The 274,965-nt window shown below is 40.8% G+C and overlaps 6 protein-coding genes across 18 annotated transcripts in view; 2 read left to right on the top strand and 4 right to left on the bottom strand.

The window, feature by feature from the left end:
• Positions 1–48,705: 48,705 nt before the first annotated feature.
• Positions 48,706–74,967, bottom strand: zgc:100829 (uncharacterized protein LOC445149 homolog). Of its 3 annotated transcripts, none has more exons than XM_054755660.1 (8): positions 74,628–74,967; positions 73,759–74,099; positions 63,016–63,160; positions 62,802–62,901; positions 61,242–61,280; positions 61,096–61,140; positions 58,163–58,457; positions 48,706–49,566 (listed from the first exon to the last, which is right to left on the bottom strand). In XM_054755660.1, the coding sequence occupies exons 2-8, from the start codon at positions 73,943–73,945 to the stop codon at positions 49,346–49,348; spliced, it is 1,032 nt and encodes a 343-aa protein (XP_054611635.1). In that variant the 5' UTR covers positions 73,946–74,099; positions 74,628–74,967; the 3' UTR covers positions 48,706–49,345. The 3 variants fall into 3 exon arrangements, with proteins under 3 accessions (XP_054611635.1, XP_054611633.1, XP_054611634.1); XM_054755658.1 differs by having other exon boundaries at positions 61,242–61,283; positions 74,628–74,907; XM_054755659.1 differs by lacking the exon at positions 74,628–74,967 and adding an exon at positions 74,497–74,624 and having other exon boundaries at positions 61,242–61,283.
• Positions 74,968–76,969: 2,002 nt separating this feature from the next.
• Positions 76,970–84,861, bottom strand: puraa (purine-rich element binding protein Aa). Of its 2 annotated transcripts, none has more exons than XM_054755932.1 (2): positions 84,702–84,861; positions 76,970–80,623 (listed from the first exon to the last, which is right to left on the bottom strand). In XM_054755932.1, exon 2 carries the CDS (start codon positions 80,545–80,547, stop codon positions 79,678–79,680), a length of 870 nt encoding a protein of 289 aa, XP_054611907.1. In that variant the 5' UTR covers positions 80,548–80,623; positions 84,702–84,861; the 3' UTR covers positions 76,970–79,677. The 2 variants fall into 2 exon arrangements, with proteins under 2 accessions (XP_054611907.1, XP_054611908.1); XM_054755933.1 differs by lacking the exon at positions 84,702–84,861 and adding an exon at positions 81,097–81,280.
• Positions 84,862–86,802: 1,941 nt separating this feature from the next.
• Positions 86,803–221,051, top strand: nrg2a (neuregulin 2a). The gene is made up of 12 exons (XM_054755742.1): positions 86,803–86,877; positions 88,868–89,552; positions 151,652–151,817; positions 154,675–154,794; positions 195,488–195,607; positions 202,604–202,662; positions 208,018–208,041; positions 211,008–211,110; positions 211,181–211,304; positions 211,975–212,102; positions 212,210–212,431; positions 216,513–221,051. Exons 1-12 carry the CDS (start codon positions 86,803–86,805, stop codon positions 217,165–217,167), a joined length of 2,481 nt encoding a protein of 826 aa, XP_054611717.1. The 3' UTR covers positions 217,168–221,051.
• A 3,211-nt stretch (positions 221,052–224,262) lies between these two features.
• slc22a6l (solute carrier family 22 member 6, like) lies at positions 224,263–236,601 on the bottom strand. The gene is made up of 11 exons (XM_054756101.1): positions 236,276–236,601; positions 234,526–235,053; positions 234,338–234,441; positions 234,089–234,243; positions 233,840–234,008; positions 231,976–232,099; positions 231,780–231,895; positions 231,443–231,657; positions 229,330–229,438; positions 225,858–226,061; positions 224,263–225,784 (listed from the first exon to the last, which is right to left on the bottom strand). The coding sequence occupies exons 2-11, from the start codon at positions 234,922–234,924 to the stop codon at positions 225,697–225,699; spliced, it is 1,683 nt and encodes a 560-aa protein (XP_054612076.1). The 5' UTR covers positions 234,925–235,053; positions 236,276–236,601; the 3' UTR covers positions 224,263–225,696.
• Positions 236,602–242,400: 5,799 nt separating this feature from the next.
• On the bottom strand, positions 242,401–255,015 carry pygma (phosphorylase, glycogen, muscle A). Its single transcript, XM_054754918.1, has 20 exons — positions 254,689–255,015; positions 253,298–253,399; positions 253,125–253,203; positions 252,892–252,995; positions 252,545–252,676; positions 252,335–252,446; positions 252,173–252,255; positions 250,220–250,363; positions 249,932–250,024; positions 249,695–249,841; positions 248,606–248,769; positions 248,400–248,514; positions 248,178–248,279; positions 247,765–247,912; positions 247,330–247,388; positions 246,766–246,907; positions 246,395–246,602; positions 244,032–244,166; positions 243,194–243,260; positions 242,401–243,082 (listed from the first exon to the last, which is right to left on the bottom strand). The coding sequence occupies exons 1-20, from the start codon at positions 254,929–254,931 to the stop codon at positions 242,933–242,935; spliced, it is 2,529 nt and encodes an 842-aa protein (XP_054610893.1). The 5' UTR covers positions 254,932–255,015; the 3' UTR covers positions 242,401–242,932.
• Positions 255,016–255,902: 887 nt separating this feature from the next.
• Positions 255,903–274,965, top strand: part of LOC129169290 (neurexin-2-like) — a 217,883-nt gene continuing 198,820 nt past the window's right edge. For 6 of the 10 annotated variants that reach the window (XM_054755572.1, XM_054755569.1, XM_054755568.1 and 3 more), the window contains exons 1-2: positions 255,912–255,968; positions 269,840–270,236. The gene's annotated coding sequence lies outside the window, so the exon portion shown is untranslated. Of the gene's footprint in view, positions 255,969–269,839; positions 270,237–274,965 lie in introns of all 10 variants that reach the window. The other 4 variants (XM_054755575.1, XM_054755578.1, XM_054755577.1 and 1 more) reach the window with 3 other exon arrangements.

Below are 274,965 nucleotides of genomic sequence, written 5' to 3'. Positions count from 1 at the left end.
GACATAATGGCACAATGTGAAGCTGATTCATGTTGGGTATTGGCCTCTCCCTTTGGGAGTGGAAAAGAGGTTAACCACTGTTAATATGAAGACAAAATATGTGCTCTATCACTTTCTGTGTAAAGTGTAAAAAAAAAAAAAGGAAACCTCTATGCAAGAGTACAAATAGTGAGCCATAAAGACATAAAAACAAAGCTCTCCTCACACATCCCACAGTTCCTGTAAAAGTGTAAAAAAAAAGTTAAGCACTTCATATTAAAACAAAAACTATAAAGCCTTCGCTTCAACGGCATAATGTGAAGGGGATGCACATTTGCCTCACTTGTTTAAAAATGTAAAAAGAACTCTTCTGTGTACAAATAAGTCAACTACTGTTAATATTGAGACCTAAAAACAGCAAAGCAGTCGGCGTTGAAGGTGACGCCGACGTGCCTCACATGTCCTGCTTTTAGCGTCAAAGTGTAAAAAGAAATGCGTCACAACAACAGCGAGATAACAGCTGGAACGTGCCCCAGCTGACTTGCAACAGGTTTCCGGTCGGGGCCATTGTGGTTTAATGACGGTAAGTTGCATAGAAATCAGCTGCGTGAAGCACTGCTCTACGGTATTCGCTATTGGAATAAGTGTCGCATAAAAGGCATCAGGAAGGCCAAAGAAAAAAAGCAAAACACACAGTCCTTCATCCTATGATGTTCGCATGACGTCAACTTCCCAAGTGTACATTGTCACGTGCGTTTGACTTCACAGCTTCCGCTCTACTTTTTTAACAATGTTATCAAGGTTTTGGTAAAGAAGCCTGGCCGGGGGCGTGTCTGCGTTTAGTTGTGCACATGTGACACATTAGCCAAGTAAAAGAAGTCAAGTTAGGCCAAAAAGCTTCAACATGTGGCCAATCTAAATGGGTCTTGGTGTAATTTCTAATTCTAATGACTCAGGTCTGTGACGCCGGGGTGAATTTCCATTTCCTCCTAAGTGATGATTCTTGCTGGGTTTTTTTCCTGTCTTTTTTTCTTCTTCTTCACAGCTCCGGAGTCGCTCTCTTTCTCTCACGTCCAGGTAGTGATGCAGAGCTCTGCTGCAGCCGTGCTGCTGAGTGTTTTTAATTAGCGCACATCCACGGTGGAAGGCCCAGTATGGCGTACGAGCTCGTGATCAGCTTGGCGAGCAGAGAGTTGGAGAGAGTGGCTGCATCCCCCGCCTCCCCCTCTCTCCCCCCCCACCACTGATGACAGTGCTGGGCTAGTGCCATCGCCATGGCGATGAGGGGAGTGCATGTGTGAGTGTGTGTGTGTGTGTGTGTGTGTGTGTGTCTGGGGGGGGTGGCTGAGGCCTTTCATTATTAATGTGCACCGCGGCGTCCTTACCTCCTCTGAGCCCGCACAGCTCACTGCCTGACCTGCCATCCAAAGGAGAGGGGAGTGGGGGGAGGCTGGGTTGGAGGGGGGCTGAGATAAAGAATGAGAGGAGAGTCTGAAAGAAAGAGGCAGCGTGACGGTGTGCACGGTGAAAAAGCATCTAACTTTAAAGTAGAAATCCACTTACTTTTCCAACACAGGCAGGAGACGTAAATCAGATTAATAATTAAAGCTGGGGGAGGATTTTAGGTGTGGCTGCACCTGCCTGTTGAGGTGTAGCAGAGGTAGGGTGGGTGTATGTGTGTGGGGGCAGGGGCTAGGTCAGGCGGTGATAGCGGTGGCTGCCTCCATGCAAAGGGGGCGTTCGGATGGGTGAGCACGCCTGTCACACCGGGAAAATCCTGGAATCTTATCAGCGCCTCGCAGACACTGAGCCACGCTGATCTACTCGCCCTCACTGCCAGCAGACGTGCCCTTCCCCCCATCCAAAGGCCCCCACTGCGCGGGGCCAGGCCCCAGCTCGCGGCAGCGCGCTCACCAGCCCGGTCTCACAGTGCAGATAGCGGGAACCGTTGCGGTCCAATTGTTGTTGGAGGGAGGAATGTGGCTTGTGAAGTGTGGCATGGAGGAAGGGGAATACTCGAGCGTTCAAAGTGCAGGAGCTGAAACCTGTTGGAGGAATGATGAGGGCATTTATGACACTTATTGTAAAGTACACACAAATACAACAAACAGATGAAGGAGTGTATCTACCATATATGCCAGTGTACTGTATACGCCCACCACTTCACGGAGGACAGCGTTATTTATTGATTTATTTTTAAAAAGCTTCGCTACATATCTTAAAATAAAGCCTGGGCCTCTGCCAACTATCCGTCAGTCAGCTACAGATGTGGGATCTTCATCACTTTGTTTTTCTTCAGCAAATAGGCAAACCTAGCATAAAAAGCGGATAAAGTGCACGACGGCCCTTCTTGTAGCTATACACTTTTGCTCATTTGCATTAAAGCTACAGACAAAAACCAGGAAGCGTATTTCCCAGCAGGGCTTACTACAAGCACTTTTACACTGTCTAAATTCCAGCATTAAGGCTAGATTTTGGGCGCTTCCTATATTCCACTATTGTTGGAGCTCTGAGACTTCTTTATGAAAAAGTAGTCTAATGGTGTGGTGGTGGTGGTGAGGGTTTAATAAACCCTCGGCCTCATCCACTTATACCTGTAAATTAACACCACATCACTTCAAATAGATGCGTTTTTTTAAACTGCGCTTGTGTTTCCTTCATTTCGTTGCATTCGGAAGTCTCACACACATCCTTGGATTGGTAAATCCATAAAAACAAAGAAATGATTTCAATCATAAAACATTTGCAAGTGAAAACATGAAAGGGCGCTAACTTCGCCCGAGTGCTTGCTTGTGTAAAAATTCACTCTGTTTCCAACGGTCCTGTATTATTGACATAAGCACTCATACAAATCCAAATAGACTCCCAAGTAGACACGCCCTTTGAATAAATGCCAGGTCCTCTCTGCAGCTGACTTAAAAAAATATTTGAGGATATACTGTATCTTTGTACGATTTGTTGATATTGCGCTTTTATTGGTTGTCATTAGGGCGTGCAAGTGTAGCTAATGTTGTGCCCAGTATGTTTATATACTCTTCTACATATGGACTACATGGCCAAATATTTGCCATCTCACAATTCTGATTTGTCTTGTGGAGAGCACGGATAAAACGCCATGCAGTGGCAAGTATATGAAAAGCCAAACAAAAAACAAAAATCGGCACTTTGTGTATGAATGAAGACGATATTTACCCTTCCAACCGTGAGCACTGGCCCACCCACGCAACTATCTCCACACCCACACACACCGACACACACACACACACACACACACACACACACACACACACACACACATTTAACAAGAGAAAACAAAAACAGCTGTTGCTAGCTAGTATCACAATTTATTGATTAAAAAAACATAAAAATAAACAAAAGCACTCTGCTGTGCCCATCACTCTTTTTAAAGCAGAACATGCAAATCTGGCTCTCCTTTGAATGTTGCTTTTGCCGCACTATAAAATTTCATAAAATGTGACATAAAAAAATGAATGGATAATAATGATATATAATAAATAGGGCTGTCAAGTGATTTTTAAAAATCAAATTAATCATAGTTTTCAAATTAATCCATCCATCCATCCATTTTTTATAACGCTTCTGCTCTTTAGGGTCGCGGGGCGACAGGCGGGGTACACCCTGGAGTGGGCACCAGCCAATCGCAGGGCACATATAGACTAACAACCATTCAAACTCACATTCACACCTATGGACAATTTAGAGTTGCCACATTAATTAATCGTGATTAATCTCATTTGCCAGGATGTGTGAAATATGCTGTATTTTATGAAAGATAAATGACAGGACACAATTATAACATCCTTTTATGTATTAAAATTTAAATCAAGCGAAAAGATACCACACTTGTCTGAAAACATATTTGCCTAACGTTAGTCTTTTTTAATAGTATCAGAAAATTTTAATCATACTGTGTCATTATGAGCCATGAAGGGTTGCGTTCAAAGACACCGTGTAACCTAAGTTGAATTCACATGTTTTGAGTGTAGATGTATTTTCTGTGACTTCCGAGCATACTTAAATGCAGCAAACTGTACTTCCGCAGTAACAGTTACGTTGACGTTGTTATGATTTTCGGAGTGCCAGTGAATGCACCTCGCTGCTCTCTCGTGAATATGAGAGTTATTCCCAAGACGAGCTGACTAGAGACGGGTTTGTGAGTTGGAGATAAACATATGGCGCTGGAATTGCACTGCTGTTGATGTGTTCAGGTCAGAATAAAATAATATTTAATACATATAATATGTATGTAATAATATAAGCTTAAATAAAAAAAATATTTTATATGAACGAAATACTATTAATGAAATAGTAAACAAGATTATTCATTTTATTGTGAATGTATGCTATACTTCTGTAGGTCCACTGGATTGTCACTGTGGTGTCACCATCAAAGGTACTACTTTTGTACCTCCTTGTGCTTATTTTGTACCATTTGGACATGGAAAAAACATAAAAAGTTACTTTGGAGTCCAATAATAAGCTGTTTTGTGCTTTGAGGGACACAAATGGACTGCTAATGCACCCCAATTTATGACAGTGCGGTGTACCATAAAAACCTTTGTGCAACTTTTAGTGAAATATTGTCACAGTACAGTATAATTTACTCCTCAAGTCAATCATATTGCCAAAGTACCAAAGAATATGATTGCAAATAAACACATTTAAATGTACTGACATCTTTAGAGGCACATTCTCGTTTTGTATTTTTCTCCAAGTTACAAAATGTTTAAAAAAAAACGAAAGGACGCAAACACAAACACACGCATACACACACACAGGCACAGGGGGACACGCAGGAAGAGATTAAGTCCAAATCAATCGCTGTGGCTGGACGGGGAGAGAGATTTCACCCAGGGTTCTCGTTAAGGTCTGACACATGCGGCAAAGGCTTGAGGGAGTGTTATTACCAGGGTGATGCTTGATAAGACGCTCGTTTTCTCTACGGCGCGTCCCGCGGGTAAATGCATCGTGCAGCCATGGAAACCATAAGGCTAGTTGTTGTGCTATAATTGGGCCGGCATTTTTTTCACATTGCTTCCTTGCTGCCAGGTAGGCCGCGATCTTCAGATGTGACGAGTGATGGAGCCACAGAAGACACTTGGATGTCCTTATCCCATAAAGCCATGGCAAACTTCACTCTCCAGTCATTTGTGTTATAAAATAGTTTGCACGTGTGGACCTGAGTTGGGAATAATGGTATAAGCTAGTGAAAGTGAAAAGACTATGAGGGAGGAGTGGAGGAGTGGAAAGATGGTGGTTGGCCAATCCCTGCTCAGTCTCTGTAACTTGGTTGATTACATCAATTTCCCTGGTATTGATGGCTTCCCTGGCCCTAAGCTACACTCTCTCCTGCACTTTGCATGCTACGTGCTTTGTTTACCAGGACATGACTCGCACTCAACCATGCCCATGCCCACCTGCAGTGCCCCCCATCATGGCCTGAAGAAATAAACGATATGAACAACAGTCCTAATGAATGAAATAATTCATCAAGGTTTCTGCTGGATTCCTTTGTTTATTTTGCCAACACATTTTGGACAATTGTGGTCCAGCACGACAAAAAGCAATGTCCATCAAGGCATAATTGGATGAGTATGAGGTCGAAGAGCCCCGTCAAGCACCTTTGGGATGAAGGTCCACTCATCTAACAGTGACTTTTGACCTCACAAATGTTCTGGATGGACAACAATGAGCAAAAATTTTGTAATTTTTGGAAAATGACATTATTGATATATGGTCACTAAACTTTGTTGCCATGCCACACCGACATACTATCCTCATTTACACTTGCACATACTTTGTCCTCGCAGTTTGCGTGCCAAAGAGTAAATGGTCATTAAAAGGTGTGAAGTATGTGTAAACTGTGCCAGTGCCAGTCATGAATGCATCGTGAATGCAGCGCGAATGCACCGCAACCTATGTGCAAACAATGCAGACGGTGCATATCAAAGCTTGCCTCTGAATGCAATTTGAGGGGAATTCTCAAGGAATTTCTGTAGCATCTTGGATCTTTCTTGTGATTTTCTGTTAACTTTTTTCTAGTTTATCGCCTCCTTCCTGCTCTTTGCACATTCTTTACTTGCAGCTGCCGGAAAATATGGACTTACCGTACCTTTCTTTATTGCATGAGCTTCTTCTCTTGAGTTCAACGACCTGCAGGTCCCATGCAAATAGAAGTATTAATAAAGCTGGGGTGATGTCTGCTGTTGCGTGGCGCCATGTGGGACGCAGCGGGACCAAATAATGCCAAGACTGCTTCACGGATGCGGGAAGCTTGGGGTGACAATGTATGCCCATGCGGGAACAATGTCATCGCACGTACTATTGTCGTCCACTCGACGTAAACACTACTTAACAAGGTGTAAATAAATTGTGTGGGAGCGTTGTCGTTTTTGTGCCAATGCGCACCATTTTCTGTGCCACGTGCGTAATTTATGAGTAAGCGGACCGCAAACTGGTCTTCACGCTTTTCAGACATGCCATAAATACATAAATAAATGACACGTAAACTGCAGGGCAATGTGGAGACGCTCATCTGTATAGTAGGTGCTGTTCAAACTTGGCAGCAAAGCGTCAAATAGTCTTGGACATAGGTTCTCAAAGTGGGGTACGCAAATTTTCATAGGGGGTACGTAAATAAAAATTAAAAACAGAGTGACTGCATTGGCATCTGAAAGCCTCACACTGAGAGTTGCGTGGTGTGCTTGAACGCCTCATCATGTGAGCAGAGCCAGCACAGTGCAGGGAGTACAGTGCAGAAGAAAGGAGACAGACAGCAAGTTGTTCATTGTTGCGTGTGCCTTATGTAAACAAATAAGTATGCTTGTATATAATAATTCTTAAATAATGAAAATATAACAAATGTAGCGATAATGTATATGATAACTCGTTAAACACATAAAGCAGGTGAGAAATAATTTAGAGTAGGATATTTTATTGTGTGCTCACAGACGCTGATTTGTTTTTTATGTGTGTTGTAGCAGAAGGCACATGACTTCAGGTCAAATGTCTGAAGGGGTACGGGACTGTGAAAAGTTTGGGAGCCACTGGTCTTGGATAAGTTTGTTTTTGAAGGAAATATCTGTGGTCTGCTGTTACACAAAACAAATGTTTTAATGATGTTACAACATACGTGTCAAACTCAGGGCTGCCGGCCAAATTTGGCTGTGCTTCACCCGGGTGCCATTCTTACTAAAGGTGCCAGATTCAGACTAAAAGTAACAATCAATTAATTTAACCATTTAACCATTACACCCTGTCTGTACAAAACAACACCTTAAAGAGGCATAAGACAGTCATAAGCGATCAGTTTATCAACAGCAAAGCATGCTGGCAAATGCGTTATCTGCCGATTCCGCAGCTGAAAGCTCTCCAGGGTTACACATATCGCGGATTGTGATGTTTTTGTGTTCATATATAATATTCTGTAGCTTTTGCCCGGACATTGAGAGGATGACGAGAAGGTGGTCGATCAACAATCACTTTACTGAAACAAACAACCACACCGAAACAACCCTCAGCCTCCCACTCCTTTTTTCCTGGCTCATCCAATCAGCAGTCAGGATACATTCAAGGACTCAGAGCGGCCTCATGATTGGAAAGTAGAAATTTCAAGCACGAATGAACAGACACGACCACGGATATTTTCGAAAATGCACATTTACCCTACTCCAACGTAAAAATGCCACATAAAAACACATTCACCAGCTGTCATGCGCATTTTGTCCCAGCCTGAAAACGCAACCACAGCTGTCCATTATATTGGAAAGTTCCAATCCCGGCACCGCGGGGAACCGGGATAAAAAGTATGTAGGCCGCTTACTTATCCATTTGTCAGTGCTAATGTGACATTTTCTCCAAATCTGACAAATACGAACTACTATTTTTTGAGCCTGGATTATTTGGGCATGTCCTGTCATGTTCGCAACATCAAACTAGCATCTGTGTGTGGACTGATGATGCCCATGAGTGTGCTACAGTCACCAATTCTGTTGGTTAAAAGGACAAGGTTTTAAGAAGGTTTTTAACACTTACATTGGGCTGGTGGGGGGTGGCCTTGTCTTGTTTGCCCCGTGACCTACAGTCGGCTTTGAGTTTTGGCCCCCTGTGCAATTGACTTTGACACCCATGTGTTAGAGTAATATGTGCCCATATAGCCTGTTTATGACCACCAAACATCTCCCTCACTTGTTTGCTACACTTTCGAGAGAAGAGGCGCTTTTGAAGTTCATGACATCAGGTACAAAAAAACTCTTTCCTCCTTTGGACACCATAGCGCCTCTGAATGACCCCTGGCAAGATGAAAACATTGATTATCAAGAGTATTTCATCATCCCTCATTTACTTCCCTGACAACTTCCTCGACATGTTTTGCAATTAAGTAAAAAACTGCAAAAATGCATAAAAAAGTACACTAAAATGTGCGGTTAAATATCACTTTTCTGTAGAACTTTGTTGTAGAAAGCTGGCTTCTGCGTCTCTCTCCGTCACGTACACCTACTCTGCACACAGACACCCTCCCTGCTTTGTAAGAGCTGCTGTGACGCAGTCTCTATGATTACCGCGATGACCGGTATATCACTAGAAAGAGGCGACTCTCCCGTCTCAGAAACTATTGGAATAATTTTGATAGTTTAAGACTTACAGGTATAGTAATTTGAAAATAGCATTTGAAGCTCTATTGCAGGCTACAGCTTTGATGTCACAGGTTAAAGCGGACCGTATTTTGACCAGGTCTGATGTGGGACCTTTTAACAAAGTCTTCCTTGAAGAGTGGAAGAAGCTGTTATCGCTGTAAAAGTTCACTTCACATTTTTTTGTTGTATTTGACAGATAATTGTCTGATTGTATTCTTTTTGTCATTTAGATTTAGCCGTAGCTTGTGCACACCTGGAGGTGTGAACAACTCAAAGCTGGATTTGACAAACTGTACCTGCAGATTTGTCCTTACCAAATATCATGACATCACTATTACTGTATTATCCAAACAAAAATAGGGGCGGCTCAGAAGTACAAACCGTGGCTCCAAGGGGTTTACCCTTGGGTCATCTCTGGCAATTTTTTTGCACTTTTCAAACGTGGCAGCGATAGGAACAAACCCCAGGCCTTGGGCGTTGTAGCACTGCTGGTGTTTCAGGTGGCTGATAAGGTTTGATGTGTTCAAGCTCGATGTTTTTTCCCCTCATCACGGAATGTCTGCAGAGCATTAGGAGCAATGTGTTTCCCACACGAACAACGCCGTGTTGGTTTACAAGTGAGCTCAGCGGACGTTACGACGGGCCGTTTGCAGCACGTCACAGACAAGGAGCGCTTGTTTTGCTCACGCTAACCCACCTGCAGCACAGTATGAGTAATCTCGCCTCATTGGAGCTTTAAAAGAGGTTATCAGAGCTGTGTTTTTAATGTTATTGAATATATCAGTATGATGTCATAATTCCTCATAACGGCCCAACAATTATCGTGCACCCTTAATTTTTTGTCTATGAAGTGTACTAGGAGCTCAATAATCTGAATATTAAGTACCCAAAAATCCTAAAGTCCTGTTAAAAATGGCAGGGATTTCTTGTTAAAAAGCAGGCGTAAAAAGTTTGAACATGTCTGGACTGGAAACAAGCAAGGTGGGGATATGTTGGTGTGTCATGACGTCAAGTGTAGCAAGACCTCGCCTAAAATGAGTCAAGGTGGAGATGATGAGATGAAGTTTGCTCACGATGGCCAAAGTCTTTGTGTATTTGTTCAGGAGAGATTGGAAGCGGGCCTGTGGCATGTGTGCATCCCCGCTCGCTTGGTTTCTGCACCCTTGGCACGTGCCAACTGAATTAATTGTGAGTGAAAGACAAGACTAGGCAGAGCGGTTTGGTCCTTTGCTATTATGCTACCATGTGACATTCTTCCTCTAATGATGCCCCCTGCTTTCCCGCCTTTTGCCTCCATGACTCTCCAAGGCCCAATAGTGAACCTGTCCTTTGTTTTGGCCCTGAAATCAATTTTATTCATATTCTGACAGTTAGAACTAAATTAGAACACAAGTTCAGAACTGTGCAAAAGTCTTACGCCACCACCGCCAGCTACCCAGCGTGCTGGCATTAGCTAGCTTGCCGGCGTGTTAGCATTCTCGTCTTCAGCCATGGTAAATTCTGGCGTATGCGTGACAATCCTTTTGCCGGCAGCCCAGGCACTCACGTTGTTTATAAGACACTGTCAACCGACTGCTTCTCTCGCGAAACCTGTCTCCACAAACGATTAATTTAAATATTTATGGCTGATTATTATCGGTATTAGAGTCTTTTACCGGCGCATCAGAATCATCATCCCCAAACCGGATATCCGGTTGCATCGGTTTATCGTTCACATCCTTATAGCAGAAGCCTTCATGCAATGCAAAAAGACATTAACCGTGTCGGAAAACATAAACATAAAACAATAAATTGTGTATTCACGCTTAAAGGAAAATTGCACTTTTTTCTAATTTTCTAATTCAAAGCTGACATATACACGGGGCGGGATAATCTAGCTCGGGAGCTTTTGGAGGGGGAATCATGTCAATGAGGAAGGTTTTATTCAAAGCGACTGTTGCGCATTGGCGCAAACAAGTTAGGGAGATGATGACACATATTACTGCTAGAACGTCAGTTTTGCAAAATAGGGGACCTTTAACTTGGGTAATGAGTGGCTGACCCAGTGACAAACTTGCAGAGTGAGGATTACTGCATGTGCTTGGGAGCCGAGTCCCTTTACATCAGAGGGGTCCGAAGCCAAACATTTGCAGCTTGCAGCTCGTTTTGCATTGGCCCGCGGCACCTTGTAGAATTTAAATGAAACAAAGAAAACAACAGCAACAATGGGGAAAAAGAGCAAACAGGTGCAATGTAACGAGAAAAAGCTGAAATGCGATACTACTGATTAGTAATAAAATGCACGTTTTGCCTTTAAATACATACAAAACATTTTAGAACTTTTTTTTTTTTAGCCTTTTTACAAAATGGCCCCCACATCCTTTGACTTTTCCGTAAAAAAGTTTGGACACCCCTGCTTTACATATAAACGACTCATTTTGCAGCCTACGTACCTTTTATGCATCAACCAGCTTTGTTTAAGAAAGGGCATGTTTTGTGTTCTTCCAACAGATTTATTTTTTATTTATTATTTTCTTTATTTTATTATTGCATGGAAGTAATCATTCTCCACTCTTTATGTACCATACAGCTGTGCCAAAAAAGTGTTACAATATAGATCATAACAGGTTATTTTGGTGGGTTTGCCCAGCTTTTGACTGTGAATGTGTAACTAATTGTGAATTATACAATACAGTGCTGTGCTTTTGAGGTCCAGAACGTCCTACTTTGAGTGTCTGTGCGCTGCACAAGCTGCAAGGCCCTCTCAGGCTGTTAACTGCTGTGTTTACTGGCGCTACATTGAAGCCACGATAGGAAATGGTCTCGATGAGATAAAACCAGCTTTCTGCGTGCATCTCTGCAGGGGTCTCTCTCTCGCTCTCTCTCGTTTTCTCACTCTCTCTCTCTCACACACACACACACGCAATACACACACACACACACGTCCATGTGCCATGAGAGGTGGGGGTAGAGCAGTGTGGGCTGGAGGACAGCGATGGCCCACAAGGTCAGCGTATAAGGTTGTTTTTCTCGTTTTTTTTCCCTTCCGTCTACCAGCCGTGGAGCTGTGTGCTGCCTCCCCGGGTCTCTCCTCTATCTGGTCAATATGGCCACGCAGCTTCTGGCGATCAATGGAGGGTCAATACCTCTCAGACGCCTGCCTCTTTGTGCGCGCACTGATTTAGCTACCACCTACCCAGACCGTCCTTTTTTTTTCCCTTCCTTACTTTTTCTTCCTTGCTCGCTGTTTTTTATGACCCGAGCTCTCACTTAAATACACCGACCCGCTGAAATTAGAGACACAGCGGTAAATCAGAAGGGCAGAGTCCACGTTTTCCGCCAAAGGGCATAAAGCACAGCACCTCATTGCGAATGCATTTGAAGTTTGTCTGTGTTTTGCTGATATGTGTACATGTCCTCACACATATGCAGTAAGAACCTCCAACATCAAAAGTCCCAGAAGTTCTACAATTAGGAGGAAAAAAACGCCTCTAAAGTCACAAACATTACATGAGACTTCAGCAAATCTTGTGAGACTTCAGCTCAGTGAGCATCGAACAAACTAACTCACCATTAGCTTTTTGTGATGTCACCACAGTAGTGATGTGCGGTACCACTTATTTCATTTCCAATCCGAAGCTGAGTCGAATTCAGGCTGGCATTGGCAAGCACAGCGCAGAGGTTGTGTTTTTGCCGTCGTCTATCTGTTTGTGTCTGAATGGATTTGGATGACATTTTCAGGAATTGCCGGGAAACGGGATATGGAAGAACTGATCAAATTTTGGGGGTGATCCAAAATCCGAAATTCTAAATTTTTCCAAAATTCACCCAACATTTTCCCTACATCTAATTATTATGACGTGCAACTGCTGCTACATTTCTCAACCGATTCAAGCCATTCCAACATCAAACTGTTCAACATGTTCCGGACATTCAGACTACCTATATACAAAAAAAAAAAAGAGTCAAAATGTTCCCAAAATTCACACTTTTCCGTAAAACTGCGATTACCAACTACTACTTTCACAAAATGCCTTTGATCTAAAGAGTTCTAGCCACATTCCACATTTCAACCGATTCACCTCATTCCAACATCAACTCATTCAACAAAGTCAGGACAATCATGCTGTTAGCCACAGCACAAAAATTATTCCGGAACGCAAAATGCCTTTGATCTACAGAGTTCTAGCTACTTCCACATTCCTCAAATGATTCTGACCGTTCCAACATCAAAGCATACAACTAATTAAGGACATTCATGCAATTTTCTACATACCAAGACTTCCCACTTTTCTTGACATTCCTATTTTTGGGAATGTAAAGTGCCTTTGATCTTAAAGAGTTCTAATTACCTCCACATTACTCAACCGATTCAGACCGTTCCAAAGTCAAAATCATGCTAGGTGTTAGCATGCTAACGTTAGCAGTTAGCATCGGTAGCATGCTAATGTTAGCTTACTAACATCTTTAGCTATTTTCACTATTTTTACGCTTCGCTTCACACTCATTCACTTAGTGTGAATCTGCACCACAATTAAATGGAGTTTTCCTTGGCTCGTGCCTCTCGCCTCCACTACGATTTGTGTAAATTGGTCACATGTTTTTTTGTGAAATACTTATTTGAGGTTCCAACTGACTTCAGCATAAGCATCTGCCATACAGGTGAATACACAGTTCTCTTATAGGCGGGGCTAGATAAGTGTAAAAATGTCCAACCGTTGATAGAACGCCTGCATCACTTCATACAGGACACAATCAGTCATGCATGCTGTCAGGTTACCAATGTGAACATGCAAATGACAGGCCGGCAACAGACCTGCAGTCTCCAGCTAAAGCTGCATCACATTCACACTGCCGTTACTGCTGGTGGCAGCATTTGTGAGGCGACCCAGCTGCACGCGTCCTTCTCACTCATTGATTCTGCTTTAAACGCGCTAGGACGCCTTCGTCTTAACATGTCGTTAGCGTAGGACCATTCCAAACTGTCTCCAAAACCAGGTGTCTTCTAAATCCAGCATGAAGTTGGTCAAAACAGCAAAATGTGATGCTTCTTTGTAAGACAGGGGTTTAAAACAACAACAAATCTGCCAGGTAAGACATTAGACAGTGCAGTTTGGTTCGCTGCCATTCGGGTTGGTCGTATTTACTTAACCTGGAAGTGACAGTTGTCTGTAGACAAAACAAGGGACAACAGGGTGTCGAGCCACAGTACATGCTACACAAGCAAACACAGGGTGACCAAACGTCCAGGTGTCTGTCCTGTTTTTTGGGGGGGGGTTTCTTTAGAAAACAATGAAAATGTCCTGGTTTTCATAGTTTTTTTGCCATGTAGGTGGCTCTTTGTATTAGTGCTGCAAAAACGTAAAAAAAAATCAAAAAGCATATGCAAAACATATGCACGGAGTTAATCCTCTGACAATTGCCGAATCGAAGTCTTGTAAAATTGGGGATATCATGCACAATGGCGGCACAAGCTCTTGCGACCTTAGAGGACACAATTTTCCTGAAAATATTGCTTACATTCCAAAATGTAACAAGCATTCCTGTGTTGTTCTGTTTTTGGAGTCATGTATGTGCTGGTTTTTGAATATCCATCTTTCATTTCCAATCCGATACTGAGTAAAATTTAGGCTGGTATCAGACATACCAATCCAATACTACTACTTAGTGCAAATACACCTAATATGTCTGGTCAATTTGAAAAAGTAGTGTATTTGAAATCATGGCATACTGTAACTCATACCATAAAAAATGCAATACATGAGAGTAACATATTTATTTTAAACTCTCAGCTGTCATGATTTATGATTTCCGCCCTGATTTACAGTATAGCCAAGCTACTGTAACATACAACAACAGCAAAAAATCAGAGGAGAAAATCATGTAAAATATGTGAAAAATATGTTTTAAAGAATAAAAAAGAAAAGAAATAAAATAAACCCATTAAAATAAAGTATGAATTATTAATAACTACTATAAGAATGGAAACTAATTAACAGTTCACACATGGCTCCGTTTAGGATTGGCCGTCGTTTCAATAGACTGATATACATGACCTCAATTGATTGAAATATCATAAATAGATATTTTCATTTGACAATCAATTTTAGAACATGAAAATCTGGTATCGGCGGTATCGATTCATCACTAGCGATTCACACATCACTACTTATGGCATCTTCCATGAACCAGGAAGTAGGCTGCTAACTAAGAAACAAACAAACACACACACACACAAATAGGGCTTTTCTGTTAAAGTTATTGTCTCATTTTGCCATTTCAGCTACAATGGTAGGATTCCCCTTATCTCAGAAGCAAAAATGGTACGGTCTTGTCACCTTACATCCTCGGTTCCCAAAGTGGGGTGTACCAATTGTCATAGGATGTAAGTGAATAAAGATTGAAAACAATAAGCGCCTACCATTACCAATAAAGAGTGCACCTGAATGCCTCACAGCGCAGAGCTCACAGTCAGAGCAGAAGGAAGGAAGGAGACAGCATGAAGTTCTTCATTGTTCTGTGCGAGTTATATGAACGGAAGTAAGTCTGATGATTATGTTGTGCATTGAGGGTGTTTAATCTTGAAGATTTCATTTATATTGGTGTTCTAATCCCACCACTGTGAAAACCTGTCGACGTATGTGCTCGTCAGGATGAGAGCGTGGGGATTCCCACGAAAATGAGGCTTTGTCGCTGGTTGTGTGTATTTTTGTGCTTTGGATACTGTTGATTAGCATGTTTGCTGAACTTTTGTTAAACTTTCAATTTCAATTTGGTATCAAATCAATATGCAGATTTAAATCAGAGCGACTGACAGTGGACAAGAGTGAAGCTCAAGTTCAACCCATTCAAACGGAAAGATCCCAACATCCACTAAAATAAAAGATATATAGGGCGAATACTTAACTATTTATCAGTGCTTATGCGCTAAGGTCCGATATTGGCTTTTTTGCCGGTAACTGATATGCCGATATTGTCCAACTCTCAATTTCCGATTCCAATATCAACCGATACCGATATGTATAACATCACATATCTTTTTCTTCAGTAAAATTAAAAAGTAACAATACTCTTAAATGTGTACACTTGTTTTGTTGGCTAGTCCACCCATCTCTGAGTAGATCATTAAGGTATTACACATTTTATATGAGAATACATTTGTGTTTCTTGTGCCTTGATTTAATTTACTTTTAGTAAAGGGGTATTGTTTTAAATGCATGAATTTGCTTATTATTATTTGGATTTGTAACTTTCATGTTCTTATAATGTATAAAGAAGAGGCATTAACTTAAATTTCTTTGTAGGAAGGCGCTTTATGAAAGTAAGTACATTTATTAGTATTCACTTCCAGCGCAGCCTTGCCACATCCAATATGGCGGCGACGTTGACATAAGGCTCAGCGCTCAATGCGGCGTCTACGTATATGGTTTTGGCAACAGCACTTTCTGTTTCCCAGCGTGCTTTGCTGTACTGTTGTTGCAAATGGCTGCTAAGTTACACGTTTAGGGCTCACGTAGTTGTTGATCATTCAGCATTATTCGTTGGTAGTGTCTTGTCTGCTGTTACCTACCTATGACGTCGCTGTGTCATGAGCTAGTTCATTGGGAGCTCTCTTGTTACTCTGCTTGCTAAAGAAGAGGTTACTTTTTCCTGACAGATGTAAAAAAAAAACAATAACGATGTTGGCTGATATCACATTTATATGTCAATATATATACCAATGTTGACCGATATCACATTTATGTGCCAATATGGGGCCGATAATTATGGGTGGCTGATATAACCCTACTTTCATCAAAATTTGACCATGCAAACTGCAAATTTTTGATCCAGAATTACTTACTTGTTATAAAATGAATTAACCAATTAATCCTGTTCAATATTTCAAGTTGATGAGGATGAAAAAGGTTTATGTTTTTTACGTTTGCAGGAGTGGGGGGTACATGGCTTCAAGTCAAATGTCTGAAGGGGTACGCGACTGTAAAAAGTTTGGGAACCGCTGCCTTAAATAATCCATCCATCCATCTTCTATGCCGCTTATCTTCAATAGGGTTGCGGGTATGCTGGAGCCTATCCCAGATGACTTCAGGCAAGAGGCGGGGTACACACTGGACTGGTCGCCAGCCACTGCCCAACGGAGATTCGAACCCAGATCTCCTGACTGTGTGGCCAACATGCCAACCACTAGACCACCCTGCGGCCCGCTTTACATAAAAATTAACTAAAAAAATAGTGGACAAACACGTTATTTTCTGTTTGAGTCACAATGGAATCATTCCCCCTGCCTCACAATCAAAAATGGTGTGGCCTCGTCTTACATCATCTTCCAGAAACCAAGGAAGCAGCCTGCTAACTAAGAAACAGACTGACCTAAAGGAACAGGTGCTCTTTCATTTCTGTTAAACTTATTGTCCCTTTTTGTCATTTCCATCAAAATGTAGTCATTCCACCTGCCCCAGATAAAAATGTGTCAGTCCTGTTGTCTTATACTCAATGAATGCAGAAAAACAAACAGTTGCTGCATGTTTTTCAAGTTATTTGTTTTTCTCTTTCTGCTGTTGGTGTCACAATGAGCATTCCCCCCACGGCAGAATTAAAAACGGTACGGCCTTGAGGTACCGTGGTGTACGTGTGCACTATACAGAGCTTGTTATTTTCACAAAGGTAGTTTTAGACACAGGTCTTGCATTGGATCTCATTAGTGTGCAGGTGAAATTAATGTATCATTTACTGCTCAGCTAAGTAGATGTTTTCCTCACCAAAGATTAGTGATGAACACGGAGCAATTAAATCAGCTCTCTCATTATCACATCAGACACCGTCTCCCAAAAAGTACAAGAAAGACAAGAAAAGGAACACAAACGATTGCATGCGCGGTGCGTACTCTTGCTGGGGGGTTCAATAGCAAGAAACCAGGAAGGGATTTGGAACTCGTAATAGACAAATTGGTGTTGTGCCCTTTGAACCAGCGATAGCAGTTGACTAACATCTCATCTCTCGACGTGACGAATGATTGGAGGGCCCCCGTGGAGCCCGCTGACATTATGGTAATTGTCATTACTGGGGTTGGAGTGCGTGCGTGACTGACGCCATTAGGGAAAGTGCAATTACAGTAGGCTTTGGTGACCTTGCTGACTCGTGGAGGTCAGGGCTTCTCATTAGAGCGTGGTGGAAGGCAGCCCAGTGTCTCCACTGTGCCAATCAATAAGAGCGGAGCGTGGTCGACGCTAATCAGAGCTTTGACGCAGCCTCACGCCCCACTAAACCACCCCCCTCCTCCCAACGGCACACATCTCCGCCGTGCTTCTTCTGTTCCACCTTTAGCTCTCTTATTACCACAGCAAAGGCAGTGTTTTGCTAAAGCTGGTTGTTACACAGTGGATGTGGCAAACGTTGCACAGACATTCAGCTTTTGCACGTTTTGGCCCATATAGACACTACTGACATTAAAAACCTGTAACATTGGTGGTTTATAAAAAGTCATAAATGTGCCAGTGTAAATAATGCATGCAAAACTATTTTAGAAGAAGTAGTACACAAGAAGTGACAAAAATATGAATGTGAGGTTAATTGGAGGCTGTAAATTGCCCACAGGAGTGAATGCAAGTGTGAATAGTTGTTTGCGCCGCACCACCCACTCGAAGTCAGCTAGAATGAGCTCCAGTTTACCTGTGACCGTATTGAGGACAAGCAGTATCGAAAACGGATGGAAGGATGGATCATTGCTCTCCATGTTAAATGAGTGTGCTTAATGGCCGGAAGCTTTGCAGTGTGCAAGCCAATCAACAACTTTCTATGATTGCTCCTGTCAGTGTTGTTTTCGTCAACGATGACCAAATTATTTCGTCGACTAACCTTTTTTTTTTTCCCCATGATGAAGACGAGACGGTGACGAGCTAAACATGGCGTTCTGATGACTAAAACATCGCAAGTCGTGTGCGAGTTTTCGTTGACGAGACGAGACCGGGTGAGAATGTTAGCTATCAGATGCTTGAAATGCATGACATTTCTCCCTATCGTGTGTTTGCAGCACCTGGAGGTTCATGACACTGATATTGCTTTAGCATGTTTCTTTATTTCCAAGACTATTTACATTGTAGATTCTCAAAACTATGAATGAACACATGTGGAATTATGTACTTAACAAAAAAGTGTGTAACAACTCTAAATATGTCTTATATTTTAGACATATACAGTATTTTATGTCTTTTTTTTGATAGCGCTGCAAATCCTTAGTGTTCTCTCAATGAGCTTCATGAGGTAGTCACCTGAAAAGGTGCCTTGTCAGGGTTACGTAGTGGAATTTCTTGCCTTATTAATGGGGTTGGGACCATCAGTTGTGTTGTGTGTGTCCAAACTTTTGGCCTGTACTGTAAGTCCTGGCAAAAACGTAGTGCTAACTTTATGCTAAAGTCAGCTTTGTTGCGCTAACATCAATTCATTACCTCACTTCTACGTGACCGTAGAACATGCTGGGATTTTGGACCGGACAGCGAGTGTACTGTTGAAACACGGACGTGGAGGGAAATGTAGCATTCCAGACCACGTGTTTTCATGAACACATCATTTAGCATCATGTTTTGCCGTGTTTACATTCTGTGACGGTGTGGCCCTCTCTTTGTGTGCTTATGTTCTGTCAGCGATGTGTTAAACAGGTGGAGATTATGTGCTTTGTTATCGTACGCAGTCTGATTGCTTTGGGCCATAAACCACAAGGGTACGTCAGTGACGTCATGCAGCCCCAACTTGTGGCGTTACAATAAAGTTGGGACCCACGCACGCAAAACAAACTCAACAGTACACATACATTATAATTTTGGCCATTGCGCAGAAAGAAAGAAAAGTCAGAAGGCTTCAGTACTGTGTGGGTGCTTCCAATACTTAGGACATATATATATATATATATATATATATATATATATACATATATTTTTTACTAAAACTGAGCAGACTAAAGCTACATTAAAATATTTGTAGTTTTCGTCGACTAAAACTAGACTAAAACGTTTTTAGTTTTCTGCAACTAAAACTGGACTAAATCTATTACATATACAGTACAATGACTCACATGTGACTAAAACAAGAATAATTTTCGTCCAAAAGATGAAGACAAAAAAATAAAATGGCTGCCAAAAACACCACTGGCTCTTCTAAAAGTTTTTAAAATTATATTTAATCAAGCTTTGTTTCGGTCACTCAGACTGTGTGGAATTACCTTACCAAGTGACATCCAGGACGTTGTATTATTTATTAGAAGGGTAGAACAGTGGATATAAGAAGGCAATGTTAGCATAGTTTCACCCTCATTTAGCTGGAGTGTGGGTGTAGTAAAGTAAAAAAAAAAAAAAATCTGAAAACAAAGGCTCATTGAGTGTGTTTTATGGAAAATGTGATAAATCCGCGGCATGTCGAGGCAAGTGTACACGTTGATGATCCGCAAAGCCGCAGCTACGTTTCATGAAGCAAGCTGACGACACACATGGACGCTTGCTGCGTCCTCAGCGTCCGTCCATTGGCTGCCTGTGGTTGCTTGTAATGGATTGTAAAGCTCGGTGCAGTCACACCGCCCCAACACACACGCACACACACACACACACACCTACACCAACCTCCAGGCGATGCTGCATTCAGCTTGCACTCAACGCTGTGCTTTCCTCTCGCAGCTTAGCTAAATCTAACTTCTTTGGTCATTGCCCTCATCTCCACCACTTCCCAAATTGAATGACCTACAGACTCAGCAGCAAATGTGTTGTTTTAGCAGTGCTACAATACCAAGACCATATACACTGTAGCTACAACGTCACTCAGTAAAACAAAACAAACACAAATGAAAAAGAATAATTAAAATTTATGGAGAGTCGCATTTACCACTATACGACCAAATAACAAAATATACCGTTAATTACGGTGTACAGTATAAGCCGCTACTTTTTTCTTAAACTTTGAGCCCTGCGGCTTATACAGCAGTGCGGCTAATTTATGCCTACATTTTCATTTCGTGACATCTCCTTTACTTCAGAACTATTACTAATTGTTTAAATACTGTGTGGCTCGTGAGTGAGTGAGGAGTCGGTAGCGCTTTCTTTGGCAGGAGCCAATCACGAGCTATCAGTGCACTCACAACAAGCTTGCCAACCCATTGGAAATCACAGGTCATTATATATAACAGTACAACAACATAACAGTCTGGCTCACGGTGTCATCTTACAAACGACACTAAACTCATCACATAGCAACTTAACACTCAAAATGTATACCTGACAAATACATAAACATGTACCAGTACGAGCTTCAAATGAAAGGGAAACTCTTTAAAAGTTTTGCCAAAATGCACTGCGTCTGAGCAACGCATTCATTGGGGCACTGCAATGACGTCAACCTCCCTCTGGGCTCCACTGGCTCCCTCTGGTGGACAGCGGCATCAGCATTGTTGCGCCATCTATTCATTTTCTATGCTGCTTGTCCTCCAATTAAATTCTTTGCTCAAGCGAAATGCATTATGGGAAAGCTTTAAAATGTTGTTGTTTTTTTTAATATTATACTTGTATTGGTCCATCTTTGTATATTTGTCAGATATACATTTGGATTTTTAAGTTCCTGTCTGATGAGTTTAGAGTTGTTTTTAAGATGACACCGTGAGTCAGACTTATGTTGTTATACTGTTACATATAATGACATCCTGCGATTTTCAGTGGGTGGAAAGTGCACTGATAGCTCGTGATTGGCTCCTGCCAAAGAAAGAGCTACCGATGCCACAAGTTAGACTGTTTTATGAGTAATGACTTCCTGCAATTCCCATTGGGTTGACAAGCTGAGTTTTTTCATAGCTCATGATTGGCTTCTGTCAAATAAAGAGCCATTTTATGATGGGGACACATGCGCTTTATACACCGGTGCAGCTTATATATGTACAAATCTGTTTTTTCCTTTAAATTTACTGGGTGCGGCTTATACACCGGAATTTACGGTATCTGGTTCAAATCCGGGTTAAAGATCATACACTTCAGAATTTGGAGCCAAATATTGTCAGTACTGGGAGACACCTTTTTGTGACACGAGACTGGAGGTGAATATAGTGCATGGCATCCCGATGACTGTGTTTGCGCCTTTGCTACGATGACAGAGAACTGAACTCACTAGTGTCGTGGTCAGTGTACAGGTTTTTCCACCAAATAGACTAGGGTATTCTTCCTCAGAGTTTCATGACAAATGGTGTTAGAAGTGGGATCAGTGGTGTGCCAGTCGGAAGGACCTTGGGACAGGTGACCTCTGTGTGATAAACCTTGAAGATGGATAAGGCACTAGGATGACTAGAATGGGACATGACCTCACTTCAGAAAGAGGGAGGAAGGGTGAACACAATTTGGGTGCTATGCCTTAGACCAGGTTTAAATCTGGACTGAGGGTACTACACCATAGATATCTGTGGGGTGTCCAAATGGAAGGACCTTTGGGAGAGGCGACCTTAGTTCTACCGAGCCAGTGGATGGATAAAGCACTAGATTTAGTAGAATGGGCTTCTTTGTGGAGCTACCTACGGAAGTGGGAGATAGTGGAATGGAGTGTGCTGTCACTATGGTTGACGACACTATCTGACCACCATGCCCACCTTTGGTGTCGTGGTCAGTGTACAGGATTTTCAACCCAATAAAACCAGATGCAAATCCAGGATCAGGGTACTATTCCTCAGAGTTCTGTGACAAATGGTATCAGAAGTGGGATGGATAGCCATGAAGGCATCCGTGGCATTTGGAAGGACGCTTGGAAGGACCCTGAAAATCGTTAAGGCGCTGTAGAATTATGAGAATGGGGAGTCAAGCTCTGGAAGGGGGTGGGGTTACAAACGACCTTAAACTACAAGTCTGGACTGTTTATCATAACTTTAAAAAAGGACATAATAATACAAATTACTGTACAAAAAGACTTCATCACTGCGGTGTCATAACATGGAACAAAGCCACCCAAGCTCATGGATATCATCAAGCATGCATTTAGGAGAGGACATAAAAAGTAATCCCCCCAAGTGAGCCAAGAATGGGCTCAACAAGGCTGCAGAGACCGCTTGCCAACAGTGACTGACTCACACAGGAAAAGATTCAAGGGTTCTCCCTTGTTGCTCCTGCCAACACCATCAACCACTTTTATTGTCCTATAGACTCCTCTCAGCACCCCTTGCAGGAAGTAGCACTCATGTATCACAACATAATTTATCATTGACGGACACTTCGGGGGATATGACGAATCGTGTCATGCAGAGTGGCCTCGTTTCAGTTGGATCCTTGTGTCACAAACGTTCGTAAAGACAACCGAGTTATAACAAATGTCGACAACATTACCGACAACATGACACACTAGCATACACTCACAGTCTGAGTCTGTGTCAACAAACCCACTGTTGTATTTGGACAGAAAAGAACATTTCTTAGCTCCAATTTGACAAATTTGAGCCTGTCTATCCTGTCTGAATGAATGAGAAACCAAGAGGTATGTTCTGGATCTGTCTGTGGATCTAACACATGCTTGTTTTCTGTCCCCATTATATCGCTACAGTCCTGAGCAGGTCACAATTTGGCCGTCTGTCCAGCACCTGCCAACAGTCACACACAAGAGACACACTTAACACAGTTTAGGAAGTTTACACGTCTTCTTTTATACAGTTGTGTCTTGGCCTCAATGCGTTTTTTAGCCCACCTCGGATAATGAGTAAAGATTAAGGTCTACTATTGCAAATGACGGGAAACTACCAAGATTCGGTAAGCTACTTATCACACCACAATGGTAGTGCCCCTAGAGATGCACTAATTGCCATGTTTACACTGACCTCAAAAGCCTATGTCCGTCTTCCCCACAGTTTCCAATGCAGCGTTCAATCAAATTTCTCCGATTATCATCCTTATACCATTTCTAGCTACTAGGGGGCATATTTACACAATATTTTGGAGATGTACAGTTCCAAACAAAGTCGGCGTGGTTCTGCTGTAGTCTGAAAGCAGATTCACTCCAACTGACAAACGAGCCAATCACATAAGACCTCAAACAGACATAATGTTGACATAACTACAGTTTAGCATGTCTTCATTCATGCTCCAGCAAGTTACCAACTTACATTTTTGCTCTATGTTGTGTTTATTTGCGCTGTTTCACTCATTATTTCATTCTGCTTCCTGTTTAAATTCTTGCGCCCACCACTGACCGATAGTGTTTGCCCCCTTCCTGATTTAAGTTTGTCATACTCAAATGTTTCAGATCATCAAAGACATTAAATATTAGTCAATGACAACACAACTGAACACAAATGCAGTTTTTGAATGAAACGTCTTATTATTAAGGGAGAAAAAAAATCCAACCTACATGGCCCTGTGTGAAAAAGTGATTGTTAAGTTACTGTGTGATGAGTTTAGTGTTGCTTTTCAGATGACACCGTGAGTCAGACTGTTATGTTGTTACACTGTTATAGAATGTGATTTTCAATGGGTTGAGAGTGCGCTGATAGCTTGTGATTGACGCCTGCCAAAGAAAGAGCTACCGACACCGTGAGTTTTACTGTTTTTTGAGTAATGACTTCCTGCAATTCCTTATGGGTTGACAAGCTCACTTTTAATTAGTCAATGACAACTCAACTGAACACAAATCCAGTTTTTGAATGAAACCTTTTACTATTAAGCGAGAAAAAAAATCCAACCCACATGGCTCTGTGTGAAAAAGTGATTGCCCCCCACGTTAAAACATCACTTAAGTGAGATTAATTGAGATCTATCAGTCTGGAAAAGGTTATAAAGCCATTTCTAAAGCTTTGGGACTGCAGCAAACCACAGTGAAAGCCATTATCTACAAATGGTGAAAACATGGAACAGTGGTGAACCTTCCCATGGTTGGGCGGCCAACCAAAATGACCCCAAGAGCGCAGCAACGACTCATCCAAGAGGTCACAAAATACCCCACAACAACAGCCAAAGAACTGCAGGCCTCACTTGCCTCAGTTAAGGTCAGTGTTTATGATTCCACCATAAGAAAGACGAAGGGCAAAAAACGGCCTACATGGCAGAGTTCCAAGACAAAAACCACTGCTGAACAAAAAGAGCAATTCTCAATTTTACCAGAAAACGTCTTGATGATCCCCAAGACCTTTGGGAAAATACTCTGTGGTCTGACGAGACAAAAGTTAAGCTTTTTGGAAGGTGTGTGTCCCATTACATCTGGCGTAAAAGTAATGCCGCATTTCAGAAAAAGAACATCATGCCAACAGTAAAATATGGTGGTGGTAGTGTGATGGTCTGGGGTGTTTTGCTTCTTCAGGACCTGGAAGACTTACTGTGATAAATGGAACCATGAATTCTGCTGTCTACCAAAAAATCTTGAAGGAGAATGTCAGCCCATCTCTTTGTGACCTCAAGCTGAAACCAACTTGGGTTCTGCAGCAGAACAATGATCCAAAACACACCAGCAAGTCCACCTCCGAATGGCTGAAGAAGAACAAAATGAGAGACTTTGGAGTGGCCTAGTCAAAGTTCTGACCTGAATCCTGTTGAGATGCTGTGGCATGACCTTAAAAAGATTCATGCTTTTTGGAAAACTCCCCAATGTGGCTGAAGTACAACAATTCTGCAAAGATGACTGGGCCAAAATTCCTCCACAGCGCTGTAATAGACTCATTGCAAGTTTTCGCAAACGCTTGATTGCAGTTGTTGCTGCTAAGGGTGGCCTGGCCAGTTATTAGGTTTAGGGGGCAATCACGTTTTCACACAGGGCCATGTAGGTTTGGATTGCTTTCTCCCTGAATAATAAAAAGTTTCATTTATAAACTGCATTTTGTGTTCAGTTGTGTTGTCATTGAGTAATATTTAAATTTGCTCGATGATCTGAAACATTTAAGTGTGACAAACATGCAAAAAGATAATAAATCAGGATGGGGGCACATGTCACATGTGACTGTATGTTCTGGGTTTTTTCTGTGTTTTGGTCCTGCTTATTTGTACCATGATTTGCTCCTGTGTCTTTCCCTGATGCTTGTGTTTCCCCCAATCAGCTCTCGCCTCCCTCTCGTGTCTAGTCCAGGTGTGTCTTGTTCTGTAATTAGTCTGTGTATATAATTCAGATTTTTCTGTCTTGTCTTTGTCTGGTCATCATCTGTCATTTGTGGTGAGTCGGCTCTAATCAAGTGATTAGTGTTTTGTGTGTGTTTTGGATTTCATGAACTGGAACTCTGTGTTTTGTACTTTCGGACCCGAGTTCCCCAGTATTCTGCAAGTTAAACCTTCTTGAGCAGCATTTCACTGTTCACTGTTTCACTGTCTTCACTGCTTCCTTGCACTTGGGTCCACCACGCCTTGACGCCACATCCCAACTGTGACAACACCAAAGCTGAAATCTTATTGGACAAAAAAAAAATCTAACGTACACATCCTGGAAGAAGTACAGCCAAGAGGCAATCTACAAAATGAAGATAATAGATTGGTGGGAATAAATTAATACAGTTTCATGGTAGAAATACGAGAATTTAAGTTGTAAATGTAGGTCAGTGCTTCTGATAGTGTTTAGGCCAGCAGAGGCTTTGCTGGCCCTGGCAGCACACCACAGCCAAATATATATCCACACGCAGGCCTTTTCCATTGTATATTTCATAATGAAGTACTAGTCTGTTGCAGTTGTGTTAGTGAAGCATGTTTTCCTATCGTCTTTTTGCCCCCAATGTGTTGTGTTTCCTCTCTGCCGTCGCTGCATCTATAATCCCTTTTATTGAAATCCGTGTCACCTGCCGCCTGCGCAGTCCAGCACCCTGAAGCGCTCCACGTCTGGCATCGTGACGGGCACTGCGGCGTCGAGATGGAGCCAGGCGGAGACCACAGTGTCGCTCGTAATGGCGGGGGGGGGAGTTTTTTAGCATCTCCTCATTTCTAAGCTCCTTTTTTATAGCACTTTCACGATGGCGGTGTCAAATTTCGCCACAAGCGTGACGTTCTCCTGCTGTTATTGCAACGCGCTGTCACCAGGCCTGCCAACGCTGGTGGTCATGATGATGGAGGCATGTGGGCATGGAGGCAGGGTAGTGGTGGTGTGTGCATTGTAGCATTTCATCTTCCCTAAAAGCACACAACAGCAGTTTGAGTGCTGCGTTTGGGGAAAGATTGAGACGGCGAGGTAGCCCACACTAAGGGGGAGGTGATGATGATGGTGGTGGTGGTGGAGGGGGAGAGATGGAGAGGAAAGCCAGAGGGAGAGAGGAAGAGGGGAGCGTGAGGCAATTTTGCAAACCTGTGACACATAAATTATTAACAAACTCTGGCTAAATGCGTAAACTCTCCCTCCTTGCTCGTGCTCTCTTCTTCATTCTTCACACTTACCCTCCTCTGCAAAACACACACACACACATAATGTGATGAGGTGGCATGTGATTGCTCGTAACATGAAGTGGAGCATGACCAAGGGTTGTGAAGGTGTCAGGCGCAAGAAGGCCCGCACCCAGGCGACGTCAGGCAGAAGGGCAATAAAGACAAAGACATGAACAGCAGGACGGTGGACGATGCCTGTGCATATGTTGCATCTTACAGCAGCTATGCACGCCAAACAAATACTGACATGACTTTGAATAAGGTTGTTTGAGTTCGAAATGTTCACAGCTCTTTGTTTGGAGAGCAGCGAAGCTTTGCTACTAATCATGAGGCGTTCAGTCCATTTGGTATTCTCTAATCAATTGGCAATGTGTGTGTGTGTGTGTGTGTGTGTGTGTGCATGTGTGTGTGTGTGAGGCACTGCTTGAGCGGTCACTCTGCCCCTCGGGCGATGGTGCGTGTTTGGGACGGAATGGATCCTCCCCCAGGAGTGCAGAGATGTATGTGTGTGCGTGTGCGTGTGTGCGCGTGTGCATGTGTGTGTCACTACGTTACTTTTGCCGCAGTCTGTCCGCTCTTGCAAAAAGTCTGGCAACGCATCTCCACAAGCCCAGCATCCAAACACATAACATGGCGCACTTTTCTGCATAAAAGTCAGGGATTATAAATGAGAAAAATAGGCTATTTCCAGTCACCTTTTAACAAAAGATGCTCTATAGCAGGGGTGTCCGAACATGGGCCACAAACAGAAAAATTGAAGGATGCGGGGGGCCACTTTGAAACATTTTGTACATTAAAGATGCTCCAATGTAGGTCAATCTGTGCTAAGCTATCTGAACAAAAGATCTTAGCTCTTGTGACACAAGATCTCACAAGATTAAAATGTGACGATATTTATTTTTAACGAAAACGTGTCTCGCCAGAACAGGGCACCCAGAAGCCAATCAGACCTTGAACTATGGCATCGCTACTATGAATGACAATACACGTAATATGGAAGTGGCAGTGCACGAGGCAGGATTGGAACCATAAATTAAGTGCTTTACGCACACTATAAACCTTGCAGTCCTACCTACCTCGGTGTTCCCAGCATCACTCGCTTGTGACGTGTGGCTGTTCTTTCCATCGAAGTTCAACAGTTGCCGCCGTGTTAAGCTGTTATTCTACATTTGATCAGATTTACTTAAGATTTGTCAGATCAAAACACAGTAGCATCTATTTCACAATTTCCTGGTAGCGTGCTCTAAGCATCATGGGAACTGTAGTTTATTTAACATAAACATAATACTATCCCCATATATCGACTGCAATCTGCAGTCTATTTTATATGTCTTTACATAACTACACATTAACATAAATGATTAGTAGTAGCATCTACAACTGCTGCCATTATTTTGACTTAAACCATTTTTAGGGTTTTTAAAAAAAATGTGTTTCAATTTGTAGAAAAAAGTTCAACAGTTAAAAGCATCATCTTTAGGTCATGCATGCAAAATTCTAAAACATTACATTTAATCACAGACAAAATGCACCTGCATTGTTTTGTGACTCAGTTAAATAAAAATGTCTGCTTGTCCCGTCCTATATTTTCCATTGTCGTTTTCTTAAAAATAATGTCAAAATATCATTTTGTCTCGTTCTCGCAAACCCAATATCGTGTATCGTCCCGTCGTGTGAGCTGAGTGTATCGTGACACCCCTATTAATATTGAATTTTATTTTTACAATATTCCAAGGGCCAAAAACAATGAGCTGCAGGCCAAAAATGGCCTCGGGGCTGCACTTTGGACACCACTGAGCTAGCGCAAGGATTTAATAAAGTCATGATAAATAAAAATAAACTAAGGGTTTGACTATGTTTTTTAGTGTCACTGAAAACACTTGAAAAAGATGGAAACACTGAGACAAACAAGTACTCGCCCTGAAAACATTTCCAATGACAATTAAAAAACGTAAAAAAATAGGCCCGTCTACTCCCTTCTCAAAGACTTAAAGCATGCTCATGTGCATCGAGCCCCACCCATACACTGCTATCAAGTTGAAAATAAGCTAAGCACATATAATGGTAGAATTTTTAAATTGATTTTATGTTTTGCAGTGGCTAACTTTTTACTCTCAAATATGATGATTAAGTAACATATTTGTTCATAAAGATGAGCAGCTTATAGTCATATTTCATTGTGTTTTTCACATGCATCTCATAAACACCACACGTGTCACAGAGTGCGACACGCCTCTATCTTTTAAAACTCAATCGTTGTATTGCTTTTAAACGCGCTGCTGTGTGCGACCCACCAAGCCTCCCCCACAGTGGGTCGTCGTCCGCCATTACCTGCTCACACAGCCCAGCTGCATTTTGCCGATGGTGGCGGCCATAAGCCGTCTTGACCTTTACGCATGAGGAAACTTGCAGCGTTGGGTGCGAGCCAGTTACTGAGGCACTTTGCATCACTTGAGAGATTCAATTGCTTTTATGTGTCGCAGCTAAATGGATGCGGAGATGCAGCAGCCTCCCCCGTAGCGCTGGACCACCAAAACACCAGAGTTAAAGGAAATTTTATTTGTTGAGCTTTTGCAGCTAACTTCAAAACTTCACTGGAAAAGAGATGTTTAATCTATGGAAATGTATTGGTAAAAACACGGTGTAAAGAAAGGTGTGGTGTTGTGACCTGAAGTACGTGAGTGTGCCTTTAAGACAAACTTGGCTGCCTCGGCCGATGGACCTTTCCTGATCATTAGCATGCGAAGCTAATTGAGGCGCAGAGGATACGCTTGATCTGTTTCCCTGTAAAGTGAGCAATTGAATCAGCCTGATGATCACAACTGCCGAACAACAGTGTTAGAATGACATCCCAATGCCAAACGCATCAACATCCCCTGTCACAGACACAAAAAATTCCCTGTTCTATTATGACATTGAGGCTCATTTTATTAGGATGTCATTTGTTTGTTTGTTTCTTAGCAGGATAAAGTGAAAACTACACCGTTATTTCCGCAAAACCTTGTGTACAAAGGAAGAACCCATTAAAGATACCTGTCAACGCTTCCATTTTCACCAGGAAACTACTGTATTTTACCCTTCTTTCCTGGCGCCCTCCCGTTTAAATAGTTATCCATGTTATATTTTTCGTGGAAAAAAAAACTGCACATCTTCCGGTCTGCTCTGCAATACTCAGGCAACATCGGCACACATACAGTAGCGGGGAAGGTCAGGCCTTCAAAATAAAAGAAGCACGCCAGTAAAATAACACAGTTAGACAGTCAGGTTTTAATATGCTGACAGAATTTCCCTTATTTTCTGTAAAATGTATCTTATTTTCAGGTGCAAATGTTGACAGGCATGCCGTTAAATTTAGGTGAAAATCTAGTTAAATTTGGTCAGACATGCATTTTCTCTTTTTGCAGTTGGGGTCTTGATAAAACAATTAACCCCTAAATAAAAAAAATGGTTCAGTCATGTTGCCTCACCGTGCTTCATCAGCCTTGAACCAAGATTGAGGCATGCTCGCAAACCCGTGAACAAACAAAAAAGCTACCTTTTTTCCAACTTTTCGATAATTAATTTTCTTTTTTTGTTGTTTCACTCAAGGATGAAGTGTTTCCCTGAGCTCGAATCAATAATGGCAGCGTAGACTCACATCGGTGTCCATGAACCAAGAAGTAGCCTGCTCACTAACGAACGAACAAAGAAACAAATGGAATTGGAATTCTGCAATTATTCCATTTTTGTTAAAGGAGTTTATTTAGCATTTTTGAGTCAAGGATAGAACTGTTTCTTTTTTGAACAATTACAGTGGCACCACTCCTCCTGCCCCAGAACTACAAATGGTATGGTCCTCTTGTCTTATGTCAGTCTCCAGGAACCAGGAAGTAGCAAGCTAACTAACAAACGGACAAAAAAAGCAAACATATACCAAGTGTTTCTTTGTTGTTGTTTTTTTTTTGGAATTACGCGATCCTCCATAAACCAGGAAGAAGCCTGCTTACTGAGAGATAAACAAACGAATAATACCTAATGAGTATCACAGCATGGTCGTCATCTTGTACTCAAACTGTACGTCCATTACATGTGAATAAATACATACATGACATCAGCCAACGTCCTATGAAAGTGTATCCAACACGTACACGCAACCACCCCCCACCAACGCATGCACACAAGCACACACACACACTGAGCCCCCGGTTTGTCCCCCTGCCCACTTCCTCTGCAGCCTGTGGTGTTTCCGCTGGGGTGAGACGCTGCCAGCTCCCTCCCTCTGCTCCCCAGTGGGGTCCTGCCTCCCAGCATCTGTCAGGGCAGCTGTCTCTCCTCTCCAACTCTGCACTGCACCACACTACGCCAGGCCTCCAAACTGGATCTTGAGCGACACACACACACCCTCACATTAACACGCACCGCGACACTGGAGCAATGATTGACTTAAATTAGATCGTGTGAAGGTCACAAGTTGGGTTTTTTTGTATTTAGTGAAAAAGACAAAGTTAGACTATCTGTAGCACACCGCAGGGATTTCCAACAAGTGAAAGACACTCTGATCTGTTAAATAGCATGTGTGTTTATATACACACCCTGTCCACACAACATTAGGTACACCAACACAATCTAATAAGATCCAATACAAGAGCTGTATCAAATATGCCTTTACAAAGACCGTAATGCTCACTTACAGAAACATTTAAAGAGATATAATCTACCTTAAGAATATGCCCAGCTAATCTAATGCTATTTCTTAAATTGATATTGTTCAGATGGCGAGCACTGGTTTATAAATTTGATGGATAAAAAATATGTATAATAAAGCGTAATTTAGACAACAGAAGATTCTTTCTACTTCCACACTTGCTGGTTTCACGTTACACAATTCCATTAGTTATTCCTGTGAATAAGCCCAGGCAAAGAGAGGGCTGGTTCACGTCCAGGTGTGCCTGGAGCTTCGGGAACGAAACATAAAGGCTCTGAGCGACACAGGTGCTGAAAAATGATCTTGTCCTAGCCAGGCCCAGCAAAGTAAGGAGGGAGTGTGTGCTCATGATAGATTAAGGTGTATAGTGGGGGGTTAGATTAGGGCAGGGGCGTCAAACTCGTTTTCACCGTGGGCCACATCACAGTTATGGTTATCCTCACAGGGCCACTTTTTATAATTCTATTTTGGAATTTCGTTAATTAATTATTACATAAATTTTTCATTAATAAAAAAAAAATTGTCATTTCAAATTGGATTTGACAACAAAAAAATATTGACAACAAATACATTTAGCAAGAAAGATTGTCTTTTTGATGTTGTTTTTGTTAGTCATATTAATTTGTTTTTTACTTTAATATATTATTTTATTATTTATTGTAAATGTAACGGTAAATGTTTATTAAATTCTTGTAATTTTTTTAAAATATTACATTTTTTTTATATTATTGTAAAAATAATTGTTATATATAAAAATGTGTACTTATTTAAATACATTTATATTAAATAAAAATATATAAAATTACAGCATACAGCATACATATAAAAATACAATAATATAAATATAATTTAGTATAAAATAATATAAAAGTAAAATAATGAAAAATAAAGCTTAAAAAAGTAAAGACAAAATTAATATTAATAACAAAATTACAATATATATACAAATATTTTTTTAAATATTAAAATAAGTGTCCTTTTAACATGCATTATTTCAAGGCTTTCGCGGGCCACATAATGGCAGGCCAAATCCGGCCCCCGGGCCTTGAGTTTGACACCTGTGGATTAGGGTGTTTGTGGTGGTTCTGGACTGAAGTCCCAGGGCCAGTAACTGTGTGAAACTGTGAAACAACACACTGCACACATGCTAACAAACAACAGCAATGGACAACGATGAGAGTCTGCATGTTGTGGAAAGGAGTATTTTATTCAAGACGAGACTGAGGGCAGCAAGAAAACAGGGCGCTGTGGCAAAGTGGAGACTGTGGAGTATATACAGGAGGTCCTCAGTTTATGAACGAGTTCTGTTCCCATACCGCGTTGTATGTCGAGTTTTTGCCTAAGTCTGAACTGCCTACTGTAAATCCCTCACAATGTACAGTACATAGAACATAAGAAGGACATATACAAGAATTAAATGAAACAGAATCCCTGTGGTTGGCTTACACACTGGAAGGGGTGTTGCAAGGGAGGGAGGGACGCACACATAACTAGTTCTCGTGAGTCTTGTGTTTACAAACCAAAACACCTGGGTTGAAACTAAGTTTTCATGTAATTTATGGGAGTGTGTTGTAAATACCTCATAAAACGAGGACCCCCTGTACTGCAGCATCCAGAGCTAAGGCGCTACAACGTGTATATTTTTGCCATTTCAATCCATGATTTCAACCATGATGTACTGTATCTTCTTGACCAATAAGCAACCAGCCCTACTTTATAGGAAACCCATATAGTATAGGCTCAAGCCCAGCGACTCAACCATATATTAGCCTCCACTACATAACCAGCGAGTGGAATTTGAAGTCGTCCTGTCTTCAGACTATTTTTTTCCGGGAGGAACACACAGGTGAAAACATTGCAAGTGAGTTGAAGGAGTTTCTCCAGTAATGAAACAAGTGTGTGTACAGTAACTAATGACAGTGGATCTAATGTTGTGAAAGGAGCTGCCCTGAACAACTGGAATAGACTGGCTTGCTTTGGACACTCTCTACACAGTGCCATTGGTAAGCTTACTCTAATTTTTTATTATATGGGTTAAGCTTTGTCGCTTTTTATACAAGACTCTGCTGAATTTAATTATAATCGTCATATCGTGATAGATCCCAGAAATATCGTGATGCATGCTAAGGTCCAACTCTAGTACCTGGTTCAAGTACACATATGCTAACGTAGACCAGTTACCTTTGCCGTCATACAGGCAATATTGAACAACAATCTACTAGCTGGCGCACTCACATGCACAAACACGTAAAACATTTGCGTAGATGCTGACAAACACCCACACCTCTTCTTTGGGTAGAGGTCCATTCAGCGCAGATGTAGTCTTGATTAATTGGGCGCAACACAGGGAAAAGGGTCTGGAAACTACCTGGCAATTTCCTGCAGTAACCCCCTCTCTACACCCCCAACCCTGCACCGCCCCTCCTCCTCCTCCTCCTTGCGTTTGGATCACGCAAGTCAGCAGGTGGGCTGCAGGGAGGAGTGTCTGCCGTGTGGCGTTGATATTCAGCCTGCGTCCAGCGTACTTGGGTTGGGCGCCCTACATTGCAGGCGCTCCCTCTGGCAAAGCTTGGCTCTGAGCTCGAAACACTGACAGTTCCAAATGGTGCAGGTAGACACACACACACACACACACACATCGGACTGGTCAATATGACAAAAAAATAGATAGGCTAGAGATGGTAAGTGTTTGCAGCGCACAGAATCTGCAAAGCATGTGGATTACCCAGCGGAGAACAGTGAAGCTTTTTAATGAAAGCGCAGGAAGGGGGGAAGCAGCTGGTGGCATGTGTTTGAGCCGCGAGGATAAGACCCCGTGCCTTGGGTTCGCCAACACCCCCCACACCCACCCACCCCCACTCCCCCCTCGCTCATTTTCCTCATCTCCAAACGCCTCCTTCATCCCTCCCCCTTAGAGAATGAACTCCTTTGTCCGTTCCACTACTGCCTGTCCAGGAGTTGGGCTTGAGCTGCGGGGGCCCGCTGGCCAGCCAGCATCAGAACCAGAGCAGAACCGAGCTGAGCCCCTCACAGAGCTGGCCGACGCGGCCGAAAACACACAGAAGTCCCCAGTCGCCCCCCTTGAGGTGGGAAAGGAAAAAGACGAAATGAGTGCAGAAACAGAAAGAGACATCAACAACATGTCTGGACAACACCAGGGAGAAGCATGGACAGCAAACAGACAGGCAACCACAGGTCCTCTTACAAGTCATTTCAACAAGCACTTCTGTTCACTATGGTATGCATGGTTTAAAATATCTGATCCATATCCAATCTCTTTTCGCTACCTTTCCGCTGGGGTTCAAACATATGACAAGGTTACTCTTACCCTGAATTCAGTGACGATTTACGATGTGCATCAGACTGCTATGATGTCACACGATCTAGCGAGTCCACGGCTTTAGATTGGAAGTGCTTCATTCATCACAAACTAATGCAACTGATTAGTTTTCCACCTAAAATCACTGTCGCGGCCATCATTTGTTATACTGCATATCTATTCCTATTCTACCCTCTAAATATTTCACCTAGTGAATCTTTGTCAGAAAAACAGTGCAATGATAAGCCACGGTTTGAAAAAATCATACTTTCTGTTCAGACTTCTTTGTTCCGACCACCAACCTTTTTGAACAATCACTGGCCCGCACTTACACTGCTCTACAACTTTACCTTTACCTCAAGATACAACAATGTATTACTGCCATTTTCCAGACTTATTTCAAGTCGTTCTGTTTATTTCTCTTGTGCAGGGTGGTGGTTATCATTAATAACTGGAAGGAGGAGCAACTTCATTAATAATATGGCGCATACAGTATAGTGTGCAAATGTGCTTGTACGTGAGTGAGTGTACCGAAGGCTTTGACTTTGTTGATTATTTCTAGTCTTGATATTTATTTCTATAATCCAAGGTGGCGGCTATCATTAATAACTGGCAGGAGGAGCCCATCCATGCACTTTCTATGCCGCTTATCCTCATTAGGGTCACGGGGGCATGCTTGAGCCTATCCCAGATGACTTTTGGCGAGAGACAAACAACCATTCACACTCACATTCATACCTATGGACAATTTAGAGTCTCCAATTGACCTAACATGCATGTGGAGTACCCGGAGAAAACCCAAGCATGCATGGGGAATACATGCAAACTCCACACAGAGATGCCCATGCGGAGATTTGAACCCAGATCTTCCAGTCTTCTGACTGTGTGGCCAACATGCTAACCACTCACACTAGTCAAACGATCCGGGCTTTAGCTGTCAGGTGAGCCCAACCATAATGGCACTGTTGCCATCATTAACAGTAGTAACCAGGTAGAAAAAATAAATAGATATTAGTGCCTCATTTTGGTGATACAGTGTTGCGTCGTTGATCGCGGGGGATAGGTTCCCAAAATAGCCCACAATAAGTGAAATCCGCAAAGTAGCCAACTATATTTTTGTACAACTATTATTGATGTTTTAAGGCAGTAAAACCCCTCACCATACACTTTATATACTTTTCTCAGACAGGCATGAACATTTTATCACATTTTTCTCTTGTTTAAACACTCAAAGTTCAAATTCCATTTGAATTTGAATGATTAATCCTCTGGGTTGGACACAAGAAATTATTAAGTGGCTCACGGGTATTCACTCCTCTGACCGTGCCTCGTCCTGACGCCATTCGGCTTTTGTATCCTTGTCAAAACATATTGCTCCTGCCGCCGTCCTTCTCCTCGTCCTCCTCCATGAACGGAAGATTCATTTACAGTATGCCAGACGCACTGTAGTCGCATAACTTCTGCCTTCATTCAGCATGTATGACCGCTGGCAGCTAGCGATCATACAACAGAAAAACAGACAGTCCTGCACAAAGGAAACAATGATCTACAGCCAATCAGAATGCAGAACACAATGGGCGGGTTCTCCCTTAGCCAATCAGGACTCTTGTGGCTCTATATTTACTGAGACAAACTGGACAAGTCTTCAACTCTCACATGAGTATGCAACACGCTCTACTGGTAGCAGTAGTAAATACAATAACAGACCCATCCAACAGAGCACCGATAGATCACTCTAATACACCACAAGGACGCAGAACACAATGTGCGTTTATACGCTGTAAAAAAAAACATGCAAAATTGCACTTAAAAAAATCAGTGAAAGAGCAAATCCACGAGAGGTTAACCACGACATAGCGAGGGAACACTGTACTGTAAATTAAAAGTAATTTAGTGGGGCAGAAATGAGTTAGAGTCAGCTGTTGTGACAGTGTTACGGTTGACATGAGTTTTTCAGCTACACAGTCGACGGTGAGCATCTAGCTAAAATGCCCAGGCCGAAACGCTCTAAAGTTTTGTTGTACTTCACCTCAAAAGATTCAGACTAGCCACCTTCAACAAGTGATATTGAGGTGATATTTTGCAAGTAATGTCATGTAAGTAACTTCATTTTGCTCAATTAATACACGATCCTTGCATGTAGGATTAAACTAGCAAAGACACTTGTAACAGTAGTCTAACATCGCCACAATTGTGTATCAATTTCTGCTCGAATTGTGCACTTAAACAGCGGAGTGCATACACTTATAGCGTAAAATCTTGAAAATTTGCTGCACATTCCCTCTGTTCTGTATTGCTGCTGGTTTTGCTGTGATAATTATGACAGTTTTTCGGGAAATTTATGACTTAGTTTGTTACTTAGAATTGTATTTATATTGTTGAAGTATTTAAATTATTATGCTGTTCAACTAGCATGACAGACTTCCATAAAAAAAAATAGAAAGGCATTGTTTTTAGAGAAAATGTCTGTTTTTCCTTTCCGGTTCGGGCACCTTTTAAAAAAAATCTGATTTGGCATCGCTATCAAATTACTTGAAAATGAACAATAACAGTGTCATTTTTTGGTCATTTTAGAGCCTAAAACGTAAACATTGGAAAACAGGGGCCAAACACACATGTTTTTATGTTAACAATAAAGTGTTCAGTGTAGGCATGCCTGAGTGTGTCACAGCCAAAACGACCACAGTGCTGCTGCTTTAGTGTCAATTCTAGTGTACATTTGCTGCATTGCTACACTGGCTAGCCAAGTCGTATTATTTACCAAGGTTTCCATTCAAATATTACAAATATACATATACAGTACACAATATATGCTTGAGAAGGGAATTCCAAAGACTGATTCATTTTATAGGAGAAGCAGTTAGCATGCATCTAAAGTCACACTGCCAACTTGTGGTCTGGCATGCATAATACATCATCATTTTCGATACGTACTAAGAGCTGGTTCTAATATTCTGTCCCATTCATATAGTAAGGGAAACAAAACACCTTCCTCATTAATTTATGCACCCAATGAAGTGTCCGCTGGGTGTACAGTATGTGTCAGTATAACAGGCAGTGGAGTAATTGGGTTCCTAATGTAGGTTAAAATAGTAGTCATCTTTGATAATTCCCTTCCCCAACTCTAAATACTCGTTGAAATATTCATCATTCCCATGTTGCACCAGATATATCAAATTCTGGATATAAATGTCTACCCCCTTTAATGTGGAGTCCACTGGATGATCGTTTGGTTGCCATAGAAAATGAAGAGAAACAAATTAATCACTTAATGATGGAAAAAAAAAATGGGGTGAAATTATCAAATGGAAGGTAATGTTTGTAACTAAAATACAAGAAATAACATAATATTCAATGTAATTAAATGTATTTAAATATGTATGTGTAAGATATTTTTTTATTTTAGTAGTGATTTGTAAGAGAGAAAACCTCAAAAGCTTAAAATAATTAAGTAATTAATGTAATTGGAATTACATTTTAGTAATTTAAATATGTATGAAAAATAAAATAATTAATGAGTTAATGATAGGATAAAAAACAAATACATAAATCAATAAATACTGTACATGTTATTTTGTTACATAAAAATAAATACATATTATACATGCATTGTATTTTGTTGTATCGTTTAGGTATGACAGTGTCAAAACTTGAATAAAAAAACAAACTGAATTGGAATTAGATTTAATTCATTTAAATAAATCTGAAAATAATACAAAAATTATCTAAGTTGAGTTAAATTTCCACAATATTACTAAATAAATAACATAAACAATTAATTTCGTTTTATTGGTTTTGAGCCATGGGAAAAAGCCTCAAAGCATGGAATTAAATTCAAATAAAATAAAATAAATGTTATTTTGTTTTAACGCTTGGGACCAAAACACTGAAGCTTAACAATAAAAATGAGAGTAATTAATCTAAATGGAGGCTCGTTCCAGTGGGAAATGATTCCACGCCAAGGCCTTAACTCACCTGACTGGTTCTATTATAGAATGAAACAATGGCTGTAAAAGTGTTATTTCTCACTCTAAGTCTGAATTTCTATACGCGATAACAACACTTTTATTTGTGCATGTGCACAGTTGACTCTCTGTGTTGATGCTGTGATTGTGTGAAAGGGGCGGATGAGGTTTGTGTATGCTTCCCTCCTTAGCAGCCGAGCCCATCAACACAATTTATAGTGACTTGAACGTGTCTCCTCTTCCCTCTCGCCTCCTTCCAAGGCGGCCTCCTCCCTCCCGTGATGAAGCACACTTGCCCAGCACCTCCCAGGCAGCCTCGACGGTCATGTGCCTTTGTAGTCTATTCCTGGCAACCTCACATGTTTGATTGGTCACACTTCTGCGTGGGGCTCTGCATGTCCTGTGACTCAGGTGCTGAGGGTGCCCCCTGGAGACAGGGGAAGTCATTACTGGTCCCACATGATGACGATGATGATGATGGACAACTTTTTTTCCTCTCTCTCCCATGGTTCTTTGGTTTCTTTCGCTTCCTGGAAGAGTATTGAATTGTCCCTCGCGCACATCAGAGCATGGCAGGCAACCGCATCCACCACGCATGGCAACACCGGCCCATCGCCTAGCAACGCACGTCCTCTGCCCCAGGAGGAATTCGGTGGTCTCTGCTGTAGTCACACCATGCATTTCCTGGAGGGAAATCAGCTTTTTTTTCTCCCCCTCATCTCTCTCCGGCTCCCGCGCTCTACCTCAGCTACATTCCAGCTGGCTTAGCTGTTTTTGGAAGGAGCCTTTACGAACGTGTGCAAATTTCACCAAAGTGAGAGGAGGGGGGGGGGGTGGACGGGAAAAAAGTACATTCTTAGAAATGAATGGTGAAAATACAAACAGGAAAGTTAGACTTCTGCATAATTTTCGATAATTTCGGGGGGATAATTGGCCATGAACTCATATGACCTTTTGTTAAAAGTCCCTCGTCAACAGCAAGCCTTTAACGAGCCTTTTGTGTGAGAGAAGTACGTCACCGCCATCGCCTCTGCATGCAACGCAACTGCTAGCACGCGTGTTTGTTCCTCGTCCGCTTCTCTCGCCCGCAAACGCCTGTTCCCACAGTATTCCCATGACTCTCTGCTGTACCCTCCCCACCCCCACCGCCCCTCTCCTCCGCCCCCCCTCAGGGCCCAGACTTCACCAAAAGGCAGGGCTGCGTTGGCGAGCGGCAAGCTGCTTTAGCCCACCTTCCTCACATCTGAGAACCTCTGTGAAATCCTAATCCCCAGAGCAGGGTGAAGCGCGGGCCCAGCTTGCCTGACCTCTCTGGTTGCCATGGATACAGCGCACTATAAATAAAACAGAGGGGCTTTTTTTTTCCAAGCAGTTTGGCAGGGCTGCGTGGCCTGCACGCTGGTGGGGTTTATTTTCTCTCTCTTCTCTCTGCCTGTATCTCTTCATTCTACCACTTCCTCCTTATCCATTGATGGCTTCCATTCACCCTCTCAAAACAATAACACCTGTGCTAATAGCATGCCTGCGTGGCCACTCCATATTCATCTTCTTTAACAAGTTTTCACTCATAGCAAACATTGTAACAGAGGCCTAAAAACAAAAACAAGAGTTATTTCACGGCGGAGGGGGGGGAAATCATTTGGTCATGGCTGTGGGAGCTTGATGGGAAGGGAAGGCATGCAGGGGAGAGGGTGTGGGGCTTTGACCGTCTCGCTGCGGCGCAAACATGCTTGACACTTCATTCCTTTCCAGTTAATGTGGAGCCCAGTGCAGGATGTTAACCCTCCGCCTGCCTTTTTGATGCACGCCTCCTCCCATTGATGCGCCGCTCCTCGCATCACTTCCTGCTTTTCCAGCTGTTCACGACCCAAGAACATGCATCACACATCTCTAACATGGCATCCACATGTTATGTACACCCACCAGACACTTCATTAGGTATACAGTAGCTCCCCGCTTTTTGCGGGGGATACGTTCCAGGGTCACCAGCGAATGGGGAAACACTGCGAGCAATTGAGACAAAAATGTCTATTTACTTCTGCTTGGCGTTGCTGGCTTGGTGTTGACGTTCTCCTCTGATTTCGGATCAACATTTGCAATAAAAGTGCATGTTGTAGTTGTTACATTAGATTAAATTCCAGAACCCTCCCCTTTTTCGTTGATGTGCTTCGGAATCCGAGTCATGGTGTAGAAGTTAAGTTTCACTTTTGCGTCAAGGACAGCCAAACAAAGCGCGAAATCTCCACACAGGACGAAAAAACATTATCAGTGAAGCAAAAAGACGTAAACATGTAAAAATTGTGGGCTTTTTTTTTAACACTGGTATACAGGTATGTATGCTGTACATGTTACCAGTATAATCATGTTTTTAGGAATTTAAAAGACTAAGGGTGAATGAGATGTCTTTTGCGTTGTAAAAAAAAAACAAACAAATTTGACCAAAAATCTGCAAAATATGCCGTGTTGTAATTGCTGAATTGCAAGCATGCGGGCATGAAAGCATACAGCTACACAAAAACGTAATACAATTCTTCTCAACAAGAGAGGAGAAATACAGTATGACCTTAGGGAAAAATTCAACTTAAAACATTTATACGAGTGAACAGAGCTAAAAACCTTCAGCACACCAGCATGTGGAATGAAAAATTATGGAACGGATTGAGTAGAGAACTCAAATATTGCACTATAATGAGGCATTTCAAGAAACAGCACAAGCAGTTGATGCTTACAAAGTAGAAGGACGAAGAATCTTGAACCGCTGTTATGCATACAATGCAATGTCTAACCACTTTTGCACTTACTACTTGTTTCTCATTTCTTAGGACTATGTGAAGTACAGTGTTGCCTCGCTACATCGTGGTGCACCTTTTGCGGATTCACTGTTTCGCTGATTTTTTAAGTGCAATTTTGAACGTATGAACGCGCATCGTGTTCTGCGTCCTTGTGGTGTATTAGAGTGATCCATCGGTGCTCTGTTGTACGTGTCTGTTATTGTATTTACTACTGCTACCAGTAGAGGGTGTTGTATACTCATGTGAGAGTTGAAGACGTGTGCGGTGCAGCTCCACCAGTCTCAGTATGTGTTTACATGCCTGTACAGCATATTAGTAGCCCACAGTAGACAATAGCCGGCTAAATATAGATCCACAACAGTCCTTATTGGCTAAGGGAGAACCCGCCCATTGTGTTCTGTGTCCTGATTGGCTGTAGATCATTGTCAATCAATTTCCTTCGTGCCGTTTCCTGTTGCGGTATATGGTCAGTGTCATTACTTAGTACGTACCGGAAGCGCAATCGGTTCTGCGCATACGTGAGACCTACAGTACGTCACTTCCTCCTTGAGCACATTTTTACCACAGCGATTCTGCGACGTCACGTGCTGTGGTAGTTATTATTTTTTAAATGTATGAACATAAATGGTCAATAACCATACTTCACATATGTAATATTATTTTATTAGTGACCCTTATTAAAAGACTTCGTTAGCATGCGGATGTTTCTATTGTCTTATGACATCCACCAAGACTGAACGACGTAAAAATGTACGCAATGCACGTAGTGCATCATATCCAGTTACGTGTAACATGCATAAGTAAATACAATAAAACAATAAATAAATACAATGCAGATGATGTTTCAATGTAAACAACCACAAGCAGAGTGCAATGATGGATTCATCTAGAGGATTCAGGTAGAGTTTTTTTTCTAAACGGAGAAATACCATCCATCCAAACATATCTTCCTAGCAAATGCTTTTGTGTGTATTTTTTCAGTGGCAAAAAAAAATTTTTGGAACCAAGAAAAGACAGCTTATAAATTATCCTCTTGTACCAAAACAAAAAAAAAGATCCATTTTGTTGTAATTCCTCAACTCTTCACAACGTTTTTGGGAGCGGGCGGGGCGACGTACTGTATATTGCCGCCGTAAAATAGATTGACGGATGGCGTAGAGTACACATGCCTAACGTGTGACTGCCAAAAAATAGGTCGACCAGATGTAGACGCGTTCTGCACATGCATAGAACCGATTGCGTTTCCGATACGTACTGTGTAGTGACAGCCAGCAAACTTGCTAACTGTGTGAGCTGCTTGCCAACCGCCAATAAACAATAGAAGAAGAAGAAGAAGCTAACCGGCTAAATGAATCTTCGGTTCAAGGAGTAGGACGAGGAGGTGGAAGACGGCAGGAGCAATATGTTTTAACGAGAATACAAAAACACTACAGCCGAACGGAGTGAATACCCGTGAGTCGCTTCATAATTTTTTGTGTCCAACCTAGTAGACTGATCATTAAAATTCAAACGAAATTTGAACTTTGAGAGTGTTTAAACAAGAGAGAAATGTGAGGAAAATGTGCACGCCTGTCTGAGAAAAGTGTATCAAGTGTATGGTGATGGGTTTTACAGCCTTAAAACATATAGAACAATTGTAAACAAATAAAGGTGGCCACTTCGCAGATTTCACTTCTTGGGGGCTTTTTTGGGAACCTTTCGCCCGCGAGGGAACACTGTATTACATTGTCTGTACTCACTTAACATCGAGCTATGTTTCTGTCAACTATGAACTTTTCTGCACTAATCATTATGTATTTATTATTATTTATTATGAATGTTACGTCATTTATCAATACATTACAACCCTTAGCTCCTACTGGAACGCATTGTTATACTGCTTGATCATTTTCTTAAGTTATTTCAATTTTGTTTTTATTTCACAATTGGTAAACGATACAGTACATGTTACAGGAAGTGCACAAACAAATGTATTAGCAGTTGATGTGACGCGGAAAGAGCTTTGCTTCTTCCTACTCCTTTTTGGACATGTGGAAATGTGATTGTAATATGTGATGTACTCCAATGTAACCTGTATGCATGCTCCAAAGAAATGAAACCATTAGCATTACCATAATCAAGTAATTTTCTCTCTTAGTTACTGTTGCTATGTCCGTTAAGCTTTCCAAACTAACATGGCTGCAGTCTCATGGAGAACTATTGTCCAAAATGTTGCCGATTTCAAACAGAAGCCAACAGCAGGCCCGAACAAATAATGCGAAACAAAAAAAATGAAGCATTGCACAAAAAAAGACCCAGAATGTGATGTCATGCGAAATTGACTTTTTAATGATGTTCTAACAGTAACACGTGTCCCGAGAGTCTGCTCGTGAGCAACGAGCGTGAGAAAAACTTATCATCTCCCTCGCTTTTGAGAGACGAGGAGCTCCAACGCTCGCTTTTGAAGTTTCGGGTCTTCATGATGTCATGAAGGACATCTGACCCATCCCTAGCTTGCTAAACCCGCCGCTTTAAGCCTGTTAAGATGTGACTGTGATGATAGCACTGTATGCTAGTTTTGTTTGTGTCCTCCCCTGCTCCTTATTATGTTATGTTATTTTGTTGTACATGAACGTCTATTGCATTGGACAAGTGCAGAGTTACAGTGTATATGTAAAAAGTGGATAAAGTGCACAATAGTGCTTCTTGGAGACACATACACACACAGCGTGGACAAAAACACATTATTAGCATTAAAGTTACAGACACACAAAACAATGCGTTCCCAGTAAAAGCACTTTTAAACTGCCTAAATACCGGCATGAAGGCTACCTATTGTACAGTAATAAACTGGGACCTTAAAGGAGCAACACGCAAACAGCAACAGGCCTGTGAGGGTACATACAGTGAAGTGGTTAGCTTGGTAGCATTAGCTAACTAGCAAATACAATACATAGCCCATACTGTATGTTGTAGCTAGTTAGCAAAGACTAACTAACCCATTTTTACAGTTGAACAACAACAGCATTATTTTAAGGATAAGTAAATGACTTACCTTGGAGCAGACAAAGGCGCTTGTTGAGTTTTCAAGGATTTGCCAGACTTTGCTAGTAGCTTTATCTGGACAGCCTGCTTTTTCATTTTGGTTTTACGTCTCTGGATAACGTGTCACGTGCACCGCTTCCCCAAGCATGTAACCCATAATTACCGTTCAAAATAACACAACTGTATGAAAAGCGAAAAAACAAATAACTAGGGATGTTGGCATAGAAATGTAGGGTAAATCGGTCAATATTGGTATCAGGATTTTTCCCTATAATCAAACATTGCATTGATTACACCAGGGTGTCACCATGAAATTGTCAGGAACATGGACAGGGCCTCTTTTGTTCTGTGCTGCTCTGTGAATGGCCAGTCTCTGTTTTGGGGGTGTGGCTTAGCAAACGGTCATTGATGGGTTAATAAAGTAAAATTAAAGTTTAGAATGAGTCACCACGAGGTCTGTTGCTTTCAGGACAGTATAGTTTTATATCTAGTGCATTGTGAAGATGGCCAAGTGGTCTAAGGTGCTACGTGCAGGTCATAGTCTACTCTGAATCTCAGTGTACTTTGCATATCATCTTTTCCAAAGCATATATGAGCTGCATGCCTCTTTGTGAAACAATGTGTCAGCACTGCTGTCCAAGCTAGCTTGCTGTCCAAGCTGTCACGATGATTTGAACATTTGGCCGTCAAATTCCAAGCTGAGGACCGAGCCGGCCTCATTTCCTGGTCGGCCCGTCGCCGTGTATGAACGACACGACACCCTGGCACCCGCAAACATCCATAACAGGGAAGACGGAGGTCACATGAGAAGACCGACCCTCACGTCCCGGTGCAGTGGGGCGACATTCCCGAGGATTAGAGTCACGATGCTGCGTAAATGTGAGACGCCGCCCTTGGCAAAAGACAAATACAGTTAATGCGGGGGCCTCATAGGAAGCACCTTGCATTAGTATGTATGTAGCCCGCGTGAAAGCGTGGGTGCACTGCGAATGTGTGTTGATGCGGCCCTGGTGAGCATGGAGTTAATGCAGCAGGGGCTGTGGCAGTCCTCCTGCCCCTCAGCCAGATTAATCATGCAGGAGAAACACAGCAGGGCCCCCGTTCGTTCCGCCTCAGGGTGAAGCTGTGCCCGCATGCTCTCCGTATCACATGGCCCTTGCCCCCAGGGGTGCGGTGGAAGGGGAGGAGGCGGGAGGCGTGGGGGGGGTTATTGACGGTGTGCTGGAACGCCACGGCACGCAGTGAGGCTTTTATTTCTCCTCCATGCTGGCTTTTTATTTATCCCCTCTTCCATCCCTGGCTTCTTTTCTTCCCTTCACTCTCCCATCTGTGAGTGTGAAGAAGAAAAATGGAGAAACAGACGTCGGTCTCCCCTGCAAGGAGACAACAACAGCGTCCTTTTTTTTTTTTTTTTAATCTCCCTCCGGAGGGCCCTGACGACAGCAGCGGCCTGACTCGGTGCAGGATGAAGAGGGCTAGTGTGTGGGGAGGAAGGGATGGAGGGATGGAGGGATGTGAGGGGAGGGCGGCCAAGGGACCGGCCACAGATATCTCCTGGAAGTAAGTCCACGACGTCTCTCTGCACGTCAGAGAACAGCCACCGCCATTGTTTGGCGACAGACGCAGCGTCTCGGTTACTTGAGCGGTTTTCCAATGCTGCTGTGCTGCTGTAGAGGAGCACAATGTGTACTGGGTTTAATGTGAACTAGGGATTTGACTACGGGGGGAATGAACAATGTTCTGAACTCCTGTTTACATCCTGTGTTAAGGAGAATAATGTTTGTCATAGCAGAGGTCTGCTTCCCACAGCTTTTTTTGGACAGCAAACTAGTTGAGTGTGAATCAGCAGCGCCTCTGTTGGTTACTGCCAAGTAGTGAACCCCATTTTGCCTCAATTACAGTAGTGTTCCCTCATTTATCTCGGGGGATAGGTTCCCAAAATAGCACGCAATAAGTGAAATCCGCGAAGTAGCCACAATTATTATAGTAAAGTAAGTCTTACGGCTGTAAAACCCCTCACCATAGACTTTATACACTTTTCTCAGGCAGACATTTTCTCACATTTCTCTCGTTTAAACACTCAAAAAAGTTCAAACTTTTGTTTGAATTTTAATGATCAACCTACAGGTCGGACACAAGAAATGATTAAGTCACTCACACGTATTTCACTCCAGTTGCAGTCCTCCTCCTTCGAACCGAAGATTCATTTTACAAGCTAGCAAACAAGCAAGCTAGCGATGACACATCAAAGACGGCAGGGCGGCATGAAGGAGATTGATTGACAATGGTCTACAGCCAATCAGGGGCGGTGCAGACAGACGAGAGGGAGGAGAGAGAGAGACTCGACTTCCCACAATGCAATTCTTCATAAAGGGCCGGGCTCGGCACTAAAAAAATTCGGTGAAACAGCGAATCCGCGAAAGGTAGAACGAAGGAACACTACTTCTCATCCACACAATCTTAATGATGAATGGATGGATTGCTGTGTCAGTGTTCATATGTACAAAGAAATGCGAGGAAAGCGGCTTGAAGTCAGAAATTGCATGTACACGCGAATATAAGACAGTGTATAGTGTGACATTCACGCAAAAAAAAAAATACAAACGCTTTTGTTTTTGCTTCCATGTTTCATGGGCTGAACTAAAAGATCTAAATCTTTTTCCCTGTACACAAAAGGCCTATTTGTCATTGTCGTCTTATGAACATTCAATTCACCGGCAACAGTACTGGTGGACATTCCTGCAGTCAGCTTGTCTATGGCACGCTCCCTCAACACTTCTTTGGTATTGTGCTGTAATGAAAATGCACATTTTGTTGTGGCCTTTTATTGTGGCCAGCCTAAGGTACACCTATGTAATAATCATGCTGTCTAATCACCGTCTTGATAAGCCACGCCTGTAAAATGGATGGATTATCTCGGGAAAAGGAGAAGCGCTCCCTCACACAGGGGTGTATAGATTTGTCAACACTATGAGAGAAATGGGCCTTTTGTTTACTTAAAGTTTTGAGCTCATGATAGTGACATTTTTGCTGAGTGTGTACTTGGGGTGCAGAGATGTATACATGCGAACCAACACGTGGTGCCAAATGACTTCTCGAGCGAGTCAGAGCTTTTCTTCCTGTCACTCACACAAAACAGCGACCAGGCGACACAGAGACCCATTGGAAAAAAGTGCCTCAAATGTCGTTAGCAAGTAAGCAAATGGAGGAGTTATGCTGCTAATTTGACGATAATGGTGATCGATGAAGTGGTCATCAAACAGATGTCAAGCAGCTGAGAAATACTGTATATCAGTGGTCCCCAACCCCCGGGCCGTGGGTCATTTGGGACCGGGCTGCACAGAAAGAAAAAATTATTTCCATTATTTCTTTTTTTTAATGTTTTATTTTGAAAAGTGGCCGGATTTTCTCTGTTACATCCGTCTCACTTGACGCATGTCCATTGTGCATGTGCTAACTTTCTCTCATGCCGCACAGATGGACTACTACTGTATTTTTACCATTTTTCTTTCATCTCATATTTGGTCTCAAATGCTGATACTATGTGGGAATGCATAAAGGTAAGTTTTGATGACTTATTGAGTGCTAATGTGCACTTTGGTCTCAAGTTCATTCATGCTAGCACACTGCCTGTTACCACACACGTCAAACAGAGATGTAATAATCTTTCTGGAAAAACTAAGCTGGAACTTGAACTGGTGGATGGTAGGTCTTAGTTTTACACAATAAGGTAAATTAGATAGATGTACGAAACACCCCCCCGGTCCGCGGGAGATTTGTGGGAACACAAGCCGGTCCGTGGGTCAAAAAAGGTTGGGGACCACAGCTTTATCATATACTGTACCACTAACATGATATGCGGTTGCCATGACAATAACAGTAATGCTATTACTAGTTGGTGCTCCCTCCAACATGCATATAAGGTGCATCAACATCGCTATGTATTTTCTTTAATATACTGAATTATGACAAATGGAGATAAATACATTTTTTTATTACCTCTCATCCAAACATCCAAGCTTGACATCCAATGTGCTATAGTTGTACAAGCTGTAAAATGATCCATTACATATCATTGTAAATAAGTAAAAAAACAAAAAAAAACATGTACAAGTCTGTAACTATGGTACTGAGACATAACACTGAGCACATTTGTTTATTTTGGCAATGACCATCACCCCTATCTGTGCCAGGGTTTGATCCGCTGGCACAGATAGGGGTGGGAATATTTGGCAACATCATTGGTCCTCAATAGGTCGCACTGGGGCAGCGGCATGTGACACACCATTAAAAAAAAGGATCCTTCAGTACCTTATTCCACCTGACCCATGCTCCATCTCATATATGAAAAGAAAACACACATGAGCCAATATAAACAATACCATGAACAGGAAGTAGATGTGTTTGGCATTGGTTGGCAAATACAAATTTCTGTCCCAGTGAGAATGTTTACATTACAGTACTGTTGCATGGGTCAATTAAGAGATAACACATTCAAGCATTTCCATTTGTTGTGCTTTTGGAGCGACAGCAACATAACAATCTTCACTGGTCTCCGTCCATTGTCCACCCGTCCAGTGTGGCTTCTATTTAGAATCTTTGGGTTCGGCACCTGGATTACCTGACAGAAGGAGTGCTGGCTACGCACAAGTGGCTAGGCTTAGTGGGGAGAGGGGGCTTGACACCTCGAGACGGTGTGTGCGTGGGTGTCGGAACGTTATCGATGCTGAAGGTTTTCATCAGTTGAGCCACTCTGCCCCGCCCTGCGTTGGACGGCGTGGTCCCTGATGAGCCCACCTTCAGTGAGGCTGCCCTGTCGGGCAGATTGGACGTAGATACTGCAGAGAAACATGACAATATTTTGTTTAGGAAGACCCGTCGATCCACATGGCATGTGATGATGATGTCATGGCGTCACTACTGTAGAAACTCATAGCATAGCACTATGAATGTTGTCACTCGTACTGTATTAACGGATCCTAATTTGGACGCCACTCTGGCTATTTAATAACAATTGCATCTCGAAAGTTGCAAGGCCTATCTCTGTAATTATAGTGGGCCAGTCGAGACAACTCATTGGTGCTCATGATACTGAGGATGGGACATCCCCCCCATTCTTTGTCCGTGCCTTTCATACACACAACATTGCAGTGGGACGATAACAAAGAAATCATTTGTGTACATCCAGTGGAACCCTGGTTAGCGTGTTTTTCAGTTAGTGTCCAAAATGTACACCTATATTTTCGGTTTGGATACATAAACACATTATAAAAGCACGCTTTTATCATTTGACATGCATTAAATAATTCTAAATGCATATAAATGACAAATTCAAGGGATAAATGAACATTTAAGGTCGCTTTTATCTTCATTCAAGACGTGGCTGTTCCCAAAGACAAGTGGCAGCGTTGACGCCACACGGACACCACCTCCCTGTTTTCCCTTGAGTTATTTCGATAGTGTTCCTCACCTTCTTTATCAAAATGCTGGCACCTGCAACTTTCTTTGGCACCAATGGGGGTTGCTGGAGTGAGAAACACTATTGAATTAAAAAAAATTAATAAATCATGACAAAAAAAGGAAGGTCGTGTCCGTGTGCTGTCTCGCTGCCACTTTGTGTCTCCGGGAACAGTCCCGTCAAGAATCACAAATTCAATGAAGGTAAAAGTAACCTTAAATCTTCATTTATCCCTTTCATTCATCACTTCTGTGTATTTATATACATTTTGAATTGCAAAACTGTGAAAACGTGCTTGGTTTTAACATTTTTGGCTTTCTGGAATGCATTCATCGGGTTTACATTGGAAAAATAGATTCAGTTCTGGTAAGTAATACGGTCAGATTGCATGTATTTGTTAATGTAAGCTAACTTTTCTACCCCTGATTGTTGCACAAAAAAATGGGGAAACTTTGTCAAAACCTGCACTCCTACTGTGTTGCCTGTTCGATTTTTTTTTGCCAAATACAACACACGGTGCCACTGTTTTTAAAGAAGTTTGACGGCATGAGTCAAATTTCCCTGGAATTTCTCACACAGCTCAATGTGCTCTACAAAACATGCACTGTAACTTTACAGTGTGTGGTCAAATCAACCCCAAAATTCGGCACACAGCCTTAAACCCTTACACACACACACACACACACACGTCTGTAAAATTTGAGCAAGATCGGTGGAAAAACACGGCCGTCGTCGAGCAAAACATCTGGTCTTTGCAGGTGGTGGGACGTGTAATTGCTCATTCGTCACTGACCATTTTTGATGAATAATTAGAAACCTTTGAGGATGTCTTCCAAATCATTTTAAGAAGAACCCACAGGGGGCGCCACAAACGTCATCTACTGACAATTTCCACAGCAACGAACACCACAAGTAACGCTCACTCTATCGAATATTTTTACGAATATGCAAAATGATCGTTATTAAAGCAACAATTATTTCAGCGAGGCTATCGCATCAAAGTAAAAATAAAAACATTTCCAAATACTTTCTTCACTCTTGGGTTTTTTTTTGTTTCGCACTATGGCTGAGCAGAGGTCGTCCTCCAAGGAAGTGCAGCAGAGACACAGCTGGCCACAGTTTGTGTGTGTGTGTGTGTGTGCTCGCTGAGGTAGTGTGTTTGGGAGAGGGTGTAATTGAGGGAGGAATGGAGGAGGAAAAGCGGGGAGGGAGGAAGAGAGAGGCAATGGAGAGCAGACAGACGCTGCTCAGACACCAGAAGGCTTGAGGAGCCACATATTTTTAGCGTCATCCCCGGGGGATGCAGATATGTGAGCGTGTGTGTGTGTGTGTGTGTGTGTGGCGAGCACACAAAATAGAGCGACAAGCATGCGTCTCCATCGTCGGGGATTTAAAGAGACACATTCTCACGCTACACAACAACAACACGCACTCTCACACGGCTCTCCTGCTCACCGATTCGGTTACGTGTGTGACCAATCTGGCTAACATCTCGCCGTCACATCAGAGCCAAAACCGCGGCAGCCAAAAGCCTTCCTGTTTATTGCTGTTTACACTGCTTTTCCCTCCCCCCTCCCCTCGCCCGTCCGTGTCCATCCGTCTCGCCCCTGCCTTCCTCTGACCTTTGACCCCCTCCCAGTTCCTGTGTTAATGTCCTCTCGCCGCGCTGCGTGGGCCTGCCTCTGATTGTCTCGTTGTGTTGTGCGGTCACCACGGAAACCTTGGGCAGGCTCCAGCAATTGAGGCTGACACACATTCAGGCACGCACCAAGGCGGACGCACACGCGGATATGCACGAGCACGCACACACACGCAGAGTGGCGGTCAGTGTGTGTTTTCTGTGCTCAGAGCCGTGGTGCAGGTCTGAGTGGAATGCTTAATAAAGACAGAGAGAGAGAGTGAAAGAGGCAGGGTGTGTGTGTGTGTGTGTGTGTGTGTTTTTGGCCTCAACTAAGGTGACGAAATAATTAAAAACACACATCCTGTATGCACTACATAGTATGTATCGTAGAAAAATAAAATAAAAGTCACCACGCAAGGCAAAAACACATTAAAGTGGACCGCCATTTAAATGCGTTAAATGGCTCCATATTGATTATTCTCCTCCAGTTTGTGCGCTCGCTCCTTTGAAAATGTGCATGGGAGACAAGGGATGGTCGTGCGGGGTGGGCGGTGGTTTGTAGTGCCACTGACCAGACTGGCGCTGAAATTAAAGACCAATCTATCTCTTTAAAGACCCCGCGTCGGGAGAGAGTGAGAGGAAAAGAGGGAGGGAGTTGGGGGAGGCAGAAGTGGGGCAGAGGGCAGAATTCCCGAGCAGCAGCACGTCTGTGGACAGAAGGGCAGGGTGTGTGTATGTGTGCCTTGGTGTGTGTGTGTGTGTGTGTGTGTGCACGCCACTGGGGCCCCTGTCACTTATCAGCACGGGGCTGAGCGTCGCCCAGGGCTAGAGTCGGGAAGCGGCGCAGGAATGTGCGTCCTTTCCCTCTGAAGGTGAGGAGAGACGGGAGGAAAGCCGACCCCGCTGATAAAGGTTTATAAACACACACAGGCGCGCGCAGACACACACACGATACTGGAGATGCATACAGATGTTCAACAAGTTTAGAAATTGTATGAATATTACCACACAAATAAGGTAATTTCCCTAGTAGTGACCATCGTCATACAAGCATAAAAACAAGTTAACTGTTATACAGTATGTTCAAAAATCTACGATAGTAATCACCTTTATTGATTACTGCTAGTGCTTCAGCGTCTCTTCACATAAAGGACAGGTCATTTTGAACAAGACGAACAAGACACATGAACGGCTTTCCTACATCGCAGTAGGTTCTACGGTTATCATCACACGGTCCTCCTTGCCATCATTGGTAACCTTCTGTGGTGGCGTCACAAAATAGCAATACAAGTACGGTATTGTTATTTATATGCAAGACGGGTACGGTAATCCCTTGTTTATCGCGGTTAATCGGTTCCAGACCCAACTGTGACAAGCGAATTTCCGCCAAGTAGGATTCCTTATTTTTAAACACATTATTTACTTAGTTGAGAGCATAAAAAACCTTCTAAATATGTTTTTTAACATTATTAGAGCCCTCTAGACATGAAATAACACCCCTACAGTCACCGTTACATACATATTACCCAAAATGGTAGACATAATCAGAAAAAATGAACCATTTAAGACATAAATCAGACACATGCTCGTGTGTGTTGCGATGTGCTCCCTAGCTGAGTAAAAGGCGGGCAGGAAGTGACAATGGAGGTTCAGAGATGAGTTTTATCTTGTGTGGGTTGTGGATGCAACAGCCCGTGTTTATATTCGGGTTTTTATTAGGGATTATTGTGCCTGTTGTGAAATAATTCAAACCTGCAATAAAAGCCTGTTGTTTCAACGATCAAGCCTGGCGCTTGTATGTCTCACCAAACATTACAGTAAAATTACTGACACCTGGTGACTGGTGTTGAATACTACACTAACATCTTTGAATGCATCTTTTTAATGCCTTGTATTAGTATTTTAGTTCATTTGTCCAATTTTATGCTTGAAAATGCTCAATTTAAGACAAACAATATGGAACATTTAGTTAAATAGGCACCCATTTTGACTGATAATAGGCTGTATTCAACCACGAAACAGCACGATTTATTCACACATTTTTGCCGTGATAAGAGTGAAGCAGCATACTTCCAAGTGCGGAGTGGTGAAGGATCGCTTATGTATATCACTGTGCTGAAGTCATGCAAGGTTACACCGTGTCCAGAAACTTTAGAGATGTTTTTGGGCTTGGATTCATCCAAATTGTACAAGTTCAGGGGGATCTGACTCAGATGATTCACTGTATTTGACTAATTTCACCCATTTTTATTTGAGAGACGACTCCATGCAGGCTTCAGTTCACACGCTAATAAGCCGCACTGTTGACATTTTATACAGTACGGAATACAGACAAGTAATCCGGGTGGAGATGTTTGCTCTCAATGTGACTTAAGGTCACAGAACAGGATGAAAAAGCCGACAAGTATGCTTTGGCTTGTGCCCTTTGTCAGATGATGTTCCTGGAATTATGTCGCTCTTCAGTTTCACGCTCATTTAATTGAACCGTTTGTTCTACAGCATCTGGTGTTTGCGTCCATATGAAACGCTGTGGAAACACAAACATGGAACGTGTCACATTATGCACTTCACAACCAAAGCTGTCAAGGCTACTGTTGAGGATCAGCATATCCTGGATATCCGAGAATTTACACGGAAGCAATGTTTTTACCCAAATCAATACGGCAGCTGTCATGTCATCATAACGCATCCAGATGTTGAAACGTGACACTTACAGTATGTCTTCTCAAACAACATAATAGAAATAAAACTTGGATATACTTTAGAGTAGTCACTGTACAGCTTACATAGATTTACTCTCCACTTAAAACGAACACACAGCCATTATTGTCTAAATAGCAGGCAACACAATTGAGTATGATAACTGTTTGAGTGCTTCCCGCACTGAGGAGCTGCGGTTCACTGATGGAAATATGGATGTGCTTTAACATTGTGAAGCACAGCATGATCCCCTTCTGTTGGAAACTGGGCTGCACGGCGGCAGTCCCGGCATGATAAGGAGCCCAAGCACACACCCAAGATGACAAGCGCCCTTCCGAGGAGGCTGAAGGTGGTTCCAGTGTCTGTCTCCTCCAGACCTGAACCCAACTGAGCACCTGTGGGGCATCCTCAAGTGGAAGGAAGGTGGCACAAGGTGTCTAACCTACACCGGCTCCGTTTATGGAGGAGTGGAAGCAGATTCCAGTAACAACCGGCGCAGTTCTGGTGAATTCCATGCCCAGGAGGATTAAGGCAACGCTCGATAACAATAATGCTCACTAAATCCTGACACTTTGGAGAGCGGACTCATTTGTGTAACCAGTCTTGTGTTGAGTTATTTTCAGAGTACAGTCATTCTATACTGCTCCACAAGCTGTACACCGACTACTCTAAAATGTATCAGGCTTCATTTCTACTGCTTGCAAGATGTTACGGATATTCCAGATACATTTCAGGATGAACCTAAAATATACGATTGCATAACCTTTACAGGTCAACTTATTTTGCATGCACATGTCCAACATGTTCAATACTAAACACACTTGCTGTTCTCTACCATAACATTTGTGCATATCCCTAGCTTATTGTGAGGAGTTGTATAGTAGTTCAATTTACATTCTTATTCATATTGATGGGATTGATGTGAGGTCATGAGTTTATTCCGTCCCTCTGGTTTTGTAAAAGTATTATTAGCTGGTCACAGACCATTGAAGTGCATCTGTTACAGGAGTGACCCATGTCACAGGTCACACTTCCTGTTCAGGGGGAAACAGGAATGGTTGTCTTGACCCACATGCAAAAGCAAACAGCTGAGGCATGAGCGTTTGTCGGCCACCTCTTCCCCTTTGGAACGAGCTTCCTGCCATTGTCAAGGACAGACACTCGCTCAGTATTCCCTGTCCGGGCTGGAGACACATTTATCCGGCTCTGTGTGTCCTGCAGCTGTTCTGCTCCTCTTTTGTTATTCATTGAGCCCCACTAATGTGGGCACGGACACATCTCTTATAAGCTCATCTTTCCTGTGCTTCACATCCGCTCTGTACTTGACAGAATATTGGCAATGGCGCCGTCTGTTCCGCCAGACACCGTGGAGTCAATATCACAAATATTCCAAGGAATTGTTTTTATAGGTGCCTGATATTGGACGGACGTGCAAAGCCGAGCTGCTGTGAATCACACGCACAGACGAGAGAGTGCGAGAGAGAAATCGTTGAAGATTGATTTCTTTTCCTGTCCAACTGTCCTTTAAAGTGCTAGAAAATATGCAGGCTTAACTGTCCAGCTCATCGTGACAAACACTACTTTTTTGTTCTTATGACCTATTTATGGACTATTTTGGGGGGGGGGAACAACAACTGAAATCCACTGTATTGCATCTGTGCATTTAAGCTCTTCAAATGTGCCTCTGTTGTTGAGAGAACTTTCCATGAGTGTGCTGCAGGATAAGCATTCTTCCAGCAGAGGGATCTAACGGAAAGTGAGGCATTCTCTCCAACTGGACTTTTTTCCCCTCCCTACAGTGTCATTGTTTTCCACTGGATGGTGCTAATTTCAAACTTACACTAACCAGATTTCTTTTGGATGGGGTTTTGTCTTCATGTCATGAAATTGGCTGCTGCTCATTCACTCTAAGAAGTACTGTTGCGTACTTTATCAACTGTTTACATTGACACTGTAAAGCTGTGCTTGTCCAGTGTGTAGTAAATGCCATATGTCACATACAACAATGTGACATTGTGGAGTGGGACAGGAGGACACATGTTAGCGACAGCAGCATATCCATGTGAGCTACGGTGCTAACATTGCAGTCGCATTTCAACAGCAACATCATGCTAGGTTAGACTATTTGCTGAAGAAAATGATGAAACTCACAGCTTTGTGTCTGTAGCTGACTGGTGGATAGCTCGCAGAGCGCCAGGCTTTATTTGAAGATATGAAGCGAAGCCTGTATTTTGACAAAGTCCATGACATCATTAAAACCCGCAACCTCCCGACTCTGGGGGAGGTGACAGATTTTTCTCACGTTTGGTGATCAACAGGCGCTACTGTTATGACATCATTCGTCCATCCATCGCTTTAGGGTCACCTATCCCAGCTGACTTCGGACGAGAGGCAGGGTACATCTAGACAATCAACCATTTACGCTCACATTCATACCGATGGACAATTTAGAGTCTCCATGTAGCCTGACATGCATATTTTTGGAATGTGGGAGGAAGTCGGAGCACCCGGAGAAAACCCATTCACGCACGGGGAGAAGATGCAAACTCCACAGATGTTCCAACTGAGATATGAACTCTGACTTTTTCATAACGGGGACCTGTAAAGTTGGTATTTTGGAGGGCATTCACACATAGAAATAAAATATATGCAGCCATGACAAAAAAAACAACAAAACATGCTTGCAATGTCACAAATCACAGTAGTATTCGCATTTTTCCCCCCTCCGGGCTGGCCTCTTCTGACTTTGCCACTCCATAAAGATTCCAGAGGACTGAGGTACTGTTTGGCCAGCACATTAGCTGGAAAATAGGAAATAAATCCTTCTCCAGCTGCGACACAGCGAAACTTTTCAAGCAAAGACCATATTATTGCTTCAGGGGAGACGAAGCGAGTAATGTCATGTATACACGCTCATGCCATTTCAGCCACTTTGTGTTTTCTGTATTTCGCCACTGTGAGGTGTCTAATTAGGAATGGAATGAAACCGTACTGCGGCAGACATGTTGGAGAATATGTCTTGGTTATCTCGATGTGAAAACTCATATGGATGAATGTCTGCTATCGTTAGTAGGATGCCACACATTTCATCTTATGGTACTGACGGAACAATGCAGCCTTCATAGGGAAAGGGGCCATAATTGGTAACAAACCTGAGCCAAAATGGCCGCCGCATACTTCACAAGAAGGCTGATTTCTCTCAATCAATCAGCAAAGAAATGGAATAATAAAAATAATGCTTTAATTCAATAGAAAGAAGGAAATGTTTATTATATTGGCATATTATTATAAATATAAATATGATTCATATTGAAAAGAATCACCATAAAGAGTCTTGTACTACAAAAAATGTTATTTTTGTTTGTAGTGCCTCCAAAACGGTTAATATTTTATTAATTTCATATTAACTTATTCATTTTAAATGTATGTATTTAATAAATTATTTTACACAAATAATATTAATTTTGATTTTAAAAAATCCAAATATGAATGTACTGTAGATGTAAAATAAAATAATGTGTTAAATATAGAATTCCTCTAACAAAATACAATTGTGTGGAAGTGGTTCATGACCAGACATGTGACATGACGTAATATCTAAAGCACAATGTGATATGACCCTCGTGCCCTTTCCCATGATGCAATGCCATCTCACCTTTGGCTTGCTGGGGCTCCTTAATCTTCGCGGGGCCTTGTGACTGCAAGGCCCCTTTGGAGGCTGACGTTGTCCCACAGTCTGCTTTGACCACGCCGCTGGGGAGGGGAAGAGCTGGCGCCGTGACGACCTGCCTCAGATTTGTGACCCCTTGTCTTGCGTTGATGGGGCCTGGCGCCACGTTTGCGGAGGCCGGCCTCACAATGACAGCGTTGGTTCTCCTGGGAAGCTTGGGGTTGATGGAGGGCTGGGAGACGGGCTTCTCCTCGATCCCGCTGGATGACTCCTCCTCTTGCTGCAGAGGGGTGTGGGGGTGCATAAACAAGATGACAATCAGTGGTGGCAGCTCATTTGCATACACGGCCACTGTCATGACTCATCATCATATCATCCTTCTCTAAATGATGGCACGCGGTAAGCACACAAACAGACCAATGACCACTGATTAAGAATTTAATTACGTGTGGGAAGAAAATTACAAGGAGACTTGGAAATCAAGATGGCTCGCTAATCTTCCTTGCTGATCTTGTGCCAACTTAATCAGCAATGGGCTCCCAGTTTTGCTTCCCCGTCTCTCTTAATCAGGTCGGAGCAAGCTGTAGAAGCCATTGCAACGGCAGCATCGAGCCACTATTTTGCAGGAGCTAACCATTCTACAGTGGAAGCTGCAAATGTGAACATTACAAATGTTGTACAATTTGCAAACTCATCAAAAGTTGTGTGCCGTTTGTGTACAGCGCCACAAATGTAGATTTTCTTTGGCTTTCTCGTTTTTTGTGACGCCACCATGTAAGGTTATCCGCGATATCACAGAGGAAAGATGACGACCATGGGACCGCAAATGGAAAGCTGGGCGACGACAGTGGCGTACGCGGCTCTGTCCTGGCTGCTCAGTACAATATGGCTCAAAAGTGCCAGAAAAATTGATACGATTGATAAAAGAAGAACGCGATACAAATTAACCTCCCAGACACGCAGTACATTTTAGCGCTTAACTTCTTTTTACACTTGCATGACATTTAAAAATGTTGAAAAAATGCAAGCATTCAGCAAACCTCACTTTCCACTTCCTTAATAACAACAACATCTCCTTCATGGGTTATCTAAGTGAGTAGTTTTAATGTAGTTTTGTTTTTATACAGTATATCAGACAGGCATTCACTTATTTTGACCGCAATTCATGCCTTCAGCAAGCCTCACTTTCCACTTCCTAAAACAAGTCTCCATCATGGGTATTAAAAGTATGTTGGGGTTTTTTGGTGCAAAAAAACAGCAAAAACAGCAGTTAACATCTTTTTCCACTTGCTGACATTTAAGAATGTTAAAAAGTGGAATACATGCCTTCTGCAATCAGTGTGTGTAGTTCAATTTTTGTTTTCTTTAACATAGTATACATTAAGTACAGTAGTATATTATTACAAATATATTATTTTATATATATTTGTTATTATTATTTTTATTGGTAGTAGTAGTACAAGTTTATTATTTTATATTATCACATTATTTTTCTGGTACTTTATGTTAAAAAGTGCAATGCAAGTCTTCAAGGAAGCCTCACTTTCCATCCATCCATTTTCTATGCCGCTTCTCCTCATTGCTGGAGCCTATCCCAGCTGACTTCGGGCGACAGGCAGGGTACACCCTGGACTGGTCGCCAGCCAATCACAGGGCACATATAGACAAACAACCATTCACACTCACATTCATCCTTATGGACAATTTAGAGTCACCAGTTAACCTAACATGCATGTTTTTGGAATGTGGGAGGAAACCGGAGAAAACCCACACACGCACGGCGAGAACATGCAAACTCCACACAGAAATGCCCAAGGGAGAATCGAACCCAGGTCTTCCCGATTTCCTGACTGTGTGGCCAACATGCTAACCACTAGACCACCGGCCTCACTTTCCATTAAAGTAAAAGTAAAGTGAGCCATTTCATTTTGATTTGTATATAGCATCTTATACAACAGCCAACATATTTTTAATAATAACAATAAATACATTTTATTTGTGGGCACCTTTCAAAACACCCGGGGTCACCTTACAGAAAACCAAATAATCACAGGAGAGCTTCTACAATCCAAAATAAAGAAAGATGAGCCAGAAATATATATTTACACCGGCACAACAGTTGAGAACGTTATTTGAAATGATACTTGAAACATCGCATGTGCAGTTAAAGTGACGATGGCCACAGTTCCATTGCTTCTTGGGAGAAGTGGTGTGAAATTTGAGCAAATTGAGATGGATCGTGTTTGACCTTAAGAGTTTCCCTTGTATTAGTAGAAAATCTTTGGTCTTTTGTGTCCACCGGAGCATGGGTTGCTGGGAAATGTGCTGCAGTGGGAAGGGACAAATGAGGGAGTTTGCTTCTGTGGCAAAAAGCCTGAGAACAGCAAAGAGCTGGACTCGCCCAAAACCTCTGGAGACGTTCCCGCAATCCCATCCATCTGCGAATGACACGTCCCTCTAATTCCCTGATCAAGTTTATCAACCATCTGTTCGAGGGCGGCCTACATATTCCACCTCACCTCTGGCAGTTCAGCTTCTTTTGGCTCTATGTGTGTCACCTGCACACACTCGTGCATACAGCATAAGACAAAAAACCAGGGTGTGTGAGAGTCAACCAACCCAGAGTTTAATGGGGGTGCAGTTGCAGACAGCTATGGAGGCTCTTGTTAAGAGCTCAGTGGCTACAAATGTTGAGTGAAAGATGATATGCGAAGAGGTGGCAAGTGGGGGGGACAACAGACTTCCTGTTACTCATTAGCAAGTGGGAATGACCTGAAAAGCCCCCACTAAAAAAGCCTCTACAAATGCATTTCCTGCATATGTGACAAATAAAATGTATTCCCACCATACATGACAAATAAAATGCCTTAAAAGCTTTAAATTGTGCACATTTGATCAAAAAGGGTGATTTTAAGTACCTTCTGAGCAGTTGAGGATGCTGATGAATGCTCACTCACTGACACCTGTGGGTGCAACAAAGACATTACACGAAGGGTGAGCGAGCAGCCGTGACGCAAGCCGAGCACTGGGCTCGCAATGACATCACCTCAATACGCCAACTCACCGGTAGGGGGAGTAAAGTGCTCTCCTTTTCACATTTCCCCTGCTGGGAAGAGACAAAAACAATACAATAGTTGCCCTCAAGTTTGTTCGGTATTTGGAAGTAGCAGAAATTCAAAACATTTACAAAGAAATACATAATAATACATTACTTAACCCCACCCCTTCTCAATGTCATAACTTATTCATTAATAATGAATAATGTTCTAAAATTATATAGGCTTAAAAAAAAGTGTGCTGTGCAGTAGTTTATATTATGCTAAAAATAAATTCTAAGAAATGTAATATAAATATTATATTTACGATTATGTTTTATTATTAAAAGTAGTAGTAGTAGATAATACAGTATTAGTAATTAGTGTTTTATATAGTTTTTTAATGTAATTTTTAATTAGTACAATAGTAATGACAATTTCTTGTTATTACTGTTATTATTGTACTACTAGTTTACAGCTGTTTCTACATAACTATTTGTTATTACTATTGTACTAGTACTACTGTTTTAACAATAGCAACAACAAGAAATTGTCATTACTATTGTACTACTGCTACAGTTTTAAAAATAAAATAAAAAATAAAATAAAAAAATTATAAAACAGTAATAATTACTGTATTATCTACGACTACTACTTTTAATAATAAACCATAAATAAACCATTCAATATAATCTTTATATTTACATTTCTTAGAATTAATTTTTAGCATAATATAAACTACTGCTAATACTACTAATAAAAATATAATAAGTTATATTTATAAACATATGCTAATTTGTTTATTAATAATAATAGTTGTATTTATAAAAATATGCTAATTTGTTTATTATTTGTATTTATATTACATTGTTATTTATATATACTGTACTACTACTAATAAAACAATAGTTTTTACTAAATAAACCAATTTCATTCATTCACTCATTCATGGATTACATTAAAAATAAAATTCAAATTGTCTTATTGTTATTAACAATCAAACTAGTATTACTATTGTTGTTTTTGTTGTTGTTAGTAGCAGTAGTAGTAGTAGCGGTAGTAGTGGTAGTAGTAGTAGTAGTAGTAGTAGCAGTAGTAGTAGCGGTAGTAGTGGTAGTAGTAGTAGTAGCAGTATATTGTTAAAAGAAGACGAATTACAGGAAAGCTACTCTTGACTGTCCAGGCTAGCCAAAAACAAAGCATGCACAACATGCCTGGCTGTGTTCACAGGTTGTCATGACAACAAGAGAGCTCCCTTTTTTCCTGGATACGGTGAAAAAGGAGGCACCTCCACCAAATCCAAAATCAGCAACTCCACAAAACACGTGCCCTAAAATATCACAGGGCCACGTGTGTCTTGTACTTGTGGCAGAGTGGTTTAGCGTGGTTGAGCTCAAATATACACTTTTGCACATTAGGTCAGAGACAAACTTTTATATTGGGACTGAGAATGTTATATTGAGAACATGAGGACATGTGGGTAAGTAAGTTCAAGAGCAAAGATGACTACTTGTATTAGATTCTCAGGGTAAAAAGGTCAGTGAGTTTTGAAGAGAGTTTGATCTTTCTAGACTGAATTCTTTGCCTACCTTTAAATTCAGAGATATTTCAGGTTGTGTCTGACAAGGGACATTCTCTCTCTCAGTCGTGACTTCCGTGTTTTTTCTGCTCTTCAAGATGGTTTGATTTCTGCAGCACATAAATTAGAAAACAACTTTTAAGACATTGGCTAAAAGCTCGCATGTTGTGAAAGCCTGTGAAATGCATCATTGCGGCTGTATGTACTGTATGATGGTATATTACACTGTGTTGTTTTGTGCACTGGGCGCTTTCTTTTCTCCCAGTCCTGAGCAGATGAATTTGGAAGTCAGCTCGTCCACTTCCCCGATCACAATGACAGCCACGTCTCCATCGCGCCCGAGCAGCCAGCTCACATTCTTGCTGTTGGCTGCCAGGAAAGACACCACATGTGAGAAACAAAAGACACACAACGTGTTTGTGATTATTGTGGTTGTAAAACTCGACTGCACGTAATATGTAGCTAACCAAAACATTAATTGGGCAATATTATTTTTGTAATGCTACATTTATATGTTGTGAGGCTAGACTAACATACAAATGGATCCTAACATACAAATTGTGGCAGGGAAGACTATAACCCAGCGTGCCCATTACGATCACGAGCTACCGGTCGATCCCAAAGGTAGCTTGGGTCGATCGCGTAAACGTCACTTCATAGATGTCATATGACATCAGTCAGCTGTTTTTAAGCTCTCCCGCCTGATTCGCTCTTCCTCCCCCGCGGCAGTGGTGAACGTCACGTCTCAAACTACACACAGAGATGCAACTTTCGTCTTTATTATTCCGATTTCGGATAAACTAAGTCTGCGGTAAGATGCCTATATCTATAACAAAAGTTATCCGTTCACTTGCAGCGGCTAGTTATGTAGAACAAAGTTTATTGTTTGAGGGTTTTGCTTGTCATGAACTCCACTATAGAAATGCGTGTTTTTCTACACTTCCGTTTCTTAAACTATTCTTTCATGAATTGGAAAAATGCCCACTGTGGAAACCTTTTTAATAAGTTGCCTTGACTTCAGCTGCATTGTCTTTGGCATACCGGTAATCATTTTCATTTCTTGTATATCTGTAATGTTTTATAGCAAATGCTAACTAGATGTAACACAACTGTGTATCTAATAAACGCTACGCAGCTATTTTGACGAAACATGAGTATTACTGGTATTGAGGAATTATGTGTAATTATCTTTATTGCCATATTGAATTGAATTATTATTTTATATATTTAATATTGTATGTATTGTTACATATTCTGTTTTATATATGTTTTATAGTAAGAGATACGTCATGTTGACTTATAGCTTGCGTGCTGAAAAAGTGCGTGCACCCCAATATAATACATGTACAATGTATACTCATATTTATCAAGACAGGAAATATATATTTTCTGTATTTATAGTAGGAGGTGGATCTGTGGGACTTGGTCATTTTAAAAGTAGCTCGCAGAATGAAAAAATGTGAGCACCCCTGCTGTGGACTGTATGCTGTTACTCATTGTTATTCATTACCATGTACGTACTTTACATTGCAGAAACAGTGACAATTTAATGGGATTTATATTGCACATTGCTCCAATGTGTCACAAGAAGTCAATTATTTTCAATATGCTTCCCTAGGGGACAGGAATGTGTTTGCGAATGTACATTTGTATCCAATTATTTGGCATATTTGGAGGTTTTCGAAATCACCATGTAAATCGCTAATGCTAATCTCTAGCAGCGAAAAGGTTAGAATTTCTAAACTCTGCTTCCTCCTGCTCCTTTCCAGACATGTTGAATGGTGCAAGTGAAAATGCCATGTTCCTCAGTGTAACCTGCTAGCAGCATGTTCAAAATACACCAAAAAATCTGGTTAAACCCCATCAAGAAGACTTTAAGAGGGGAAAAAACATACTTCTTCACTCCCAAAGTATTATCTGATCCGGAACTTACATTAAAACATCCCCTAAACGCTGACTTCCTGTTGGTTTCAAGGCATCTGTTTGGCCCGCTGCTGAAGTCAGCGCCATTAATTGTGTGAGTGACACGAACTTGTGACAAAAGCAGCTGACGCAGGTTGACAGGGTTAAGTGTTCGTTTGCTTCAAAATAAATGAAGTCTGTCATGGTGAACTGGTTTTCCCAGCCTGCCCTGTGAATCACATTCCAGCCAGGAATAGCAGGAGTACTACGAAAACACAAAGCTTGACAAACAAGACACACACAATACAGCTACAAACATGATGCCCGGGCCAGAAGTGACGCAGGAGGTTTGACTTTTACTGGCTGCATGGTTAACAGCTGATGATAGGAAACTTTCCGATCAGACAATTTGCAATCAGGGCGGGAAAGCGGCTCGTCTTTCCGGTACAGTCGAACCTCAGTTTGATGTTTTTGACGAAAAAGTTGCCAACGTTTTGCCTAATCTAACATGTCTTGTTCATGCTGCTCAACCCTGATGTGTTAAATAAACCCAACTAATAATTTCACTGATTGTATTATTCCTGAGTTTCATACTTCTGCCACACAGAAATGAGCAACCTTTCATATTGTATCGTTGCTGTTGATATGTTATTTTACTTTACTATTGGTCATGATTTTCAAAATAACTTTTGTTGTCTGTTACTTGTCTTATTTTGCACAAATGGTGTTCATTTGTGAAATGCATCCAGTGGCATCACAGTGAAAGAAGCATAATGTGTTTGTTCATTACTCGGCATGTGACCTGACATTAATTTGAGGAAAGAGCTGCTGCCAATATAGGTGATGGTTGATATCAGTATCAGTAATTAAGTGCTGGATGTCGCTAAGAAATCCGTTATCGAGTATTTCTAGTATTAAAAGATGTGGACGGACTACACCTGGCATTGCTTGTTTATTCAGCCACATTGGATCACACACCCGACACCAAATCTTGTGGCACTTAGTTTACACAATACTACAGTATTGTAAGGCCTAGGTTCCCAAAGTGGGGTGCCAACTAGGGGTGGGGAAATAATCGGTTCTTAGTTGCATCGCGACGCAGACATTGAAGATTATTAATGAATCATAAATGTCAATAATGGATGCTGACGGAACAAAAACGACGAAAGGCAGAAGTGCCGCCCGGATAGTTTATGCCGGTGCACCTAAATGTGAGACGCTACCAGAATGGCTGAGCGTCAACTCCGACCCGCACCCGCTGGGTCTGGAAGCGCTTCGCTTTCACGTGGTGGAAGGCTAGAATCAGCTGGACAAGAGCCAGACAACATGCAGGCTTTGTCGTTTACACGTTTCCACCCAAGCCCGGAGGAAAACCAGCCAGCTCAAGTTGCTGACAACCAGACCACCATCGAGCAGGTGATAACTAATTTTCCACCCAACTCAGAAAAGCGTTTCTGCTTGAAACACTTTTATTGCGAAGGATTTGTGGCCATATTCGGTTGTTGAGAAGCAGGTTTTTCGTGCTTTCTTGCGCAATTTATTTCACCGACACTGCAATTGTGATTACTACTCCGTCTCCGCTCCTCCCAGTCTTCCCAACAACAGTCTTTAATAAAGGTAACAGTGAGGTTAAATGTTCATTTATCCATTTCATCTGTTATTTATAATTATTTTGTGTTGTTTTCTGCATAGAAAACTATAATTATTCTCTATAAAATGTATTTTTAAAAATATTTTGGGTGTCTGGAACGGATGAACTGGTTTACATTATTTCCTGAGGCAAAAATTGTTTTGGTTTTCGTACGTTTTGATTGTTGTCTGACCTTTTGACATGAATTAATAACAAAAACCCAGGTGCCACTGTATTTATAATCTTATTCTATTTATTTTTTAATACAGAGTGGTGTCAAAATGAACATCTCTAGAAAGAATCATTTAAGAGGTGTTTTTGCTGCTGTGTATGGCTCTGTCCTCAAGTTGCCAAGGAAACAGCACTGTCACCATGACTGCAGTGCTTTATCGGGCTGTGGTTCTCAACTTTATGCATATGCTGAACTGAGCATTATTTGGTCCACTGACAAAAATAAAAGGGTGAACGCGAACGAGACAGCACTACGGTGACCACCAGGTATCTTAAACATTTTTAGTCCGGACTACAAGTGTGAACCTATTTTCCACACTGTATAACATCTTTTTTAAATCCAAGTACCCTCTGGGGTGCTTTAGGGCAGGGGTCCCCAACCACCGGGCCACGGACCGGTACCGGTCCGTCGGCAGGGCCGGACCGGGCTGCAGGAAGCTTTCAGGTGCAATGATAAAGAAAATAAATTCTAAATAACTACATAGAATTTTGAAATTATGAAAATGCATATCAATTTTGGAAATAGGGGCCATTATTTTATTTTTTTTTAAATGCAGTTACAAAGTTTTTGAATGTATATGATGTTTGTTGTGAGCGGCGACCCGCCGAACAACCATTTTACGTATGCTAATGTGCACACACTGCACAGATTGACTACCATACTGTATTTTTACCGTTTTACCGTATTTTTACCGTTCTTTCACCTCATATTCGGTCTCAAATGCTGATACTGTGTGGGAATGCATAAAGGCAAGTTTTGATGGCGTTATTGAGTGCTAATGTGCATACCTGTTGGCGCGCAGTCTCAAGTTAATTCATGTTAGCACGCTGCCTTTTACCACACACATCAAACAGCGCTCTCTGAAAAACAAACTCCAGGCTCGTACTGGTGGATAGCGGGTCTGTATTCATTTTGTGCTTTTAATTTAACGTTGTTACCGGAAATATGACACGTTAGCTCGCTATAATGTACCACAAGTATGTTATTTTGACTGCCAGCAAGTGACAGTGACAGCATTATGCACACTGCAAAATAAAAGTCCAGTGAGCAGCGCAGCAATCATCAGTTAGGGTCAAACTAACCTGTCTCATGACGGTCTAAAAGGGTAAAACTAACCTGTCTCACGACGGTCTAAACCCAGCTCACGTTCCCTCTTAGTGGGTGATCCAACGCTTCGTGGATTCTGCTCCACAATGATAGGAAGAGCCGACATCGAAGGATCAAAAAGCGACGTCCCTATGCCACAAGCCAGTTATCCCTGTGGTAACTTTTCCGACACCTCCCGCTCGAAACCCAAAAAGTCAGAAGCATCGTGAGGCCCTGCTTTCACGGTCTGTACTCATACTGAAAATCAAGCTCAAGCAAGCTTTTGTATAGTTAGTTATAGTTTAGTTTGAGTGGCTAAGAAGAGAAATTGCATTAATCCGTTTAGAAAAAGTGTATTTGGACAAACAGCTTTCTCCATCCGAGCTGCCACTAAGTGGAACCTCACGCATAGAGCCATTAGAAATCAAAACATCATACATTCCAGATCCTGTTAACTGCCAGCACTAACTACAGGCTGACTGGTAATGCTGTTGTTGGTATGTGTTCGTGTCTTGGTATGATGTCGTTGATTGTTGGCTCATTGTGTTCCCATTATTAGATTGTATATATACTTTTAGTAAATGGGATTAGGACGAGATGAAAAGTAAAAATAGCCTTTTGGCTAATTCTGGCATATTAACGGAAATGTTTATTAATATGCACTGTCCCTGTAAAATAAATAAAAACTACATAACCAATTTCCTACAAAATGTCGATTCCACAAAAAAAAGAAAAAAAGAGTTACACATTCCCACAAAACTTGATAAAAAGTGTTGCCAGGTGGGCTAAGGAAGAACACTGTGTAGATTTGAATAGAGATGCTGCTGATATTTTCATTTTTGGCTGAGTCACCAGCAGAGTCCAATGCCTGCCCGTAACGCCATCCCCCATGAACCAGGAAACAGCCTGCTAACTTAACAGACACTAAGTACATCATTCCTCAAAAACATCTAGTCACTTTTGTTGGTAGAGAGATATTCTGCTTTTCATTTAAAACATCACTGCTGATGGATCATGCAGCAAAGACACAAACACGGCCTGTATCGAGTCCCATGACCAGAATAGCCCAAAAGGCGGCAAGAGACAGTTTCTTTCTGTGCAAAAGAAACCACGCTCAGCTCCCCCACAACGCCACGCATATAAAATCTAACCCTTTGTGTTCCAAACATGTACATTTCCTGCCTACTTCCTGTTTAGCCGCTTACTAATTGTTTCAAGGCTTGACTCACTTCCTGTTTTAGGCAGAGAAATGAACCATCCGCATTTGCACAACCTCATGATGATAGCCTGGACTTTTCATCCAGCCTGCTGAGAGCGACGTTAGTCATGAAAGAGTGACAGAAATGAACTCCCCTCTTTATTCTCACAGCTGATAAGAAGAAGTGCTTTGTTATTAGCCCCAAAGAGACAGCTCACATTGCTCTATCAGTCACAGTTCATGCACCACTTGAATATCTGAACCAGATTCACTGTGAGCGCAAAGCTCCACTGTGTGCACAAGTGTCACACCGCCACACATTTTAGAAAAAATGCAGACGGGCGAGATTCTGCAGTGTGTCAAACCAGTTTGAGAGCGAGTCAGTTTCTGCTTTTTCCACTGCAGCTTTTGAGTTTAGAAAACAATTCCGGGTGACGTCATTCACGATGATTGCAGGGATTTTTTCCCCCCTCTTGTAATCATTCACTTGTATGAACTGACAAAATGTGACCAGAAAAACACCATGAATACTGTGAAGAAAGCCTGGAAACAAAAACATGCACGTGGATGTCACATGACAACGAGTGTGTGGTAAAACCATCAACAGCACGTATATCTTTTTGTCCTATAAATGTTCAAAATCCATCAGTATGTGCACACAGACAACAATATGCGACGAGATCCTACACAAACGTGACATGATGTCGCTTCCTGTGAGGACAGACTGAAAAGAGCGCTGCCTCGATTTCAATGTTTTGAACTGTTTGGCCCTTTTCCCGACCACAGATCTTTGACCATAATTACAAATCTGCTTGCTGCCGCTACTGACTTTGAATACGGTCTTGCGGGAGCGGCTAACTGTTGCTAACGTCTGAACTTCAAAGTGGCTGACCACCACCGCAGGAAAAGGGCTACTGCCGCAGCGAATGCAGAGGAAGAGGACGTGGAAGACAGCCGGGACCCGGGTGATCTCCAAAAAAGTAATAACACTGAATGACATTGAAGACCGGTTCAACAACATGGGAGGCAGGCGTTACGTAACGATAGGTGCAATAAAATAAAGAGAAAACAGCACAATGACATGAAGTGAAAAACAAATTGATGGGCTAAAAGGAAAAGTGGTTGGGTGGGGAGAGTATATAGAGGCCTGAAAAACACAAAATGATGGGTAACACATTACAATAAGCTACACAAAATTACAGTACGTAGTTAATGAACGAACCTACCTAACCCTAACCACTACTCATTAGTTACTCATTAGTTCCTCATAGATTCCGCAGTAACTACTGTATTTTTGTGTACCATTTTGTAAAGTGTGACCAAATGATGAAATGGATCACATTATAATGCAAATGATGTGTCCGATGGACGAGTTGGAACAGTCTACACACATGAACAAAGCGACTGTCACTGTCACATTACATGCAGGTCTCAGGGCGGTTGACAACCGAGGAGCAGCAAACCGAAAGGAACAAACGTCTGCATGAATAAGCATCTGACAAAAAGCAATGCTGATGATGTCACAGAGAAAGCACGGCGCTTAAGGAAGCTGGGGAAAATTCAAGGCACGTGAAGTGATAACTGCAGAATCTACGTCTAGTTAAATGGAGCATGGAAGCCAGGAACTGGGCAGAAGATGACATCTCGACTACCAGGAAACAAAAGGCCACAACTCACAAAACTCATTGAACGTGACCAATCAATTATTATTTAATCTATAGCCATAAATTACTTATGAATTGTGCAATTCAGTCAACATTTTTACTCCAGTACTTATATATTTATTCTCAATCTCTTTGTACAAGCTATCATTTTATAATAATATGCTGTAAAGTTGAATATATTGAACCCATCTTTAAGCTATAGCTGACCAAGCAAACATTTTGTAACCATTTTGACGCGATGCCGTGACTGTGTTTAGAATATGCTGCGGGCCAATACAAAATTAACTGCGGGACTCAAATGCGACTTTGGCCACCACTGAACTGAAGGAAATATTAATTACACCATTACTATAAATGTTAGAATAAGGACTATTGCACACCACGTGCAGTCAAGGGTAAAAATCGGGCTTCTGCTGTGCAAAAATACTTGTTAGAATAAATGAGATAACGGCTCATGCTGTGACATCATGCAAAGATAACGCAGGACAGCTGACACCCCCTTGTGTGGTAGAAAAGACAAATGTTGACCACTTTGAGTAAACTTCTTGCAGTATAATATTCAGAGAGTTGCCGTTTTTATGCTGACCTACACTCGTCATGTGTCACCACTGTCCAGAGGCAACCCTGAAAGTCAACTTTATGATGATTCAAGCTTGTTTTTACAAAGTATGTACACTGGAGGACACATCCGTCCAAACAGCTTCAGACCACGCCTCCCCCATTCACACTGTTTTGATGACAAGCCAAGACTCACAAAAGCCTTACTTTGTTTTACAACCTTGGATAAAGGAGTAATGTTTTTAGCAGATAATTGATAATAAAGATGTATTTTTTTTTATTTTTTTTAATTAATTCGGTTACTTAATTCGCCATTAAACTACAAATGATCCTGATTTGAATGCAAAACATCAATGCAATGCTTTGATGGCATGAGCTTTGTAGCTCCTCAGTTATCTGCCGTAGGATTCCTACATTTAAAAACATTGAAACAAACATACGTAGTTTCTAGTGCTAAAGCAGTTGCTTGTGCTGTTTTTATGTGAAATTCCTGAACTGACACTGTGAGAATAGGAGGCTATCTAAAAGTAGTACAAGACAGAGTGTCATCTTCATACTACACCCAATGAATTCAACTATACTGAACTGCTAAATGCAGTTTTTTTTTAATGCATGATCGTCATGCTTTCCAGCGTGGCCACGTCTCAAATGGCCCAATCCCCTTTAATAAAGAGCAGCTGGAGTGTGTCAAGCTCAACTAAGTTTGTCTTTTAGGAAACTTTAAACTGTCTAAATGGACTGGGGGGGATAAACACTGTGCCTGTGTTGGCAAACAGCTGCATGAGATGACGGCGAACATGAGCTCCATGCATTAAACCTGCCATGGCTGATGCACGCATGTCCATGGCTCTAGGGTTAATTTCTATTAGTGGTGATTCAAAACAACTTTGTAAACATTGTCATGAGAACTATGTGGATTGTAAACCTCACACTGATGTTTTGAGGAAGAATTGGTTCTGCTTTAGCCTTGTCCGTGGTAGGTTTACATACGTTTATCTTTATATTTCACTTCAACAACTGTTTTTTGCCTTGGTTGTTTTCCTTGTTTTCAGTACAATCTCGCATGTGTGACTGCAGTTATTCTTTTCATTTTGACAAAGTGTATTAACACATTGGGGCTAAAATCTCACTAAAACCTAAAATCCGAGTAGGGGGAGTTTAGATTCTTTCTGCTTTAAAAATGTCGAACAAGTGAAATGTCAAAGCTATGGTGTGAATTCATTATCAGTAATCGACTCTCTGTTCTCTCAGTAGTAGCTCTGTTCATCCTACTCCCTTTCTGACATGTTGAACTGTGCCAGTGTGACCACTTGATGTTGCTTAATATAACTTGTTAAAGGAAAACTGCACTTAAAAAAAAAAATAGCCCACCATCCACAATCCTTATGTAAGCCATAAAAATACACCTTTCTCATTTCTGTGCGTTCTAAAGAGAGACAGCTCGTTCCTGCACGTAATGGTATACACCTATGCCGCCAAAACACCTCCATAAACCTCCAACACGGTTTTATGGTTTTATATCCATGAAATAACAGGTGCATTTATGATAACATGTAATACTTACAGTATTTTGGGGTATTTTGGACCTTTTAAACATTACCGGAACTTCCTTTCTGGGCGCGTCGATTTCACATAGCAACACAGAAACGAAACCTACACCTAGCATTAACCTTTCCAAATTCAAAAATAATAACAGCAGCAGTGGCGGCAATGCCAATATGTGGCCTTATCTTCTTGGTAGTGGCCTGAAGCTTGTGAGCGCGGTGCTGACGCGCTGCAAGCGAGTGTGTGGTGAAGCTAGTCGCTAGCCGGTGTGGTGTTGCAAGGTGTCGATGCGCCAGTAACTAGTTCGATCGGTGTAACAATGTTAACAACAACAATGTCGCTGTAGCTTGGTTAATATGTACGTCACATTATATGTAAATGGAGCGTTGTTGCCCCATTTTTGGAGTCTTTTTCAGAAGGCTTTATAGGAGCAACAAGTGATTCCCATTACGTGCATTCTTAGCGGCGTCTTTTTAGCTGTTGTTATAACTTTAGAATGCACAGAAAAGAGAAAAGTTGTGTGTTTGTGTCTCACGTAAGGATTGTGGACAATGGGCAAAATTCCCAAAAAGGTGCAGTTTTCCTTTAAGTGTAAGTGTGAAACAAATAAAGCTATACTATGTGCACAACAAATAATGGGTCTCTTTCCAAAACAAATGTTTTTGTAGAAAGCTTAAGATTCAAATGTCATGCCTGTGTAGGAATTTCAAAACCACCATGTGTCAGTTTGCCACTTGACGGCAGTGTTGGCTAACCCCACCCCTTCCTCTGCCCCTGCGACCAAACGGCCTCCATTGCTTTTATTGAATAATGGGCTTTTGTCACAAGTATGAACTTTGGTGTCATGTTTCACTGTCTCTTTATTTTCACTTTCAAAGTGGGTGCCTTCCTGCACCGAAAGCATACAAGTGACAAATAACGTGATGACACAATGACAAAATCATGGTGGATATTATTGATTGTAAGTCTGGTTTTACACCATTTAAAGACTTGTATGCACTGTGAGGTCTGCACTTTTGACATGAGTTCAAAGAGCCTCTGTGTGGCTGTGTCATCATGCTGCGCCGCCTATCATACCGAGCCTGCATTTTCCGTCCTGAGAGTCAAACAGTTTTGAAGCAAAAAAACATGAGGTGGTGGGTGAGTTGTTACCTTTTTTTGGCTTTGTTCGCTTGTTCTCTGCATCCCCGCCTTCTTTCTCCACTTTCTCCTCACGTTCTTTCCAGCGTCGCACTTGCTCCTGGCGCATCTTCAGAAACAGAGTCTTTTTCTGGTCTTCATTGAGAGCCTCCAGCACATCAGGGTCGATGTACATGTCCTTAAGGATCTGCTGCAGCATGTTGATGGCCTCCTTCCCCCTGAAGGATGCTCCTCTGGATCACAAGTCAAGGCGAGTGTACATCCTCATACATTAGAAGATAGGCTAAACCTTCTTTTCTGCCGGCTTCTTCCCACGCGCTGAGAAGTCAGTTTCCTGTCATCATTGGCAGCGTCTATATACGAAAAAAAACAGACAGCTGACGTCTTTCATTTCTGTCATGTGTCATCTTGAGCCTGACTGAGCCTACATCCAAACTGCCCAGAAGGGGAGGAGATTCTCAAGGAATGGGACTGCTTCTTTCATCATCATCTTAAAAAAAACACCCCCAACCAATCCTCCTCCTCTTTCTCCCCCTTCTTTCCGAAACCCTGATTCCATTTTCACACAAACCCTCACGAAAAGCGACTTATTTTGTATTAAGTTTTAGCTTGCAAGAAGTATACAGAGAGGCGCTTATTTTTAACAGGGGCACTGTAATGGACCCCCTCCCCAAAATCACAGCGGGGAAACAATGGCTACCACACAGCCAACAACACACTTGGAGGGAAAGGAAGCTCAAGAATGCTGACCGGTAAAGTCGTGATGGTGTTCAGTTATTGCCCGGTTTAGAGTACAGACAGGAATCCATGAAGTGGATAGAAGAAAGGGGAAAAGTGGTAGGAAGAAGCAGCAAAAAGAGGAGTTTGTTGAGGCTACTCACAGCAGGATGTAGACAGCTGCTCCGCAACAGAGTATGCGAAGTAAGCTGAGAGGCTCCTTGTCTTTGTGTGTATGACTGAGCTGATGACATCACAGCATTCCATGATGTCCCTCCCCTCCTCAGTTTGCAGCCGCCTTTCTCTGGCGGTAACTGTCTGTCTCTTTGTTACTACCCTGTTACTCTGTCTTTGTAGGTGACTCTCAACAACGTCTTGCTTTCCGTACAAAGGCAGTCTTTCAAATCACACATCAAAGCCAAAGACAAAAGGAAGAAAACGTGACTTGAACTTTCGAGAAGTACCAAACATCATCATGGAGGATATTAGTAGTAGTAAACCAGTAGCTGTTTTCATCACATTAAAAAAAATCAAAAAGTTGTAAAGACCACTTTCACAGCCTCGCCCCACCCATACCCGCTTAGCATCTCCCTCCCCAACCCGAGTCCTTGTCGTCATGGCCGCGATCAGCAACGCATGGAGACTGCCGCTTTTTCTCCCTCTCCGATTTACATTTGTATGTGTATTTCTGCATTAGTAAACATTCGGTTGCACAAAACCGCAAACAAACGTGACACAGGTAGCATATGTATACAAACCGACTCGGACTTGTTTTGATTCGCTTCCGCATTGCTTTTCCGCATGTAAAACTACGGTGGCTGTGAAAGGACAAGAGGCATTGTAACGCCATTACAAAATACGTGATGCGTTTGTGTAGGCTCTCAGTCGTACAGGAGTTGTCCATCGAGGAAAAGGTTTCTTGAGACGTCATCTGTACTTCTGTGAAGAAGGTGTCGGAAGTTTCGCTCCTCATCCGAAGAGCTTCGTCAGCGAACTACGTCCGACACCTTCTTCACAGAAGTACGGATGACGTCTCAAGAAACCTTTTCCTCGTGATGCGTTAGTACTTTATGGGTTTATATCACACTAAAATGTTCAGTACAAACAAAAATAGTGTCGAAGACTTCTTTGTGTAACTGTTGAAAAATATTTGTGGAAATAAACTAAACTGGCACCCCTGCCCTCACGTGACAAATACTTTTGACACCATAGACACCAGAGAGACTAGAATTGAATTAGGCCTATTAATGGCCGCCATGATGGTGAGCAGAATAATGAAACATTGCATTGTAAACGGTCCAAAAGACCAGATTTGTCATTTTTCAAGTTACCCCAAAACAAAGACGGGTATGTGTCATACAAATGCTGTAGATTTATAACACTGGTCTTTGTAAATAAACAGGACAGTGGACAAGACTCACAAAGTGTATATTGTGTGTGACGCCCACGCAATATAGTTTAATTTGTTTATCTGGGTGATTAGTTGAATTCATGACAACTCAGTGATGATGATGATTTTAGGCTGTAGTTTATCAAATGTATTAACAATGCCAATACTGAAATAAATGTTGCATTGTGTAAATACTCCCAGTTAATTGTCCATGTAAGTATTATTTTGTATGTTGATTGTTAAGCGTTGGTAATACTGTAAGGAAGGAAAAAAGTCAAAGAAGGAAAAAGTTTGTCATACTGCTGCTCAGGTTTGCTGCTCATTGACATCGACATGTAGGTCATATTTCTGCCATATAATGGGTTTTTACACATTTATATATGCATATATATTAACTGTGTTCGGTAAATAACGTTCATCCATTTCATCAAAGTGTACGCACAGCGTATTTTTATATTCAGCTCAGAGTTACTGAATACGTAGTACACCGTTGTCCGCCTAGCCCCGCCCAACTCTCCTGCTCCCCATTATGGCGCACTTTCTGCTCCATGGCGTACTACACGCTGTTCCATTCATTTGTGGGAGATTGACAGACCTAAACATTTCTAGTGTCCTTGATACAAACCAACAGCTTTCGATGGCCGAACATCTTTCAATAAAATATAGCACAACAGACCACTGCATGGTCAAAAAAAGAAATTACATTGAATTTATGCTACTAGTAACATATTGTACGATCAAGCTAATTTCCATGCCTGTCGTTTATAAACAAACCTGTCATTTATAAACAAACACTTCCCTCTAGTGGCCATTGGTAGATTAGGCTCCAGTGAATTACGTCATCTCAAAAACAAAACCTGGATAACGGCCGGGGTCTTTGAGGCAGAGCATGCGCTGTCATTCACGTTATTACAAATGCGATTTTAGATGTCATCTCGTCATCTGTTGTTGTGTGCGTTTTGATGACTGAATTTTATTTGGCCTATCCTTAATAGTAAGAGCAGTGTAGCTGCGAACAAAATGACAACTTACAGAAACGCAGGTTCTGTTAGGTCTTCACCACGGTCTCCTAACTGTAATGGCTGCATTGGAATGAAAGTAGCAACATCATGATGATCAGAGGACAAAGTAATGCTTTATTTTACAGCCTGTTATGATACATACAGTACGAGAATGCAGAATTCTCTAGAAGACACGGCTATTTGTCAGACGTTTCAATTATGCATTTTTTAAGGCTGTAAAATTAAGCTTCAGTCATTAGTACCGATTGCAAATGTCAAGACAGTGTGGAAAAACTACATCAAAATTAAACATACTTTTCCATCAGTGAATAGTCGACATTTTGGTATTTTCTTAAAACATGAAAACAAAATCATTTTGAATATAGCTTCTCTATAGGGCAAAACTAAACTGGTCATAATATACATAATATAGATTTCATGTAGGAAAACAAAAAAGAGGGGTTAATGACATTCTTGAGATAGTCTTAAAGTATTGGGTCAGGTGTTTTAGAACCTGCATGGGGAAAAGCAAAGTGCTACACATATAACAACCACTGAAGACAGTTCACCAAACAACTTCAATGAAGACTGGACTCAAGCACCTTTTCTTAGCTTAAAAGCTAAAAGGGAGATTTGTCGACAAAGTAAAGTGTTTCTGATGTTTCTTCATTGCTCTCAAGTTATCGTGAACTTGGCCCAGCTGCTGCCATCTCCTTCCATTTCCCTCCTTATTTTTAAGTGCAAATAAACATGGATTCAGCCACATGCTTTGAAATAGTACTCATATATTTTAATTGATATACATACATTGCCACCATTGGCACATACGGATATTGCACACAGTCATGAAATGTTGCACATAAAAAATAGATATATTTTTTGTGGGCGAAAACATTCCAATAGTTAAAGTGGAATAATGCAGAGAAGGTAAAAACCAAGAAAAAAAAAATGAACGAGACATGCGTGCTACTCCGTAATTGAGCGACTGACGACATACATGACTAACCAAAAGCCAGAGCATATCAGTAAGAGGAGGGGCGGCGATGGAGGCTTGTCAACAACTATTCACAATCATTTCAGCCCACTGCTCTCTCCCAGCTATTTAATGTGCTTGGCGCTAACTCCTCTGCATCATCTTGCATCGAGGTGACCTCCCCTCCCCTTCCATGTTTACATGTAGGCCGATACCTGGATGGCTGGGGGTAATGACAATAATGAGGAATAATGAAGGAAGGACAAACCCTTTTTTTAGCACCACGAGTCGGGGCTGAGACAAAAGAAAATGGAAGAAAACGGTCGTTAAAAAGAAGCCAAACGTTGCGATCCAAAGCACCAGGCCAGCGTGTAAGCATGCGGAGTGTGTAAGGCACCAGGTTGTTTTATATGCTGAAGAGAACGCTCCCAGTAAGCTTTTACCATATAGGCTCCAAAAATAGGTGGTCAAGGACAAGTCTAGTTTGCTGGTTTCCAGTCAACTCTAAACGTAATGGAAGCAAACACTGAACTCAATGCTGAGGTAAATTGATCTGATTGTTGCCAGTTTCTCTCAACTCGACTGGCAAGAGTTTATAAAACTGCTATCACACATCTATGAGATGCGACAGAACTGGACCGGAGCCAGTCGTTTTCCGTGTGGCAGCCCGAATATTTACAGAACACTATCGAGTCACACCTTAACAAACAGCGGCCGACTGACTTCACAAAACCAGACGTGGACCCTCAAAAGACCCAGGTGTGTGATGCTGACGCTTTCAGACTTCCACGACAACACCAAGCCTTTTGGGTGGACGTCACTCAGTCAGAGCTGAGCATCGTGCAATACAGGCAGAAAAATATGGAAGGGTCCTTGAGCCAATATTTTGGGAGACCATCGAAATCAAACTTTTTAAGTGCAGACAAACATGCAGCAACAGCACGCCTTACTTGGCACCATTTAGACATTTCACACCATGTTCTGGCCAACACTCATCTGCATTTAGTGGCGTTTGCTACATGTTGTCGTTACTACACTTTTTTTTTTTTTTTAGTACCTTTTAACTCAACACATTGCATTAACGACGACACACAAAGGTAGTCCATAATATATCCATTTGCATGGCAACAATTTCAACTGAAACAAGATTTACAATGTCTTTGAATGCCTCGGGCAAATGTCAACACGTCAAGAACCACTGACCATTTCAATATTGATTTGTATGCGATGCATATTGCACAACATATAGAGAGCACTTGTTCCTATTTTTATACTGCATGGTTTCTAACCATTTTCCAAATCAGGCCTAGCCCTCATTTAATTGATGTGTAAACACATTTCTAGTCACAGGTAAAAGGTAAATAAGATGGCGAGTACATGTGACAACCTTTTTTTTGTTTTTTTTTTATAAACTTTCTGGATTTTGGTTTCAAAAAATTAGAATATCTGATTTGTGCTGAAGTTATTAGCTTACACGAAAAGGAAATGCTTACTCTTTAGACGTCAGCAATTCCATTTGAACATTGCAAACACTTTTTTTTTTAGCTTTTAAGTGGTAGAAAAAGTTGTATCTCTGTTAATAAGGGAAATAAACACTCAGTTCAATATCGTCAAGTAGGAAAACAATGTTCAAATATGTTATTACTTGGTTTTAGCAGCCAGTTACTGTATTAATGGTGGATAAGTGGGGTAACATCCAGCGATGAGTGACAACATGTCAGAACTGTCAGCTTGTGGAGGTTTCTTATATTGTGGGTGATGCTCCCTTGGAGTTAAACCATTAACAGTTAGATTTCTTTTATACAGTAGAGTTCATCAATAGATTTCTTGTTATTCTCACGACTTGTACATCAATCCTCGTCTCCATCATCCGCCTGCACTTCCTCATGCTGTTGCTGCTGCTGCTGCAGCTCACACGCTCGCTTCTCCCGCTGTTTCTCCTGGATCTTCTTCATCTCGTCGGCGTATTTGCAGAACGTATTCCCGAATTTGGACCACACTTTGTAGGGAACCGTGATGGAGTTGCGGTACGTGGGCTTCACCTCGCTTACCCTCATGAACACGCCGTACTTGTTGGAGCCCACGTCGAAGAAGAAGCGCTTGTTGTCAACAGTCAATGACGAGCCCTCCGGCAGCTCGGCGGGCTCCTCTTCCACGCCGTAATCGTCAATAAGTTTGGCCAAAGCGTCGCGGAACTCAATAAGTCCCTGGGCCGGGAGTGCGATGGTCTGGCCCTGCGTGGATCCCAAACCGGGCCCCCGGTTGACGGTCTGTCGGATCCTCAAGAACCGCCCCCTCTGGTTCTCTTTCAGGTCCATGTAGTACTTCCGATTCTCCCGCACTAGGAACTCGCTTTTGAGCGCCCGCCGCGGCTCATCCTGCACCATGCCCGGGTTGCTGGGACCCAACTGGGCGTAGTGTTCGATGAAGTCCCCCAAGTAGTCGCGGAACTCCACCGCCACCGACATGGACAGAGTGAGGCGGCTCTTGTTGCCACCGGCCCCGACTTCTGCTATCTTCAAGAAGCGGCCTTTGGCGTTCTGCTTTACGTCCAAATAGAAGCGTTTGTTTTGGATGTCAACTCGCTTGGAAGCCAGTTCCTGAGTCTCATGCTGGAGGCCGGAAGCCGAGCCCGCCCCTCCTGTTGCCAAGTGCATGGAACCGAAGCCTGGGCCCGTGGCCGCTCCTCCCTGCTCACTTCCACTGTCTCTGTCCGCCATGATGCTGCCTGCCTTCTCCCTCCGTCTACCGCAAAGCCTCCGCCAGTCACAGTCGGCGACGCAGCTCTCGCGAGATCTGCCGAGAGGTACACAAACATGAGGGGGAGGGATTAGCATTAGCATCCACGACGCCGCTTGACATACTGGGGGAGAACTTTCCCTTTAAAAATGGCTACCAACAGTAAGTGACATATATCTAGTGATTACTTGCTTGTAAGGGAGGTTTCTGTTATAGTCGCTCTATCCTGCATACCCCTGCAGACGTGTAGCTACCGTCTTTGTGCGACGTTTTTACACCTTTAAACGTAAAAAGACGTTGCTAGCTAACCAGCTACAACCGCATCAGTGTTATCTGTCATTTGGAACTGACATCGCTAACTAGCTCACCCTAAAGTTAAACCAAGCAACCACTGCGCGCGTGATGTGCTACCTGCCATTAAACGCACCGTGCGCACAGTAACTATGCCGATCGACGTTAGTTATGACGGAAACAATCTAATGGTATAACACTGCTAACGGAAGCTATAGGAGCAAAGTGAAGCAGCCTACCTTCACTTGCTGGCTAGCAAGCTAAATGCCGGTAGAACGTACAAGGCAATAATGTGCATTTAACATTCCCTGCGTACAAGGCGGCACCTTCATTGAAGAACATGTTGCCCTTGCATGCTTATCGTGTATGTGACGTTAGCGCTACGTGTGCTTTGTTTGATGTATGAGGAGCACAACGTGGATCCACAGGAGAGCTCTTCTACAACACTGACCCCTTCTCTCAATCAGCACCCTTGTTTTTAATACATGTTGCACCTGTCACCTTTTTTCGCCCATCCCGCAACGAGAGTACACTTGTGCGGGCAATAATGCTGCTCTTCCGAAAATGTAACTTATCGGTAATATGTGTAAAAACAATCTTCAGCACAATTCCTCCCGCAGTGCCCACTGTCTATTAACATGCAGCAATTATTGTAATGATTAAATTAAATGTAGCATTTAGTACAATTCAGTTTCCCTAAACTAAATATACATGCTTTTATTATAGTCGATTCACAATTTGATCTATATGCTGTACCTTAAAACATAGAAAAACTAAATAAAATTAAAATAAAACAGGTACTGAAGTTATGTCCACAATCAAAGTAGTAAATAAGTAGCCATTAGTTTCTGTATCTTAAATGATAGGAAAGCCTAAGTAAATGCAAATGTACTGCAGCTCTGTCTCATATCAAATTAGTCAATAAGTACGAAACTTTCTGCACCTAAAATCGCAGGAGAACTTAATATGCTGCACTTATGTCTACAATCAAAGTAGTCAGTAGCCTTTGCAAGACTTTCTGTACCTTAAATAATAGGAAAACAGGTAAATGCAAATGTACGGTCGCTATGTCTACAATCTAGTAAATAAATACAGTAAATAAGTACTGTGATTTTCTGTGCCTCAAATTATAGTACCAAAGTAAATAAGTATGTAGGGCTTTTTGTACCTTAAACGACGTAAGTAAAATGTGTACTGTCAATAATAAACATTTAATCGACAAAAATAGGTTATTTGTGAGCCTTGAAGTGACATATATAATATGTAATATACGCAACAAAATATTCTTGAAATGCCATTCAAAAATAAATTCACTAATAAATTCAAATGTTTTTTTAAATGTTTTTTTTTTTTTTTACGGCAAGTTAACACAGCAACCTGCGAAGTTCAATTTCTGAGGTCGCTGGGACATTTGATGTCATGTTTCAAAAGTCTTAACACTGAAGACGAAAAAGCTTCGTTTCTTTCCATGACCACAACGTCCAAAAAAAAAATAAATTCTGCTCATTTGAAGGACCATTCCAAAGCAGCGAGGTTTTCTTGCACAGGTGTTCTCCTGTTCAGCGTTGCAGGTTGGAAAAAGAATGATAAAAGTATGCTTTATTTACTTGTTTTATTTAACTATTTAAATGTCCAGATTAAATTAAACAATATTAACATATTGTGATGAACGTGGGGCTTTCTTTTGGAAATGTACATGCTGTCAACCAACAGCATATTTTTTTTTATTTTAATATTATTCGGGAATAAACTGTATTTAAATAATATTCACTGTTTTTACTTTTATTTTTATTTTTTTTTTAAATGTGACCACAAGCCATCGCACTGTCCACGTGCAATATGACTTTCTTATTAGGACTTTAAAAGGGGGGAATACCGTTAGGCCTTATTAATTAATTTCCCAAGAAATTCACAAAGATCAGCGGATAGTTTTCTGCTTCTTGTGCCCACATAATTACAAATCAAATGTCTAAACATGTGTCGGCTTCCGTCCGCTACTGCGGCGTTTTAATAATGATGTATATTTAATATTGTTTCCCTTCATATCCACCACGGAAACGGACGGCTGCGTAGAGCACCATGTTAGGCCTCGGAAGATGTACATTAACCCTATCATGGAAGTAGCCGGCATTCATTTCCCCCCCACCCACATACTATGACGATTGCCCTGTTAGGTAAGGAGTACAAGTAGTTTTGCTTTGTAAATAAAGGAATGCCAGTTATACATGACAATTTGGTCCGTTTGTGTGTTTTGCAGGTTCATTTCAGTATGTAATATGCCCTGAAGAAAAACGAAATAAACGCCATGATGGAATAAAACTCATTGTATTGCATGTGTAAATTATTTTACTATAACTTGCATGCGACTTCACAAAGGAAAAAAAAATCCCATACACCTGTCGATCATTTTAAATCATGATGGGTATTCCTGCTTTCCAAATTTTTTTTAGTACGTAGTCTGTTTTGTATAAAACTCAGTATACAGGCAACTATATATATATATATATATATATATATATATATATATATATATATATATATATATATATATATATATATATATATATATACACACTAAAGAAAAAACATTTTAATACGTTCCTGAAACGTTTTCGTTGATATTGTATATAATATATAGTTTGTTGTTTTTCCACCTTATTTTCCCCGTTTGTTAATGAAAATTAAACTACATTTGTTGTTTTTTCCCATGTGATTTAATTTATAATTATTTTATCTATTGGACTACAAAGGTAAAAAAAAAGTTCTATTTTATTGGCACACAGTTTATTTAGTAAATACAAATCTAGGAGGATGACGCTTTATTTCACTGCACATTTTTGCAGATTTAGTTTGCCGCTACGAGGCCTTAACAGAGCCTGTTTTTCTCTCTAAAATTCATGTATTTGTTGCATTTAATTTGTATCCACGCATGCCGACTTGTTTCGTATCCCTTCTTGCTGGCTTGCAGCTTGACATAGCAGCTGGAACGTCACGACACGTTTGTAAAAGGTTAGTATACGACACAAGAGCATAAAATAAAAACAAGACAGCACCATTTTGTAAACCACATTTCATTTAGTCTACACATGCAGACTAAATTTGCGTGGTTAATGTTAACCCAATAATCAGATAATGTGGTTTTTTGTTGTTTGTTTGTCTAACTATTTATTATTGATGAAGGCAAAACTAAAAAATATCTTACTGATGTCATATTGGACTTTTTTTTACCTACTAAAAGCGGCCTTTTTTTTTTTTACTTTACTGATCTCCTTGTTGCACATTTCAGAGGCTATTTAGATTTTTTTTCTGCAATGACAAAGCAGAAAGTATAACGCATAAAACTATGTCCCTTCTCTCTCGGCGCGTAATGTGCAGGAAATAGAAACCTAGAGGACGTCAAAAGTTCGAATAAATTGCATTTTAAGGCTAAGAGAATTAATTAAATACAAGTAATACTATCGCTAGTTTTAGTGATTGGCTTATTTTCACGTTATTAAATCAATAAAATGAGGCCACAGACGTCACGTGAGTTGTGTATACATAATAGCACTTCCATTACTGCTAAATTCTACTTTTAATCAGACGTCGTGGCACTTTCACAAGAAGCAGTAGCACAAACTTTTGTCCTAAATATCACACAGGAATACTGCGTGTGAGGCGGGAACCCCTCCAAATGCAACACCCGTCTGATTTTTAGGTGTGACACACACGGCTGGTGTGCGTGAACTCTGCAAAGCCCAACATGCGACATGCACGTTAAAGGCCCACCATGCACTTCCAATGGCATTAACGCTGCAACAAAGCGTATTTTCTTCCAGGCTAGCGCCTTTAAAACAAAACCCACCTTACGCTGCTTTCACCCCCTTTAAAGCATTGGCGGCGTGCAGCGGACGAGCCAACGGGACAAGCCGCGCATAAGGGCCTCTGCTCGGGGATCGGCTAGTCCAACGCGTCGGTGTGCTGCTGGAGCAACCTCCCAAAGATGGACCAAGCAGAAACGGCGAGTCGTGGCACAGAAAAGACTGAGACACTCACCAAGCAGGCGCCGTACGCTCCACCTGTGATGTCAACACGCACTAGCTGTGATCTATAGGCTCTGTCGCCCTCTCTTGGCCATGTGGAAGAACTGCAGCGTCGCCCCCTGGACTCACAGGCACGAGAACGTCACACTATGCTCACTTTCTGGTTCATTTTACTCCACTTGACAATTTCTCAGGCAACCATGAGCAACATGATGTTTTTTCCCTCAAAGCAATAATATTGCATCACCCGAAGATCATAGCAGTTACTGAAAATATATCCTCATGAGACCCATTAATACATTTCTGTCCTCTTTAAGGGACAAGCGTTTCATAGCCTTCTTTCAAATGATAAACTCTCTACAATAGGGTTCTCCAGGGCTTTCCAGTGAATTGTCCAATAAAATAGAACCTGCCTTCCAAAAATGTCTTTCATACTGACCAGTATGATCAAAAATTAAATGACCGGGTAGTTTAATCAGTTTGAGGTGGTTTTGATAACGTAGTTATTTTTTAAGTTACTGAAAACAACAATATGCAGACATGTATGACATGTGTAACCAAGAAGAAAATTGTTTCTTGCAGTACAGTATATTTATGACTGAAAAATGAAATTAAATGAAAATATGAAATTTACAAAATGTCAAAACCAAGAAAGGTTAAAAAGCGACTGTTTTCAATGTTTTTTAATATCTAATGTTAAAATAACTGCAAAAATATAGTAGATAAAAATATAATATAGGCGAGGGTGGCTATAAACTGCTTTGCAATGTAGACAATTACTTTTATAAAAATGTTTTATCTCATCAAAACAGTACCAATTAAAAGTAAGAATGATTCAGTTGGCACTACAGTAGATACTATTGTTCACTGCAACAGACATTGCATAAACAATAAATAAACACATAGATTTGGTGTCACCTATTACAATCAACACCTTGTGAGCTACTGGCACCCTGACATTTGATCCAACATATATACAGGGGTGTGAAGAAGTGTTTGCCCCCTTCCTAATTTCTTATTTTTTGACATGTTTGTCACACTTAAACGTTTCAGATCATCAAATAAATCTAAATACCGGTAGTCAATGACAACACAACTGAACACAAAATGCAGTTTTTCAACTTTTTATTATTAAGAAACTTTTTATTATAAAATCCAAACCTACATGACACTGGGTGAAAAAGTGATTGTCCCTCTGTTAAAACATAACGTAACTGAGATTAATTGCTGCCTTTTATTGTGGGCAGTCCAAGGCACACCTGTGCACTAACCATGGTGTCTAATCAGCATCTTGATATGGCACACCAGTGAGGTGGGATGGATTATCTTAGCAAAGGAAAAGTGCTCACTATCACAGATTTAGACAGATTTGTGAACAATATTTGAGAGAAATTGTGATATTGTGTATGTGGAGAAAGTTTTAGATCTTTGAGTTCATCTCATAAAAAATGGGAGCAAAAACAAAAGTGTTGCGTTTATATTTTTGTTGCGTGTATATCAGCAGGTATTCCTTTACAAACAATGAGAATGCTCAGTTTCGATCTGAGAGGTACACAAGCATAACAAACTTTTTTGTTTTTGCTCTGATCTTTCATGAGCTGAACTCAGAGATCTACGACTTCTTCTATGTACAAAAACGGCCCATTTTGCTGAAATATTGTTCATAAATTTGTCTAAATCTGTGTTAGTGAGCACTTCTCCTTTACTTGAGATGGTCCATCCACCTCACAGGTGTGACATATCAAGTGATGATTAGACAGCATGATTATTGCATAGGTGTGCCTTAGGCTGACCACAACAAAATGTGCAGTTTTATTACACAAAAGAGTTGAGAGAGGGTGCAATAGGCACGCCGATTGTCCGAATATCCACCAGAACTGATGCCTGTGAATTGGCACAGCCTTGGGCCGAAACCAGTCAGTAATGGACCTGGACCTGGACCTGGAACACGCTGTCATCAGCGCCAATCCAGAGCATCCCAAACACGCTCAATGTCGGGTGTGTATGCTGGCCATGCAAGAGCTGGGATGTTTTCAGCTTCCAGGAATTGTGCATTATCACGCTGCACCATGAGGTCATGGTTGTGGATGAGTGGCACAACAATGGGCCTCAGGATCTCATCGCAGTATCTCTGGGCATTCAAAATTCCATCAATAAAATCCACCTGCGTTCTTTGTCAATACATACACCGGCCCCTGCCTATACCATAACCCCCACCGCCACCGTGGGTCACTCAAGCCACAGCATTGACATCAGCAAACCTCTCTCACACAACACCATACATGCTGTTCTACCCGCAGCACTGTACAGTGAAAAGTGCCAGATTACAGGGAATGTGAGGCATTTGCCCACTCAAGTCGATTACGACGGTGAACTGCAGTCAGGTCGAGACCCCAGTGAGGATGACGAGCATACAGATGAGCTTCCCTGAGATTTCTGACAGTTTGTACAGAAATTCTTTGGTTATGTGAACTGATTGTTGCAGCAGCTGTCTGGGTGGTTGGTCTCAGACAATCTTGGAGGTGAAGATGATGAATGTGGAGGTAATGGGCTGGTGTTACACATGATCAGTTTTGAGGCCCGTTGGATGTACTGACAAATTCTCTGAAACACCATTGGGGACAGCTTATGGTAGCGAAATAAACATTCAAATCACGGGCAACAGCTCTGGTGGACATTCGTGCAGTCAGCATACCTACTGCACGCTCCCTCAACGCTTGCCATCTGTGCCATTATGCAGTGTGATAAAATTGCACATTTTGGAGGGTCCTTTTACTGTGGCCAGCCTGAGGTACACCTGTGCAATAATCATGCTGTCTTGTTAGCGTATTTCTGTTTAGCAGATATATTTATCATTATAACTGCGGCTTGCAGTAATGTAGCACTGCAGTGCAATACTCTGAGTTGTTTCTAATATTTTGCTCCTCTCCTGTGGCTAAATGGTAACCAAAATGCCAAAGCAGGCACGCTTATGGCATTAAAATCTCCCGTACATCTACAAAAAAATCAGCGTATTATTAATGATTTAAAATATAAAAATAATACGTCTCTGACAGGGTCAATGAAAAGCGAGCATTATTATCTTTGTAAAGGCTGACGTTAGACTCAGGTGAGCTTTATAAAATATCCCGTGTGTTTATAAATGGGACCGAAGTACTACATTTAGAATAATGACAGTTTTATATGATTGTGCGAGGCTCATTAGATTATTCTTATGGCATTCATTTCAAAGGTAGTAGCCGTTACCTTTAAGGTGTCATACGCGTTGTGGCCAGCAGATGTCCCTGTTGGTAAATCCTGACAGTACCGCATTCGGTTATCCAGTATACAGTATGTACGTACTGTATTTCCACTGCAACTGACTTAGATTTTACAGCCAGTGTGCCATCTTCTCTTTCTGATTAGCTGCTTTGTAAAGCACGTGCTTGTTAAGTGTTGAAATATTTATAAGAACTTCTTTAAAGTATTTTCATCAGCAACTATTGCAGAATTCAATGGGCTGAAAAGTAAGTTTCTTGAACCGATTTTAGCAGACTTTGGGTCTTAGGAGAGAGGAGATGCAACCTGTGGCCCGTCATCAGCTGCATGCACACCTCCGATCCTTAATTTTTGGTGTGACGCCCCCCCTCCGCCTTTTGGCAATCTGCTCTATTTTCTGTCGGTCTATGTGTGGAGTGTGGGGAGGCGGAGAGAGCCGCGGTGGAAGGCGGCGAGCAGGACCACAATCATGTTTTAATCCTCGCAATCAAAACTGTGCTCTTTTTCCATGCTGGTGAGACTCGGATGAGCAGAACTTGTGGGCCACTGCAGCATTTTTGGCGTCTTTTCTTGCTTCAGCATCCGAGGCTCTCACCCCCCACACCCACCCTTACTGCAATATTTGGGCAAAGATAAGAGAGTCAAGGCTGCCATGGCAGCATAGGAGGGGGGCATCCTCAGACAATTCCTCGCTCCTCCTATATCTACGATGCCTTATTCCTCTTATTAGATTGGAGAGCCAGCATCCTTCCAGCGCCTTCTATGTCGCAACGCTGCATGCCAACCCGTTGGAATTAAGCGGGAATTAAGCAGCGGATCCCGATGGCATGGACACTTATGCGAGGTCCGCCGCGCTGCCGAGCCACTGGAGCCACCTCGCCGTCTCCTCCACCTCCTCACCCAGCCCAGCTCCGTCGCCATCGCCCCGCAGCCCCGAGAGCCCCGCCGCACCGCCAGCAGCCACCAGCGAGCCACAGCAGGCGGCATGAGGCTTGAGTCGCTCGCACCTTTATACATGCTGCTCATCGGGGTCTCAATCGCCTGCTACCCCCCGTCTTCTTCGGATTCCCTGCAGGACCGGGCGTACAGGTCGGCCGTCGTGATCGAGGGCAAGGTGCAGTCCACGCCGGGGAACGCCTCCGCCGAGCCGCCGTCGCAGGAGCAGCGTGTGCACGTCAAGGTGCTGGACGTGTGGCCCCTCCACAGCGGGGGGCTGGAGCCCGAGCAGCTCGTCACGGTGCTGGGAGAGTTCGGGTCGGAGGCTCCGTGCGCCGACGTGCAAAAGAACCGCCAGTACATATTTTTCATGGAGCCCACTGAGGCGCCCCTGGTCTTCAAGGCTTCATTCGCGCCCCTGGACACAAGTGGGAAGAACCTGAAGAAGGACGTTGGGAAGATCTTGTGTGAGGACTGCGGTAAGTGGGATCATGTATTGTGGATTTACCGGTGAACCCGGAAGAATGCCCTACCATAGCATTGGGGCTTCAGGGTGCACTCATGAAATGCGTCTCTTATATTGTTTGGAGTCAGTGTGTTGCAAATATGTGCCTTTGGGGCCTCTATGCAGCAATTTTCGACAACTCTTGCAGGCTCACATAGCCCACATGATCAATCAAACTCTTTCTCTCTGCTCAGCTGCATCACACATGCGCCTCGCACTGTTGCTTGTGTGCAATTGCACTTCGTGTGACTCAAACTATCTGCATCCTGCAATAACCCCCCACTCCACTACATGAAACATCCACTGCATCTTTGAAACACCCCCAGTGTCCTTATGCACACTGCTGCTATCTAACCTTGCGATGCTATAGGACACATTCATATTATAATAGGGCTTGGCTCCTGTTTCAGGACCAGGGACAGCAGCCAGTGTCACTTATATGGGGAGAAAAGTCAAGTTGCTCCAAGTAAATTGCTTCCTAGGCTGTATTAGCTATCCATCTAACCATCTCTCCTTCCATCCATATGTCCTATAAATGTGTAGGATATACATCCATGCTTGCATTAGCTCAGTTTTTGTGTGTGTGTGTTTTTGTTGTTGGCTTATGTGAGCAAAAGTCATCCTGTGACAGGCTCAAAGAGTGTCAACACAGGTCATGGTCACTGTCTTGTCCTTTGGTCAAACCACAAAAGTAACCTGCTGGCATTTGTTTAGGCGGTCACTTGTGCAATTTAAGTGTTTCAGCGCTGGCTCGGCTTGTCTTTACAAGAGAAAATCAAAGCTGAGTGATTTGTGTAGGTTAGGCGGCCTATTGATTAAACGTAACACACCGCTGTTGGTTGCAAGAGGAAACGCATTAATAGATGAATCTATATGCATGTGGCACAGATGCACACTTCTGTTTGTTTACTTACTGTTGCATGGTGTCAACAACATGTGACAAGTAACGTCTGATATTCAACACAGTGTATCTCATGTTGCTCGGCAAGGTAAAGCGATCGTCTCTGCTGCTCAAATTATAGCGACAGGTCCTGTAACTGGATCTCGAGCAGCTCTTAGTGCTTGTCACAGTGACACCTGCAGAAGCCTACAACACTCCTCCTCCTACTGCTTGAAGCTACCAGGCAATTTCAAAAGCACACATGTCACTTCCTGACATCATCTTGCATAGTCATTTTAACTTAACTGCCTAAGAACATAATGTGCCCTGTCCTGCTGCTTTTTAAAAAATTCTTAAATCCTCTTAGCTTGTACCCACGAGACATACATTCTCCCCTCTTTTCTCCCTTTTGCCACTCTCACTCTGTTTCCATGCCTTTGTTTACTCCTCTCCCAATTAGAGAGGTAACACCAAATGGGCCTTATTATCTCCTAAACGCCCCTCCACCATCTTTTGCTAGCCTGTGACTATGTGCTCTAACTGTCACCTAATTGCCGTATTTTGTCTGTAGTGGCCAGTGGCTTTTATTTATTCAACAGCAGAGGATACCTGGTGTCTATTAGGGGTAAGGTGTTTACAATTAGGGAGTCCTTTATTTGTACATATGCATTATTATAATGTTGCTGTCTTTCATCTTTTCCTAATTACTATACTTCTTCCTGTAGCGGCCAGGGGTGTTTTATTTCTTCAACAGCAGGGAGTACCAGGTGTCTATTAGGAGGAAGGTATTTTCAAGTAGAGAGGCCTTTATTTATACAAATAAATAATATAATAATAGGTTCCCCCATAAAAAGCCCTAAAATGCTTATTTTTGATACTTTAAACCCTATGCAGTCGTCCCTTGCCACTTTGCGGTTCAAATACAAAGTCACGGTTTGCCCAAATTATATATTTCTAAATCATGTTGTTTCGTGTGACATGATATAACTTATTATTAGTCAAAAATATGCATATTGAAGCAAATTTGACATATTTTTTAGCCCAAGTTAAGCATTTGCAATCATAAAAATGTCTACATGAACTAACGTGAATATAAGGCATTCAGAAGACACATTCAAAGACAGTGATGTAGTATTCTACAGTAGTGACTAGTTGTCAGTAATGTTACTGTAGTGTACTTACATAGAACTGCTTTGGGCTTACATAGAAAGCGGTTTGATGGCGCTTTCTGCAGGGGGAATAGAGTGCTGCAGTTATGAGTCCAGGAGAGGGTGCTGTCTCACAAGTCAATTCACTCAACATTATCCAGCAGGAAGATACTTTGACAAGATGTGATGTTTTGTAATGACATGTTTTGTAAGTACAATACTGTATGCATATCTACTCTGCAGGCAGTGTGTGTTGTGTTAAAGATGACTATTGCAACACAATGCATGTAATTACACAACTATGCATAACTTGTCATTTTTTAAAAGGGAAGAAAAGTAGCTGTTTGAAGAATACCAGTTATTTATTCAACTGTACGCACCAGGTGATGCTATTGGGGCACACCGTCTTTTAGAACGGAGGCCACTATTTGAGGAAAGACAATATAGAAATCCTAATTTTTGCCATGTCCAAATAAGAAAAAAAAAGTTTAAAGGCCTTGAGTCACTGAGGAGTTTCTCTGTCAGTGCAAGTCATCTCTATGCTCCCCATACTGGTTCTTGTCTTCCCCCTAGCCAGAACAACTCATGCTGAAGTCGGTCCCAAAGCTAGACAAACAGTCAGTCCCCTGACATGCACTTAACACACTCTCCTTTATTCATGACAAAGTCAGACCCCTCGAAACTTTGTCTTGCTTTTCTACGCTTCCCAGCATTTTAGAGCAAAGGAACAAACCATCATTTCTTGGTCACACACGTACAGTATTTAACCCAGACATTGAGTCCAAACCTCACTTTCATCCTGAAACCCTGCCTTGTGCATGGTTAAAAGACAAGCTCCCCAGTGTGCTAACCATGGAACTGCACGCACTGTACAGCTCTCAGTGTGATGTGCTTGTTGTCGTTTGGTTCCTCAGGGCTGCTGAGATGCAGGCTGTCTGCTCTCTTTGAACCACAATGTGATATTGTAAACATCTGTTATTGTGGCCTATACACTTACAGTCAAAATGCAATATATAGGACTAGTAGTAATATAATTATATTAATTGAACAATATGTTTATTATTGTGGTTACAATAATGTATACAGTATATATATATTACAATAATATATATGATATGTAAGGTAGTGCAATTCTATACCACTATACTCCACTATACCACTTGCTGTTAACTGATCATAATGATCTTAAATCATATTTAACATATTAGATTGTGTGATGGTCCTATTATGAAAAATTGACTTTAGAATTATGTTATAACAGTGGGGTGTCCATATTTTGGTTACCGAAAACCAAAATTTCAATACATTTAACGTGTCCGTCTTCTATATGGATAGAAAATTGTTACATTTCAAAATACTATCGATAACCAAAGACACAAATTCCAAAGGTCAGATGCTTGTTAAGTTTTGGAATACGGTGTTCCCTACCTGCGTTGTGGTTCACCTGTCGCGGATATATATTTTTTTGTGCAATTGTGTCTTTTTTAACAGTATGAACGCACATTGTGTTCTGCGTCCTCGTGGTGTATTAGAGTGATCTATCCGTGCTCTGTTGGATGGGTCTGTTATTGTATTTACTACTGCTACCAGTAGAGGGTGTTGTATACTCATGTGAGAGTTGAAGACGTGTCCAGACTTGTCCACTTCATCTCAGCGTGTATAGAGCCACAACAGTCCTGATTGGCTAAGGGAGAACCCGCCCATTGTGTTCTACATTGATTGGCTATAGACCATTGTCAATCAATCTCCTTCGTGCAGGACTGCCTGTTTCCTGCTGTATGATGGCTGGCTGCTAGCGATGCTATATGCTGAATGAAAACAGAAATGACGCAGCTGTAGGGCGCCTGGGATACAGTAAATTAATCTTCGGTTCATGGAGGACGAGGAGGAGGATGTTTTAGCAAGGAAACAAAAATACTACAGCCTAACGGCGCCAGGACAAGCCACGATCAGAGGAGTGAGTCACTTAATTTCTTGTGTCCAATCTCGTAAATTGATCGTTAAAATTCAAACGAAATTTGAACTTTGAGAGTGTTTGGACAAGAGACAAATGTGATAAAATGTTAATGCCTGTCTGACAAAAGTATATAAAGTGTATGGTGAGGGTTTTTTACAGCGTTAAAACATATATAATAATTGTACAAAAATATAGTTGGCTACTTTGCGGATTTCAATTATTGCGGCCCCCCCAACCCCCCAGGCAATTAACGAGGGAACACTGTATAATCAATGTTTTTGGAAAAAAATGTGCTCTCTAAAGTCAAAAGAACTGGAGAATTTGAACCGCCGTTGTGCACGATGTCCCCAATTTTACGAGACTTCTACTGGCAACCGCCAGAGGATTAACTCAGTGCATATGTTTTGCTTTTTCTTTGGCTATTTGTGGCTTTTGGCAACACTACTTAAAAAAAAAAAACAATGCCCACATGGCAGCCTCTCAGGGATTACTGTACGTCACTTTAATGACCAAATCAAACACAAACAAAACCAGGACATCACTTTCTAAAAAAAACACAACGGCACGGACAGGAGGTAAAAACGGAGCATGTCCTGTAAAAACAGGACGCTTGGTCACCCTATGTAACAGCAATATGTTTATGACCACGCACTTCCAAAACATGTTTGTGGGACCTCTGAGACCTATTTAATATTGTTGAAAAATAGTCAAATATGAGACCTTTTCAAAAATAAACAATACTATCGCATTCACATTAGCATTCATAATGAGTGTCGCACTGCCTTAGCCCAAATTAGAAGTCTGCCTAATGACATAAAGGTGGGTGTAACCCCCATTCTTTTCCTCTCAAGACCCTGTGGGAGAGCCACACCAGACTTTTTGCATTTTTGGTGTGTGTGTGTGTGTATTTGAGCGTGTGTCTGCAGACAGGTGGGAGCGCTGATGTGGGACAAATTAGTGGAACATTTCTGCACAAAAATAGCACTCATAATCCAGGAGCCACGCACATTAACAAACGTGCAAAGTCATCCTCATTGCAATTTGTTCCATCATTATGGCCGCGTCTTTCCAGGGAGTAGTTGCATGTAAAATTGTTGCACCCTCCGTCATTACAAATCTGTCCAAACTGGTCGCAGCTGCATGGTCCGAGGTGGCAGACGAGCAGACGCTTGCCCTCGAGCTGTGTATCTTTCTGCGAATTGAAAGCATTCCTCAGAAAAGCTAGACGCGGAAGATGAGTGACAGTGACTCTGTGCTGTTGCCTCCTGGGCTCTCCTCCTGGCCTACAAGGTTGTCTGGCAGCAGTATGAATCAACACGCCTCTACAGATTACCCATTATCCTCTAAATATTACACTGAAGGGCAATTTAGCCAACATTGCATGATGGTGACAAAGGTGCTCATTTAGTGGATTTCACCTCGGAGATTGTGCCCCCAGCACAGGATGTTTGCTAAGATAAGAATGATTGAAATGTTTATGACTGCCAGTGCTGCAGTGTCTCTTGTCCAGGCCAGAGATGGAGGCTTATGGGAGTGACCAGCTGGATTTAGGTTGATACTATAGCTTTGTGTCGGTTGTTTATGTTCGTTTGTATACAATCTCTGTTCTCTTAAATCTTTGCTTCTCTGCTGCTGTTGCAAGATAGCTTGACGTATTAAAAAAAAAAAAAGGGGTGGGCCGTTTTAAATAATTGCCTCCCTCATTTTCCTATCCTGTGCTCATTTTAAAAGCTACTATTATTATACAGTGAGCATCTTAAGTGTCTCAAGAGCTTTTTCAGATAAAGTAAAGGTTTACACTTGCGGATGATAGGTGTTGGCACAGCACAGCTGTCAAAAAAGGAAATAGGTGCTGAGAATATAAGCACTTTGCTTGGATCAGTCACTGTGATTTAATAACTCTTGAAATGTATAAATATAAATTCTATCAAGTACTCTTTTTTTGATCACAGCTGTGATGTATTATACTGTTTTAGCTTGGTGTTAAACGTACAGCAAATATGTGAAGAATAAATGACATAAGCTGCGCTAATATTACTGGAAATAATGGAGCTGTCCAATGAAAACCTTGTATGTTTAAATTTGGACACAAAAACAACAAAACTGACTTTGTTGTTCATGCAAATGATTATCGTCATTTCCCAAAAAATCATACAAAAATGTAAGCACATGTTCGAAAAAAACATGTACAGTAATCCCTCGTTTATCTAAATTGACTGGTTCCAGACACGTCCGCGATAAGTGAATGTCCTTGAAGTAGGATTATTTATAAATGGAATATTTTTGTAGTCAGAGCATAGAAAACCAGTTTACGACCTTCTAAATGCAAATTTTAAACTGATTAGAGCCCTCTAGACATGAACTAACACCCCTATAGTCACATTTACACTCGTATTACTCACTATAGTAGACATTAAAATAGAAGATAAGCCATTTAAGATTCATGCTCGTGTGTGTCGGAATAATTGTGTTCCGGACGAGTGGACAGGAAGTGGCGAAGTGAGTTGAGTTTTAGCTGGATTACGGTCACAACAGTAGCCTGTGTTATTATTTTGATCATTATTATGTTTTCATTATTGTGCCTGTTATGAGATAATTCAAACCTGCAATAAAAGCCTGTTGTCCGGCCGATCCAGTCTGTTGCGTGTGTGTCTCACCGAACATTACAGTAACATTACTAGTGACACCTAGTGACCAGTGTAAAGTACTACATTACATCAATGTCTTGGAATGCCTTATATTTGTATTTTAGTTCGTTTAGCTTTTTTTAAGCCTGAAAAAGCTTACTTTAGGCAAAAACTATGTAAAACCTTTTAACTACATTTTTCTTAATTACATCTTGATTAAAAGTGTATCCTCCAGTTCGTGATTGTTACAAGTTATACTTTTGAAGGATATACATTTTTTATCGTATGTTTTAGGCAGGTGTAATTTAAAAATTGACTTCTTGGTATTATACTGACTGCACGGTGGTCTAGTGGTTAGCGTGTTGGCCACACAGTCACAGTCTGGAGATCGGGAAGACGTGGGTTAGATTCTCCCTTGGGCATTTCTCTGTGGAGTTTGCATGTTCTCCCCGTGCGTGCGTGGGTTTTCTCCGGGTTCTCCGGCTTCCTCCTACATTCCAAAAACATGCATGTTAGCTTAATTGGAGACTCTAAATTGTCCATAAGTATGAATGTGAGTGTGAATGGTTGTCTATATGTGCCCTGCGATTGGCTGGCGACCTGGGATAGGCACCTATGCTGATACCTATGCTGGAGCCTATCCTAGCTGACTTCGGGCGACAGGCGGGGTACACCATGGACTGGTCGTCTCATGAATAATGTGATGAAGTCTAGTGACACCTCTATCTGTCCTTGTATTCCATTTGATTACCTTTTTATTCATTAAGGTGTTAGGGTTGGTGCACAGAAGTAGTAGTAAATATTAAAAGTAGCTTCAATTGAACTGTTTCTGAGTGGAATGATTGACTTGCTTGTTCACAGCTAAAGGAGATACGATAACATATAACATTTGGTCATTTTAATCCTTCTTTAGCTTGTGAACTAGACAATCTTAAATGAGAACATCTAGCCTTTTTTCCATGACATATAAAATGTGAGATTATTGCTTCCTATTAGACTATTGATTATTATTGATTAGAACAGGGATAATTTTAAATATATAATTAACTGCTGGAAGTACACTCATTTTAATTATATTCACTCAACCCCAGAGTGATATTTGGTATATGACCAGCGTTTCAATTGAGATTGTATCCTATTCTTTAAATATTTAAGATTTATATCTCTACTAGAGTGGAGATTTGGTGTAGTAAAGGTAAATGTGCTAGCAGTGTCAAAGCGCTTTGAGTGCCTTGGAGGTGGAAAAGCGCTATACAAGTGAAAGACCATTTACCATTTAATATATATTACTTAATATATTATTTCTGTCTCTCTCCATTAAGTTTTAGAATTCTGAACCAGGGATGGGCCACACGGTGGTCTAGTGGTTAGCATGTTGGCTACACAGTCACAGTCAGGAGATCGGGAAGACCCGGGTTCGAATCTCCGTTAGGCATTTCTGTGTGGAGTTTGCATGTTCTCCCTGTGCGTGCGTGGGTTTTCTGCGGGTACTCCGGTTCCCTCCCACATTTCCAATACACAAAACATGCATGTTAGGTTAATTAGCGACTCTAAATTGTCCATAGGTGTGAGTGTGAATGATTGCTTGTCTACATGTGCCCTGCGATTGGCTGGCGACCAGTCCAGGGTGTAACCCGCCTGTCGCCTTTCCCCCCCGTGACCCTAATGAGGAGAAGCGGCATAGAAAATGGATGGATGAACCAGGGATTTATTACAATGCTTATTTAATGATAATAGTTCACATTTTTCCCAATTATTGGCTGGCGACCAGTCCAGGGTGTACCCCGCCTCTCGCCCGAAGTCAGTTGGGATAGGCTCCAGCATACCCGCCACCTTTAGTGAGGATAAGCGGCAAAGAGTGAAGCCGCAAAATTCAAACTGCGCTGTATGGAGGGATGACTTTATTTTGCTTTGTTTTCTGCATGTAAAACTAGAATTGTTGTCTAGAAAATGTGTTTTGTGTTAAGATTTATGTGTGACTGGAACATATTAATTGGATTTGCAATATTTCATATGTATTAGGTTTTTGCACGCGTCGGTTTTCGTCAGCTTTTGGAACGGATTAATGACAAAAGTGGAGGTTCCACTCTCGGAATGGCATGCTACTGGTTCTGGGTCATCTTAGGAGTTGTTGTTTGTTGTCAAGTTGTTGGGCATTTCAACAGACACTCTTGTGTATTGTACTTACGGATTGTTGCCCCATGTCAAAACAACCGCTTCTCAAGGCATTCCACCCCAAGATGTGGCTGCGGTCAAAGGTCAGATTGCTAAGTACATGTTCTTTGTCAGTCAGGCCCAATTGTCAACTTGTCTTCTTCATACTTCGGGGAGGATTGCTTCTCTTTGTCAGACTAAAGGAGATCTTTGAAGTAGCTGAGGTTAAAGGTTACGTGGGCACATGTTTTGTGTCAGTTCTCTACTTTTTGCAACTTTCAAACAATATACCCCCATTCCTGTCACACTTAAGTCGACTATGTGTGTTTTCTTTTTTGTTGACGTTTTTGTTAGTTTAACAATCATTTTTAGTAATGTGGTTGTAGTTTGCAGTGCATCTCTCTGACATTGTCAACCAAAATGTGCATAATTTCCGCTTAAGTCTTTCATTAAAAGTTCAGTGTTATTTTGTTGCAAAGTTAAAGGCCTGATTAAGAGCACCAAACATTAGAAAAATCTATCATCTCGGTTGTTTGCTCCACTTTTCAGAGAAGACACGCTCAAAGGTTTGTTTTCATGATGTCAGAAACGATGACAGTGGTTGGTCGTTGGCGTGTACACGGGGGCAGGCTCGTGCACTTCACGGAGCGCAGCTTTGTCAAAAAATCCCAAAACAAAATGCAGGCTTTGCTACATGTGTTTAAAATAAAGCTCACTTAGCTGTACTAGTTTTGTTTGTGTCCTTCCCCACACATGTGACGTTGTTGTATGCGATTTATGGCATCTATTACTTAAGACAAGTGCAGAGTTACAGTGTATATGTAAAAAGTGGATAAAGTGCACAATAGCGCTTCTTGGAGACACACACAGCTCTAGCATTAAAGCTACAGATGGCAAAACGGCGTGTTCCCAGTTGTGCACTTTTAAACTCTCTCATTTCCAGCATCAATGCTTGATTTTGGTCAAACCTCCGTTTTTGAATGCCCCAGTTTTTGTATAACATTTTTGCCCCAGTTTTTGTGCATTGTTTCGGCTATCGAACAATATTGCGCTAGTCCAACTAGTCCGTTTGCCCTGCACTGTATCATTCGGCGGAATCGTGTACCCAAGCAAAGCACAATATACGCGTTGCTGACTGACCGTCTGCATTTTTTATTGAGTGTGACTGCTAAGTAACCCGCCATGGGGCCAAAGAAAGTTGCCAGAGCCAGCACTTTGATAAAGAAGGTGAGAATGTTCATTGGTGCATTTCATTCGTCACTTATAATGAATCTGTAGTGTTTTCTGCATGTAAAGCTATAATTATTCTTCATAAAATTTATTTTTTGTCAATATCTGCGGGTGTCTGGAATGGATTAATTGCATTGACATGATTTCTTACGGGAAACATTGCTTCAGTTTTTGTACGTTTTGGACTTTGTGTTTGGAACCACTGGAAAATATGGGACCTTTGATTCCAGGCAATCTTCATGGAAAGGTTTATGCACTGTGAACCTCCTATAAATTTGCTAAGATCGGGCGCCAAAGTTCCAATGGTGGAAAACCACCCATTTAAATCACACAAGCGGAACCAATCATATTGAGATTTCAAAAATCCAGCTTCTGGAAGACTTGCAAAAAAAAAAAAAAAAAAAATAAGAAAGACTATTTGGATTTGATTCAACACAGAGCAATTAGTGGCATAATAAAAGCTTTGGACATCACACAAACCATAAGTTAGCACCCCCTAATACACCTCTTAGTCACCGCACCATGCATGGACCTTAAGTACTTCCACTTTAGTTCTACATGAGTGATTTAACAAGTCTTCTGTGGATATTTTCCACCCGCTTCAATGTCTGTTAACGTGCCCTTTGGTTTCACACACGGCAAAGCAATGCTTTTGGATGATTATACATTTCCATGCTATAATACAGACATAATGTCTGGGATTGGGGAAAATAATGGGCTTACTGGAGGTTCAGCCGGATAAGAACTATGAGAACAAGTATGAAATGCCAAGCAGTTTAAAGGCAGTAATTTAATATTAATGTAATCGCAGGCAGCACGACGTGTTAACTGTAAAACTGTGAGGCTTTTAGGAAGTGGGCACATTTGTTAAGTAGTGACAACAAGCAGGTCTGCACAACAAACGTTCTGCATTTGGAGCATGTGAAACCTCCTGAATGATGCGATCAGAATACATTGCCTTATTGCATTTACTTGTCTCTAAAATCATTCATTCACATCTTGTCGGTGCCTACGGTTTGTAAACAGCTGGCAGAATCAGCCATTGTAACAGAAGAGAAGGATAGTGATGGTGTGAAGGCAGATTAGTGTTCCAATTAGCGCGTAATGCCCTGATTCATAATTTCCTACTAATCTCTATATTGAATTAATGGAAAGGATGAAAGCTGCTTTTGGATTTTCAAAACTATTCGTTCCAGTGCATTTTTAATTCATGTAACTCATTGTGGGATTATTTGACATGTTTAAATAGTTTGGTCACTTCATTTATCTACACATACCATTACCATTACCATACCGTCTATACCAGGGGTAGGGAACCTATGGCTCGGGAGCCAGATGTGGCTCTTTTGATGACTGCATCTGGCTCTCAGACATTTCTTAACACCATCAAATTTCTTTCTTTTTTTTTTTGCTGACATTTTAAAGTAAAACATTATAGAAATCACAGCATTAAATATAACTTTCAAAATATAAAACTTTCTCATGCATTTTAATCCATCCATCCATGAATGAATTAATCACACAATAAATAAAAATGAACTCTATAATTTTGCCTGCCTCAATATATTGCCCTTTACATACGTATCTGTTTTACTTGTCTCTTGCCTACGACCGAGTGTTCACTCTGTGCATTGGTTTCCGCCTTGCAGGGGTTTTATGCCAGCTGACTGACATCTGGGTTACAATATCGTTCACTCCGTAGCGGTATTGAACCGAGACAACTGTATCGAATAGTCCGATACATGTATTGTTGCACGCCTAATTTTCATATCATTCATTGAATGATATGAAAAAATTCTGTGATGATGTACTGTAAATATAATGCAATACTTTTAAAAAATATCTAAAATACCACGCAATTCATTTGGGCTTTCTTTCTTTACCTTACGTGTGCTGCCGACCCAACTCATCATGATTACTTGAAATATTATACACTTGGATTGCATTTGAATAATTTTTTTTTACATTGCCTCTAAATATGATGGTGCAAGTGTACCTCGTATTGTGGCCAGAGAATGTGTAACTACACACTCACACCTAAAACAACTGAAATTAAAGTCTTATTTCCCCAAGCCATGAAAACAGTAATAACAATCTAGTCTACGTATCCTATAGAGCAACTTGTTGCCTTTACAGTCACGTTTCTGCTAAAGTCATGACAAATAGTGTCATATTTTATGCTGACAACCTCTTTTTGAGCTTCTCCAGCAAGGAGTGAGTCTTTCAGCTGTTGAAGAATGTTGCCTTCACCACCATGAGGCAGTATATGATCAGGATCAGGGCGCGCTAAAAAGTTGCAAAAGGATGGGCCTGTTGGGAACGTCAGCAGTTGTTTGACTCGCACTGGAGAGGTCACAGTCACTGCACACTCCGGGAGACATGCAGGGGATAACAACTGCGAAATTCATGGCTGTTTGGACGTTTTCTTTGTTCGTCAAAGGAAGACATATTATCACTTTCAGGGCCCACACACTGTTAGTATTGCATTTGGCTATAAACGTAATGCGCTTGTGTGACTCAACTAATGCCTAATGGTGTCTCTTAGGGATCAACAACCCTGGACACTTTTGGAGCGTTGCCAAAAAGATCCATGTATGTAAAAGTCAATGGCTTAACCCATGTCTGGATTTGACCACAGTACAAAAGTGCTGTGCCTTTTTAAACTCCTTTTCGGACATGTCGACTTGTGCAAGTGTAAGCGGCATGTGCGTCAATGTAACGCATTCAAGCATATTCAAAATGGAATAACCCAAACCATTACCATAACCAGAGCTATTTTACTGCTCATCAAACATGCCCCCAATTTGTTGAAAAATGTCTTTTTGATTCGTGTTTGTCAGGATAAATGAATGTTTGCAGTTTAGTTTCATGTTTACAGTTTGTCATACATAGCGTGGTGTGTGTTCTAATTCTAGTTGGTAATTTTAAGTGTAGTTGGTAGAAGAAGAAAAAAAAATCACAATCCATTTCCAGTCCATGTTGACGTCTGAAGAACTGTTCTAAACACACAAAATCGGAACATCCTCCGGATAAAACTGTGGCCCTGCACACAAAGCATCTCTGCCGCATATGTAGTGGACAGATGCCCATTTTAGTAAAGCCAAAGCGGCCCCGCTGTTAACGATGAACACAGTATGGCCTTTTACTCCATCCCACCTCTCTTTGTGTTTCGATCTTTACAGATTGCGTCCTCCTTGCTTTGTGAAGGCGGTTAAGTTTATCCCCACCTTTTGAATCATTCAGTAATTTGCAGCTATCTTGGGCTGCAATACTCTTCCTTCACAGACTGCAGCTAGTGCATGTAATTAAATATTGAAAGCGTTTTTTTTTTCCCTCCCTCTCTGTTTGCTGCCAGAGAGGTTGTTGATAAAATTAACCCTTTTAATCACACGCATCGGCATTTCAAGTAAAAAAAAAAAAAAAAAACGGGAGCGAGAACAACAGGTGGCTGGGATGTAAAAGATGTAAAAGTATTGAAGTTCACACATAATTTGCCACAAAAATATATTTGGTAAGGTTTTGGAAGTAGTATTTGGTTAGGAAATACGGTAACTAAAAAAAATAAATCCGATAAGCTCCCTAATATGTTTTACTAACTACAGAGCATTATTTTTTGTGTGAAATACTACCAACCTGACATTTTACCATAAAACATTGTATTACACTATAATAGTTGAAGTATTTTAAGGCAGGATTACGACCTCTTATTTTCACATGACTCATTGATTATTAGTAATGCCAAAAATAGTCCTTTTGCTAAATATCATGCTCTATTTTTGTATGGAATGCCGCTAAAGCGACATTTTGACACAAATCACTGCATTGTGCCATAATTTAAAAACTCATTTAAAGTATTTAAAGTCAGTATTGTTGGAAAACACTGCATTTTGCAACATTTTCAAGTTATGAATATTTAAAGCCAATATAATCTGAATGTTTTTTTTTATTTGAGTCATTGATTAAGAGTAATAAATATGTCAACAATAGCCTGTTTGCTACGAAATACAATGCCTCATTTCTGTATGCAATACTACTAAAGCAACATTTTGACAAGCCACTGCATTGTGACATAGTTTTAGTTTTAAAGTGATAAGCCATAATTTAAAATATGAAAAGTCAGTATTTTTAACTTATTTTTGTAATGCCGAAAGTCTGTTTTCTACTAAATACTGTTGCGTTCGGCGGGCGTTGGACCCCAGATGCAGATGCAAATGAACAGGTAAGTGAGTCTTTTAATTTGGTACAAACAGAACAGAAGGCGATGGTGCGTGAGTCAGGAGGCTGAACGGAAAAAGCACCATGAAGGTCACACGTGGAGGAGAGCCGAAGGAGTTGCAGCCTGGAGGGCCGGGAGTACTGGAGCACACCTTCTGGGAGACGCAGGGACAAGTTGGACCTCAGGAAAGGGAAAAGAGGTCCGACAAAACTGCAACAAAAGGAATAAAGTCCAAAAGGCCAGAAATACTGTCCGTGTCTGAGGCACAAGCCATGTGGAATAATCCAGCGTCTCCCAGGTGCAGTCCATCCACTTAAAAGGATGTGAGAGCTCATCAGAGGCAGGTGCGCCCAGTAGTCCCACCTCCAGCCGGAGAAAGGGCTCCTGAAACGGGAAAGAATACGCCCAGGAGAAGGCTGGGAAGAACAGGTGGCAGAGACAGGAAGTGAACTCTGACAAAATACCTTACCTTAGTCTCATTTTTTTGTCTGAAATAGTACCAAACTGATATTTTTACCACACAACACTGCATCAAGCGATATTTTCAAATTAATCTATCAAATTAATCTATTAATCTAAATTATTATCACAATATATTTTAATTTGATTTAGGGATGTCCCGGTCCGATCTTCAGGATCGAGATCGGCTGGTTGCTGGTTGCCGCATGAAGAAGAAAACGCAACACCAACATGTAGACATGTCCGCGGTGTACCGTGGCGAAGTTAGTGTCACGTTGGACGTTGGATGTTTGGATTCGTAGCTACAACGGTAGTTCCCTCTCACTGTGCCCGGACTGGAGCTCGCACTGGAAGTGCCCGTCTAACAGCTGGTTGATAATAGGGACAGAACAAACACTACTAAACATGTCGAAACGGCGGCAAAAAACCTTGAAAACGCCTCTTTTACGGAGCATGAATGGAAGCTAGCAGGGTTTGCTTAGTTTAGCTAGTGCAGCTGTGTGTGTGCGCGACTCAGGCTGGATGACTATATTTTCACTGTGTTGTGTTTTACTGCTTTCATGTAAGGACTATTTTACATACGCCCTTCAAAATAAGAGCGCTCTTTGTCACATTTGTCTAATTGTGTAAACAAAATAAGGGTGTCATTAAAATATCTTACATGAATAACGCAATTGGGATTACATCTGTGACATCTGTGTCACTAACCCGAATAGCACACACTCTATGCTCGTAAAATAAGTGGAAAAGGTAAAAAAAAAAACGGAATTCTAAAAAATTAAAACGGAATTTGAGAGAAAATAAAACAGATTTCATAGGATTTCAAATTGATCTAGAACCGTGTCAAATGATTAGTCCTACCTTAAAGTATTTTGCATGCCTATTTTGTCTAATTGTATCTTTTATTTGATATTTTATTGGATTAGGGAGCTGACTCACAGAGGTTGTTGTTGGTCATGCTGTGTAATCCCACAAATTCACGTTTGTAATAAAAGCTTATTATTACTAAAAAAACAAACAAACAAAAAAAAAGGATCGGGACCGGATCGGCAAGACTATAAAAAAAATATGATTGGAGCGGAAGCCAAAAAATGTGGATCGGGACATCCCTAATTCGATTCATTGATTAAGAATCAATGATGAATGATAAAGACAAGTAAATAATAAGATGAATAATAAAATATGTAATGTTAACAATAGTCTTCTACTAAATATCATGCCTTACGTTTTGTATGAAATACTACCGGTACTAAACAAAACATATTTTGACACAAAACACTGCATTAATTCCAAAGTTATAAGTCATAATTAAAAATATTTAAAGTCAGTATTGTTACAGCTTGTTTTCATATGATTCATAGATGTTGCCTTAATTTCACGTTTAAAGTCATTATTTCAAGTTTGAAGTATTTAAACTCCTTATGATAAGGACATACAGCATTTTTTAACATACAGTAATCCCCAAAAATAGTCTGTTTTCTACTAAATATTGTGCCTCTTCTTTGTATGAAATATCAGTAAAGCATAACAAAAACTCTGCATTTTGCCATAATTTCATATGAAGAGAATTTGAAGGCAGTGTATTGATGATATCATTTCATATGATTCATTGATGAAGAGCAGGCTCACTTTTGCATGCCAAATACTTTAGACAGAATCTGCCAGTAATTTATTCACCGTTGTTTTAGGTGAATTTGGATCTGCTTGCCTGCATCGACAGCTCCATTATTAACCCTACGTACTGTATTTTTGCAATCTATGCATATGAATTTAAGTGACATCCCCTTCTTAATCCAGAGAGGTTTAACACGACGGCCTACTCGTTGCAGCTATCACAGCTTCGACTCTTCTGGGAATTTGCCGGTGTCCTGGCCTCAACCCGGGGTTGTGACCTCACTTTTGAGATGAATTAGAGTGGGGACTACAAGCCGGACCTTCTTGTCTAACATCTGTGTCTGACCTCACAAATGCGCTTCTGTAACAATGATCAAAAATTCCCACCATCACACTCCTAAATACCTCGTGGAAAGCCTTCCCAGAAGAGTTGAAGCTGTTTTAGCTGCAAAGGGCAGATTGACATCATATTAAACGCTATGGATTAAGAATGGAATGTCACTTAAATTCATGTGTGTGGAAAGGCAGATGGGATGGGGAATACCTCTGGTAATATAGTCTAGTCTCTGGATCGAAGCATGGCATAACCCTGGGATGTAGGGATGTCCCGATCCGATCTTTAGGATCGGGATCGGCTGCAGATCTGCTGTATTTTCAAGATCGGATACTATCGGCTTCCGCCATGAGATCGGGCCGATCCGGTTGCCGTATAACTTTTGGAACTCTGGGCCACACTCCAATATGGTAGGTGCGGTAATGCGCATCAAAGCTGGTTGCCACTTGACTCACGCCACGCGCAAGAAGAAGAAAAGAAGACCACCATGCAGTGTATGCGGTGTACCGTGGTGAAGTTAGTTTCACGTTGGATGTCGGATGTTCGGTCCCGTAGCTACAGCGGTAGTTTCCTCTCATTGTGCCCGGACTGCTGCGTCGTTATGCCAGTGGTGGCCGTGGCCACCCTTGGTCACTCTCGGGCCACCCCACTGCCCATCTGGACATTTCAGGTATCAACTTATTGCCACCCGCATTTGAGTAATGGTCTCACCTTGGCCACCCCAATGAAAAATTTCTGGCTTTGCCACTGCGCGCACGGGTAGTGCTGCTCTAACCGCTGGTTGTTTATATTAGGGACCATCAATAAATTACTATTGCGCTGAAGAGAGTTTGTTAAAAAAATGTCATATATTCTTAATCACACCACAAATTGATCTATAACCACGTCAACTAATTAGTCCTACCCTAAAAGTTTTTTGCACGCCCATTTTTTTCCAATTTTATCCTTTTACAGCTTATCTCTTGGAGATAAAGTATAGTCTACTTTATTGGATGACTTTTATTGGATTAGGGACCTGACTCATAGAGGTTTGTTGCAAATGCCAAACAATATCGTTGGTCAGAAAAGTAAATTCAGCAATACTTTGGTTGCATTATTTTTAATGTTTTGAAGAGCTAACCATATTCATTTCCACAAATTCATGTTTGTAACAAAAGCTTATTATTAAAAAACAAAAACAAGGATTGGGATCGGGTTGGCAAGAAAAAAATCAGATTGGATCGGAAGCCAAATAATGGGGATCGGGTGGTGAGCGCATTTATTTGCATGATTAAGCTGCTTGGTTTGTCATCATAAAATTCAGGCTATTTAGTCATGTATTCTACACAATTTTTGTCTGTGTGGACAGATCACCTTTTCTTTTATGAACAACGTTGTTATTGCTGGTGGTGTTGTCAGGTACTGTATGTCGCCATCAATATTGTTTCGGCATGTAGAATTAACCTACTACTGCGCAGTCCCAAGAGGGCGGGTGAAGACACTGAGCACACGTTGTATGCTCGGCTTTATGTAAATTGTTTTAGCTGTCGGCGTAACAAAAAGCACATTCCTTAATCTCCCACAGACTGGTTTATGGGCAACAGCAGGCCTCTTCAACCGCTGGATGTCAAAGGGTTGTCAAACAGCATTCGTTATTAAGTTAATTTTTTGTACACTTTGGAATGTACAAATATATTGGTGCTAATATCTTATTGTTAATATATAATAATGTTTTTAAAAACATGTTTTTTTTATAGTAGCCTGGCTTACTAACACAAAATGTCGACGTTGGTATGGTGAAGAGCAGAATGGCATGACGTACCTCATGTGTTTTTGAATTTATGGCTGAAAAATTCCTCATTTAGCCAGAAGGCTGGTAATGAATCAATGAAAAGTCATTATTAACGCCATTATTCTGGTTTCTGAAACATTCGGAATAACCCGTTTGTGGTCGTATCCCACAACGTCACGTCCTGTCCGCCACTCACTCTGCTCCCCTAGGGAGCACATTGGCAGCAACACACACAAGCACGAGTCTTAGTTATGTCTTAAATGGCTTATTTACAATTATTATGTCTTGTATTGGGTAATATGAGTGTAAAGGTTACTATGGGGTGTTATTTCATGTCTAGAGGGCTCTATTAATGTTAAGCACCATATTTAGAAGGTTTTAAACAGGTTTTCAATGCCCAAACTGCAAAAATATTCCATTTATCAATAAGGAATCGTACTTTGCGGAAATTCACTTATCACGGTCGGGTCTGGAATTAATTAATTGGAATAAAGAAGGGGTTACTGTACTTTTTTCCAGTGGGTTGTTGTTGCTAGGTCATTGGTATCTGTAAGTGACAGGGAGAACGCTCTGACTCTCTGTTGCTCTATTGCAGTGGTTCTAAATTATTTTCTGTCATGGACAGAAACATATTTGTTCCCCCCGATTTTAAATACTCTTGAGAAACTGATAATATCTATTTATTCATCTGTACTGTACAGACTGAACTCGAAACTGAAACCAGTGAAATGCAATAAAATAGAGAGCGGAGTGAAAGAAGACGTATTTACAATGTTAAATACTCCTTGAGAAATTACCGTTTACTGCTTTTGATATGATGTACTCTCATTGTTATGCCATATAATTCATGAAAAAATGGTCTCCAAAAATGTTGTCAATAATATCGATTATTGACAATAATTTGTACGACGATTATCGTCCAGCAAAATTTGTTATCGTGACAGGCCCAAGTACACATTACTGCCAGGTCTCCGATCCTCTGAAAGTGACAGTAATAACTAAGCATTGTAATAGTCTTATTTTTGACATGGAAATGTTTCTAGTGCTTTGTGTTTTATTTTTTCTTACTATTTCATTTGATTCTTGTATTTAGTGTTTTATTACTGTGTTGTATGTCCTTCATGTGTTCTGTGCACCTCGTGAGTGGCTTTGGAGTTAATGTAGGCGTAAGAGCCGACTTTCACCAAAACTTGACTTACATCACAGTCTAGGAACGGAAGTCGTATGTGACCCGAGGACCACCCGCTGTTCCTCAGTGTGTCTGGTGTTCCTGACGGCTCGCCTTGTCCTTTCTTGTTTAGTTGGATATTGGAATCCTCTGTCCCAAGTTGCCAAGGAAACAGCATAGTGAGCATGGCAAATGCATTTGTGACCATGACTTCTGCCTAGCAGCAAGTGGCCACACAAATGTGACCGAGAGAAGCTATCTGAGCTTTTTAGTTAGAGATAAAATTGGATATTGGATCAAATTCAATAGACAGTCGTCCCTCGCCACTTAGCGGTTCAAGTGTCACGGCTTCACTCTATCACAGTTTTTCAAAAATATATTAATAAGTAAATCATGCTTTTTCGTGGTTGAATACGGCCTATTATTAGTCCAAAAATATGCGTATTGATCCATATTGCATCATCATCATCATCATCAACTTTATTTCAGACACATGCATGGTCCATAGAACAATGAAAAACAAAACAGAAACACACAAACAAAAAAGAAAAATTAAAAATGGCTATCTCTTGCTATATAAATTAAGGCGCCAGTGTTTCCACAAGCTAGAAAAGAACCTGACTGAGCTTTGTACAGGGTTGGTCAGTACACATATGATGCTGTTTGCAGAGGATGTTAACCTACACATACATCTGTACATGAGGTTTCGTAACACAGCAGCACAAGTTGGCACAGCAGCCTGGACAAACATTTGACTGGCACTAGTCCAGCGGGGCACCTTAAGCAGCATCCTCATGCCATCATTGTATGCCACCTGAAGCTTATGTATACTGCTTTTTTTATAATGCTGCCACAAGTGGGCAGTATACATAGGAGTACAATATGCTTTAAAAAGTGCAGTTTTAACAGATACTGAACACATAGAAAACTTACGAACAAGCATATTAGCTTGTGCATATTGCATACAACACTGTCTATAAATGTCTCTATCATCTGTCAGGTCAGCGGATATATAATGGCCCAAATATTTCACCTCATCATAGACTTTTAACATGTTATCTGCCAGTGAGAAGTCAGGGAAAATTAATTTCATATCCTCTTTACTCCTGACAATCATGATGTTACTCTTTTCTGAATTATATTTAATATCAAAGTCTAGGCCATACTGTGAACAAACCCTTAACAGCTGCTGTAGACCAGCACTGTATGGACAAAAGATCACTAAATCGTCAGCATACATCAGGTGGTTTATGGTAGTATCACCAACCCGGCAGCCAGTCCTACATTCATTCAGCAGCTTAGATAAATCATCCATATACAAATTAAAAAGACAGGGAGACAAAATGCTGCCTTGTCGCACGCCGTTACCAACATGAAAGGGGGATGATACAGAGTTTCCCCACTTAACAGATATAGATTGTTGAGCATACCAAAACACTAACATTCTTATTAAATATTTTGGGACACCCCTATTATACAATTTGTGAAATAACTTTTCATGATTTATATGGTCAAAAGCCTTTGAGGCGTCAATAAAGCAAACAAAAATGGTAGTATTGTGTCTGTTGTACAGATCCATAATCTCCTTTAAGGCAAAAATGCACATATCTGTGCCAAGCTTGGATTTGAAGCCAAACTGATTATCAGATGTCATGATAAACTTCTCCATTCTATTCAACATAGCCCTTTCCAAGACCTTTGATAAGGTACTTGTCAGAGCTATAGGACGATAATTATCTTTACTATTTATTTTTCCAGCTTTATTTTTCACAATGGGCACTAAAATAACAGACAGTATAGACTTTGGTAAGGTACCATGAATTAGAAACCCAGTAAAACATATTGCTAGCAGAGGATAGAGTTTTCTGCTGGCGAATTTTAAATGCTCAGTGGATATCTTGTCTACACCACAGGCCTTATTATTACTGAGCTTCATCACAATCTCATTGACTTCTTGTACAGAAATAGTCACATCTTCATCTTTGTCTACATTGTCCACCACAAAGGAATTACTTTTGACACAATTAAACAGCTCATAGTAATGTTTCTGCCATAACTGAGTGATTTCGTCTGGTCCGTTTGCCCCACCAATATTTGTTGGTAAAGATGTTTTAGAAGTGTTCAATCTTTTGATTTCTCTCCAAAAGTCAATAAGACTATTGTTTTGTAGTTTTTTTGCGAGTGAGTCTGATCTCAATGTATTTTCATTCCTCTTAATAAGTCGTAAGATATATTTAAAATTTGCATTTGCCTGTTTCTTATAGTCAAATAAGGTACCATGCTTAGGTTTTCGTGCTTCAACCCACAGTTTGAAAGCTCTTCTGGCCTCAGCATGAAGCTCTTCTGCATATTCATTCCAGCCTGGCCTGGCTTTATATTTTTTCGTTCCATTGAGAGACTTACTTGAGATAATAAGAGATTTTACAATTGTCTCATACAGGGAGCACAACTCAAGGCCATGTTGCGCATTCTTACAATTCATATCACGACATGTAACTGTACTTTTTGGCAATTCAATTTTACTCAATAAAATATCAGACTGGGTACGGTAAAGGTGAAAGTCTTGCTCGGTCAAATTGGCCCAATTTATTTTCCTTTCTTCTGGGTTGTCACTCACAGGCACGACAGCTGGTAAATTGCCCATATTTATGGATAGAGAAAATGGTACATGATCAGATGTTGCCAACTCATAATTGATCCTGATGGCCTCTATAGAGTCATGTGCATCTTCAGTGCAGATGCAGTGGTCTAACCATGATGTTGAGTGCCATGCTTCACTAATGTAAGTGTAGCTATCCAGTGGCAAAAGTACTTCACTGGACAGAGTCAACCCATTATTGGAGCAAAATCGCTTTAAATGATCAGCAAAGATAGATTTTGAATCTGACACATCAGCATTCATGTCACCCACGATGAAGAAACAAGTAGAAGGGTTGTCCTGAACATATGATAAAACATAGGCCAACTTATTAAGGTATTCATCCTCATTGTGTGGACTTTCGTAGGGTGTATATACGTTTAGTATAATAAAAGTTTTACCCCCACAGCTGAACTCTATTCCTATAGCCCAATCAACATCAAGTCTGACTACTCTAATCAATTGATCATATCTTTTATGCCACAACACTGCAACACCACCAGATATTCTGCCACGCACTAACTTTGTGCTGTAGTCAGTGGTAGATTCACCTGCTCCACAAAAGTTTTCATGTAAGGAATTAAGTCTTTCCAAGTCTTGTTTAGGTAGAAAAGTCTCCTGAACGCACAATACATCACACGTTGCCAGGAGTTTATCCACCACAAGGCGACAGGATTTGTCTGCTTCCGTATGTCCAACACGCAATCCGCGCACGTTGTATGACACAACATTAATGTTCATTTACTTGGGCAGATTGGTCCCGTGCTCACGCACAGCTGCTGTCCTGTAGCACTAGGTGTACTCACAGGTCGATCATCAGAGCACCGCAGCTCAGCCTGCCCCCCGGAACCAAGTGCCACGCCGCCAGTGTTAGCTTTGGATCTGCGAGCTTCAAAATAGCGGCGGACATACGTCCCCGCTGGCCAAAGTTGTGGATCGTATATTTCTGACACTTCGTTACACTCGACCGTGACCTGGAATGAACTGAATCTATTGAATTTGGAGTCAATTTTCCGACAGGTCACCTGCTTCCCCAATTTCTCAGCCAGATAGGAAGACAGGGTGTCTGCATCAAGCTCCGGAGAGAACCGAGTGGCAAAAACACTCACCAGTTTAGTTCTAATCACTGGGATGGTGTTCTCAACTGCGGTGCCAATTATTCCAATATTTCTCCGCTGATCCCTTTCCAAACGAGTGTCCATTATTCCACCTTTGCGCTGCACTGTTCCTCCTGGGGTTCTCGGGGGCCTCCGAGCTCCCTTTTTCACAACCGTGCTCCACGCCGGGGACTGAGGCAACACGTCCACTCTCTCCGGCTCTGGAGCCGACGCGGCTGGTGCTTCCGCCAGTACAGGTGCCGCCGCTCCGCCCGTCCGCCGAGGTGTACCGCGGAGGTTCTCAATAGCTTTCAAACGGCGATCCATAGCCTCTGTAGTGGCACCAAGGTTTTCATTCAGGTTTAATTGGGTCTCCATAGCAGCTCTTAGATTCGAGATTTCCCGATTCAGCCGCTCCATTCGATTAAGCAGAGCCGAGGCGTCCATGTTGCCAAATCCAACAGGTGGTAATTCATCCAGGTAATGAGATACGAACCTTGGGATGTTCTCACCACATTCGTTAAGTACCTTTAGGCAGTCTTTAATGTTATTCGTGTCCTTTTGTGAGCCTTTGTGCCTGATGCAGCGTATGGAAGTCGTGCACATTTCAAACAATAGTCGCTTGGACTCTTCAATCCATTCGGATGAGAAGTTGTTTGAAACCAGCAGTACGATTTCATCTTGTGACAAAGTTCTCATTTTGATGACAATAAAGTTTAAAAGCTCATCCTCTATGATCATTCTCCCATCTGTTGTTTTATAAACAAAAATCTCAGCTTTTGTTTGAGAGCAACCAACTGCTCCAGCACGCACGGCTGCACCCACCGCAGCCGCCATATTATTGCATATTGAGTCAAATTTTATGTTTTTTTGCCTAGATGAAGCATTTCCAAGTATTCAAATGGCTAAATGAACTAAAATACAAATATAAGGCATTTAAAAAACCCATTCAAAGACGCCGTGAATGATATGTAGGATTCTATGCTGGTCACTTGGTGTCAGTAATGTTACTGTAATGTTTGGTGAGACACCCTAGCGCCAGACTTGATCACCGGAACAACAGGCTTTTATTGCAGGTTTGAATTATTGCACAACAGGCACAATAATCCTTAATAAAAATCCCAAATGAAGACATGGGCTACTGATGCGGATGTTACCCAGGCCAAGCTGAAACTCAATATTGAATCCTTGACTCAGCTCCCCTAGATATTTGTTTCAGCTCTTGGTAGTTTTTTATTATAACTGTTGACTGCAAACTTTATGCCTTTACGTAGTTACAACTCATCCATCTGACCATTTTCTATGCCGCTTGTCCTCATTGGGGTTAAAGACGATGGCCGCACTGTTTGAGTGGAGATATGCTTAGTAAATAAAGTAAGGTGCAATTTAAATGTTGCCAGTCATAAATAAAACAAAAATAGCTGACAGCTCTAATAGTGATGAAAGTTCGTATTACTCCAAAGCATTCATCAAATTAAATTCAATTAATTTTTTTACTAATTACCTATTTGCCAGGGGCCATTGGAATTGTATAACGGTGCCCCTGGCCAATACCACTTATAATGAATACATTGAAAAATGTACAGTTAATCCTTGGGATTGGTAGCGGTATCTGCAGTCCAGTCTCACTGGGTGATCAGTATTGGACGTGGCAGCATAAAACCCTGATCGGAGCATCGCTATTACAGGGGTGTTAGTTCATATCTAGAGGACTCTAATAATGTTTAAAAACGTATTTAGAAGGTCGGAAACAGGTTTTCTATGCTGTAACTATGAACATACATATTCGATGTATCAAGATCCTACTTTGCGGAAATTCACTAATCACGGGCAGGTCTGGGTCCAATTAACTGCAATAAACAAGGGTTTACTGTAGTGGTCCACATAGCTGACATCGGCCCGGAAACCAATTCAGGATGTAGGCCACCTTTTTGCTAAATAAACTGGCTCCAGCTCCCCCGTAGCCCTGAACAGGATAAACGGTGGAAAATGAATTCCATTAAAACTATGCACAAAACGTGATAACAGTGCCATGCCATTAAACGTCACTTTGTTTATTCTTTTAGCGGTGATTTATGTTCAAATGCTGTCTGTCATTATGTGGCGTCCCACCAACAACAATGATGTCATTATTGTGGTGCCAGAACCAATGATGCTTTGAGTCAGATACCGGTTTATAGTTTCATCCGGTGCCAGTTTCGGTTTGAAGATGATGATGTTTACTTGTTGTTGGAATTTGACCTAAATCAAAGTGCTTTTTAGGTCAAGTGGCGACCATAGGAAATATAACATTGGCTGCTCCATGTACAGTATGCATTGTAATTCTTCTCTGAAACAGAACAGTCTGCATCCTCACAAGACAGCACCCTGCATCAAAGTAGTTTCATCAGGAATGTATGCTATTTGAGAACTTCTTGCTAGCGCTTGTGACTGTGAATGAGTGTGATTAGTCGTATCAACTATAAATTTGCAATCATTCAGTTTTTGGCAAGCATATGCGTGTTGTTCAGATGCCTGTCTGCGTTTGTGCTGTGACTGAAGCACCACTCTTCATCGAACCTGGCAAAGTAACAGATCTTCGTTACACAAAAGTGTAACACAAGTTGTAAATGTCCAGAGAAAGGTGATAGTGCACACGATACCAACTTCAACAAAACGCATGGGAACAAAAGGAGCATGGGAAGGGCAACTGTGTTTGTGTGCAGCGTGACGAAGTGTTGAAAAGAGGGTCTGCCGGCACTCCTGCTATGGGCGCCTCCCGGTGTGTTTAAGGGACGTGTCCGGCCATGTTCCTCCCACACACACACATGCACACACGCACAAGTACGCACGCATACACACTCAAACACACAGTACATATTCTGCGAGATTTGTTTCCTCAGGTATGTTGTAGGTGTGGATTGATGTGTGTCTAAACATGAAAAGACTTTAAACAGAATGGAATGGCTTGTTAGCTGTGCTTGGAGTCTCACCAAGAGACAACCATGATTCCCTTCACTGTGAAGGGGGTCTCCTGCTTTGAGAGTTGAGATGAAACATGCGCTCACTACTCAAATGGAGAGTTGCCTAACTTTCTGGTGTGTGTGCGATTGAGTTAATGTGGAGGAGGAGCGAATCCTGCTGACTCATTGAAGAATATGTGTAAACAACTTGACGCACTCATTCCGAAGATTTGTGGACTTTTAACTAAACGGACTAAATGGACACCTGTTGTGTCCTTGTCAGCCTTAAAGCTGTGACATCACCATGTTACACATCCTAGCTAATTAAAGAGAGACAGCAATGGGCTACATGACTAACGCATACAAATTTGTGCAGAAAATACATGAGGCGTGGTAATTTTTTCACGTGACTGTATTTTAGATTTGTGACTCTGCTATGGGTTGTGCTGAAAATGCGTTGGAAGACATGCTAGCATACACCTAATAGAAAAATTAAAGTTTTGTAATCATTAGACAAATTAGACCTTTTGGCAATTACTTGTAGTCCCACCTACACCCCTTCACTGACGTTTTGCTGGATGGCGGCCATGTTTTTCAACCAATCTTGCTCAGGTTTTACACACATGTGCTTGTCAGTCCCCCGTGGTGTTTTGGTTAAGCACCCTAAGTTTGGTGTTACAGTGGGTGTTTTTGAGTCCATTGATCTGTGTGAGAAATTTCAAGCCAATCTGACTTACAGTGGTGCCATAAAGAGAGACAGCGTTGCACTGCTGCGGCTCACGTCGCGTTGCAGCCCCTTTAAATATAAGATATTTGAGATATTTGACTTGAAACATGTCCATAGTTCGGGTCACCGCATGTCATTGAGGGATGATGGTGGATCCCGAAGCCAAACCCCTTGAGAACCACTGCTGTAGTGGGTGTTGAACCTGTAACCCTCCCATCAGGTCTTTCTCAGCTAAGTACGTACTACCATCCAATGAGATGAATGACAAACGTCTTGTGCCGCATTTTTGTTCTACACTGTGTGATTGTGGCCATCACAGAAAAGAAAAAAACAGCCATTGTAGCTCCAAATCTCAGTGACGACACAGGACAAAGATGGCATGAAAACATGTACAGTAAATATCTTTAGTCATGGCCGCCGTCGTCAGTACCAAACACAAAGTGCATGGAAAACTTCTTTGGGGAGTCAAATACTGTAGGCGTGTGCTGTGGTCATGTTATTTATGCTCATGATAATGCTAACTGTGTATGTAATCTTGCATTCCTTAAATCTGCTCTGTTATAGCCATGATTCAATACCTGTTTGTCCAATTGCACCCATTTCACTTTGTGCATGCTTGCATCTTACTGCATGTGGCCTGAGTGAAGAACTACAACCTCCAAATCTTAATTTTTCATCTTACCGAGACATTTTAGACCAAGGTTTTTCCAAGTGTCGTAAAGTGAGCCTGCCCTCAGAGATCATCATACGGTTGGGGCCTTTCCAACCCCTGTTAAAACAGATTTTCTTGGGCATAATTTTGTTATGTTTTGTGTTCACCCCAGACTCTGTTTACTCATTCACTGTAGGAAATAAAAATCAATTCATTTTTCTGAAGCTGCTGCATGTTCATATATTGACATATCGTCACCTCCCACCCCAGTTTTAGATGATTCTCTACTTCCAAATTTGTGGAAGCACCTCTATGCTCCATGCTTGTATGAGTTTTCCTGCAGATGAACACCGCCAAAAACAGAGATCCAGGCGTCAGTGACCGCTGACCTAACAAAGATTGTCATCGACACACTCCATTATCTTCCCAGAAGTCCCAATACTTTTGTCCATCCCGTGAACATGCATATATGCATATCCTTTAGTCTGTGTCTTCTGCCCTTCCACCGTTATTGTGTTGCTCTAATCTGGAGGGGACAGCACTGGTTGCAGGAGTGTATTTATCTTCCTGCACAAATAGGACCTCTTTCCGTCTGCTCCCTGCTCAGCTTGTTGTTGAAAGATAGTGAGCAGCGAAGAGCAAGCTTCACTGTGGGCATGTGCGAGTGTTTTTATGTGTGTGTGTGTGTGTGTGTGTGTGTCTGCGCGTGCACGAATGAACCGAGATGTGTCCCAGCTGGCCCGGACACAAGCGAGCTAGCCATCACCTCACTGCAGCAAATGCGACAAAAAAGCGACATATATCTGCCTTGATATCGATACCCCTTAACTGTGGGGGTGTTCTACCCTAAATGAGACGGCAGCATTCTTCAAGAAGTCTGTTGTGCTTGTAAAAGCCGGTAAGATCAGCGTTACACAAAGTCCCTGAAGTGTAAGCTCTGTAGCTCCATTTCCGCTCCCCCCCCCATCACATCACATCTGTTGGGATGTGTACTTTTGCTTCACATTGTCTAGGCATGTTTCTTTTCATTCCCTTGTTGTCTCCATGACTTTAGGCTCGCAAGTAGGCAGTTATCATACTACGTGAGTGGCGATGGGCCAGGAAAGCACTGTAAGCAAGCCAGCATTACAAAACAACTCAAGACATACCATGTAAAATAGCGCAGCGCTCGATTTCTCCTCGTGCCCCTGTCAAAATGTGTCAACGCCTTTCACATAAAACTGTCAGGGGGTTGACGGCTAACCTCATGTTTGTTGACAACAACATGGCTGACTATGATGTGGATTTTTGTCGCAACTGTTCATTCTCTCATGATCAAGTACAGAGAGCGCCAAAAAGAGTTCCGTTTGGGATAATTTACTCGATTGTTTCCCTTAAATACCTATAATATGACTTTTTAATTGCTTGCATATGTATACACATACAGTCATCACTTTGTGATAAGTGAATTTTTGCAAAGCAGGATTCCTTATTTATAAATTGAATATTTGTTGCGTTAGAACATAGAAAACCTATTTACGATCTTCTAAATGCATTTTTTAACACTATTAGACATGAAATAACACCCTTATAGTCATCTTTACACTCGTATTACCCAATATAGTAGACATAGTAATAGAAAATAAGACATAATATAAATTTACACACGTTAGCAATTGGAGAGTTCCTTGTTGTTGTTTTTAGTTTTTACTTCCGGAACTTCCTGTGGTGGCTATTGTCTCATCAATGTTCCCTAATGTGACATTACTGACACCTAGTGACCGGTGTAGAATACTACATATCACAACATGCCTCTTTAATGCGTTTTCTGTTGGGCTGTCAAAAATAGAGCGTTAATGGCGATAACTAATTTTTTTCATTCTTTACGTCATTTTTTTGTGTGTAATTAATTAATACGCATCATGGCAAGCCAAGCCTTTTTGTTATGATGACAGATGGAGGCACACTGTAGTTCCCCCCACAGTGACACGGAGTCTGATGCTCTTTTATAATTTTATTCTGACCTGAACACGTCAACAGTAGTGCAATTCCAACACCATATATCCACTCACAACTCAAAAACACATCTCTAGTCTCAGAACGACACTTCCTCATTGTCATTGTCATCACAACAACTTCTTTATTATCCGTGTGTGTGTGTGTGTGTGTGTGTGTGGTCTAAATAAACAGAAAGACAAAGAAAAGAGGACATTCATATCACTCACTTTGTAACTCTTAATGTGGAAGTACCATTTGCTGCTCGAAAATCCCAGAAAATACACCCAAAACACGCGTATTCAACTAAAGTTACGTGGTGTCTTTGAACGCAACCACTCATTGCTCATAATAGCGCAGTTAAAGTGTGATTCAAATGTTGTGCTACTATTTAAGAAGCTAGTGTTAGGTAAATAGATGTGGTGGTGTGTGGTCTTTCAATAAAATACAGTAAAAATGGGCATATTTCAAACATAGTTTCAAATGGTGATTAATCGTGATCAATTAACTTGAAAACTGTGATTAATCTGATTAAATGTTTTTATTGTTTTACAGTCCTAATTTTCTGAGTGTCTTATATTTGCATTTTAGTTAATTTGGTCATTTTTATGCTTGAAAATGCTTAATTTAAGCCAAAAATATGTACATTTCGCTTAACCGTTCATATTTTTTGACTAACAATAGGCCCTGGCCAACCACGAAACAGTTATTATTTATCAATTAATATATTTTGAAAAACCATGATCGAGTGAAGCCGTGAAATTCGAAGTGCGATGTGGCGAGGGATTACCGTATGTGGATGTCTGGCATGCATGCCCAGTGGGTAAGTGTGAAATTACACAAACAAGTAACTTTTAAATTAAAATTGCCTTTGTCAGAAAATTTTGCCACACTTCGGCTAATTTACATAAGACCACCCTCACAATAAGTTTCTCATGAATGTAGCATACGCTCGTATGCTGCGGGGTTTCGTAGTCGTGACAGTTGTGCCGTAAAGTGTCATCTTGCACGTATGTGCAATAGCATCAGATGATGTAAATAAAGTCGTGTGAGCACACAGTCGTCCGTGGGTTCTTGAACATGACAATGACTTTTCTCACACGGAACCACAATAAGCTGCAGTGTTGTTGGATGCACATATGGCGCACATTATTACATCATCTCCCAGCCACAGAAAATGTACGATCATTCCTGTTGGCGCTCCAGATTTTGTCCAGGAGCTCCGTCTGCTGCTTTAAGGCTGAAATCTGTAATGTCTTGAAATCAGGGCTAATCCCCTCCGGTGTAGAAATTAGACTGTTGTTTTCTGGATGAAAACTGCTCACCTTTCTCTGTACCGCTCCCTCAATCACTCGTATCCCGCTCATCGTTGGCCCCTTAAAGGGCCTGCATATCACGTGCAGCATCACTGCTGGTGAGTCGTGGCTCATTTAAGACAGGACAGCCTCCTAAACCTGGCTGCTCTGAACAGGGTTGTTTAGAGAGGATTTAAAGTCTTGTAAATATAATGGATCTAGAACTAATCAGGTGCACGGTTAAACTGTCAGAAACTGTACTGACAATCACAGTGGAAAAATATCTACTCTCCATCAAACAAACACTGTCATAGTAAAGGCATCACTTAAAGGTGATGCACGTTGCAGATGCGCCCCGTGCGTAAAATTTGTACATTGAGTGAGTATCCTCTTATGTCACGTAGATTCCGGGATATATTCTTCTTCTTTCTTTACGCCTCTTTGCTGTGGCTGGTCCGTCTTTTACAATAAGTGTCACATTAAACTAAAGAAAAGCAACACGTGCAGAGAAAATCCTTGTTTGTGGTGCTGATTGGTGTACAGAGAACTTTTTTTTAGAACAGTTGGAAGCAAATGGGAAGAACACAAACAGGTTTTCTTAAAAATCACATCTTGGAAAATTAGGTCTTTTGTTGACTGTGACACATGCTCTTCCTGAAATCACCGGCCACTCTAACTGTGTTGTATTGGTGTGATGTCACACTGTTTACATAGTAGACACAGCGATCGTCATCCCACCTACACAGCTCACCCTAGTGGAAACACAAACCAGATTAGGATTTAATGGTCCAAACGACAGTATACCGCAGTGGGCTGACCTTAATGGATAAGTGGTTGTTGGGCCTGCGCTTTGCTTCAAACTGGTGAGATGACCCAACTGCAGTCTTCATGTTAGCCTTGCCTAGCGGCGTGCCAAAGGACAGCCTGAGGGAGGGGGCCGCTCTCCAGGCCACTTATCAATCTTCCCGGGCTTGAGACCGCCTTGATCCGGGCCTGTGTCGTCAAAGGATGATCTAAGCATACACACATGCGTAGTGGCCTGTTTTCCAGGAAAAAAGCCTTCCACTGATGAAAAACAAACAAGCAGATAAGAGAGAGGCTCTTGATAAGCTCATGCTCAGCTACAAGACGGCAAAAACAGAAATGCAAATGATTTGGAGCGAGAAGCTGCTTTCACTCTGTGTGAACCTTCTCTCTGTGTCCTCACTGTGACATGTTTGTGCTGTTCTAAAAGCACATTCTGGAGATAAAGGACAAGTGCAGGGCACACAAGGAATTTGATTTGATGTGAAGAATGCAAAGCAGAAAGCGGATACACGTACGTTTGTGTGTGTGTGTGTGTTTGTGTGTGTGTGTGTGTGGGGTGATGGGGGTGTTCCTTGCTGATAAGACCTCAACCTTCACGTGTTTTCTGTGCATTTTTTGCAGTTTGAAGTTGATTTTAATAATGCATGACCAACAGGGTTATCCAAGTCACAAATTCAAATTAGAATTGTATTGATTTATTATACCAATGAGGGGTACAGTACAAATTGATGTATACTATATTGTTGTTGGTTAGTTTTTTGGGTTTTTTTTTTTTGGTTAGTTGCAAATGGGCACAGGAGGCCTAAACACTAACAGAACCACTGACCTACATTTCCAATGTAAATTATATTTATTTATTCCCAACAGCTCAGTGTCAGTGTGCTTGAATGCATCATCACATGAACAGAGCAGTGCTTAATTGATCCTATTCCAACATGAACAAAGGAGACAGACATGACATTGTTCATCATTCTGTGTGGGTTATATGAACAAATAACTGAGTTTATATACAGTATAGTATATAGGGCCGCACGGTGGTCTACTGGTTAGCATGTTGGCCACAGTCAGTAGATCGGGCAGGAAGACCTGGGTTCGACTCTCCGTTGGGCATTTCTGTGTGGAGTTTGCATGTTCTCCCCATGCGTGGGTTTTCTCCGGGTACTCCGGTTTCCGCCCACATTCCAAAACCAAAAATTGTCCATATGTCTGAATGTGAGTGTGAAAGGTTGTTTGTCTATATGTGCCCTGCGATTGGCTGGCGACCAGTCCAGGTTGTACCCTGCCTGTCGCCCAAAGCATACCCCCGCGACCCTAATGAGGAAAAGCGGCATAGAATGGATATACTGTAGTATATATATAGTATATAAGTCAGCCTGGGAAAGGGTTTGTTCACCCCTTCCAGAAATCTTCCAGAACAGTGCTTACGATTGAGTGGTGAGTGTGATATATTTTATTGATTTTTTTTACGTTTTTGTCATGTTATTGTATTGATATTGATTCTGAAATGCTCCAGATGATGTTGTATTGTAGAGGTTTGGAGTTGTTTCGAGACAGTGTATTCAAAGATGAGTTTCTTGCTTTAGTAATAATGGTATTCATCCCCAGTTCTGGAAATGGTAGTACCTCATTCACAATATTTCTCCTGTCGCCAGTTATACATGGCAGACTTTTGCACAAATGGCAACTATCATGTAAGGCATAGGCTTCAACTTCAACAAATAATGATCCAACACTGACTGAGAATAGCGCTCATTAGACTACAGACCTCCGCCAAGGCTGAACAACCCTAATTTGATCAGCACCAAATAGTACACCGTCAAAGATACACACCGTGTCTCAATTTCCCCATTAAAATTCATGTGATATTCATTGCATCTTGCAATGCTAGCCTCATGCATCCAATTATTTAGCATTTTTAATTGCCACACAAGTGTAAAAAAATGAATACATGACATGAACATTCAGATGTCATTTTCAACAGGACACCATCTTCTTATTGAGTGTACCAACACTGACAGAGAATAGTCATTAGACCGCAGACCACCGCCAAGGCTGAACAATACAGGTGTCCCCACCCAATACTGACATCAGCAAAAAAAAAAAAGATTATCAGGATTATATTGGCCTACATCTAAAATTTCAGATATCAGCACCCGATACAAGCGGCCCATTTGAGACTCCACCTGCACTTACATCCAGCAGCACTCAGGAGCCCACGTCATCACAGCAACAGCGTGTGCTAAAGCGATAGCAAAGTTAGAAAGGAGCGGGAGAAACGAGGAGAGACGATGCAGCTAAGTGCACAAGTGCTAAGTGCAAGTCCCTCGCGGTGGCACAGAACCGGGGAGATTCAACACGACCAATCCCATTGCGCATCCGAAGCAGCATCTAAAAAAAAAAAACAGCATGAGGATCCTCGCAAAACAAACCTCATTCTGTTTAAGTAATATCACTTGATCAAGCCTTGTTTAACATTCCACAATACACAATAAGTAATAAAAGTATATAGAAGTCGTGCTAATATTGGCTCGGATTGCTATCAATATCGGCCGATCCTCAGGGCTGCTATATCGGAAGTGAAAAACACCCCTACTAATTTGAATGCCCCACACCATCTGCAAATACCTAGATTTTGCCATTACAATTAATGCATTTTATACTGGGATGTAGTGGAAAACAGAAATAATCTGTTCCAGGGTCAAACTGTGGCCCTCACAAAATCTTTATTTACTTTCTACGAGCAGTGGGTCTTAGCTTTCACGGTCAAGAATGATTAGCTTGCATTGCAGACGCACTTTATTCATGCCATTTTGCATATATACATGTACAACAGATGACTCTACAGATGACTCTACCTTATTCATGCCATTTTGCATATATACATGTACAACAGATGACTCTACAGATGACTCTACAGATGACTCTACCTTATTCATCCCATTTTGCATATACTTTATACATGTACAACAGATGACTCTACAACTTCTAATGCATGTTTTTCCAGAACATTTTGGTCTAATCCCCAATAGTACAACCTCTGTACTTTGAGCCTAACTTTTGCACATGCTAAGGAATATAACCTCTGGTGGCATTTATTCCATGTTGGCCCATTTAGTTTTACAACAGATGTGTGTGTTTGTGAGAGTAATGGAAAAAACAGTGGCGTAACGCTGTGATTCAGATGCAGCATCTTAAAAATGTCATTTTTTGTTTTTGGAAGCGCTTCGTTTGAGCCACACTCGGAGTGGAAAACAGGCCCACGTCCAGCACATCAATGGCCCATGTGCTTCTTCTATTTACATGTGGATGCACCTGTGTGTTTGTACGTCCGCGTGGATGTGCGTGTTCAAGGGTGTATGTTTGCGTTTGAGTGTGACAGTGTATACTTTTTTGTCCGGGGGACATTTAGATTGAGTGTGTGTTGTACTCTAGTGATGAGAGTGCACATATGTGTTTGCGTGAAGACCTGGTTCCATGTGGGTGTGTGTTTGATAAACTGTGAGAGCATGTGGGAGACTGTTTGTCTCTTCAGCGGGGTGAGAGCGGGAGAGAAAGAGCAGAATGAGGAGGTGGACGGGATCTGCTTCCAGCCTCTATCACTAAGTCAATCTGCTCATAGTCACAAAAACCTCTTTATCGCTCCCTTAGACAGCAGGGAGGGAGACAGGCAGAGAGAGAAAGAGAGAGTGAGAGACAGGCAGTGAAAGAGAGAGACAAGGGACTACAAAAATAATGTCATAAATGGAAAAACACAAAGAGGAAAAAATGGAGAGGGATTCAATCAGGCAGCCTTAAGAAGATAGAGCGGATTTTTCCTGTGTAAGAGGATCATCAGAAGTCATCAAAGTCCAAAGTCCAGACAGCATCTGCCGTCAAGAATATTTGTGCAATTATACTTGTAGTAACCATGTTCCTGCCGATCACTTCATTAGGCACACTTGCGCATTGTAATCGGTCCCAACAGCTGGCAGAATCGGAGTAGGGTTCCAAAAGCGTGAAGGCAGTTTAGTGTTCCAATTCGTGCATAATGCCATCATTTATAATCTCCTCCAATATTGGTAACTTGCTTTTTTGTTATTAATTCGTTCCGAAGGGTCCGTCTAAAACTCAGTTGTACAAAAAAGTAATTTTTCCCGAGCAAACAATGTAAAGAGCCACACGGACAACACCTTCGTACTTTGCTTGCTTGAATTCAATAGTTTTTTTTCCGGATTACAGTAAAGGGCTGGCACTTGCAACTCGGTGGGTTACTTTATTTACGCAATAAAAAATAGACTTGTGGTGTAACTGTGTTAGCAAAGAACTAGAGAGTCAACCGGTGAAGACGTCATTGAAGGGTGACAAAGCTGGGGGAGCATGACTTCTGGGTGGGAGTTGATAGCATGCTAACAGGCAAAGCAGTGCACCCTTGGATTGGCAGTGTATTACTGTTTTTCTCCATTGGTGTAGCGCATTTCTTGAAACAGAAATTCCATTCTGAAAACTCTAAGATCATTTGGCCAAACAGTCTTACAGTTCAGCACACCACCATAGTTCACTTGCAAAAAGCTCACATCGCTCCCAAAACCGTTCATTCATGCTTCAAAGCTAATTCCTTTCCCATATAAATAGTCAGTACCACCAAAATGAAAAGATCCTTCTCAATTGCTTTGGCTCATTTCCTGAAACGGGATGGTTCTTTTAGCAAAATAAACTTGGATGGCTCAGCACAACACCATGGTTCACCTGCAAAAGCTCATATCGCTCCCAAAACACTTCACTCATGTGTCAAAACTAAATTTATTTCCCATGTAAATTGTGAGTGCCCCCAAAATGCATTGTCCTTTTGGCTTTGTGTAAGCACTGTAAGTCAAAATGTTTGGATGTTTGTCAGTATGGCAGAGGACCGTTGAAATATCCCTTGTGCCCACCTCGCAGTCTTAGCCCAGTCCTTCATTGATAATGGTTACTGTATTAATTATTTTGTCTAGCTACGATAATCCAATTATGTATAAAACTGAAAAAGACTGGATTTTAGATTTTACACTAACAATAGCATCCGAGATTTGACATCACACATTGTACTCATACTGTCAATAATATAATATAAACACATAAACAAAAAACTAGGGAAATGATGTTGCTTACAGTGCTATAAATACAGCTGGAGTTTCACAACTGACACTTCTTCCTTGGTCGCTGTCCTCACCCGCCTCCATCCACACACTGCTGTCTGTCTGGTCACAGATTCTCATCCACATCACAGTGCAATTTCTACTTCCACCTGATGGTCAACTAATCAATTTATCCAATGTTCCAAGAGATTCATATGTGGCATCGCAGTATATTACAGACTAATTTTAACAACTGAACAGACTATTGTGCATGTGATGGCTTATACAATGAAATGATGACGACATGTTCTGGAGAGAACAACCATTAGACCTGAGAATCACTTTAGATTCCACTGGAAATTGTGCTACATGTAGGGTACCCGTGCTAGCTGTAGCTACCCGTGTTTAATCATTTGCAAAGATGGACCTACACATTGAGACCTATACTAAGACCTGTACTAATAATGAATGAGAAATTCAATTCTGTTGCAAACAATTGGCAGGTTGTTTGTAGGTTTGTCCATGTTATTTTGAGAATTTAATTTTTGTTTCAAGAAGTGAGCCAAACCAATGGACAAAAACTGTAATAACACAGAAAGACTGAGTTACCAATGCTTGGCATTCTTTGCTTGGACACTGGAGTCGGCGCAATGAGACATCAGAAAACAAATTAATTACGAATTAGTTTGTGTAATATTCTCATTTGAGTTTGCCAAATGAATGTGCCCTACAGGATGCCTTAGTATTGTGACACATGTTGTTGGGTGTGTGATCCAAGATGGCTGAATCATCAAGCAACGCTGGGAGTAGTCTGTTCACATTTTTATTAATACCACAAGATTCAACGTGCCAAAGGGTAAAATGCAACTATAACCGAGACAGTGTACGACAGCCGAGGCGGCATATTGCCAAAAAAATCTCCGAAAAATTGCCGTAAACTGAATCATATGAAAACCGAATTGAATTGAAGTGACGTAGAGGATGTAAGCGCCTTCTTTTGTCCGTATATTTATTTAACGGGTTTCTAACCTTTTTTTAGGGGCAAAACGTTAGAATCATCTCTGAGTGTGATGCATGCTGTTCTCCACTACAAACTATAGCAACAACAATAAACATATTATTAAATCAATTAACAAAACCCAGCAATATTATGTTTGCAAAGGTATAATCTTTGCTAAATCTCAATAGCTTGTCAATGGGTGGAAAAAAAGTGTGCATTGTGGAAGTTGCAAGGAAATTGCTCTGCAGAAAACGCGGCGCTCGCATGCCGCCTCTTGCATCACAAAATCATGATCTGACAATTTAGCGGTCGTAAAAAATGGAAAAGCACTAAATGTGTGGTATTTTGGCAAAGGGTGTATAACTTATGTCGGCCTGCCTCAACTTGCGTATGGACCAAAAAAATGAGATAGAATATCACCCTGTTTGCACTGTATGGATTTAAATTACAGTACAGATGATGAGGACAGTGATCAAGTAGATCACATCTGGCACTTCCGAGCTGTCTAGGAACACGTAATTCCTTGCCATGTCCGATTGGCTGATGAGTTGCTATGCTCCCCTTTTGCTCCTCTCAGCCCCAGTCAAAGCCATCACAATATGAGTCAACATCAGCAATCAGATGCAGGCAAGTGAGAAAAAGGCGCACTATAGTCAGGGATGGAGGCTGGAGTGGAATACAGCAGGAGAGTAGGACAAAGTGATGGGCTAAAGAGCTTCACTGACATGGAGAGTGGAGCATGCTCAGTGCTGATGTTTGTCTCCCCTCTCTGAGATGCTACTGCAGTGTTTCCCAGCAGGCTTGGCACAATGGACTCGAACAGGAGCGCCTTCTCCGCGCTGTGTCAACCTTTCTCACGTTTCCCTCCCTCCTGTTGTATCCTCACACTTTCTTGCTCACATCTTGTCTCGCTCCCTTCCACCCCCCAGTCTGCCTCATCCTCGCTCCGCCCGTATCCACATCTCACGCGCTCCCGTTGCTTCCCTTAAGACCGCCGTTGCCATGGTGACAGCAATGTGCTGCTCAAACGTCAAAGAGCCTGAATCCACCCAGGATGACTTCCTTGTTTTTTTAACACTTACATTCCTCCTTGCTCGCTTTCATTTCCATGTGCCACACAACCATGCTTGGTTTGGAGTCATCCATCCGTCTGCTGCTTTCAAAACCAGGCTCTGGGTGTGATTTTGCTGGTCCTTTTTTCTTGTTTTTGTGTGTGTGTGTGCGCGTGTCCCTGATCTCAGCTGTTGCCGAGCAGAGTTCTTTCAGATGTGGAATCCCAGTTGACCTTGGCACCGCTGACCTTGACAAACGAGCCACTTCCTGGGGCCTCAACCTGTCACTGACATTCATTTATGTCACGTCTCCCCCCAGTGACACAAGTCTCACACTCCTCTTTTTTGTCATTCATGCCGAGAGATGCTTGTAGTACGAAGGAACACGTGGCAGGAAAAAAAACTGGCGGCATCAAGTAGATGATTATACTGCTCAGAGATTTATGTTTTATGCACCTCCTTGGGCTATACTTACTACTAATAGAGGAGCAGCTGGAGGAGCAGGTTTTTTTTTTTTTTTTCAACTTGTGATCACAGCCTGCATGTGCATGATGTTCCGGCACGTCGCTTCAGTACAGTCAGCTCAGGTGACTTTTTAAGAGGCCAGCTTCTTCTGATGGCTGTCTGTCATTTTTAATGCAGACCAATGGGTAATGTAGTGGTCTAAATAGCTGACTTTTATGACTCTGCCTGTCTTTCTTTCTCCGTAAGTCAGCTCGAGTAGGCTGTAGCCTCCTTGACAGGAAAAGCAATGAAGATGATGAATGGATGGCTCATTGGTAGTGTAGTGGTTCACAGAGCTAATTGCAATTGTCCCATTCACAATCACCCTGTGAGTCCTCGGACGATGTCTCGGGTGTCTCCGTTTCACTTATAAGAGATAGACTTCAGGGTCTTCTTACACTGAACAGGATCAGCAGTATAGGAAATGGATAGATGCAATTGGCTGGGCTCATTTTCCGGGTCGATGCCCCAATCACCTTATGATTCCACATGGAATAGTCCAAAGTGTATTTTGCCTTTCACCCAAAGTCACGTGGGATAGGCTTCTGCCACCCCTCAACCATGATGATATGAGGTATTAAAAAGGAATGGATGGATCATTGATAGTGTAGTGGTTCACATTATCACCCTGCGATTTCCTTGCAAATAATTCAGGTTGTGAACCAGTCAGTATTGGGACCCTGAACAGAATAAACGGTATAAAAGATGGATCGATGGATCAATGGATGGGTCATTGTAGTGGTCCACATAGCTAACAGCCATGTAGTTGGTTCGGAGACTGCTTCGTTCACAACACACCCTAATCCGGGGTGTGGACTACTTTAGAAAATAAATTGATGCTGATTGGCAATGTAGTCTGCGATTGGCTTTGGTGGCCCAAAGTCAGCTGGAATAGGCTCCAGCACATCCCCGGGACCCTAATGAGGATAAGCAGCATAGAAGATGGATGGATGGATGGATGGTAATGTAGTGATTCACATTGCTGGCGTTGTTGTGGGGTCAGTTCATTGTTAATTCCCCATTCACGACCATCCTGCAATTCCGCTGGCATGTAATCTATTGTGGGGTATGCCTTTTGCATCAATTCACCGAGGATATGCCCCAGCTTCCCCTGCAACTCTGAACAGGATGTTTGGTGGAGAGAGTATACGGTGGGAACACTGGTAGTATAGCTGTTCACGTAGCTCAGTCATGTGGAAGAATTTTATTTTAGCTCCAACACAGGTATAGAGCAGTATAGGTTGGTAATGTAGTGGGTCACATAGAAAACTATCAAGCAGTTGTAATAGTATACTCCACCTTTTGCCCAGCGTCAGCTGGGATTGGCTTCTGCCACCCTGAAAATGTTGAGCATCATTCAAGGATGTGTCAGTAGTTGTGTAGTGGATTTCCTAGCTGACTTTCCTCTGCTCTCCATCTCCATTCTTGTTTATTCCTGTGTCTCTTAAAGCCCTCCCTCTTTACATCGCTCCTCAAACCCATATGCACTTTGTTGGCAAGAAGCAGACAGACCTAAACAACATAGGCTAATGGCTGTTTAAAGTCATTATGTCTGCTAAGATAAACTAGGATGTCTGTGAAAGAGCATCACTGTGATGATGTGCAGGTATGCTGCTGCTGCTGCTGCCTCTCACCTCCATCACACTGGAGAGCTCTCTCTCCTTTTCTGGGTGGGATTAGGAGGCAGCGGCGATGGGGCCTCTGAAGCATTTATGAGCAGGACGTACAAAGGATCCATGGCAGAACATATCTCATGTCTCTCTGTCTTAATTTTTTCCGTCTTCTTTTTTCCAATTTGCTCTACAAGCCATGCCCCTCCTACGCTGACCCACTGTGCCCCTCCACCTCCAGACCCTGACCCGAGGACAGCCCACGGCTGCTAAAAAAACAGCAGTTGCTTTAGTGTAGATGAGGAGAAAAATGTGCTTTTGATACATATTTGTGTTATTCCAGACTACACCATGTCTTCATGATAATTCAGTCGGAAATCATATGAAAAGTGTTACACTATATAACACCTTTGACATAAACCTTTCTCGTGACACAAACATGGCGTATGTATCAAGGGTTCACTAAGCTAAAAAAGTTTGAATTTACTCTAAAAATTCTAGTAAAGTAAAAACAGTAACACACTCAGTCTTACTTAATAACAAAAGAAGTTGATCACAGATGTACCTCATGTACAGTATCTAAAGGCTCTGTCCTTTACTGCTGTTTAACGATTCCGTCTGTCTCTGTCTAAATATTTATGTCATACGGTGGCAAATTCAAATTTTGTGGCCATGGATGGTAGGTAGAACTGCATGAGTAACACATACAGCGTATGTCTGAGATACAAACATCTGCTTAAGTATGAATTATGTCTTCATTGATCCCAGCTTGCGTCACTTCTGCTCTATCGAAACCAAACCGCTTCTATTACAGAGGTACCTCCCCGTTTAGCAACAGTTTCTTTGTCTATAGTCTCTGCTTCTCCTCCGCCTTCAGCCATGCTCGTTTGCTTTCATTTTCTTATCATTGGAAACATTTTTACCGGAATACCGGTGTATTTAAAAATTTCGCCCAACCCTAGTATGTTGAAGAGGGTTTTTGCTACTTGCGAGGTGCAATTTTCCCCAAAGATTTAACCTACTGTATTGATATCATTTTAATATGTACACGATTCATACAATTTCAAAGAGTTATGGGATTGTATTTTCATAAAATCAACAAAAACAACCAAAATATGTCAAATTTCTATTAATTTCAGTATGTTTTTTTTGTACAAAATCCCCAAAAATTATCATCTGACCTTTCATGTTGATTGATGATTCATAGTATTTTTTTCCCCCCAGAGTTGTTTTTGTCACTCTGCCAACTGGCACATCGTAAATGTCACACATGTTTGCATATATATCATAAATGCTACAAAATATTCCGTGTTCAGTTGAGTGGCAGCCCAGAAGGTTTGCGAATATTTTGGCAGGAAGCCTCGCTATTTGATATCCACCCCACATCGTCCGACAGGCAAACTGTTGACAAATTTCACATTTCACAAGCTTGCATGCTTCGAGGACGTGCCTGATGGTGGTCATCGTGTCGTCAACACAGACAACTGGCCTCTTCCTCTAAATCTACACAGGATTGTGTCACTGTCATGCTGACGTCACTAATACTCACATTTGTGACACAATCTAAACCACATGCCCACCCACGTGCACGCAGGCCCAGCAATCGTCTCATCCTGTAGAATGTAGGAGGAAGTGAGTGTTGATATTGGGGAGGAGGGCGAGATAGTGTGGGAGGGCGACCGATCTCTCCACACTGTAGCCCCCTGCCAGTACTCGTTACCTCTGCTGACAGATTAGATCATGCACCACAACCACAAAGACGGCAATTAGGTTTGTGGAGTTTCGTGGAAGCGCCACGTCGGGATCAGACTAGCGTGTTAAAACTTGACCATGCTTGTGACCTTTTGGAGTTCTCTTGCGACGCAGATGAGGCATGCGCTATTAAGTGTGCTGACCTGTTAAGACATGACACCCTCTGCTGCCCCTTACAAACCACACCACTGCTCCCGAGACACGTTAAGAATTCTCTACGGGCTGGACTCAGACAAAACCTGGGAGAGCCCAGCAGATGACTCATCCACACTTTTTTGTGTTTTGACTTTCAATGGCTAGGTTTCATTGAGAGTCACATGATTCTTCTGTTCGTTCGGCAGCTACAAGCCAAAGAAAACCTTCCACTGACCTCTGACCCTTCTTAGAAGCCAGAAATGTTCAGGACACATTTTGAGACATGAGTAATGAAGATAAACAAATGAGCCACCATTTGTATTTTTGCCTCATAAGAACAAAACAGAAATCTTAGCAAGGTGAAATACCTTAAATCAAAGTAAACAATTATTCTTTTTTGACTAACAATATAGTTTTTGAATCACAAACTTTCTATGTTAGACCATATTGCTTATCTTAAATCACATGTACCGAAATCTGTCAGCAAAATAAGATGTGACTTGCTGAAACATTGTTGTTCCAATTGTTTTCATAGTAGCTTGCAAGCTACTTTCTGCTTCAGGGTGGATGACATACAGCAAAACATCAATCTCAACTTACCCGGGGCCGCTGGAGGTAGAGTATGGGTGAGGCTGGCAAGTATTCCACATAAAGGGTTTCCAGTTTTGTTGTTTTGCTGTTTTATGGTTGAATACGGCCTATTATTAGTCAAAAAATATGCATATTGAAGCAAATTGTACGTATTTTTTGCGTAAATTAAGCATTTTCAAGCATAAAAATGGCGCTGTGAATGATATGTAGTATTCTACATTTCTCACTAGGTGTCCGCAACGTTATTGTAATAAGACACACAAACACCAGGTTTGATCGCCGGAACAACAGGCTTGAAAGAGCTCACAACAGGCACAATAATCCCTAATAAAAATCCCAAATAACAACATGGGCTACTGATGCGGCTGTAACCCATGGCGAGCTAAAACTCAACTCTGAACCCCCGACGTCACTTCCCGTCCACCCGACACTCAGATCCCGAGGGAACACATTCATAGCAACAAACAAGTCTTTGTCTTAAATGGCTTATTTTCTATTATTATGCCCATTATATTGGGTAATGCAAGTGTAAAGGTGATTCTGGTGGTGTTAGTTCATGTCTAGAAGGCTCTAATAATGTTAAAAAACATACTTAGAAGGTTGTAAACAGGTTTTCTATGCTTCAACTAAGAACATATTTAATTCATAGGTAAGGAATCCTACTTGACGGAAATTCACTTATCACGGTCGGGTGTGGAACCAATTAACTGAGATAAATGAGGGATTATTGTATTATATTATATTATATTATATTATACTATATTATATTATATTATATTATATTATATTAAACATTAATATAAAAATGAAATATATAAATAGCGTCACTGGGAATAATGCTGGCTTCCCAGCATGCCTTGTTGCTAAAATTTAGAGTTAACGTCGTTGTTGTTTATTATCCCCGTAGTTGTAGTAGTTGCCCCATGTGTGTTTACTTACCAGTTACTTGTTGTGCTGTCATTTTCGTATTTGCACTGCGATTGTAGTTAGTGTCTAGTGACCCCCTGTTCATTTCACTTTGTGATGAGCGCATTGCAAGTTCAGTGTTGGCCATTGCTTGCCTGATTCCTTTAAACCAGTGGTCCCCAACCTTTTTTGACCCACGGACCGGCTTGTGTTCCAACAAATCTCTCTCTAATTTATCTTATTTATTATGTATTGTGTAAAACTAAGACATGAATAACATCAAATTAAAAGCACAAAATGAATGCCGACCCACCATCCACCAGTTCAAGTTCCAGCCAAGTTTTTCCAGAGAGATGATTACATCTCTGTTTGACGTGTGTGGGAAAAGGCAGTGCGCTAGCATGAATTCACTTGAGACAAATGTGCACATTAGCACTCAATAAGTCATCAAAACTTACCTGTATGCATTCCCACATAGTATCAGCATTTGACACCAAATATGCGATGAAAGTGGTTGGGGACCACTGCTTTAAACAAGCTGAAGTGCCTCTCGTGGGATGCAAGATCGGTCCAGCATATCTAATATTAATATAAAACGCCCAGGACACGTGGGCCAAACTTTGATCTCAAGTAGGGTCCACAAAATGTGGTTCTTGGAGTTTGAGACCAATGACTTCCAGTAACATGGTATCGCGGATGTATTTTGCATGTACACAAAGGGCCGAAATGCTTTGGGATAATACACAGTGCCTTTGTAAAAATATCCGTTTAAGTGACATTTGTTACATTATTATTACACACTAAAGGGAGTAAAAATAAAAACCCTCTGTCCTTCACATCCACCTCCTTTCCTAATGTTATATACACATAGACAAGTCTTACAGGAGGGAAACGCTTTTGCAGAAGGGTCTGTCCTGTCTAATATTACACACCATTTCAAAGATACGATCTTGTTTAATGAATCTGAATTCTTTCCTCCGCGTGGGTATCGGTGACACCTGGCTGTAACGTGGACTGTGAGAGACAGAGAGGGAGACGTGCATCCACGGGCATGCTGCAACTCGCCCTGTAGCCAAGTGGGAATGGGGGGTTGGAGCTGACAGACAAGAAGGGGGTTGTGGTGGAGGAGAAGCAAAAGATGATTTTGTGTAATTTTGCAAGAAGCAGTCTGTCACTGATTGGGATCTGACTTTTGGCACCTCGCAAGAAGACACTCCCCCTTCCAAGTCCTCCATTTCTCTCACACGTATCTTCTGAATCTGAGCACGGCAAATCGGACCCAGATGTGAAGTGGCTTGTGACCCTGACAACAAATTGGCAAGGGCAGATCCCCACCCCCTGGCTTGGGTGGGGTCAGCTGTGCAAAGCAGGGGGACAACTTGGATTATCACTGAAGATGGAAGATGCTAGTAGAGGAAATGACGGCCACCTTTTTTGCATGGACCACATGGGACTTCTTCAGGGGTGGGGGGTCCTCTAAGTCCTCATTTATGGCTGCAGGGTCTGTAAGAGTCAGTGCTTATCTCCAAGATCCAGCCAGGGAAGACTTGATTGCCTTACAGGGATGGGAAATGCCTTCCTCTGCCTCCTCCCTTCTTCTGTATTCTCTCACTTTTCTTCCCCACCTTTTCTCTTTCCTATTTTGCCTCTCGGTTCCCTCCCTCCTTGCTCCCTTTCCTCTCTCTCCTCTGTCTCTCCCACTGCCCCGCTGTGAGGAGTAGGTGGTTCCTCGCTGTACTTGATTGGTGTGAGTCTATATAGGAGGAGAGACGCTCTAACTGGGCTCAGAGTCTGCTGGTGCCACACGTTCCCCACAGGACTACCTACTTTTTCCAAATTATTTTATTTTGGGGCTCTTTTACTGAGAGGATTTACTTTCATTGTGACAGCATGACGGAAAATAAGAGGAAAGATAAGAAAGGGAGAAGGAAGGGCGGTAAGAAGGGGCAGAAAGAGAAGGAGGGCGACCCCACTCAAGGTAAGAAGGCATGAAAGGTGTATAATATGACGTCCAAATGCTAGAGATAGACAGTAACTTACATGGGTTTGCAAAAGTCTCACCCTTGGCTTGTCAAAGCTTTCTGCCAGGTTGTCACATGGATGTGTATCCTAATGTGGACAGTATGTAGAAGCACATCTGGTTTAGCAGCAGGCTGGAATTATGGGGAAGTCAAATGGTACTTGTATGATTTGTGTACTCAACTTTTTGGATGCACATTCTCAAATTAGTATTGGAAATATCACTCTTCTTACAGATGTTCTGTGATAGGGCTAGGATAAAAACATCTTTTAGTATTTTGTACAACACAGCGCTATACGCTCAGTACACATTTGAACAGGGTTAATAATTTAGTTTCTTCAGTCTTTTTTGGATGAGCGGTGATGAGTCACCGTACATAAAAGTGTGTCTTTTTTGCCTGCGTGCTGGGGTATCACTATATAGAGAAGCTTGGCGGTGGCAAATGTAGCAATGTGCTTGCTCACTGGTGCTTGCTTGCAAGCTGCAGCATGTCACTGTAGTTTGACCTCAGGTCATGGGGAAGCCCAGCCCCCCGTTTTAGTGACAATTCTTTGATTATGACTCGTCATGTTTGCCTCTTGGTGTCTTCAGCTTTCGCCTTTAGCATTTCAACTCTGTTTTTTTATGTTTCATGTGTTTCATTCCACATTGTGACTGTCATTTAACTCTTGTACGCCCGAACCGCTGCGCATGGAAGGGTGCAAATTTGGCAAAACATGCATTCCTCCAGTGTTGCCTGTGCTGGTATTTATCGGACAAGTATACCACAACCCCAAAAGTTTGGGATTAACTTGAAAATTGGAACACAGCTCAATGTGCTCAGCAAAACACCCACTGTAACCGTAGGGTGTTCAGCTCAGTCAACCACAAAATTTGGTACACACCTTTAGCGGACTGGCAAGCACGTGTGGAAAGTTTGAACAAGGTTGGTTGACAAACACGACCACCACCGACAAAAACATCGTCACAGTCGCACAAATGGGATTTAGTACGTAATTGTCCAATGTGTCATTGATGTAATGATTTTAAGGATATCTGCATTACATGTATGCTAGCACATATTCCAAAGCATTCCGAGCACAACCCATAGGGGGCACCACAAGTGTCCCCAATACATTCATTAATAAAGCACTATAAGAGTATTCTTGCACGTGCTAGTGTATACTGTATATCAGGATTTCCCAAACTGAGGGCCCAGACTCAAAATGAGTCACAAGTCAAGTGTCGAAGTAAAATGCTGTAAGTTATTGATGACCTTTTTCAAATATTCTTGTTCAATTCATGTTTGTTGTGCTAAACTCCTTGTGCTAAATCTTATGTGTTATTTATCGTTTTGAAATTATGGCGCTACACAATATCTTAGTATGTGTATGTCCCAAAGGGGTGCCGACTTTCTAATTTGAGCTAAAAAAAAACAAAACAAAAAAACCTTTGGGGAAACATATCATAACATATCATAATTAGGGCTGTCAGTCGATTTAAATATGCCATTTTTGTCCATAGTAACTCAGAATTAATCACAATTATATACAGATAGACGTTTTTATCTATAATAAGCAAGGATGTAAGTCTCTGTGGTAAACGATTTGACACGCATCTAGGATTAAGATACGATTCATATATTTTAAAAACAGATGCAGTGTACAAATGATACGACGTGATGCGATTCAATGGTTACATTTGGTGATGTAGACAAGACTCTTACGTTACGAAATAAAGAAGCCAATTCTATAAAAGTGGCATTCTTACGGTATTTTCAAACGTGTAAAAGAGCACATGATATCCTCAAGCAGGCTGTAAGGTAGGGATCCCTAACCGCTAGGCTGTGGAAAACGTTCAATTGCAATGATTAAAAAAAAAAACAGCAAAAAAACAAACACTTAAAAAGATAAAATATTTCGTAAATAACTACATCAGATAAATTTCGGAAATACGGGCCCTCATTTTATTTAAACAATAATTATCAGTTAGAAATACCACAGTTTTTGCATGTTTAATGTCCACTTTGTTTGACTGTCCTTGAACGCATCATCTAACTTTCTTCCACGCTGCAAAGACTGACTACTATACTGTATTTTCATCTCATATTTGGTTCCAAATGCTGATACTATGTGGGAATGCATAAAGGTAAGATTTGATGACCTTATTGAGCAAACAAAGTCCAGGCTCGTACTGGTGGATGGTGGATCTGCTTTTAATTTGATGTTGTTCCAGTCATAGTTTTGAACAATACATAATAAATAAGATAAAGTAGATCACTATAATGTACTCTAATAGGGAAAGTAAATAATAAATAGTTTGTAATAATACATATTGGCTTATTAAATAATGAAGGCATAAATACATTGAGACATTGTACAGGGTGTCCATGATGCATATTTTCAAAAAATAATATTTGTATTGATGTAACATGAATTCAAAATTTTATTCAATTGAGATATTGACAAATAATTGATTCCAAAACGATCATGATGCAATGGTTTTGTGCAAGGGTGTGGGGGTGCCGCCAGGAATTCCAGGAAAAAAACGTTAGGTCCCCCCCTTTTTTATTTTTTTAAATAATTACCTATTTTGGAGGCCACTGTCAGTCGGGGGCCTTTAGCCCATGTTGATGCTACAAAGAGCATCATGTGGTGTAAATTCAGACTGTCAGATGTGCCACAAGATAAAAAGATGGCGAGTCTCTTAAAGCTCTGAAATAAAAGTTGCCACCTTGTAATTCGTCATGAGTAAGTGTCACTCCGCTCAGTAAATCATCTTTAAAAGACGATACGGCGGCATTGTATATGAAAAAAATACATGGCAGCGTTCGGTGTGTGGATAGAAGTGTTGTTTCAAAACAGGTGATGCTGATGCGTGAAAATGTGGATGAAGTTGACTGTATGAAGGCAATGTATGTGTGTTGTTTTCCAGCTCTAACAATAAGCTGCTCTGTGTTTAATGCACGGTGCATATCGTCCAGCATGTGCTTGCATGCGCACACGTTCTTGTGTGTGTGAGGTGTGTCAAATCTAATTGTATGTACCGTAATCTGGCCAGTGAGCGGCCCGACAGTCAAGCGTGTCCAACATCTCAACAATATGACAGCCTTGTGCCCTCTTCTTCATCTTCACTCACAACTTGTGATTTCCACATTTTTTGAAGGCATTTTGAGCATATGATCTCATGACAGAGTAGCTAGGCAAAAGGGGGCGGGGGGGGAGAAATGGTTCAGTTACGAGAAAAAGTTGTAAAGTTATAAGAATTACAGATAGATACTGTAGATAGATTATTTCTTTTTGTAAAATGATGACTTTTAAGATTTTTACATGAAATTTACATGATGTAACTAATGTAATCTTGTTAAATCGTGACGTTTTTACTCATAATTTTAACTTTTTTTCAGTTTATTTACAATATACTATTTAAAAAATGCATTCTATGCTGCATGTCCTTACTCGGGTTGGGGGGGTATGCTGGAGTCTATCCCAACTGACTTTGGGTGAGAGGCGGGGTACACTCTGGACTGGTCAAGGCACAAATAGACAATTGACCAGTCACACTCACATTCATACCAATGGACAATTCAGAGTCTCCCATTAACATCCATACATCCATCTTCTATGCCACCTACAGTATTTTCGCAAGGGTCGTGGGGGCATGCTGAAGCCCATCCCATTTGACTTTGGGCAAAGGGCAGGGCATCAACCTAACATGCATATTTTCAAAATGGGTTCATGCCCTTGTGGTGTCACAGTACACGCTGCTGCCTTTTGTGGAGATGGTGTGGGTTTTATTCCCGCCCGCCGCCCTGTCGTCCTGCAACTGGGGATGTCCAGTGCTGGTTCCAATCCCAGATAATTAGGCAGGCTGCATCATAAAGGAGATCGGGTGTAAAAAAAACAAAAACCCTATGACTAAACAAATCATTTGATTGATTTACTGTGACCACTCCTGATGGGAAAAGCAGAAAGAAAAAAAAAAAAAAAAGAAAAAACTTGATTCTTGTATAATGATGATCATTATTTTTCTTTTTACATATATTTTTCCCAATATTATTTGACTGATGACTAGTGAATATTTTTTTTTCGAAAAATGTCTCATATTTAAAAAAAATCACGTAATATTGCAGTTGCATTCTCATAAAATGACAGCTTTTTTCTTGTGATATTTAAATTGTTTTCCATGTATTATTGCAATTGTACTCCCGTAAAAGTACAGCTTTTTTCTTGTGATATTAAATTTTTTTCGCTTAATATTGCAATTCCTGTAATATTTCAACTCGACACTCGTAAAATTAGAACTTTAATTTCTCTGTAAAAGGTAAATAAAAATATTGCAACTTTATTTTTCTTATAATATTAGGGTTTTTGTCCTTATGGCGACATTTTCGGTGTAATTTTTGTCCTTATTCTTCCTTTTTTTCTTTTCAGTGAGACAACTAATACGCCTCCATACCATTGAGGCAATAAAAGTGGTTGAGTGCGTTGATTTGGGGCATTTTGTAGCAACAATGTAACATGGGGATTTTCTTGCAAGCTCAAATTTGCGTGTGTGTGTGTTTTGTGGTTGAAAGCTGACACTCTCAAGAGAATGCTAAGAAAGCTGCCAAATTGTTAAGTTCTTATTGAAGAAGAAAAGACACCTGAGGGGGCGTAAAACTGGGGAACGTTGTTCTCATTCTGGTGTTGAAGAGGAGGAGGAGGCCAGAGGCGCTCCATCAACTTTGACACGAACAGAGGCGGCTGATGTGAGTTTATGGAGCAGTCTGACTGACCTACATAAATATGCATTTACTATCATTGTGGCTCACTCACCATCCATCTTCTGCCAAGACAAAACAGAAGTTTGTGTAGTAGCTCGTTGTGCACCGTTGTGCACTGCTAATAAGTGGTTACGGAAGTGAAGAGCCGGCTCCCTCCCTCTGTGCCAGATCCCTCTTGTCGCGTTCCTTCGCCTTTTACTCTGGAAATAGGAGCTGTTTGGACAAAGTCAAAACAAATTGTACCTGTAATCAACAGAGTTGGTGACGTGTCAGACAATTTGGTAACGTGCATGTTGTGGATAAGCAGCACATGCCTGTAAAACATCTTCATGCATACTTAGAGACTGTGTAAAATCCTCTAAAAGTTCTGTTGTAGTCTACACAGTCTAAGAAGCAAGTAATGATCATCTTTACTTCTACGGCGCCAACTGCATCGGCCCAGTGTGGTGAAGAAGGAACTGGCGTTCCTACCCTCACCAATGATATTGAGCTTTGAGTAGTGGCTGAACGGAGAAGAACGTGGGTACGAATGACTTTCGAGATGAGGAACTTGGAATAGAGCCGCTGCTCCTCCACATTGAGAGTAGGCAGACGATGTGGCTTGAGCATCCGGTCAGGATGCCTCCCAGATGCCCCCTTGGGGAGGTGTTCAGGGCACGTCCGACTGGCAGGAAGCCTTGGGGAAGACCCGGGACATGTTGGAGAGACTATGTCTCCTAACTGGCCCGGGAAGGCCTCGGGGTCCCCCGGGAGGAGCTGGATGAAAAAGCTGTGGAGAGGGAAGTCTGGGGTTGTCTGCTTAGACTGCTGCCCCCGCAACCTGACCCCGGATAGGCGGAAGAAGATCGTTTTTAAATGTATGCAAAGACTGGTCACAATATTAGGTACAACTAAGCTCAAATTTTCATTTTTCTTCTAATATTACTGGAAAATGACAACTTCTTTGTTCTTTTAATTAACCAACCAATGCAACTTTTTCACTTCCGGTACGATACCAATATTGCAGCCTTGAATCTCGGCCGATACCAATATTGTTGCGATATCAGCACTAAACATACATACTTTTATTACTTATCCTGTAGTGTGCAGCGTTAGAAAGGCTTGATCAAGTGATATTACTCAAACAGAGAGCAACAGTTAACCTACGACAGTAGATATCAGAATAACTCACCCATTTACTTCTTTTTGCATAGTTTTATCCGCAATGAAGTGTCAGCGAGGCATATATAGCGAGGTTCGAGGTGCCCAATGAAGCGTTTAAACCTGACATTACTCACCGCCGACAGGGGCTCGCTCGTTTCCTGTCACAGCTCAAGACTCTTTGCCGTCCCGTGGGAGTTTCCCGTGTGAAGTCGCTTCATATACGCGATGACGTTGGTGGTGTTAAACTTCCCCAGTTCTGTGCCACCACGGGAAAGTTGTGAATGACAAGTTTTGACACCCAGCTGCACCGTCTTTTTACCGCCACACGGCTGACATCACTCCTGCTCCTTTCTGGTTTGTTGGCACGCTAGCAAACGTTGTTGTGATCACATGGGCTCTACTGGATAGACGTCTGGAATCGACTGCTTGTATTGGAGTGCCAGTATCATAGATTGGGAAAGCAGGCGGATATAATCCGATATTGTTTTTTGCTGATATCGGCCCGATACTCGATATCAATCCCTCGTAATAATACAACTTTATGTGTATCAAATTTGTAAACATAACATTACAATCGTTATCAACATGGTATTTTGACTTTTTTTTTTTTTTTTACTATTTAAGACTCTTTTGTCACAATATTAATTTCATAATATTATTTATATAGAATTTTATATATACATTACATTATTTGTATATTATTAATTTTATTTATAGAACTTTATTCCTGCTCCTTGACTTTTTCTTGTAATATTGTTTCTTCATTCAACAAAATCATGATGTTCCTTTTTTAATGTAGTAACTCCTGGTGTATGAATTGGTGCTCTTCCTCATTTTATGTTTCTGTGTATAAGAGATGGATTCCACACAATAAAACACAAATGTTGTATTAGGCTCATAAACGGATGGCTGTTGACTGGTGTCCAAAGGTGCTTGAGTGAGCTCATCTTGGATCACGGTGCTTGCAGTTATAAATCTTTAAGCTTTTTTTTTTTTATTGAAATTGGTTTCATAACTTTAGAGCATCATACATTTTACTGGTGCCACCCAGGCAGGCAAAGGATGTGGCGTCTTCTCTCTATGTCAAGTATTGGCCAATTTCAGTGGAATAATCCTTCTTGTTCAGCATTTTTTTTTTTGTGGCACAATCAGTGCTTTCAACACAGCAGTGGTCCAAAATAGTGCACACACTTCCTGAACACAAGTCATTTACATGAGCTGCGGCACAAAGTGATGTTGTTAGAGTCCAGTCAGTCCATAAAACACATTAGTCATAGTCTTAAACAGGGGTTCATTTCATAAATGATTAGTATTGAATTACTAACCAATTTGATAAGGACATGCTGTCACTTTCTCACATAAGCAACCATATGGACTAAGACCATATCTCTGCATAATGCCAAAACAACTACTAGGAAAAAGGCAGAAATGTTATTATTTCTACCTACCAGGACTATTGAAAATACATAATTCTTCATTCTGGATTGTTTAGATGTAATCTGGTGTTGTCATCCCCAAAATAATTGCCTGGACTTTGTTTGAGCTCGCTAACTCATCCAATCAGCCAGGAATATGATTGTGTCTGCGGCACGGGCATGCAAAATGTAACCTTATTTTACAGGTTTTAGGTCAATTAATGAAATAAGTTCATGTCAGGTTTTTTCCACCGATCCGTACGAAACAATATAGGTAGCACCCCGAGCATTCTGAACCGTGCCACTGCAACCTGGGAATGACGTACCGAAAAGTGACATGATTTGGCTCAGATGTTTGGGGAGCCTTTACAATGGAAATGCAATAAAATGCATGTCAATGCATTCCAAATGGTACATCTTGGTGGAAACAAGTCGCATTGCCTTATTTTCTTGCCTTATCGCCTTATTTACTTATTGCCAACTTCCACTGCCTTATGAGATAGTGTTATTTGTCACTAGGAACTACTGCATTGTAATGTACAAGCTATGGATATACTAAATACATCATGAATCTGTTACAAAAAATATACAGTTAGTCATTTAAAAGTGCTATTATTAACTTTTACACCCAGGGATGATCTCTCCCTTTAATCCTTTATTGTATGTTTGGGTAACATGTTGCTTTTTAACATTTTGGGCATTGAAAGACTAAGATACTGTAGTGGTTCACATGACCTTTGTCTCTAGCCCTAAATCAGATGGAATAGGCTCTAGTTTCTCCAAGTGGTAATGCAGCAATCCCTCATTTATCGCGGTTAATTGGCTCCAGACCCGACCGTGATAAGTGAATTACGAGTAAAGTAGGAGTCCTTATTTATAAATGGAATATTTTCATAGTTAAAGCATAGAAAACCTTTTTACGACCTTGTAAATAAGCTTTTTAACATTATTAGATCCCTCTACACATGAACTAGCACCCCCTATAGTCACCTTTGTACTACCCAATATATATTATAAGACATAACATGGACATAATATGGACATAAGATGGACATAATAAGACAAAATGTCATTTAAGACATAAATGCCTTATTTATTTACAGCCCATTTGTGTTGCTATAAATGTGTTCTCTAGAGGAGTTGATTGACGGGCGAACATGCAGTGACGTTGGGAGTTGAGAGTTCAGTTTTAGCTTGCCGTGGGTTACGGCCGCAACAGTAGCCTGTGTTATTACTATTATTACTATTATTATTATTGTTATTATTACGCTTATTATGTTATTATGGTTGTGCCTGTGAGATACAGTAATTCAAACCTGCAATAAAAGCATGTTGTTCTGGCGATCAAGTCTGGTGTTTGTGTGTCTCATATAACATGACACCCACTGACCAGTGTAGAATATTATATATCACTCACAGCATCTTTGAATGCGTTTTCTGAATGCCTTATAGTTGTATTTTAGTTCATTTAGACATTTTTGTGCTTGAAAATGCTGAATTTAGGCAAGAACTTTGCTTCAATATGCATATTTTTGGGAGGGCTAATTATAGGCCATACTGAAAACAGCATGATTTATTAATTTATGCATTTTTGAAAAGCCGTGATAGAGTGAAGCCATGAAATTCGAACCGCAAAGTGGCGAGGGACCACTGTAGATTGGTTAATAAAAGAGCAACGGAAATAGAAACTAGTCTTAAAAAGAAAGCAATTATTCAAGACGGTATTGTATTTATTATATTGTATTTATCTATGCAGTATTTGTACAGTACGTGTAAACCGTCAGGTGGTGCCAAACAACTTCCCCTCAAGCCAGTCAGAGCTTTTCTTCTTTTCACTCATACGTATAAACTGTATGGTAATTGATTATGTTTTGTGCTGATGTTGCTCAAAAATATTCCAGTTTTAACGTAATATAGTGTTCAAATATCTCCTAAATTCTAGAAGACACACAGTAGGTGGAAGCATCACAGACGGAGTGGCGTTATTGTCAAAAGTAGCGCTATGAGTCCTACGTAAATGATGCACCAGTTAATTATCTGGTGAAAGCGCCTCCCTTGGTTGTGGCTGACAAATGATCTCTATGAACAGATGTTGCGGTACAGTGTCTGGTCTTCACAGTCGGAACACCATCATCGGCCCAGTGCAATTTCTCTAGCTGTCTCACTGACCAATTTGTCTTTTGACAGCATGTGGTGAAGTGACATAACACCGGAATAATCCAGGATACTCAAGAAGAGGAGGGGGGGTGCGTACAAAGGCATGCCTCGGATTCCTTCTCTAAGCTCCTGGAAGTAAATGAGAAATGTTGACTCAATCGTATGAGCGATTGTTAAATTCATCAAGCAACTTCACTGTTGAAGTGGCGCTGACTTTTCCAACTGTTGCCCCCGAGTGTGGGCTGTCGACACGCCACATAGGCCCTCGGCTTTCCCGTATTTTTTTGCCTTTTATTGTCCATGTCTGCAGCTGCCCTTCCACTTCAAAAGGAGACAATCAGGCGCTTGCAGAGGCCTCATGTTTATCATTGCTGCCTGACACTTTTTCCACAGGTGTCACGGAAAATGAGACAACTGTTCGAAAAAACACGTTTTGGGACTTTATGTGAGCATGGTTGACTTGTTGTCTGCTTCAAGTGTGTCCAGCAAACATCTCCTGTACGATGGTTTCCTCATCAGGCGACCCACAGAGGAGCATCCACTGTATATCATGCTGTTTGCACGCTGCCAAAAGGTTCACCAATGTCATGTTGCGTAGATGAAAGAGCCTTGAAGACAGACATGAATATGAATCTCCATGGACAGCTTTGTTGAACATCTGGGTCTTCAAGGTAGAGCTAAGTGACGGCGCCCTGCGTCTTCATTACATGCACCTTCTTGCACATCTGGCTTAGCGATAAGTCTTTCTGTAACTCTTCCAGGCAAAGAGAAAACTTGTTTAATTTACTTGGCAAGGACAGACCTGTGTTGAGGCAAAGTACTAAACATTTTTTTTTATTTTATGGAGCAACCTCATTCCCGCTGTTCTCTCTGCCGATGACAGGATGACAGGCTTTCCTCAGGCACTGTGATGGGCCAAGTCTGGCAAAATGGAGCATGTAAAGCCATATAGCGCCGTCGTCGTGTTGATGCACACTATTCTCTACACGCAGCTAAGGCATGGGACACAGAGGTAGTTCGATTTGGACACTGGAACTGAATCCAAAGTTTTCCAGCCAAAGTACATTGGAGGGTAAAGCCCATTTGATGAAAATGTGTGGTGAAACCTTTTGTCAAACACGGCCCATGTTTGAGTATTCATGAATGCAGGTTTTTTTTTTTTGAAACATCACATCCCATACGGAGCATTACTGCTGCTAAAATACAAAAAAAATGTGTTTAATGTGAAACATCTGGACTTTTAAAGTTCTGCATGTGGTGCTGCTTGATAAACCCAGACCACCTGATGTCAAATAGCCACATACACTAAAATGGGTGTCTTCAACAGGCAGGCCACGGGCCACATTCGGCCTGTGGCCTGCCTGTTCAAATGTTGTAGGAGGTACGTGAATATACTTTTAAAACAGCGTAACGACGTATATTAGTGCACTTAGTGTTACGTAATGTGCATGATTGGCTTCTTCCTTTCACCTCATCCTTATTCACAATGCTTATGCTGTTCGTAAATGCATAGAGGTGAGGTTTAATCAGTTGTTTGCTCTGTGCTGAGTGCTAGTGTGCAATTTGTTTGGTGCATAATCTCATGCTATTTCAGCTCATACTTATGTCCATTTAGCTCAATAATACGCCTTGTATTGAGTTAATTTCCTTTGTAATTTCTCTCCTTTATGTTCCTTTTTTTGATTTTTTGATTATGATGTTTATGTGTAATGCATAACTATGTGCATTGCTCTTTGTATGCCATGCGGTTGCAGATCACAGCAAAAGAGCAGTGAGATCACATGTCACCACAATGTACTACAGCTTGTAAGTAAGCCAGTGAATGTGCGTACCTTAATGAGGAGACAATTAAGGAGACAATTCATCCATCCATCCAACCATTTGCTCACCTGACTTATGGGCAAGAAGCGGGGTGCACCCTAGACTGGTTGCCAGCCAATTGCAGGGCACATACTGTATAGACAAACAACCATTCACACTCACATTCATACCTATGGACAATTTAAAGTCTCCAATTAACCTAATATGTATATTTTTGGAATGTGGGAGGAACATGCAAACTCCACACAACGGAGATTCGAACGCAGATCTTACCGATCTGCTAACTGTGTGACCAACATGCTAACCACTAGGCCATCATGCATCTGTAAAGATTTCCCTTGACAAAAACAAATTATAATTAATTCATATCCATGAATGAAAACTCAATGAAGATGTTTCATTGTGTGCTTATTATGTTTTTTTTTTTTAGCGTGCAGGAGTACTGTAGGGGTACGTGACTTCAGGCCAAATGTCTGAAGGCGTACGGGACTATGACAAGTTTGGGAACCCCTGATGTAAACTTTTCTAACTTAAGAAGTGCTCGTTCATGCAGTACATCCTCCACTCTGCAGGGGGCAACGGCAAGGTGTATGCATCACAATGAAGCAGCAGTAGAAGAATACAGCTTGAAACTAATGCGTGCTATAGAAGTGCTAGACTCTATAGTACTTTTTGACCTTTGCAAGTATTCACTGCATTTTAGTCCATTCTTCAGTGTCTACAAAATCTAAAGTTAATTGCATGAGCACCTCCATGTTGTCATATTAAAGTAGAAGCCACAAGTCATTTTGTTTGCTAATGTTGGTCAACTCCCAAGTTGTTCTTTGAACATATTTTTTCTGATAGTAAATACTGGAAAAACTGACAACCGCCGGGGTATCTATTAGCTCCAGGTTTAAAAAAATACATAAAAAATTGGCATAACATCTGTGACTGTGGGCAACCACCTGACGTAATCTTTATTAACTCCACAAGATGAAAGTAGCTGCAGCTGAAGTATTATGAGTGATCAACATCCAGCAGCTTCATTTACGTCTGCAAGTACTTTAAAATAAAAAGTTGGTCGCACTGCTTTGTTATTGGTGTGAAACTCATGTGTCTGCCACTTGCCGTAGTGTAGTTTACAATGAACTCATATTAATGCTAGTTGAGAAGTTTACTCCTTAGAGATAGTACAACATTGGTTTTGTGTCAACGTTGTTTCTGCTGTCTTGTGCAATATACAGTACTTGTATTAAGTAAATATAAACTGAGGCAAAACACTGAAACTAAAATTTAAATAAAGCTACTAAGCCCAATGTCGTGGGAAGGTTTGCAGAGTCGTAGTGTCATCTAGTGGTGTGCTGGAATTAATGAGTGTTGCGTAGTGTGTAATATGTGTATTTATGTCAGCATCTGCTTGGTGAAATTCATTTGCATGTAGGAGATAGATTTATTTATGTTTCATTTGTGGTTCTATGGTTATTATCACCATCACCAGTTAATCCTGTCAATGCTCACTGAGCTGAAGTCTGACAAGAGTTACAGTCGTTTGGCACAGTGGTGGTTTGTGTACATTTACAGGAGATTTTAGTTGAACTTCAATTTGTACTATGTTCCAACGGTGAAGACAAGTACAAGGGCCTTATTGCAGAATTTTTACTTCAACAATGTCATGACTATGAAGCTGCTCACAGATAAAGGGCCAGAAATAGCTGCCATTGATCTAAAAGTAGAGGCTTTTGCATCTACCTTTCTTTGAGCTATTTTAAATTTGACGTTTCTTTTTTTCTTGTGGTCACAGAGTTGATGCCCGTGGAAATCAGATATTTTGCTTTTTTTTTATGTCAAGACATATTTTTTTACTTGTTTGGTTTAGTAATGTAGTTGTTTAATTGCTGATGTTTCTCAACTCCATCTCATAAATAATGAGAATTATAGCTAGTGAGTTTGTTTTGCTACACTGCAAGGCGGACGGGGTGTTTATTGAAAATGGGTGATAATTCAGTCATTCATTCATTTCCTATGTCGCTTGTCCTCACGAGGGTCCCGGGGGCATGCTGGAGCCTATCCCAGCTGACTTTGGGCGAGAGGCGTTGTACACCCTGGACTGATCGCCAGCCAATCGCAGGCGGGTGATAATTATAATTTGTTATTTCTTTTTCACATTTTTTAATTTTTTAAATTTTGTAATGATTTGGAGTGCATGAGAAAGTGGGAAGAAAAATATATCTCTCTCTGACCACATGGTCATTTATCAGCAACTATAGTGCAGCAGCAACAGAACCGATGTTGTAATAGTGATGAGGTGAAAACCGCTCAGTCAGCATTAATACCGCTGATGAGTTCATTGGAAACAACTAAATCAGAATCCTGAATCAGAATTTTTAGCATTACTGGCAAGTGTAACATGCATAAATAGTGCACCCAACATTTTAAAGAGCGTGCAGAGGTAGATAAAGCTGCTGGATTCTGATATATCAGAGGCTGCCTACAGCCACAGCTAATGACAATGTTGTTTAACGTGGTGCTTATCAGACACACGGGGGTGATTTGCTTTTGTAGACGACACACCCAGCAATTTTGTAGACTCTACGGTTAATTGAATAGTGGTGTACTTTTTTTTTTAATGCTTAGGCACATTTTCCACTGCACAGTATCTACTTTGCTTGTCAAAGCTCTCCTCTCCTTTGACGTATTTCCACTGGCAAAGGCAAGTAGTCTTTAGTACCTGGTCAGAGACCACACTGGTGAGCCACTTAGCTTACACTGATCCTGTGCCTTATACTCCACTCCACAGTCCCCACTTTGCTGCAGCGGTCCATTTTCTTGCAGCCTGCAGTGTCCTCATGAATAAATGGCTGTAGCCAACAGCGATTTGCCGAGAAGCAAATGCAGGAGACCCTCATTGTCCTCCATTGTTGTTGTTACGTTTACGTGTTGCTTTCCAACTGATGCGTTCCATGCTGAGTGTTTTTGCAGTAGAATTGTGATACTATTTGGCAGCCTGAGCTGGTACTTTAATTTAATACGAAAAGTAGTGGACTGTAATGTGTTGAGCGCTGGTTTTAATGTTAAAAATATTTACAGTACAGTATTGTATATATTTTTGATTCAATGACTGCAAGGGTTTGTGACTCTCAAGATGCTGGAAAAAAATCAAAATAGTAATTCCTTGTTTATCGCAGTTAATTGGTTCCAGGCCCAACCGTGATAAGTGAATTTCTGCAAAGTAGGATTCCTTATTTGTAAAGTGAGTATTTTTGTTGTTAGAGCATGTATTTTGTGGTGAGGGACGACTGTATTACGCTTAGCTCTCTGTATGATTTCATTGTGAGTTTTTTTTAGACCCAAATGTCTTTTGGATCAAAACGTTGAGTTACCCTATAGGGAAGCGTGCATATTTCCTCAATAATCACACAGCATATCACATTTAAAGAGCAACACAAAATGTATACCATTCACTGTATTGCACATGATTTACACGCTTTTTTTTCTTGTCCAGTGGCATGCACGCAACACCTCCATACACTACATATTCACTGTGGTCAATTTTGTCATATGTGTCATATGCAGAGTTAAGAATGACTCAAGTCATCACATCTTGCAACCAGACGATGTAAAACAATGCAGCATCATTGAGGCTTTTCCTCTCCTTGTGGACTTTATCAGGTCAGGGAACTAGGCCGCTTTCTCCAAAAACAGGACAAGAAGGGGGCGGGCAGGGGTAATTTTGGTGAACCTCTGTTTAAGGCTGCTACAATGGTATCACAGCTGACATTTTTTGACATCCTTAACAGCTGGAATTGTATTACTCAGCGAAGCATCCACATGATATCGTGAATGGAGAGAGTTTCTGTCTAAGGGGGATTTGTGGGGGAGGGTGTATCTTGGCCATCCCCTGATTGACCCTTGTTGCCCCCCCCCACACACACACCCACACACACACACACACACACACACCCAAGCACCCACCACCCTGCGAATGAGTCTTCCCTTAAACGTGTGTGCAGCTGTCAGCTGGCAAGTGTTTGTGTGACTGTGTGTTCTGCATGTACTGTGCAGTGTGGATGTGTGTCACTTTTCATTAATAGAAATGACAGCTTATTTGGCAGCACTGGATGTTATATATGCAGTTTGTACAGTGACAATGGATTGTTTGCTGTCATAGCTTCAGGTGATTGTGTACTAGCTAGAAAAACAGATTGCAATTCCACCTGTTTTTGTTAGTTTGACGTCAACTTGATAATGCCTCGGGTGACGACATCTGCTGGTCACATGAGAGAGTTGTTAGCACAGTCCACAGAGGGACAATTGGCTGCATTACTGCCTCAATGTTCTCTTTTTCTTCTTTTTTTTTACTAAAACACATACACACAATTGTGCATAAATTGTGCAAACCAAAACGCATGTGCTGAGAATGCTCAATAACACCCTGTGTCCCTTTCTTCTTCTCTACAGCTTCGGCTCCAAAGTTAAAACCAATGAAGAATCCATCAATAGTGGACGAGGGAAGCAAGCTCACAGTCAAGTGCGAGGCCACGGGGAACCCTCTTCCCACCTACCGCTGGTTCAAAGACGGCAACGAGCTCAAGAAAGACAAAAAAATACGAATAAAGAACAGCCAGTGAGTACAAACCAATTAATAATAATAATAATAATACTTGTAATAATAACAAATTCTCCAGCAGAGTATATTTTTCTAGAAGAAGTTTTTGAAAGAATCATCACTTTTCTCTATGTTAAATTAAGGGGAAATTGTGCTACATTGATTGTTAATTGCCGCCTCTCGCCCAAAGTCAGCTGGGATAGGCTTCAGCATAATCCCGCGACCCTGGTGAGGACAAGCAGTATGGAAAATAAATTAATGATTGTTACCGTGAATCACAGTGTATAAGCCGCACCAGTGTGAAAGTCGCACCCACTAAATTGCTTGTCAACTAATTGGAAATTGCAGGAGGTGAACAGTCTGACTCACGGTGTTATCTTACAAACACTAAACTCATCATACAGCAACTTAACACTGAAAAGGTATACCTAATGAATACACAAACATGTACCAATACAAGTTTAAAATGAAAAAAAAAACATTTGAAAGTTTTCCCATGATGCATTTCGACTGAGTAAAGCATTTAATTGGAGGACAAGCAGCATAGAAAATGGATGTCCACCAGAGGGAGCCAGAGGGAAGCTGACGTCATTGCAGCGCCCCAATGAATTTTTTTTAGACGCAATGCATTGTGGGAAAACTATAAAATAGTTGTTTTTTTTTCATTTTGAACTCATATTGGTACATGTTTCTCAGGTATACCTTTTGAGTGTTAAGTTGCTGTGTGATGAGTTTAGTGTTCTTTGTAAGATGACACAGTGAGTCTGTGTCTGTTATATATAATGACCTCCTGCGATTTCCAATGGGTTGGCAAGCATGTCGTGAGTGCACTGATAGCTCATGATTGGTTCCTGCCAAAGAAAGAGCTACCATTTCCTCACTGACTCGTGAGCTGCACAGTATTTGAACAATTAGTAGTAATTCTGAAGTAAAGGAGATGTCACGAGATTACAACTTAAATTTTCCAATAAATACCATAATATAAATATATATCAGGGGGCGAGTGATTAGCACGTTGGCCACACAGTCAGAAGATCTTGGTTTGAATCTCCATTGGGCATCTCTGCACGATGAGTTTGCACGTTCTCACTGTGCTTGCGTGGGTTTTCTCCGGGTACTCTGGTTTCCTCCCACATTCCAAAAACATGCATGTTAGGTTAATTGTTGACTCTAAATAGTCCATAGGTATGAATGTGAGTGTGAATGGTTGTTTGTATACAGTATATGTGCCCTGCGATTGGCTGGTGACCAGTCCAAGCCGTACTGCACCTCCTCCCAAAGTCAACTGGAATAGGCTCCAGCATACCCCCGCAACCCAAGTAAGGATAAGCGGCATAGAAAATGGATGGATATTATAAATATATATAATATAAATACTATTAAGTAGCTGCACCACTGTATAAGCAGCAGGGTTTAAAGTTTAAGAAAAAAGTATACTTATACAGCGGTAATTATACTTATAATTGTATTATTATTATTATATTATATATTATATTATAATTATAGTATTATATTATTATTATATTTATATTTTATGAACATATGAATGAATAATTACTGTACTTATTTTGAAAAAAATATTTGTATTGTAATTGTATTTTCTTCCAACATGAACCTGTCAATATTACTGTAAAATCAGTGATCAAAATGATAAGAAAATCAATATTTAGCCCTTTTATAAACTTTTTTTTTTTTTCTGGAGCTTATTTTTGGGCGTTTTTTGAGTCTGTTTATTCACTCCCTGGAGGAACTACTGTAAATATCAATAGATTTTGTCTTTAAACATAGCTGTACGTCACTTAGCAGGTTTGAAAAATTAACTAAATATAGTCATACCTCATTTATTGCGGTTAATTGGTTCCAGATCCAACTGCGATAAGTGAATTTCCGCAAAGTAGGATTCAAAGTCAATACATGGAATATATACGTATGTACTTAGAGCATAGAAAACCTGCTCATGACTTTCTAAACCAGGTTTATTTTTCCATTACTAGAGCCCTGTAGACATGAAATAACACCCCTATATTCACCTTTACACCCCCATTAGTCTGTGCTTACACCACATTGGTAGTTCGCAGACTACGGGATCACTGCAGAGGCACATTAGACGGCCACGGCTCTAAGCATAGCATGCTAGCAAGCTAATTAGTTAGCCCCCAATTAATTTATTCTAAACTTAAGAAAGGATTTCAAACAGAGTGGGCAAGAAGGACAACGCAAGAAGCCAAAAACTTACCACTTCCACATGGAATGGGAGGAGATGTTTTTTTTCACTCTACTATTTCAGACATGCCGTGGCTGACTACATGCAGTGTGAAGGTAATGTATGTAATGCCATGTCCCATCAATGTTTTGTGTCATGACTGACACCTAGTGACCAGAATACTACATATCACTTGTCTTTCAATACTTTTTTTTTACCAATTTTCCTCAGGTTTCAAATGTTGCAGTACCACAGTTCACCACTGAGTAAAAAGCCTGCTTACTGAATAATTCATGCTCCTTTTCCATTCTGCTTGGCTAACGATGATCATGTAATTAAAATAGCTGGCTTGAGAGGAGCATGTGAGTTATGTACAAGAAAAAGACACATAGATAGATTAGCTCTCCCTTGACCTTAATTAAGTATTATTCAAAAAAAGCTCACAAAGATGGAAACCATTTTGAATGGAACCTCAATGACCTCCATGCTCTATCCTAAGTATTATTCTAGGCCCGCTTTTCACTTCCTAATCAGCACCTATGCATCCCTATCAAAGCAGAGGCCCGTTGCCATGCGGCTGCTTGTCCTGTTGTCTGCCTGGCTGTGTTTCCATGTCGCTTCCTCCCTGTCCGGATTCCCCTGACTCAGCTGTGCGAGTGTTGTCTCCCACAGGAAAAACTCCAGACTCCAGATCAACAGAGCAAAACTGGAGGATTCTGGGAATTACACATGTGTGGTGGAGAACCTGCTGGGAAAGGACAACTCCACTGGCACTATAAACGTCCAAAGTAGTAAGTACTGGCATTGCTCTTCATTGCTTGTGACTGTTCTCCTGCCAATCCAAAGTGGGCATCACAAACAGGCATGAAGAACACTTGTCCACTTTGTTGTTGGAGGTTTCGAACATTTAACCCATTCAGCATAGCCGTCTCGCACTTTAACCCTCATTAGAACACAGTACACTGTCAAAAACACACACCTGAGAGCTGTAAAAAGCATCCATTTTTGATGTGTGCTAGTGTTGTAGCCGTTAAAAGACTTTTCGTAACAGCTGATTTGGAATTGGGACAGACAGTTTGTGTAGTAGTGTGTTGGTGTTGGTATCGGCTGCACAGTTGGAGTTGGACTCTATGTTAGAAAAAAGAGAGAGAGTGCATAGAAGTCATGTGCTTTTGCTTCTATCCAAGCAAGGATGTGTCGTTATCTGGTGTCTGAGTGGCAAAAATCCACACGACAGCTTGTCTTGAGTGCTCATCGTGACCAGAACGTCCACGAGGGTGTTTTTGCACAAATGTATCTCTACTCCAAATGTAACATGTGAACACCTCTTCTGATAGCCTTTATTTATGGAGCTTAAAACTCCATTTTTTCCTCATTTTTTCAAACTTTCTCACTTTTGCTGCTTTTTTTATGGTAACATTTTAATTGTAATATTTAATTTCGGAACTTCACGACCTAAATTTGCAACTTTATAACTATAAGAAATGGCTTTATTCATGCAAAAGTGTAACTAACTACTCTTGTAAAATTACACAATTTTTTCCATAAAATGATGAATGTAGTCTTGTAAGAGTTCCAGTTGTTATTCTCATAACCTAACAAATCATTTTTTACTTTTTTCCTGTAACGATACAACACAAATGTTGTGATATTTCTCTTCATTACTATAAAAATGACAACTTTACTTTTGTACCAGTGCTACTTTTTTTGGTTCAAATGTGTGGTTCAATTTTATTCCTGTCAAAGTCCGACTTTACTAATAAAAAAAATATGTCTTTTATTCTCATATTATTAAATCTTTTTTCCCTGAAAAAATACTACTTTTTTTTTTACGCTATTGTGATAACTTTTTTCTGTGGTTTTTCTTAAAAAATCATAACTTTACCATAAAAATTACACCTTTTATTCTTGTATCAATGCACATTTTATTAAAACTACTACTTTAATCCCATAACATTTATACTTCATTCATGTAAAAAAAAAAAAAAAAATCCAGTAAAAATGCATGATTCTTGCAACAATGTGACTTAAAAATCACAACTTTATTGCCATAGAAACGACTGTTTTATTCATGTTTTATTGTGGCTTTTGTATTTAGTTTTTGTTTTTTTTTTCCATAAGAATTTTACCTTTTATTCTTATAAAATATGTTTTTTTTTTCCCCCATGAAATAGCACAGCTGTACTATGTATTACCACGCTTAAGTCATTATTTAACAATGACTTTACTCTTGCCACATCACACCCTTTTTTTTGTAAAGATTTTTATTTTATTATCACGGCTGTTGTTTTTCCTCCTGATGTTATTATGTTTATGTTATTGTTATCAAACTTTTCAGGTTTTTAACTTTGACCTGACTACAATCTCAGGGCTTTGAGGCGGTAATAAAGAGAGGAAGCGAGGTTATTATGATATGATGTTTTTTATTTTTTCACTTGAGCGTACGTGATGACGTATCTGTGCTACTGCTGACAAAACATCATGTTATACTCGTTTGGAGGAGATGGAATGAGCGAGTTCCTCTTTCCACACCACAGTGGAGATATCGTCACTCTCATTGCTGACCTTGGCATCGGGCTCATTTCTGTAGACATCCCACTCCGACACGAGAGCCGAACTGTGGCCGCCGAGGAGGGAAAAAAAGAAAGCGAATGGAGTCTAGCCGTCAGTCAGTGCCCTTGTATGCTCATTGAGGCACAGCGCTCACTCAGTCTTCCCTCTTTTTATCCGACCTGTTATTGTTTACAGTTGGCAGCGCCACTGGAGTAGCAGATCTTTGCAAACAATGAAAAGGCCCTTTGTGCTAGAAAAACCAACATGCTGGTCTCACTGCCAGCAAACAGATAAGAAGCCAACCACATCCAGTTTAGATTCCTATCCCAGATTATGTGCCTTGTGCTGACACGGAAACGTTACACAGCTTTTTATGCACCGTTCGAAGATGATGACAGCTTCCATGTTTAAGTTTAATTGCAGTCATTGAAATAAAATATTGCAGTGAAGAGGTCGGGGGAATCCCTTGTGATTTAGCACCTGTTTGCCAAAATGTTCTCTGAAGGCATAGCGACATGCTATGATGAAACTCTATATAATGACGTGTGCATGCAGAGGTGCACCGCATTCAACGGTATCACAGTAAATATCCTATTACAAAGCAAGCGGGCTCAGTCTCGCTGTATAGTCGCAAAGCATTACAAGGAGACATGAGCGTGAACTCCTTTGAAAGTCAAACATGATTCTAAGAAGCAATAGGGGTATGGTATGAGGCTATTGTTTGCCCTTATGGTACAGTCTGCACTAACGTACAGCACAGATATAACAGGAAAATGAATTTATCCCTCAGGAAATAATGGAATTTGAAATAATCAGTTCCCAGGTCAAACGGTGGCATCTTTAAAAGCAATACAGGCAATGTTTTAAACTGTACCTTTAAAATTACGACTTTATATTTGTACTATTACGAAATTCTTTACTCTTGTAAAACTGGCAGGTTTTACTGTCATGACTTTTTCCTGTAAAAATACAGATTTACAGCAAAGATCGTAACCTTATTCCTGCAATATTACACCCCTTTTTACTTGTAAAAATGTGACATTTTTACTGTAATATTGCAGTATTCTTCTTCCTTGTGATGCCAATACAAGTATAATAGTGACACGTGGAGTAGATCCTTTAGATCAGGGGTCTCAAACTCAATTTACACGGGGGCCGCTGGACATAGGGTCTGGTTGTGGCTCGGCTGCATGAAGTTTTGGGAATAGGGCTGGGAATCTCAGGGTACCCCACAATACGGTATGATACGCGATGCACGGCTCCCGATAATGATAATATCTCGATACAGTGATAGGGTGAAACAAAAAAAAAATACATTTCATAGTTTGTATTTTGCTGCATTCAGCTGGGATAGGCTCCAGCTTACTCATGACCCTAATGAAGACGAGTGATACAAAAGGGGTGGAGTTTTTGCAGCATATTTTAACCAAACTACAAGCAGCAATGGTACAAAAAGAATGAGGATGTTTTAGCAACATAAGTGTAAACGGGAATTTAGCTTCGGTGTCTGAAAAACAGTAAAGCTATTTTAAACTCATTCATCTCATGTCTCTCAAGTAGAGCAATGCTATAAAGTAGAATCATATCAAAAAGAATATATATATTTTTATAGCATCTACACTACTCCCCCATGTCTAGTCACGGGCCCCAAAATATGACCCGGCGGGCCACAAATGGCCCGCGGGCCGCGTGTTTGAGATCCCTGCTTTAGATGCTCACTGAGCTGAAGACTTGCTGTTGTTTTGGTTAACTTCCGGCATAATCGTGCTTTGATCTCAGGCATAATTGATCAAAAATTTGTAGTCGACCTCATAACAGCGTATATACGTTTGAAGGTTTTAATTTGGGTGTTGAACTGCCTTTCGTGTGGGTGAAGCGTAAATATACATTACTTTATGCACGTAATCGCACGCTTTATGTATGCGCACGCACTTGTGTGTGTGTGTGTGTGTGTGTGTAGAAAGAGTGAACTGCATTGAAATTGCTCTTGGTTTTCCAAACAATGGCTTCTCTGTATGGCCCGTCATATGCAGTGACCCCAGGGTGTCTGTCTGTCTATGTGTGTATGTGTACGTGTGTGTGTGTGTTTGTTTGCTGGTTTATAACAAAAAAAAGTCCCATTGTGTTACAGTGGCATGTCTTGTTCCGTCATGCTTCAGGGAAGCAAGCAAGACGGGGCGAATCGTGGCGGTATGTCCATAGGCGGGGGGGAAGGCGAGGGCTTCACTGAAACTATATCGTCCAATAAAACCGCATTCTGCCATGATGACACACACTGATTTGCAGATATGAATTAGTATCTTTTGTTCTTTTGACACCATTGCATTGTGATGGCTACAACGCTTTTGCAACTTCTCCTCGTCGGGTCACATGAAAGGGCTGCAGTGGCACGCTGCAGTGTGTTGTCAAAGTGGCTTGTAGCTGCAGTATGATCAGTGTCAGGGTAAGTGAGAAGGGGAGGGGTGCAGATGGAGATGGACGGAGAGTGAGAGAGAAGGAAGAAGGGAGTGTGGATGACGACGGTGGGGTCAAAAGAAGGGAATGCATGACAGAAAGCAGACTGAGGCATTATACAATAGAAGCGGATATACAGTGTATAGAGGAAAAAACAGCGAGCGGGAGGAAGACAAGAGCTTGATGTGTTGCAGAGGAAAGTCGAATGCTCTTTCGAGGAAGAAGCTTCGTCCGTCCAAAACTGAATGTGGTGTTTATAAAAGAGGAACTAGTTTTTTTGTTTTTTTTTAATCTGCCATGGCAGTTGTCCATGTCCCTCTTGTTCTATCTTAATTAAGAGTGACTGCTAAAACACAGTGAGCATACCCCCCACATTTCACCAAGCATTTTATGATAGCTTCTCAAGTGACAATACTAGGAATGTCCTGATCCGATAAATTGGCCTACATCTAAAATCTCCAATATTAGCAGTCTGATACAAGCAGTCGATACCAGACTCCGCCCCAGCACGTCTAACTGGCAGCGGCGGGATAGAACCCATGTGATCACAACAGCGTGTGCTAACGTGTTATGGAGTAGGAGTGATGTCGGCCATGTGAATTTTTCCTTAAAGTCCGAAAAAGACATTAAGCAAAGCTGAGTGCAGCACAAGTTTCCAACCAAACTCATTGTGCATTTAAAGCAACGTTACACGATTAACTCTGACAAAAAGTCATTAGCTATCACAGAAAAGACGACAAGCCCCTGTCGGTGGTGAGTAAAGTCGGGTTTAAACGCACAAACCTCGCTATATTATGTCTAGCCACCATTACACTGTGAATAAAACTATAACCCAGATGCTTAAAGAAGTAAATGGGTCTGTTTTTCTCATACCTGCTGTTACTGATGAGTAATATCACTTGATCAAGCCTTTTCTAACATTCCACACTACAAAATAAGTAATACAAGTATGTATGATTTTTGCTGATCTCGGATTGATATTGGGATTGGGTGATATTCAAGGCTATAATATCAGTATTGGATCGGAAGTGAAAAAGTTGTATCGGGACACCTCTAATCCTATCCAAGTGAAACTAGGATATACAGTAGTCTGTGTACAGCTTGCATAGCAGTGGGCACGGACGTTATAGTAATATAATGCTATTTATTTTACCCTTATTTCCAAAATTGCTATGCACTTACATAAACTTCGATGTACTGTACAGTAGTTGTTTACAGAACTATAGCAGTCTGACATACATACACTTACACACAGAAAATCTGAGACAGCATATATCTAGCTGTCTGTCTGTAACACACACTCACATTTAAACCTACACGATAACGACACAACACGTTGCAGCAACCTGCGCAGCCACACTGAGGAAGAATGACACTGCTTATTAGTTAATTTTTGGACTTCATTATGTCTCCCAAGCAGCAGTGCGCCAAAGGAAAGGCAAGCCATCAGCATGGACGTAAAAAGCTCCGAGAGAGGAGAATCTCCCACAAGTATTGGTCACTCTTTTGGTCTAAACTGCTCGACTGTCGTGACCATCGTTAAGGGTAAAGATTATTTCAGCTAATGAACATTAGAGGAGTCATGGATTTCGAGGTCTGGGAGGAGAAGAGGAGGTTATCCTTATATTTTTACAAGGTAGAAAGGCCTGCAAGACAACCACAGGGATAAAAAGTAAGAAGTTGTTGTATTTTTATGGCTGTTTCATTTAATTATTGTATTTAATCTTTGTCTTACTTTATTTGATGCATCCTTCGTGTGTTCTGTGTACTGTGTGAGTCACTTAGGAGTTAATTTAGGCCCATTTTTACAATATAAAGTCCAACTTACACTAAAACTCGTCTCACATCACAGCCTAGGAACGGAACTAGTTCATAACCTGTACTGTATATGTAAAGCTATTTTTTCCCCTGTGTTGAATTTTTCCTGTAGATCACGCGAGTGTACCTAATATTATGGCATGTGAGTGCTAATGTCAGCTCCACAAACCCACACTAAAACGTAACTTTTATATGACAATATATTTGCAGTCAAAATCTATGTTTATCAACGTAAAAGCGATAATGCGAACTTAAATATAGGTCATTTAAATTGATACGCATAGCATCAATTTCACAAGGAGTGCAGGACTCATCTGACACATTGCCCAGAGGGGTTGTAAAATAGGAATTACCTGAATGTTCCTCGGATACCAATTTTACTTTCACGCATAAAAGAAAGATGGGAAGGATCACTGCATGGCTGCCATAAAAAAAGAGCAAGATATATTAACCTCTATTAATAATGCACATAACATTTGGTCATTACTCCAGCTCTGCCAACACCTATTTATATTTCTCCAGTGAGGAAAAAGAAGCTTAGCATGCCAGTTGCCTCGGGTGAGGAAAAACTAACCACCGTGTTCATGTGGGAAGAACCTGAACCTTAAGTGAACCTCTTTATGCAACATAGAGCGTGCAGTGCATGGTGGTGCCATGCCAGTCATGCAGTGTGCCCTGTAACACTTGATTGCACCTGTGCGGGGACTTTATACATGGCTCTATGTTGGAGGGGCGGAGGCGAAAGACAAACGATTAGCTCAATTATCCTTAGTGCCATTACCATTATTCACTCATTTCGCACCGCTTTCTATACTTTAACTAAAACGTTGTCAGGTCTTTCCAGAGCTTCCATATTTTATTGGTTACGTTTTGCCATCGCTGACCTCAACGCAGCTAGTGTTTATGTTGGCGTGTGTGCGAGTGTCTCCCAGGGGTGCCGTGTATGTTGCCAGTGCCAGGGGTAAAGCTGCTCCTCCCTCCAATCATTTCACTTCCCAAGTCTGCTCTACCAGTGTAATAATTAACTGTTGTATTATTATGCTGTGTTTTGCTGTGAATTATGCGCATTTCATTGTCAAATAACAATGCAACACTTTGACAACATGGTGAGCTTTGTGGAAACCTGTTGTTTTATGAGGTGAAAGCAACATGCAGACATATAATGGCTCATAAGTATCCCTTAAAGTGCTCACGACACCAAAAAACCTTGAAAAAAACGAACAAAATGAAAGTACGCAATAAAACACTTCTGTCATACTGCTGTCATAGGTAAATAAAAAACTATGAAATAGGAGTGAAATGAAGTGGTGATTTTGACACGATTTTGACACGTCCCCCCCAGCGAGTTTTCTAAACCGACACTATCTTGGCCGTGACATCACTGTCAGACTACGTTCTGGAAACCAGATTCAAACACATGCAGCCATGAACTCACAGCAAAGCCAGAAAAGTGACATATTGACAACAATAACACAATAATAACATTCATTGGATGCTGTGCTGTGATAACTATGACATAACACAAAACAATATCCACAAGTATGTTTTTTTGACTGTCAGTAAGCGACACTCACAGCTGCAAAATAAAAGACCAGTGAGCAATGATTGCTGCTTATTTAGCCCTGGAATGAACCCCCATACTATTATTTTAAGATTTCCAGAATAGATGTAGTAAAAAAATATTTGGATTTGCTTACTGAAACTGACTGATCGACTGCAATATAGGCTAGAAAAACGACAACAATCCATGTTTTGCTGAGAACACTTGCGGGTGACACCGGCAACCAGGTCCAAACACAGTCATGAAAACGTGTGAAGAAAGTGACACACTGTATTCACAACACATAACATTCACTAATGTAGTGTTGTGAGGAGTATGATATGTTTTACTGGCAGTGATCGCCACTGCTCTCATATTGCTCTTTGCTCACTGCACAGAGCTGAAGAAGAGAGACAACGATCGTCGCCTTTTTAAGCAATTTGGCATGAAAACACGTAATATTATTCTAAGCTTCGTAGGGACGCTACGATCAAAGAGGATCCTTTGGATTTATTGTTGCACAGTACACAGATACCACATTAGCCGCCTAGCTAGCGTGTCATAACAAGGGCAAGGCAGTGGTAGTAATCTGCCACTGAAACTGCTCTTCTGTTGGGAGATGATGCTGTGCATTGAATGATGCTGGTTGTCCATGATGGAAAGGAGCCTCCTCAGTGTCCTTTACTCTGCCACAGATGTCAGGCTGTCCAGCTCAGTGCCAATGACAGAGACTGCCTTGCTCACCAATTTGTCCAGGCGTGTGGCGTCCTTCTTCTTGAGGCACACCACTGCATACATGAGGGCACTAGCTACCACAGTCTGGTAGAAGACCTGTAGCAGCGGCTTGCATGCATTGAAGTACAGACGGCTCTGCCCTTTCCTACACAGGGCATTCATGTTGGCAGTCCAGTCCAGTTTATCATCCAGATGCACTCCCATATATTTGTAGGTGTGAACCACCTCCACACAGTCACTTTTAATGAGAGCAGGTTCTGGGTGTGTCCTGTTTCCACCAAGTCCACCACTATATACCTGGTCTTGGTGGTGTTGAGGGGAAGGTGGTTTGTGTCGCACCAGTTGACGAAGTCCTGGATCAGTTTTCTGTACTCATCCTCCTGTCCCCTCCTGATCTATCCCACGATGGCCGTGTCGCCCGCATACTTGTGTACATGGCAGAGCTCAGAGTTGTACTGAAATTGGGACGTGTACAGGGTAAACAGAACAGCAGCGAGCACAGTTCCCTGCGGTGCTCCCGTGCTGCTGGTCACAGTGTCGGACCTGCAGTTCCCCGGTTGCACACATTGAGGTCTGCCAGTCAGGTAGGCTGTGATCCATGACACCAGGTGTGATCCGACTCCCATCTGTGTCAGTTTGTCCCTGAGTAGCTGAGGCTGGATGATGTTAAAGGCACTGGAGTCCAAAAATGTAATCCTCACCGCACCACTGCCTGTGTCCAGGTGAGCGAGAGATCAGTGGAGCAAGAAGATGATGGCGTCCTCAACTCCCATTTTCTCCCGGTATGCAAACTGCAGAGTGGGTCTGTGCCCTCAGGTGACCGTTCCATGGTCTTCATCACATGCGACCGGCCTGAAGTGTTTCAGCTCACCAGGATGTGGTCTCTTTGGGACTGGAACAATGCAGGACGCCTTCCACAGCTGTGGAACCTTCCCCAACCCCAAGCTCAGGTTGAAGATGAGGGTCTCCCAACTCCCACGATAGACAATATTGCACTTACTTGAACTGCAGTATTTGTGGGTTGTGTGAGGGGAGGAGGTTGAGGAGACTTTTCGTTTTCCATGCTGGTGACTTGTGTGTGGGCTGCTGTGTGTGGGATGGGGTGGGCAAACCTGTTAAAAACTGGTTTAACTGGTTTGCCCTTCTCATATCCCCTTCAATGTGGGCACCTCTCTTTGAGCTCGCTGTCATGCCATTAGCTGCCATGCGCACTAGGCTGGCCACTATGAAGCATATTAGCAGGTGGAATGTGGATTGGCTTACTGCTACCTACTGGCACGCTTTTCCATGGTTATACGTCTTCTGGGTTTTATACTTTTTTTCCACCTGCAAGGCAGTATTGAAACATTTGTCCCACGAAATTTCCCAATCATCTGACCAGACGAATGGTGTCTTTTAGAAACGTGAACAAGCTTACTCCGTCTACTTTATAACAAACAACAGGAAGAAAAGATCGCTTGGGGAAACGTTGTTTGACGGCACCTGTTTGTTTGCAGGTATAAATTTATAGACCTGTATAGAATATAAGATGAGTCATCTTTTTCAGACTTTTTTCAAGGGAAAAATACAGACCTCATATTAGGGTCTGCATTTAGAATTTTGCTCTAACTACAAAAATATTCCTATTTATAAATATAAGGAGTTCTACTTCACTTATCACAGTTGGGTCTGGAACCATTTAACCGCGATAAACGAGGGATCGCTGTATTGGTGTATATTTATACTATATATTACTGTATACACAGTATAATATATACTATACACAGTATAATACACAAATATTGCGGCTGTTCTCTACACAAATGATTTCTGGTAATGGTATGTGTTTGTGGTATGTACCGTGGGTTTGTTGGTTGAGGGATGGAGTGACATCCACTTCCTCCTTAGTGCAACATCAGGGAGTTCGTGTTGAAGAAGATACACAGAAAAGCTGCTATTACTTTAATATTTATATTTCTCATGATGACGCCCCAACAACTTAGCCCCTGGGGCTGCTCCCATCACACACCCCTCATCAACCCCGCTCTCATGCGACAACATTGGTTGTCTCTTGGTGGTCTAGATATGACATGTCCTTTTAACAGTCGTTTTCCTGAGTGGTGTTCTTATGCACCAGCCCCCCCCAAAGGGCCATTTGTTGTCCATGTGGTCTGACCTCTAGCCTGTAATCAGTCTGGCATGGTCAGACCTGCTGGCCCTGTGCAAAACGGCGTAGTATATCATCCTCTGTTTTCTAGAACCACGGAGCGACCGCGGTCAGGTTCGGGGACTCCACGTGGCTTCAGATTAAGGCCTCCCCATTATCCTTCAGGCTGCCGTGTTGTGATAAGCGCTTGTGAGGCAGCCATGTGTCCACGGGCTGTAGGTCACATCCTTGGGGGGTGCTGTGCGCAGCTCCGCCGAGAGAGTGTGTGAGCGTCCAGGAATGTGTTGATGGAAATCACAGCTGAACATATGATTGCTCCAACCTCAGCAGTCATGCTGGGGCCCACCAGCAACAATTTCACGCATGCATGCACGCACGCAGGCCCACACACACACGCACACACACATGTACACGGACATACCTTTACATTTTTTAACCCGTCATCTTGAAGAAAAAAAAGCTAATGCTAAACATACTAGCAAACACCTTCATATCACTGATGGAGTCTCCCTGCTTGGTCTCTTCAATTTGGAACTCTTATAATTAGTATAGCGTTAAAGACGACTGACAAGCCACAGGCTCAGTTGGTTTCTCGTACCTTTAGATTTTTCGACAATCGCTTTACTAATAAATTTAGCAGTGGTTGGTTTATAGGAAAATCAGCATGACAAAATCCGATTGAATAAAGTTTAAAAAATACTCCCAGTAAACAGAATTATAAGGCATGTTTATATAATGTAAGTTGATTTTGTCATTGAGTCCAATTGAACCCAACTATTTCTCATTTTGTCACTACAGTGTAGCACGATACCACTTGCCCCTAATGCAAATTTGCCACTGAATGTTAAAATACTCCAACTCTATGTAGATTTCTAACGCCCATTCTTCCACTGCTGCGGAGACTATCCCTCGTTTGTCGTGGTGAATTGGTTCCAGACCCAACCGTTGTATGTGGGGGGAAACTAATTGTAGGGTACATGTTCCATTTTATTGTCTGTCTTAATATGAAATGACTGATTTACTTACCATCTTGAAAATAATGTATTATTTGTTTCCACGTACTCGCAATTTTCTTTGCAGACCACAAAGGGTATGTGTAACCCTAGTTGGGAATCACTGCCTGAAAGAGAGGCAGACAGGAAGTGATGCTGGGGGTTCAGAGTTGAGTTTCAGCCCTGCGCAAAAGTAGCTTGTGTTGTTTTTATGGGTTTTTATTCGGGATTATTGTGCCTTTTGTGAGATAATTCAAACCTGGAATAAAAGCCTTCTGTTCCGCCGATCAAGTGCGGTCCTTGTGTCTCTCACCGAACATTACAGCATTTAATAATCATCATTGAATGCACCTTTTGAATGCCTGATGTTTGTATTTTAGTTAATTTTTATGCTTGAAAATGATTCACTTAGGCAATAATTGATTAATAACAGGCCGTATTCAACCACAGAACAGCATTATTTATCAATTAATGTTTTTTAAAAACTGTGATAAAGTGAAACCGCGGAATTCAAAGGCCAAAGTGGCAAGGATGACTGCACTACCACATACTATGAGCTGCTATTTTCAGTGCCTGGTCACTCACTGGTCCAATTTGAAGTTAGATAAGAAATAGCAAAAGCAAATGCATTTGCCAACATTACTTTAATCTGTTGCTGTGCCTTAGATACTCCACAGTGTCTACTTTCCTTCACAGGTCCGTTTTCGTGGTGCCCTCAGTCCCCTCTCAAATTGTGCAAGTTTTGCAGTCTTAAAAAGGAAACCGAACACGCCAACTGAGGTGTGTAAAGCTGAGCCAATCTGGTACTACGCAGTGGAATAGTAGCATTAGGTGTTGAAGAAGAAGACCTGTTAGGAGGCTTGCCGTGACTTGGCATAGACAGTTGAAAGCACACAACACACTTCCTTTGATGTGTTTGCAACCGAAATTGTGCCTTTTGCGGTGTCCTGTTACACTTTGTTAGTATGAGTCGTTTCAAACATGTTTTTAGCGTGTTTAAGGTATGCGAAAATGACAGAGCGCATCAGTCACAATCAGTGTAAACCGCATAGTAAAGTTTCGGTTTTCCTCCCACGGGCTAATGCTCGCCTGCGTAAATGAAACATTACGCTAAGTGCTACTTTGTAGTAGATAAACAACAACTGGCCCATAAAAACAAAACTTTACTCCAACGTTGTAAGAAACAAGATAAACATCATCCTTAGAGATGCTGAAGGATGTTTCTTGTGGATGTTTTTTTTTTTTTTTGTAGGTAAGCTGCAGCCATGTCTGTATTTGCCAAGTCTTGAGTATTTACAGGCCACTGGAGAACTGCTTGGCAGCTTGTATGGGTTTAGCTGCTGTGCTATCAATCATGCCCGCTACGCTAGCTAGCTTTGTGGCGGCAGACTGCGTACTGGTGTTACACGCTTCTTCAGGCACTGTTCGCACCAGGTGCACCACTTGGCCACTTGAATGCATTTGTTTGAGTTGCTGTTTAATATACATCTCCCTACATTCCAGCTCTTTTTCTTCTTTGGAGCCGTGTGCTGCAGTCAAACTTTGGTTGATATTTTGTATGAATCTACCTTTTTGTTTGAGCTTTTTCTTTGCAGTTTTGGACTTTTCTCCACCTGCAAAATGGCTATGGAGTAGAGGTAGTAGCGGAGTAGAAGTGTAATATTCAGGAGTAACAAACTTGCTTCATTATTCTTACTTTTCTGCAAATGCTGACCGGCTAAAATGGCCTTACAGTTTGGGACTGTAGCGCCACCTGTTGCTTGGAATGTACTTGACACTGTTTTCTATTATACTGTAAGTGAGGATGAAGATTTGGGATTTGGCATTCATCAACATTTCCTTGATGTATTAATGAATTGGGAAAATGAATCACCTATTAATTGATTAATTCTTCTATTTTAAAGATGATTTTTTTCAATATTAATGTATATGCTGCACATACAGGTATATACATATATACAGTGTTTAACAAATGTACTGCCCAATGTCACAATGTCACCACTTATTGGCAATGACCAAAAACGTTTTATGTTTCTATAGTGTTTTTTTTCCACATATTTTATTGCAATGAATTTACAAAGAATTGCATGCTGTCTTGTCCTTGAACATTTTTTTTTCTTCCACAAAAGAGAATAGAAAAGAACCTTCAAAATAAATCAACATGCAAACGATGATAAAATGATAACAATAATTCAATAAAAAATACTATAATAAAAAAGAATGATAAAAAGGGGAAATAGAGGAAAAAATAAATAAATATACAAATAAATATATATGCCTGTACCTATAATATTGATGTTTCTATAATGGTTAATACACCAATATGACAAAGCCCCATTTTTATGCTAAAATATTAGGAATATTGCTGCATCCAGGAATTTTCAAATTGACTGATTACAAAAAAGCCCATTGTTAATTCTTGATTAAGATAAAAAACTATAGTTACTCTTGGTCTATATGTGTGAAATGGGACTATTTAGTTATTTTCCGTATAAGTAACATTTTTTTTACTTTACATTTTAGAATTTTTTACTAGACTTGTAGTGTAATAAACATGCAAAGCGCTGCATATATTATTGATACGCATTGCTCAGACAAGGAGGTATGCATGGATGTAGCGCACCGTCCCATAGTTGATGTCCTGTTGCACTTCTTTAGACAGCAAAGTAGTTGAGACAAAATCAGCAGCCCCTCTGCTGCTTTCAGCCAAGTGCTGCACTCCATTTTTGTTTTAAGGGCTTCAAGACATAATAAACAATCAATATCCCACAATTATTATGTCTATCCCTATCATGCACAGACAGCTAGAGCTGGTAGTACATAAGCACTTACCACCTCTTCATCCTTAGCATAAGATTTGTGTGCAGTGTGCTGGCAAGACCAATCTGCCTCAACATGGACTGTTGTGGTTATGCTGTTTGCACGCAGCTAATGCAGCGGAAAAGTGGTGAAAATGATTTGAGGTCACGCTGGTGTGTTTGCATGACGGGAGGAAAAAAATGTAAAATCAAATGATGAAAAACTTGTGTGACTACTACACACAGCTACAGTGGACCCCCCGTACATTGGCGATTCAGCATACGTGATAGTAAAGCATAAAATATATAAAATATCCATGCAATGGGCGCTTGGTTAGCGTCATTAATGAGTTTCAGGTCAGACACTGACTCAATTTGTCCCATAAGAAATAATGTAAATCCAAAACACATTTTTATAGTTTTACAATTCATCATAAAGTGTTTCTCACCTTCTTTTATCAAAATGCTGGTACTTGCAACTTTCTTTGGCTCCATCTTGGGTTACTGAGGTATTGAATTCAAGAAATAACTCATGGCAAAACAAGAAGGCGGTGTTGAAGAGGAAGGTGTTGACCTTGCTGCCACATCACGTCTTTGGGAACTTCCACACCAAGAATCACATCTTCAGTGAAGCTAAAATGAATGTTAAATGTTCATTTACCCATTTCATTCCTTATTTATATACATTTCAATTTGTTTTCTGCATGTAAAACTACAATTGTAAAACTATAAAAATGTGTTTTGTGTTAACATTTTTGACTTTCTGGAACGGATTAATTGGATTTAGATGATTTCTTATGGGAAAAATGTATTCGGTTAGCGTCTGTTTCGGTTAGAGTCAGACCTTCTGGAAGGGATTAATGATGCTAACCAAGGTTCCTCTGTATATATTTATATTTATAGGGGGAGTTTTATGTATAATTAATATAATATGAGGGTCATTCATAGTAGCTATTGTAGTATGTTGTTGTGTTGTTATTTATGATACTTTGCGAGATACTTGTGGCCTTGGTAGTTGTTTCTGCAGTCTTTAAAACCCAATTAGCGAAACAAACAGGAACTCTACAAAATAAAACCATCTACAATATCAGCATGACACTTTACAAAAGATGGGAGATGTTGTCATCTCCCAGGCCCATGACAGCTGTGGTGTGTCACACGTTTGTTTTGAAGTGCACCCACAATCATGTTTAGTTCTTGAAGCATTAACATAATTGCCACTTCACCCACACAGACATTTTCTTACTTGCGTCTTTTGAGGGGTTTATTGTTCCGGCCCTTCTGTGTCACATCCGAAGTTCTGGGAAAGATGAGAATGTTTATGTCACAAGTAGATGGACAGTCACAGCAACTGTAAACTGAACTAAAAAGAAGTGAAATCTAATGGGATAGTTGGCATAAATTAGACTGAGAAACATGAAAGTGAATTGCTACTTCAAGTGCCTTTCAGGGGAAATCTGTATGTCGGCTTCTCCTCTGGCGTAGGTGAATATTATTTTTCCAGGAATTAGCCCGGGCATGTGTTTCAATTAGGCATGCAATAATTTCATTTGGTTTCACTTTACATATAGCAAAGCCCCAGAAACAACATGCTAGCAAAAGTTCTATGAGAGTGTATGTATTCTGGAAGTACGCCACATCATCGGAACATTTGTAGTTCCTGTGGCGGGAGACCAAGAAACGCTGGATTGTCGAAGCATAAAACAATAAATCAGTTCCCTAATATGTCAGCGATGGCGCTGTATGGGAGAGAAAGTTATGCATGGTATGGTGCATTCACTCTACTGCATTCATGTGCCAAGATGTCGAAATGTGAGGCATCTGTTGAATCATGTCATCCGATTGCTCAAAATCACACACAATATTGAACTACAACTGCACTTCAGTGGAGTGCAGATCTCCGCCAAGGTAGAACAGTCTTATTTTGGATCAGTTGTACACCTTCATGGATACCAATTTGTATACAGTTGCGTGCAAACCTCCGCCCAGGTGGAAAGGTTGTGGTCTGCATAGCTACACAAAGGATTCCTGACAAGGAGCCGTTTGAAAGAAATATGTTCATTCACATTCTTACATAAATAAAAGTGAAAATGTATGGCGTTATTAAGAGGAATGATACGAAGGTGCTGTGCCAAGTCTCGATGGGGGTTATGAAAGTAAATGCTGAGGTATCACTAAAGGAAATTACCTGGAACAGTTTGCGGTCCATGCAGCAATTCTTTGTGGTTGACTTTATTGTGTGCTCCATGCAGAGTCAATACAAGGCTGTACCAACTTGGGAAGGGGGGGGGGTTAAACAGCCATATTGTGGAAAAAAAGGGAGGGATTCCATGCAAAGCAATCGTACAAAGATTAATTCCCCTTATACTGTAAGCTTTATACACATTTATATTCCAATGGACACCAAATGTTATGTTATTGTATGAATGAAAGTACACTCAGTAGAGGGGACACCTCCACTAAGGCTTAATCTGAGTACAAATCACATTTTATACCTTTACAGACTGCAGTACCTGCATTTGCCTGAATTTTTATTGTTAATATTTATACATTACCGCCCCAGAAATGAAGGAATGGTAATGGTTTACCATAATTTTATTTGAAAATGCATACAAGTGATCATGGAATACATCGCATAATTCAATTCACAGTTCCACATGTCCAAAAGGAGTCGGAAGAAGCAAAGCTTATTTAATCCTACCCCCCATCTGTTCCACATCTTTTGCCGTGCATTTATTCACTTCCTGTATTCCATACGTAACAATATGATGATGTCACTATTATGATTTTTTTCACAATAAATAGAAATCATATATAATAATCAGTGTAATAATAAATAAATAATAATAGAGACAAGCATAACAAAACACTTCAAGACTCTTCTTCCTTGTATTTTGCAAACATCAACTGCTTGTATTGTTTCTAGAATTCGCTCATCTTGGTGCTTTGTGTGAGTTCCTTACTCATTCCGTTCCATAATTTAATTCCACACACTGATATGCTGTGGGTTTTTAGCGTTGTTCTCGCATATAAGTGTTAGTTTAGTTGTTCTCTAGGATCATATTTCTCCTCTCTTGTGGAAAAATATTGCATGACATTTTTGAGTAATAGGTTATTGTTAGCTTTATGCATTATTTTTGCTGCTATCAGCGAATTTGTGATTTAAAAAAAAATTTAATTAAAAAAATTGTATGTTCTCTATAGTGGCATTGTGGATTATCCTCACTGATCTGTTTTGCAGTACATTTAGCGAGTGAAGATTGCTTTTATAGTTATTAACCCATATCTCCACACGAGAAGTTAGATATGGTAATACCAGAGACCAGTAAAGAGTGTGGAATTTTTGATCAAGAACAAATTTTATTCAGTATTGAAGTATTTCTCGCCACCTTATGTTGTATATTTTTGATGTTGCTCATTTTTTCTCATCTATTAAGATGACCCAGAAATGTATTTTCTTTTACCTTTTCAATGTCCACTATTGTCTATTTGTATTTGGTCGCACGTGTCGTTTGTGCTATGACCAAATAGCACTATTTTAGTTTTACTAAAGTTCAAGGATAATCAATTTTTATCAAACCATCTTTTTAATATGGCCATTTCATCCGTGACTTTTTTAATTAGCTCTTGTGTGCTTACCCCACAACAAAAGGCAGTTGTATCATCCACAAATAATACCAACTTTAAGTCTTTCGTCACTTTACAGATGTCATTGATATACAAGTTGAACAATTTTGGTCCCGATATTGACCCCTGGGGCACTCCACACGTAATCTTTAAACTTGCAGATGTGTATTCTCCTAGCTTTACATATTGCTTCCTGTTTGCTAGGTGGCTTTTAACCCAATTCAAAACTAATCCTCTGATTCTGTACCTTTCTAGTTGTGATGTTAGGATGTTGTGATTAATTGTATCGAAGGCTTTTGTGAGATCCATAAATACTGCAGCTGCACACTTTCTTTGGTCTACAAAGTTAGTAATTTCCTCCGTAATTTCAATCAGTGCCATGGAGGTTGAAATGTTAGCTCTGTATCCATGTTGACTATCTGTGACTCTTTCTTGATCCATGTTCAACAAGTTTGATAAAAATGCTTCACTGGGTTTGGTATAGTTCAGCTCACAAACAAACAAACGCACACTAGAATGACACTGAGTAGATTGGGGACCTTCAGCAAGGCGTAATTTTATTACATTTTTTAAAAATTATTTTAATTAATATTTATGCATTTTTTGCCCAAATAAAAAAATGTCCTGAGTTAATGATGTAAATAAGCTTAATATTGATGCATTATTCAGAAAATTCAGAAATGTAAAATTTTTGACCTATATCTAGATCTATACCAACGTTCCATGGCTTATTCCTTGGTCCTTGTCCACCAGTGTTTCATAAAAAATGGATTATTACTTTTGGCATAGTGCTGCTCAATAACAAACACTAGAATGACACATGCACACAAACCTCCACCAAGGTCTAATTTGAATACTAACCATTTCCTCAGTTAATATCCTTGCGTTATTCACCTAGAAATGAATGAAAATGCTAAAAATATATCATATTTCCTTTATCCACACCTTTTCCAGACTTGCACCAACATGTCATGAGTTGGCATATTGGCGTTTGCATAATCTTGCTCACTTACAAACAGCTTTACAGGTACCCACTACCTGCGCATCATCATGCACCTACAGTATATCCAGAGCTGCAGTAAAATATAATGGGTCCATGGCCCACCCCTACACATAGTTCATGCAATACTGCAACCAGCTAACAAACAGCAATCTAACACACAAGTTCTTAACTGAGCTAATAGTCTGTGTCAGAATAGCTGCTGAAGGTGGAAGCTTGTTTTGCTTGTTGTATTAACTAATCCATTTGAAAGCCAAGATGTGAGAAGTGCAATAAAAACTTAGAAAAAAGTTATTGAAAAGTCCAAACACATCTTTCCTCATAGGAGATCCAGTCAGCTACAAGACGTGTTATACGGGACAGTTAAGCCTCAGTGTGAATGAGTGAGGATACTGCTATGTGTGCGTGTGTGTGTGTGTGTGTGTGTGTGTAAGGAGGAAGCAGCTGTTCCACTGGAAGAAGCTGAGTGATGTGAGCAGGAGGTGACACGAGGTTATGCTGTGTGTGAGGCTTTGTTAACTCTTCCTGGGTCCGACACAAAACTTATCTGTGACTTCATTTGATAGCTCGATGAAAGAATCCCCCACCGTGTCCCAGCTGTCCCGGTGGTCTTCCCCTCTCTCCTAGTGTGACCTGGACTATAAGGCTGCCGGATTCTTCTCTGGGATTAACCAAATTACTAACAAGCACCGTCATGTTTGATTAATGCTTTCAAAGAATAAAATGATTGATTGTGTCATGGAAGGTTGTCCGTACTGAGGCAGGGAAGGCTGAAAATGGCCTGTTTTGTGTTTTCGCATAGTGTTGTTGTTATTATACATTTTTAAATTTTTACCCTAGCCTATCCCCATGAATCTTGCGTGTCTTCTTCAATGAAGGTAAAAATGTTGATAAATGTTCACTTGTCCATTTAATTTGTCATTTATAATTATTTCACATTTTTTTCTCAATATAAAACTACAATTATTCTTTATGAAATGTATTTCTTGTTAATATTTTTGGGTGTCTGTAATGGATTCATTGGATTTACATTATTTCCTATCGGAAAAATTGCTTCGGTTTTGGTACATTTTGGTTTTTGTCTGACCGTTCGGAACAAATTCATAACAAAAACTGAGGTGCCACTGTACATGTGTACAGGGGCATTAGTCATCATTTTATCCTGCGAGGATTACGCAAAAATGATATGACGCATCGACGTTGTGGCAAAGCAAGAGCTGATTAAATGATGTCAGATAAAAGTGTGCATGCCGGATTGTGAGACCAGGACATTTGTGAACCTTTATTTGTCAGTGAATACTGCATGATTCATAACGAGAACATTCAGACCCATGCAGGAGGTGCTGATCCTAATGCCGGTTGTTCAACCTTGTAGGAGGTCTGTGCTGTACAGTTTGTTCATTCATTGGTTTCCTGGGTTATGCAAAAACTACGTAAGAGAGATTTACACAGAACTTCAGGTCAGGGTGGAGTCATGGGGAAAAAGAATTGATGTTTTTGTGGTGTGTATCTACGAAGATGAACAATTTGGTAACATTTATTCAGCCATTTCTTAACAGTGCACATTCTTTGCACAGATAATTGTGTGGATCCAGGTGGTTTTTTATCCTCATTATTAAATAAAACCAAGATAATAATGTTATTAGGAAAAGACACTGAAACACAAATACAAATGGACATTTTTAGATGGCGTGCATGGAAACACATTTCTTGGTAGATGGTAAAATAACATTTAACAGTGTTAAGAGGCACGTCTATAGTTTTTCCTTTTCTCTGGCGTTATCATATTTGAATTATTGTGTTGAAATGTTGATAAATAATTATAAAAGCACACTACAATCACGAACCCGACTGTGAAAAGGACAGTTATGATAATCTATGATGCTGGTTAAAGAGAACACACAAACCCTCTAGTCCTAAAATTTAAAAAAAATATTGAAATTATACATTTTAAACATATATTAAAATAAAAAAATGAATTAGAAATTAACATAAAAAATAAAATAATGTATAAAGCAAACCACAACATACTCCCTGATAATATACACAACTTTTTTTCAACAAGACACAAAAAAATGTTAATATCTACGGGCTATAGCTGCACATGGCTAATAAATAGTAGCATGGATTGAGTAAAGAACCCACGAAATGCACTAATGCTGTGTATGCCAGTTTAAGACACAATCATATGATGTTCACAAGGTATAATGAAGGAACCATACTGTCTAATGTCATTTATTCCTCAATTCATTCATCTGTTATTATTATTATTTTTTTTTAGCGAGCAAGCATTAAGTGAGGGCGAGCACGGAGCAACAAGTTCAGACATTGTGCGCGTGAGGAGAATGGTCTTTATGTGTGCTGAATATGTTTTTACCCGCGCCAATTTTGGCATTGATGTGATGCCAAGTGAGTCTGTGTGACTGGCCAACCACAGAGCGTGAAGAGTAAATACTTACTGTAACTAGTTACCCAATGAGGCTTTTCCTTCATCACGATTATGGATAGTGACGAGCTGTACTCCTTTCGTGCTCATACTCGGCAAAAATGCATTATCCTTAACGGATACTCATCTAAAACGAATACCCGGCTCATCCCTATTCTTTATTCTTTTTCTTTATAGAAAATGGTAAATGTCATTGTCAGTGGAAGTGTGAACAAGTTAAACACAGGAAGTGAACAGATGATTAGATTGCTGGCACATGGAAAAGGGGCAGGATTAAATAAACTCTGCTTCTTCCTACTCCTTTTCAGGCACTGTGAGTGTTGGTATTATGTTCCTTTTGTAATTTTGTTAAGCAAAGTAAACTGAACTGTCACCATTATGAGAATTGTGACATTTTCCTTCATTTCTCAGTAAATAATGCAAGAATCCTTAATACCAACCCTCAGGTATATACTGTAGTACTGTAAGGTGTACAATGTGGTCTTGATGGAGGTCTTTCACTTCAGAATTGGGCCCTTCAAGGTGTCTTTCCACTGTCCATTGTATCTTTATGGAACATATACTTACCATTCCATAGCTTAAAGCTCATGGACACGGTACTGTAGTACACAGCTGTCTCTCATCCCAAACCTCCCATTACTCCATTGCACTGCCTCCTCCGTTGTTGGCTTTTTTTTGTGTGTGTATGAGTTGTCGCTGCGTCGCTACCACCAGCGGTGACATTTCCTGACTGCGTAGGTGTGAAATTTAGCTGGAATTAACGTCACCACCATCACTGATTCACACACATCATTTAGTATACAGAGGAGTTTATAGAATGCCTGGATGTACAGTAAGTGTAGGTGTGTGTGTGTTTGTATGCGTGTAAAAGCTTTCAGGGAATAGCGGAGGGGAAAACCTCTCGTCTTCGCAGCTGGTCCCAAACTGTGAGTGCAAGGCCCAAATATGGAGCTGTGGTATATGTCTTGTGTTTCTGGTACAAGGCTGCAAAGTCTGCCCTTCCTCCAGAAATGAGAGCCAGCTGTTAAAGATGACGGCCAATGAAGACATGATACCTCCCAAGCGATGAGATCCCCTTTATAGCGTGTTAGTGTTATCATAGTTTTGACATCTTTGCCGAAATGGCTATTTTTACGACACTTTAAGTACCTGTGAGTTTTTTGTCCGTTTTGTTTTCTTCTAATGGCTGCAAAAGCATAGCAATCCATAAAAAAATAATTTGCTAAAGTGAGAACACATGTTCCAACATCTGGTCTAAGAACCTGTCCCTTGGAGGTGTGCGATGGATTTCAAGCCATCAGAGCTACTAATTTAAATTTCACACTCTGCCTTTCAACCTGTGTGTGTGTTTGCTTGTGTATGTTTCCAGTTAATGGGACTAAAACAGAGGGAGGAGCGATGAGAAATGGCACCTTCCTTCCTATGATAGAAGCTTGTGCGACTTTACTGTATAATGGGAATAATCACTGGACACAATATTAGGTACACCCGCACAAGTTGGATGAAATATTCTGCCTTTACAAAGATGAAAACACATCTTTATAGTTTGCAGTGATGCAGAACTGCACTGGAAACATCTCTCAAAATGGAGCATTATAATTTTGTGCATGTGTACCTGATTATGTTCCAGTCTATAAAGCACTAAGTGTCCAGTTCCAGCCAGAACTCATACCCTGCCTCTCAAATGGGGCTTATCAGAAGGCAAACAACACCTTTGCCTGACACCGAGCGTCTCAGATTGAGCAAAGGCATCCTCACATCTGTCTGAAACTGGCACTTTTGCAGGAAGTGCTGGAGGAATACAAGTATTATAATACGCCACCGCTGCTGCTGCTGTCTGTCAGGGGGAGTTTAGACACAGGATGGCATGAGGTTGAGTGGCACCATGTTGACCTCAGCTATGTTGGGGGAATCCCCCTACTCAGAGTTGGAGGTATAGCGTATGCATGGTGTGGAATTGATGGTCACTCGTGTCTTGAAACAATTGAGTCAAAATGGACGGGAGTACTTGGCTGGAACCAGCAGTGGTGCTGTTTATCCAGTCTCAGTATCGTACAAAAGTGAGTACACTCCTCAAATTTCAACAAGCTTTTTTATTACAGTGTATGTTCTCAAGGGGTAATACTATATAAATTAAACCTGGATATACTGTAACTTAGACTAGTCAGTGTATATCTTTACTAGCTGCTGAAAATGAGTCAACACACAGCCGTTGTTGGTGGTGGTAACGTCATGGTCTGGGGCTGCATGAGTGCTGATGGCACTGAGGAGCTATGGTTCACTGAGTGGAAACATGAATTCCAACATGTACTGTGACATTGTGAAACAAAGCATGACGGACTCCCTTGGGAACTTGGGCCACATGGCAGTTTTCCAACATGATAAGGAGCCCAAACACAACTCCCGAGATGACTGTTGCCTTGCTGGGGAAGCTGGAGGTGAAGTTGATGCTATGGTCAAGTATGTCTGCTCCTGACCTTGACCTGAAGTGAACCCAATTGAGCACTAGTGAGGCACCCTCGAGTGGAAGGTGTCTAAAATCCACCAGCTTCATGATGTCATCCTGGAGGATCCCAGTAACAACCGTGCAGTTCTGGTGAATTCCATGCCCGAAAGGATGAAGGCAGTGCTAAATATTAACACTTTGGACTGAGAGGTGTTGCCAGCTATTTAGACTATAACAGCTGTATGCTGAGTCACTCTCAGAGGTTAGTAAATCTATACACAAGCTGTACATGAACTACTCTAAAGTATATCCAAGTAAGTATACCTATCGTGTTGTCCCATGACAAGATATGTTCAAATGGTTACTGAAATATGAGGCATGTACTCACTTTTTCCTCCTCTTTACCTTGTGTTCTTCCTTATAGAGTTGACACCATACTGACTACGTAACACAGTCCCTCTTCCCTGCCAACTGAACTGTGGAGCTCGATGCAAACATGGCTGTAGCTTTTTCAGACCGGGGAGTGAAAACAAGGAAGTAGCAGCACTCACACTGAGCTGTAGCTGCTTTGTGTAATGACAAAGTGCGGAAACAGATCCGCTTTTGGATTTTGACCAAAAATACACCATGTGTTGCCAACTGCCGTCCGCCAGCGGGCATACGGACATCCAAGCCACACTGTAGTCCACTGTTGAGTCCATTGTGTGAGCGCACTGCGTGGCTATGTTTTGGAAGCAGCTGTTGTGCAATCGCACACTGGGACGCTCTTTGATTTGACTTGAGCGCCGGCATGATTGAGGCAGGCAAGACCAGGCATATCAGCTATGTGACTATGAGACATGGCAACAGGAGTCACGATTATAAAAGAAGACACAATGGTTGTGGTCCTGTTGAGGAGTGTGCGTTAGATTAACGTAACTGGTAGGCTCCACTTCATTTCTAAGAAAGTTTGAATTGTGGATCTGGTTTTCCATTGGGGAAAAGTTCACACATTCATAATGGCCTCATCCAACCGAAAGTAAATAGTCATCTAATTCCTCTTCAGCTATTTGTGTGCTATTTTTGATCCGTGCAGCATAAGTGAAGGCTGGATATTACTGTTGATTGGGTGTGCCTATGTTATTTGTTTTGAATTAGGTGTGTGCTTGTTTTTATGTTAGTTCTAGTAATGTTTTCCACCTTAAGATCCCGTGAACAAACCTAATTTCAGACCTTGTTTGCTGCACTACACTGAATCGCTCTGCAAAATAGAAGAAAAATGACAGTGAAGCTTTCATTAACAATGAAACAATTAAGGGATATGTTTAAAAATCACACTTTTTTAGCAATCCAGGAAGCACACTTTTGTAATTTAATAACTTGTTTTCAGTCAGTCTTATTTATCTACAGGAATCCCTTGTTTATCACAGTTAGTTGGTTCCCGACCCGACTGTGATTAGTGAATTTAAGTGAAGTAGGTTTCCTTATTTATAAATGGAATATTTTTGTAGTGAGGGCATAGAAAAGAGTTTTTGAAATAACACCCCTATAATCACCTTTACACTCAATATAGTTGACATAATAAGAGTAAAGAACCCATTTAAGACATGAATATGACGTTTCAGTTTGGCCAAGGTTACAGCCTGTGTTTTTATTAGGGATTTTTATTAGGGATTAGGGATTATTGTGCCTGTTAATTGCCTGATAATTCAAACCAGCCACAAAAGCCTGTTGTTCCAGCATCAAGCTCGATGCTTTTGTTTCTCACCGAACATTACTGTACCATTACTGACACCGAGTGACCAGTGTAGAGTACTTACACATCATGTCTTTGAGTGCATGTCCTAAATGCCGTATATTTGTGTTTTAGGTCATTTTTATGCTAGGAAATGCCTAATTTAGGCAAAAAATATGTAACATTTGCTTAAATGTTCACATTAGTAGGCCTTAGACAACCACAAAACAGCAATGATTAATTAATGTATTTTTAAAAACCATGATAGAGTGAAGCTGCGGAATTCGAAGCGTGATGCGTCGAGGGACATGTAGTGCAATTCATGAAGAAAAGAAAGAAAACCTGAGAAAGAACTTTGTCAACTGAGCTACCGGTTGTTACTTCACTGCTATTGATAGTCTTTGCCTTTGAAAATATTTTTCCAAAACCGAGGGGTTGTCTTGTCTTGTACATTTCTTCGTGTGATCCATGGGTGGTCATTGGATCATCGACACACATTTAGTCACATTTTGAACCATGTTCCTTTACAAACAATGCATTTTTCTTGATGCTTTTTTCTTTAATTCCACTTTCTCCAGACACCGTGCAGCATTCTAGCAATACAAATAACTTGAAGCCCACATTGTTTGCTTATTTCCGTCTCTCGTCACTCATGCATACAATACATCCTCTTTCAACACATCAGACCCGTCAGCTACAGGACTTTTGCACCTAATCCCTTTGTGGTCATCCAATGCATTCCATTTCAGCAATTGCAGACAGGAAAGGTCACTTAGCATACAAGTGATATGTGGAAAAGCATGTCTGGGTGGCTTACCACCCTGCTAAAAGGTCTGCCGTTATAGACATTTATCTCTTTACCATCAGGTTTTCGTGGGCCGAGTAAAAAGATTTATAGGTGTTTTTATTAGTGGAAGCTACTGTGTGCTACCTACTGACGTGCTACTGCCTAAATAACTCTTTTATTTTGGGCATTTATTGCGAAGTTTGCATGACCCCAAGGTTTGAGAAAGACATTTATATGAATCTTAGAATTGTAGTTCTTACATGTGTCAGCGAGCGATGCGGTCTGCCCACTGTTCTCGAGCACATACCTCCTCCTGACTAGGGCACATGATTTATACTTTTTATCCTGATAACATTGCTTTTGCGAGTGAAAACATAAAATCATAACGAAGTCCAGATGTAAGCGAGGCAGCTTTGGCCTGTTCCCGACACCGACGCACATTCTGTCTTGTGTTTTGGAGATTGCGCCGCGTTCAACTGCAGTGCACCACTGAAACGTCCTTAGCCAAGCGGCAGTAAATTATGAGCATTTTTCATAAATTGACCAAACATGTGTGTAATTTGGCACCCAGGACTGGCCAATCGAAAGTGTTTTCATTACACAATTCACTGCTTCATGCCGGCCGGTGAGGTGGACTGCAGGTTTCGGACTCATTGCGAGCGCCGCCGTGTTTGCTGCATGTATGCAAAGGGTGCCTCAAGAGCATATAAGTGTCCAATGGGGACCCCTCTTTTCATTTTTACGATTTTCCTAGAATCCTTTGGAGAGCGTGGAAAGACAGGCATGTTTATGAAGGTTTCCAGATGGTCCTGCTTGCACCCCCAGCTTTTCTTTTCAGTTCTTGGGCCATAAAGGATTAATCAAAGTCAGTGGTAAGGGCTGATGGCTAAACACTGTGGCGCTTTGCAACCTAGGGGAGACCTCTCCACCGCTCCAACTCGGATTCGGCCCCTGGGCTACAAGGCCCAGTGAAAGGTGAAACCTGAGCTTCAAAACCAATCAAACTTGGTGAAATAATAAGTGCAGATAAACAAGCTGTGCCCCCCTCCTCACTCGCTGTGTTTTAGCGAGGCACCTGATCATCTCACTGGGAATTTTTGTCCAGGATCCAGCCGGAGGATCCAAGCAAGCTCCATTTTTGGTTTAATCTGCGCTGTTCTGCCTCTTGGGGATAAATAAAAGACAGCATCTCCGAAAAGAGTTATGACAACCCAAAAAACCACACACAAGATGCTTGTTAGAACAAAGCTCTTAATTTCCCAATATGACAGCTCTATTATTGTTAGCACGGTGTAGCCCACAGTTGTCCTTTCCATAATTATCACTTCTAACAGGAAAGGGAACAATGCTGTTGACAGCACTAACTGGAGCAGCTCCAAAGTGACAGCTTGTTTGCTTGCTTTGGGAGATAAATGGCCCGCAATTAAGATTTGTGGCTCTTTTGCAGCATCTGCAGCTACGCGACATGTACTTTTTTTTTTTTTTTTTTTTTTGGACACGTGCAAAAGATCAGAGGCAAACAGCTGCTCGACACGGCAAGGACGTGAATGTACCGCTTATATTCCAGCAACTGTCTGCGTCTGTTCATGAGAGCCTCTCCGTAGCTCAGATAAAACAATTCATTACCAAAGCTAAGTGACTCGTATTATTACTCTTTATGTGCACACTTCACCATCACTTGACCACAATGTGACCGCAATAATAAGCCCAATGACATGGAAACACTGAGCATGTAAAAAGGCTACAAGTTGTCAGAGAGCATACTGTACATAGTGTAACACATGTGCATAGGGAAAGCTGGCAGCTAACCAAGCTCCTTCATGCACATGGAAGCACTGATGACTGTCAAACACACCATCAACATAGATAAAACCTTTATAAGGAAATAACTATGATACATTTAGTTTGAAGGTTATGTAATTGAGCCACTGTAAAAACAAAACATAACATCCTGCTGCTTGTAGTTGTATTTATATCTAACCGTGAAATAAAAGTTTTTGGGCCTTGTCATTAATTCTACTTTAAAGTAAACATGTAGAGCAGCCGGCATAAACACTAGTTTGTCCTCAAAGAGCATGTGAACTCTATGTCAACTTTGTTAAGTTTGTTGTCGAAAAATGAGCTCGAGGGAGAGATTACGGTTGCTAATCAAACAGCAGGGAAGGATTATTTACATACAATGAAGAAAATATCAAGATGTAAGTATTATTTTGTGCAATAGTTGGGTGAAAAACATGTTGACATCATTTCTCTCCGTGATTCTGTTGAAAGAAATTACCATATTGACCCAAATATTAGGCATGAAACGTTTTTTCCCAAGAAGAGATTTGTAATAACACAGGCCAGCTTGTATTCGGGCTCTGAAAATGTACACATGCAATCCAGCAGTTGGGGGCAAACGAGTTTTCCCCAAGTAAGTCACAGCTTTTCTTCCTGTCACTCCACCACACACCAGTTACCTGAAGAGCTGCAGCACATACAACGTAACAAAATAGTTATGATGTGAGATTTAAGATAATGTTGATGATGTTTAAGAGTTAAGGTAATGTTGATCAACAACATGCAGCTGATGCCCATTTTTATTGCTGATATTGTCAATTTTTAAAGAAACATGATGTCTTAAAAAATCTCTATCTTGAAAAGGAGGTATCATCTTAAATCCAGGACAATACGGTAATCAGTGGACACAAAAGAGTGAAATGAGACATCAGACAATTTGCAATTGCATCGAGCGACATTTGACGAATGCATGCTAATACAGTCGTCCCTCGCCAAATTTTGCTTCTTCACAATTTTTTTTAAAATATATTAATTAATAAATTATGCTGTTTCGTGCTCATCTAAGGCCTATTATTAGTCAAAAATATGCATATTTAAGCCAATTGTATGCATTTTGTTTGCCTAAATTACGCATTTTCAAGCATACAACTGGCTAAATGAACAGAACAAGAATTTCATTGCATAGCAGAACTACCCGTTTTACTGTGCAAATGACAATAAAACTCTTGAAACTTAAATGAACTAAAATCTATATATACAACATTCAGAAGAAGCATTCCAATGCCATGTAGTATTCTACACTGGCCACTAGGTGTCAGTAATGTTACTGTAATGTTCAGTGAAAAGTGTCAGACTTGATCACTGGAACAACAGGCTTTTATTGCAGGTTTGAATTATCTTACAACAGGCACAATAACAGTAATATAAGAATCATAATAATAACACAGGATACTGTTGCGGCCATAATCCACTCCAGCTAAAACTCCACTCTGAACCCTCGACGTCACTTCCCGCCCTCCACACGCCCGGAGCACATATTTTTTCTGATTATGTCTACTATATGGTGACGGTAATGGTAATGGTTTCATTTATTTTGAAGATGCATACAAGTTACATTAGAATAGATCACATCGTACAATTCACAGTTCAACATGTCCAAAAAGAAGTAGGAAAAAGCAAAGCTTATTTAATGCTACCCCCTTTCCATTTCACATCAATTACTTACTCTTTGCCAGTTTTAAATTCATAGAAAAATGATAAGGCAATATAAAAATGTGGTACAATGGGAGTCAAGGTTTATAATCACTGTAAAGAAATTAACAGTCATAATAATAATAATAATAAATACATAATCATAACAGATGAAACGGTTACTAGTTGACAGAAATATAGTTGGATAATGAGTGAGTACAGACAATGTACTCACAAGAAATGAAGAGTGGAAGTTTAGTAGTGGTTAGACATAGCATTGTATGTACACAGTGGTTCAGCGCGCTTCTTCTTTCTACTTTGTAAACACCAACTGCTTGTCTTGTTTCCCGAAATGGCTCTTTTTAGTGCATTGTTTGAGTTGTTTACTAAATCCATCCCGTAACGTGATTCCACGTACTGATATGCTGGAGGTTTGTTGTCACTCGTTGTTCTCGCGTATAAATGTTTCAAGTTGAATTTTTCCCTAAGGTCATATTTCTCCTCTCTTGCTGAGAAGAATTCTATTATGCTTTTGGGTAGCAGGTTATTGTTTGCTTTATGCATAATTGTAGCTGTTTGAAAGTTTCACAGATCAGCAAATTTTAATAATTGTGGTTTTAGCAATGAAGTTTCATTCCTCCAGCATATCAGTACGTGGAATCACGTTACGGGATGGATTTAGTAAACAACTCAAACAATGTACTAAAAAGAGCCATTTCGGGAAACAAGACAATTAATGTATGTTTTTTCTAAGCGACATTGTGGATTATCCTAACTGACATTTTTTGTAGGACAGTTAGCGAGTGAAGTGTACTTATACTTATACGTTACTGTATTTCGCCAAATCTCCACACAATACGCTAGATATGGTAAAACCAGCGAAAAATAGAGCGCATGGAGTGATTTTTGGTACAGAACAGATTTTGCTTTAGTTATTATTGAGGTATTTCTTGCCACTTTGTTATATATTTTTATTGTGAGGTTTCCAGCTCATATTATCATCTATTATGACCCCCAGAAATTTGTTTTCATTCACCCGTTGTCATCGTTCAATAGTATTATTTTAGTTTAACTTAGGTTCAGCGATAGTCTGTTTTTATCATATCAACTTTTTAGTCTAGTCAGTTCATCTGTGAATTTTTTTTTTTTTTTTTATTAGTGTGCCTTCTCCATAACAGAATGCAGAATACCGTCTGAAAATAATACTGCCTTTGGATCTTTCATGACTTTACACGTCATTAATGTATAGATTGAACAGCTTTGGTCCCGGTATTGACCCCTGGGGTACCCCACACGGTATATTTCAGCTCGCAGATGTAAGTATATTCTCCGAGCTTCACATATTGCTTCCTGTTGGCTATGTAGCTGTTTACTTCAAAACTAACCATCTGATTCTATACCTTTCTAGTATTTGTAATTAGGATATTGTGATTAATTCCAAAAAAATCCATAAATACTGCAGCTGCGCACTTTCTGAGGTCAATAGCGTTGGTAATTTCCTCGGTAATTTTGATTAGTGCCATGGAAGTTGAAATATTATCTCTGTATCCATATTGGCTGTCTGCGAGCATTTCCTTCTTGTGTATAAATTTGTCAGTGAATAAATTTGACATTGGGTAAAAAGAGTGTAAAGGTGACACTATATGGGTGTAATGTCATGTCCAGACAGCTATAATAATGTTAAAAAATGTATTTAGAAGGTCGTAAACAGGTTTTGTATGCTATAAGTACGAAAATATTTGATTTATAAATAAGGAATCCTACTTTGCTGAAATTCACTTATCACGGTCTGGTCTGGAACCAATTAACCACAATAAATTAGGGTTCCTGTAAATGTTTTCCACTGGATTTGTTTCTTAGGTTTGGGATAGCTCTATTTATTTAGTCCAAATGTTTTCTTTAATTCTTACATTTATTTTGGACATTATGCAGTAAAAAGAGTCATTTGTCTTGGTTTAAGATCTTATTGATATCTACAGCTGCAATACAGGATGCATCACAAGAGCCTTTCAGGGGTGGAACATGGAAGTTATTTGCCAGAAGACAAAGGTCTAATGTTGTTTAATATTGTTTGTTGTGCCACTGAGAAATCTTCCTGTCTGATACAGATAATGCTTCCATTGAACATGGTCCATTATGTTTACAAGGAAATGCTTTGTATCTAAGAGGATCAGACGCTGTGAACGTATTGGTACAAGGTCTGAGCGAGTTGGAGGTCATATGCAGACACAGCACACTGAAGGTCGCCTAACCTTAGAAGTTACATGTTAACATTTACTTATGTTTGTTTTGACTGATGGTGTTGTCGCATAGAGTGGAACATTCACATTTCTGGGCTCAAACTATTGGCTAACATACAACCTTTATTAACTATACAGGCAATTAAGTAACATTTTAAGTCTTAACTGTCATTCAGCGTAAAGAGAGGTTCACGACTGTATAATAAAACTAAAATAAAGTAAAATTCATTATCTTTTGAAGATGCCTGACAGACTCATAACACAAACTTGTGTTTTTTAACTTTAATAATGGTTGGAAAGGAAAACAGGTCTTTTTTACCACATAGTTTCACATTTATTAACACGGATATAGCAACAGAACCAATGTTGCAATAAAAGTAAGGAGCAAACCGCTCAGCCAACATTAATAACGCTGATGAGTTAATTGTAACCATCAGTACGGCAAGTGCAACCCACATGAGTTTCACACCAACAGCTGAGCAACGCAACCGGCATTTTAAAGCGCACGTAGAGCTAGATAAACCTGCTGGATTCTGACCACTCATGATACTGCAAATTCAGATACTGCCATCTTGTGGAAGTAATCAAAAAAGTCATCAGAATGTTGCCTACAGCCAGCTCACAGCTCGCTAATGAGAAACCCCGGTGGTTATTTGCGTTTGCAGACCACACACCTGGAGATTATAGGAGATATGGTGATTAATTGAATAGATGCATTACAGTAGTTGGAGTCTTTACGGTAGGAAATTTTGTTCGACATTGTGTTTTTACAGTTAAATGTAGCATTTTCAATGGAACATGTCCAGGTGCACTTTGATAGAATATACTCCAGTAATGTACGTAGTATTGTACTTAATTATTGATATAATTAATTTTGAATTTTTAGGACAATGTTGTTATTTTTTATGATGTTTTGTTTTTTAATTTTAAATTAATGATTTTTTTTAACCTGTCCTCTCCAGCCAATAGAGCAAGTAGTATTGTTGATCTAGATATACTTTACGTGCTAAACAGATTTGCTCTGCCAAGGAAAAATGCAAGATACTTCTCCTGTTGCTTGTATGTAACTTTATTTGATGCCTTATTATGATGCGTATGTGTAGCAGCCGGACCGAAGCAGGAGGGGATAGAGAAGGAGATTATTTTTATTTCTTTATTACTGGATTTTATAGGCCTCACGGTTGAAGTGCATAAACTCGGATAAAGAGTTCTTTAATTTCTCAATGAATACCACGTAAATCTTAATGATCGAAATCAGGATTTGGATGAAAATGTAGGTGTAAATGTACCATTGTAGTTTTGTATTTCTGCTCCCCATAGACAGCCATGGTGTTTGTGTTGAAGCAAATGATCTAAGGGACAAGGGGCGGGCTCTTCACCTATTGACTGTTCCTGCTGGGTGGCAACACCAAACAAGCTGGGGAAAAAAAAACAAAACAAAGTCTACCCTGAGGTTTTTGCAAGACTGTGCAGAGGTTTTATTAGCCTCTCTTGATGTACATGCCAACATGTCATCATCCAAACATGGCAGGAAGTCATTCTTTTCAGTGCTGACGAGGAGAATGCGATTCATTTGCCCTCGGCCCAGTTTGCTTGGGGGGGGAGGTAGGCGGAGCTCAATGAGTGATGCGTTCATTCATGATATTACCCATAATTCCAAGTGTGTCGTCACTTGTCATACACTGTATGTGGGGGGCTCAAGCAGGAAAAGACATTCACTTGACAATATGTTCAGTACACCTTGATGATGTTACTCGGTGTGATGCAACAGTCTGCTGATTAATAATCATTCTGTTTTTTGTATGCTTTTCTGTGTCATTGTGGTACAGTTGGAAAGTTCATAAGTTGTACAATATGGAGTTTGTGTCCAACATTACAATATACAAGAGACATACAATTAATTAAATATGAATGATATACATAAATGATTAAGCAGAAATGCACTACCCAACTCACTGCAGTACCTATAAAACACCGACAGCATCGCTCTGACAACCATCTTGTTCTCTCTCCATTACGTCGGGCTAAGTGTGAGTGGTTTTACTTTTAGTTTTATTATACAGTGTTTGCCTTGGTTTTACACATGTATGACCGTTGGGCATTTTTAAATGTTAGGCTACTCAAAACAGTGCCTGCAGGGTTATTACACAATACACAACACACATCATCAGTGACAAAAACACTGTTATGTAATAGTATCACTCTGCAAACATCTTCCCGTTCCCTTTCCGTGACGTCTACTAGACAGGGGCGGACTGGCCATCGGGAGCACCGGGAGTTTTTCCGGTCGTTTATTTATTTATTTATTGCTGCGCCTTGACTTGGTAACTACAGTAACTAACCCTCCCAGGCTGGCCCAGGAACATGCTGCTGCAAACACTACACCACAATGGGGGCGAGTAGTTGGCACAGTCAGGGCTGTCCCTCCCAACACGCACAACACGCGTCATGTCAAGGGCCCCACGATCCGCCCCGTTTGCACAAAGGGGCACATTAAAATACGAAAAGGATGTGCATCGCTGCCGTGACGTGCGCGTGGAGCATTGGGTCAACCCGAGGAGCTGTCACCAATTAGAGAATAAAACTGCAAAATTCACCCACCGTCCCGAGGAGGCTCGTAATGGGATGGCTGCGTGTGTGCGGTGTCAGTCTAAACCAAAAAGTCTAGGGCCCAATTTTTGTCCGAGTCCACCCCATCAGGTATGATCAAAGCATAAATTGTTTTACTTTATTTGTGTTTTATTGTACAGTGTTTAATTTATTTTACAGGTGTGTGACACATTGCCTATAAAGTTAATAAAGGTTTTATAATGAGGGCAGTTAAGGTTTGGGACAAATTCATTCACTTTACATTATTTCTTATAGGGAAAGATATTTTGAAATAGTGCTGAAGTGCTGGCTTCTGTGCGCCGATTATTATGTCATATAACACAAATGAATTAACAAAAAAAGTCTCTTTTTGACTAATCTAAAGATGAACAAGGGGGATAGGGTATTTCCAAAGAAGTAGGCTTGGTCTGACATGAAGCCAAATAAGAACATGACAAAGGTTCAAATCGAGGCCTTGGTCCTTTCTGTGTGAAGTTTACATGTTCTTCGTCTCCATGTGTGGGATTTTTCCGGCTCCTCTCCTTTTTTTTTTGTCACCCATGGTCCACCCACATATAAGCCACGTTGACTGGCAATTATGTGAGTGTCTCAGTCCTGACTGTTCCCCTCATCTGCCCCAGATAGATGTCCCGATGGGATGTCACGTCGCTCATTTTGCAACATTTTTTTTTGTTTGTGTCTTTTAGCTTTTCTATTTTGAGCTTAGGAGTGCTTTTACAATGTTTTCAGGTCCCTTCTCTCTCTCTCTCTCTCTCTCTCTCTCTCTCTGCCCGCTCTGTCTGATCTTTTTACGAGGCATTTTACAAGCCAGCGCTCAAGTCAGAGGTCAGTTGTGAGTGGCAATGAGGTAGTCGTTATTAGCTGGTGGGCTACATGTTTTTGATGCATTTTTTTTTTTTTTTGCATTCTCTTTGCGTCTCCTATCAGCAGTGTGAAATAGATTTTTAAGTACTGTATAAACACAATGTCTTGTGCAGGTTGTCCTCAGGTTACGAACCAGTTCTGTTCCTAGACTGTGATGTAAGTCGGGTTTTAGTGTAAGTTGGAATTTATAACTAAATTATTCCAGTAATAATATATTTGGACCGAAAGAGTGGCCAATATTGGTGGTTGTTTCTCCTCTCTCTGAGGTTTTTATGATGTTCATTCTCACTTTCATTATGATGGCTTTCCTTTTCTTTGGCGCACGGCCGCTTGGGAGACATAATGAAGGGCAAAAAGTTAACTAATAAGTAGGGATGCTGCCGATTCCGATCATCCATGAGTGAAATCGGCTGATACCGATCACATACATTTACTGTAATTTTTTTAGTTTATTTATGATGAGTGCTGTTGAGCAGCTATTGTCTTCCACTGCTGAGAGAGGCTGGTCATCTAGTCTGATGAATTCAATTATTTTTCGGGCTATTTGCTTTCGACCCTGACTGCGAAGCACATACGGGCGAGTGTTCAGCATTTTGGCTACATTAGCTGCCGTTTGACTGGTGATCACACCGTGGCCCTCAAACTGACCATACTCCGTCAAGTGTTTGTTTATGCCGTATTAAATTAAAGCTTTCTAACGTGCTACCCTGATGAGATATTTTTTGTGGCATGTTTTGCAGGGTGCACAATTTATATCGCTCTCACAAACGGTGGGCAAGTTCCACACGGCAGACATGTTTGTTTTGGGTTTGGCATGCCTGCGCAGTGTGAAGAGAAATGGGCAGGAGACAATCGCTACAGGCTGTAAACTGCAATAGTCCGAGCCGGAGGTGATCGACTCTTGTGATCGGTGTTGAAAGACATTATTGGCATATGCCGATTATGTTCTTTTTCACAGAAATCGTCCGACACTGATCGGCGGCTGATCGATCGGACTTTGTAAACCGAGGACCACCTGTACAAACAATATAATCATTATTATCAAAATTGTAACTTTAACACCAACAGATTTTGGGGGGAACAGAATGCAAAAAAAATCATTTGGAACATGGTAGCATCTCTTCTGTCTTGCAACATTTTTGGAAAGTTTGATAAAATTGTAATTTACCACCATCCCCATTCAGGAACTATGCTCTTACTGGGCTTTCATCCACTTACTGTATAACATGTACTGGAAAGCATGAGGAAGTCTAGAATGTCCATGGGGATACATTATGGTTGTTTATGACCCTGCATGTTAAGTTTGGGGTTCTTTCGGTTATTAACACACAAAAATATGCTACTTTGAAAAAAAATGAAATGATGTTGACTTCAAACTTTAACATGGAAATGAACTCCTTATGAATAGATAGAAAAAAAGCTACATATTTGCACATGTCTAGATGATAATAAATATAATATTGTATGAACACGGTATGGTGCATTCAAGTAGTACAATTTGAGAGGTATAGTACTATTGTTAACATTTGTATTTTTTATTTTTCAGGTTTTCCTCAGCTTGTGTCCAAAGTTACTTGGTAAACTTGTTACGTTAAGTACGCGGTGCATTTGACAAGGCAGAGCTGTAAATGGCTCGTGTTGCGTCGGTCACTGCCGGTGTTTTTGTTTGGGTTTTTTTTCGTCAATTTTGCTTCTAATTTGGCCGGTGAAATAAAGTCAGTTGGAAAACTTTGCTCGTAGTACTGAACTTGGTGCTTTTGAGAAAACTACGGTGAACAAGCCTGACAGATTATTTCCCTGTTTGCCGTCACTAGATGTTTGCATGAATCACCAACTTAACACAGATCACGAAAAAAAGAATTAGATAATAATTAAATAATTACAGATCACTTACACACATACACAGTACACATATACAAATTATTAGACCACCCTTGGTTTTTCAGTTTCTTGTTGATTTTAATAACCCGATACTGTACAACTAATGGTACCTTTGTTTGGGCAAATATAACAATGACAACAAAAACAGTTGTCAAAATAGTTGAGTTAAATTTTTTTGGCAGCACGGTACAACAGCTGTTCATGTAAGAACTAAAGTGATTTTGGTTATTATCAATTAAAATGGATCAATAAACTGAAGAAACAAGGGTGGTCTAACCATTTTCCATGACTGTAGCTGAATAATAAACAATAAATATAGCAACTTCTGATCAATCCATGTCAATTTCAGACATAAAAATAATGTACAAATTTAAGCCCCACCCATTTGTGGTTAAACCCCACCCACTTCCAGTTTATGCCCCACCCACTCCAAGTACAGACACGAATAGAGATACAGTAATTTAGATGGGTGAACAGATACAAATACAGATAGTGGTGTACTCGCTCATCCCTTGTAAAAATGATATGATCATGCTCTGCCAATTTCAAGGGGGTTTACGAAACTGCAGTCATCCCCCGGCCTGCGCCGACCCAGAGAAACAATTTATTGTGAATGCTTGGCATAATAGGGCTCTGTATTAAAACTACTCGGGGAAACCTTTTTGCTATGTAATAAATCCACCAATGTGAACAAATTGTCACAATTACCACGGCAAAACCAGCTGCAATACAGAACACAGAGAATGTGGAAAAAAAAACAATCTGCTTGTGTTGTAAGCACCTTGCTCGCCCTGACCGTAGTGGGTGGATGATGAGGAAGTGTTGTGTTGCTGTTGTGGCGCTATGGCGAAGTGTGTTTGCAGTGTTGGCGTATTCTCTCTGTCGAGACTAACAAGACCTTACTTGCACAATACCACCTTCAAGCACTTGTGGCTCAGTCTGCATTAATATAACTCTGATGCTACTTTTTTAGGTAGGGTTACTGCCGTTTACGATGGCACCGGTGTCACTTTCCGTATGCATTATAGTATATTATGATTTACATTTGCTTACTAACCACTAATTATCTGTCTAAATGTGCACTGTGATTGACTGGTAACCACAAGTTAGCTAGGATAGGCTCCAGCCTTCAGTGCATTACTGAAAGGCTCTTCTTCGGTGATTTCTCTCCAAGAAAAAGAGTTGACGTGACTTTCAGCATGTAACAAATGCGATCTTATGACATCCCATCGTGATGGCAAAAGAGTACACATCACTGGTCCAACTGAATAGAATCCCAACACACTTCCCAGCTGTTGAGCTTGATTTATTGTGCTCGTACAGAACCCGCTGTCGGAAATTCTCCACGTCCCACCAACAAACTGTCACACTCTTCTGTGGTGCTAACAGCACCTGACAGCAGGTAAACAGTCGCGGTCACGTGTCAGAACCTTCCATGAGCCTCTCAAGCCCGATCCTGCCACCATTCACCTCTCAGCACTCCCCCCATTTCCCCTCCAAACCACGCAGCTCTTGGCCTGATTAGCAGCCTTCACCTCAAACATAGTCTATCTGTTCAGCCGGGGGGATTAAGTGCAAATACATGACATTTTGAGCCATTCCAAGGATCTGACTCAGCGCATAAACAACTCCTACGCGATGTCAGGGAAATATTTATCTTTGCTCGTACAACTTCTTGAGATAGTGTCAACACTGCTGAGAGACACAATTACACTCTGGACTGGACTGGGGACTACAGTTAGATACGTGTGGGTCATGTGATGAAAGGAAATGTGTACAATTTTACTGAAATGATAAATGATCACATACAAGTCATGCATGTGACATGACAAACTAGTGCAATGAAAATCCTTTTTATCTCATTTTGTCATGCAGATTCATTCATTATTCACACAAATTAACAACAAAATGCAGATTTGCACCTTTATTCAGACCAGAACCAAATTGCATGTTATTCATTTAATAGTAATACAGTAATCCTTTGCTTATTGTGGTTAATTGGTTCCAGACCCGACTGTGATGAATTAATTTCCACAAAGCAGGATTCCTTATTTATAAATGGAATACTTCGTACTTAGACCACTACAACCTTCTAAATATGTTTTTTTTTAACATTATTAGAGCTCTTTAGACATGAAATAACATTCATGTTATTCTCAAAGTGCTTACAGAGGTAAAATGATAAAAAATTTAAATTGATGTAAATAATTATGAATATTATATATTTTTTTTAACGTCAATGCCCTTCCCATCCTGTTTTGCGGTATTCCATCAAGTCATTTATACGTCATCCTGCTACAAAACTGTCATAAACATGAAAACACAAGATACTACAATGTGGAAAAAGTGTTAGCAATACATATTTCACTGTCAATTAGAATGCCACTTAGTAGAGCGAAGACCTCCACCAAGGCTGAATTGTTCCATCCATCCATCCATCTTCTTCTGCTTATCCAAGGTCAGGTCACGGGGGCAGACGCCTAAGCAGGGAAGTCCAGACTTCCCTCTCCCCGGCTACTTCATCCAGCTAATTCCGGCGGATCCCGAGGCGTTCCCAGGCCAGTTGAGAGACACAGTGTTTCTTTCCCACGTGTCCCGGGTTTCCCCCGAGGCCTCCTACTGGTCGGACGTGCCCTGAACACCGCCCTAGGGAGTCATGCGGGAGGCATCTTGACCAGATGTTCGAGCCACCTCACCTGGCTCCTCTTAACGCGGATTAACAGTGGTTATACTCTGAGTTTCTCCCGGATGACAGTGCTTCTCACCTTATCTCGAGGAGAGAGCCCAGCCACCCAACGGAGAAAACTCATTTTGGCCGCTTGCACCCGCGATCTTGTCCTTTCAGTCGCTACCCAAAGCTCATGACCATAGGCTGAATTGTGAGTTGACAAAAAAAACACTTGTGGAGTGTATTTGTATGTCACTTTGTTAGTTAGTGGTTGCTTCAGAGAGGGCGGTGCTATCATGATTTTGGGGGGTGCACTGTTCCTATGATGCCATAGTGACTCCAATTGTAATAATCAATTCCTGTCTTAGACCCTTTTTCCAGATCCTCACCAAAATTGTATTGATTTGTCTTTGTTCTGTGTGCCTTTACAACTTTTGTGGAAAGCAGTTTTGTAGTTTTAGTGTAATTCTGCAAATCCATGCTGCGTTAAATTTCTGTGAAAAAGTGCATGAAAACAACAAAAGGAATGGTTATGCACAGGACTGTACTTTACAACAGCATTAGAACAAGTAGTATGTCTTCTGTTATTCCCTCAAATCTCATACGCTTTGCGGAATGGTGATAAATGTCATGATAATAACAATAAAAATTATAATTGGGCTAATTTTTGTCTTTTTTTTTCTTCTCTCTACTGGAACCACAACACTATCTCCAGGCTCAGGCCACGCCAGAAGATGCAACGACACAGAGAAGGCCTTCTGTGTGAATGGCGGCGACTGTTACTTCATACATGGTATAAACCGGCTTTCCTGCAAGTAAGTTGTCTACTTTTGGGGCCCTGTTTTGAAATGTATTTATTTTGGACTTTTTATCTTCATTGTTTTCTTCTCCACCAGTTGAAATCAAAGTAATATTCTATTCCTCAGCACGACACATATAAGACTTATCCTTCTGTTTTCGTTTTGTTTTTTGAGAGCACTTGATTCCTGTTGTTCTTTCTTTCAGCAGCAGAAACCCGTCAGAGGAAAATGCTGCCTAACTGTCCACCTGTTGTGTATTCCAGCGCTCATAATGGAGCGAGGCGTTGGCGTGCTCATCCTTTTAAGTCCCGTTTAGTGTACAATAGGAGGGCCGCACATTAAAAACCCTTTCAAAATGTCATGAGTCACTGCTCTAGTAGGGAGCAAATATTTATGCCTATTAGGGGCCCCCGATGAGGTAAATAGAGCCATTGCTTACATTGAAGGTCCTTGGCCAAGGGGATCGTGGCCCGTGCGCTAAAGTGGGAAGGATCCAGTTGACATTATCATAAAAACAACTTGTTTGTTATTTAACATAGAGATTTTACTTTGCGTTAGAGTCACGGCCATGAGACATGCATGGAAGGAGAACATTTTCTATAATACAGTGGAACCTTCGTTTTTTCCAGTTGTTTTTTCCAGTTATGTTTTTTCCAATAGGAAATAATGCTATTATTACTGCTACTACTACTAGTACTACCATACTATTATTAATAATAATTAGGGATGTCCGATATTGGCTTTTTTGCAGATAACCGCTATGCCGATATTGTCCAACTCTCAATTTCCAATTCCGATATCAACCCATACCGATATTTGTAAAATGACATTGATAGATTGAGAGATGGATAGATACTTTATTGATCCCCCCAAAAAATGGTAACACTTGACGTGGATAAAAATGTCGACTAACAACAGAGACAACGAGACCGTACCAACGCCTCAGATATTACATTTTTATGCCGATATCAAGCCGATAACATCAGTGGGCCAATATTATCGGACATCCCTAATAATAATGCTACTGCACATGAATTTCCCTTAAGGGATCTCACCATTCTCAATATGAATTTTAAGGACAAATATAAAGTGATGTGCCTCACACATTTCACTTTTCAAGCATTTGCTATTGTCACATGAGTGTTAAAATAAGTTAACCAGTGTGATGGAGTGAAGGTACAGTTGTTACTGCTTTGAACTACTTCACCTAATGTACCATGGCTTGAAAAATGGACTACGGTATATGCGAGGGGCACCGCTCTAGAGGGAGCGCCAAAGCGATGCGGGGACACTTACAAACAATATAGGCGATTGGCACGACAGGGCATTCCCCCTTGTTTTCATTTTAATCGTGTTGTATATTATAATTGTAATTATGGTATTAATATATGCAAATTAATGAATTAGTTAAATTAATTGATGTCTTTTTTTGTTTGATTGAGCTGACGACCTGCTGTAATATGTAACTTAAAATGAAAGTCTGTAATAAAATATTTTATTTTTATTTTCTATAAATAAATAAGATTTATACACATTTTTTTAAAAAAGAAGAAAAGAAGACCCGTGTTGCAAAAAGGCCAAAGAAAAATAAAATACCTGCCAGAATTAATCGTTTAATATCGTTATTATTATTGTTATTATTTATAATATTTGATTTTCTGAGCTGTTGCGTAATAAGCTGACTCGGTTCAAGTTCTGTATGACTTTGACGGTAGAAAATGTGGTCAAATTCAACAATGCCCATCTTTTGAGGCATTCCACAGAGGTCCCACTGTTAATTCAGACTCCATTCAATGTAGCACTACTGAAATAATCTGTTCCAGCTCATAAAACTCCAATCTTGTAGTTCCAACACAAACTGTCTTGCCATGGCTCTAAAATACCAGGTTTCAAGCTCTGTATATGACCATATGTGACTATTTCACGACTACTTAGGGCAGTGTGATGTAGAAGCGGGAACATTGGTGCAGCTTTGGTTGTCCCCTCACTCCCAAAAGAAGACGACTCAAAGAGCAATGCGGATATGGCCTTAACAGCCGTTCAATACGCTATGTACAAATTGGAGGCAGCAATAACTCAATTGTTGTAGCTAATTCACTCACAGCCCCGGGGCATGGCTCCAGAAGAGTTGGATAATGCAGTGAAGGTCCGCGGGGGATTTGTTGTCCCCACTGCCATCTCATTCAATATAGGCCAGGCATCAGTAGGTATTACTCACTGGCTAAACAAGTGGTGCAGACAGCTTGCCCCTGTGTTTATCCCTTATTCATTCACTCTCATTTTTGGAAGCGGAGCAAAGGTGAAGACATTATCAACCAACAACCCATTGTTTTGTTGTTTCCACCTAAGTGAATGAATTCCAAATTGGCGTTTAGCCTGGTTGTGCATATCATTAAGGCACTTGTACTCACACACCTGTACAATCTAATGAGAGGACTTATGCACATATGTTCGTATAACACGAATATAAAAGTATTTTCTCCCTTAACAAAATGTTGTGTCGTCTTATATGCGGGGTCTAGAGCCACAAGCACCCACCATCACCCCTTAATGACAAGTAGCAACTCTAATTGCGGAACTTTTGCCTCAAATGTCTTATATTTCATGAAAAGACACACAAAACAAGTGCAACATTTAAGGAACAATATGCTGCTTGTCCTCACTAGGGTCACGGGTATGCTGGAGCCTATCCCAGCATACCTTTGGACAATTTAGAGTCTCCACTTAACACAACATGCATATTTTTGGAACGTTTGAGGAAACCGGAGAGAGAACCCACGCACGCACGGAGAGAACATGCAAACTACACACAGCGATGCCCAAACAGAGATTCGAATCCAGATCTTCCAGATCTCCTGACTTTGTGGCCAACATGCTAGCCACTAGGCCACTGTGCGGCCCAAGTATTGGTCCATAAACTAAAAAAAAAAAACAGAAAGTGTCTGTAAAGGTTTTCTATTTTGCTCCTGCTAACGTGGTCTCCTCTTGCTAGCTCGCCAGACAGATGACAGATTCTCAGTAAAGACTCCATTTCAGAACCTTTATTTTGAAGCACTGTAAAACTGAGCACACGTAAATAAAGCTCGTCAATTATAACGTACATAAGCTGCAAAATCATTTCTCTGTGACATTAAGCATAAACAACATAGATTTGAACAAATGTGCTAGCTCGATGCTAATTTACATTGAAAATCCCATGCGCACCAGCGATTAGAAATAGCAGTTTTACATGGCAATTTCAAACACCTCCAAATATGAGAATTAAATAGATATCTAAGATGCACATTCAGTTTAAAGAGCTGACATACTACGCATATAATACACATTCTAAGGCTCAACAAGAACAGGACTGGCACATTCAACGTCTTTATGGCAGCAACTACGAACAAATGTTTTTCTTTTAAGGCAATGGGTTTCAAATAGCACAACACAGCATTATCATCACCTATAGGAGCCTTAATAGACAACACCCCTCTGCATTAAATAAATCCTCATTAAAATAAAAGCGCACGATTAATACCCACAAACCACTGAAAACGAGCCCTTGACTCATAGTTGAGAATCCCTGGTGTAGGGCTTTATGCATGCAAACCATCAGGTGGCAGCAACGAGTCATTTTCATTCTGTCTGAGAAAAATCGAACTGCAGAGGAGGAGTTATGATTCTACTTTTGAGATCATTATGATCAATGAAGCACAGTCATCAAACAGTTGATTACATTATTGATATAATATATATAATTACCGCCAGTGGCAAAATATTGGACGCACCTGTGCTCGTGTCTTACAATACAAAATTGACTCTTTTTAAAAAGAAAATATAATAAAATACAATCATGCTCTATTGGGGAGGTATTGTGTAACCAAAATATTAGAAAAATATGTCAGTATGATACAGTGCAGGTGTACAATACGACAAAAACATTCCTTTATGGTATAAATAAGTACAGTTTTTTTCACTGGATGTTGTTCGATTGTGCAGATGTACCTGATGTTGTGGTTGGTGAGTGTATACATAAACACTGGGATATTTTATCTGATCTTCCATATCCACTAGCTGCAGTCCATTTGTATATTTTGAAACACAGGACCACACACAGATTGATTTATGTGTGTTTATTTTAGTCCGAAGAGCAACGTATGACAGCGACCATTACTATAAAAGCGTGATAATATTCTACACAGCTGCACCACATTGATTTTTATTAGATTATGTCCTTCTCGTTCACTTGTGTCATTTGTACGCCAAGTTTCCGTCATCTCATCAGTCTGGGTGAATAATTAAACGTTCACCGTTAACGGTTCTCCCGGGAGGCATTGTGTGAAACCAGTAAATCGCCGGCCAGTGACCTTTTTGTTGGACTGGTGGCCTTGTTGTGAATCCAAGCAGAATGCTAGTTCTCCTAAAAGAGCAACCGTTCATCCTGATGGCATTTTAATGAGGAAATACTGCTCCATGGTCCAAACATACGGACATAATGGTAATCACGAAGGGTTGAGTTATGATAACATACTGTACATCCGAATGTCAGAAAAAGGTACTTTTAAAAGCGCACGCGAAGAGCGGTGTTTCCTTTGGGATTCGTCTTCATCTTTGAATATTTTGCGAGAGCTGTGAAATGCATGGCGGCTTTTTAGGATTTATCTTACAACACACATTTTAAGCATGCAACAGATATTCAGGGAGGAACATGCATCATTACCCCACATTACATTTTGCTGCACAGGCTTCCAATGAATGTATTGATCACCACTGAAGCACTGCAATGATCACGTTCCAGAACAGATGTTTCCCAGCACCTTTTGTATCCTATACCTTTTATATGTATTATGAGCACCTTTTATAGAGTTATCGCATTGTTACTTTAGCCAAGGAGGTCATGTTTTCAGTGGAGTGGCTGAGTCCATTCATTAACTTTTTTTGTATATGCGTTTTTTTCCAGTGGTATTCTCCCAAAGATAATCTTGTTCTTTTAAATTATAATCCATATTTGTATTCAAATGTGCTATTTGTTGGTTACGCCAGAAGCAGCATTGTCATTTTTGGCTGTTATTTAAACTCAACGTGGAAAAATCCCCGTTTAACTTCTTGAGCTGTCAAATGGTATCACGTCAGATTGAAATTTATTGTGCTCATGTCACTGAAATGGAGTTCAGGTTTCTTCCACATCCACAATTCTTTTTGTATCCAAGGGAACAAAATGACAAAACCACACGTTTGTTCACTCGTTGATTTCACAGATGACAAATGTTTCAACTTTTGGCAGTAATTTCTTTTTTCTTTAGCATCCTTCTGCAGTCAGTCACATCCTGCATTTTCTGTGCTTTCACTATTTTTAAAATAAAATGTGTAAGTACCTATACACGCAAAAAAGTTGACTTTAGTTAATATTCTTATTGCAATATTTTCCAAATGTTTTCATGCATTTTTATTTATTTTTATGAATATTGGTACCTATACAGTAATCCCTCGTTTATCACGGTTATGATGTGATGAGTGAATTTACATTAAGTAGGATGCCTTATTTATTAATGGAATATTTTTGCAGTTGGAACATAGAAAACCTGTTTATGACCTTCTAAATACGTTTTTAACATTAGTACAGCCCTCTAGACATGAGCTAACACCCCTGTAGTCACCCTCACACTCATATTACCTAATATAGTAGGCATCATAACATAAAATAAGACATATTAGACATAAATAAAACATAACATAGACTCACATGTCAGCATTTGGAGAGTTCCTTGTTATTTTCTGGACAGCATACTTCTGCAGGAAGTCTCATCGATGTAATGTAACGGCGGCTGAATGACATGTAAATTAGTCAGTGTTTTGATTTGAAATAAACTGTGTCTTACAGGCAGATGTTCAAAACACAGCAGTGCAACACTTCCTAGTTCTCTTCTTCGACTGACTTATTTCCTAAAAGCTAGTCTCAAACCCAGCATGCAGAAGGTCACTGCTCTATGTAGCCCAGCTCAGAACTACACAGCACACCTGTGGCTACAGTACAATTACTGACACCTAGTGGCCAGTGTAGAATACTACATTGTCTTCTGAATGCCTTGTATGCCATTTTGTATTTTTCTTCATTTAGCACAAAAATGTGGTTGAAAATGGTTGATTTAGTCCAAGAAAACAATCAAATTTGCTTAAATGTACATATTTTTGGATGAGTAATAGTCTGTATTCAACCATGAAATAGTGATAATTCCTTAATTCATTGTGAATAAACATGAATTCAAACTGCAAAGTGCCGAGGGATGACTGTACACTAATTTGAAGGTGCTTTGATATTGATTTTTGCATGTTTTTTAACTACGTAAGTACAATTGTATTGCACCAGCTTACACAGAAATTATATAAGTCAAGTTGTTTTTGTATCAAAATGACAAAATGCAATGGCGTGGAACATGTTGACATAAAAATATAACTCAAGTCAACTTTTTGTGTTTTTAGTAAGTAAAATGACCCGTGTTTTAACTGTATACTGCAGTAACTGACGTTATGTTTGCATTTGTGAACGTTTTTCTGCCATATTGCACCTGTGTGTGTGTTTTTCCTGTCCGTAACGCTTGTGTGCTCCTTCCCAGATGTCCTGATGGGTACTATGGCCAGCGATGCTTAAACACTGAACCTCTGCGGTTGCACATGCCCAATCCTTTCAAAAGTATGTTCACTTGATATGAGCAGCTGAGAACAGAGACACAGTTGTCACTGGATTACCTCTGTGGACTCCCGCCGAAAAACACCCTCTTCCCCATCTCCCCCTCCCAGAAACACCCGGTGCTCTTCAACTGTCTCCTCCTCTTCCTCCCCCCCTCCCTCTCAGGTCAACACGCACCGGGCCGTGCACAGCGGTGTCACCCATGGGAACGCGCTGCCTCTGCTGTCTGTTAGCTGAGCTGTTGGTCTAATTATCTGCCTCTTTCCCCCTCTTTCCTCCCCTCCCTCCACACCGTTCTTCTATCGCACCACCCTTCTCCTCCCTCTTTTTGTGGCTTTCAGGTGTCCAAATGACTTTACTGGTGATCGCTGTCAAACCTACGTTATGGCACGTTTCTACCGTATGTCAACTTCCTCTTTAGTCAGACTCTCCTTGAGTCATGTGTGCATGCCAAGTATAGATTAGATTAGTCGTGTAGTACGTGTGTGCGTCTTTCGTGTTGTGTTTGTGTTCTGCATGTAAGTTGTGCCCTTTTATGCTTGCAAATAGTAGACGGTTGATTGTTTATGTTGCAGGTGTGTGCATGTTTAGCCCCGTTTCCACCAAGCACGACAGTTTATTTAGCGTGATGCATTATTGCGGTACCACTTTAATCCCCTACATTTAGCGCACAAACCACACTACGTGTTACCTAAACGGTGAAGCCAGACACTGCAGTTTACTGATTGGATGACAAAGAATGGCCACTTCCTTCCAAGAACAGGAATGGAACAGAAAGAACACAGAACACGCCCGTTATTTATGGCCTATGTCATCGCACAGCTCTGTACTGTATCATGTTCCTATTCAATATTTACGTACTGGAAACACATGCTAGGTCAGAGATTACTGTTACAAACCGTGCCGTGGTCAACTCGACTGAACTGGAACGTTTAGTGGAAACTCTGTTTCTAATCATATTACAACGGATTCATAAATCGAAAGCTTAGTTTAACAGTCCACCATATTCTATCATATACAGTATCAGTATATCATACCTCATTATAGTCACTCATTTTGTAGAAATACAAAACAGAATTACGCTAATTTGTCAAGGGGTGGCAGAAAGGCAAATGAGAAACCCATCAAATTTTGGTGAGAATCGAGATCAGGGGCTTTCAAAGCGTACCTACTTTTCTGGAGCTTTTCTTGTGGCTCACCCCAGTTTACGCTGTCACAGTAGGAGTGGGGGAAAAAAATAATTTTGAATAACTGAAGTAACCACGGAAGTTACCAGGATTGATTCTTTATTTTTCTCAAGCTGCAGACGTTTCCTGGGGCCTCACACTTTGAAAACCGCTGATCTAAATAAAGGTGCGAAGGGCACCTGGCGAAGAGCCTGTTTTCAATTTAATGGTGCCGCCCATCATCCCGCATGGAAAAAAAACACAGCAAAAATGCGACAAACACGGCAAAACATGAAATCAACGGGTAAGAAATGTTTGATAAAACACCACTTTCCTGCAGGACTTTGGCGAGAAATTGTTCTTCCGTGTCTTTTTCCGTCACAATACCGGAGCTTGCTGCCTGCTCCGTAAACAGCCCCACACCCACTCTACTTTGTATCATTGCTTTGTCTTCCGAGAACTGCTGTGATGCAGTCCCTGTGATAACCTTAAAGGCGGGAAAATTACTCAAAAGTGCAAAGTCTCTCTCTTCAGAAACCGTCGGAATCATTTTGATAGTTCAAGATTTACGCCAATTTGAAAATAGCTGGCCGCACTTTCCCTGCTAGAGTGTCGATCCTCCATGAAGCAACATGACAGCATCCCAGTGGACACATGTCAAACGTATACCTCATTAGCTATCATCGTAAAGATAATCCAGCCACCGGCGTCATAGTGCTGCATGCAGACGTTTAGAATACATACACAAGCGTACATGAATTCAAACTATGCAAGAAGGCGGCCGTGTTCACATAAACTAACTTGGAGCTCACTTTTATTGCGGGATCCACTTTAGTTCATTCTGCAGGTTGCATTTGATGACTTCACACACACACACACACACACACTCAGAGTACATAGAGTTGTGCTGCCACACTGGAGACACTAACTGCTCCCTCAGATGTCCTCACACACTATATCAGGGTTTGCAAGGCCACTGCCCGCAGCAATAGCAGCAAATACATCCGTCAACTGTGGGCCAAGGTTTGTGAAGAAAAACCTCTTCAGAACAATGTAGCCTCGAAGGTTTCACTTTTCATGCTGCATTCCAGGAAAAAAAAAAAATTTTAAAAGCTGTAAATTTCAAAGACGTCTGACTATCAAATTGGAATGATGTTCGAAGTTATAAATCATACTTCTCCGAATGCAGTCATAAGATGTCGGTGACACCGAGATTCACTAACAGACTAGAATGGATTATTTATTTATAAAATATTACCATTGTATTGCATAGAAAGTGGTGGCAATATCAGTGATATTATAGCGTATTATTTATTACATCATGACTTCAGTAAGATATTGCTAATAAAATGTTGGGATCTATCAGTATAATACATTGAGTAATCTTATACTCTCGATATAAAGCATTTATGGTGACCAGATGTCTTTTTCCTCCACATGTCCACATTTTTGGACCTCCTGGGATTTTAAAACACATTGTGAACATATATTTTTCCTTTTATTGTGACTCCTCAGCTTTCTATCAAGCCCCGCCTTCCCGAATGTTTTGCCTGTACTGTCATTGGCCAGCAAGTAGGATAGGGCCAATCTGTGGCTATAAAAAGAAACGTTTATTAGGTGAAAATTGAACAAGTTCAACAGAAAAACGGCCAATTATGGGTATCATTTGTAATCTATGTTGTCTTCTTAACCTTTAAAAGCCATTTTAGGCTTAATTTACAGTCACCCAGTAGTATACAGTAGATATACAGTATACATTTTCACATGTACAGTAACCATGAACATTATATTCACAAATAAGAATCCATTTAAATCATGCTGGTAACGATACGGTTTGGAAAGTTGCACATTTCTATGTGGCACAAACATCCATTTAAGAATACAGGAAAGTACAAAGTATGAAACACTGGACTAATACAATCATTTCAATTATAATTTGGTCTCATTCAGGACGTCACGCATGAATGCAGCATGAACGAAACATATTCAGTCAGGCGTTAAAGGAAGATGCCTTACTCGCCCCTCGCATAACCGGCGCTTTCGTTGCAAATTGCGTATTTACAATCCAAAGGCGAAACCTGGACATCATTGCAGACGGTGGACTTCCGAGCTAGTAAGCTTGTTGCAGTGTGGAGCACGACATCACTCGCAAGATGATATCATCTCAACTTCATATACCTGTAGACACAAAAAAATGATACCAATATGAATTGATATCTGATTTCTGTGCCATTATCAGCCGATAACATCCCGAGTGTCAACATGAAATGTTGTCTCTTTTAAAGACCGAGTCAGTAACAGTAATTCAACAGTAATGCATGACGTAGTGTAAATATTATATTGTATATAACTATTATATTCTAATATGACAAATTGCAAGTCAAATTACTTCTTCACAAACAAAGCAAAAACTAACTTATGTTTTGTGTTAACTGGAATGCTTTGTGGTCGCACCTTGCATGCCGTAAGACATTTCAAACTTCTGAGCAGCTTGAATGCAGCATGAGACCGAATTCAGGTGTTCCGAAAGCGTGACTTACCATTCTTAGCTTGTACAAAATGTATTCATAATCAGTGCAGTTAGGAACAACGGCAATATTTGATGTCTGAGATTACCACCAAGGATCTCCCGCTATTTTACTATACGTGAGTCGGTGTCCTGTCCTCACATGCCCATGTGGCTTCAATTCAGCTTTCAAAAAGGGCCACTTGACATACAGTAAAACTGACCATTTCTGTTGTTTCCGCGCACGTCTATTGTGCTATGTATGTTGGCCCCCAGCAGCCGCCCTTTGTCCTTTTTTCATTCTCATCCTATATTAAAAAATAATGCGCTCTGCTTAACATTCTAGTTTTTTTGGCAGAGGGAAACGTGGTGTGTGGGAGAACACAGCGCTCTCTGCATTCAATTTAACTTTGCTGCAGCTGTGCGACGGCATCAAGGACAGAATTTATTTCTGGTTCTCATCCAGCTGCATGAGCACACACAACCTCTTTTGAGAACTTTTTTTAGATTTAATTAAGCATCAGGCGTTAGTATGATCTTTTAAGAGCGAGTATGAATGGGTATCTAGGTCTTGCGCAAAGAAAATCCACTCTTTTAATCAGTGCATCTATTATATGACTGTTAACCTGGGGTTCCTCAAACATGCTGATCCACAGTAAAAATCCAGCCCAGCAAAGTCACTTTCAAACATGATCGATGCCGCGATTAGCCTTCCAAGTGAACTTTAAGACACTGTTGATATTTCACATTTTCCACTCTCAATTATGACAATAAATCAACCGATTCTCCGGCGAGCGTGCAGCCAACAGGCACACACAGGCACATGCGCGCACGCATATCCATTCCGCACTTTGAGACCTGCTTCCTGCAAGGGCACCTCCCATCCCCAGGAGATAGTGCAGAGCAGGAGGATGGCTTCTGATCTTCTCGGCCTAACGAGAGTGTGTCGTAAGAAAAGATGGGACATGCTTTTGGCGACAAAAGTCGAGTGAGCAAGCTGCCAGAGATGTGAACTCAGCTGATTGGTGCAGCCCTTTGATGTAACAGTTACTCCGATTCATGGTGACTTTTTTTTATTTCTGTAAAGATATGCTTGTTTTGACCTGCCGCTTCGTGGGATGGGTGTGTTCGGAATTCTTTTTTTTTTTTTTTTTTTACAAAGGTGGCAGGTAAACTAAATGCGTGTTTGCGCCATGATGTGACCTGCTTCTTCACTGTACTTCTCTGATGCTGGTGGTTGTTGTCACTTTAAAAGAATTGATGTAAAGTGAATTCATTTGTTCCAGGCTTAAACTGTCACCATCATAAAAGCTTTATTAACCACACAAGCTTAGCTTAAGAGTGCAAATAAGTTAACCACGCCTGACAGACACATAATAGAGAGCGCAGCCAACATTTAAAGTGCATGCAGAGCTAGAAAAAGCACTCATGGTACTTCAAATGCATTCACTGCCATTTTGTGGTGTTAATTAAAAAAATAAAATAAAATGAAAACATCAGGCGGTTGTCTACAGCCACAACTGTTAATACCAATGTTTTTTTGACCTGGCTCTAAATTAAGACCCTTCTGGTTACCGTTTTTGCAGACCACACACCCTGAGACGTTAATTGGAGCATTTACGGCACGTAATCGATATCATAAAGACACACAATTTCCTGTTGCATTTGCGTCAATTTCCAATTCTATGATTATCATCACACTTTTCCTCTTTGTCGACACGTGTACATGGCTTCACTCCAAGTTTTGTCATATTTTTTGGTCTGTTTTATCTGCAAATTGTACCACTTTTGTAATGTCTATTAAAACGATTGACTGTGTTTTCACATACAGTAATAGATAGAAAGAACACAGAATGTAAACATGGTATCTTATTTGTGTGTGTGTGTGTGTGTTGCATGCTGCAGTTGCAATGTCCTGTCCTTAAATGTCACTACCATTGTTGTCTGATAGTTACTAATTGAAATGTGTGTTTACTTTTCCAGTGCTTACTTTGTGCATTTATCCCACTATATGTTAGGAGGCGCCTCTTTCATAATCTGCTCTTTTGTTTCTCTTTTGTTCTGCAACTTTCTGCAATGGCAGATCATCTTGGGATTGAATTTATGGGTATGGAACAACACATTTTGATTCTCCGTCCTGCATAGATATACTAAAAAAACAAAACAAAACAAAAAAAACTGACTGACCTGCATCCGTTCCATCTGTGGCGTGACCTGTGAATCATACCGTCCCCTCGATTAACCAATCAGTCTCCCCCCTGGTCAGCCATACTGTAACTTGATAGAATGTTAAAATCCTGCTCTCCATCAAACATGATTAACATGGATGTCATCGGCTGCCCCTCTCGTACATGTGCATTGACTCAACTGTTTGACTCACAGTAGCGCATTTTCCTCTCTTTCGTTTCCCCATTCCTTCTTTAACAAGCATGATATATCATGTTTGTGGTTGCCAGATGCCTTTCAACTATCTGCTTTCTCTTTGCATATGCCATCCTTTTTCTTTACCCGTAAGATTTAGAACCTGTGTCTTGCCTCACCCTGTCATTAGTACAGCTGAAATGCGCCTATGAGGTATAAGACGTCTGCGCTGATTGATTTATCTTTCAAGTGAGTGGATGCTGATAAGCGCATGCAGAGCTATATTTAGACCCCACGTTCATGATTCTCTTCTGTTTGCTGCTATTTCCATCTTGCTTTTGACAACTTTAATTCTCTTCAAGCTTTTCCAGAAAAGTGCTTCAGTGACTTGGGGGTAAATTATATTTGCACAGTGCGAGGCTACAGTGTGTTCTCACAAGAATTTAGGAGGGAATTGCGTTATATTCCGTTTTAACGGAACGAGTCTTCCAGTAAGACTGTCGCATGTATGCTGCAATAGAATATTCATCCAGCTTCTACGCCGCCTATCCCCACGAGGTCGCGGGTATGCCGGAGCCTATCCCAGCCGACTTTGGCCGAGAGGCAGGGTACCCCCTGGACTGGCCGCAATAGAATGTCTAGTATCACAGTGCACTGCAAAAACTGAACTCTATGTGAGATTAATATCAGAAACAAATAACAAACAACCCGGTACTTTCTAAAGTGTAAAAAAAATAAGTATTTTTGACTACAGTCATCCCACACCACTGTGCGCTCCAAATTTCACGGCTTCACTCTATCACGTTTTTTTATTTAATATATAAATTTGTCAATCATGCTCTTTAGTGGTTGAATACAGCCTATTCTTAGTCAAAAAATATGCTTATTGAAGCAAATCTTACCTCACCTTTTGCCTGTTAAGTATTTTAAAGCATAAAAATGGTAAATGAACTAAAATAAAAAATATAAGGCATTCAGAAGATGCATTCAAAGACGCTGTGAATGATATGCAGTACAGTATTCTACACTAGTCAGTAGTTCGGTGTAAAGACCAGACTCGATCGTCGGCCAGAACAACAGGCTTTTATTGCAGGTTTCAATTATTTCACAACACAATAATCCCAAATAAAAACACGGGGTACTGTTGTGGCCGGAGCCCACGCCGGGCTAAAACCCAACTGTGAACAACCGACGTCAATTCCTGTCCGCCCACCACTCTGCTCTCCTAGCACCAGACACATTTATAGCACGAGCATACACACGAGTATGAGTCTTAAATTGCTTATTTACTCTTATGTCTGTTATATTGGGTAATATGAGCGTAAAAGTGACTCTAAGGGTGTTACTTCATGTCGAGAGGGCTCTAATAATGTTAAAAACTGTATTTAGAAGGCCGTAAACAGATTTTCTATGCTCTTGCTACGAAAATATTTATTTATAAATAAGGAAGCCTACAATGCAGAAATTCTGGAACCAATTAACTGCAACAAACAGAGGATTACAGTACTTGGATTTCAGTTTGTGCTATGTGGCAGATGTGTTACCTCGAAAACACTGTATTTTTCATTATATCCAGGCATTTAAATCTGGCATTATCATTACCATTTTCCAGTCATCCCCAAAATGTAAATTTTCTAACAAAGTGTCCCAAAAAATGTGTATACTTAAAAAATAGTCGCTGGAGGTTTCAAAAAGTCAAATGTAAGACTTTTTAAAGACCATAATGAATACAATTTAAGACCCATTTCACATCCATACTGGCAAAAACGTGCAAAAGACATGAAGGGAAATGGAAGGCCACAAAAATAAAACATTTAAAAGCACGACTGAAGTTTATGCATTTGTTTTTAAAAGTAACATTAATACATTTTAAGACCTTTCAAAATCGACAGAATTTTAGACATTTTAACACCTTAAATTAAAATGATTAAATTTTACACTTTTTAAGACCCTGTGGATACCCCGTATTTATATATTTTTATTTTTATTTCATTCATTTATTTCCTACGCCGCTTAATCCTATATTTCTATTTCATTTAAATCCCATTTTATAATTATACACAATTATAGTTACATCAGAATATTTTACAAAGGTTATATACTATTTATTTATTTACTTTAGCTTTTTTTTTTAGCACAAATCAATGGAACTGCAAACATGGCTTTTATCACTTCACTGCGTTTTCTGACTTCCAGAAGCAATGTAGGGTGAATTCCATTTGTGGCTTCCATTTTTACTTCCACGAAGGTTTAACACTAAAATTAAAGAAATATCAATTGAGCTAAAGCAAGTGTGAAAGAAAGTGTACATACTGTACATTTTTGGGACACACGTTATTTAAAATAGCTTGTTTCGTATCAAATCCTACAAAACTGTGTGAGAACAGGCTCGTCGATATTATTTGCTTCAAAAAATACCACTGATTTTCTTTATTATGTCAAAAACATGTATTGCCCTGAACTCAGAGGTCACGCAAACTCTTCTGGAAAAGCTTCCTGATTTTAATGTGGTATTTGTGATGATGTAACACATTATATAGTCAGGGAAGGTAAGAAGAAATGATGAAGTATACTTTACTAAGGAGATGTACTGTAGATATTTAGTGGAATGTAATAAAGAGACTGATTGTCTTCTCCTCTTTCCTGTGTCACTGTCTGCATGTTTGTGTGTGTGCGTTTGTGTGTGTGTGTGTGTGTGCGCGCCATGGACAGAGGCAGAAGAACTCTACCAGAAGAGAGTCCTGACAATCACGGGTATTTGTGTGGCTCTGTTGTTGGTGGGCATCGTGTGTATGGTGGCCTACTGTAAAACCAAGTAAGTTCTCTTCACGAATGCATCACAAACACACGCTGGAAAAAAGAGCAACCGATTACTTTCTCAACAGGAAACAAAGAAAGAAGATGCACAATCATCTGCGACAGAACATGTGTCCAGAGCACCCCAATCGGAACCTAGCTAACGGACCCAATCACCCAGGACCAGGACCAGAGGAAATCCCCATGGTAGATGTGAGTTTAATTTCCTAAAATGGCAAATTTCCTGTCCTAAAATAGGTCTTGAAAAAGATTGGTCATTTTGATTGGGAATTCCGTTTGTATTCGAAGAGCTCAAAAACAAAAAATTGAAATGCAGTTAAGACCAAAATTAATTAGTATTTTTTAGCTGGTGGTGACAAAAGTTGTGTTACAGGAACCCCTTTTTTTGTCATTAATTTGTTCCAAAACGTCAGACGAAAACCCAAACGTACAACTAATTTGTTCCAGACACCCAAAAATATGTTTAAAAAAACACATTTTAAAGAGAAATACATGTAAATGACGAATAGAACATAGTGTAGATGCAGACATCCTGCAGAGATCCAGTTCAATAGTACTGTATTTTTCACCTTCCTTATCAAAGCGCTTGCACTCGCAAATTTCTTTGGCCCCATGGCAGGTTATTTAGCAGTCACGCAATACAAAAGGAGGCCCCAACCGTATTACATTCTCCGAGGGGAGCCTGTAAAACAACGATCAAAATGACAGATAATGTCTCGTACACAACTTTTTACAGTCATTTGTCATTTGCAACATGTACAAATGTACATTCACAAAATGAATATGTTTGGTCTTAGCATTACGTATCTGAAAGCAACCGAATGCAATGGAATGAAAGTGTACTGTATGTATCCTGACTTAGTACATATCAAAGAATGTGCCAGCAACTGAACGAGTCATACGGCCTGCGACGGAAGGATCCTTCCCTGCCAGCCACACCTCTTCCAGATCTCACAATTCTTCCACACGAGCCCATTCATCAACTCACAGGTAATATCGTGTCAAGTGTGGATACACTTTGATGGAGGAGAGGAAATTGCGTTATTATTATTACTACAATTATGTGCATGCACATGACGCCACTTGCATTATGTCAGACCCGAAGAGCGGACGTGGAGCCTGGAGCATTCGGATAGCGTCCTCTCTGACTCGCCGGGGATGATGTCATCATCAGTGGGGACCAGTAAATGCAGCAGCCCCGCGTGCATGGAGGCACGGGCCCGGCGGGCTGCACACTGTGCTTACAATGACTCCCATCGGCCGCCACTCCAATACGGGGACTCCTTTGACTCCCTGGGAGACTCTCCACACAGCGACAGGTGGGACTCAGGCCCTTGTAAGCCCTCAGCAGTTCGTCATGCTAATAGACATTTAACTCCTTAGAGCAGGGGGGTCCAAACTTAAACATGAAATACTGTAAATGCAATATAAATTAGGTTCGACCCTCCGTTGGGCATCTCTGTTTGCATTTTTTCCCCGTGTGATTTTCTCCGGATACTCCGGTTTCCTCCCACATTCCAAAACCATGCATGTTAGATTAATTGGCGACTGTAAATTGCCCTTAGGTATGAATGTGAGTTTGTCTATATGTGCTCTGCAATTGAATGGTGACCAGTCCAAGCTGTACCCCGCCTCGTGCCCGAAGTCAGCTGGGATAGGCTCCAGCATACCCCTGCAACCCTAGTGAGGATAAGCTGCATAGAAGATGGATGGATAAATTCGATATATGTAAAGATAAAGCAAGCTACATGTCACACTTGCGTTATAGGTGAGTTATGCAGCAACTTTTTTGTGTTTACCGTTTTTTCTAGTAACATTTTATATTTTTCAATGTGGCCTTAATTTTCATTCATAATGTGTAGTTTTTTGGGGGGGGGGTTCCAAATGTGGCCCTAGAACACCGCCGTACCTTACGGAGGAAAGTATCAATAAATGATACAGTTGATGAACATGATGACACTTTTAAAAATAATTTCAAATGAATACTTGTCGCACACAAGTAGCCTTGTGTCACACACAAGGTAGACCTTTTATACAGTATAATACACAATATTTACTTGGGTGTTACTGTTCATGAGTAGTTTAACATTTGTGAGTTTACTCGTTGACTGGCTTGGGCCCAAACATCTCACAATGAAACACACCATCTGCATGCATAGCATCCAAAGCAAATAAACAAGTGCCTTTTATCAACTGTCACCTTGACAAGATATGTCTTGCATTTTACGCCTTTGTGCTCTTACTTCAGCCGTATATGTGTCAACAGGACCAGCCTACTTTGAGTACGTGCGAATGAAAAGGTCCTCCAATTGTTATGCACTGCATCCAGTATCAAATAAAAAGTGCCTCGTCCTTTACGACATGCAGTCAGCACTAGTGTGGAAGTCTCTCAGGCTCCTGTGGCCTTCGTACTGGAAGGAGCTTCCCAAAGGCAGCTTCAAAGACCCACAGTCGTGCACCAGTAGCAAAATTGAAGCTCAAACGTACTGTACATGTATGCTTGTGGATAAATACTGCAACCCCCTCGAAGGATGATACACGACTGCAGGCTAGAAGCACATTCAAAGAAACTGCGCTGTTTATTGGAATTTTGCCCATCATCCACAATCCTTATGTGAAACTTGCCCACACGTCTTTCTCTTTTCTGTACGTTCTAAAGAGAGAAATGCAGTTGGCATGAGGGAGCTAAGTATACACGTCATGGGACACACCTACTTTGACTATAAAGCCCTCTAAAAAAACCCTCCAGTAAGGTTTTATGGTTTTATATGCATGCTGTGACGATGCAGTACAGTACATTCATGATCATATGTAATACGGACAGTGTTTTGCTGTATTTTGATCATTTTAAACATTACCGGAACTTCTTTCCTCGGCATATTCATTTCACAGACCCCCTAGATAGGAACTTCCATCGACAACAGCAGCATGTCAAGCTGCTGTTTGCTACTACTAATCATGGCAGGCTTTGTGAGAGCCGCCGCCAACGACTACTTTTGGACAAATGAGGATCCAGAACATTATCTTTTTTAGCCTTTTTGAGCTACAGGTTTTTAGAAGCTGAAGAAAAGAGAATGAAACTTCGTAGCGGATGTGGGGGCAAGTCATTACACCGGCATGACTTGGTGGTGTAAATGTGAAGCTTCCCAAGCCATGCCGACAGAAATGGAGTGTTTCTGCTGCGCTGAGTGGCGTACAGTGTTACGATCGATGGAACGGCGTCGTGTGTATGGCGAGGAGGACATTGTTCCAAGAGATTGCATGGTTAAGGTTAGGATTAGGGTTCACAATGAATGAAGAATTGTTGGCGCTAACAAACCTCGCAGGGATTGAAACGTTTTTCCACCTACACAAAATAAACTGGAAAAGACACCCCAGACCAGCTGGAGCAGCCTGACAACTGTCCATCAAGTAAGTCAACATGATATTGATGTGATACATGGAGCACATAGCACATGATATCACCGCACAGTCCATCTAGCCGTGTATAAACAAAACATGGAATGTGGGCTAATACTTTACGGATCATTTGGTTGTCTATTCGTAGTTGTTCATATGCTTGTTCTTGTGTCCTAGTCGGTACAGATGTGTGTCCTATCGCATTGTTTTGGAGTGGGCTCGCTCCATCTGGGTAGGGGCGTGAGGCGCTGCGTCACTACGCCTGAAAAATAGTCCTTCGTGTCAGCCGCTACAATAATAATGTGGCTTTGCTTGGTTTATATACATGGTTTATATACAGGTCAGTGATGGAAATAGAACATTGTTGGGGTTTTTTGAAGGCTTTGTAGTCGAAATAGGTGTGTCCTGTTATGTGCCTTGTTTTTTTTTGCTGTTTTTCTCTTTTTAGAACGTACAGAGAAAAGAACGTATGCGGTCATGTTTCACATAACAATTCTGGATGATGGGCAAAATTACAAAAATGTGCATTTTTCCTTGAAGAAGCAATATTATTCCAATAAGGGTTTGTGTTTTACTAGTGTTTAAAAGTAGGTCACTGGGTTATTGCAATGTGCCGGTTGCTTCACAGTCGGTGGCTGAAGAAGATCATCAGAAATACCTCCTCTGCATTAGGACAGTGTTTTTTTTGTTTCTTTGTTTTGTTTTGCTGAATGCTAAGATGACTGGAAAACAACATGTGCCGCATTCTTGGTCACATTTGGAGTGTGTTAAAACTGTAACGCTTTAATATTAACAACCGTAGTAATTGCTGCTTTGTCATCTGCAACCCATCTGCGTCACCTAAAAATATATTAAAATACTTGATTTAAAAAAAAAAAGGACCTTTAATAGACCCCTGGAGAACACCAGGGGATGATGGTGTTCACACAGCTGTGGTGTAGGACGGAAAGAGTTTTCAATTAATCAACATTTAACATCTGCGGTCTCATGGACAGAGATTCATCCACTCGTGGTTGCTTACACTAGGAATCCATGCCAGACTTGGGCCACGAGTGCTATGCGGATCGATACTTCCAATACCAGATCTTCATGCTTTAAAATTGATCCTCACATATAATGATGGATACTCGTCATACTTCAGTCATTTGAGGTAATGTACTGTGTCTCACCAACAGGAACACAGTGGAAAATAATTGGATTTAAATGATAGAATGTTGGTGAACTTTCTTTCACTCAGTCAAGTGTGTAATACCAAAGTGCAGTGGAACACTGCTCACTCAGTCAGTCTCAGTCTGTTGAAACGATATCAACGGAATCATCAACAGAGGCATGTGTGAATCGTGAATAAAGTTGTCTTCCTTATTGTACTTCTTAATGATTAATAGTTTATTTTAATGGTTTTATTTGACTTATTTTTTATAGTTTAAAAGACCATTTTTACATATTTTATATACCGTAATTTTGTCTTCTGTTTTTTCTGTTGTATAATAGCTTGGCTACGTTTTAAATCGCCCCGCTATACATCAGTATGCTTCAGGAATTTAAATAAATACGTAAATTACTCTGATGGGTTGTAGTCTTTATGCTGTGACTTGTAATGCGCTACTTTTTAAAATTGACCAATTGGGCGGCAGTGGCTCAGGAGGCAGAGCAGGTCGTCACGAAAGTGGAAGGTTGGCGGTTTGATCCTCGTTCCCTCCACCCAATCACTGTTGTTGTGTCCCTGGGCAAGACGCTTCCCCCACCTTGCGTCCGGTGCAGTAGAAAATAGATGGATGGTTAATGCAGTGATGACACATGTAAACATGGAGAGGGTCAAACATTGTTGAGAAGTGAGAGTGCAGTGGGGGACAGGGGCGGCAGGGGGAATTAAATATGAAGTATACATGACATAAATATGACAAAGTACAGATGCTGCCATCTGTTGGATCTGGTGGACACTGCCGCCGATTGTGTTGAGTATCTTTTAACTATTTCCTCCCCTCTTTTTCCGTCCTGCAGATACGTGTCAGCCCTAACGACACCAGCGCGCCTCTCGCCAGTGGATTTCCATTATTCATTGCCCCCGCAGGTGCCTACCTTCCAGATCACCTCGCCCAATGCCAGCCATGCCATGTCCCTCCCTCCCGCTGTCCACAACCCCTACCCTCTGGAAGACGACCAGCCTCTGCTGCGCCGCTACCAAGTGCCCCTCCATGACGCCCAGTGCCAGGAGGCCTACCGGCAGCAGCGGCGCACCTATCTCAACGACAGCAGGGGCAGCCTGCCCTCCAGCCCCTACCGGCTGGCGGACGACGAAGACTATGAGACCACCCAGGAGTATCTCTCCTCCAGGGAGCAACCAAAGAGAAGCGGGTCCAGCGCACCCGATAGCCGGCGCTGGAGGAGATCCAGACTGAACGGCCACGTGGCCCCCCGCGGATACGAGGCCTCCCGGGAATACGGCTCCCGGAGCTGCCTAACAGGAAGCGAGTCAGAGGAGGACGGTGAGAGCACACCCTTCCTCAGTATGCAGAACATGAACGCTGAGCCCTCCACCATCTACAGGCCGGTGGACAGTCGGACTCCTCACTCGTCGGGGCGGCACAGTGGGCATGGCAACATGCAAACAAGACTTACACACTCCCGCTCCAAACCGGACACTACACCCCACTAGAGAGTGACCACGAACCAACAAAAAAGTCAATATAGCATAGACCTGCATCTATAAGAAATATTTTTATTTTATATAACTGACAGATATTCTAAACAAATGAAATATTTATTTTCATTTTAGCAAAAGTTGTCTACTAGTTAACAGCAAAGACTTTTTTATAGGGAAAACTCTATTTATATGTACATTTTGATTTACAGCATAAAAAGATGTGCCAGTTTTTTCACAACGTTTAACAAAAAAAACAAAAAAAAAAGAAATATTGTGGTGCCTTTTGCTGTTTGCCGATGCCAGAGGGCCAATGGAGGTTTTTGTAGCCTTTCTTATACGGACGCCTCATTTTTATACACATTAATTTGTGTTGTTTTTTTTCCCCTCTCTGGTTGATCTTTTCCTTTCTTTCCGTGTTGCATCCTTTGAGGAGTCGTTACCCCACTGGAGCCCCCTCCCATTATCACGCAATATAAACCACTCATCACAAAGAGGTTTGTTTACGTCAATGTAACTCACCTGTAGTGTGGATCGTTTGGGATCCAGTAGAATGTCTGATTCATGAATACAATGTAGATCCTTTTTTTGGTTTGTTTCGCCATCTGATTTGTGTGTGTGGAGCGAGTGTGTGCGCATGTCACCCTGCTTGCATGTGGTTGTTGATGCAGTGGCGTGTGCCAGTGCAGGAATATACAGAACCAGTGCTTTATCAGAACCCCCTCTACCCACGGACCTCTCTCAAAGTAGACGCAGGTGAAGCTGCGGTAGGTCGTGTTGCGTTACGCAGGTCATTACTTGATGTGTTTACAGCTATCCCCCCCCGACCCCTCTCCATTCCCAGCCTGCCCCATAAAGCCCCCTCTGCTCCACCTCCTTGCCTTCTCCGCAGGCTTCCCTCACGTGAGCCTTTTATGAGGCCCACAAACACCGAGCCGCTTGGCACAGGGTGACCCCTGCCATCAGAGGTGGCGGGCCAAACGAAAACTCTGCATCTGTTTTCATTCAGCTCCCCATACCTCATCATCCTTCTGTGTCCGTTCTGGTTTTTTGTGGTCTCTGTTAAAGGCCACACAGTGTCTCAGGATTTCCACCTCTCATGTTGACATGTCCTACATACAGTCGAGTACGGAAGAAACACGTGGAGTAGCTGTGAAAGGGATCATAAAATGCAAAAATATGCAAACTTTCTATTTTGCTGTTTGATGACGTCATTTTCTAAGAGGTGACTGTGCTGCGTGTGTGCGTGTGTGTGTGTGTGTGTGTGGTCTAGAATGAAAACGATGATCATATGCATATTTACACCGGTTATTTTACTTCTTTAAAAAAGCCATCTATCAAATTTGATCGTGCACATACGTGTGGATTGTTTGTATCACTCGGTTTAGAGCGCTTTCACTTTTACGTGCACACTTCCAGTAAACGTCAAGTAGCATCCAAATAGTGTCTCCTCCGATAGTACTGTGTACCTGCCGCTTTGTCTTATTGACAGATTTAGTCATGTCAAATCCAGTCTGATACTTTTGCAAGGAATCAAAAGCATTAAGGCGCCCCCAAGATCATTTGAGAGGATGTTTTATTACCGTCAACTCATTGCGAATAGACGATAAAGATTTGTTCTGCACTTCTAACTGCGATGTGGTAAATGCACAGTGTGGTCTTGTTATAGAGAATGGTCTTTGGTCACATGTCACTTGCAGATTTCCTCACCCTCCCCAAAAATAAGCCACCACGTTGAGGTCCTACCAGGCACTCCCTGCTAGTCTCCTCTGTTTTGATTTTAAAGTCCAACCCTGACCCCCCCCTCCGCCCGCCTCTTGGCTTGAAACTCCTCTCCTCTGCATGTCCTTGTGGTCAAGGTTAGATGGGTGCATGGTTTTAAAAAAGGAACAAAAAATAAGAAAAAAAAAAAAAAGAGAAAAGCAGCAGACTATTCTTTTCCAGTCATTGGAAGTGTATTTCATTTAACATTCAGCAATAAAAAATAAAAAAAAAACACCTTTTCCCTCCCCCTTCCTCCTCCCATGTCATTCCTGGAATATGCTAGAAATAAAAGAAACAATGCGAGATTGTCATAGATTGTAAAATAAAATGGAAAATGATTCCACCTGTTCATATGAGGAAAATAAATCTTTATTCATATCATTTTATGATGGAGTTATTTCTGCAAAAGTGTGTGCTCTGGAATCGGAGTTTAATGAATATGACTGCACGAAATTACACTTTATGAATGAACATACACATTTTACTATTAGATTATTTCTTAAACGTATTTGTCCCAGCGAATTCATATTGCTTGAAAAGATTATTGCTTTAAAAGAATTAATATTGCTTTGAAAGATGACTGTCAAAATAATATGCATGTCGTATTGGCTTCAACTCACCACGAGATGGCAGCCGCACTTCCAAAACCATCCAGCAATTTGTGGGAGGGAGTAAACACGTAATAGGCAAGCACTTTTATGAGAAAAACAAGTGGATCTTTGTGAAGTATCATTTGCATACATGCAGGAAGGTAGTAGGTTAAAGCCTTCATTGTGAATGAATGAACGCAATAAAAAGTGAAACCATATAGGAATAGTACCAACGTGCCAATCGAATACAGTGACAGCCAGTTGCAATGCCATCCATGCTGCTGTCAGACATTAACTGGGAGTAAATGTGTGTGAGACACCGAAGTTCAATGTTTAAAACAGCGAGTGGAAAGCTGTGTCAAAATATAACTGGAAAGGAGCTTTGCAGGCATAAATTATTTTGAAAGTTGCGACATGAAGAAGGTTTATTGGATGATTTATTAGCTCTGAGCAGTGTGGATAAAGTCAAGCGTAAGCCGGCAGCGTGCGCCTTGCTTTGGGATGTAATACATCAAGTGACCGCTGGATGTCGTTGTTCTGCTGCATTCAATTTCCACACGGGTGACTTGTAAAAAATGGGACATTTCACACTTGAATGAACATTTTGGGGGGGATACGATGACGGTGAACATCAGATTGATAGTTTTTGTAATGAAAATACACTTATTTCATAAATTACACCTATTAATGTATAATGTCATCCGGACTTTTTTTTTTTTACCAATGTCAACCAAGGTTACTGTCCACTACTTGCATTGTGACCCAAAATAAAAATGACATCATCTTTACCAGGTGACCCTAAATGCACCATGCACCAATCATACCTCAGGGGTGTCCAGACGTGTTCATAGGGCTGCTACTGAAAAGAACAATGGATGCGTGATGTTGTCAACATACTGTAAAACAAAAGGGGATCATTTTAGTCAGTTTATGTCAACATGTGTTGTGTCAAGTCATCATTATTGTTTTTGCAAAAGCAGATTTTTGTCAATGTCAAAATAAAACAAAAAAAAAAAAACAAACAAGGAATGGTGGAGGGGGCAGGGGCCCCATAAAGGGGGAGAAAGTTAGGACAATAACAGTTAAATATCTTCATTGACCAAAAGTAATCTTCAATATTGACTGACCACCCTCCCCCCTATGGCGACATGAAATGGTTTGGTCCACTACTGCCTTCACAGTGCTTGGTAACTGCAGCCAGTAGGCAGTTTCCGCAGAGCAGAGTGAAACAATGCTGCCAGTGCCTAGTAAAATAACGTCTGGGAGTCAAAAAAGGAAAGAGAGGTTCGTTTGCGGGGTTTCATTTTTTGTAGCCTAGCCATTCTGTGTGTCATGGCGGTCAATGCGCAATCCATACCGGAAATACCATCAGTTCTACGCATGTGCAGGACACGTCTACATCCTCCCGACCTATTTTTCGGCAGTCACGTGCTGGGCAAGCAGATTTGTTCTTTTGCTCTTTTTTGTATATCATATCCGTGGTGCAAGTAAATTATACTACATTATTATTTTAGGGGTTTTTTTGCTACTGAAAAAGTACAAATACAGAAAAAGACATAGGAAACATCCGCATGCTAACAAAGTCTGTTAATAAGAGTCACTAATCAAATAACCCCCCCCCCCCCCCCCCCCCCGATATATCACATGTATCAAGTATGGTTATTGACCGTTTATGTTCATACATTTAAAAAATAACAACTACCACAGCACGTGATGTCGCAGAAGCGCTGTCGTAAAAATTTGCGGACGTAGGAAGTGACGTAGGTCTCGCGCAGGCGCAGAACTGATTGCATTTCCGGTACGGATTGCGGAAGGAAATGGAAATGAACCTGTTATCTTAACGTCCACAATGAAATAGGCTAGAAGAGTGTCAGCATGGTGTGTCATCTCGCTCCTTTTTAGCCAACATTTCATCCACACACACACACATATACTGTATATATACGTAGGTAGGTAGGTAGTCTTTCATTAATGTTAAAAACATTTTGGAATTGTACAATAAAAATAACAGTGCGACTGTAAAATAGTGACTATGCAGACTATTGCATGGACAACTCACTAGCAGTAAATATTACACTGGTCGTGTTGAACAATCAGAAAGCAGACATTTGCACACCTTCAGAGTTGGAGTTATGTAAAGCTCTTGGTGGGTCAGTTAAGGGTCTCGAGATGTGTTGGCAACAGCTGCCCGGAGGGGGGGGGGCAAGAATTCCTGGCAGTGCCCCTGGAGGGGGGCAGCAAGAAAGGAACTGCCACTTCAAGGCCTCCACGTTAGACTATGTCCTTTCTTTTTTCGCATGAAACTACTATGAGATCCAAACTACGCATGTGCCGCCTTCCTCACTGGCGCCTTCAGCACATGGCCGTGCGGTTTGAGTCTCATTATTGTGACTTCTTATTTCATAATTATGTCTTTTTATCTTATAATTTTTACTTTTTATCTCAGAATTATGACTTTATTATCTCATAATTAGGAGTTTTTATATCATAATTTTGACTTTTTATCTCAGAATTATGACTATTATCTCATAATTATGACTTTTTATATCATAATTTCGACTTTTTATCTCAGAATTATGACTATTATCTCATAATTATGACTTTTTATATCATAATTTCGACTTTTTATCTCATAATTATGACTTTTTAATCTCATAATGTTGACGTTTTATCTCATCATTATGACTTTTTAATCTCAAAATTCCGACCCGTATCTCATAATTTAGACTTTTTATCTCATCATTTTTGTTTTATCTCCTAATTATGACTTTTATCACATAATTTTGACAATTTGTTATTCCTGTGTCATACTTATGACTTTTTAATCTCATAATTTTGAGATAAAAAAAATTATGAGATAAAACCTTTTTATCTCCTAATTATGACTTTTTATCTCATAATTGGTTGTTTGTCTATTTGTACCCTGCAATTAGCTGACAACCAGTCCAGGGTGCCCCGCCTCCCGCCCAAAGTCAGCTGGGATAGGCTCCAGCACACCCCCTCGACCCTAGTGAGGACAAGCGGCATAGAGAATGGATGGATGGATGCTCTATTTTACTACTTCTGCTGAGTTTTGGTTTATTTAATTCTTCTTTTTAATTTTTCCACAGATGACCCCTAGGCCACACTTTGGACACCCACGCGTGTTTCTCCAGGAATGCGAGGTGTTGCCAGGCAACAGAGGAACGTGTCCAAGCTCCGTCGCTGTCAGGGGTCGGGTTGCATTATGCAGCTTTCAGACAAATGTAATGATGACAACAAAAATAGCTGACAAGAGTTACATTTTTTGGCAGTGCACTGGCATAGCTATTGATGGAAGAACTCAAATGATTTGAGTTCTTATCAAGAAAACAATGGAAATAGCTCGATACCAGCTCTTACTCTCTTAGGAGCTGTTTTTGTTGTCATCAGTAGTTTAGTCATCATTCACATTTCTTTGCACCATTAAAATAAACAAGAAACTGAAGAAACAAGGGGGATCTAATCATTTTTTCCATGACTGCATGTATATTTGATGTAGATCTTACGTGGGGATCCTCCGATTGTCACGCTCTGCAGGTAGGAACTTTATTGGTTTGTCTGTTTCTCCTCCCTTGCTCATTGTGTTTTTCTCATTCTAGAACTTGGGCTACCATGATGGGTGGAGCTACCGAACGAGCCACAGGTGTTCCATATCAGCGTTACCCCTTTATAATCACAAGGCGTTGTTTGATTGCTCTTTATCTTCCCAGACTGATTCCTGCTGGTCTGCTTCATCTTGAATGGTTACAGCAGATATGCTGTCATGCATGGTTGCCTTGCTGCCAGTTCCGTAGCTTCTCCCAGTCAGCCTTCCTTTGTAGAGTTCCGTAGGATTTATTTTTAGTTTTTTAGTTTTAATTTACTCTGTGAGTCCTGCACCATAGATTTTTGTTGTTACATTTTTCCTTCTTGGCTGCTGAGGTCTGCTGTGCAGGACGTTAAAAGACTACTTTATTGACACCGCCCTGCTTCTCTGCATTTTTGGGTCCAACCAAGTTTGTGGCGTGACACCGATGGATCGGCCACAGATTAATATCGACTGATTTCCGTAACAAAAACGTGATCGGCATATGCCGTGCGGCCGCGACATGTCAATTCAACACAAACGTGACGTGAATGTGCATGTGTGCTGTGTCACGTAGGGTTGCCAACACCCACACTGAGCCGACAAGGAACACGCTTTGTCCCGTATTGCCGCGAGAATCAAGACTGGTCTGTAAAACCTCAATGGTTTCTGTTAGACAACTTGCCACAGGCGACCCCAATCCATGCAAAGTCTTCGGACTCCAAATGTGACTTTTTACCACGGCGGCATTTTGTTTTTAAAACAAAGAGCTCGTTTTTGTCCCACTGGGAAGTAGATGTTGTGTCCATCGGGTACGTACTCATTTTCTCAAGTGTCTATTGTCATTTTACTATTTATGTCATGACCTCCAAACACTTGTGTGTTGTTGTTTAATGGAACATTACCTATTAGAACATTACCCTTGGAATTATCTCATGGCGACCCTGGCCAATAGCACTCTTCATAAATACGTTGTCCGATTTCCGATCATCATCTTTGGGGTAATGCGATTTGTTTTCTGTGGAAAAAATAAAATCCGCAAATTTGTGGGAGTAACCCACTTCAGTCAGCCAGCCCCGGCCGTCTGCTGTGGGTTCAAACAAAGGGCCTTCAAAATGAGAGTCGAGTTCTAGCTTAACGCCCAGACTGTCAACTCGACTTTCAAGGTGCAGGGAGTGAGCTTTACCAATGTACAACCAAAATGTTAATCGTTCAAGAGACCATAGACATTTAGGCTGCAGGAGTATTTTATGGTATAAAGAACTTCCTTTTGATTTTTTTTTTTTTTTAAATACAAAACATTGTGAGTCCATAACAACATTGATTGTCTTCATCGTGTTGACCTTTCTAAAACTAGCATCATAGTTTCAATGTTCCAGCTGTGACTCAGGAAAAGAAACTCTTATTTACAGGGATGTGAAAGTGTTTGCCCCTTCTTGAGTTCTTAGTTTTTTGCATGTTTGTCACACTTAAATGTTTCAGATCATCAAACTAATTTGAATATTAGTCAATGACAACACAATTGAACATAAAATGCAGTTTTTAAATGAAACTTTTTATTATTAAGGAAGAAAAAAATCTACATGGCCTTGTGTGAAAAAGCAATTGTCCCCCCCGTTAAAACGTAACTGAGATTAATTGAGTCTATCAGTCTAGAAAAGGTTATAAAGAAATTTCTAAGATTGTGGGACTCCAGCGAACCACAGTGAGAGCCATTTACCACAACTGGCGAAAACATTTTGCCAGAAAACATCTTGATGATCCCAAAGACCTTTGGGAAAATACCCTGAGGTCTGATGAGAAAAACATTTTTGGAAGGTGTGTGTGTCCCATTACATCTGCCGTGAAAGTAACGCTGCATTTCAGAAAGAACATCATACCAACAGTAAAATATGGTGGTGGTAGTGTGATGGTCTGGGGCTGTTTTGCTTCTTCAAGACCTGGAAGACTTGCTGTTATAAATGGAACCATGAATTCTGCTGCCTGCCAAAAAATCCTGAAGGAGAATGTCCACCCACCTGTTCAAGACTTCAAGTTGAAACCAACTTGGGTTCTGCAGCAGGACAATGATCCAAAACAAACCAGCAATTCCACCTCTGAATGGCTGAAGAAGAACAAAATGAAGACTTTGGAGTGGCCTCGTCAAAGTCCTGACTTGAATCCTATCGAGATGCTGTGGCATGACCTTAAAAAGGCGCTTCATGCTGGTAAACTCCCCAATGTGGCTGAATTACAACAATTCTGCAAAGATGAGCAGCCCAGAATTCCTCCACAGCGCTGTAAGAGTACTAATTGCAAGTCTAATTGCAAACGCAGGATTGCAGTTGTTGCTGCTAAGGGTGGCCCGACCAGTTATTAGGTTTAGGGGACAATCACTTTTTCACACAGGGCCATGTTGGTTTGGATTTTTTTTCTCCTTTTAATAATAAAAAGTTTCATTTAAAAACTGCAATTAGTTTGATGATCTGAAACATTTAGTGTGACAAACATGCAAAGAAACAAGGAATCAGAAAGGGGGCTTTGCCACACCTCTATTTATCACAGCAGTAAAACAAGAATTCCATTAACATGCAATCTAATCCAGTATACAACATCATGATGCCTTCAGGCAACTTGCTTCAGGAGATTTTCCTGGGTGTCTTGCAGAATGACTGCTTCCTTTGGTGATGTTTCGCAGCTTCTCCCGGAACCCCTGACAACACGTAAACGCATTAAGATGAACTTTGCAGGTGTTTTTGTCAAGTGAAATAACAAAGTCCACTTACCTGTCCTCCACGTCTTGTATCGTGTCAGGAAGTGGCGATCCGAGCGTCTCTGGAAGGAATATGGCAGCCACGCCACTAATGATGGGAGCTCCTCCGTAAATCAAACCGGGCAACCAAGGTGTGTAGTCGCCACTCAGAAGCACCATGGGGGCCACCATCGCTCCGACGCGGGCCGTCATTGACACCCAGCCCATTCCATTCTGGCTGAGGTAGAAACGCATCCACTTAACGTGGTTATTATCAGGGCTGTTTATTGGACGTACGACGTTCACAGTTTTCTCTCATCTGATGGCATTATGACATTATTATCCAATATTGTATTGGATTTACTCTTTGTCAGCGCCGTTTATTTCAACGAGCAACCCAGAAAAAGCTGTAAAAATCAGAGTGTTAACAGGAATTGTAAAAGGGGCCATAAGTTAGCCAATATGGTTCCTCCTAGGAGAGCCATTGCTCATTGGAACTGAACTTAAAGAAGTAAATGTGGTATATTTAGGCATGGGTAAGCCATTGTTTTCCTCAATTTAAACACTTTCTGGTTCCAAAATATTGCACTTTTAAAGCTGCATGGTATCTGGGGATTGCCGTAATAGGCTGTGATGTATTTGTTTGTGTAAGCTGATGTGACAACAAAGGGTGAAAATGTGTCAAAACATGCACCCCCGCTGCGTTGCCTGTGCTGTTATTTTTCTAACAAATACATCACCCGGTGGCGCTGTTTTTAAACCCCAAGGTTTGACCCCATATATCGAATTCACTTGAAATTTCTCACGTAGCTCAAAATGGTCAACAAAACCCTGTAACTTTAGGGTCACATGTCTGTACTGTAATCAAAATTGAGCATTATTATGTGTAAAGGCAGATGTTTTGATACAGTTTTTGTGCTGGATCTCATTTTACTGTGCAGTTGGCACCTAATAATATGGCCACTATTGATGATCAATAGCAAAATAGATCCAAAGTTTCTGGTTTTCTGGGACTGGTAGTATAATAATGAATCATGTGCATCTCTGTGAAAGGATCTGCTCCTATGAAATGGACTGTGATAACAGCATAAGCAGTGTAATGGTCTCACTATTGAGACTTCCTTCGCTCACTTAGCCCGTTTCTCACTCCTTGTAACGAGACGAGACACGACAAGCACAGGGATAAAAGTAAGGAATCGTTCTCTTTTTTTATGACAGATTCATTTCATTCTTGTATTTAGTGTTTTTAAGGGCTAACTGTACTAAAATACAAATATAAGGCATTCACAAGATGCATTCAAAGACACTGTGAATATGTAGTACTCTACACTGGTCACTAGGTGTCAGTAATGTTCGGTGAGACACGCAAACACCATACTCCATCACTGGAACAGGCAGAATAATCCTAACTAAAAATCCTTACTAAAAACATGAACTACTGTTACTGCAGTAACCCACGCCAAGCTAAAACTCAACTCTGAATGCCATCGTTACTTCCTGTCGGTCCCCCACTCAGGTTCTCTAGCATCGGACCAGACTTATTCATGTCTTAAATTGCTTATTTACTCTTATTCCGTCTATTTTATTGGGTGATAGGAGTGTAAAGGTGATTATAGGGCTGTTATTTTGTGTCTAGAGGGCTCTAATGATGTTAAATACTGTATTTACAAGGTCATACACAGGTTTTTAATGCTCTAACTACGAAAATATTGTCATGATCTGTAGTGCTGCTCTGCTGCCGCCTCTCTGTTTCTTGTTGGAGCACACTACCTGCCTGGGAGGAGTCACCTGAACACACCTGCAGCCAATTTACCCATACTTTAGCAGCACTGTCATGCCTACTCGTTGCCAGATCGTTCCCTGCTTCTCTCCTCATTCACGCTCACCCTTGCCTTGTGTTTACGCGTCAGCTTACTTTGTGGTCCTCCCGCGTCTCTCGTGAGTGCTGCGTCCCTGATTGGCTATTCCAGCAGTGGTATTACTTTTGTTGTACTGTGGCCCGTGTATCTCTTGCTAGGTTTTCAGCAGCGTCTTTTGTTTTTCTCTTAGCATAATTTTCCCGCTTGGTTTTCAGCAGTGATTTTTTTTGTTTTGTTCCCTGTAACTTTCGCCAGCCTTATTGTTACCGCCGTGCACTCGTTATTTTCTAGTTTCTTCCCTGCTATTTTTGTGTCTAGCGGGGACTTTAGTGTTTTTGTGGTGTTTTTCCCCGCGGTTCGGCCCGGTGGTTTTTGTTGTACTTTTGCCTTTTTTGTGTTTTGGTATTTTTCCTCCTTGTGAGTCACCTTTTGTTTAATAAACTTTTGTTACACAGACTTGACTTGCCTCTGCAATCTGGGATTCTGCACATTGGCTGTGGCCGCACGTGACAAATATTCCATTTCTAAACTAGAAATGCAAATGAGAGCGCAGACCTCCGCCAAGCGCCACAGCTCCCCCCCATATTGTGATTCACACCCAAATAATAATCCTACATTTTTTGAACAGTCTTTGATATTTTGTCGACCCTGTTGGAAACTTGTCCTGTAATTTTTTTTCCAAGTGCTCTGACCATTTTTTGTGGAGTTATACGCACGAATGCAGAACATGTCTCGCAATGTTTAAAGAATCCTTTAAAAAGATTCCTGGATCCAGACGGTGATCCGGACCACCCCCAAAATTGAATCAGTTCTTCCACATCCCATTCCCGACAATTCATTTCATCCAAATCCATTTAGAGCTCTTCAAGTTATTTTGAACGCAAACAGATAAAAACAGAACCTCCGCGCTGAGCTTGCGCTTGGCAGAGGTAATAAGGGATCCTGCTTTGCAGAAATTCACTTACCAGGGTCAGGTCTGGAACCAGTTACCCACGATAAACGAGGGATTACTGTACCTGCATAACTCATCAGGAAAAAAGTAACAAAATGCATCTATTTTAGCACAAAAAGTAATGATGGTGTTTTATTACAAATGATTGTGATGGTGTATTACTTATTCAGTATCAGTATTAGTATCTGTGATACCAAGCGCTCTTTTACTCGGTATTGTATCAGTAAGGAAAGCAGTACAACAAAAGACCTGTCAAGAGGCAAAGTCGTTGTATCCAACCCCTCTTTGTTCAACCCTCGCCACCTCGGCCATAAAGGGAATCTTTTGCCAAGTTAATCTTTATCTCATTATTTGACCTTTAACCTGTAGCGGCACACACCCCACACCCTGTTCCGTTGCACTAGATTGCAAACAATTTGTATACCGTATTGAAATAATAGATACTGATTGCAGTTTTCCACAAGGAGTTAGAGTCTGCGTGTTGGAGCCATTTTATATTCCGAGTGAGACATAATGTAATTTGAGACATTATGTAAGCAGTCAGAGTGGCCTGTCAGTCTGATTATCCGGCTCACATAGTCAAGGAGAAAAGTCCTCAACTGGGGTTGTGATTGCCTTAATGAGCTTAAGTTCAGGCATACTTTGTGCAATAATGTAAACAACATTTTCTCTCAGCAAACTAGAATTTGACTTACCGAATTATGGTGGGGAAGAGCTCTCCAGCGTAAAGGTAACAGCAATTGAAGGAAGCAGCGAGGCAGCCTTTGCCAACCACAGCCAGAGAGGTGCGCACCATCTGTTGGTCTGTGCATGAGTGCAATGAGAGTCAGGACATTTCCCCCCTTGTTAGAAATACACACAGTATTACCACTATTAGAAATGGACATTGCATATGTGTTTTCTTTTGGTGGATTTACATTTTTTTGGAACGTTTGTCTCATAGGTAATGCAATAGATAGGGGTGTCAACTTTTTTTTCACTTCCGATACAATACCGTAGGTGTGTTTCTTGTGAGCTTTGAATGCACAGTGGGGTTGTTCGTGTTAAACTTCCCCGGTTCTGCGCCACCGCGTTGGACTGGTGCATGGCGGGTTTTGCACTCGCCTGCAACGTCTTCTTCGGACTACGGCGAGGGGTGCAGCCTCATAGCCAACATCGGTCCTGCTCCTTGCTACTTCCTTAGCACTATTGTGATCATGCATGCTAGATCCGACCCTGCTGGATAGAAGTGCTGAAGCACTGAAGCGGAAGCTTTGGAATAGATCGACGTGCTTACATCAGATATTTTAGATGCAGGCTGATATAATCCGATGCTCATTGTTATCCGATATCAGTATCGAATCAGGACACCCCTAGCACTTCACTCAAATCTGAATGTCGGAATCAAAACTAGAAGACAGGAAAAAAGATATTGTTTAACTGTCCATTTGCATAAGAAAAAAAGTGATTATTGATTATTTAAGATGGGACGGACACTCTCTATTTGATTGTTCTAAACTCCTGTTTCAATGCCAGTGCTGTTTTGAGCTAATAATGCTGCCCTGAGGAGTTCTCATCAGACCGTACGTCTACATCAAGGGTGTCCAAAGTGCGGCCCGGGGGACATTTGTGACCCGCGGCACATTCTGAAAATACAATTAATCAAGAAATCTTTTTAAAAAAAAAAAAAAAAAGCAAAAATGGACAAAAAAAATGAAGTAATTTTACAAAAATAAAGTTTAAATATTAGGAGAATAAAGTCATAATATTACTAGAAAAAGGTTGCAATTTTATGAGAATAAGTTTGTGATATTAAGAGAAAAAAAACATATAATTACATGTAATTTAAAATGTAAATATTAAAGAACAATATGTTATTTTCTAAAGTTGTCATGTTATGTGAAACAAACAAAACAGAATAAAATTGCAATTGGGGAAAATTAGGTTGGCAAAAAAGTTATAATATTACGAGTGTAAAGTCAAAATGCTATTGGACTAAAAGCATAACATTACAAGAAACCGTGAATGTTGAAATATCTGGGGAAAAAACAATAGAAATGAAAAAACAAACAAAAAATTTGAAATCAGGCGAAAAAGTTCACACAAATAAAACACCTTTTTAACCTTTACGGCAAAGCTGAGATGCAGGCTGTTTCTTTTTCTTGAAATGTATATAACGTCTTAGCACATCTACATGGGTTGGTGTACAAAATGTAAAAACAACTCTTCCACCCTTTCATTTTTCAGTATGCGACCCGCGATGAAAAAAGTTTGGACACCCCTGGTCTACGTGCATGTAGCTCACACAGCTCACGTCCTTCATTGAGACTGCAATCTCATTTCAGACTCAACTCAACAGCACCTCTGCTGTATTTCACTCAATTTTGCCTTATTTGCTTCAACTCACAACATCTTTTGAATTCTTGCTGATCAATGAATCGATTATGATGCCCATCTCTATATGGAACCATATTTGGTAACTTAAAATAAATTCCACACCCTCGCTATATGTTAGTAGAAGCATTTCTCTCAGCCAATCAATCAACCATACTGAACGAAAAGAATACTATACAGAATCATGTACAGTATACCTACAATAGACTAGTACAAAGTGAGTAGAGTGAGGTTCCCTAGGCTGGTTAAGTTAGCATGTCACTGAATCCTTTCAACTGGAAAACCGTCACAGTAACAGTTGGCTTTGAATGTGAATTACAAGTATATTTAGCTCTGAGCCTGAGGTCACACTGCCTTTCCACCATTTTGCTTGTTTTCCTTGTATGGGCATCTTTGTGTTGGACTCGTCATGCTCGCATGCAGTGTGTTCCATACCATAAGGTACCAGCAGGTTGGCCAATATGGTGACTCCTGCAATGATTAATGCACCACTTTGGGATGGACGTCGTCCTATAAAACTCATGGACACGGTTATGACAACCTTGGCAGGAAAGTCCACGGCGCCAAAGATCACTTGGATTAAGTAGATATCCACCCCAAATTTCTGGAGATCCATAGATAGCCCATAGTAGGCAAAGCTTGTTGACAGCCTGTGGAAGTAAAGAAGAGAGTTCAGGGTTACCTACGGGTGCTTGAAATGACTGAATTTTTAATTTTGCATGACAAATAAGGCTTGAATTTTATATAAAGTCATGTAAAGTGCTTGAATTACCAGACAGCACTGAGGCAGACTGTCATCTTCCTCATGGTGGGAGTGCGGAACAGATCCAAGACTGTGTAGGTTCCCTGTGAGCATGACATCTCTTTCTTCATTGACTCCTGCAGCATCTAAAATCAACGAAAAAAAAATCCATACTGAAATTCATTTTAAATGTCCAACAAAAGAAAAACAGTAGAGTTTCTCCTACTTGAATGTCAATTTTGTCTCCTTCTTCGTGACGTCCGTTCATTTTTGCCACACTTTTTAGGTTCTTGATGGCCTGGTCATACTTGTTGCTGATGACCAGCCATCTTGAAGATTCATGAAACCACCTGTGTGAGAATTTGTTAGTGCTTCTACTTATTTATCAGGCTCAGTTTGATGTCATTCATGCTCCAGGTTTGGTTCCCGCGGGCCGCAAGTTGAGTAACTCTCCTGCAGTGCTGTCCCCAAACTGTTACCTCAGAGGTTGAAAGGATAGAAATGTCAAAATGCTCTTATTTCAGATTGATTATCAAGTACAGTAATCCCTCCAGCGACCCTAATGAGGACAAGCAGGATAGAAAATAGATGGATGGATGGTACAGTAATCCCTCCTTTATCATGGCTAATTGGTTCCAGACTTGACTGCAATAGGTTAAGTATAAATTCTTCTGTATAAATTAGGGGTGTAACAATACGTGTATCTGTATCGCACCGTTCAATACACATTCGTACCAAACTGTGACCCCCGTATCGAACAATACGCACTTTCATATTTATTTGATCAACTTCTGACGGCGCTCTGCCCTGAAAGCTCAGCGTATCTGCGATCAGCTACTCTGTCTTAGGTTGCATCGTCAAGCACAGAGCCACTGAGCTCCGCCTCCCACATTCACACCATGCTAAACATTCCGAAAAATGCTAAAAATGTTAGCAAATTTCAATAAAATTCGAATTAAAAATTAACGGTAATTTATTTTTTGTGTTGAAAAAAAATATCGAACTACAGCACAAACTACATTTTGTTGCAGCCCTGGTATAAATGGAACATTTTCATAGTTATTGTCATGTTCTGTAGTGCTGCTCTGCTGCCACCTATATGTGCTTTATTGCAGCACACGTCCGGCCTGGGAGGAGTCACCTGGTTACACCTGCAACCAATTATCCTGGGACGAGTTTAGATGTGCCTGTGTGTTACTCATTTGCCAGATTGTTCCCTGCTTTATGCATGACTCCTGTGCCCCCCCCCGTTCACACTGAATGTGAGTGTGAATGGTTGTTTGTCTATATGTGTCTATATGTTTGTCTATACTGTATGTGTCTATATGTTTGTCTATATGTGACCTGTGATTGGCTCGCCGCCCGAAGTCAGCTGGCATAGGCTACAGCATACCCCGCGACCCTAGTGAGGATAAGCAGCACAGAAGATGGATGGATGGAAGACATCTTACCTTGTAGGGGAGTAGAAGTATTATTATTATTATTATTATTATTATTATTATTGTGCCTGTCGTGAGATAATTTAAACCTGCAATAAAAGCCATTTGTTCAAGTCTGGTGCTTTGGTGGGGGTCTCACCGAACAATTACTGACACCCAGTGACCAGTGTAGAATACTACATTCACAACTTGTGGTCTTTATGGCTTAAACTATGTTTGCATTTTAGTGAATTTAGCCACTTTTATGCTTGAAAATGCTTAATCTGGGCAAAAATATGCTTAAATATGTATATTTTTGACTAATAATAGGCCTAGTCAACCAAAAAATTAATTTTATTGATTAATTAACGTTTGAAAAAACGCGATAGAGTGACGGAGCGATGCTCAAACCGCGATATAGCGAGGGACTTCTGTAAAATGAAGAACTTTGGGATCTTTCCTACCCCCGTTTGATCAATTATTTGATTGGGAAGTGTATCCCCGGACTTAAATTCATATGTAGGGAAATTAAACAGACAATAGACATACAGTACCTGTATGATGCAGCGCAGTTTTAAATACTGTTTACTGCGTACATAATAAAGTACATAATATTGTGTTGTTCACTGAATATTTGCAGGTTTCTCATATGCTTAACTCTATATGGCTCACCATGCATAGATGAAGAAGACGTAGAAGGGCGAAGACACAGCCAAGGTCAACCACCTCCAGTCCCGAACAAAGTAAGCAACGAGCGCCAGGATTAACTGTCCCAACGTGTAACAGTAACCTGTGAGAGTCCCCACTGCAGTCCGCACACGGGTGGGGATCCACTCCACAACTTTTTCGAAGAAAAGTAAATCATTTTATGTCAGATGACGTATTCTAATTTCAGCTCGTATTTTTCAAAGCCAAACTTACTGAGTGAGAAGGTGTTGAGACCCAGGCCCGACAGAGCCATTCCGCAACCAAAGCGGCACAGGCAGAAGATGGGGAAGGATGTGGAGAAAGCAGCACACGTCCCAGACACCGCCATCAGCAGGTGAGAAATAAGCAGCAGGATGCGGCGGCCAAATCTAACATCGAGAGTCAGCATAGCTCACCATCATATGTCAGCAAGCTGCTGTTTCTTGTATCATGGTACGATAATAACTTAAGAGTCATGTTTACTTGTCTGCAGGACTTCCCAAGAAAATGGCTCCCACAAGAACACCACCCATGTAGATGGTTTGGCCCATTTGCTTCAAAGAGCGCAGATCACATACCAAATCCCACTGAACACGCAACATAACACAACTTTTAAACCCCCACTGGAACTGAGACAAAACATCCAGTCCAGCCAAGAAATGTAGCCGTACCTCAGTTATGATAGTGGAGCTCATCTCTGTCATGTTATAGGACCATCCATCAGTACATCCCTGCAAGCCAACGTCAGCATCAAATTCTTCCTGCTCCTGTGATTTTAAGGTGCCGTTCCTGCCCAGAAGGTGCCACTGTGGAGCAACGTAGCGTCGACAACGCTGATGCTTGCCCGCTTGGTCCAGCGGCACTGTGATTGTCAGCACTTCCTGTGGGCTGAGCTGGTATTGAGAGAGGTTTGTGTGCGCACTGCAGTAGTGAGGAGGCACGGCTGCCACAAAGTTCTGTAGCAGGTTGTGACTGGCCATCAGCAGCACCGGAATACATAGCAGGGTCACATGCAGGATCTGGAAGCGGCCCGTGCTGCCCACCTGCTCCAGGAGGTCACCGAACCCCATTTAAAAAAAAAATAATTAATCAATTCTACTTTTACAGGGCTCCACAAGTTGCACCAGGAGGTCTAGTTGTTAAGATCCAGCAGCATTCCTCGTTATGTTGTTGGCACTGATGAACATTCCCCAGAGCACCTGTGAAAATATTTAGGAATACAGGCAAACTTTCATATAAAACCTGTTTATATGTTGCATAAACAGTATTATACTAAAACACTGTACAGTGCCATCTCTCAAGACGTACAATTTGCAGATGTACTAAATTCAGGAAAATACACGGCTAAAGTCGCACAATAATCCAGAGGTTGTGCTGCATGAGGCCTCCACACATTTTGCATGGCTCAGTTCAGTTGGTATCTAGAAGATTAGCTCTTTTATTTGGCTTTCTGTGATGCTACCACAGAAGGATACCAGTGGTGGCAACAGGGAGAAATGCGATGGCACCCATAGGGCTGGAAACTCACTGCAACGTGGGCAAGTGATAGATGAGTCTCTGTCCTGGCGCCTCAGTACAAGATGGATAAGTCAACAATAATAATAAAACAACTCATCACTGACGTTGGATTGTTTTTTACATTTCAATATTTACACCTGCAGGTATGTCAGGAGTGATACATGATGTCCTTTTGCATACACTGTCCAAGTTACTGGTAAATGCACAAAGTCTGTTTTTTTTATGCTTAACGATGCAGTGATTAACTTGATTTTACACTTGCACAGTTAAAGTGAAAGATTGTTATAAAGTGTGATGTACTGTGTGAAGTTTGCAAGCTTCCTGCTCCTCATTCTGCAACGTTAACGTGAAGTATAGAATTGATTGCTTTTACGTTTTACTGCGATGAACTTATTTTTACAGGTAAAGAATGTTGTAGCGTGTGATTCATGAAGTACGTCGGCCTCCTGCGCTTTTGTCATCAAAGTTATGGTAAGTACACAAGTTGTGTTTTTTAAGCTTTCCTACGCTGTGGTTTACTGCTTTTTACACTTGCATGACCGATAAGAATGTTATAAAGCGTGATGTACGGTGTTTGTAGGCTTCTCGCTGCACATTCATCATCAAAGAAAATGGTAAGTACACAATTTATGGTTTTAAAGCTTTCCTTTGCAGCAGTTAACTTCTTTTTACACTTGCATGACCGATAAGAATGTTATAAAGCGTGATGTGTGCTATAAATAGAGTAGCTGCTTTTTGCACTTGTAAGACAGTTAAAAATGTTACCTAAACACTACTTAATTGTGATAGGTACAGATTGACCTTGGAACTTATGATGTGGATGGAATATGTTTTAAAATGTATTCCCAAGCAACCGCCCGGTTCCTGGAACTGATCCATTTGACCTATTTGGGAAGCACTCACCTGCAGAAATAGAGAGGAACGCTGTCTCAGTGTCCAACGCCTTTCCTTCAGACCACTCACAGCAACATCCAGTCAAGTAAAATAGTTGAAAAGGCCAAAACAGTCAAAAGGAAGTAGGTAAAGTTGCTGCTGCATGTTCATGCAAATAATCTGCTCTTGAATTTTTCCCCCTGAACTTTGGATTATTGAAAATGCTATGGAGGCGGCTGCACGAGGTATTAGCAGCTCACTCACTTAACACTGAGGTATAATGCAGAGCCTTTGCAATTTAGGAGCAAAGTCTCAAAGAGAGGTCCAGCGGCAAAAGTGGGCAGACACTGCACCTTAGTTTGGCTCATTCCCACTCTCTGCTCCTTATTGGTTACTTCATGTGTGCATGTGTGCACACTGGTAATAGTCTTCAAATGTATTATTTATCATTGATTCTTTTAATAACGTCATGCTTTTAATAGGAAAAGGGATACCTGAAACTAAATACATTTGCAGCAAATGTTCTGGCTCTCACTGTCATGGATGACTGAGGACTATTTGGGAAAACTATCCTGGCAAATATGTGCAAATCTGCATAATATTAGCTGTTATGTTATAGCTAAACGTTTGCCCTTTTGTCCTGCTAAATAGTTTTGAGGAATGCATGCACTTGTGTAATGATCAGCGTGAGGTGTCAAGCTGAATAAAGCAGCAGGTGCACCAAACCAAATCAAAGCAGAACAAAAAATATGTTGTTTCAGCTGTGAGAATCACATCCAGTCCTGATATGTCCTTTTAAACTGTTTTTGGGTGGCCTTTGAGTCCCCAAAAGTAAAAAGTAAATCAAAACATTCATTTTCTATCATGATTGTGGTTTATAAATCTGAGCGGCATCATAGTGAGAGGTGTTGAACTTGAAATAATAAATAATAGCTCAATAATACAAGGAAAGGGGTGATCTCTTGCCAGTTTATTGTATATCATTTACATTTTACCTTAAAAATGGCACATTAGTTGCGTTTTTTTTTTTAGACTGATATTTTAAAACGTGAGTTTAGACTTTAAACTTGTAAAATCAGCCATTAGTCTCGAAGAAGACTTGCTGTCTTGCATTTTATTACAGAGGTCAAAAGCTATGTGTGTCATTGCATTGGCAATAGTGACACATTACTTATGCCTTCTTGCCTTGTGCCTGTCGCTCTGTTAATAGTTACAGACACAAGTGTGCTCATGCTTTATAACTTTGACCCCTTGTCTATCATGGGAGTCCAAAACCGTGCACATACAATTCGATGAAGTAACTATGGCGGCCCAAAAGTGTAAAGGAACTAATAATAACACATTGTTCTGCACTGCTCTGAAAGGTACAAAGAAATGACAACATCCCTACACATTGTGGATGTGAAATACTGTATAAAAGCCTCCTATAAATACAAAAGAGACATTTTAGAATCACACCGTGTGCAAGGCATAGTGTATTGTATTTTTTTCCCGTACAGACACATATTGTTATGAAATAAATTATTATTATTTCCGGTGTTGTATGTAGCAATGATTTCTAGGATTTGTTAACGTTTCCAAACACGTGCAGTGAACGCACATCTGGAGAGAAGTTTGATCTTACTTGCAAAGGGTTTTGCGTCCATACAACAGAGAGCAGGAAGCATTTTGCCCAAATTGATTCTGTGTGTATCCAAAACCGGTAATTTGGGACTGGCTCAAAGGAATGTCTCCACTATCCTCCGTTATGATTTTCAATTTCAAATGCCAGCCAGTGTAATCACCAGTAGTGTATGTTTGTCCCATATTAGCTGTAGCAGAATAGGTTTAAAGACATCTAGATATGTGTGTGAATGCAGTTGTCCCTCGCCACATCGCGGCTCGAATTTTACAGCTTCTCTATCATGGGTTTTTCAAACATATACTAATTAATCATGCTGTTATTACACAAAAAAATATTATGATAGAAAATGTTACCTAATGTTACCTAAATTAAGCATTTTCAATCATAAAAATGGCTAAATGAACTAAAATATAAATACAGTAGTGCCTCGCATAACGTAAACCTCCTTTTACGTAAATTCCACTGAACGTAAAGAATTTAGGTAAAGTTTTTGCATCGTATTACGTAAGAAATTCCATATAACGTAAAGCGTCAAGTCGGTGCAAGTTCAGAAGCTCGCGCGGCAGAGAGAGGGAAACATTTTCCATGAGTAACAGAGTACACTTGGTGATGCCTTCTGATGCTTCACGCTCTCATTGGCCTACGCTCTCATCTCATTGGCTGACTTATACAGCACGTACGTGAGTTTGTGTGAGAGACAGGCTTCTCCCTTCAACCTCCCTTCCTCATCGTAGTCGCCCTTAAACTAGTTCGCACGCATTGATATCTCTTCTTGAATATTTTGAAGGGCCAAAGGGGTGAGTTTGGGAAGATCTTGGAACGGATTAGGCTATTTACATGTATTTTATGCTTCGTATAACGTAAAAACCCTAAAACATAAACGTTCTTGAAACGGATTATTTACGTTGTAGGGGCGTCTACTGTATAAAGCGTTTAAAAGACGCATTAAAAGACACTGATATGTAGCTTTGTACACTGGTTACCAGTGTCAGTAATGTTACTTTAATGTTCAGTGAGACACACAAGCGCCAGACTTGATCACCAGAACAACAGGCTTTTATTGCAGGTTTGAATACAGCCCATTTGTTTAAAAAAAATGAATGAAAAAAAGCATAGATAAGCAAATTGTATGTATTGTTTGCCTAAATTAAGCATTTCAATCATAAAAATGGCTAAATGAACTAAAAATACAAATATTAAAAAAAAAAAAATACAAGAAATTAAGAAGATGCATCCAAATTGTGACTGCAGTATTCCACTAGGTGTCAGTACTTGTTCAGTGAGACAAGCACCACACCGCTGCTGGAACAACAGGCTTTTATTGTGGGTTTAAATGATCTCACAACAGGCAAGATAATAATAACATAATAATAATAATAATAACAGGCTATTGTTGTGACCGTAATCCAGCTAAAGATCAACTCTGAACCCCCAACATCACTTCCCGCCTACACGTCCGGAACAGATTTAGTGCGACACACACAAGTAAGAGTTTTATTTATGTCTAAAATACTATATATTCTTTTATTATATCTACTATATTGAGTAATATGAATGTAAAGGTCATCACATGGGTGTTATGTCATGTCTAGAGGGCTCTAGCAATGTAAAAAAAAAAACGTACTTAGAAAATCATAAACAGATTTTCGATGCCATAACTACGGAAAAATTCCTTTTATAAAGAAATCTGTCATGATTTGCACTCTGCTTGGTTTGCTGCTTTCTGCTTTCTTGTTTCAGCTCTGCAGAGGAACTCTCAGCAGCTCCTTGACTTGCACAGCTGCAGCCCATTACTAATCAGCCTCTTCTTAAGCAGTGCTGGCTAGTCAGACCATTGCCTGATTGTTGCTAAACCTTCACCAGCATTGTGCAGGCACCGCTCCTTCATGCCATATCTGTTTGTGATTGCCTTTTTGCCCTTCCCGGTGTCTTTTGTTTGGACTTTGTTCTATGTCGTCTTTGAGCACCTTTTGCTACCATTATATTCCTTTCTTGAACTTCTTTGTCTCTGCTTTGGGGTCTAAAACTCCTAACACCCGTGCCAGCACCATAACAGAATCCTACTTTGCGGAAATTCACATATCATAGTTGGGTCTGGAACCAACCGCGATAAGTTACTATATAAACTTTACATTTAAAAACAACATGAATTCAAATTGTTCCTTTGGCATTTCAACTGCATCAGAAGCACAGTAATCACTTTTATGCTATGCCCTTAAAATGACTTTTTATCAGCCATGATTTACTCACTCGTATACAGGCCATTTAATTCCATTGATGTCAGTATTTATTCTATCAGATAAACTTCCTAAACAGGCTTTAAGACAATCCTTGACTTTACAGCAATGAAGCCCATCATGAAGAACCATTTCGATTCCCTGATGCTATGTAGTGAGAATCGCACCTGATGTTGTGAAATGTTGCTTTGGAGTAAAGTTTACGGGCGTGACATGACAACAACATGACCCTTTTATGTTATCACAAAATCCTCCAATATATCAGCATATCTTGTCATGGTTGCATCCTGTTTCGACTGGAAAAGTGATGCTACCCTCTGAGCTTAAAGTCCTTAAAGTCCAGTCAGCTGACCGTTTCTAGTCCTGCAATTGTAACGACACTGAGGCTGTGGTACAAAGGACAGACCAAATACACTCGTGGTGTGTCTGTCGCGAAGGAAACTGCTCTTACAGCCGGCTCTTTGAAGTGAACGAGCCTTTGTTTTTTTTCTGTTAAAGCTGCACATGATTGGTCAATATGTCTGGTGCCGTATGTGTCGACACTGAAGGGGAGGGAGAGGTTACACACACACAGGAAAACTGGAAAGGTGAGGAAAATGGGCAGCAGGAAAGAAAAGCTGAGGCACTTTGTGTTTCTGAATGCCAATCTTCTGTAAAGAAAAGCAAAAACTGTTACCTGGATGCTGCTTTTTCTTTGTTGTGTAATGTTATGTTGATATAATTATATTTTGCTGGATATAATTATATTTTTGCATCAGAAATTCATTTTACACACACAATAATCCCTTGTTTATCGCGGTTAGTGGTTCCAGATCCCACTGTAATAAGTGAATTTCCGTGAAGTAGGATTCCTTATTTATAAATATTTTCATAGAACATAGAAAACCTGTTTACATCCTTCTAAATAAAATTTTTAACATTAGAGCCAGCTAGACATGAAATAACACCCCTACAGTCACTTTTACTCTGGTATTACCCAGTATAGTGGACATCCATCCCTCCATCCATCCATTTTCTATGCCGCTTCTCCTTATATTAGACATAGTAAGAGTAAATAAAACATTTAAGACATAAATAAGACTTGTGCTTGTGTGTGTTGCTATAAATGTGTTCCACAGGGCACCCGAAAGAGAGGCAGACAGGAAGCAACTTCCAGTGTTCAGAGTTGAGTTTCAGCTTTGTGTGGGTAATGGCCACAAAAGCAGCCCGTGTTTTTATTAGGGATTTTCATTAGGGATTGTTGTGGCTGTTTTGAGATAATTCAAACTTGTTATTCCAGGGACTGATGCTTGTGTGTCTCACTGAACATTACAGTAACACTACTGACACCTAGTGACCAGTGTAGAATACTACTTTTCATCAAGGTCTGTGAATGCGTATTTTGAATGCCTTGTATTTGTATTTTAGTTCATTTAACCATTTTTATGCTTGAAAATGTTTAATTTAGGCAAAAAAATACGTAACATTTGCTTAAATATGTTAATTTTTTACTAATAATAAGCCGTATTCATGCAAGGGACGCCCCATCGCATTGTGATAAGAAAGAAGAAGAACAAGAAAAGTAATTTAGGAGTTAAAAAATCCGTCTCTTTTTAGTGAGCCGAGCCGTTTCTCTAAGAGCCAAACATTTCATCAATAAAACACACAATACACACTTTCCATATTGTTTATTGCCAACCTATACTCAATTTACGCATTTTTGTTTTGGATTTTCAAATTGTCAAGAATAGTGCACCATAGGTAAAATGAATAGCGTGCTAGAGGTGCAAAACTGTAACTCTCATAAGGTAAAATAATGTGACGTGGAAAGGTGTTTGCTTTTTCACACAGGGCCATGTAGGTTTGGATTTTTTTTCTCCCTTAAAAATACAAAGTTTCATTTTAAAACTGCATTTTGTGTTCAGTTGTGTTGTCCCTGACTAACATTTAAATTAGTTTGATGATCTGAAACATTTAAGTGTGACAAACATAGGTGCTCAGGAAGGGGGCAAACCTTCCACAGATCATATCAGCCTAATGTTGGGCATTTGCAAACGCATATTCATACAGTAATGTGCATTCATCAGCGCCAGGAATAGATGTTCTTTTCACAGATTGTCACCTGAAACCACAGTTCCTAAGATAACTGTTGTCTGTCAGTGACAATCACATGTAAACTACAGTACATACAGGTCATGTGTTTTTAGGCTTCAGTATAAATACATGATATAAATAATACGCCATGTAACATGGATAAATGACAGAAATTAATTAAAAGGCAATTCATTAATATAAATCTTTTTTTTTTATTGTTTGTACTTCTTGTATTACAGGTCAATGTCCTCTGCTCTGTCCATCTGATGGCAAATATCCAACCTAAAAAGGTTATTGGTGCGCTTTTGTGTTGACATTATTGCTATAAAAACATTGCTGCACTCAAGGGCATCATTTAAATGGGAATAGCTAAAAGTATTCACACAGGCTGTTATGGTATTTTGACAATTTTATTCAGAACGGGTTTGAGTGCAAGTGCAAGTTGGGATTTTTGCATTAAAAAAAATTCACAAAGCCCCAACACAAAGCTCCTTGATCCACTTCACAGCAGCTAAATTGCAATCTCTGCATCCCTTGAACATGGCTGCAAGCTGCGCTTTTGTTTATATATGCAAATGACATATGCCGTGCATGTCGCTTACGGGTTTCGTTTGTAACGCTGTGTAGTGATGCAGGTAGAATTTAATTCTGAAACTCTGTGGATGAACCTTTTGAGCGGACTTTAACCACCAGACAGAGACTCCATCTTGGCAGCCGTTTCCACGTTGATGATGATGATGTCATGTCGACAGTTTATTGTATGTTATCAGGGTTAGGGAGTTTCTCAAGTGTGGGCTCCATCCCCCAGATCTCACGGGCATACTGGGCGATAGTGCGGTCACTGGAGAACTTGCCACATCCAGCAATGTTGTAGATCACCTTCTTGGTCCACTCCTTGGGGTTCTGGTGTGAGGATATTCATACAGGCAGTGATCAATAAGATGGCGAATCAGTATTAGTTGTGATTCTAATACCGGTTGTAATTAAAAGCATGACATTTTGCTTTGTACACACCTTATAAAGCGCATTGACTTTCTCTTGGCATTTAATATAATCTTCATAGTCAGCGAAGACCTTAAATCTGCAGAAAATAATGCAATCAACTCCATGGTAAAGCATAAAAAACATAAGTGTGTGTGTGGTGGTTGTACCAATCCATAGCCATACATGTTGTCATTTGCATGGGACACATTCTCTGAACCCGCTGACTAAAAACCTGACAAGGGAGTCAGAATTTAAAGTTGAGGTGCACTCAAAAGGTGCTTATTTTGTGCAGTGATTCAATCACCGCCACATCATAAAAGACATCAAAGATACAATGTTCAAGGTACAATGTTCATTTAATGAAAAATGAAACCTTGCACTCACCAAAATGTACAGTATGCCAGTGATATCGGTTGTGATGATTGGACACCACATGATTTTTAGATATCAGCACATAATTCACGTAATGTTTTAATCACATCAATGTTATCGGTGTAGCAGAAATTGTGTGCGTATTTTGCAAACAACACATCGGTAATGACTTCCACTGCAAATCATTTTCCAGGATGCAATTACAGGTCATATCAGAGACATTTAATAAAATCATGATATACCTGTCAGGTTTTTGTGTCCTTTTTTTTCCAGTATCCCGTATTATATCATCACGCAAAGACTGAAGGTTATACAATATTCATTTTATCACCACTATATCTCAGTAATGTTATGTAACAATTATAACCATGGAATTTCCATTTAACCTACAACTAACGATGTCAAAATATACATACAATAGAAGATCCTTGTAGAGATCTCTGCAGGATCGGAGAACGTGTCATGTTTGTGTCAGGTTTTGTTCATATATTGTTACCTGTCATGATGCATCAGCATGTTGACGATTTCTTTGAATAGGTCAGGCTGCTTTGGGCTGAAAAAGCCTCCAGCAATCTGGTCGATAGCTTGTTTCAGCTCAGGCAGGCGATTGTAGTACTCTCCAGCATGGTATCTATGGGCAGAGTCACAGAGAACTGTTACTGTGGTCATATTTTTAATCCAATGTTTGTCAATGTCTGTATAGCTTCACAAAGGCCACACCTTCCAGCGTACATTCAATACAATGCATTTTGTTTGTGTTTTGGTATTTTCCCAGCATTTGTACAGCTTTTTAGGTTTTAATTCTGTTAGAAAGTATTAGAAAAGTGATCTTGAGAAAAACAACTACAAAACTAGACCTCCACCAAGGCTGACCCATCCAGAAAATGTTCGTCAGACAAAGAGCCGGCCGGCCGGCCCATTAGGCGATACAGTATAGGCGAATGCTAAGGGCGCTGTGGGCTCCACGGGGTGCTAAACATTTGGGAAAAAATTCACTTTGAATATAATTATATTAAAATTAGTGAGTGAACTATTCAAATTTTATGAACTCTTAAAATGGAAAAGCTCACATCGATTCAAATGTAAAGCAATGCCCAACTTATATCATTACAATTGATAACGAATAAGTCTCCCCGTGCCCATCATTCTTAACCATGGAAATTGGGTGATATCTTACAAAACAATACCATTCAATTCCTTTTGTAAACATATGTAAATGGGAGGGTGCCATATAAAATCTTGCCTAGGGCGCCACTTTGTGTAGGGCTGGTGTACAACATGGAAACCTGTTTTCAATGTTCTAGCCGTCGAACCACTGTTGCCAACTCCTCAGTAAGAAAAGAAGCTACTGGCTGTCCTAGAAGTCACTAAAAGGCGCCACATGATGTCATCAGCTACTTTGCATATATTTGCATATCATGTAACAGATGCCGTAGGAGAAAAGCATAACCTCGTAGGAGAGACAAAAAAGTGAGTAAAAACACCTTAATTACATTTAGAACTACAAATAAACTTGATTTCGGTTTTGTTCATTTGAAATTGGCCATCACTTCATCAAAATAAAATAATTTTTAGATTTTATCACACAACGTTCTTTCATCACATGTTCTGACACACTGACAGGTAAATGACCGAGTTCGAATGAGGCTTGAGCATAATGAGTCGTCATTTAATGGAGATTAAGAAAGATTTACGTTTTGGGTCCCGTTCTGTAAAACAGGGCAACATCCACCCCAGCAGCATCATGGCTCGAGCATGCGTGATTCATGGATGCATAGACCTCCACTATGCACTCAGTGTGCCACGGGAGCTGACTGCACACTGACCGCTTGTGACTGCTTCGGGGCGGGTCGGACCTCAGTGATATTTTTCTGTCTGTAAGGACTCTACTATCTTTCAAAAGGGACACACAGTTCAACGGTTAGAACATTGAAAACAGGTTTATTTGTGATATGGAAGCGCAGTAGCCCTACGTGCTCATTACACCAGCTCTGGTCTGACATGCAGGGCAATACTGTTTCACTCCAATCCAGTAAGCGGTGGTACTGCCATTATAGAATGTTGCAACTGTAAAACACATCACTGGATTAGGTGGGCCATTGCTCCATTTAGCCCCGATGAAAACGGACTATATGCACCAACATTATCTACAACATCATGTTATTTATACCTTATCCTGGTGACTAACTATCCCGGGGGTGTTCAAAGAGGGGGCATTTATTGACCCAAGGTACTTTCTAAAAACACAACTAAACAAGACAACAAAAACAAAAAAACAGCAGCAAAAATTTGAAAAAGAAAGAAGACATAAAGTCATTCTATTAAGAGAAAAAGTAGCATCAATTTGAAATATCAATGGAAAAAAGTTATAACATGAGAAACAAAATAAAGAATTGTCATTTTTGGAAAATCAGGTGGGGAAAAAGTTCAAATATTACGATAATACAGTCAAAATATTATGAGAATAAAGTCATAATATTGAGAGAAAAAATGTACAAGGAGAATTATTTGTCAAAATAAGAAAACAGCAAAAAAAGTGTCATGTACGGAGACAAAGTTCATGGTAATACAATAATACACTTTGTCACTGATAACACAGAGCCAAGATCCAGGCTGTTCAATATAAAAAAAACATATCTACATGGGTTGGTTTAGCAAAAATAAAAGTGGCCCCCGCATCATTTGATTTTTCACTTTGCACTGAATGAACCTAATAACATAACCTCTCCCCTTGAACAACTGGAGCTTGGCGGAGGTTGATATTTGTATTGAATGTCACATTGCTGTATGTTACGTATAAGATATTTGTTATTTACATATACATACACTAATATGAAATTTGGAGGGAGGAGGACTAACCCTTTCTTGTCCATGGCATCAACGTCATCCACCCTCATGCCGAAGATGAAGAGATTTTCCTCGCCCGCCTCCTCAGCCATTTCCACGTTGGCTCCATCCATAGTTCCGATGGTCAGCGCGCCGTTGAGCATGAACTTCATGTTTCCTGTGCCAGAGGCCTCCGTGCCTGCCGTGGAGATCTGCTCTGACAGGTCAGCAGCAGGGATGCCTAGAAAGACAACAGAGGTGTAAGCAGTCAGTGACTCTCCAAGCATCTTGTGTTGGTGGTTATACTGCATGTGAACACAGATTTCCAACATCTGCTGGGGGCCATAAGAATAACGCAGTCAGCAAGAAAGCAGATGGGGACAGAAGGCGGGACGTGAATGTACCTTTCTCAGCCAGTGTGACTCTGTAGTTCTCCAAAAAGATGACTTTGAGCCGGTCTCCAACCACAGGATCATTGTTGACCACTTCGCCGATAGCTGTGATCAGACGAATAATCATCTTGGCAGTGTGGTAGCCAGGAGCGGCCTGCAATAAATGACATGTCACGCTAGCTGTGTTGAAAAACGGCAAACACTTAAAGTGGAGCCTCTAACATCGAACACAGTCTGTTCCGGGACACTCGTTGACCTCCAATTTGTTTCGCGGAATCACTCGTTCCCATGGGGAAAAAGGGACATAGAATCTAAATATAATCAGTTTTGGTCAAACTTCCATCGTAAAACCTCTATTATCTGTCCAATCAAGCACTGCTAATATCAAAATATACATAATATTGAACATAATGCTTGTTACATAAATGTAAAAAAAAAGGTACCCATTGCGAACAGTAAGAAGACTATGTCTTTACTTTGACAGCAAGTGATTGCCCGCAAATTCCAAATCCCGGCACCACTTAGCAAGACTGTTGTTTTGTATTTTAGTTCAATTATGAATCGCATGACACATACCTTTCCTCCAATCATGACGGTTCGGGGAGTCCACTGTTTGTTGGGTTCTCTCTTGATTCCTGGCAGTAATGTGAGGATATTAAACAACAGAGCTGAAATATGACTGTATCGAGTACATTTTCCCAAAAAAAAAAAAAAGAAGAAGAAGACAGATATCTGGGGTCCTGAGACCAACCAACAGGCAGCGCCAAATAACCTATCCCCAACCGAGTCGGAGCTTTTCTTCCTCTAACTCTCACACACACACCAATGACCTGTAGCGATGCAACCGTGACACCACGGGGGAAAAGCGTCTCAAGGCTATGTTATGATGTTGATTTTAAGATAATGGGGTTCGATTAAGCAGTCAAACAACTGTCAAGAAACTAAGAAGTATAAGCTTTTTTATAGTTTTCTTTTTTAAATTGATTGATCGAATGGATGGACAATGCTTACTGTTGTAATAGGTGATGATGTGCAGACAGTTAAGCAGCTGCCTCTTGTACTCGTGGATTCTCTTGACTTGAACGTCAAACATGGAGTTTGGATTGATCTTCACCTTATAGTGCTCCTCCAAGTGCACAGAAAACTTCAGCTTGTTTTCCTGGTTGTACATAAAAGATAACAAGATTGACTTCAGCCCATCTTGCTGCTTGTAGATTAGGCACTTTCCAAAGTTTAACATTCACAGATTGAGCAAAACAATTCCAGAAGAAAAGTATCAAGAAAAGATGAATGCTTGGCTTAATGAAAGGCGACCCCGCTGACGCAGAGACTGTAAAAATCTCCAAATGGATGTTTGTATATTGAACCCAGAGGAACAAACAGTGGTGTAGACTTGACAATCAAATAGCTGAACTTGGTTTCACCTGCTTCACTTTTGCAACATCGCGGATGAAAGCGTCGTCGTTCACAAACTTGCGCAGACGCTTCAGCTGGTCGAGGTCTCGGATAAAGTCCTCGCCGATTCTCTTGATGAAACAAAAGTGTAGAATGGGTGAAGATATGCTCTGTCTGTTCCCACATGACAGTAAAAGATAAAGCAAAGGCAGATATCTGTGTGAGGTATGTGTGTTTAAAACACCACTAACCTCGGCGATGACCTCAGCCAGGCCAGGGTTACACATCACCAGCCAGCGGCGAGGAGTGATGCCGTTAGTCTTGTTCTGGAACTTATGTGGCTCCATTTCATAGAAGTCCTTGAAGCTGCGAGGCGGACATAAATCAGGACACACAAATAATAAAATGGCTCATGGAACCACAGGGGCCGAAGGTGCATGCATGTGTGACGCTGTACACAGTGGCTTTGAGGATGTCTGAGTGGATCTGGGCCACGCCATTGACTGCGTGCGACCCCACAATGCACAAATGGGCCATGTTGATCCTCTTCTGTCCTCCTTCCTCAATGAGGGACATACGGCGCAGACGATCAACATCACCAGGAAATTTTGCAGCAACATTCTGGTGAATAAAATAGACACAATTAGATGATCTTTCTTTCAATGTCATCCTTCGTTTCCCTGATGTTATCAGTATATAAGCAGCGGTGTCCTTTTAAGGTGATCTGCCCTCCCACTATCCCAACCTTGCTTGGAGATGCTCTGCAGTTGAATGAAAGCCGTTTTCACATCACTTTTCACCTTTAATTCATATTTTGGCACATAAGTCCCCAAGCGACTGTCTGCAGCTCTGTGGTGAAACCAGACTGACAGAGAGGACAGATTTGCGCCAGACACAGAGGCAGGTCTCAAACCTTGTTTTTTTTCTTCCTGAAATTGTGTGTCGGAAAAATGTAGTCTTTGATTCAGATGGCTGGAATATTTGTGGCTGATGGGAAATGGGCGCATTGGTTAGTTTAGTGGCTGTAGGGGCCAAAGAATCAGTCGCATTCACTCCATCCACTGAAGTATATAAAGCCGGGACCTGTCGTTTAGTCCCCCAAAGGGCTCAAGCGAAGAATCAAGCTATGTGAAACAGAGACAGGACATGACTCTTAGGTTTGCATTCTCATTTTGGAAAACACAGGCCCTCAGGCCCCCATTATGTTTAAATCAAAACTGCATTTTACTTGTGGATATAACAAAATCCCTTGTGTTTTTGATTACATTTTTTTGTATGTTCTCATTTACTCTCACTCTCTTTGTCTTATTATATACACTGCCAGACGTGTGCATTAGAAATAAAGCATGCACATGCAACCCCCCACAGTGTCATTGATTAGAAATGCTTCAGCATTACAAGCATGCGCCTTCCTGAACCAGATCAATAAACAGGCCAATCACTGCACTGGTGTTATTCCTCAGCTCTTTTAAGTAAGCAGGGGCTACAGGACACATTGTGTGCAGGGGATAACAAACGATAGCATGTTGCAATACACAGTACTAACCTCCAGGTGGCGACGATTGATTTCAAAGACAATTTCCAAGTGACGGGGCAACAGATGGGCAAACAGGTCCACTGGCCATCTCTCTAGTGCCTCTGGGAGGACTGTGTGATTGGTGTAGGCACAAGTACGCACACACACATCCCAGGCCTGTACACAACACAACATTTTAGCACATTTAAGGCTTTTTCACTGTCGCAGATCAGTTTTTAAACAGAAAAATAATACTGTGCTCCTCACCTTATTCCATTCAAGTTTCTCATCATCCACCAGAACCCTCATCAGCTCAGGAATAGCCATAGCCGGGTGAGTGTCATTTAACTGGATGGCAACCTATAATATAAAAATAATGAAATGTCATGAGCCAATTCGAAGCTTATGAAGTGCTTAACTCAAGTGGTGTGATAATGACCGTGCAAATGCATTAAACACGTTAACAGAGGCAATGAAATAAGTCACAGAGACTTCGGTAGGGATGTATTTTAAAATTGGAAGAAACTGTTTTGTTGATTTTTTTTCTCTGTTCACCTTGTCAGGCATTTTGCTGAAATCTGTCCGAACAATCTCCCTGGAGCCAAACTTGGAGACCTTGAAACGGCGGACGATGTCTTGCAGGGTGGCAGAAACCACAAAGTATTCCTGCTTCAGACGCAGCTCCTTGCCCTCAAAGAACTGAGGAGAAAGAGCGAGCCATGTGAGTATAGTGTTATTCCGTAAAAGTGGACACATATGTAAACATTAACACGTGTAGTCTCACAGCTTCGGTTTGTCTGTTTATTGTTACTATACACCTGCATACATTTCTCAAGTGTGCTTCAACCATGCAACGTCTATATGATTTCAAGTAGAACTCACCATTTAGGACACCATGGCAATGTCATTGTAAGAGTTATCATTTAGATTATTGGACACATTGAGTTTTTTGTGCCCTTATATCTTTTATTTTATTGTGTAGCAGGGATTTTCAAACGGTGGCACAGTGAGCCTCGCCTCAAAGAAGATAATATGGCTGAGGCCTTCCCAAGTCCTCAAAAAACAGAACTTCTGGAGGAATTTATTTTGTCTTTAAACATAACAGAAATGTACTTAAAAGGGTTATTTTTTTCAAAGTGCTGCACAAGTAATCTGGCCCACCTCACACATTGAAAAGCTTTGCTCTATAATGTTTGGTTAATTATTTTCAGGTTAAAATGCGTATTGTTTAGTGAAAAATGAACTTAACATCATAAATGAGCACAAAAAAATATTTTTGTCAACTTGGTCGACTTTATGGTTTGTGTTGAACTAACAATAGACTATACATACGCCCAAAACTGGATGATATAATAAAAATAATGTTTTATTTGTGTGAGTGCGAAACTGTCTCATAAAGACGGGTCATCTAATATTTGGGGTCTTGAGATGTATATATGCAACAGGTGGTGCCCAACAACTTCTCCCCAAGCAAGTCAGAGCTTTTCCTCCTGTCAGTCACACTCAGCAGTGACATGGAGATGCTAGCCACGACCCGCTCAAAAAAAAATGTTTCAATGGTTGTTAGCAACAATTTGAAAATAATGGTGATCCATCAACTTCAGACAACTGTGGCTCCGAAACATGATATATGATATGATGTTATTTGTACCAGTTCTTTTTTCACTGATATTGAAAATATTTATTTTGTCATTTTTCTTCTTAAATCTTTTTTTTTGTTGTGAAAAATTGATCTTGAAAAATATCTTGCATTCGGGTCAACAGGGTAATACTGACAAGATTACCCTGAATGTCTCATACTTTTTATTTTCATTTAATTTCATCAAACTAGTTTTTGTAAATTTGGTGCTGTAATTATGTTTAATATGTTTTATTATGTTTTAGTTTCTTCTGCTGTATTTGTCTGTCTATATATGTTGATAATATCAATGCCAATTCTTTATCATTATTTTAGTTACTGTCGCACTTAAGACAAACAATTTTTTAAAGCCCATCTTGGGACAAGTTCTGCAAATTATTTCGTGGTATAATCACCATGGGGCATGCATGGGAGTGCTGCTTTTTCAGTTTGTCTATGGTTGTGCATCGGTCCCTAACAAATAAACTCGATAAATAAATGCATGAATCAAAATGGACAACATACAGTAACGAACAGCAGTGCATGCTGTCTAATGTTAATCTAATATCTAATTAAAGCTGAAATATCAGGTCCACCTGTTTCTGCCCTCACTTACACAGGCATAAATTACCAGTCTTGATCTGAGTTTGAGCAAAAGCTTTAGGGTTATCACCTAAATCCTCCATCTGGAGCCTGTAGGGAGTTGACGCATGGTGGTCAGGCCTTACATGAGATAAAAGGCAGCTGAAGACAAAGACCCTGGGGTCCTTTGAGGTCCAGATTATGGAAATCCATCTTTAAGTTTCAGATATGTACCTGAATAGGAGCCATACTGCATGCCGCCCCTATAACTTTGCAGATAAAAAGGCTAATTAGGCCTCCTTTCTTACATTGTCGTTGGGATATAGCACACGGGAGATGTTCTCAGCCAGGTTACGGTCCAAAACAGCCTGAATGTAGCCACCAACGTTGACTGAGAAGAAAAAAGAATGCCTTTTTTTTCAAGTGAATTGATATATTGCATAGTAAAAAAATACCTGCAAGATACATACAGTCTTTAAGGTTAAATTCACATGGTGCCTTTGCAGACCACAGCCTCATAGTGTTGACAACGTTGTTTCTGTAGCCAGGGATTGGGGTGTCATATGGCAGAGCCAGAACTACCTGCCAACACATTACAAGAGGGGAGAGACATTTTAGATTCATGGATTTGCTCGCTGCTAGCTCTATAAATATCTTTTATAACTTTTTTTTTTTTTCACCTGAGTGTCAACCCATTTGACACCGTCGGTGTGATGCTCGGTCCTTCCGTAGAAGTGCACAGGACGCATGTACTCTGGACGTGCCTTCTCCCAGGCGTTGCCATAGCGCAGCCAATCATCAGCCTCTTCAACCTTGATAATGACATTGAGAGAGAAAAACACTCATTAGGTGAGTACGTTCTAAGCTGACTCAGACCCAGAAACTGACAAGGACAATCAAGACAAGATAATGATAACACATAATTATGAATATTATTCAATTTATGCCATTATGTCGCCTAAACCCACGTCTGCCCTGAAAAAGACACATGAATATCTTTTTCCTTTTTTTTTTTTTTAGAACTGACCTGCCAGCCGTTCATTATTTTTTGATTGAAGATTCCAAATTCATAGCGAATACCGTAACCATAGGCAGCCAGGCCGAGCGACGCCATGGAGTCCAGGAAACAGGCTGGAAGCCAAACACAAAACGTGGGGAAACACAATTATTCTTCCACAAGCTGAGGACATTCAAGCCATTAAACAGGTGCAAAAGACCGTTTGAATTGTTCAAATCTGAAAGGGCGGAAAGAGAGCACACCGGCTAGTCGGCCAAGGCCACCGTTTCCCAAGCCAGCATCTTCCTCCATATCCTCCAGTTCCTCCATGTCCAGACCCAACTAGAGAAAACAACACACACACATACTGAAATAAAAACAACAGTTTTAAGATTTCGATGCTGATTTAAAAGAAATAAAGCTGCCTTTGTATCACCTGGTATGTGGCCTCGTCACAGGCATTCTCCAGGGCGAGGTTCACCATGGTGTTCTGGAGAGTGCGGCCCATGTAGAACTCCAAAGAGATGTAGTACAGGCGCTGCGTTTGTAAATAAATAAATTCTACATGCATATGAATTGATTAGAAATACAGTATCCTATAATAGAGATTGGCATTACTGTACACTTGAATCATCTTGTATTTAACCTTCGCCATTTAGGTGTGTTTTTTTTTATGAAATGGAGAAGGAGGATGCACACTGAAGAGCAAAGGCAAAGGAGAGAAGTGAAGGGACGAGGGGACAAATTGCATTCTGTATTGCATAACAGTAACATTCTGGATGGGTAAAAATAGCTCCCGTAGAGGTCACAGCAAAGGTCAGCCTGACAGTGATATTCTTTCCTAGTGGAGTTCAAGTTGGGAGTGATGGGAAAAGCTGTTAACCTAGTTGTGTTTAATAGAAATAAACAGACATGACTGGAGGCTTATGACAGAATGAACTGACTGTAATTCTTATTTAGCCAAATTGTTCAGTCTAATTGCACTGATACTTATAAATATCATCAATAAATCAAGTGTCTCTCATAGTCACTTTGTAGTCTCAACTCTGTTCACAGTTTCTTTTCCAGGAATCCACATTTGACCTTTTCCCCGTACAAGGTTGATACAGCCAGCGAGGTCAGCTGGTGCAGTGCGAGGTTAGATCCCAGTGTCGTTGGATTAAACATGTTCTAAAAATGTATTCCACTCTTAAAGTAAATGTCACCCTGCTTGGGTGAACACAAAAGGCACTTAAGTGACAGAACAATGACTCTCTTGGATGTTAGAAAAGGGAGAGAAAAAATCCCCTTTGTTCTGCAGAGTGATGCATTAAATAGCAAGGAACTATTTTGCCACCATGTAAATGTAATTGATATGGCTTTCACTTTGCCTGCAAACCATTGTTTGCAATTATGTATGTGTCAGCTTGTAAAAGTTCTCTCTATACAGTAGGTGCACCTGTATGAGGCTGTAGATATGAACACCCATGCCCTTGCAGGCATTTGCTCATGTGAGACTAGAGGAGGCTGGGTGCTTAGGATAGGAGCTGAAGGTCACGGTGAGGTTTAATGTTTCAACACACTATAAGAATGGAAGCTTAGCAGCAGACTGCTAAGAAGACCTTGTGAAGTTTAAATGTCATGCCCTGGCATTAGACTGAACCCAGGCTGCTGCTATGCAGTGACAAACCCTTTGCTCTCATGCAGTCGAGTAAAATCATCAGAAGATCTTGGATTTGAATAGTTTAAATGGAAAACCTCCAACAAGCTAAGACATATTTTTATCCACTAGCAAATGGGTACATTCAAGGGTCACATGGCTTTTTCTCTGTTATGACTTGAACTTACTTTGGGATCCTTCTCATAGTAGTGCTGCTGGGTCCTGATCCACCTGCCGATCAAGTGGTCTCGCACAGTGTGGGCGAGAGCAAAGTAGTAATCCCTTCTTGTCGCCACATTTCTGTCTTTGGCCAGTGTGAAGTGGAGGTGCCTGTTGAAGTTCTGCTTGAGCTCGGCGACATTATCAACACCGGCCAGGCCTCGCACTGAGATCTGTTTCCTCCTGTCGTGGTCGGACAAGGGTTTGGACATGGCGGCTCAGGGTTTGGCAGCGGAGAGCACTGGGAGTTAACGTAAACACGGTATGCAAGCGCCACCACAGGCCCAGACACACAGAAAGAGAGGCAGCCACAATGCAGATCGGGTTCAGCTTTTTAAAGGCCCAACTATTAATATTACCAAGAGGGTGGAGCTAATAGTGTATATTTGGTGAAGGGTGGAGCGTACGCAGACTGACTGGCCACACTAATACACAACCAATACAGTGCTTTACTGACAGATCAAGCTAAAATGATCACATGTGTTTGAGGATATATTTTATGTGCTTTTCACATAGTCCAGAACATTTTATCTATAAAAAAAAGTGCTGATCAAAAGTGTCTATATGTCCTCGGTCCTGGTCCTGGCTGGTTCCCCGCCTGCCTTTGTGGGGTGTGCTCTAGCCTGACTCTGGGGCTGGTTGTCCTGTGGCTCTCTGGCATCATGTTCCTGGCAGGGTTTGCCTTTCTGCGGCCTCTTGCTGGTCTGCCCTGTGGAGGGCACTGCAGACTGGGTCCTGGGGGGCATATTGTGGGTCTGCCTGGCCCCATGGGGCCTGTGGCTCTCTGGTAGTTGGGTTCTGTGCCGGCTGTCTAGGGTGAGTCTATATATATATATATATATATATATATATATATATATATATATATATATATATATATATATATATATATATATATATATATTGTGTGTTACTATACACTCAGCTCACAAGATGAGATGATGAGATGAGACACAATATTGGGTTCACGAGACTATATTTTAACATTACTTTTAAGAAAACAAACCGCATGCTTTTCAGCCCCCCTGTTGTGGCTCCATACGCAATGCTCGGATATTTTTTTTATCACCAGACTGGGAAAATGCGCATCTTTGAAAAGAGTGAATAATGTCCGACTTTCTGTAAGACCCTGAATGCATCATGGCTGCGTTTTGACTGCTGACTGGATGAGCGCGAAGAAGGGAGGGGAAGCCGGTGTTCGCCTGCCTGCATTCCTGTAGACGTGACGGAGACGTCTTTTCAACCCACGGTAAGCTAACACCCCCCCCAAAAGAAACGTCTTCGAAGAAAAAAAAGTTTTTAATTCTGAAGGGACAGATTCCTTTGTCTTCTCTACCAACGATGCAGGCTTACCTACATGTTTAATATGTGCTGAAAAACGACAAAAAATGTTGAATGACATTTTCAAACAAGCCTCCATTTTCTGAAAAGTAGTAGTAATTCAGTAGACCTACACGTGTAACAGTGGTCATCCTTGCAGTCCAGTGACTACACAAATCCACTGATTTAGTCGAAAAGCGCATACTTTGGACACCCATACATGTTTTGCCAGAAAGGTGAGTCTGTCCAAGCTCTGCCTCCTTGCCGATGTTGGTGAGCTTACAGCTCTCCTGCATGCCTGATGGGCGCATGCGTCACCTTTTTTTAAAATGTAATTACCGAATAAATGTATGATGCAAGAAACACCTAAATGTGCAGCCTTACTTGCTAAATGTAGCTAAATTGTTGCTAAATTGTCAACATGGATCTCTTCTATGTATGAGGTGTGCTATGAAACGGAACCGGTGCTTGAAAGTTGGCCAAATGCGATGAGCGTCAATAGAAGTTTAATTGTGCGGACAAGTCCGAACATATAACTTGGTTGATCTGATATATCTTTAAGTAAAGTTGATCAAATGTAGAATTATTACAGCTTCTGCTTGGACATCAACAAGTAGCAAGCGGCTGTTTAACTGAAAAATCAGCCACACGTCACTCGCTGACATTGATGCTGTGAACACCAAGATAGCTTTGATTGTCAGGTGTACCTGAAGTGCTTAATGTGCACTTCCAGTAATGCCTTGCACCCTGTCACTTCCATGTTACTGTATTATCATTCCTAGTAGTGTTGCCATAGTTCACAGTCTGATTTGGCTTCTGGCTGCCTTCACGATACAGCTTTTCTCCAAACGAGAAATCTTATCACGTTTTAATCTCGCGAGATCTCGTCACACTCCGCGATTTGTTACACACGCACACCGCGCACCGTATAATATTTGTTGTATTCCGCTGTAACAGGTAAAATTAAGAAAGGTAAAAACTTTTAAAAGACCGACCTGACTGTACAGTGGCCTGGTGGTTAGCACGTTGGCCATATACACTCAGGAGATTGGGAAGATCTGTGTTCGAATCTCCGTTTGGGTACCTCCGCATGCGTGGGTTTTCGCCGGGTACTCCGGTTTCCTCCCACATTCCAAAAACATGCACAGGTTAATTGGAAACTCTAAATTGCCCGTAGGTATGAATGTGAGTATGAATGGCCTCTCGCCCAAAGTCAGCTGGGATAGGCGCCGGCTGACCCTGTGACCCTAGTGAGGACAAGTGGCATAGAAAATGGATGGATGGATGGAAGGTTGCCGACCCATGGACTAGACAAACAGACTTTTTTATTTAACCGAGTTACAAAACATTGCATCTACATTTGAAAATGTTTTATAACTGCATGCATGACCTAAGTGTGATGCTTTCAACTGTCGAACACACAAATTGAACCAAAAACTCAAAACACTTTGTTTGGGTTTGACATCAAAATATGAATTTGAGACCGAGAGCACCAAGTAAGTACTTCCTGCTTCCCAGCAGCCTTTGCCGGACTGCTTTGTAAATATTTGTTAATAACTTGTTTAATGTTAATGTTATGTAAGTTGTTGTTTGTCATTCCATGTAGCATTGGTAGTTGCCCTGTGTGTATTTACTTATCTGTTGGTGTTAAGATTGGTGTGTAGTGTTTATCTCTTATCTATATCAGACACCACGACTGTGGTACGTGTTCTGTGTAGTTATCCAACTTCCATTCTTGCTACCAGTGTTATACCTTCACTCTTACCCTTCCAGGGTGTTGCTAATGTCACTAACAGTTGCTTTAGGGTCTTTCTTTACAGCTCTATCAATGTTTTTGTCATCAAATGCTGATGTTTTCCTTGGTAGACCTGTTCCAGGTCTGTTACTTCGTACACCGGTGGTTTCTTTCCTCTTCAGGTTCACATGTAAAGACACATGTAAAATACATTGCAGATCGCAGTAGATTAGTTTAATGTTTGTTTTGAAAGAACTGCAGTTCGCATGATGCTTAGAGTGTGAAACCAGGAAAAAGTGAATTTCCGAAAGAGATGCTAGTATCACACGTTTTGATAGAAGTCTTATGCGGTGATCGTGTTTTGATTGTAGTATTCTGCTTGGACATTAACGTGAACTCTGATGAAAAAAGCAGCCAGATGTCTCACCAGCTCTAGCAAACGAGTGACGCTAGAAAACCCCGAGGCCAGCTGGGATTGCAAAGTATATAGAGTACGCAAAGCAATGTGTGGCTCCAATCCTGCCTCGTCCATATTACGTGTACAGTCGTCCTTTGTTTATTGCAGTTAATTGGTTCCAGACCTGACCGCGATAAGTGAATTTCTGGAGATTCAATATGAATAAATTGATTATTTTCATAGTTAGAGCATAGAAAACCTGTTTATGACTGTCTAAATAATTTTTTTATACCATTTTTCGAGCCCTGTAGACATGAAATAACACCCCAGTAGCCACCTTTACACTACTATTATTCTTTGTTTAGAACACATTGCTCAACTGTAATGTTCAGGCTTCAGAATCACTGCAAGGACACAAGATACGGCCACCGCTTTAAACATAGCATGCTGCCGAGCAAACTAGTTAGCCTCCAATTTATTTATTGTAAATTCTAGAGGGTTTCAAACGGAATGGGCAAAAGGACAAAGCAAGAAGTCAAAAACTTACCACTTCCACACGGAATGGGAGGATAACTTTTTTTCACTATGTCATGTCAGACATGCCATGGCTGAATCCATGCAGTGTGAAGGTAATCCAATGTAATGTCATGTCTCATCAATGTAACATTACTGACACCTAGTGGCTAGAATACTACATATAATTTGTCTTTCAATATTTTTTTAAAAACTCATAATAGGCCATAGTATGGACAGTATACTACAAAACAGCGGCCATTTGTTTTTTGAGGTTTTGTTGTCTCTTTCTGTCTTGTCCCCACAACATTCGAAGTAAAGATACGAATGACATGTGAATATGACGTGTTTACAGTGCTGCTTATCATTGTTACCTCCTATGCGCAGATAAACTTTTCTTTTAGGCAGACACGCTGTTGATGAGGACGTCTGGCAGCTACAGTGGCTAACTCATTTTCCCTCTCATCGTTGGCAGGGATGTCTAAGCTAGCAGATGGTATATTAAATCTGCAACCAATGTATTTTTGCAGAATCAAAGTACTGCAAAAGCCTGCCAATTATCATATTGTTGGGTGATGCTATATTTGCAAGATGCTGCACAGCGTTGGAGCTATCTGCATTGCAGACAACCATTGCAGTCTCCGTTATGAGCCAGCATGTTTTACATTGTCTTGCTGGCTCTCAGCAGTACTGTAACAAGTGATTGCGAAGCGGTGATTCAGCGTGTGTGTATAGATCATATTTATTCAACAGCCCACAGCCATATCAGACGCCAAATCATCTGCAGCAGAGGACCAAAGCTCACTCTATTTTGAGTTATTGCACTCGCAAGCCAAACTATGGTAATGTCTTGACCTTCTATAAATAGTAACTTTGACCCAGTCCCAAAGGCCGTGATATTTGAAAGGCATATCTCGTTAATGTCAGCAAGAGCTGGCAGAAAACACTCGTGTATTGCAACCACTTGTGTCGGAAGACGCCGTTGTCAGCAAGCTGTAAGACCTGTGGACTGAAATTGGTTCAGGCTGTTATTTTACTGTCATCATGCACTGGATTTCATTACGAGTTGACAGTAAAAATATAGGGATAGGAATTAACACGTCTTTCCAACCATTTGCGCATTGGACAGGATGCACGAAGAAAGGGCTGACAAACAGGGACGCTGTTGCCAAGTGCCCCCACCTCACGCACACAAAGAACACATGAATTCAATTGCAAGTGTTTTCTAATGGCAAAGACTGTCAAGATATTTTATGCGGTTTAATAAGTCCGTCCACAGCATGTTCCATCTAATGTCCCTGCATCCCCAATGACCCCTACAACGGAGGAACCATCACACAACAGATGACAGAGATTGAAGCTGGCGTGTCCCTGATTTGTCCATTATGATGAGCAAATTATGTTCCTACATGTCTACTGGCTGTTCTGTCAAATAGTGCATCAAGCATTTATAGACCACACTCTGTTTCCAGCCTGATAGAGCCCGGAAATTGTGTATTTATATAGTTAAAGCTGCATATTCTACTCATCAAATTGTTAGCACTGGATCAGGATGCCAACAGTAGCATTCCTAAACCCATTCATCTGTATGTATTTGTTTTTTAAAACCATTTGACTCAAGTGTTAATAAAGGTTCTGATTAGCTAATGATAATTACAGTTATTAGCTCAATCCAATCACCAGTGCTTACGTTAGAACAATACACCTTTTTGTGTTTGAATTATGGTTAAAAGAAACATTTGATCTATCTAGCTATTAGGGGTGTTACGGTCCACTAAAATGTAATTTTGGTTCGGTTCAGTTTCTTGAAGTGCTCGGTTCGGTTAATTTTTGGTACAAAAAAGGCAGAAAAAATACTTTTATTTTAAAAATGCAAACAGAACTTTTGAAAAATAAATAAAAGCGACACATTTGGGTGATACTTCAAATAGATTGGACTGAGTTTTTTTTAAAATAGAAAAATAATAATAAAATAAACAGTTGTATTTAAACAATTGTTTAAACATTGTGGCGAAATGTAATGGACAGTTCCAGTTAACTAGCTCTCTGTTGCACGTGAAGTCCAGCCATCTGTCGTAAGTGAAACAGCGGACACCTGTGATAGCTCGTTGACGACATCACTTTTAGTTTTTTCATAAAGTGCTGGTATAACTTTCTGGCTAAAGTGAGGATGTGATGGTTTTTTCGTAGCGAGGTTCAGAACTTTAATCATATACTGTCATGGAAAAAATGATTAGACCACCCTTGTTTCTTCAGTTTATTGATCCATTGTATGCCTTGTACAAATAAAGGTACATTTGTTTGGACAAATATAATGATGATAAATGATGATAACAAATATAGCTCAAACTAATGTACTTTTAGTTGTATCAGGCATTAAAATGAACAACAAACTGACGAAACAAGGGTGGTCTAATCATTTTTCCATGACTGTACTTAAAGCCAGCGCTCTCAACAACTGAATAGGGGCGTAATCTCGTGGATATAAAAACTGCAATAGCATGTGTTACTGCTTTGGCCTGGTCAGAGTTGCTTGCTAGAGGTTGTTTATATGCTGAAGTTATCGGTGTTTGCACTAAGATGGTTTTCTTCCTTGTCGATGTAACATTCACTGCTGGATGATGGCGCTTTAAGTGCGCTAACATGTTAGATGTGTTTCCTGCTGGATACCCGATATCTGTGGAACAATGTCGACACACAACTTTGGATTTATCCGCTTGCCTTTGTCCATCCGCAATTTTAACAGGGAAGCCAAAGTGTCCCCCAACAGGAGACCGTAGTGAGATTGGCGGGTCTTCCAGCTCAGGCTTCTCGCTTGCATTTGCCATGATGCCATTTGTCACGCCTGCGAGCTACTAGCGTTCCTACCCCTCAGTCAGTAGTGTCCGACACTCAGAGGCGTCCATGCGGGACTCGCCCAGGACTTTAGTTCCGCGTGAAGCGCTTAGATCACTCTAGTAATACATTTAATGAGAAAAATAGCCTAAAATATAACCGATACGGTACGCAAGTGGATCGAACTGAACATGCAGAACCGAAACGGTTCAATACATCAATGTGAACCGCTACACCCCGACGAGCTATACATTTTGCCTATCAAGTACATAATATATTTTATTGGTTAGGGTATACTGTACTGAGAGGTGATGCTAATGTTCTGTCGACCTTAATTCGTGGAAATGGCTCAAAAACATTTTAGGAAATCTCCCTTCAATCCACCCCATTGCAGTCTGAAATAAACACCTTCTGCTACCACATCCCATGACAAGATCTCAGCACCCACATTTCATAAATGTATCTGAAAGCTGTCTCGCACAATAATGTGTTACATATGCAGGGGGTGGGATTGGCCTACGTCTAAAAACGTTCACTGTTTATCGAAGATAGTTTATGTCTATGTCGCTTGAAATTAAGGCACAATGTCATGATGTGAAATGATGTATCTCGTGTACCCATACAGTGCATGTATACAGTTGTGGTCAGATGTTTACATACACTCATGGGCATGGCTGTCATATACAGTTTTAGTCCTGCCTGATTTATTTGAACTGTTCCTTTTGCGGGTTGGAATGGTTATACAATGTGCATCTTCAGTGATGTTTGAACAAAAGATTTGTACGTTTGTTGTTCAAGATTGTATGTATGTTTGTTTTTTTACTTATTGATGATTTCATTTTGGATATTGGGGTGAAAAAAAGGACACAGAATTTGATAAAGATGGTTTTATTGAGTGCAAAATATGCACACAAGTTCTGGTACACAGATAGCATTGACCAAGTGCAAGAACTCTGGAAATCCAATAAAAATACTGACCTTTCGTGTCCACCGCTGTTATTTAACATGGGAAGCACCTTGAAAGCCTTCTCTTTTGCTTCTAACACACACTAGCTGCAAAGCAAGAACTTAGGCTATAATTATTGGGCCTAACTACTCCACGTGAATAAAACGTCAACGTTAATCAATTATGTATTGATGTCTAAAAATCGTGTGGTGTCCAATCATCAAGATTGTTATCACTGACATATATTTCAGTGAGTGCACGATGATTTAACTGCAAAAAATAAGCAACTTTTGAGAAATTTTGATTCCTTTGTCAGGTCATCAGGTTTGGAGAATGTGTCATATACTGCACAGACAGCCCCACCTTGCTGGATGTAGTCTGCACCAAATGGTATGGCATGGTGTCTTTATTTCATTTAGATTGGTTGGTTTCCTGGCACAGACCCGGCTTTTAAGCACCGTCCACAAGTATTCTGTAGGGATGAGGTTAGGGTTTTGCGAAAGCCCCAACAAAAACTTAATGTCAGACTGCTTTATCCATTCCAAAACAAGTGACGGTGTGTGTTTAGGATCATTGTCTTGTTGCTTCAGCCGTATACCTTGACTCCTCCAAGCATACTTCTTATTATGTCGAAATACTTGTCTTCAAAAACTTCATCCAGAAGTTTCGGAGCAGCAGCTTCTTATGCATGTAACTTTCTGACCGCAACTGTACATATTTAACATATCAATACTCTGATTATTTTACTCACATTTTCCTGATACATTTTTTTCAGGTACCGTAATTCATTTTTTCCAATAAAAAGTAAAATATAACTTCAATTCAATTAATTATGTACACTGACCACTAACTCTTCATTCTGGTGAGTACATTGTCTGTACTCACTCATTATCAAATTGTTTCTGTTAACTATTAACCCTTTAATCAGTTATCTATTTGTTATTATCATTAAGTCTGCTATATAGTTTATTTACAGTAAGTACTGTATATATCTTCACCGGCATTGCACTACATTGTTATATTGCCTTGACATGTGTAACTGCGAACTGTACTGTGTGATGTACTCAGGTGTAACTTGTATACATGTTCAAAAGGAATTAAACCATAACCATAATCAATTTTCACATCTTTGTCTGTTGTAGTTTTTATATTAGGGACTGACAAGATAGCAGGCTATATTTTTTGTCTTTGAACTGAATGTTTTTTCTAATATTCGCATCACAGTCTGGCAGTTGTATAGGGTTAAAATGGCCATGTGAGTCTAGAATACTACCGTAATCATTTCCTCTTGCTGTTTCTTCCAAGCAAAACACAGTATCTTGATGAACATTGTTTTTTATTTTTACGTTCAAGTCCAGTGGTTACATTTTGTTGGTTGTTCTGTGAATCGCACCAAAGAAACAAAATAATCTGGTGGGAAACCCGAGGTTTCCTGCAGTAACGGGACAAGGACAAACAGGTACACCCAACTCTGGCTTTCACTTTAGCAAGCACATTAAATCAGGTCACAGCAGTTCTGTGCAGTAAGGGGCCTCATAAGTCATGATGAAAATTACAAAAACAAATATAAAATAAATATTAATATTTGTCCATTGACCTGTATTATAAATGTATTTTCTGTATGATTCCAATATAAATTTTTAACATTTTCTTCAGTAAAAATTGCTGAAATTGTGGTGAAAAGCCACCATGAGCGTGGCTTCTTGGCTTAATGCGCAAACCACTCCTGCCGTCTGAGTGCACACTGAGTTGGATCATGGCGCCTGCCAGTTTCTGTTTGTCGGCATGTCGCTAATAATATAATGGTGCAGAAACATTTATTATACACCATAACTTTCGACATCATTATTCTTGCTAACCAGACATAGAAATGTCATACGGAAGACACATGCAGTACCGCTGCATCCTGAAGGGGTCAGACGTGCTTGATCTGCTTGTCACCTTACATCCTTCCATAGAGGAAAAGCTATGTCTTCAATATGTTTTTATGCTCTCCTGAATGATTGAATGACTGCCAAGATGGAGGATTATATACCCAAACTCACCAGGACATGATCAGACTTTTACAACAAAGTATCAGAGCCTTTCCTGGAGAAGGAAAGGCTGCATTTTTTTGGTTATCCTCGTAATGAGTGACCTGTTTTAACATAAAAAAACAACAACTGGTCACAGCATGGACAGTTTTCATCACAATGATGAATTCTGCACCACAAAACAACTGATGTGTCTGCGCTCTCTTTTGGCAAACGTTTACTGAAACGTCGGTGTATGCTGTTCTCTTCATTGCAATGCTCATTACGTTGCCATTCTCTTGGCTGTAGATTCTATGTTGTTCAGTGTACAATGCTTGGAAAGCTTAGAAGTGACTGCCAGTTAAAATGAAGTAACAAGCCACCTTTAAGCGGTTTCATCTTTCAGTGCTTGGACATTGCACACTGTTTTTATTGGAATGAAATGTCTGCTGTAAACACAGCACGGTGAACTAAGTTTGCTTTGGTGGAGTTTTCTGAGGCTTGCAAGAAAAGTCCTCAATCATTTATAGATGGTGTCTCGCCAATGAGAACACACCTGGCATCTCAGCAAACATTTTATCTTCTCAAGGGGCAATACTATAGACATGAAAATTCAATATAACTTACAATCCATTGTATCGCAGTACACTGCAAAAACTGAATTTCAAGAAAGTAAAAAAGTCCCATTTTCAGCAACCGTTTCTTATTTTTGTTCCTAAAAACAAAAAATATCTTGTCTAGCAAGTTTCACTTGAGAAAAATAATCTTATGTGAAGAGAGTATAGCTAACTAATTCTCATGAAGATACTGTATGTTTTTGCCAGAAATGAGTAATTTTTTCTAATAACAAAGCGAACATCTTATTTTGATTATTCTTCAACAACAGATTCATATATATTTGTCTTGAATTAAGAATAAAAGTGGTTTCTAAACTTTCAAAATTTAAGCACGGACTCACGCACAGAAAATCAACCAATGTGAATATGCTCATATTCCGTTTTTTAAAAACCCGAGTATTACCCCTGGGTTGCTCCTTTTTACGCATATCGGGATATCCCGATCGAAAGGAACATTCATTTGTGTTCTGCGCATGTTCTATTCATAAAGAATCTTGTGTCTTTGGCAGGAACTACTTGTCAGCATGACGACACGCGAAACCCCACACTTTTGGAGCGAGGGGGAAACAAGCCACCTCGTTAATGTGGTGAAAGACAGGAACATTATGTCTTTTATTGACGGTAGACAATACCGCAATAGCGGAATCTATCAGAAGGTGAGCAAGCAGTTACGCAAAGCAGGGTTTGTACGACCACATCTTCAAAAGTGTCCGGGAGGCTCTGGCATGGTTGTGGATGGCTCCATTTCCTATTTCTTCATGTTCTCGCCTTCCATTAATGAAGACAGTGAGACAGAATAGTGTGAAGTACTGGTGGTGGGTCAGTACCAGCACCAAAATGCAAATAAATGTGTTCATTATCCGCTGCCGTGCCGGTGTTGTTGTTTTTGGATACAGAAAGAAGAAGCGGAAATGACGCTCTTGCGTCATGACGTTTACCGTCCGTCAAAACATTGTCCGTTCAGGATTTTTTTTCACGTCAGACATGTAAACGGGTTATTCCGAATGTTTCAGAAACCTTAATATTGCCCTTAACTCGAATACTGACTGCATGTAAACATAGTCACTACTTAACTTGACTCTCTTCCTGTATTCTTTTACAGCAGCTTGTTTAGGCAGTCAACAAGTTGGGTCTGTATTAAATGCAGCCTCTGCTGGTTGTTTCCAAGAAGTGAAATCCTTTATGCCTCTAAGACAAAAGTAACCTCACTGATCAATCAAATCTTAAAAGATCAACAAAAGCAATCAAAAATCAGTAATAGGATTTATAATGCCCATTCCCTCGGCATGTTTCTTTAACAGCACACTAAGAGTTAGAAAGGCAATGTAACTTTGTCGTTTTTATTGGCCTGAGAGTGATAGCAACCCAAGGGGAGGAAAAAAGGATAACAGCCTGATTGACTGAGCACAATCGTAATTATGTGCAAGGAAGTAAAACACAGACTTGCATTATCTGTACTTTGCTGCATGAGGGTTCAGTGTCTGATAGTTCCGCCTGACCGCTTTCATTTAAAACATATCTGATGATGCAAAAGTAGGCAGTGTTGGGCAAAGTGGAGCTTTGATTAGAAACACTGTTATGCTCATTATTGTTATGCTCATTATCACGTTGACAATGCCGGTTTCCAGTGTTAGCTGGTGCATGTGTGTGGCATTCTCAACCTGAGGCTGATGTTAAGTGCGTCACACTGGGAACTTGTCAGTTTTAAAGATAGCGATCACGTCTTGACCATCAGACTGATACTAATACTTCTGCTCAGCTGCCTTGACGGTCTCAAGCTGGAGCTGTAAACTGTAAATCCCACATTAAATGTAACATTTTCCAAGTCGCAAGTACCACTGGAAAAACAGCACATCCACATAAGCATGCTATGTCAGCTGTGTCCTCAGTGCATTTGAACTTTTCTACAAGCCATGTATTTGTGATGATTATCTTGTTGCAAAACAAGCCCTTGATGGTTTAATCCATTTGGAAGATTGAGAGTTTAAGTGTGATCATATTCCAATCGTCTGAGAAGGCGAAGAAGAAAAACATTTTAAACAAGTCTTCTAGAATGGCACAGTAAAGCTATCAAGAAATAGTAATACAGTAATCCCTCGTTTATCATTAATTCGTTCCAGACCTGCAAAGTTATTTATAAATTGAATATTTTTGTAGTTATGGCATAGAAAACCTGTTTACAATCTTATAAATATGTTTTTTTTTTCATTTTTAGAGCCCTGTAGACATAAAATAACACCCCTATAGTCACCTTTACGCTCGTATTACCCAATATAGTAGACCTAATAAGAGTAAATAAGCCATTTTAGATATAAATAAGACTTGTGCTTGGGTGTGTTGCTATAAATGTGTTCCCTAGGGGAGCAGAGTGAGTGGTGGACAGGAAGTGATGTCAGGAGTTCAGAGTTGAGTTGCCGTGGGTTGCTGCCTCAGCAGTAGCCTGTGTTTTTATTAGGGATTTTTATTTGGGATTATGGTGCCTGTTGTGAGGTTATTCAAACCTGCAATAAAAGTCTGTTGTTCTGGCGATCAAGTCTAATGATTGTGTGTTTCACTGAACATCACAGTACCATTTTCACGTAACAAAATGCACATTTTTTTGACTGATAATAGTCCATATTCAACCATGAAACAGCATGACTTATTAATCAATATATTTTTGAAAAACTGTGACAGAGTGAAACTGCGAAATTCGAAATGCGACGTGGAGAGGGACGACTGTATTACTACTAAAGAAATACACAAGACTCTTATTAGAATTAAAATGCATGACATTACGAGATATTACAATAAATATATGATAGCAATATATATACTATAATTTGGATTTATAAATACATTTTTAAGCATATATATTTAATAATGTATTTTTTAAACTTGGTAATTTTCAGATGTGGTTTCCAAAGTATCCACCCCATTTACCCACTCATGCTGAATTGTTTTTCAAGAGGGGAAAAAGAAGCCACATTTGAGCACATTCATAATTCATACGTCATCCACAAATGCGAGACAGCTTTGACTTTATATCTCACAGGGAAGGCTCAGGCCCTTAAAAGCACACCTCGGCAGGCTTCAGGGGGGTTGTGCTGTCACTTAAAAGGTAAAATATTCTGCAAAAATAAAACACCAAAACTCTGCCATCTGTAGCAAGCTACCATAGGGTGGTTGTTGTATTGTGTTATCATGCTAGAGCACCATTTGCTCTACTGTATTTACCGGTGTTCTTTTTATCCCGTTATTTGCGCTTTCATTGGTGTGTTTGTTGATGTTTCTGTGTAAATCTCATGTGGAAAAACTGCACTGCAGTCCCCCTAGATGATCTTAATGGAAATGTGTATATACTTAGCCCTGAAGGGGATGGATGTGACTTTATAGAGCATTTCCAATAGCAGACTTCATAATTACATTTGAAGTGGTTTCCTTCTATACAAATTTGCTACGTGCAACCTTGGTGGCATCTCTCACCTGGCATGCCATTTGGGACACTGTATAAATCTAATTAGCTCCAACAAGAACTCTATCCAAAATTCTGCCTTTGCAAAAATATAAAAGAGAAAAGGCATCCACCAAGGTTTGTATCAATGAATGAACAGCGACAAGGAAGAGGAGGTTCAATTTTGTCTGTTTTCACAATATTATTGGATTCAAGGAATGTAATACAATCCTACAATAAAAGCACAACACATTACAACCTAATCTGATGATATTTGGCATAGATATATGTGTCAGTGGGATTTTCTGTGTTAAAATTGAAACGGTTGCCAAATGCAGAATCTATAGCCGATGTGTTTGAAACATGGGTTCACATTGCTGCTCAAGTCTTACTATATTGTATGTCACAAAAGTGACATCCCACACTAATAAGCAACCATTTTTATTCCAATATGTCTTTTCAAGGGACAATACTGTACAAATGAAAGTTGGATATACTTTAGAGTAGTGAGTGTGCAGCTTGTATAGCAGTATAGATTCACTATCCACTGACAATGACTCAACGCACAGCCATTATTGTCTAAATAGCTAGCAGCACAATAATTGTGCCTTGCCTACAGTCCAGCATGGGGGTGGTAGCGTCACGGTCTGGGGCTGCATGAGAGCTGCTGGCACTGAGGGAGCTGCGGTTCATTGAGAGAAACATGAATTCCAAAATGCACAGTGACATTGTGAAACAGAGCATGATCCCCACCCTTGGGAAACTGGATCGCGCGGCAGTTTTCCAACATGATAACGAGTCCAAACACACCTTCAAGATAACAAATGTCTTGCTGAGGAAGTTCAAGGTGAATGTGATGGGGTGGCCATGTATGTCTCCTCCAGACCTGAACCCACTTAAGCAGAAGACTGGTGAAGGAGTGCATGATGTCCACCAGTGATGTCATCACAGAGGAGGGGAAAAGGATTTTGGTAGCAGTTCTGGTGAGTTTCAAGAGGATTAAGGCAGTGATAATGATGCTCATACTAAATACTGACACTTTGGACACAATTTCAACATGTACAGTCCATGCTCACTTGTGTTGCCAGCTATTCAGACAATAATGGCAAATCGATCCTGTTATACAAGCCGTACACTGACTATGCTTAAATTGGTACCAAGTTTAATTTCTACATTATTGTCCCTTGATGCATTGTGTTTAACAGGCAACCCGACTAATAGGATGTTATGGTAAGCATACACACAACACACCCTGTGCTTGAACGCCCGTCGAATGCCTTTATAATGACGGTCGTGCTTGTTGGTATAACAGTGAGCTGAGCTCCATTGGTCCACAACGGCTGACCGCGCCCTCAACCCGGCTGAGCTACCTCGCCAACTATTAGCATCAAGTGTCAGGGGAGAGGCGGCCCCCGATGCTGAGGCTGATGATGAGGATGGGGAGGAGGATGCTGCGGAGGAGAGGAAGCATCTTTGTCTGCACGGAGCGGCTCAGGGCTTCCCTTGCTCTCGCCTTCCTCCACACATAGAGCAGATAAGAAAGAACGCTATACCAGTCTGAAGATTAACATCACGTTTTTTTTTAATGTATGCTCCTTTTATCTCATCTTGATACAGGATTTTTCTTCTTTTGTGCTCTGTTTGGCCGGCCGGAATACAAAACCCCCCAAAAACATCGCTTGTGTGTCGGATCGCCGGATGATGCACAGGTAAATGACACCGCACACCTCCCACACTCAAGCCGCACAATGAGCCCTCTTAATGAGCTTCCAATGAGAAAAACACCGCCGGATATTTTATGTGTAAATGTGTGTTTTTTTTTCCAAAGTCACCAGTCCGGAGTTGTTGTTATTGTTAGAGGCTATTCCAATTCCGCCAATTATTTGCACTTTTTCCTCTGAGGTGTCGCCTTGCTGGAGAACTCGTGTAAAAAAAAAGCGATAGAATGTCCAGTTTTAACTACAAGGCAGATGGTTTCTTATCAGCGATGCCGGAGAGGCGCACCCCCCCCCCCCCAAAAAAAAAAAAAAAAAAATTGAGCACAAACAAGGCTGAGGTCGCTTATTAATTGCATGCCGGAAGACATGCAGTCAGCGCACGGTGGTGCTGCTGTTGGATGATGATTTGCATCAAGACTGCAGCCACCAGCAAAAACTAGAGCCAATCACTCTCATTGTGTGGTGATTATGTTACTATAGCTCTGTTTGGCCTAAAAGTGAGGTGAAGGTGCTGCATACAGCCCCCTTCAAATGCTGCTGGGAGCATATCTATTATTAAGAGGACTGGCCACCTCCGAGATTCGTAGAAAAGGTCTCACTTGTGTTTTTTTTTTCTACCTAAAATTAGGAAAACTTCTGTGTGGTAAGAATGAGAAAGCTGCAGGCCAGCAAGTACGCCTCCATAGGAAGCTCCTGCTGCCTCCACATAGTGTCAGTTCAGCAGGGTGGGCCGCTTGAGGAGGTGTACAGTACTGTAGAGTTTGAACACATCCAAATATTTTTTTATTAAAAAGATTTAAAAAAAAACATTCACATGTCAATCTGCAGCTGACAAGTGTGTGTGGATGTTACAAGCAAAACTTCCGAAAAGCGTACTTGCCACTCTATTGGGTCGGTTGGGAGGCTGTAAATCCAAAGCTAATTGTGCTATAATACATGTATTACCCCACTGATCCGAATATAAGACGACACTTGTTTCGCTGTAAGTGTAAAATGTGTTTTTTAAAATCATGTTTTCAATATCATTGAAATAATAGTAGATACAATACAAAAATGGTATCCTATTTCTTGGCTGCATTTTTGATGACACTGCTTCATTATCTTAAAATCAGGATCATAACTCCTCCTCTGTTTTTTGCTAATTTGGGACACTTTTTCATGTCGTGTCTCTATGTCGCAGCTGCAATTCTCTAGGTCACGTGTGTCAGTGTGAGTGACAGGAAAAAAAGCTGTGACTCACTTGAAGAGAAGTTGCTTGGCGCCACTTGTTGTTTTGCGTGCATGCGTCTCTAGGTCCCAAATATAAAAGGACGTCTTATATTCAGGTCAATGCTGTAATCCTGTTTGTAGTTTCCTGCACTGCATCATACTGTGGGTAGTGTCTAATATTTTGATATTCTCACTTCCCCACAATATTAAACACTGCGGGTGCTACACAAACTGCAAAGGTATTTTTAAGTGCTCATTGCTAGAATAGCGGTTCACAAAGCTAAATTTTGTCTCAATGCCCCATTCACTATCACCCTGTGATTGACTTGTGACCATAGTCCATCTTTCACCCTCAGTCAGCTGGGATAGCCTCCACCCCTGAACGGGACAAGCTGTACAGAACACTGATAGACATGTTATTAAATGAGTTGTTACTTAATATCTCTCTGAGAGTCAATCAAACTGTGTATACTATGTGTTAAGTAGTTTTTTTGATCATCAGTCATAAGGCTTATGTCCCTCACATGATTCCCTGATGCACCCTGCTGCTGCTGCGGCAGCTCCTCTGATATTTGCTTTGCAAATTCTAGTCCCAACGACAGCACATTGCATTTCATGAGAGTGAGGGAGAATTATTCACAGGGCCGCGCTGATTTCCTGTCCACCTGAATCGGGTTACAGGAGCAACCCACCACGTTCCTTTATTGTCTTGCTTCCCTGTGCAGTAGAATTGCGTTTTGAATCTCAGATCTGTTGCAGAGTACAATATATCGATATTGCTTGTCTGAACTGTTGATTGTCTACCGGGTGTGCTCAGACACTTGTTTAAAAGCTATTCTGCTCCTAAGTGAGCTCCCCCCTAAATGAGAGCCACCTTAACAATGAGGCAAATTCCTGCAATGCTGAGTGTGTGAGCATGTAGTATTGTTGTATTTTTAGCTGGCAGTATAACAGCAACTAGCTTTCCTTTTTGTTGAACTGCATATTTTCTCCCCAACACTCATGCTTCATGTATATTTTCAGCTCACAACAATGGCTGTGTTTGTTGTTTTTGCTCATGTCAGCCCTAATCTGGCACAAATACAGGATTTTACCAGTGCAGTGGCACCTTTTAACACTCTTGTCATCTGATTCACCAGACAACTGTCATCATAGATGCTTCCTATGACATTTTTGGGAATGTGTTTGTAATTTTGATGATAACAGTTAAAAAATAAGGTCAGAACTAAGAGTGTTTACAACACACCAACCTCATAAAAAAGGGATTTTTTTTAAGTCTACTAAAACATCTACTAAGTGGAATCTCGGTTTTCGAATACACCAGTTTTTGTATGATTTAAAAAAATTGTATGAAAAATTTGTGCCAAAATTTTGCCTCGTTTCTCGTACACTGTCTTGGTTGTTGTACAATATTACACATAACAAACTATTGTATTTTACGCTTCGGCATGTTGAATCTTGTGGTATTAGAAACGATGTGGACAGACTAATCCCAGCATTGTTTGCTTGTTCAGCCATCTTGAATCACACACCCAACACCAAAACTCGCGATACTTACTATACACAATACTACGGCATCCTGTAAGGTTCATTCATTTGGCTAACTCAAATGAGAATGTTACACAAACTAGTCAGTTTACCCGTGTATCATTCTGCAGACTCGAGTGCCCAAACAAAGAATCCCATGAATTGGTGTCTCAGTCTTGTGGCGTTATTAACACACCGCGTGAGTCCAATTGTGTTCCTAACGTGTCTTTATTACAAAACGTGTGTGTTACCTGCTCTCGAGTCCCACCCGGAAATCATCCTCCCCTACCTCCGTCGCCACTCTATGACATCATCACTGGTTGACTGTCCGTTTTTTTTGCTAAGTAACACAGTTATGCCACAAGTCTCTGCAGTTTTTATTAAGTACGGCTGCAAAATAACCCACAATGACACCAAACAAAGATACATAAGGTGAGGAACACTATCGAATTTAAGAATTAACTAAAATACGAAGGTGTTGTCCGTGTGGTTCTCCCCCTCAGGGCTGTCTTTGTCAACAAGTCTTCAATCAAGGTAAAAGTGAGCTTAAATGTTTGTTTATCCCTTTTATGTGTCATTTATATGAATTTTGAATTGTTTTCTGCATGTAAAACTATTGTTCTCGTTAAAAGTGTTTTGAGTTAACATTTTTGGGTGTCTGGAATGGATTAATTGGATTTACATTGTTTCCTATTGGAAAAATAGTTTCAGACCCCATGTAATGAATTAATAACGAAAACCGATGTCCTACTGCGTGTCCGTAAGATTTTTTTGTGAAAAACTCTATGCGGGATTTATGAATTCTTAAATTGTGCATTTTATTAATATGGCCTGTGCAGAACTCAACAGTTTGCCATCTGCTCCTTATTTGCATGGGTAACACCCCCTGTTTTCCATGTAAGGAAATAAACCCAAATAAAGTTGACTTGTGAAAACATGAGAAATAAAACATTTCTAACAGCAGACTTAAGAAAAAAAAGCACACCGCAGACTACATCGCTGTTGGACCAATTTAGTAATCTAAAGGAATGTGTACTATAATCTGATGTTTATTATTAGTAAACAAAATAGACACAAGTAAAATTGTGACTAAGCCTAATTTTGTTGTTCTGTAGTCATTTTTCTTTGCTCCTTTTAAGAAGTAAATCTCAGACAATGTTGACAATAGCATAGTTAGTTAGTTTGTTAGTTATTTTAAAATCTTATAATATTGTTCAGCTGTAGAGTCACAGAAAAGGCATTAGTATTTATAGTATTGCGTATTATAGTATTGTGCTGAACCATAAGTATTCTGTGCAGTATTTTAGGAAAGATACATTGATGGATGCCAGTTTCTGCTTAAAAAATGCACAAGTGGCAAAACAAAACAAAAGCAAAAACTGAAAAATGCTGTAGTATGGATGCCAGGCCAGTAGTCGGTGATACCACTTCAAGAAAGAAGCTCTATTCACATTTTTTTCAGTAAAAAAAAACAAAAAAAAAACACATGCAAGCCTAACCTCTAAATCGTACGCCTTCTTGGATACTCGCCGCCTGCGTATTGCTGCATTTTTCATCAAGCAATGCATTATTCACAGAGGAATTAGGCAAAATGATGAAAAATGTAACGTTAACAAGAGTGGAAATCCTGAATCTGCGTCATTATCCGTGCAGCAAATTTTAATAGGTTGTTGCCTGGCACGTTCAAAGAGGGATGACAGTTGTAGTAGTCATCTTTGCGTAATCCTACTAACTAACAAAGACGACAAATATTATAGAGTGGTGATAAAAAGAAGAATAAAATAAGGTAATGGATAGTGTTACTTCTAATTTACTTTGCTGAATAGAATTTGGGTGTATGGTACATGGTTACTCTTCGTTCAGCTGGGTATTTGGACTCTCTTTAAGCCACTATCTCTTTTAAATTAGCATAGCAGCTGCTGAGCATGAAAAGGAAATCATATTTGAAATTAAGATACCTCACACAAAAGCAGCAGCCAATATG

This window comes from Dunckerocampus dactyliophorus, chromosome 16 (assembly GCF_027744805.1).
Source record: "Dunckerocampus dactyliophorus isolate RoL2022-P2 chromosome 16, RoL_Ddac_1.1, whole genome shotgun sequence".
Taxonomy (NCBI): Eukaryota; Metazoa; Chordata; class Actinopteri; order Syngnathiformes; family Syngnathidae; genus Dunckerocampus; species Dunckerocampus dactyliophorus.
Note: the sequence above shows the minus strand (reverse complement) of the source record. Positions and strands in the feature narration are given on the sequence as shown.

What these genes read in the sequence shown, in the direction of transcription:
- nrg2a (XM_054755742.1), top strand. Translation starts at nt 86,803, where the DNA reads ATGGACCTGGACCTGGACCTGGAACACGCTGTCATCAGCGCCAATCCA. An exon ending in ATACGAATAAAGAACAGCCA is followed by an intron (nt 151,818 to 154,674) that starts GTGAGTACAAAC and finishes TGTCTCCCACAG; the next exon opens with GAAAAACTCCAGACTCCAGA. An exon ending in GACTCTCCACACAGCGACAG is followed by an intron (nt 212,432 to 216,512) that starts GTGGGACTCAGG and finishes TCCGTCCTGCAG; the next exon opens with ATACGTGTCAGCCCTAACGA.
- slc22a6l (XM_054756101.1), bottom strand. Translation starts at nt 234,924, where the DNA reads ATGGGGTTCGGTGACCTCCTGGAGCAGGTGGGCAGCACGGGCCGCTTC. An exon ending in GTCTGCCTCAGTGCTGTCTG is followed by an intron (nt 231,658 to 231,779) that starts GTAATTCAAGCA and finishes TTACTTCCACAG; the next exon opens with GCTGTCAACAAGCTTTGCCT. An exon ending in CAACCTGCTGGTACCTTATG is followed by an intron (nt 229,439 to 231,442) that starts GTATGGAACACA and finishes ACTCATGCACAG; the next exon opens with ACCAACAGATGGTGCGCACC.
- puraa (XM_054755932.1), bottom strand. Translation starts at nt 80,547, where the DNA reads ATGGCGGACAGAGACAGTGGAAGTGAGCAGGGAGGAGCGGCCACGGGC.
- zgc:100829 (XM_054755658.1), bottom strand. Translation starts at nt 73,945, where the DNA reads ATGCTGCAGCAGATCCTTAAGGACATGTACATCGACCCTGATGTGCTG. An exon ending in AGTGCACAAAACAACACAGT is followed by an intron (nt 62,902 to 63,015) that starts GTAATATACCAT and finishes TATGTGCTGCAG; the next exon opens with AAATCAAACCATCTTGAAGA. An exon ending in GCACTTTACTCCCCCTACCG is followed by an intron (nt 61,141 to 61,241) that starts GTGAGTTGGCGT and finishes TTGCACCCACAG; the next exon opens with GTGTCAGTGAGTGAGCATTC.
- pygma (XM_054754918.1), bottom strand. Translation starts at nt 254,931, where the DNA reads ATGTCCAAACCCTTGTCCGACCACGACAGGAGGAAACAGATCTCAGTG. An exon ending in TGGCCTTGGCCGACTAGCCG is followed by an intron (nt 252,996 to 253,124) that starts GTGTGCTCTCTT and finishes TTTGGCTTCCAG; the next exon opens with CCTGTTTCCTGGACTCCATG. An exon ending in TGAATTTAACCTTAAAGACT is followed by an intron (nt 252,256 to 252,334) that starts GTATGTATCTTG and finishes TTTTCTTCTCAG; the next exon opens with TCAACGTTGGTGGCTACATT.